Raw genomic sequence first — 217,119 nt, 5'->3', positions numbered from 1 at the left:
CGCCGGAGATCTCTTGATGTTCCTCCCTCTTCGTGGCGTGTTTTCTAGTCGAAGCTGTTCCTTGCGAAGTCGCGTAGTCAGGTTCGTCTCCTTCGTCACGTTCTCATCGATCACCGCTGTTTCCTTCGTGACTGTGGTTCGTGGTTCATGGTTCTCGCTGGCATTCTCATCCCTTGGCTCCCTCGACTTTACAACCTCCGTTATCTGTTCTTGACCTATTCCATTCTCAGTTTCTGCCATATCTCCTGATATCTGTCCTCTGTTTTCGAAATCGACATCTTCTGTTTCGTTGAATCATTGTTCAGAACTTTAGGAAATTTTTTAATGAACATCATTTGAATTTTGTGAATAATGCTCTTATTGTTATATCATTGGCTTTGACATATTTTGTTGTTGATGAATTGAATAAAATTTTCTAGAGTTATTAGTGTTGGAAATCTAGACGTTCAAAGTCAATTGCATCCTCATGAACCATCTTTGGTATTATAACTAAGTACTTGTATTAGTGTATAATAACGTAGATTATTTTTTTTTCAATTTATTCTAATATGTTTTACTAATTTTTCAATTGGTATTTTATTAATAGGAATACATGGTTGTTGAAATTACCTGATGCTGATTTAAGAAGGGATCAACTTGTTTTACTATTGTTATATTTTAAGCATGTGTAGATTGTTTAGACTTTAAGTGTGTTATAGTGTTGCTGTTTTATTTTAAATGAGACATTTAGTATTTTAGTGCTTGTTGTCTTCACTTATTATTAGAAGTGTTTTTAGAATGTTTGGTATTATATTTACTTTTTTTTTTTTTTACCAAAGATAGGAGACTCGAACCCGCAACCTCTTAATTGAGTATGAGAAGACTATGCCATTTGAGCTATTACTCATTGGCTGGTATTATATTTACTTATTTGTATGTTTTAGTTAGTAATTATTATTCATATATTGTATTATTTTATTTTTGTTATTTAAAAAAAATTGAGTAAAAATATTTTAGGAATAAATAAGTTTAAAAGTGTGAAAGAAACTTTTTTATTGAACTTTTTACATAAAAATATTATAAAAAAGAGAAGGTTAAATTATGCGAAATTCTCGATATTCGATTCGATACTAAAAAACGTGGATATCATATCCGATCCTATTCGATAGGAATTGTGCGGATCGGATCGAATTTTTGGCCATATCCAATTCGATCCAATAAGCATACACCCTTATGAGAGACAGCACTGGGATCATCGCCAACACCTGTAGCAACGACAACACCTTCAACCATGGAACGTGTCTCCAGTAGCAACAGCGGAATCGGAATAGGGGAGAGGCAGAACAACATGAACTGAAAGCTCCAGAGGCAAAGCCAATTGAGCCAGAGATTAATCCTAGACAACCGGAGATATTGGAGACGAGAAATTTGATGAGCTTCAATGCCAATCCAGAAAGAGAAGGAAGAAGGAACGGGATGCGGGGGCCGCAATGAGATTTAGTGATGGGCATTGGGCGGTGAGTGCAAGGAGAGGTAGGCAACCGCGAGCAGTGAGGGCAAGCAACGAGATTGCACAGTGCCACAGAGGGGCCAGCAAGAGGCGTCGTGACACAGAGAGGCTGGTTAGCGGCACGACAATGAGATGGGAGTTGGCGAGAGGCGACTACAGAGAAGGTTGAGGCTTTGAGTTCTGCCTCCGTCGTGTGTCGAACACTGTGAGTATGAGAGACTAGGTTGGCGAGGGGGCGAGCGACGCGACACCGGGACAGAGGCTAGCGAGAGGCGGTGATAGAGAGGATTGAGACTTTGTGTGCTTGAGAATTGAGACGTTAAGTGATGTGAGTGTGAGAGAGAAAGTTGGAGAGGGGGTTTCAAAGGCGCTTTGTATTTTTAATATGGGAGTTGATGGTGGTGTTTTTTAATAAGGTGGAAAGTTTGTGTTTTTTATTTGTATGGATATCACAAATCTGAGGGTCAAATTTGTGGTGTTAATTTTTTTTTTGTTGATACCACAAATTTGAGGGTCAGATTTGTGGTTTATAATTTTTTTTCACACAACTGACCCACCGATTTGTTTATCCGTTAAAAAAAATCTTTAACCCACACAAATTTGAGACTCAGATTTTTCTACTACCCTAAATTGGACCCTAAGTTTTGTTTTAGAAACAAAACTGAGCTTCCGATTTGTGAATTTCAATTAAAAAAAAAATTTGATTTCCATATCCATAAAAAATACACCATTTTTCCATAATAAAGCATAACACATTTTAAACTTCCATAACTAAAAAAATTAGCCTTTCAAAGGCCTTAATTTTTTTTCTTTTTATAAATACAAAACATCATCATATTATTGATAAGGACGGGGATTTATTTGTCCATCTGTGTCCTTTTGACACGTCACGTGCCATGTGGGCGTCTAAACGTACCACTTCATCATTTTTTATTGAGTACAAACGAAGAAAGCATGTCATGGTGGATTGATTTGTCTGCCAAAAAAACTTTGAGAATGTTTTTGTACATTAATTTTTTTTGGGACTAAAGTGTTTACTTTTAAATTTTTCAAAGACTAATTTAGATAATTATTCTTAATAAAATATTTTTTATTTCTAAAATTTGTGAAAAAAATTAAAATATTTTAAAATTTTATATTATTTTAATTTTATTCTAAAAATTTTAAATTTATATCAAATATATTATTCACAGTTAAATTTTTAAAAGGTTATGACCAATTCAACATGACAACTAGGTTTAAGAACCAGAATATTGTTGCTAAATTAATTTTAAAATTTTTTAAAATTTTAATATCAGAAATATATTTGATACAAATAAATTTTTTAAAATAAAATTAAAATAAAATAAAATTTAAGAATATTTTTAAAATTTTTAACAAATTTTAAAGACAAAAAATAAATTTCACCTTTTCTTGCAAGGTCATTTTAATTATCTTTTCATTTAATAGATAATAAATGCATTAAAATACTTAAATATTTAAATTTTTCACTACAAAATTTTATATAAATTTAATTTTAATATATTTATCCATAAAAAATTTTACATAACTTTAAAATGAAATTTATGTATTTAAATAATTTTTAAATAATAAATTTAAAAATGAGTTATTTTTAATGATATAAAAATACACAATTAAATATTTAAAGTGTACTTTTACCTGAGAAAACTAGATTTTATATTTAATTAACCTAACCAGAAATTGAGGACGATCATTAAGGTTGCATTTAAATTAGTGTCAAATTAACATGCTTGTTTAACAAGTTGTTTATTTAATTTGACAAAATTGTTAACTTGGACGGTTTTAAGCACATTCAGCAACTCAATTCAAGTTTCGTCAATAGTCTAGTTCAAACTTTATCAACGATATTATTAGCAACTAAGTGTGTGTTTGGATTGTAGTTTGCGAACGAAAGTTTACATAAAATTGATTTTGTAAAATTGATTTTGATGAAAAATAAGTTTGGGTTAACGTAATTTATGTTTGGCAATCTTTATATCAAAATTGATTATAGTAAAATAAATGTTGTTTGGATTATACTACTCAAAATCACTTTTAAATGAAAAATTACTAAAAGAGACATCAATTTAAATAAATTTTTTTATATGTATGCAAAATCAGAACACTAACAAAAATAATATAAAAAATATTTATCATATAAATAAAATAAATACAATAAAATAAATATGAAAGAGAGTACTATAAATTTTATAATATCAAACAAAAAAATATATTCTATAATTTTTCTAGTACTATTAGTACTCTTTAATTTAGTATTATTTTGGACTATAAATTTTCATTATTTATGGCTTTATTGTTACTTATAATTAATTTTTTATTTATTTTTTCCTTTTTTATATGATCATAATTTATATTATACAAATTTTTGATAATAAACGTAGTATATAATAATTACAATTACAAATTTTATAAAGTCATAATAAAAAATAAAAAAAATTAATACAAAACAAAAATAAAGTACATCAAAGAATAGGAAAAAAAATCATTCAGATAAGAAATAATAAAAATTCCATAAAATCAACAACATATATCATATGAACAAAAAAATACAATAAAAAGTAAATAAAATTCGTATGAATAAAATCAAATAAAAAATAAAAAAATTTCATACACAACATAAATATAATGCAGGAAAGGATAGAAAAAAAGAATTCATATGAAAAAAATAATAAAAATATCCAAAAAAAAAGGTCAACAATATTTGTCATATGAATAAAAGAAATACAATAAAATAAATAAATAATTATATGAACAAAGCCAAACAAAAAAAAAAAAAAGATTTTATAAAAAATATACCTATAAAAAATAGTATAGTAAATAATAAAAAAAAACTTATAAAAACATAACATGAGAAATTAGAACACTACACAAATAATATAAAAATCTTTATCATATAAATAAAAAAAATATAAGTAAAAAATACAATAAAAACATAAAAATTTAAATATGAAAATGAGTATTAAAAATAATAAAAAAAATAAAATATTCAATTGGCTAGTGATTAAAACAAATTTGAACTATTTTAATGAAAAAAAAAATTGTAACTAAGAACTATGAAGAAGTAGGAAAAACTACAAAGAATTATTGTGAAGGTAATAGTTAGTGGTATTCTTTTTATAGAAGAAAATGAAGAGTAGGGTTGGTAAAAAAGAAATAAATTTTTCACCTAATTTTCCAAAGACAATAAGCAACCATGAACATGAAACGCAGAAGCTACAAATTTTAGCTTCTCCTGAACGTGCGTTCAGAAGCAGAATCAATTCTGCGTTTAGGAAAATAAAAATGGCCAAACATAAAAATGAAGCTTTCAAGATGTAAAATGATACCAAGCTTAAAATTTAGGTGAATTACAAAAATAATTATAAGAAAATAAGAAGGTTGGTGATGTACTCTCAGGTCATTGAAATTTAAAGTAATGGAAGAAGAATTAGAAAGAAGTGAAAAGAGAGAATAATTGATTAAAAGAACCACCACAGAGTACTGAGTACCAATTACAATATATATAGCAAAAGGGAAAATAAATTACTAACTAATAGTGCTATAATTATGTCTAACAAACTAACCAACTTGACAGCTATACAAAAAACAAACTCTATTATGTTACATCCCCTCGCAAGCTGGTATTACGTGGTTTATGCAAATCAAGTAATCCCAGCTTGGAAAGCAAATGAGAGAATGGTCCTGGAGGAAGGGATTTAGTGAATAGATCAGCCGGTTGTTCACTGGAGACAACGTGCCTAAGATTAGAAACCCCTTCTTTGAACTTGTTTCGAGTCACATGACAATCAACCTCAACATGTTTGGTTCTTTCATGAAAGACAGGATTTGAAGCAATATAGATAGCAGATTTATTATCACAGAAGATATCAACCGGAAGAGGAGGAAGAATGTTGAATTTCTTTAGTAGTTTGAGTAACCAAACGAGTTCACAAGTGCCATTAGCAAGGGTGCGATATTCTGCTTCTGAGGACGACCTTGAAATTGTAGCCTGCTTCTTACTCTTCCAAGAAATAAGAGTTTGGTCAAGGAAGAAACAATAACCACTGATGGATTTTCGGGTGTCTTTACAAGCCCCCCAATCAGAATCAGTGTAACCAGATAGTGTGAAAGAATTGTTGACAGAGAAAAATAAGCCAGTTGCTGGTGATTGTTTTAGATACCGGATGATCCTATAGGCAGCCTTCAAGTGGGCATCAGTTGATGAATCCATGAACTGAGATAGGCATCCAACAGAGTAGCTGAGATCTGGTCTTGTGTTAGTAAGGTACAGAAGTCTGTCCACCAATCTACGATAGATGGTTGCATCAGGAAGAGGGGAGCCTGAAGCCTTAGACAGAGAAGTAGTGTACTCCATAGGAGTAGATGCTGGTTTTACACCAAGCAAACCGCAGTCTGTGATCAAATCCAATGCATACTTTCTTTGATACAGTGCAATACCAGCATTGCTTCGTGCTACCTCCATCCCAATAAAGAACTTAAGAAGGCCAAGGTCTTTAATTTTGAACTTATCATCCAAAAACATTTTGACAGCTTGAATTTCACTCAAATCATCTTCAGCTAACACAAGATCATCAACATAAACAAGAATAGCTGTGAAAGTTGTACCTGTAGATTTGGTAAAAAGCGAGTGATCATTTTCAGATGGAGTAAACCCCAGATCAGCAAGTGCAGCAGACAACTTGATGTTCCATTGGCGACTAGCTTGTTTCAAACCGTACAAAGATTTTGTCAACTTGCAGACTAAGTTTGGATTGGAACACTGTAACCCCTTTGGAAGTTTCATATAAACGTCCTCATGTAGGTCTCCATGGAGAAAAGCTGTATTCACATCAAGTTGATGAAGATGCCAATTCTTTGCTGCTGCAACGGTAAGAAGAACACGCACAGTGCTCATTTTCACAACGGGACTAAAGGTGTCAATGTAATCGACTCCAGGAATTTGAGTGAAACCTTGGGCAACAAGACGTGCCTTATGCCTCTCGATAGTGCCATCTGGGTGGAATTTTGTGCGAAAAATCCACTTACAACCAACTGCATTCTTTCCAGGAGGAAGAGAAGTGATGATCCAGGTTTTGTTTTGCTCAAGAGCAGTGAGTTCTGCCTCAATAGCCTTCCTCCAACAATCATGCATAACAGCCTCAGAATAGTGTTTAGGGTCCGAGTTATTTATGAGAGCAAAAGTGAAGGCCTGGTGCTTGGGAGTAAACAATGAATATGACAAATGGTGAGAAAGGGGATACTTACATGTTGAAGGTAATTGGGCCGCATTAATTGGATCTCTATGTGATGAAATATGGAAACAATGAAAATCTTTAAGATAAGAGGGTGTTTTTCTTTCTCGTTCAGACCTTCTCAAAACTGGTGCAGCAGATTGTGACTCAATATGAATGGATGAATGTTCCAATGGTGCCAATGCAGATGCTGAGTCTAAGGTGGCGGGTGATGCAGAATCTGTTATATCATGAAGAAATGCCATAGGTGATGTAGAAGTGGCAGATAAATCAGGTGTAGTGTGTATGGTGTGAGGTGCAATTATGCCATGAGTATGCTCATATGAAGAAGTATGTGCAGAGTTATTATAAAAGAATGCAAAAGGGTCAAAATTGGATGATTCAATTGAAGGCCGATCTATAGAAAAATCAGTGCTTGGTATTTGTTTGAATGGGAAATAGTGTTCATAAAATTCAGTGTTTCTTGATATAAAAATTTCTTTGGATTTTAAATCAAACAAAATGGACCCTTTTGTTCCTGATTGATAACCAAGAAAAACACATTTTCTAGCTCTAGGATCTAATTTTCTTCTATTAGTACTCAAAGTGGTAGCAAAAACAAGACAACCAAACACCTTGAGATGAGTCAAATCTGGTTTATTCTTGAAAAGTGTCTCATAAGGCGTTTGATGATTCAAGAAGGTGCTTGGTAGTCTATTTATTAAATGTACTGAATGTTGCATAGCATAGTGCCAAAAACATTTTGGCACATTAGAATGAAACAAAAGTGCTCTTGCAATATTCAGTATATGTTGATGCTTCCTCTCAACAATTCCATTTTGTTGAGGAGTTTCAACACAAGATGTTTGATGTAATATTCCTTTTGAGTTATAGAAGGAGTTCATTTTAAATTCCATCCCATTATCTGTTCTAATTTGTTTCACAACTTTATGAAATTGAGTTTGCACCATTTGAACAAAATTTTCTACTAACACTCTAGTTTCGGATTTTAGTTTCATGCAATAAATCCAAGTAAACCTCGTTTTATCTTCCACAATTGTAAGAAAATATTTATGGCCAGCAGTAGATAAAAGTGAGAGTGGTCCCCAAATATCTATATGTAACAAATCAAAAATATATTCTGATTGTGTATTACTAATGGGAAAAGACAATTTTTTTTGTCTAGCCAAGTGGCAAGAATCACAAACATGAGATAATGAAATGCATTCAATAAATGGAAATGTATTTTTCATGATTGACATTCTTTTGGATGGTAAATGACCTAGTCTAGCATTCCATAGAGTTCCTAAATCTTGCTGCACCGTGACATTTACAGAATGTGTGTTAACTTCTGGTGTAGTTAGTTTCCAAGGTTGAGCATCCATCACATAAAGATTACCAATGACTTTAGCTTGCCCAATCATCTTCAATGATGGGAGTACCTGTATCTCACAAAAAGAATTAGTAAATTTTAATTCACAATGTAATGACTTTGTGAGTTTAGACACTGAAATCAAATTATATTTAAAGTGAGGTATGAATAAAACATTGGTAAGAATCAAATGTTTAGAGAGTTGCACAGTGCCACAAATGTTTGTTGTAGTGGTAGAACCATCAGGTAGATTTACCAAAACTGATCTCATATAATGAAAAGTTTTGAAAGACTCTTGAATATAGGATGCATGATCAGTAGCTCCACTGTCAAGTATCTAAGAAGTTTTAGTAAAATTTGATGATACACTCAAGCAATGCCTACCTTTTGGTTGAGTAAGGGTGGCGGAAGAAGTAATGTGGTTTACACTATTTGAAGTTGGCATGCGTGGTTGTTGAAGGAGTGCTAGTAAGGTTTCCTTCTGATCTGGAGTCAACACAAGTACTGTATCATCGCTCTTTTTATCCTGGTTAGAATCAGCAATCTCAGCACTAGAATTCTCAACTATCTCGTCAGTGCTAAGTTGATTAGCTACTCGCTGCTTTTGGTGAGTAGGAAAGCCATTTTTCTTATAGCATGTCTCTGCTAAATGACCAATTCGATTACAGTAGCTACAAAACTTTGAAGTGTAGCCTCGACTATAAGATTTTTGATTTCCTCCTCTGCCTGAATTTCGTCCACGGCCTCTGCCTCTTCCAGAAAATGAACCGCCTCCAGTTGAGGTTTGCACCTCTAAAGAGTTAGTCACTATGTTGCTATTTGACGGGTCACAATTCAATTCTTGCTCTTGTTGGGTTAACATAGATAGTACTGTGTTAATTTCAGGTAATGGCTTCATTAGCATGATTTGTGATTTAACATTTGAATATTGTTCATTCAATCCTTTTAAGAATTTGACAACATATTCCTCAGAAGCATAGTCTCGAACAATTCGTAATATTAACACAAGCAACACAACTAAGAATAGCACGTAAATTTTCTAATTCTTCCCAAATAGCTTTCAACATAGCAAAGTAAGAGGTAACAGTAAGATCACCTTGTTTGAGTGCATGAAATTCTTCTTTTAACGCACCAACTCGAAAGACATCTCCCTGTGAGTAACGACGTTTTAAATCATTCCACAAGTCTGGAGCTGAGCTAATCCACATCACGCTCTTAGCGATTTCAGGGCTGAGAGAGAGGTTGATCCAGGAGAGGAGAAAATTGTTACACCTATCCCATGCTTCAAAATTAGGATCACCTTCACCTGGTTTTAGAATGGATCCATCGAGAAATTTCACCTTGTTCTTCGATCTAAGTGCTCTCCACATATCGTGCGACCACTGATAATAATTTTGAGGTGTCAATTTAAGCGGAATTAGAGCCAAACCAGGACTCCTGGATGAAGAAAATAAGGGCTAATCGGATCAAAAATTGCAGAAGAGGAACTAGATCTGCCAAGATGTGCCTGGAACTGAGAGAATTGACGCATGAAAGCGGTGAAATTCTCAAAATCTGCAGCGAAATTTGATGAAGGGCTTGCATTCGGATTAGCTAAATTATCTGCCATAGTTGGATCTTCTCACTCTGATACCATGTAAAATGATACCAAGCTTAAAATTCAAGTGAATTACAAAAATAATTATAAGAAAATAAGAAGGTTGGTAATGTACTCTCAGGTCATTGAAATTTAAAGTAATGGAAGAAGAATTAGAAAGAAGTGAAAAGAGAGAATAATTGATTAAAAGAACCACCACAGAGTACTGAGTACCAATTACAATATATATAGCAAAAAGAAAAATAAATTACTAACTAATAGTGCTATAATTATGTCTAACAAACTAACCAACTTGACAGCTATACAAAAAACAAACTCTGTTATGTTACAAAGCTCAAACGTACTTCTCTCCTTCCCAACGTGTTTGCCAAATACACCCTAAGTCTACAACCTTGTTAATAGCACTGTTAGTAATTTCTACTTTTCTAAGAGTGTTCATAGATAGGATAAAATTATATTATATTTGTCTTGGCTCGAATTTGAATTTAAATATTAATTGAGTCTATTTTTAAAATTTTTATTCAATTCTAAATCTAATAAAATTTTATTGTTTTTAAGTCACACTAACATTGGATTGAAACCGAATAAAAATCTAACTTAGTAATAATTTAAGAATTAGGAATTTAATTTTTATTTGTAAAGTAATTTTATGTGTATATTCAATTACATAATACTATACAATAAAAATAAACATCATTCATATTAATTGCGTAAATAATAATTTAAAAAAACAGATATGATTACACGACAGTATAAAATATTTTACAATGTCATGCATCAAAATAAATAAATTTTTGAGACTTGAAATAACTAATAGCAACAAAATATTTCAATCACAAATAACTATGACGTTAAATTTCATAAAATTACAGGTATTATTCATCAATTGATTCATAATTTGGTGTTAAAGTTGTCAACTTATTCTTTGTAGTATTGATGTGTTAGTCATATTTGCAAAACATATAAAAATTAGTCTCTTTTTAATATAAAATATTATTACATGAATTGATTAATAAAAAATTAATAAATATACATCATAATATATATATTTTTTTGGGTCAATCACACTTAGCCAAATAACTTGAATATTAGGTCTAATCCGATTGAATGATTTAATTGGACTAAATTTTTAGACTTCGAATCTAACTTAAATCACGATGAAATTGAATCAAATTTAATCTAAACTAATTGGATTCGATCGAGTATTTGAAATAGTCAAAACCATAAATATCCTTAATGATAAAATTGTGAAAGAATAAGAAAAGAAAAGAGGAAAAATGTTATACTTTGTATTTCTTGATTGATTGAATTGAATTGTAAATTATGAGGGTAAAACTAAATATATATAAAGCATTGTCTTATGAAAAGATAAAAGCAAATAAAGATAAGATAAGAACAACTAAAGATAAGATAAAGAAAAGATAAGATAATAAAGACTAAAATTGTAATTAAATTTATGTATTCTGTTGGGCTGAATTTGTGGGCCACGAGACTTCTTTATTGTTGTCATGGGCTAAGTTGTTGCAACGTTCTCAAGCCGAAAATAAAGAATAAAGAAGTCTCGTGACCCACAAATTCATTCCAACAGAATACATAAATTTAATTACAATTTTAGTCTTTATTATCTTATCTTATCTTTTCTTTATCTTATCTTTAGTTGTTCTTATCTTGTCTTTATTTGCTTTTATCTTTCATAGGATAATGCTCTATATATATTTAGTTTTACCCTCATAGTTTACAATTCAATTCAATCAATCAACAATCAATAAAATTTTTTTCATCTTTTCTATTCTTTCACAGTTTTATCATAAGCAATAAGCAATAAACAATAAGATGACGAGCCTCGAAGACATCAAGAAGGAGACTGTTGATCTTGAGCGGATTCCTGTTGAAGAAGTGTTCCGAGAATTGAACTGTACCAAGGATGGACTCACCAATGAGAAAGGCCAAAAGAGATTGGAAGAAAAGAAGGAGAGCAAGGTGCTCAAGTTCTTGGGCTTCATGTGGAACCCTCTTTCATGGGTGATGGAACTAGCTGCCATCATGGCCATTGCATTAGCAAATGGAGAGAATGAGCCACCAGATTGGCAAGATTTTCTGGGTATAGTAGTGCTGTTAATCATAAGCTCCACCATCAGTTTTATAGTTGAAAGAGAAAGAAGCGTGTAATTTAAAAAGTTGTTATAACAATTTAGTAAGATTTAGTTAAGTATTTTGTTTGGATGTATAGTTTTTTTTTTTTCTCTTTACAAAAGATTTAAGATGTAAATCTTTCGTATCTAAAAAAAGATATATTAAAGGAGCTTTTTTCTTAAAAAAATAAAAAATAAAAACTAAAATTGTAATTGAATTTATGTATTCTGTTAGGTTGAATTTGTGAGCCACGAGACTTTTTTATTGTTGTCATGGGCTAAGGTGGAAGAGTAGTTTAATAAAATAAAGACTAAAATTATAATTGAATTTATGTATTCAGTTGGGCTGAATTTGTGGGTTACGAAACTTCTTTATTGTTGTCATGAGATAAGATGGAAGAGTAGTTTAATACTTCATAGCTCCCTCCAATTTCAAAAGGTCGACAACAATGAAAAGAAAAAAATTGGGTCTCACAGTAACTTTTTTTAGTAATTGTGAGAGATGAGCAAAAGGATTTTATGAAAAATATGCTATGTGAATATTTTAAAATGCTATTTGTACATTAAAATTAGTTATTAAAATCAGTTATTAATATATTTTTGTATAAATATATGTGTGGTTTAATTTATTTTCAATGTGTATTTATATTTTAATATGTATTTTATACTGGTGACTAGGGTTAGAAGTGAGTCGAGTTGAGTTGAGCTAGACCAAGCTCAAATTCAACTCACGAAAATTAAGCTTGGCTCATGGCTTGACTCATTAACAATTGAACCTATTTCGTAAGCTCAAATTCGGCTCAACAAAAGCTCACGAACTGACTCAAATAATACGAATATAATCTATAATTCTATATCAATAAATTATAACTTATATATATTAAAAATATTTTTAAAAAAATTAATATATTATCTATCTATCAATTATAAATTTTTTATTTATGTCCTACATCAAAATTATATATAAAAAATAACTATAAAATTTTAAACAATTAAAAATATTAATATATATGTAAAATTATATATTATAATATTATATATAATTGAGTCAACTCACGAGCTAATGAGCTGAACTTATCTAAACGCAAACTTGACTCATTTAATTTATGAGTTCAAATTCAAGTTCAAGTTTAGCTCATGAGTTCAGCTTATCAAGCTATTAATGAGTCGAGTTTGAACTAATCTATGAACTAACTTAACTCACTTTCTGTTTTATTAGTGACTAATTTTAGTGACTGATTTTGGTGGAGGTGAATATTTATCCCCAATTTTAAAGCATTGTTTTAAGAAAGCCCGAATAACTTCGTTTTTTGTTCACGTGGAGAAAGACAAATAGTCATTGTCCAATCCAACCCTCTTAGAGCGTAACATTAAAAACCAACTTGGCATGTTAACCGTTAACTTGATAGTTAAGTATTTTTTAAAAATGACAAAAAAATTGTATTGTCTTAAAAAAAAATAAGATCAATACATGCCATATATATAGCAATTTACTATTTACTATAATAAATAATGTAGGATCCATTATTACCAGAATGCATAAAATGAAAAATAGATATCAAAATGCATTTTTTTCATAATCTATGTAAATCGCGACAGGAGTCCCGCGGTTTATGAAACTTGATAGTTAAGTATTTTTTAAAAATGACAAAAGAAATTGTATTGTCTTAAAAAAAATAAGATCAATACATGCCACACATACACACACATATATATGTGGGCAATTTACTATTTACTATAATAAATAATGTAGGATCCATTATTACCAGAATGCATAAAATGAAAAATAGATATCAAAATGCATTTTTTTCATAATCTATGTAAATCGCGATAGGAGTCCCGCGGTTTATGAATACACATAATTCACTATAGGGGTATCGCGGATTACATGCCAGGGGAAATAAGCATAAACCGCGACAAGGGTCTAGCGATTTATGTGTTAGTATAAATACGCTTTAGGGGTCTCACGGATTACATTTGTGGTGGTTGTAAAGTTTTTTAGAGAGAAAGAGAGGTTTTTTAGAGAGAGGAAAAGAGAGAAAAGTGTGGGGTGATTGATTTGAGATCGGAGTCGGGACTATGGCAGAGGCATGCAGTCTTTACAGGCTCAACGGCGGTGGTTGCCCTTTGTGGCGAGACTTGATGATATGGGCAGTTATAGCTGGGGGTTGATAGCGTTGGCCTAGCTATATCGTTGCATGTGTCGGGTGGGCAACAGAAACGTGACAAGCTTGGCAGGCCCACTGCAACTACTGCAGTCATGAATTTTCTGGCGGTTTCCTAGCCTCAGGCCGCGGGGATTCGACACATATTCCTTCCCATTGGCTTCCAAGTATACAATCTGTGTAGTTAGACTTGAACTGTAACTTTTTTTTATTATGGTTCTACCTGTTAATATTGTATAACATTGTATTCGTTCAGGTGGGCCACCTACTTGCCGACATCTGACCGCAAGGAGGAGAGAGTCGTCCAGCGTCGCCTAGCGTTGGACCGCTTAGGTGATCGAGATGTAAGTTTATTCATTTTGTTTCAATTTTTATCTAGTAATTAACTATATATTTGTTAGTTAATGGACTAATAAATGTATTCTGTCAACGTCTGTAGATTGTTTGGGAGCCTTATGCTTCGCTCGACGTGATGGCTGTTGTTCATCCAGAGATTCTCACAGAGGAGCACAGTCGGTTATGGCGTGCATGTACTTGCTTGATATACTTCATCGTCATTGAGTGGCACCAGGTGGATAGGGTACTGCCACAGCTGGGTGGCGTCTAGCACGAGCCTGAGCCAGCCTCGAATATAGACTGGCTCCATGCCAAGGATGGGAGGGGTGGGGACAGATGGTTCCCGAGCTACTATCAGGTATGGCACCTTAGTTGGCAGAACAGGGTTGATGCTGTCCTGAGTATCCCCAGGTGCCTGATCCCGGGCCGTCCGCAGACTTTCTGTGATAGTGGTACAGAGTGGCCCATAGGTTTCTGTCGCCGGATTCCTTGATTGCCGATCCTAGGGTCGAGGAGATCAGTCAGGATGTTGTTCAGAGAGGGTCGTCATAGGCACCTTCTAGAGTTCCGATGCCGGACGTGCCTGATAACAGGCGCGTCGAGCAGCGACAACGCGTTGGTACCCGGGCTACAGACCGGGAGTGGCGATGGCTGGATGACATGATTCAGGATGACAGATCTGGTGGCGACGGAGTCGGACATGCCGATCACTTTGTCCGGCGTGGCCGTCCTCAGCGTCGAGGTGGTTCATCAGGGGTCGCATCTGGTGGTCCTGGTGATAGACCCACTGAGCAGGCAGGGGGCGGAGACCCAGGAGGTTCCTCTTACACATGTTTCGAGCTCCTAGGAGATGCGACCCTGTACCACATCAAGCGGCCCGTCTCACTCTGGCTGGCCTCTAGCGCTACTATGCTGGAGGTTCAACGGGCATGCCCACGCCATATGCAGATGGAGGTGTCCCTCCCATGCCCAACCAACTATCATACAGGCTGGCAGCAGGCTCATTCAGGTCTACATGAAACTGGGGCTGGAACCCATGAGGGTCAGACATCTGCGGCTGGTACCGCTGCATACTCTCCATATCTGGACGGTACCCCTGCGTAACGTCCATCTGGGGCTGGGTCTCCAGCATCTGATTCTGTGGGATCTGCTGCTGAAAATGCGGAGGGTCGTCATCCCGGATGAGATCTACAAAGTCGGAATAGAACTGTGAACTCCCAACTTCGTGGTCCATATCCATCGTGAGGACAGGCAGGAGTCGTAGCTTACTATTTTATGTTTTCATTGACGTAAACTATGTATGTCAGATTTATCATGTACTTTTGTATTATATGTGTTTGTACTTAGTTTATTTCCATGGAATTAGGTGTGTGTTATGTATGTTTTTGTTAACCATAGACTTATTTTGTTTTATGTTTATACAAACTGCTCACTAACGCATAAACCGCTAGACTCTTGTCGCGGTTTATGCACAATAGTCATTCACACGTAAACTGCGATACCCCTGTCGCGATTTATGCTTATTTTCCCTGGCACGTAATTCGCAACACTCCAATAGCGAATTACGTGTATTCGTAAACTGTGAAACTCCTGTCGCGATTTATATAGATTATAAAAAAAATGCATTTTAGTATCCATTTTTTGCAACAATCTCCTCTTTAAAAAAAAAAAAGATAAAACTGAATTTGGTATTCATTCCACTCCTAATTGTGAGGTTACGATAATCCAATTTTTTTTCAACCTTTCCAATAATTGTGGTCTCTATTTTGGTTAGAGAAAAAATAAAACTGATAAAAATAGTAAAATGATAATGTGAAAGTTTTATTATCATTGAATTAATCTATTAATTTTTTTAAAGAAATATTTTTATTCATAAAGAAGCCAAATAACACTTACAAATATAATAGATATTAATTTTACATCGATAATAAGAAGATCAATATCTTATGTATTAAATTATAATCTGATAGAAAGCATAATATTCGATTACTAAAATTTTAAAAAATAAAAACAGAAAAAAATTTGAGTCTCTTTTATTTTTAAATTTACACAGATGTACTGCAAGACAGTAAAATATATTTTCTTCTTCTCTACATAGATCTGAATATTTCCTAAATATAAAAATTTTCTTCTAAATTTGAAAAGATATGTGGATTAAATCACAAGCAGCAACCATAAAAAGAACCAAAAGCATCACTATAAAAGAGAAAAAACACCACGGATGGATTATTAAAATCAGGAACACAAAGTTAAACTCAAGTCCGATAACAATCAACAATGAGAATCGTAGACAGAGAAAAAGAGAAATTAAAATAAACCTAAAACTAAAAGAAATAAGAAATTAAAATCAGAAGAAAATACTAGAACCAGCAAAAAAATAAGAGAAGAGAAAGTGAAAGAAAAGGAAAGAAACGAGTAAGAAAAAGGCTGGGAGAGGATTTTTCCAAATCTAACCAAACTAGAAGGAAAAAAAAGTGAAAATCAAGAGGAAAATTGGAAAACGAGAAGAAGAATAAATGAGCATTTGTACCCATAAAAGATAAAAATACTGACATATGTACCCACACTAAATCGAAACTAAACTTGTACCCACGCAAGATGCCATCCATGTGACAAAAGTACCCTGTCTTTGGAGGGTTGGAGTACCACGTAGGGTACTTTTGTCACGCAGAGGACATCTTGCGTGGGTACAAGTTTAGTTTCGATCTAGTGTGGGTACATATGTCAGTGTTTTCAACTTTTATGGATACAAATGGTCATTTATTCGGAGAAGAATACCAAAGAAAGTAGGTGAGGTAAGAAAGAACAAAGAAAAAGGAGGAGACGTTTGGAGGTTGAGAAGAGGCCGTCGCTGCCAAGGCTGAGCAGTGGTGACAGCCCTCAAAGCGAGAGTCTCTTAGGTATGGGAGAGAGAGGATGCTTAATGATTTCCTACGTATTAGAGATTGTTAGCAGAAAAGAAAATAATGAAATTATAGTTCTCCACGTAATAAAAATTACCAAGTTGATTAAGTCTTATTAAGTTATTGAGTAAAATGGTCAAATTCGTTCTTGAAAGATTACTTATTCTCTAAATTAGTTCTTGAAAGATTTTTTTCAGTTAAATTTATCCTTCAACGATTTTAAGTTAATCATGTTGGTCCTTCTTCCACTTTTTTGTTTACGCCATCAAAATTTGCTAATGTAACATATTAAATGACATCACAATACACATTTAAAAATTTCTATTGACTATTAATATGATAAGTTCATAAAATTATATCAAATCAAAATTTAATTAAAGAAATCTTAAGACATTAGAATAATTTAATCTGATATTGATTTTTTTTTTTTTGTGATAATTTGATATTGATTTGATTTAATTTTATAAATTTATCATGTTAATCGCTAATTAAGATTAATATATATGTGTTGTGATATCACTTAATATATTATATTTATAAATTTTAACATTCTTAACAACCAAAATGATAAAAAGGCTAACCTGATTAACTAAAAACTTTTAAAAAATAAATTAAATTAAAAAAATCTTTTAAAAATATATTTAAAAAATATATTTTTTTTAAAAACTAATTTAACCATTTAGTATTTACTCTCTTAAGTTAATTTCTCTCCATAGTTCTCCACAATTCTCCCTGCTTCAAAAAACAAAAAAAAGGTATATTGAAATTACTAAGTTGTCCCCAGATATATTTCCACAAAAAAACCTAATCTCATTTTGTCTGATTCTTTCTCAAACTCAATTTCTCGTCTCAACTTTGCCTCACTCCCAATCTCAAATCTCACTTCCTCTCTTCTCTGCCATCACTGCAGTCACTCACTTTCCCTCTCTTCTCTTCCATTGCTGCCTTCGTGGCTGCCCTCACCGCCTTGCTGCTTTCGCCATTACCATCCTCCCTCACTACCTTATTCCCGCTCTCTGCTGAGTAGCATTATAGATGGATCGAGAATGGGGTTCCAAGCCAGGGAGCGGCGGCGCCGCCTCCGCTCAGAACGAAGCCATCGACCGCCGTGAGCGTCTCCGGCGGCTTGCCCTCGAGACCATTGATCTCGCCAAGGATCCTTATTTCATGCGCAATCACCTCGGAAGGTAAACAAAAACCCTAGTTTCCCTAAAACCCTAGCTCTGAAAATATTCCTCTGTTGCGAGCGATTCTCAATAAATTGAATTGCTTTTTTTTTTTTCTCAGCTACGAGTGCAAGCTTTGCTTGACTTTGCACAACAATGAAGGGAACTACTTGGCCCATACGCAGGGGAAACGACATCAAACGAATTTGGCGAAGCGTGCTGCTCGTGAAGCTAAAGATGCTCCAGCTCAACCTCAACCTCACAAGCGCAAAGTTTCCGTTCGCAAAACAGGTTTTTATTTTTTTTATTTTAATTTTTTTTTGTAATTCTAATTCTCAATCAAAATAGTATATCACTAGTTTAGTCATAGATATCAATCTATCAATCAGATTAGTGTCTGTGTTAGTAAATTAAGTACTGATTGAGTTGAGAGCATACGAGGACACAATGTTAAGGACTACCCTTTCTCTTGAAAAGAAGAACATAATAGCTAAAATGAAATATCTGGCATGAAAATGATACTAATACTAATTTGTAAGCGTCAGTGACAATTGTGATTTATTTATCTTGAATTTCATGGTTCAACGTAAGGGTACATTCCATTCTGCATTGGCGGTTGTGGTTGTATGTAGCATATGAAAGTATCATTTCGTGTGATGGGATGTTATACAAATAGTTGTTTGGGGTAACAATATTTACAGGGACTAACAATAGGATTTATCTGTTTTGATGACTGAAGCTTAGGGATATCTGAATCTGGAGACGATTCTTTAACATTTCTGATCTCAGAGACCAGTCAATTTTCCCTCTCAGATATCTTCTAAAATTTCAATTTTTCATTGACATCTACTTGGGTAGAACTTACTGGTCTTCTCTTGTAGAGATAAAGAGTGGGCTGCTCAAAAATCATTCTCCGCCCGTAGTTTTCAAATTGATTTTATAGGTCCAAACATTTTCTTTACATATTTTGATGTGGGTTATATGGATTATGAATGCTAATTCGGCGTACCTAGTGAACGGGGATAACTTCACAACTTGGGGTTTTCTTTATAGCTATGTTGTGCTTGATCAGAATATGAGATTAGTATCCATGCCTATTTGTGGGACTTCAACTTATTATTTTCTACATGATATGTTATGGAATTATGGGACATATTAGAAAACAACACAAATGTGGCTCTCCATAATTGTGTGATTATAATGATGAATGAGATGATATTATTCCATTTGAACTGATTTGTGTCTTGCGTACTATGAGAGTGGTTTTATACAGAGTGAGATGCAAGATGCTGTCAATATTACTTTGTGGTTGATTTTTTTTTTAATCTTTTATTTTATAAAAGAAACCCTATTTAACATAAGAATATAATGCGGAAATATTTTATATTTTGGCAGTCAAGATTGGTCGACCTGGATATCGGGTGACAAAGCAATATGATCCAGAGACAAAGCAACGATCTCTGCTTTTCCAGGTATTTTTTAGGTTATCTTTACTTCTTCAGTTTCCCTTCTGCCTCGTAACTTTCTTAATTTATTATTTTTCCGAATTATACAGATTGAATATCCTGAGATTGAAGACCTAACAAAGCCAAGGCACCGATTTATGTCTTCTTATGAGCAGGTGGGACTGTGTCATTTTATTGGCTTATCACTATCTTTCTGTGTTAAGTTGCATTCTTTTTGTCCTCAATGAAAGCATGGTCTAAAATAAATTACTTTTTCCCTCTCTCTGGTCACATTTTTTCACAGAGGGTGCAACCATTTGATAAAAGATATCAATATCTTTTGTTTGCGGCTGAACCATATGAAATCATTGCTTTCAAGGTAAATCACTGCTCTTGTTTATCCCTTTTGTCTTTTTTATATTTTTTCTAAGGAAAAAGAATTATAGTGAATTTTTATTGGGCCTTAGTCCATTTGTGCTGAGTTGAGAAAATTCTTTCTTTTGTTGATTAATCTGTATTTACAGGTCCCTAGCACGGAGATTGATAAGTCTACACCAAAATTTTTCTCACACTGGGACCCAGATTCAAAGATGTTCACGGTATACTTTCCTCCTGTTTCCCATTTTTTTTTTTTAATGAAAGTACATATTTTGCGTGGAATTGGGGAATAATTTGATATTTTTCCTTAGGGAATTGGGAAAGTGATCTGGGAGCATTGAATTAATATATCTTTCTGAACCCCTTTTTTTGGACGAAAAATTAGAAGCAGAACCTATAGTATGTTAAGCCAAGGAAATAATATGCACTGATCCCGAGAGCTTTAACACATTTAATATTGGAAAAATGGCATGGCTCTACAGCCACATGGCCTTGAATCTGGTTGTTTAATTTCTTTCTGGCTATTGCTTGTTCTTTTTGTTCATATGGTGTGCTCAATGATATTCGATTTGTCACCTGTCATTGATGATGAAATTGATATTTTTATGCAGCTACAATTGTATTTTAAATCCAAGCCACCAGAGGCAAACAAACCACAGCCCCCATCTACTGCCAATGGTACAGCAGCACCTGGTGTTCCACCAAGGCCCATGCCCCCGCCACCTCAAGCTCCACCACCACCTCCTCCTCCTCCACAGGGGCTACCTCCTGGTGCACCTATTGGAAATCCTCCTAGAGCCCCTCCACCTCCAATGCCAGGATCATTGCCACCCCCTCCTCCTATGGCAAATGGTCCCAGACCTGCACCTCCTGGTGGAATGCCATCTATCCCGCCCCCTCCCCCAGTTGGCAGTGGCACATCAGGAGGTTTCAACATGGGTTCTAGACCGCCGTCAATGCCACCTCCACCCCAAGGTTTCCCATCCCAACAAATGCAGAATCAGGGTGTCCGGATGCCTCCACCTCCCCCTAACATGGGACAGTAGATGAAGCCTAGAGGCAGTATGCTGATCATTTGAATTGTTCAACAATTTGTTCGATGACCATATATGTTGATATTGGAGTCAGTCTTAGTAGCTGGACTCCAAATTAACGAGGCATGGTTCATTTGTCTATTTGAGTTTACAAATCTAGATGTCATTGTACTAAGCCATATGGTGGTTGGTATTTGTGCCTGGTTGGTATTGGCCATATAATGTACCGCTAACAGATTCTTAAATCGCTTATGGTCGGAATTTTTTTATCGGTTTGAATTGCAATAGTAGTATTGGCCATGCTTTTGATGGTATCACTTTTCATGTAATTTTGTAAAACGAGAACATTTAAATTACCTGTAAGTAATATATCTTAAATGGAAGGCGATAGTTAGCATTTTGTGCGACTATGTATTCTTATTCGCCATTCATAAGTAATGTATCTTATAATGGAATGTTGCATGGTTTTATCATGTCAATGTGTTACATGTGTTAATTGGCAAGTCTTTTGGGACAAATTAGTACCTATGCTGTTCTAACCATGTAGCTTTTGCAAATGCGCATCCGTAAGCGTCTACTACCAGTATCCTATGGGAGTGTAGAAACAAGTTGAAGACGTTGTGGATGAGGATGGTGATCACGAAGCTGCATGGGCTTCACCACCTTCTCAATTTTTCTTTTCTAAGCAACAATGATTTTATTTTTATTTTAGTTTTTTTTTTTAAGAAATAAAGAGTTTAAAGAAAAAGATAGTTGTTTTTGTTTATTGGCTTAAAAAATGATTATTCCTAACCTTTTCCCATTTTTTATTTTAAAAACTAATTTAGATTCCTTTATATACAGCAAGTTGCTGTGTTGCACTTATGTTGCCTGAGATTAGGTTACTATGTATAACGTTTTTCAGTTTATTTATAAAAATATACACTAATTTTTTTAATATTTATAAACAATATTATGTTGATTTATGCGATTGTACAAACTAAATAACATCAACCAATATTTAGTATAAGTATGAGAAAGCCAAAGAGGATTGACAACAGAGGTTTGGAAGTTGAAACACAAACTAATTAACATGAAAATATATCTCCTAATTTTGCAATGTCAAATTCACCTGAACTTATCAATATCTTAAAAAAACAAAAAGCATATAAGTATAAATTAATTAAAGAATGATAAATATATTCCATATATAAGGAGTCTTAAAGACAATATTTCTTGGAGTCAATAAACGATAGTAAGAAATAATGCTGGTTTAAATAAATAATGGACGGATTCTAGAACCATTTTGAAATACAGTGCAATTCTTCTGGATCCCCTTTTGTTTCTTACTTTCTAGAACTAGTTTATTTATAACTGAGCTAACCCTAGCCGTGCTGATACCGTGGAAACAAAACCTTACCCAGTCAACTTCCTCTACAATCTCTATCTAGAAAAAACGTCTAGTTCTTACAAAGGGAAGAGTAATTCTTACTCTGCGTGTATTAATTTATTATTATATCACAAAATAATTAAAAAAAGAGAGGAAAAAAATGACGTATCATAAACGTTGAACCACACAACCAACTATAAATGCTTCTCTGTGTTCCACTCCCAATTAACTAACATCCACAACTAGCTTCAAACAATTTTGAATTTTCACTGTGAATCCATTAGCCACTAACAAATTATGGAACGTTACCAGAATTTACTTGAAACTAGACCTGCATCTCACTCCAACTTCGAGTTCCCCAAAGCTGTTTCCCCAACCGTTCCCAACGACGTCGTTTTTTGCGGCAAAGTCATAACTCGTCAAACCAGACCGGATTCGGAGCTGAGTAAACCAGAGACTTTGGCCAAGCAAAACTCCGGTCGGACCAACGGCTTTACCGCCCTGCTTAGATCACCGTCCTGCATGGAAAGGCGGTGCCGGAAGAGCTGCAGCTCAAATAATAAGCGTTACAACGGGATGTTTGGAACGGTGAAGTTTCCGTTGCAAATGGATCTGAGTGACATTAAGATGAGGCAAGAACGGAATGAGCCCGCGCCATTGCCGAAGTTTCCGTCGGAGGAAGGCTGCAGCGACGGAGGAGAGAGTTGCTGGGAATTGGTCCGGCCACTTAGGCGTCGGGGAGCACTGATGAGCGTCTTAGCTAAGGCCTCATGTGGATGTTTTCCCATCTTTTAGGATCTTTTTATTTATTTATTTATTTTACCAATTTTTCATTTTAAATTTTTTCTCCATATAATATACACTCATAGTTATGTAAATTATTAATAAAAGTATGAAAAATAAGAAAAGAAAAGTCGAAGGATTTTTATTATATATTGTTGTTATATATTACGAGAGAATATTGTTACCATTTTATACTATAAAATTAATTTTAAATTTTAAAATAAGTTAAAATCACCAAAATTTTTAGATAATTTTATTAAAAAAAGATAAACATAAATAATTTAAAAATAAATATAAGTATAATAAATTTTATTTAAAAAAATAATAAAATAAAAATTTAAAATTATACACAGCAATATTAACATAAGTTAAACATAAGTCATTGGACTTTGGTTATCCAAAAAATTTGAGATTTCTGCGTCAAATCCTTAGGAATTAAGTGTAGGAATTGAATTCAAAATATCAACATGATAAAATAGTAAGTGTTTGATAACATTTAAATTAAAATAATATAATTTATATATTTTTTGATAAACAACGAGGTAAAAAACCCAAAGACACTACCTAAAAATTATTCTAGAAAAGGAGACGTCATGACATTAAAAAGAAAATAAGACGAAATATAGGAAGATAAATTATAAAAGAAATTACAATCAAATTTCAGAGAGTGACTATTAGATGTTAAACGATCGAAAAATCAATTTGCTTTTCGAAATTTATGGCGAAGCTTCTAACTTAAAAACTTGCTGAACCTGTCTTTAATAGCCACGATGAGCATGTGAACTTCATGGAGATCGATAGTATTATTCAGATACAAACGAAACTGCAACTCTAGAATCAACCTCAATAGCGAGATTAGCAATACCCAAATGAATAGCTAATTCCGTATCAAGAAGTATACCCCACAATTTAGGCACAGTAACAATATAAACACCTAGATTGGCGCTAAAACAAGCTAAGAATTGTCCTTTATGATCCCGCAAAATACACCACATGCAACCTTTCCCTCCTTTAACACTGAACCATCTGTATTTAGTCTAATAAAAGAGGAAGGGGGGGAGAGGATTGGGATAGACGAATAAATCTGCTTTTCCATAAAAGAACCAACATTTCTCCTTATTCTGATAAACTCAGGGTAGCAGCGTAATCTTGAGCTAGCCGAAGAGCAGCCAAATAGATAGTATCCTCTGGCATAGTTCGATCCTCTTCAAAGATATACTTATTCTGACGAAACCAAACAGTATTCATGATACAAGAGAAAAGTAGCGGCCAAGGAATAACTTGGTAGGTGGATTGGGATGACTCTTTAGTTCTATAGAAAATATTTTATTTATATTATAAAAAAAATAATAAATGAATGTATTGATGCATCCACGGTTGATTTTGTGTCTCTGGAGCCTGTACTTATTCTCCATTATTGATTTTGTTTTTGTACTGTTGTTATGTAAGACATTCCGTTAATTATTTAATTTTGACTTCACTGTGGAACTAAATTGATGCTAAATGAAACTTTTTTGGATTCAAATAGAATACTTTAAACCTTAAGGACTAAAACAGAATTATGCCCAAACATAAGGACCAATTTAGTACTATACCCTAAAATTTTATGATTTATAATATAAGCTTGAGGAACAAGAAATTTTACAAATCATTATAGTCATTATTAGTAATTTATAGTAAGAATTCCAATAATAATAATAATAATAATAATAATAATAATAATAATAATAATAATAAATTTTTTTATGGGTTGATGACATTAAAAGGCAATGATAGTAAGTAATTACTCGTTATATTTTAATAATTTAAAATTATATTTAGTTGATATTTTTATATAATAATAAAGTTTAAGTATATTAGGGATCTATTTGTTAATAATATTAAAATTTATATTATTATTATAAACGTTTACCTTAAGATTTAGATTTGATTTGTTAATCATTTCGAAAGATTGATAAATAATAATAAAATCATGATCTTCTATGATTTAAATGAGATAATAATTACGAAAATAATCATTTTTTTTAGAATGGATCCTCCTAATTGTAAAAAAAAAAAATTAAAAAAATAAAGTATAATTTTTAATTTTTTATTATTCTCTTTCTTATATTTTTTTTAGTCCCACTCAAGGTTGTCAAACTCGCGAGTCTAAGTAAACTCGTGGAGCTGACCTAGACTCGACTCGCGAGTTAACTCGTAGACTCGTACGAGTTCACCTGTTATGAAGTTATATATATATATATATATATATATATATATATATATATATATATATATATATATATATATATAATGTATATTTACTCAATTCTAACCCTTAAAATTAATAATATCAATCTTAAAGCACATAATAAATTAAAATAGGAGCATACATTATAACAAATACTTTAAAATACACATTCAAATCATTTATAATAATTATTATACAAATACAACATAGAACACACAAAATTAAAAATTCTAAATCTGTAATACTAAATCTTTAATTGAATATTGAACAATATCAAATAATCAAATTAACTCTATTCAAAATAATTAATTACTAATCAGCCATGAATGGATGAACCATCTGGCCATTTAACATAAACGATAAGCAATAAACTAAAATTAGAAGCAATAAAATTTAAAAAGAAAAAAAAAACTAAATCAAGAAGCAAAGGCTAAAAGAAAGGGCAAAAGGCATACACAAAATAGAGGATACAGAAGAAAAGAAGGGGCAAAGTCCTAGCAACAGCAGATCGAAGACAAGGGTATAGCAGTAGCACGAAATGATGGCGACAAAGAGTCATAGATTTCACGACGGCACAAACCATAGTAGAGATAGGATTGTAGGAGAAGTAGTCAAACTCGTGAACGGTGATAGCACAATGGAGTTGCGGATAGTGGAGATGTGAAGAAATACAAAGTAGAGGGCAACATAGATAAAATTCACAAAGACAATGGCGCAAATCAGAGCAGAGGTAGCAGACGCAGGCAAATAGCAGCAGCTCGACGGTGAACGACGACTGCGGCAGAACATGAAGAAAGTGAGACTTGAGAGAAACGATGCAGATGAGTGAGTTGTGAGTGAGTTTTCTTTCATTCTTTGGGAGTATTATCGTAACCCTAATAAAAAAAAGTGTTTTTTTTTTGTTTCAAAAAGACATTTTTTTAGCAAAAATGAAGAAAAATACAAACTCGCTAACTCGGTCCTAGACTCACGAGTTTGTCCGAGTTTGATCGAGTCTGACCGAGTCTAGCTGAATCTAGCCGAGTTTACTCAGGATAGAGTGTATGACCGAGTCAACTCGATTCCATATCTAAACTCGTAAACTCGTACGAATTTACGATTTAACTCGAGAGTTTGACATTTTAAGTCCCACTTATAAAATTAATAATGAAAAATTATACTTTTACTCCATTAGAAAAAAAAAGGATCCATTCCTGCATTTCTGTGTATTCTATATGTTGAGACTGTTGAAGAATTCTCCTACTAATAGGACAGCATGTACTTCATCTAAAATCTACTAGTAGGAAAGATTATCATAAGTAAGAATGTTGAAATTGTTGAAGAAATCCGTTACTAGTAGAACAGCATGTACTTCATCTACAATCTACTAGAAAATTTTTTTTTTTAATTATTTTGTTAATATTTTTTTTTATTATTAAAATTTAACAAATACACTAAATAAATGAAAAACAAATCTTTCTTTATTGAAAAAATATTTTTTTATAGACTAAAATAATTTGATCAAGTTAATATTGTCTATATTTAATTCAAAGATAAAATCTTTGATAGTCACTTGAACATAGTAAAATCAGAACGAAATAACAAATATAATTGTAATAAGATATTATGGAAATTAAATAATTAAAAAAAAATTATTTAAAATTTTTTTTTGAAAAGAAGAAAGATAAATATGTTGAATATATCAGAAGGAGAGATAAGATAAGTGGTTAACTAGTTAAATAACATTGGATAGATCCGGATTCCGGAGTTCCAAAATTTCATCGAAGAAGTTGCGGCAGCCCCGTGCCCGTGCTGACCGCCGTCTTCCTCCTCCGCTATCTCATCTCAATGTATGTTTTATCTTGAGAGTAGATTTGTTAGAATTATATTGTTTTTGATTTCTTATTCCTGCTGTTGTAGAGAATGAAGAGGGGTCCCATTCCTGATGATGATGATGATGATACTGTTGCGAGGAAGGGCAAGGTTGTCACAACCACCGAGGGGTGGCCGGAACTGCTCCGCTGTACCACCACAAAACCACCGCCTATCCTTCTGGACGAGCTCATAGCGGAAATCCTGCTGAGGATTCCGGCAAGGTCTCTCGTTCGATTAAGGAACAGTGTCTGCAGTTCATGGAGAACCCTAATTTCCAGTTCCCAATTTGCCAAGGACCACCTTCGACGTTCAATGGCGATGGATCCAGCCTTGACCCACCCGCGTATTGCCTATAATAGCACCTGGCACTCATACCCCACAATCGGAGTTTTCTCCGTCCGATCTGTGTTCGAGAACCGTCCCCACGAACCCACCAAAGTAGTTGGCTATGAGGGACGACGCTACCTTCGCATGATTGGCACTTGTAATGGATTGCTGTGCTTGCACGATAAGCAGCGTGAGGATGGATTATTGAGCCCTCGTGCCATGCTGTGGAACCCCTGCACCGGATTCACATCTCAGCCGCTTGAAATTGGCGGTATATTCAGCGTCTGTGGATTCGGTTATGATCATGTGAACGACAAGTATAAGCTTTTCGTCATTGTGGAAAAGAAATCAGGTGAATCTTTCACCAGAATTTTCACATTCGGCCCAAAATCTACCTGGAGAACAATTCAGGATTTCCCATATAGACTACATGACCCCAATAACAAGACTATTCTGTTGGCTCCGGTAGGGCTTTTTGTTAGTGGCACTGGCACCCTTAATTGGCTTCTTTGCAGCAGTCGTACTAGTTTTGTAGCAGTTCTTTCCCTTGACTTGGTGAAAGAGACTTATAGTCAGATTTCCCTTCCCAGTAGGGATTCAGATGATGCTCTCCGTGTGTTTCCCCATTTGAGTATCTTGAGGGGTTGTCTTGCTGTTTGTTATGAGACTAAGAAAACTCATTGGACTCTCTGGATGATGAAGGAGTATGGAGTTCCTCAATCTTGGACTAAATTGGCCATAATCCCCCACCACCCACTACTCCTTGATCCTCCTAGAAATTTTTCATTAGTGCCTGTGTACATGTTGAAAAATGATGTTCTACTGGTGATTTCTCCTAGTTGCAAGTTTGTTTTATGTAACTTGAACGATGGCAGCATAGATTTTCCTAATATTGACAGCTCCGGTGATGGCATGACCCAACTCCGTCCTTTGTCTCGGGGTGTAGGCGGAAGGACATATCACATCTATTATGAAAGCTTAGTTTCACCCTCGCACTTTGGTCTTCCAACTTGCTCATCTGAAATGCGGTTATTTAAGCCAAGCCTATAATCTCTTAAGCCTCTTCATTTGGTGAAGAATATCCTGCACGGTCTCTTCAATCCATAACTTTATTATCATTATGTGGTGCCTTGTTTTTTCCATTTTTTTTAAGTAGCTTCCTTATGAATCGAACTGAACCATACATACATGAATACCAATCGTGTTTCGAATTAGGATCGAGAGTAATTCGAACTAGGTGAGTTCGAATTACAGGTTTGGCGCTTCAGCAAGTAATTCCTAGTTGGTTGGAATTAGTCAAAGTTTGTCTCGAATAGTAATTCGAATTATGCTGTTAAAAAATTAATAATTTATTAAAAAAATTTATTAAAAAAATTAATAATTTAAAAATTAAAAAAATATATATTTTATTTCATACGTTAAAAAAAAGCTAACAAAATATTTAATTACGAGACTTTTTTTAAAATATTAATGAGCTATCAATTCTAATTCCATACAATACTTTTCTGTTCATTTTTAATAGTTCATGAATACTTTTTAATAAAATTTTTTAATAAATTTTTTTAAATTATACTACAAATAATATTTTATCCTATGCAAAATAATTTAAAAAAATGGCTTAAAAAATATTAGGAGTACTATAAAAATTTGTAATGTTCTAATAACTTAGGTAAATACATGAATGTACTCAAATTTTAAATAAAATATTCTACATAGTCAATAATAATTTAGAAATGAAAGAAAATATTTTATTTCATACAAAATAATTTAAAAATATATTTTATTCTATACAAAATAATTTTAAAAAATGGCTTAAAAGTTGTTATGAATACTATAAAAGTTTGTAATATTCTAGTGATTTAGGTAAATACATGATAAAAATATTTTTTCTTTAATTTCTAAATTATTAGTGACTATGTAGAATATTTCTTTAGTGTCCTAAGTCATTAGGACATTACATATTTTTATAGTACTTCTAAAATTTTTTAAGCCATTTTTTAAATTATTTTGCATAGAATAAAATATTTTTTTGTGGTATAATTTAAATAAATTTATTAAAAAATATTCATTAGCTATCAAGAATGGGCAGAAGAGTATTGTATAGAATTCGAATTGCTCACCATATAATTTGAATCAGAGTGATTCTAACTTCCACATGCGTAATTCGAATCATATAATATCTCACTATATAATTTAAATAAATTTACTAAAATTATTTTAATAAAATTATTTAAATTATACCACAAAAAAATATTTTATTCTATGCAAAATAATTTAAAAAATGACTTAAAAAATGTTAGAAGTACTATAAAATTTGTAATGTCCTAATGACTTAGGACATTAAAAAAATACTCAACATAATCACTAATAATTTAGAAATTAAAGAAAAAATATTTTTATCATGTATTTACCTAAATCAATAGAATATTACAAACTTTTATAGTACTCATAACATCTTTTAAGCTATTTTTTAAATTTATTTTGTATAGAATAAAATATATTTTTTAATTATTTTGTATGGAATAATATATATTTTTTAATTTTTAAATTATTAATTTTTTTAATAATTTTTTTAAATAAATTATTAAATTTTTAACAACATAGTTCGAATTACTATTCGAGGCAAACTTTGACTAATTCGAACTCACCTATTTCGAATTACTCTCAATCCTAGTTCGAACCAACTAGGTTCGAATTACATGCATCACTTGTTCCATCAATATTCGAGCTACTTTGGTTCGAATTATGTGTTTTGTTAATTCGAACCAATCTGGTTTGAATTATATAGTAATGTGCTTTGGCTCAAGCAATTTTCAGTTTGGCGGATTTGCGTAATTTTTCAGCTTCCTTGGCTTATTTACGTTTCTTACCCAAATTTTAAATTATAAATGAATTTTTTGTTTGTAATAATTTAATAAAACACAACATTTTTGTCTATTTAATTACAGACGAAATCTCACGGAAAAAAATTAATTTTTTCGACAGAATTATCGACGGATTATCTTTTTCGTCTGTAATTTATGCTAATTCATTTTTTTTTGTTTTTTGACATAAAATTTTTCTAAAATTCTGTTTATATTCCCGTGAGATAAAATCCATAAAAAATATCCGTCTATAATAACTAATTTTCTAGTAGTAGAATTTCTACACAAATAATAATAATAAAGTTTAAGTATATTAGAGATCTATTTGTTAATAATATTAAAATTTATATTACTACTATAAACGTTTACCTTAAAATTTAGATTTGATTTGTTAATCATTTTGAAAGATTGATAAATAATAATAAAATCATGATCTTCTCTAATTTTAAAGGAGATAATAACTACAAAAATAATCGTTTTTTTAGAATAGATCCTCTTAATTGTAAAAAAAAAATTAAGAAAATAAAGTGTAATTTTTAATTCTTTATTATTCTCTTTCTTATTTTTTTTTAATTCCACTTATAAAATTAATAATGAAAAATTATACTTTACTCTATTAAAAAAAAATCCATTCCTGTGTATTCTATATGTTGAGACTGTTGAAGAATTCTCCTACTAATAGTACAGTATGTACTTCATCTACAATCTACTAGTAGGAAAGATTATCATAAGTAAGAATGTTGAAATTGTTGAAGAAATCCGTTACTAGTAGAATAGCATGTACTTCATCTACAATCTACTAGAAAAAAAGATTTTTTAATTATTTTGTTATTAATATTTTTTTTATTATTAAAATTTAACAAATCCACTAAATAAATGAAAAATAAATCTTTTTTTATTGAAAAAATATTTTTTTATAGGCTAAAACAATTTGATCAAGTTAATATTGTCTATGTTTAATTTAAAGATAAAAATTTTTATGGTCATTTGAGCATAATAAAATCAGAACGGAATAACGAATATAATTGTAATAAGATATTATGGAAATTAAATAATTAAGAAATAAATTATTTAAAATTCTTTTTTGAAAAGAAAAAAGATAAATATGTCAGAAGGAGAGATAAGATAACTGGTTAACTAGTTAAATAACATTGGATAGATCCGGATTCTGGAGTTCCAAAATTTCATCGAAGAAGTTGCGGCAGCCCCGTGCCCGTGCTGACCGCCGTCTTCCTCCTCCGCTATCTCATCTCAATGTATGTTTTATCTTGAGAGTAGATTTGTTAGAATTATATTGTTTTTGATTTCTTATTCCTGCTGTTGTAGAGAATGAAGAGGGGTCCCATTCCTGATGATGATAATGATGATACTGTTGCGAGGAAGGGCAAGGTTGTCACAACCACCGAGGGGTGGCCGGAACTGCTCCGCTGTACCACCACAAAACCACCGCCTATCCTTCTGGACGAGATCATAGCGGAAATCCTGCTGAGGATTCCGGCAAGGTCTCTCGTTCGATTAAGGAACAGTGTCTGCAGTTCATGGAGAACCCTAATTTCCAGTTCCCAATTTGCCAAGGACCACCTTCGACGTTCAATGGCGATGGATCCAGCCTTGACCCACCCGCGTATTGCCTATCATAGCACCTGGCACTCATACCCCACAATCGGAGTTTTCTCCGTCCGATCTGTGTTCGAGAACCGTCCCCACGAACCCACCAAAGTAGTTGGCTATGAGGGACGACGCCACCTTCGCATGATTGGCTCTTGTAATGGATTGCTGTGCTTGCACTATGAGCAGCGTGAGGATGGAGTATTGGGCCCTCGTGCCATTCTGTGGAACCCCTGCACCGGATTCACATCTCAGCCGCTTGAAATTGGCGGTATATTCGACGTCTGTGGATTCGGTTATGATCATGTGAACGACAAGTATAAGCTTTTCGTCATTGTGGAAAAGAAATCAGGTGAATCTTTCACCAGAATTTTCACATTCGGCCCAAAATCTACCTGGAGAACAATTCAGGATTTCCCATATAGACTACATGACCCCAATAACAAGACTATTCTGTTGGCTCCGGTAGGGCTTTTTGTAAGTGGCACTGGCACCCTTAATTGGCTTCTTTGCAGCAGTCGTACTAGTTTTGTAGCAGTTCTTTCCCTTGACTTGGTGAAAGAGACTTATAGTCAGATTTCCCTTCCCAGTAGGGATTCAGATGATTCTCTCCGTGTGTTTCCCCAACTGGCTACCTTGAGGGGTTGTCTTGCTGTTTGTTATGAGACTAAGAAAACTCATTGGACTCTCTGGATGATGAAGGAGTATGGAGTTCCTCAATCTTGGACTAAATTGGCCATAATCCCCCACCACCCACTACTCGTTGATCCTCCTAGAAATTTTTCATTAGAGCCTGTGTACATGTTGAAAAATGATGTTCTACTGGTGATTTCTCCTAGTTGCAAGTTTGTTTTATGTAACTTAAATGATGGCAGCATAGATTTTCCTAATATTGACAGCTCCGGTGATGGCATGACCCAACTTCGTCCTTTGTCTCGGGGTGTAGGCGGAAGGACATATCACATCTATCATGAAAGCTTAGTTTCACCCTCGCACTTTGGTCTTCCAACTTGCTCATCTGAAATGCGGTTATTTATGCCAAGCCTATAATCTCTTAAGTATCCTGCACGGTCTCTTCAATCCATAACTTTATTATCATTATGTGGTGCCTTGTTTTTTCCATTTTTCTAAGTAGCTTCCTTATGAATCGAACTGAACCATTGAGAGTAATTCGAACTAGGTGAGTTTGAATTACACGTTTGGACGCTTCAGCAAGTAATTCAAACCTAGTTGGTTCGAATTAGTCAAAGTTTGTCTCGAATAGTAATTCGAATTATGCTGTTAAAAAATTAATAATTTATTAAAAAAATTTATTAAAAAATTTATTAAAAAAATTAATAATTTAAAAATTAAAAAAATATATATTTTATTTCATACGTTAAAAAAAAACTAACAAAATATTTAATTACGAGACTTTTTTAAAATATTAATAAGTTATCAATTCAAATTTCATATAATATTTTTCTGTCCATTTTTAATAGCTCACGAATACTTTTTAATAAATTTTTTTAATAAATTTTTTTAAATTATACTACAAATAATATTTTATCCTATGCAAAACAATTTAAAAAAAATGGCTTAAAAATTGATAGGAGTACTATAAAAATTTGTAATGTTCTACTAACTTAGGTAAATACATGAATGTACTCAAATTTTAAATAAAATATTCTACATAGTCAATAATAATTTAGAAATAAAAGAAAATATTTTATTCCATACAAAATAATTAAAAAATATATTTTATTCTATACAAAATAATTTTAAAAAATGGCTTAAAAGATGTTATGAGTACTATAAAAGTTTGTAATATTCTAGTGATTTAGGTAAATACATGATAAAAATATTTTTTCTTTAATTTCTAAATTATTAGTAACTATGTAGAATATTTCTTTAGTGTCCTAAGTCATTAGAACATTACATATTTTTATAGTACTTCTAAAATTTTTTAAGCCATTTTTTAAATTATTTTGCATAGAATAAAATATTTTTTTGTGGTATAATTTAAATAAATTTATTAAAAAATATTCATTAGCTATCAATAATGGGCAGAAGAGTATTGTATAGAATTCGAATTGCTCACTATATAATTTGAATCAGAGTGATTCGAACTTTCACATGCGTAATTCGAATCATGTAATATCTCACCATATAATTTAAATAAATTTACTAAAATTATTTTAATAAAATTATACCACAAAAAAATATTTTATTCTATGCAAAATAATTTAAAAAATGGCTTAAAAAATGTTAGAAATACTATAAAATTTGTAATGTCCTAATGACTTAGGACATTAAAGAAATACTCCACATAATCACTAATAATTTAGAAATTAAAAAAAAATATTTTTATCATGTATTTACCTAAATCAATAGAATATTACAAACTTTTATAGTACTCATAACATCTTTTAAGCTATTTTTTAAATTTATTTTGTATAGAATAAAATATATTTTTAATTATTTTGTATGGAATAATATATATTTTTTTAATTTTTAAATTATTAATTTTTAAATTATTAATTTTTTTAATAAATTTTTTAATAAATTTTTTTTAATAAATTATTAATTTTTTAACAACATAGTTCGAATTACTATTCGAGGCAAACTTTGACTAATTCGAACTCACCTAGTTCGAATTACATGCATCACTTGTTCCATCAATATTCGAGCTACCTTAGTTCGAATTATGTGTTTTGTTAGTTCGAACCAACCTGGGTGCTTTGGCTCATTCGTGAAGCAATTTTCAGTTTGGCGGATTTACGTAATTTCTCGGCTTCCTTGGCTTATTTACGTTTTTTTACCCAAATTTTAAATTATAAATGAATTTTTTTTGTAATAATTTAATAAAACACAACATTTTTGTCTATTTAATTACAGACGAATTTTTCGTCTGTAACCATTTCTCACGGAAAAAAATTAATTTTTTCGACAGAATTATCGACGGATTATCTTTTTCGTCTGTAATTTATGCTAATTCATTTTTTTTGTTTTTTGACAAAAAATCCCTCTGAAATTCTGTCTATATTTCTATGAGATAAAATCCATAAAAAAATATCCGTCTGTAATAACTAATTTTCTAGTAATAGAATTTCTACACAAATAATAATAATAAAGTTTAAGTATATTAGAGATCTATTTGTTAATAATATTAAAATTTATATTACTACTATAAACGTTTACCTTAAGATTTAGATTTGATTTGTTAATCATTTTGAAAGATTGATAAATAATAATAAAATTATGATCTTCTCTGATTTTAAAGGAGATAATAACTACGAGAATAATTGTTTTTTTTAGAATGGATCCTCAAAAAGATAATAACTATGAGAATAATGGTTTTTTTTAGAATGGATCCTCTTAATTATAAAAAAAAAAAATTAAAAAAATAAAGTATAATTTTTAATTCTTTATTATTCTCTTTCTTATTTTTTTTAATCCCACTTATAAAATTAATAATACAAAATTATACTTTACTCCATTAATAAAAAAGGATCCATTCCTGTGTATTCTATATGTTGAGACTGTTGAAGAATTCTCCTACTAATAGTACAGCATGTACTTCATCTACAATCTACTAGTAGGAAAGATTATCATAAGTAAGAATGTTAAAATTGTTGAAAAAATCCGTTACTAGTAGAATAGCATGTACTTCATCTACAATCTACTAGAAAAAAATATTTTTTAATTATTTTGTTAATATTTTTTTTTATTATTAAAAGTTAACAAATACACTAAATAAATGAAAAATAAATCTTTTTTTATTGAAAAAATATTTTTTTATAGGCTAAAACAATTTGATCAAGTTAATATTGTCTATGTTTAATTTAAAGATAAAAAATTTTATGGTCATTTGAGCATAGTAAAATCAGAACGGAATAACGAATATAATTGTAATAAGATATTATGAAAATTAAATAATTAGGAAATAAATTATTTAAAATTCTTTTTTGAAAAGAAAAAAAGATAAATATGTCAGAAGGAGAGATAAGATAAGTGGTTAACTAGTTAAATAACATAGGATAGATCCGGATTCCGGAGTTCCAAAATTTCATCGAAGAAGTTGCGGCAGCCCCGTGCCCGTGCTGACCGCCGTCTTCCTCCTCCGCTATCTCATCTCAATGTATGTTTTATCTTGAGAGTAGATTTGTTAGAATTATATTGTTTTTGATTTCTTATTCCTGCTGTTGTAGAGAATGAAGAGGGGTCCCATTCCTGATGATGATGATACTGTTGCGAGGAAGGGCAAGGTTGTCACAACCACCGAGGGGTGGCCGGAACTGCTCCGCTGTACCACCACAAAACCACCGCCTATCCTTCTGGACGAGCTCATAGCGGAAATCCTGCTGAGGATTCCGGCAAGGTCTCTCGTTCGATTAAGGAACAGCGTCTGCAGTTCATGGAGAACCCTAATTTCCAGTTCCCAATTTGCCAAGGACCACCTTCGACGTTCAATGGCAGTGGATCCAGCCTTGACCCACCCGCGTATTGCCTATTATAGCTTCTGGCACTCATACCCCACAATCGGAGTTTTCTCCGTCCGATCTGTGTTCGAGAACCATCCCCACGAACCCACCAAAGTAGTTGCCTATGAGGGACGACGCCACCTTCGCATGATTGGCTCTTGTAATGGATTGCTGTGCTTGCACGATAAGCAGCGTAAGGATGGATTATTGGGCCCTCGTGCCATGCTGTGGAACCCCTGCACCGGATTCACATCTCAGCCGCTTGAAATTGGCGGTATATTCCGCGTCTGTGGATTCGGTTATGATCATGTGAACGACAAGTATAAGCTTTTCGTCATTGTGGAAAACAAATCAGGTGAATCTTTCACCAGAATTTTCACATTCGGCCCAAAATCTACCTGGAGAACAATTCAGGATTTCCCATATAGACTACATGACCCCAATAACAAGGCTATTCTGTTGGCTCCGGTAGGGCTTTTTGTAAGTGGCACTGGCACCCTTAATTGGCTTCTTTGCAGCAGTCGTACTAGTTTTGTAGCAGTTCTTTCCCTTGACTTGGTGAAAGAGACTTATAGTCAGATTTCCCTTCCCAGTAGGGATTCAGATGATGCTCTCCGTGTGTTTCCCCATTTGAGTATCTTGAGGGGTTGTCTTGCTGTTTGTTATGAGACTAAGAAAACTCATTGGACTCTCTGGATGATGAAGGAGTATGGAGTTCCTCAATCTTGGACTAAATTGGCCATAATCCCCCACCACCCACTACTCGTTGATGCTCCTAGAAATTTTTCATTAGAGCCTGTGTACATGTTGAAAAATGATGTTCTACTGGTGATTTCTCCTAGTTGCAAGTTTGTTTTATGTAACTTAAATGATGGCAACATAGATTTTCCTAATATTGACAGCTCCGGTGATGGCATGACCCAACTCCGTCCTTTGTCTCGGGGTGCAGGCGGAAGGTCCTTTCACATCTATCATGAAAGCTTAGTTTCACCCTCGCACTTTGGTCTTCCAACTTGCTCATCTCAAATGCGGTTATTTAAGCCAAGCCTATAATCTCTTAAGCCTGTTCATTTGGTGAAGAATATCCTGCACGGTCTCTTTTTAAGTAGCTTCCTTATGAATCGAACTGAACCATACAGACATGAATACCAATCGTGTTTCGCTTTAGTTAGAATATGCATTTATCATGAAATGCTATATAATAATTTATGTTTTAGACGAGTTTGATTTTACAGAACTGCCAGTGCAATTTCTGCAAAAGTTCAGATGCAAGTGCTATGTAACACCATATTTAACACGGTTAAATGTCAATTATATTGAGATTAGGTTATCAAATAAACCATTAATTAATTCGAATATAAGATTTGAAGCAGAAACTTATTCATGATGATGAATCGAATATTTTACATATGAAAATATCATTCATTTACTTTTTCTCTTCTGGATTCAGCTTTACACCAATATGCCTTGTATCAAAAGTAAGTAAGCCAACTTCAAATCACATATAAATCAAAAACACATCTAGATGTGAGTATCCAAATATTCCTTTCCTAATCTTAAACAGGTCTCTATTATGAGCCAACAGTCACAGGATCAAGCTCTAACAAAGCATTATGATTGAGACATGAATATAATTTAATTTCCATACCATACTTCCATTATTCAAACTATAGCAGCATCAAATCTTACAAAATAAGATCACATGGTTGAGCCATGGCTTTCAAAAGAAATCATTTTAATAATTAATATATAATCTGTACTTAAATATCTTTAGTATAAAGTTTCAAAGATCCTAAAAGCATATAATGACCCGAATAATTTATTTACCACTATACAATCTTCCTAAAAATCATTTGTATACATTAAAAGAATTCGGTCCATGAATCTATTTTTTAACTGATATGATCATCTATCTATATATACCCAAAAACTCTGATTCTTAGTGTGTAATCTATATCTATTCTCTTATCTCCTCCGTTGCATATATATCATTATGAAATTATGCTAATAATTGTGTACTAATTGATTATCAGACCAAAACACCAAGTCATAGAGACTAGAGAATAACACATCTCTGACATTTGATAATAAAAACAAAATGGGTAAAGTACTAAATTGGTATCCTAGGTTTGGGCGTAATTCTGTTTTGGTCCTTAAGGTTTAAAGTGTTCTATTTGAATCCAAAAAAGTTTCATTTAGCATTAATTTAGTCCCATAGTGAGGTCAAAATTAAATAATTAACAAAATGTCCTACATAACAACAGTACAAGAACAAAATCGATAATCTGGAGAACAAGTACAAGCTCCAGAGGCATAAAATCAACCATTGATACATCAATACATTTATTTATTATTTTTTTATAATATAAATAAAATATTTTCTATAAAACTAAAGAAAATGATAAATAAATGTATTGATGCATCAATGGTTGATTTTGTGCCTCTAGAGCTTGTACTTGTTCTCCAGATTATCGATTTTGTTCTTGAACTATTGTTATGTAGGACATTTTGTTAATTATTTAATTTTGACCTCACTCTGGGACTAAATTAATGCTAAATGAAACTTTTTTGGATTCAAATAGAACACTTTAAACCTTAAGGACCAAAACAGAATTACGCCCAAACCTAGGGGACCAATTTAGTACTTTACCCAAACAAAATACATCATGTTCAATATTTTTTCCAAAAGATATTTACCTAACCAATTCAACTGAGGGTGCCACTTGATTGGCCTTCACTCGGAGCTTGTTGCTTTTTCTGACTAACCTCTTATGCAATTTCTGAAACAATAACATAGCATAAATTATATAATAATTAAAAATGAGATTATTAGTAGTACAACAACTATATCATTTCCAAGGATCAATATAATGATGCAAATTGAATGGTGAACAGACTAAGCAATATTATCTAAGCTGAAAATAAAATCATGAAAATTGAATACACATAAAAGTTCAAATCAAAGGGGGGAGGAACAACACAAAAGGCAAGTGAGAGCAATTAAAAACTTTTAGTAATAGCACAAAATTAGTATAAATACATCTCTTATTATCTCTGCCTTCTTCTCTGTACTTCTAAACCACAATCGAGCTGCTACATCCAAGTTCATTATATCAAGGGCACACAAGAAAGATGCAATTGAACTCTAGTACACATGCTAATGGAATCACTATAAAATTCAAGTTCATGATCTCTTCTCTAATATAATGCTAACAATCAATTAGTTAACTAAAAAATGTTTGTTTTACACATAGTGACATGTTTTTCAAATTTCACTTAGTTAACTAAAAAATGTTTGCTTCTCAAAATACGGGAAATGAAATCTATATAATTTTCAAGTTGTTATAGTTATAGAAAATAGTCAAGAACATGGTTCAATGATTAAAAAGCTGCCGACAAACCATAACATAGAACTGTAACAGTGGTATATACTGAGTTCATTGAAACTGCAATACAAACTAAAAATTGGAAAGGTAAATTAAAGCAGATAATTTATGAACTATTATTAGTATTATTGCTGCATATTCACAAAATACTGCATGTGATACAAGACTTTAACCATTTGCATTATCTGTGAGCCATTGAGTTTTCAATATTTATATATGGAAGGAAACTTAAAACCAAATATACAAAAGTTATGGAAGGAAAAGGAAGAACAAAATTAGTTAAATACATATAAACTTAGTTAAATATTAATGTTTGCCATCCAAAAATTAAACTGAACAAACTAAAGAAGAGACAAAAATGATATAATATAAATAAAAGAAAGGTAAAAAAAGTTAGCAATTAAGGCAGACGCATCACTTATACCGTTTTGGCAGGCGCAGCTTTAGCCGGAGCACCCTGCCAGCAAGTTTCACACCTTGAGCTTTGCCAGGGAGGTTGTTCCTTAAAAAAAGAATCAACTTTCCAAATTACTTATATAAAAATTCTAATAAAAATGTTTAAAAAAAGGAAGAAGAATATGTTCCATCATATTTATTGGTTAGAAAATTTTGCTAACAGCAACAAGGGAGAGAGTAAACTAAAATACTATAATACCACACCACAAAAATACATTGCCGGAACGCTTACCAAAACATTGCACCGGAGCTCCGGCGTTTCCTCTCGTTGCATTCAGAACCCAAATAGCATTTTCTGTAATTTTTTTAAAAAGAAAAAAAGAAAAAAGAAAAAAAATTTATGCTTTTAAAGAAGAAAATTTACCTCTGCTATACCACCGACGATAGGATCTCGGAGCTCTCCATTCTTTTGACTGAAGTCGTCAACTTGTTGCCAATTGCTCCTTCTTCTCTGATGGTAGTAACATCACTCACCGTGCCACTATTCTTTCTCCTTGCAGCTGCATCAACAGCCCACCACCTCTAATTTATTGTTTTTCATCTTTGCTATTAGCCTTGGTAGAATATAATTAGGATCAATTAGCATTATTTAGCATATATAATATTTATTCGCTTAACACCTATAAATATCCTTCTATATTGTATCATTCTAGACAACTTGAATATACTCAATAATACACAATCTTGTCTCCAGTTTAATCTCTTGTTTCTAACATGGTATCAGAGCCATGGTATCCTCCTTGAAGAGAATATGTTGTTTTTCTTCAGTTGAAATTACCGTATTTTTCATACTTTTCTCCCGTGCCATTTTTCCCCGCTGTTTTCCTATTCTCATGAAGAAATCATATAATTTTTGCTCTCTTTCGGTAGTTCCGTCTGCTTTCCTCGTGGCAGTTCCGTCTGCGTTCTCTTGTGGTAGTTCCATCTACGTTTCCTTGTGGCAGTTTTGTCTGCATCTTTCCGGCAGTTCCGTCTGCGCTTCTTTCAGACAGCGACAGTTCCATCTGCGCTTCCTTTCGGTAGTTTTGTGTACGCTTTCTTTTGGCAGTTTCATCTGCACGTTTCTTCTGCACCCGTTTTATCAGTTTATGCATTTTTTTCTCTTTATTTCGTTGTTTTAAATAAGTTTCAAACTCAAATTGTCACTTGAGTTTGAAGGGAGATGTTAGAATATAATTAGGATCAATTAGCATTATTTAGCATATCTGAATATTTAGACAATTTGAATACATTCAATAATACACAATCTTTTCTCCCGTTTAATCTCTTATTTCTAACACGCCGGAAATAGATTCGGAGCTTCTGTCGTCGTATTCTTTTTTCTTCGACAGATGCTCTCCTAACCCGGAGCACTAAGCACGCTCATTTTCTATCTTCTATCTCAGTTACTATTAATTTCCATCACCGGTGAGCTCCTTTTTTTTCTTTAGAGAGAGAGAGAGAGAGAGAGAGAGAGAGAGAGAGAGAGAGAGAGAGAGAGAGAGAGAGAGAGAGAGAGAGAGAGAGAGAGAGATAAAACCTTAAGTTTAAATTTATTCACTTAGTTTTGATTTGGAATGCTTATTCAACTTTTGTGTTTGAAATTTGAATTCTAACCCAAAAAAGAGAAAGAACCCGCTCATAGCCAAAATCTCTTTTGCAATCTTATGTGATTTGAAGTTTCTATTACTCTGTCTCACGGAATAACTTTTTTTTGTCAAACACACTCTTTTCGGAGCTATTATTTTGACAGCTACAATACTTATTTTACCCATTCACTTTTCAATGTTGACATTTTACTTTTTTTTTAGTTGATAGACATGTGTCATTTAATTGGCCATGAAACTTATCAATCACCTAAACATGCACTAGTTACTTATTATATATAGATAGATAATTTATGTTTTAGACGAATTTGATTTTATAAAACTACGAGTGCAATTTATGCAAAGGTTCAAGTGTAAGTGCTATGTAACATCATATTTAACATGGGAATATCTCAATTATATTGAGATTAGTTTATCAAATCACTACAAGAAAAAAGGTCGGTTGGCACATTTTTTTTGTCACGCTTTTAAAGCGTGCCCAAAAGTGATTAATGATCGCGCTTTTGCGAGGATAGCAACTGATTTGTGATTTGGCCACGCTTTTTTGCCACGTTTAAAAAGGGTAATCATAGAGAAAAATAGGCATGTTTTTTTAGGGGTGGCTACTGATTTGAAATTTGGCCACGCTTTTTTTGAAACGCTTAAAAAGCGTGGCCATAGAAAAAAACCGACACACTTGAAAATCGTGGCAAAATGGTTTCGTTGTCATCACATTTTTAAAGCGTGGCCATTTCCTCTAACTCTTTCGGCACACTTTAAAAACGTGGCCATAAAATTCTAAAACCAAAAAAAAAGTTTCCATCCCTCTTTCTTCGAAACACACATTTTTACACAACAATGCCCTAACAACACTCCTTCCTTTCTTCGAAACACACACACTTCTTCCTAACAATGCCTTGAAAAGTGAAAAGCTGAACTCATCACCCTAACCGCGGCGGCGATCTTCACCTAACATAGAGCTCATAACCGGAGCTCTTACTCTCTCCCCCAATAACACTCGTTGGTCAACCTCATTCCAACCCTCTCTCGCAACCCCTCCGTAGGTGCCACCTCTGCCGTTGCTACCTGCGTCGGCGCTCCTTCCGTCTCTCCTGTAAACCTCTATCCCTCCTTCGGCGGTGACTCACTCTGGTAAGGCCTCCCTCGGCGTTCACTCCCTATCGCAAACCCTCCGTCGACGTTCACTCTGTATCGCAAACCCTCAATCGTCGCTCCTCCCTCCATGGTTCAGCACCTGTCACGTTGCCGTCTCCCTCTCTGAAGTCGTCGCGCCGCCATCTCCCTCTCCCTCACTTGTCGCACCTCCGTCAGCCACCTGGTTGTTTAATTTCTTTCCGGCTATTGCTTGTTCTTTTTGTTCATATGGCGTGCTCAATGATATTCCATTTGTCACCTGTCATTGATGATGAAATTGATATTTTTATGCAGCTACAATTGTATTTTAAATCCAAGCCACCAGAGGCAAACAAACCACAGCCCCCATCTACAGCCAATGGTACAGCAGCACCTGGTGTTCCACCAAGGCCCATGCCCCCACCACCTCAAGCTCCACCACCACCTCCTCCTCCTCCACAGGGGCCACCTCCTGGTGCACCTATTGGAAATCCTCATAGAGCCCCTCCAACTCCAATGCCAAGATCATTGCCACCCCCTCCTCCTATGGCAAATGGTCCCAGACCTGCACCTCCTGGTGGAATGCCATCTATCCCGCCCCCTCCCCCAGTTGGCAGCGGCACATCAGGAGGTTTCAACATGGGTTCTAGACCGCCGTCAATGCCACCTCCACCCCAAGGTTTCCCATTCCAACAAATACAGAATCAGGGTGTCCGGATGCCTCCACCTCCCCCTAACATGGGACAGTAGATCAAGCCTAGAGGCAGTATGCTGAGTATTTGAATTGTTCAACAATTTGTTCGATGACCATATATGTTGATATTGGAGTCAGTCTTAGTAGCTGGACTCCAAATTAACGAGGCATTGTTCATTGTCTATTTGAGTTTACAAATCTAGATGTCATTGTACTAAGCCATATGGTGGTTGGTTTTGTGCCTGGTTGGTACATAGATTCTTAAATCGCTTATGGTCGGAATTTTTTATCGGTTTGAATTGCAATAGTAGTATTGGCCATGCTTTTGATGGTATCACCTTTAATGTAATTTTATTTTACTTTTTTTTTAAGAAATAAAGAGAAGAGAAGTTTAAAGAAAAAGATAGTTGTTTTTGTTTATTGGCTAAAAAAATGGTTACTCTTAATCTTTTCCCATTTTTTATTTTAAAAACTAATTTAGATTCTTTTATATACAGCAAGTTGCTGTGTTTCACTTATGTTGCCTGAGATTAGATAGTACTATGTATAACATTTTTCAAGTTATTTATAAAAATATACGCTAATTTTTTTAATATTTATAAACAATATTATGTTCATTTATGCGATTGTACAAACTAAATAACATCTACCAATATTTACTATAAGTATGAGAAAGCAAAAGAGAATTGACAATAGAGGTTTGGAAGTTGAAACACAATTGTAATTATCTTCATACACGTAATTAACATGAAGACATATATCCTAATTTTGACGAGTTTACGAATGTCAAATTCACCTGAACTTATCTTAAAAAAAAAAAAAAAAAAGCATATAAGTATAAATTAATTAAAGAATGATAAATATATTCCATTATAAGGACTAAGGAGTCTTAAAGACAATATTTGTTGGAGTCAATAAACGATAGTAAGAAATAATGCTGGTTTAAATAAATAATGGACGGATTCTAGAACCATTTTGAAATACAGTACAATTCTTCTGGATCCCCTTTTGTTTCTTACTTTCTAGAATTAGTTTATTTATTTATAACTGAGCTAACCCTAGCCGTGCTGTTGAAGGAAATACGGCGGAAACAAAACGTTACCCAGTCAACTTCCCTCTACAATCCCTATTCTAGAAAAAATGTCTTAGCTCTTACAAAGGGAAGAGTAATTCTTACTCTGCGTGTAAATTTTTTATTATATCACAAAATAATTTTAAAAAAAGAGAAAAAAAAAACGACGTGTCATAAACGTTGAACCACACCACCAATTATAAATGCTTTCGACTCCCAATTAACTAACATCCACAACTAGCTTCAAACAATTTTGAATTTTCACTGTGAATCCATTAGCCACTAACAAATTATGGAACGTTACCAGAATTTACTTGAAACTAGACCTGCATCTCACTCCAACTTCGAGTTCCCCAAAGCTGTTTCCCCAACCGTTCCCAACGACGTCGTTTTTTGCGGCAAAGTCATAACTCGTCAAACTGGACCGGATTCGGAGCTGAGTAAACCAGAAACTTTGGGCAAGCAAAACTCCGGTCGGACCAACGGCTTTACCGCCCTGCTTAGATCACCGTCCTGCATGGAAAGGCGGTGCCGGAAGAGCTGCAGCTCCAATAAGCGTTACAACGGGATGTTTGGAACGGTGAAGTTTCCGTTGCAAATGGATCTGAGTGACATTAAGATGAGGCAAGAGCGAAATGAGCCCGTGTCGTTGCCGAAGTTTCCGGCGGAGGACGATTCCAGCGACGGAGGAGAGAGTTGCTGGGAATTGGTCCGGCCACTTAGGCGTCGGGGAGCATTGATGAGCGTCTTAGCTAAGGCCTCATGTGGATGTTTTCCCATCTTTTAGGATCGTTTTTATTTATTTTTTTATTTTACCAATTTTTCATTTTAAATTTTTTCTCCATATTTTTTTTTTGGTGACTAAATTTTTTCTCCATATAATATACACTCATAGTTATGTAAATTATTAATAAAAGTATGAAAAATAAGAAAAGAAAAGTTGAAGGATTTTTATTATATATTGTTGTTATATATCGAGAAAATATTCTTACCTATTTATATTAATTATAAAATTAATTTTAAATTTTAAAATAAGTTAAAATCACCAAAATTTTTAGATAATTCATAAGTAATTTAAAAATAAATATAAGTATAATAAATTTTATTTAAAAAAATAATGAATAAAAATAAAATAAAAATTTAATAATTATATACAGCGATATTAATATAAGTTAAATATAAGTCATTGGATTTTGGTTATCCAAAAAATTTGAGATTTCTGCGTCAAATTCTTAGGAATTAAGTGTAGGAATTGAATTCAAAATATCGATACCGTAAAATAGTAAGTGTTTGATAACATTTAAATTAAAATAATATTCATACATTTTTTTATAAACAATGCGGCAAAAAGTCCAAAGACACTAAGTAAAAATTATTCTAAGAAAGGAGACGCCCATGACATTAGAAAGAAAATAAGACAAAATATAGAAAGATAAATTATAAAAGAAATCACAACCAAACTTCAGAGAATGATCATTAAATACTAAATGATCGGCACATCAATTTGCTTTTCGAAATTTATGGTGAAGCTCCTAATTTGAAAACTTGCTGAACCTGTCTTTAATAACCACGATGAGCATGTGAGCTTTATGGAGATGGGAGTGGATCCTCTCCGGTGAGAAAAAAACTGGATGGTATCCAGTGTTCAATCTAATCATTCATTGTTTTCTCTCTCTTATTTATTTCTGGTCCCACTCATAAAATCAAAAGTGAAAGATCACACTGTATTCTATCAATTGTTAAAAAAACTGGAGAGGATCCTTTTCCATGGAGATCGATAGTATCATTCAGATACAACGAAACTGTAACTCTAGAATCAACCTCAATAGCGAAATTAGAAATACCCAAATGAATAGCTAATTCCGTACCAAGAAGTATGCCCCACAATTTAGCCACAGTCAGTATAAACACCTAGATTGGCGCTAAAACAAGATAAGAATTGTCCTTCATGATCCCGCAAAATGCCACCACATGCAGCCTTTCCTTCCTTTGACACTGAACCATTTGTATTTAGTCTAATAAAAGAAGGGGGTTGGGGGAGACCAATGAATCTGCTTTTCCATAAAAGAACCAACATTTTTCCTTATTCTGATAAACTCAGGGCAGCAGCGTAATCTCGAACTAGCCGAAGAGCAGCCAAATGGATAGTATCCTTTGGCATAGTTCGATCCTCTTCAAAGATATACTTATTCTAATGAAACCAAAGAGTATTCATGATATAAGAGAAAAGTAGTGGCCAAGGAATAATAACTTGATTGGTGGATTGGGATGACAGGTTCTCCAAAAGCCAAACTTGAAGAGGTTTGTTGAAGAAATTATCAAGACTTAATGAATTGTTTATGCTCTTCTACGTCGTGTATGCAATTTTACAATCACGGAAGACATGGAGCACAAATTCAGAAAAGTTTCTACAGACCCTGCAAATATCATCTTGAGCCATCCCCCTTCTAAAACGCAGAGCATCAATGAGTAAGGCATCATTTGCAACCAGCCAACAGAAACTTTGGATTCTTTGGGGACCATTAAGCTTCCAAACCTTCAAAAACAGACTAGCAGCCGAGTCCTCAGGGATTTCCAGATAAATGGAGTAGGCTAACTTAATGGAAAAGAAGCCATTTGCTGAGCGCAACCAAACCACTTGGTCATCCTCAAAGCTCACTTCAGGAGGTTTTGTCGCGGCAAAATGGGAGCCCAGTAACTCCAAAATACGATTAAGATCCCAATTTGAGCTCGAAACATAGTCACAAACTCTTTCTTCCAGCCTATCCTCTGATATACCATTATGAACAAAATCAGCAAGCCGATACATGCCAGGTAATCAGTGGTCAATTCAGAATCGAATTGTATTACCAGCACCTAATCTCCAAATAAGGTTCCCTTCAAACCGCTTCCAAACTTGACAGATTTCCTTCCACACATTAGAACATGATTGAGGTTTGGTTATTTTTGGTACAAGAGTATCACCACCACCATATTTATTTCTCAAAATCTTTACCCACAAGATCTCCCTGTCATGAATTAACCTCCATGCTAGTTTCATCAAATTTGCATTATTCAAGATCCTAACCGATCTCAGGCCCAAACTTCCTTGCTGCTTGGGTTGCATATTTTGTCCCAACTGATTAGATGAGGCTTCTTCATATTAGAGTCACCGTCCCAAATAAAATTTCGACAAATTTTGTCAATTTTATCACATATGCTCAAAGGAAGCTTCATGGTTTGCATAATGTATGATGGAATGGTAGTTAACGCAGATTGAGTTAATGTTACTCGTGCAGCTAAACCAAGATTTATTGTCTTCCAAATACTCAATCTACTCTGCATCCTCTCCTCAATAAAGTGAAAATCATCCTTCTTGGTTCGCCCATGAAGCAAGGGAACACCAAGATACTTTCCCAAATTAGAGGTCAAACGCATACTAAGGGCGTCACTCATTTCTAGCTTCCTAGTAAAAGACACATTATTGGAGAAAAAAACACAAAATTTCTTATAACTCATTTTTTGGCCAGAGCTACGACAAAAGAAATCTAAAATACCTCTAATCAGACCCATCTGCTCCACAGAAGCATCACCAAAGAGTCCAATATCATCAGCGAAATAGAGGTGCGACAGCTTCGAACCTCCACAACGAAGCATGATAGGAACCCACAGATTATTATTAACTACAACAGAGATAATTTGGGCCAATCGTTCAATGCAGAGGACAAAAAGGTACAGTGAAATAAGATCACTTTGTCAAACACCTCTGAAAGGAGAAAAAAAAAATGAAAAAATCCCATTTCAAAGAACTTTCATTTCAATTGAGAAATAGCACTAAACAATAAGATCAATCAGGTTCTCAAGCAACCTGGCTTCCACAAGAGTATCATGTATAAAGTTTTAATTAAGGCAATCATAAACTTTTTCAAAATTAATTTTCACCGCCATATAACTAATAGGCCCTTTCTTTGTTTTTATAGTCTAAATAGCTTCTTGGGCCACTATAATATTGTCTAAAAAACTATTATAGTGACCCAAGAAACTATATATAATGATTAATAATATTTTTCGAAGTGTATTTGTACAAAGACTAGTGCGAATTTACAGAGAATTGGAAGTTACATCTTGCGAATTTGCAACATCCATGATCACTTATATTCACTTATTCAGGAGGTCCAAACATGTACCATATAAATAAAATATGAATTAATATTTAAATTACTAGTAGGAAATAGATAAAAAAATATATAAAGAAAAATAAATTAATATTTTTAAAATATAAAAATTTATTGAATATTAATCCAAAATTGGCCATTTGGAGAGGAAATGGTAAAGAAAATTGTTAGAGATGTTTCCCACATTCACACGTCACGCCATTTCCGTTGTTTGTTTTCTCTTAAAACCCCATTTATCGCACATTCCCCTTCTCTCTTTCTCCTTCATCGTCGTCGTCTTCTTCATCACTCTCACTTCTAACTTGTCACTGACAGTAACACCCACTCAACCACCGTTACTTTCTCTTTGCTTCTTCTTCTTCGGCGCCATGTCTTACGATTACCTCTTCAAGTACATCATCATCGGCGACACAGGTTCTATTCTCTCTCTCTCAAATTCAATTTCCTTTTTCTCTTCTCTTTTATCCATTTCCGTGTTTGATTTTCTCTTATTCATTGTTTTTATCCGGTGCGGCGCAGGTGTAGGGAAATCGTGCCTGCTCCTGCAGTTCACCGACAAGAGATTCCAACCCGTCCATGATCTCACCATTGGCGTTGAGTTCGGTGCTCGCATGGTCACCATCGATTCCCGACCTATCAAGCTTCAGATATGGGACACTGTTAGTTCTCTCTCTTATTTTTGTGGTTATTTCTGTAAGTTAATTATGCTTTTCTTTATTCCTTTTTTGTTCTTGTCGTGCCTGAAATTACTAGTTGAGAACTGATCTTACATATTTTGCAGTAGGACACTGGAATTGATTTTAATCGTTTCTAACTTATGATTAGGAGCAAGGGTCTGTATTTGTTCATATCTTTTGAGGTATTGAATTTGTTTAGGTTAAAAGGAAAATTAAAGCGCAATCTATGCTTATATATACACACGCAGAGAGATGTCGGACAAGCTATTAGGGTTTGTTTGGTTACTGTCTTTGTTTTCGATGTTTCTGATTTTGTTGAATTTGTGAAGGAAATGGCAAAAACATAGAAGATGAGTACATGATTTTATTGTTTTTATGTTTTGTCACAAAATACATAAAATAGGAAACATGGAAAAAGAAAATGAAAATAATAAAATATAAACTAAAGAGTGATTCAGGATGAAGTTACCTTAAAGTTGTAGTTAGTTTTTGATACTGATTTTTTTTTCTTTGTATATTTTTGTTTATATATTTTTTTTAGCGTGAATGGATATGATTAGAAGTATCATTAATGCATTTCAGCAAGATATGCCTAGGAAAACTAGATACATAAATAATATTTGACCTGTTTAGTATAGCATCAAACATTTGATCCACAGTCCGGCATTGCCAGGTATGGTTGAATCAATATAGTAAGAATGTATTAATTGCTCTGCTTGATCGTGACATTAATTCATATTTGTAGAATCCAAATACACAATATAAGGTGGCACAGTTGTTTTTCTAGGTTTGGGTTATATAGAATTCTTAGTCATAACTTGTTTCCAAGTCTCTTCTTTTATGTTATGGTATTCAACAATAGTACATGAACATTGATGCATAATACATTGTTTAACCGTAGGCTGGGCAAGAGTCATTTAGATCCATTACTAGATCTTACTACAGAGGAGCAGCGGGAGCACTTCTAGTTTATGACATTACTAGGTGGGTGATGCTTTCTGAATTGTCTCAGCATGACTAATGCCAAATGTTATATGATATGACCCGTCAAAATGAACATAAGTTTCTTCTTGTTTTCCATTTTTGTGAATGCTAACTCATAACTCTCAAGTGATCTGAGAATTGAGATGTTCGTAATGGATGCGACAAATGCGAAATGCTGTGTTACTTCTTATACCTTTTCTGGCAGCTGCCTGAAGCATTATTATTGTCTTACTCTCGAGTATTGATCATTTGAGTTTTAGTATAGTTTTGATTTTTAAGCCACCTTATGTAATTTTTTGTTTTTAAATTGCTCATGTGAGGGGCTCTAATACTGCTTTACAACATGTTTTCATGGTCAGTACAGTTTTTCTCCATTTATGCATGTATGCAGTGCAATTTTCTTCACTACAAAGCAATGTGTCCCAACCTCTTCCATGTATTTTTCAGGATTGCAGTGGTCTGATGTGTTACCTAAATATGAGGTTGATCCTTTTCTTAAATCTTTCCTTCAACTGACAAGAAGGGTTTGTTTGTTGATTAGGAGAGAGACTTTTAATCATTTAGCAAGTTGGCTGGAAGATGCTCGGCAGCATGCCAACCCTATCATGACAATCATGCTGATAGGCAACAAGTGTGATCTTTCTCACCGAAGGGCAGTGAGCAAAGAGGAGGGTGAGCAATTTGCAAAGGAAAATGGACTTCTGTTCTTGGAAGCTTCTGCTAGGACAGCTCAAAATGTGGAAGAGGTGATTTATCCCAATTAATAGCAAGACAAGATCCTAAATTCATAACATATCCCGTATGCTACATTGCCCCATGGATAATGTGATTTTTTCATTGTTCTATATTCTACAGGCCTTCATAAAGACTGCTGCAAAGATTCTCCAGAATATTCAAGAAGGTGTCATTGATGTGTCCAATGAGGTAACTGTCAACTGTCTGTTTCCTGTAAAAAGCTGTTGCACTATCTCAAGTGTCAAATTTTTGGTTCACATACACACACACACACATGTATTTACGTGAACCAAAAATTTATTTAAACCTGTTTTATTCCCCAAATGTGAAAAGGAAAATTTTCTGCTGCCATGTGTGGTTCTTTGACTAAAATTAGCAATGAATATGTATTGTTATTGCAGTCATTTGGTATAAAACCAGGGTATTTACGTCTCCAAAATCAAAACGGTGCAAGAGATGGAACTGTTAGTACTGGGGGTGGCTGTTGCAGCTGATTATGAGAAACTCAAACTCTGTGTAATCTTTCTGTGAATTTATATCTGGAATTCCCTGTGATAAGAGAGTAAATATACTTCTAGACTTGCCATGGAATGAAACTTTTGGATAGTACTGCAATCTCATGTATAGATCTAATCTTAAAAACATTTGACGATATAGCACATCCACTGATCCACTGAATGAATGTTTGGAAAATACCGTCTGTGGTGTTATTTAATGTCAAATGCCATTGTGAAATTCTTCCACTCAGGTTTTTATATTGGAATGGATTCTTTCAATTTTCTTCTCAGTTGATGTTGTGAAGTGTGATTTCACACCGTATAAGACTTTAAGTGGAACCAAAGAAAAGCATATGACAACAAATCTTGTATTATTATATATCCACCTTCACTCTAAGTCTTATCTTTTACAAAAAGAAGCCAATTTTTTGCAAGATTAATAGTCAAATTAGTTCCTGGAAAATAAGACATTTTTCAAATTTGTTATTGAAAGATTTTTTCAATCAAATTAGTCCTTTAAATATTATAAATTAATCATATATGTCTTTTAATTATTCTATTCACAATTTTCGTCAATAATTGATGATGTGAAATGTTAATTGATAACATACATGACACGTAACGTGGTCAGTTAGATGTTGGCTAAATATATTTACAAAAATCTATCAATTTAGTCACTAGGTTATATTAAGAATAGGATTTTTATAATTGGAGAAAATGATTAAATTAATAAAAGAATAGGATTTTTATAATTGAAGAAAATAATTAAATTAATAAATTTTCATAAACATATTTGATCAATATCTAATTAAATATATCATGTATTATATATGTTATATGTTATCAATTAATGTTCTACACCAATCTTTGAAAAAAATTGTTAATGGAGTGACCGGAAGACAAATATGATTAATTCGCAATCTTTGAATGACCAATTTGATTGAAAAAATCTTTCAAAAATGAATTTGAAAAATATCTTATTTTTCAGAGACTAATTTGACTATTAATCCATGTATACTGACGGTATTGGAAAATTCATCAATTAGAAAATTGTTGCAAGGAACTTCAATTATAATCTATAAGCCAAGTGAAATAATTTGTTGGGAAAAAAAAATAGATGGTCAACAGTTTTTTAGCTAACATGTAACAACTAACAAGATTTCATTTTTTGATTTGGATTCTCTAAAATTTGAATTTCACCTTAGAAAATAAAATGTGATTTCTCAGTCTCTCACTATTTATTTTACAAGTGAGACCAAGAATAAAGATGAAAAAGAAACCATTTAAAAGTAAAAGATCACACTTTATCTTCTAAAGTACAAATTTAAAATTTAGAGGATTTAAATTCTTCATTTTTTACTCTCTTTTAAGAAAAGCAGAGGAAGTAATGTTTGATTTCTTTGTTTTTTCTTACACTCGCTTCAAAACTGTTGGCCATGTAATATGCCTTTTATTCTTTTGCGTAGGGTTGTGCACCAGGAGTTTTTAACCAGCATAAAACTTTAGGGTTTGACACATTAATACATGAAATGCTTATGCAAATGCAACCTTGAATAATACTTATCCATTTTGTATAGATATAATTCCCTCTCTCACTTGGAAACAAAAAAAAAAAAAAAAAAAGAAGAAGAAGAAGAAGAAGAAGAAGAAGAAGTAAAGAATACTTTGTAGAAGTTTACAATTTTCTTATTACAACATAACTAAAACAATTGCAATTATTCTACAACAAAGAAACCATTAAGAATAAATACGTGTACTATCAAATTGAGAGCAAAAAGGTATTACAACCTAGCAGCTATCTTTAAGAGCTTAGCTCAACTTTCTCTTGAGAAGAATCACAACCATGAGTGAATCATCCATAGGAACCCATACCAACTCATCCATGAATTGGAGAAGGAAAAAAAAAAAAACAAAAACCACGGCGAATTAAGCATTCTTCCTTCAAAATAATAAATACTTTAACAGCTAAAGGCTTTAAGGATAATATATGAAGACCTTAAACCTCTGCAATTCAGTTCCTGTTCCCAAACCTTGAGCGGAGGTTATCGTAAGTTTGAGAAACCAGCAAGAGTCTTGGATCATTTTCAGGTATCTCACGATCCTGCAGTACCAAATAAGTGAAAATGTTAACCAATCAAATAAGAGGATGGAAAACTTCATCAGCACCAACTCCAAACATAATCATATATTGACTGAAACAACTCCATTAGGATTTCATTGAGTAAAAAATAAGAAGCTTATAGTACTCAAATTTAGTTTTGTAGTATCATACAAAAGTTTGATTATGTGAGTACCTGGCAATTAGTATTTAACTTTCAGGGATCTTAACCGTATAATAGAAAACTTAAAACTCCACTCCCTTCAACTTTTTTACATACTGTGCATTATTTTATTGGGGAACTAGATTCAAGATCATGAGTACTTTACCATACCGGGAATGTAAAATTTTCTCCCCAAAATAAAGAGAGAAGATTATAAAGAGGGAAAAGTTTACTTCTCTAGTTGGTACAAAGAAATCCCTAACATGAAGTAACATGATAAATCAACCATACGTGACAGATATTTAAGGGGTAGTGAGTTTGGTTTCTAGTTGTATTGGCATCAGTGTTTTTTTAATACAAATCTCGTTTGAAAGGAATGCTAGAACTATATGATTGCTTTGCAAGTTTATTGAGAATAGAATTACTTTGCATCCATGAATTTAATTTTGATGCACTGACAGTGTAAAGTAGTTTTACATGTGCATCCAATTACATAATGACACATGAGTAAAAATAATTACCTTTCACATTGACCGCGTAAATGGTCATCCAAAAGAACGGATGTGATTGCATGACTATGTAAAACTACTTTACATTATCCGTGCATTAAAATTAAACTCTTGCATCTATATGGTGATATCCTCATATGATCGGTTCCATAGTGTTCCTTTATCTTTAGCTGCTGATATACAATATACAAAGGGATTGACATGCTTCTTTGTGTCTGTTTGAAGATGTCTAATCTCCTTTTGAATTTTTTTCTTATTTTCTAATGAAATCTTGTTTTCTTACAAAAAATTAAAATGATACTCATTGTTATTCTCAACTGACATAAGAAAATTTTGCAACTTCCATGCATTCTACAACTTTTAAAAACTTTACAACACATGAACATACAAACTAACAGGAAATAATATTTAAAAGAACACAAGTTTATGATTGAGGAAAATAGCTTACTTTTAGGCCCTTGTAATATGCCTCTACTGCAGGCAGGATAGGAGTAACATTACGAGCTCGCATCAAGTCCCATATGAAATTAGCAGTAGTGTATCCACCAGTCTACCATTTGAGAAATAAACACCAGAATATACATTTTAAACCCAGGGGAAGAAATATAATTTATCTTATATGAAATATATACAAAGAGGATATAAACGGAAAAGTTTGCATACCTTTTCACCAGCAGCTATAAGCAGGAGATCACTTCCCGTTCTAGGATTTAACGAAAAGTTTCTTTGGTTCATCGCTACCTGCATTTATAGGCGTGTATTCTAAAGTTGTTGAACAAATCAGAAAATCCACTATGTAACCAAGTTGATAAAGTAGCTATGACAATTACCAGTGCATCTTGAGCAATTTGCATTCCTTTCTCAGTGTACCCAACCATTGCCCCCTCTGCAAGTGTCTGCAGCCATATTGGTTTGCATTGTAACCAAAATTGGTATTCAATAAATGTCAGATGCTGAATAAGGAAAACACCATGACTACAACACCAAAAATTGAAACTACTATGGCAATTAGGCAACAAATTGCCGGCCACATGAACTATTAACAGATGTTGAAAGTTTCCCCTTCTGGTATCCATTATATATGCACTAACGTAATTTGATACACTGGAAAACCAATGTATCTAGAGACGAAATTAACAAAGTGGACAATTAATTGATACTTGACAGAATAAATGCTATAGATGAAGATAAACAGAAACTAAGGAGAACAATTGCCATCTTTAAAATTCACACATGCCCACTGCATTGTAATAAAGGTCATTTATCCATATTCATAAGGTCCTTGAGATTGTGCAAAGAAACACCAGCATTCTTTGAATTACGATATTAGGTACTGAAAATCACAGAAACTGCACATAACCAAACTCACCACAAAAAGATCTGCAGCTAAAGGCTTTCCTGAATTTCTGTAATCCTCTAAAGTTTGACGAGCACGCTCAATATCTCCTGCATTGCAATGGCACCTGCATAGTAATGTTAATCAGAGATACTGAACTATCTTATAATGGAATCAGCAAAAATAGATATCTATTGAATAAAACAGGAGCAAGGAAGAACTGTCCATTCTAGAGACAAAACATGTTTAACTTCTAACAGTATTTGCTAACTTCATCAAGCATAACAGAACCAAGTTGACCAAATTTGATGGTTACAAGTATTTACAAGCAATTCATAGCCTATTTTCAACAAGAGACTCCAATTGGTATCATCTAATGGCTTTATATTAAGTGAAATTGCAACGAAACTGAGGAAAGAAAGCAGTTTCAACTGATAATAACTAACGATGTAATGTTCGAGTTTATATTATCAATATAAGTCAATTACCAATGTTACACTTAATATTACTAATATAAGACAATAACTAATGTGGTGCACTAGTTGCAGTCTAGTACAGGTCCAGCCAAAAGTGATCATTAACATAATAGGACACTTAAAGCAAAACGACTCTTACCAGCTTCCATATCTACACTTATGCAATTTTGTTGATTAACAAAATCTAACAGAAATAACAATAAGAAATAAAGCATAATGAGTACTTGGTGCCTTGCTTATTGGAATATTTTGAGGTAGGCTACAGATCACGGGGGCATTACTACTTACTTTAGACATGATTGCTTAAGGGGTGAGCACAGAATATGCTGTTGGGCTGCAACATTAATAATAATAATAGTAACAGATTAAAAAAAAAAAACACTTGTTTTTCTTATAAAAGAATAAATTCTATTAATGTGAAGAGAAGGATATCATAAGAGGTTTGGAGGATAAGATAACCTCAATAGGGGAAAGGAATAGACGAAACATCAAAACAGCAAAGCTCTCCAATCTCTCTGTATATTAGAGACAGGTTTCCCTCTAGCAGGCCATGTGTCTTGCACCGCCTATCCCACAAAACTTGCTTATTTGGATCCAATTAAAAATACAAAAGATATGCTCCATCCAAATACACCAGTGGCAAAGACTGCTTTGTCATAAATATTTTGGCTTCCTTTCTTTCTCAAAACAAAGAAACCTTTTCATTTAAAAGCCCTTATTTTATGTTTCTTGGTATATGGTTGAATGGTTGTTTAAATGAAGTATCCAGTTTATGGCCTCCAGCTTAGATTATGCACAATTAGGTCCCAAAATTTTAAAACTATGCAATGAGATATCAAATTTTCTAGTGCCTGTGTTTTCATCCTTTTGTTTGATTTCTTGTAAAATCTAATGTACACAGCATGTGACATCAGTACATCACAAATCACAAGTCATTGACAGCCAAAATTCAGTCTAACCTTTACCAGGACACACTAAAGGACAGTAAAACAGAAGTAAGCAATCAATGCATAAGTTATTCATATAATTAGTGTAAGCAACCATAAACTCCATGTAATGGGGTTGGTTGTTTACATACCAATATAAATGTATAGTTTCATAGTATACATGGTTACAATCCATTTGTACAGAACAAACTATAAATAATAACTGAAAATTAATTACCTAATTATTTGCATCATAATAAAGCCATCGGGAGTTTTTCTATCCTTGCTCAGTGTATCCAAAAGGGTTTCCAACAACTGCCACAATCAGATATCAGCCATGCAAATCTCATACGACACTTTAAAAACAAAAATAGATATGAAACAATTTGAAAATGAAATCAACTTAGAGCAAATCAATAATGTCAACCAGCTCAAGGAGAAGAATACCACTCATTCCTCTTCAATCCAGTTTATATAAAGAAAGAAAGAAAGACAGGAAGAGGTAAATTAATAAAAGATGGATGAATACTGAGATAAGTATGTTTCAGAACTAACAGATAATTTGAATTTATTTTTTAATCCTGATAATACATGTGTTTTGACCATAATATATTAATTGATTTTATTAGTTCATTGTACAAACGAAAAAAAAAAAAAAGAAGCTTATCCTAGAAGGTTAAAGAAAATCTAAGAAGCAAGAACCATCTAATTAGATCTCAAGAGATGATGACAAATACCTGAACATTCTTCAGGTCTGCAGCGGCATAAAAAGCAGTATGATATGCTGTTAGTGGCCTAGCCAAAAATAATCGTCTCTGAACATATTCTGCTGTCGGTAAGTTGTATAACTCCTCATCTGTAACACCCATCATCACATTTTCTGCACTTTCACTGTCAGTTTCAACTGAAGACCACATCTTTGACCTCTCCACGAACTCAATAACCTTTTTCCACAGAACAGTAAGGTTAAAAGTCACTACAGCATAAATGATTTCAAATCAAGGAATGGATAAGATAACTACTTTTGTATCAATATCATCAGGAACAGGTGTTTTGTTCTTGTGGGCAATTATAAGACCAGCATAACAGAACTTGTTTAATCCTAGACCAGCTGCAGTCATATCCCGGACAATTGCATACCTGCATCAATAAATTTTATATGAATTTAATATTTTGAACATTACTATAAAATACTTGATGACTCTAATATGAAGTAACAGAGAATTGTCCAAAACCAGAAAGTAGAAAAAGAAAATTTTAATCAAGAAGTTAATTATAGCTAATAAAAGAAGGGTATTTATTACCATTTACAACATACACTTCGAGAAAAAAAGGGAAATTATATTAAAATTACTAAAGAAGAAGTATTATAGCATACACTCGGTCTAAGCGTCCATCAGCTGCACAAGCATTTAGCAAGCAGATGTAGGTTTGCACATTTGGCTTTACTTGCATACACTTCATCTCCTCCAAAATCTTTATCCAAAAGGAAACAAGAAAACCATTATACGGCTAGCGGGAAAACAGAAATAACTTCTAATGTAGTAGATTTTTTTTTTAAATGTCAACAACTACATGGCAATGATAAGTACCTGAACAGCTTGATCAGAGTTCCTGGATTTCCCACAAGTTGAAATTAGAAAGTTGTATAAAGTAACCTATGTATCAATAAAAGACAAATCATTGATTCAGTGATACAAAAACTGAAAATGGAAGTGTATACACCATGATTTTGCTCTACTTATAATAGGATAGACTTCACTTCAAAAGGGATTAACAACAGAGGCACGACACTTCCGCAAGTAAAAGAGGAAATGGTTTTCATTTGATTCATTTGGGCAGCGTTTGTTCCTGTCTCTACGATGGATATACAGGGGTGGGACAAAAGACAGTCATATCTGGCTATGGACACATGAACAGAGACATTAAAATTTTTATGTCATGGGACAGGAAATTTCTGTATTTTGATGTATTTCCAACAGGTCGGGATATTGGAGATAAAACACGGGGACAGAAATTATTTACAACACTACCTCACTGGACCACCACTGAACAACCGCTGACAGCCACTAGCGACATTTCTGGTGGCCAGCAGCAGTTGACCGGAAAGGGCAACAATATGCAAACTTTTCTTGTGTGTCTTGTTTCTCATTACTATCAAACAAGATAAGGAGAAATACTATTCTTTTCATGTCTATATCACCATTGTTTCTGTCCCTCTAAATATACACTCCGAACACTATGTTTGGAAGAGGGGAGACAAAAATTGAAAGACTTAGACTAAATTAAGTCTCTTGTGTTTAGTGTAAAATGTACGTTTACAATAAATATGAAAATTGAGAGGTAGATTTGGAATTTGAAAAATTAAATGAGAGTATTTGTAAAAAGAAATATTAAAGTTTCAGTCTCCAGTCTCAAAAATTTCAGTCCCTCAGTCCCAGTCTCACCTCCGGTATCCAGAAACAAATACTACCTAACTAACTTGATTCATAACCCAAAATAACAAAACAAATAAAACATTTATATATACAAGTAAACATAAGAAGAAAGAGCACATACATCAGGAACCAAACCCATGGTTTTCATTTGGTTAATGAAGAAGAAAGCATCCTGCAATCTTGACCCTTTCATGGTTCCAACAACAAGGGAACGGAAAGTGTCACGGTTTGGCATCACCCCATCAAGCACCATGTCATCATACGCATCCCTAAGCAAGTAATGCCTACGCCAACCAAGAAAAAATAAATGATTTGCCTCAAATTAACCAAAACAGGGAAAAAAATACATTTTTGAAAAAAAAAAAAAAAAAAAAACCTTCTTTTAGCTGTGAGAGAACCCAAGACAGTGTTGTATTCTGCGACATTGTCAGCGTAGTTTCTCTTACTGTACTCCTCGGTGGAAGCCGAGAAGTTTCTCGAACCCACCACCCGACGCAATGATCCGCGACGAGCTGCAAAATGGGAATAAAAATAAATCAGGAAAAATAAAGAACGTAAATTTGAGATTAGGAAAATTAATGTTTGCTTGTGTTTGAGAATGGAGAAAGAGGAGGAAGAGAGTGCCTATGAGAGATTGAAGGAGTTTCATGGCAATGGAATCAGTTCACTCCAGTTCCTGTCTTTGTTTCTCTCTCACTCACTCCGGAGCTTGTAAAACCCTTGGGATTTGGATTTTTGGTGTTATTTTTGAACGGATGTTATCCATTTTTTTAGGTTTTGGTTTTGGGCTAGATGGGCTAGAGTTTGGGCCTTGACATGGGCTATGATTTCTAACCCACACCCCCAACAAATAACACCAACCATCCAACAGCTTTGCATCACCATTCCATTTATCATCAGTAAAGAATATGTGAATTTTGTCATAAAAAAGTAAATGTGCATTTCGGTCCAAAAAGGCTGCATGTCAATTTCTATCTTTTTCATTTGCTAGTGTGAGGATTAAGGATCAGATTATGCAGTGAAAGGCTTTGGCTGAGTGGTAAAATAAAATGCTTCTTAATATGCTGCATTTGCGTCGAAAACTTGACAATAGCTAGGTAGTAGATGAAATCCTTAAATATTGTATGTGTGAAAAAATGAAACAGGATCAATACATTATAATTATCGGTTAACCAATTTAAATTAGTTGAATAGTCAATTTACTCACCCACTTAATCAAGTGTTAAGCTAATCAAATAATTCTACCAAAAGTTTGAATAATTTTCACTATCATACAAACTATATTATTTTTTTATGATAAAGTTGCTTACTCTATTATGTCAAATATAATTATTTTAATAGTATTACGTTCTTATAAAAATATGGGAAGTAAAATATATAAATGTATAAATCTATCAAACAATAGATAGCCGTGGTTTCATCTCCGAGTTGGCCTCCTCTCCGTGTTTCACGCCGGTTTCCGTCCCAGGTGGCATCTCTCCTCCATGGTGGCATCCCCTCCACGGTGGCTTCTGATCTTCAGAGAGTGCATGTGCTCCTCTGTCAACTCGCTGTCATTCGTGCGTTTCACCTCCTCGCTTACGCAACGTACTTGCCCTTTTTTCCATTTTTTCACGCAACCTGCCTTCTCCATCGATTTGTTTGAAGAGGTAATGATTACCTGAAACCCTACGAGCTTTGCTTTCTTCTCCTTACTCTGCCCTACGAAGCTCTGTTCAGGAACCCTATTTTCCTGGGACTTTGGTTCGTCGCCGTTCATCCAGCTTAACCATCTTCCAGTGGACGCACAAATGGAAGATCTTCGATCCATCAATCAGGTGCATTCAAACGTTTTTTCATCTTCATCCTTTTTCTTTCGCTTGATTGTGTACTTTTTTCTGATCAATCTTGGTTACTGTTGCAGGGTTAACCCAGATTCAATTGTCTAGGGTTTGAGAAATTTCAAATTGTGCAAAATGTGTTCAATTTTTGTTTTCTGTTCCATGGTTATCCGAAATTGTATTGTCTAGGGTTTCTGAAATTTATAATTGTGCAAATTCTGATCATGTTTGGTATCTGTTCGATGGTTAGACGAGATTTTATTGTGTATGATTTTCTGAGATTTCTTTGATTGCAAATTTGGATCCTTTTTGTTATCTGTTTCAGTGTTATTCCAGATATTATTGTGTAGGGTTTCTGAAAATTGTAATTTGGAAGTTGTGTATGTGACTTGGTTTGTGTGTGGGTTCATGTTTTTGGTTACATTTCTTTTCCACTTGTTGTTAACGTTGAGTATGGTCTATGAATGTTTTTCATCTTCTTTATTTCCTTCTTTAGAATCTCATGTGATTATCAATTCTGCTATTCCTAATCCCTTTGAATTGTTTGCAATGAATGTAGCAATTTATAAGTTCTTCTGCATTCAGATTCAAAATTCTGTTACTTATGTTTTATGTAAAATTTTATGAAGAACTTAAATAATTATAATGAACAAATCTATTGAGTTTTTATACTGTTTTCTCTATTCAGATTCGTCTTCTGTTATATGTATTTGATTTTAAATTTTATGAAGCACTCTCATAATTATATTGAGAGTTGACCCATTGAATGGTTTATTCAAATTTCATGAATCTATTTTTATTCTTTAATTTTGTATATATTCAACCAATCTATTAACTTTAGATAAAGTGATTTGGTGGTTAGTTGTGGGCTGTGTGAATCATGATGAGGGAATTGGTTTTCTACCTAATATGTTCTATTGGTAGTGACGTGATTGCAAGAATTGATGTATAGCTTGCTGGTTGTACCTTTATATAGCTAATGTATTCTATTGGTGGTTATGTGATTGACAGTTTTTCATTCTTCTTTGTGTATATTTTTTTTTCCAGTTTATTTATAAACTTTTTTTCCAATTCATTTGCTGTTTCCCATGTATTCCTAACTAAGACATTTACCAACTCTAAATGTCATCGGTACAATGATTGTTTGGGGTAGTTGATCACTGCCTTCCCTATGGTGAAATGAGATATAGGTTCACTGCCGCAGGTATAGTGTGATTTGGTTCCTATTTCTTGATTTCTTGGAATTTTCAGTTGTTCTTGCTGTTTTTGTCTTTGTTCATGTTTTGCGGTTCTCATTAGTTGTCTCTATGATATTGAATGGAGATGGATATGAACTGATATTTTGTTTTTCGTGCATTTCTATATTCAATTTGAATTCAAAAAGGTGAGCCTCTCTCATACAAGTAGAACTAATTGTGATGCATTTGTGTGCTTGATTTAATTATATGCAAAGTAGGCCCATTAAATCCTATATATCAACTGATGAATCTATTTTTAATCTTTTACTTTGTATATATTCAACAAATCCATTTAGTTTTTATATTGTTCTCTGTATTCAAGATCATGTTCTTTCATTTTATATTTGATTTCAAATTCTATGAAGCACTCTCATAATTATATTGAGAGTAGATCCATTGAATGCAACATTAAAATTTCATCAATCTATTTTTATTTTTTATTTTCTGTATATTCAACAAATCCATGAAGTTTACATCAGCTGAATTGGTGGTTGCATGTGGGTTCTGTGAATCATGATGAGGGAATGGGTTTTGTACCTAATATTTTCTATTGGTAGTCATGTCATTCACATAAATTGATGTATAGCTGGCTGGTAGTTCCTTTATACAATTTGCTTTGATTTTAGTTCAATTTCATTCCATTCTTTTCTTGTTTGTATAAAAGAACATTTTTGACTAACAAGAAATTCCCTGCTCCAAGTAGTTATACGTTGATTAGGTTATCTTCCCTTAAAGGTCTGTTCTGCACAGAAAATTATGTTCTGCCATACATTGTTCACTGAAAATGTGTGTATCCGTATCAAGGTATGGGGTTTCTATCTTTTTGGTCAGTGGTGATGTGATTGATAAGAAGGAAGAGGCTTTCTCACAATCAGATGCCATTGCTCCATTGTTTGTGTTACTAGGGAATTATGTTCTAGGTAGTGTATTTGATATGTGGTGATGTGATTGATACCAATTGATTCATAGCTTCTTAGTGATTTATTTGGATTTTTGAAAAAACCTTTTGTTTGTCATGTCATTTGCATTTGAATCCTTTATTGGTTATGCAAAGAGTGCTGTATATTTCCCCTGTTGTATAGAAGTAGAGCTGATTGTTTTGAATTATTGTTCTTCTTTGATAAAGGAAAATGCTTTTGCCACTCTTATTCAATTTTTGCATTCGGAATTCCATTCTCTCCTGTTCAGGTCTTGAGAGAAATTGATGTATAACTTGCTGGTCATTTATTTATTTATTCAGTTCAATTGAATTGCATTACATTATTTGGTGTTTGTGAAAAAACAAATTTAGATATGAGCTGGTTTTCGTATGAAAATCTTTACTGCACACACAATAAGGTTGTCCTATATATTTTTAATTGGAAATGTCTGAATCATTACTAACCTATGAGGTTTCAATCTCACCCATTTCCCGAATGTTGATGTGATTGATGGATTTTTGTTGATGGTTGTGTATAGTTTCTTTTTCCGTTAATTTGCTGTTTCCAATGTATCCCTACCTAGGACATTTACCAACTCTCATTGCCATGAGTAGAACCATTGTTTGGGGTAGTTGATGATTGTTTTCCCTATGGTGTAATGATATTTAGGTGCACTGTAGTAGGTATGGTGTCATATCTCATTTTTTGCTCTCTATTTCTTGATTTCTTGAAACTTTCACTTGTTTTTCCTTTTTTTGTGTTGGTTCAGGTTTTGCTCCTATGATTAGTTGTCTCTATGCCATTGAATGGAGATGCATGTGGACTCAGATTTCGTTTTCCCTCCATTTCCATCCTCAACTTGAATTAAAAAAAGTGAGCTTGTGTCTTGGTTTTTTTTCTATAAAAGGATTGTTGGTGGACCACATTCAATGCACAAACATTCTGCTCTGTTCTATTTCCTCCTAAGCTCTATCTATTCTAGAATTTTTCTGTTTCCATTTTGATCTATTTCATCAACTATGTTTATCTCCTTTTTTTTTTACTGCAATGCCTCCTCCATTTGATATGATTTCTAAGATGCATCCTCCTAGAGAGGCTTGGAGGTTGAAAGTTAGGGTTCTAAGGCTTTGGGTTGTACCCTCTTTTGGTAACAATGAGGTTCCTAACTCAATGGAGATGATTCTCCTTGATGAGCATGTTAGCCCCTATTAAGTTCTCTTTTAAATATGGTGTTACTTGTTTTTTAAATTTACAAGTTTAAATTATGTGTTTCACTAATCTGATTTTGTTCTTTTGTTGGATTTCTAGTGTGGAAAAATACAAGCTACAGTTAAGAAACCACTCCTTAATAGGTTTAGGGATCTTATAGTTGAGGGTCAGGTTTATAGAATGGCATACTTTACTGTTGTTTCAAATCATGGTAGTTATAGAGCAACTTCTCATGAATTCAAATTGGTTTTCCTTCACCGAACCACTGTTGTAGCTGTTGATGAAGATGTTATCCCTAAGACTTGTTTCAACATGTTTCCTTTTTCTGATTTGCTGAATATGACCGAAGATTATGATTTTTTAGTTGGTGAGTCTGTCTTCTTTGTTTGCTGTTATTTATGTTTTTTTAACAGATGCTTTGAATATTTAATAGGTTTTGTTTGTTTGGAATAGATATTATTGGTCTTTTAACTTCAGTGGGAGAAGAGAAAAAATATGCAAAAGAGGGCAAAATTGTGAAAATGATTGTGCTGGAATTAACTTCCAAAGAGTATGTTGATCGAGTCATTCCTGCTGGTTTATCTTTATGTTTTAATCACTTTCTCTCCTTATTTTCTGTTTCATTGTTTGTTATGTTTTGAGTTTCAGTCTTACCTTGCGATGTGCATTGTTTGGGGATTATGTTAATCAAGTAAATCATTTCCTTGCGTCTGGCTATGTGGAGCAGCCTGTTGTAGTCATTCAACTTGCAAAAGTCAAGTTCTTTAGGGGTACATTGTTTGTTTTCTGTACATCTCATTGCTGCTCTAGGTGTTGTCTCCAATAAACTTTTGCTTGACTCTTTCTGTGTTCCTATGTAGGTCAAGTAGGCCTTCAAAATGTGATGTATGCCACTCAAATGTTATTTAATCCTGATCTTCCTGAGGTTGTTGATTTCAGGCATAGGTTAGGATGGTTTATTTTGTTGATTTTTTATTCTATTCTTTATTTATAGCCAATCTGGGCTAACAAGTACAAGTATTATCATAATTTTTTTTTTCTTTTAGTATGATTGAGCAAGGGGTGAATGGTACTCAGCCACTGTTTATTGCAAATGAGGGTAAAGTTGTGTCCTTGGAAGATGATTTCATGCGTTTAACTAGAAAATGCACCATTGAAGAGCTTCAAGATAAGAATCAGGTTGTCTTCATTTGAGTTAGTTTTGTTTATGTTTATTTTATGTACAAATGAACTGAAAAATAGAATCAAACAACAATTTCGAGATCTGATTTTTCATTCATATCGTTAACAAATTCTAAAATGCTGTTTGGATAGGAGGGTTCTTTTATCATTTTTGGTACAATCCAAGGTATTGTTGAGGATGGAGGTTGGTGGTATTCTGCTTGTGTGTGTGGAAAGGGTATCTATCCTCAGAATGGTGTATATTACTGTGATTTCTCTTTGAAGCACATAACCAATGTCACTCCAAGGTCAGAAATTTTGTTGAAAGTGTATTCTTATTTTGTCTTCTGGATTGTTTGTAAGAATGATGTTTCTTGGTATTATTTTTTCTGAATCATTGTGTTCCTTTTTTTTCCCTCTCTTCAGATTTAAAGTTAAAATAACAGTTGAAGATCATAGTGGGGAGGGTATTTTCCTTCTCTTTGATCGTGAGGCATCTTATTTGCTTAAGAAATCATGTGCTGACTTGTTTAGTGAGGTTCAAAGAGATGCAAGTGTATGTACTTATTTTGTGTTTTCTGTTTTGTTCAGTTTATGGGATGTGATATTTCTTACTTAAACTCTGTATTTCGTATGTATTACTTTCAAAATAGCTTGTATGTGGGGATACTTATCCTCCCATTTTCCAAGGGCTCATTGGAAAGAAGTTACTGCTTAAGGTTGATACCAAAGGTGTCCCACATGATACATTTTATGGCACTTTCCGAGTTAGGAGAATATGTGATGATCCCACCATTATTACCATATTTGAACTTCCCAATTATGATGCTGATGACGAGTTTACTCCAAAAAAGGTTACATATTCTTATAATTATCCTTAGATTGTGTGAATTCATGTTTTGTTCTTTCTTTCTTTTTATATGTTTTGGTGAATTTTTCTTATGGTGTAATGTGTCTTTAAACTCTTATGCCATGTGAATAGGAGCCTGATTTACACAAATCTGTCCTGTTTGGAAAAGGGGATACTGGTATTAAGGAGGAGTCATCAAAGACTTGTATCAAAAGTGAAAAAGTTGATGGTGAGTGTTGTGGGATTTTATGTAAATCTCCAGTTCTTATAGATTTTCTTGCTGAAAAACACTCTGCTGTTTCTGGAGGGTCTGAGTTTTCTGCGTTAGTTAATGGTGAAGATGGGAAAGATGAGAAAACACCCACCAATGATACTGTTAGTGATGATCTTTCTACTGAACTGAATATATTGCTTAGCTCACCAGAAAAGGAAACTCAGGTTCTGTTATATACATTTTTTTTCTCCTCCCTATGTGTGCTGTTTCTAAATGGCTTTTCCAATCTTGAGTGACTTTGATAGGTTTTATTATTTTTTTTTGTCATAGGATGTGCTGTCCCATGTTCTCCATGCACGTTGCCAATATGGAGAAAAGGTGGCTCATGACAATGATGTTGTCACCTCCAAGGGCAAGAGGAATTTGAATCCCCAATTTGAAGAAGCGGCTACTCTTGCAGATGAGCGTGGGTCCAAGGTTGCCAAGGTTAATGGGGTGTGATTGAAGGTGTTGTATTGGGCTGCTGTGTGTAGGTGTAGGTATATTAGGTAGTATATTTACAATTGATTAAGAAGGCTTGTGATTCCAGATATTTTGAAATGTAATCATGCTGGCTGTATGGTGTTTTGGTCTAACTTTTTTGGATTGTTTCCAACAAATAGGATTGTCAGATATAGGGGTTTTCCTTTTTGTGTTGGGTGCGGTTATGTGTCAAGTATCTGTATTCTCAACCCCTCTTTTTGTAATAGTGACTTTGCTAGGGATTGGACACATTTTCAATGTTGTAGCCTGTTTAGGTTACATACTAGGATAGGTTGTCAGATGTTTGGATCCTCCTTGTCATAGGAGAGATAGCCATATGTAGTTGTTCATATCACTATCAATATTTTCATGAAATGCAGCAGTTTTTAATTTTTATTTGTTCATTGTTGTACAACTTTATCTTTTCATGTTATTTACTTATTGGTGTATTTTAGAATACTTTATTTTCTTTGCTTTTCTCCCTTATCAAAACTCTCTATGGTTATGTAAGTTCTTTTTTGGTTTGTTTAGCTTTTATAAAGTTAACTCCAACACTTACTCCCCCCAAAAAAGATAGAAAATTTGTTGGTTAATAGATTGACAATTTGTTTTCCTATCGACTCGCCTTTTTTTTAATACATATTTTTTTATGGGTACTTAACAATGTCAATGCCTTTTTTGCAATGAATTAGGGTAGTTTTCGTGGTTTGTGTTTCAAACTCTTTTTTTTAATACGTGTAACAAAGATGTCTCAGAATTTTGTTCTTGCTAGAGAATATAGGAGAAATTCTTTGAAAAGAAAGCGAACACAAGGTCACAATCGAAATGCAAGAGGTGGGTATTGATTTTAATTGTGATATTTTTATTATTTTGGTTCAATTTTCAATGATTTTATATCCATTGGAGTCTTTGTAATTTTGTTCCTTTTCTAATGTTTTAGAGGTGCTCCATTCCTCGATGCCTGTTGTTTCTTTGAATGATTATTCCGGTAATTTTTATTGCTCTATCTATATTTTTGCGGTTAATCCTTATGTTTGTAATAATTTACATGTTTATTTTATATGTTTCCAATGTTTTGTGCTCATTTTTGTCTTTTAGAAAATTTAGTTGACGTGTCCCAGAATGTTTACCAGAGTTCAACTTTTATTTTGTCAGGTACAATAATATGTTTAAGTATTCTATTCCTCTCCAATTTTGTTTTTGTTAAATTATATTTTAAGGTCTTTTGGTTTATATGTAATAACGCATTCGTTTGTTGATTTACTATTGTTTTCTTGCAGTTTTATACCTAAAAGGTTTGATTTAACTAATAGTAACTCATACAATTCCAAATTAAATATATTAGGAGATTTCTGTACTTTATATTTTTTTTAATTTAATATCTCACTTAGTACCGTATGAATAAATTCATTTAGTATCATATCATTAATTGCATATTAAAAAAATTAATTACTCTATTGGTCCTCTAAATTCTTGAAATTTTCTGTTAGGTGCATATAATATCTTTTTTGTTTCAATCATATCCCTTAGACAAAATTCATTTTTTTATTAGGCTATTATTGGTATTGATTTGGTCAATTGTATCAGGATGTATTTACAAAAAAAAAAAAAAAACAATACGTTCATGAATTCAATTAAAAGAAAAACAAAGCCTTTGAAGCTAATTAAGGAAAAAAAATGGTGTAATGACTCAATTAAAATAAGAAAAAAAAACGGAGTTCCTTAAAAAATTTGGAAAATGCTATGCATCAATAGAGTCATTAAAGTATAAAAAAATACAACATGATTCTAATTGTGATTTTGATTATATAATTTGAACTTACATAATTAGTATGAGTAATTAAAATAATGAAACAAAGTCTATTCTAACATTAAAAAAGAAAACAAACTCTTCTTGAATATGCTTTATGTTTTATCTACATTTTGTTTTTCAATAAATCAATGTTACTTCAGGTTGGTTTTTGTAGTTTATTACATTTTTAACGTTCAATTTTTATGCTGATTATTAAATAATCAATTCATTTCTTATTTCATCATGAATTTTTTTTTTATATTTGGTTGTTAAATATATATTTACATAAATTTCTATTAATTTAAATTAAAATGGATGATATAGGCCAATCAGAAATATATGATCCTTCGATAAATTCATTAAGTCAAGTTGCTTCTGTTATTGATCATCCGCTGTTCTGGCAAAGTGAGATACAAGGTACGCTCTCTTTCTTAAATCATCTATTATTTAATAATACTCAAATTAAAATCTTATTTAGTTAGTTTTAAAAGATTCCATTCTGCTTCTGTGATGAGATATTATTCAGGCAGTGTAAAATAGAAATAGTGTTTTCCTATATATTCTTCTTACAAAATTTAAACGAGTCAATTATTTATTATATATTATATCAATAAGCTAATGGTTTATTCATTTTATGTTCAATCTCTTTCATGGCATCTAACTCAGATAAAAAAAAATTTAACAGAAGTGCATGTTTTTTTCTTGTTTATTTTTACCAGGTTGTCTTGATGTTGGTGATCCTAACTATGAATGCTCAATCTGTGGGGCGTGTTTTTGGTTATCAGAACGTGTTGAAAGAGATTCTACAATTAGTCGACCTGTTTTTACTGTTTGTTGTTAAAAAGGGAAAATTCAATTACCTTATCTTCAAAAGCCCCCAGATCTGTTATATAATTTGATTAATGGACATGATAGGAAGAGTCTGTATTTCCAAAAAATATTCGATCCTATAACAGTATGTTTGCCTTCACGTCTCTTGGTGGTAAAGTATTGGATTCAGTGAATGATGGGAGTGGTCCACCGCAGTTTATAATAACTGGTCAAAATTATCATCGGATTGGAAGTTTGCTCCCAGATCCTGGTCAGAAGCCTAAATTTGCGCAATTATATATATACGACACTCAACATGAGATAATGCATAGGCGGGAAATCTTTCGGTATGTGTGTTTGAAGTTTTGTTGTTAATTTTTTTTATTTTATCTCCTTAATGTTTTAGTGTTATTTGCATTGAAAAACATGTTTATATCTGTCACTGGATAGTTATATTGTGTTTTATTCCCGTTATAATGTGTTATTAATCATTTCTGGTTGATAATGATTTATCAAAACATATTGAAATTGTATCCTGTGTGGTTTTAAATATATTTTGTGGTTAATGTATATTTGTTTTAGGCAAACATCTGAGATGGATGAAGAATTGATAATTGAGTTATTGCAAATGATTGATACTCATAATGTCATAGCACAGTCATTTCGAAGAGTCAGAGAATTTTATCAGTGTCATCCATCCGAGATATTCTCTTTGAAGTTGTATTCGCATAGGAAGGTTGATCGAAGAAATTACAATTCTCCCTCTTGTGATGAAGTTGCTGCTCTGATTGTTGGAGATTTTGATTCGTCGGATCATGGTCGTGACATTATTGTTCAATCTACTACTGGTCAGTTGCAACGTATCTATGAAACTCATGCTCTGTATTGGCCTTTACAGTATCCGTTGTTGTTTCCATATGGCGAGGATGGTTACCAATTGAATATTCCATATCGAGGTCAACAGGAGGGATATGTCCCTGGAAGAAGAACAAGGGTTTCTCTCAGGGAATTCATATGTTTTCGTTTGCAAATTAAGGAGCAAGAAGATGGAATTATTCATAAGTGTAGGCGATTATTTCAACAATTTGTTGTTGATTGTTTCACGATGATTGAGTCCCAGAGGTTGTATGAGATTAGGATGAAGCAAAGTACAATTAGAGGAGAAGTGCTTCAAGGAATAGAAGAGGCTATGCGTCGTGGTGACGATGAAGCTTCTTCAATTGGGACACGAGTCATCTTGCCTTCTTCGTTCACTGGTGGTAGACGTTATATGTTTAATCGTTGTCAGGATGCGATGGAAATCTGTAAACATTTTGGCTATCCAGATTTATTTCTTACTATTACGTGTAATCCAAATTGGCCTGAATTTCAGCGGTTCACGGAGCGAGAGCGAATTCCCATCGCTGATCGTCCTGATATTTCTTGCCGGGTTTTTCATGCTAAGTTGAAATGCCTGCTAAGCGATCTCAAGGAAGGTGTATTTTTTGGTCCACTTAATGCAGGTATGTTCCTTTCTTGCTTAGCATTTCAATTTCTGTCTGTTGTTTTTGTAGATGTAGTTGTCTGGCTTCTTTATGTTGTTTTTTGTATTTTTTAGGCATGTATACTATTGAGTTCCAAAAAAGAGGTCTACTGCATGCACACATGTTACTATGGCTTAACGGGGAAAGCAACTTACAAAGTGTTGAAATTGTTGATGAATTCATCTGTGCTGAACTACCCAATCCACAGAAATTTCCATCTCTTTATAATGTTGTCACCAAGTACATGATCCATGGTCCTTGCGGTCTTCTTAGACCGAGTTCTCCTTGCATGAAAGATGGTAAGTGCTCAAAGTTTTATCCGAAAAGATTTGTTGATCAAACGAGCTTTGATGAAGATGGCTATCCGATTTATAGACGTCGTAATATGGGTGTGACAGTGAAGATCAATGACGTTGATATTGACAACAGATTTGTTGTGCCTTATAATCCACTACTGTTAATGAAATATCAAGCTCACATAAATCTTGAGTTCTGTAACAAGTCAAACGTCATCAAGTATCTTTTTAAGTATATCAATAAGGGTCCGGATCGGGTCATTGCAACTGTTGGAGAAACACATTATGTTGGGGAATCTTCTCAGGTAGTTGATGAGATCAAGCAGTATTACGACTGTCGTTATTTATCACCGTCTGAATCCATGTGGAGAATTTTAGCTTATGATATTCATCATAGATGGCCGTCAGTACAGAGGTTGACTTTTCACTTGCCGAACCAGTAGCATGTTGTATTCGATGATGCTGATATCACCACTCATGTTTATTTGCGCAACAAAGATTTGCTGACGATGTTTACGGGTTGGATGATGGCGAACAGGCGGTTCCCAGATGGGCGGTCTTTAACATATGTTGAATATCCAGGAAAATTTGTCTATTGTTCGAACAGTAGGGAGTGGAAGCCGAGACAAAGGGGATTCTCAATTGGAAGATTGAGTTTTGCTCATCCGTCATCTGGTGAACTTTTCTATATGCGGATGCTTTTGAATGTGCAGAGAGGTTGTACCAGTTTTCGAAGTATACGAACTGTGAATGGTGTTACTTATGATACATTTCAGGAGGCATGTTCTGCCATGGGATTCTTGATAGATGATAAGGAGTATGTTTCTGCTATTAAGGAAGTTGCCAAGGTAGCGTCCACTGCACAGCTAAGGAGGTTTTTTGTGATATTGTTGTTATCTGGTTCCATGGGAAGGCCTCTGTCAGTTTGGGAACAAACTTGGGCCTATTTGTCTGATGATATTCTTTATCGCAGAAGGCATGAGCTGCAATATCCTGGTAAGAATTTTGTTTATGGTGATTTTATTATATGACAAGCAGACACACACGAACTTAGACAGTGCAGAAATTATATTATCGTGCTAATATTTATTAATTATTGTTAAATGTAGATTTAACGATGAGTTAGGACAAGTTGCAAACATTTTGTTTGTTAGAAATTGAGAAACTATTGTAGAGTAATGGAAAATCATTGAGAAATTATGCCGGTATACCAGTTCCTAATAACTTTCTAGTGTCTCAATTTAGCAACTTGATGTTGCTGCGTGAGTTGCAGTATGACACTGTTTCTTTGACTCGTGAGCATGATGCAAACGTCTTAAAGTTAAATGAAGAACAGAGGGTGGTCTATGATAAAATTATTGATTGCGTTTTGAATAAGAGGCACGGATTCTTTTTTGTTTATGGCTTTGGTGGCACTGGAAAAACTTTTTTATACAGGGTTTTGTCGGCTTGATTGCGATCTGAGAAAAGGATTGTTATAAACGTTGCTTCTAGTGGTATTGCTTCTCTGTTGTTACCTGGTGGTAAGACGGCTCACTCTATGTTCAATATTCCTATTGAGCTGACTGAAGAAACTGTTTGTCGGATTAAGAAGGATAGTGCAAAAGCTGAGGTAGTCCGATTGGCCGATTTGATTATTTGGGATGAGGCACCGATGACTAACAAGTTGGCTTTTGAAGCACTCGATAGGACGTTACGTGATATAATGGTTTTGGTCTCTGATAGGAATAAAGATTTACCTTTTGGTGGGAAGGTGGTTGTTCTCGGTGGTGATTTCAGGCAAGTCTTGCCAGTTATTCCGAAAAGTTCTCGTGCTGAGATTGTGATGGCTTCGATAAATTCTTCTGTCCTCTGGAAATATTGTGAAGTTTGTTGTCTGACAAAAAATATGAGGTTAACAATGGGATTGGAACAGTCAACTTCTCAGGAGTTAAAGTCATTTTCAGATTGGATACTTCAAATTGGTGAAGGTCGCTGTGGAACAGTGGTCAATGATAAACTTTTTGTTGAGATTCCTTATGATTTAATAATTCCTGTCTTGGAAAATCCAGTGGAAGATATTGTAAATACAATTTATCCGGATTTGGTTCAGAATTTTCGTGATCCAAGTTTTTTCCAGGATAGGGCAATTTTGGCTCCGACTGTTGACAATGTTGAAGAGATAAATAATTATATTGTTGACTTGTTGCCCGGGGAGGAAAAAAATTATCTCAGTACTGATTCGATATGTGGTAGTGATGTCTATTCTGATGTTGATGTTGATTGGATAAATGTTGAATTCTTGAATCAGATTAGGTGTTCTGGTCTACCTAATCATTCATTGAAATTGAAAATAGGTGTGCCTATTATTTTGTTGAGGAATATTGATCCAGCTGGGGGTTTGTGTAATGGTACCCGACTTGTTGTGTGAGATTTAGGGAGAAATGTGATCGGTGCGGATATTGTTTCTGGTAGCAATGTTGGGGATAAAGTTTTTATCAGTAGAATGAATATGATTCCCAGTGATACAACTATACCGTTTAAATTCCAACGCCGTCAGTTCCCGGTTTCTCTGTCGTTTGCGATGACAATAAACAAAAGCCAGGGTCAGACATTATCAACAGTCGGTTTGTTCTTGCGTCGTCTTGTGTTTTGTCACGGTCAACTTTATGTAGCTGTTTCCCGAGTTAGGAATAGAAATGGTCTTAAGATTTTAGTTTGTGGTGATGCATTGGTTGATCCTGTCAGTACTGAAAATGTTGTATTTACGGAAGTTTTTGATAAGATATAATGTAGTTTCTTTGTATACATTCCAATCTTATCTGTGTAATTTATAGTTTTATTTTGGTGTATGTTTTCTTTATAGATGGACAGTTTCTCTAGGGTATGTGTAAAATCGTCTCAACCATTTTGTATACACTAGGTGCACCATTTTTTATGGACTGTTATATTCTATTAAATGAAAATCAAAGTATGTTATGAAAGAAGAGTATTCATACGATTTATCAATAAATGGTATATTACTATATATTAGCATGCGCGTGGTTTCATCTCTGTTGTGGAGAGCTATCTGCGTTTTAGGCCCGCACACATCCAAGCTGGATGTTCTTATTTAAACTACTTAATTATGCACTAAGATATTATGTATCTGTTACAGTTTATCAATATTCTTCTGATATTATTTTCTCTAAAAAAATGGAAAGAAATTATATTGTTAATTTATTAATAAAAATAAAATATTTCCATCTTATTAATCAAAATTAATTATTTATGTTCTTATAGCAAGAAAGGTTATATGATACCAATGTAAGTTTCATTTTAATGTTATAAACAAAAAAATTATTTTAATCGTAATTACACTCGGTCTATACAATTTTATTTTATTTTGTTATTTCTAAGAAATATATTTAGGTAACTTTTTTAAAACGTATGTATCAATTATTCTTGGTGGCTTCTGCTCTCTATTTTTTTATTATTTTGGTTTTAATATTTAGTAAAAATTCTAATTTGATGTCTAATATTTTAAATATTTTGTTTTGGTTCAAAATAATTTTATACGATTTTAGATATTGTTATAGTATTCTTATTTAAACTACTTAATTATGCACTAAGATATTATGCATCTGTTACAGTTTATCAATATTCTTCTGATATTATTTTTTGTAAAAAAATGGAAAGAATGATATTGTTAATTTATTAATAAAAATAAAATATTTCCATCTTATTAATCAAAATTAATTATTTATGTTCTTATAGCAAGAAAGGTTATATGATACCAATGTAAGTTTCATTTTAATGTTATAAACAAAAAAATTATTTTAATCGTAATTACACTCGGTCTATACAATTTTATTTTATTTTGTTATTTCTAAGAAATATATTTAGGTAACTTTTTTAAAATGTATGTATCAATTATTGTTGGTGGCTTCTGCTCTCTATTTTTTTATTATTTTGGTTTTAATATTTAGTAAAAATTCTAATTTAATGTCTAATATTTTAAATATTTTGTTTTGGTTTAAAATAATTTTATATGATTTTAGATATTGTTATAGTATTCTTATTTAAACTATTTAATTATGCATTAAGATATTATGTATCTGTTACAGTTTATCAATATTCTTCTTTTATATTAACCTTTGATCTCTCTGTAATATAATCGAATGCTCTATACAAATATGGCATATTTTATAAGTACATAATTGTTGTTCTCATTTAAGATATACCCTCCTGTTTAATGAATAGAATTGATGGTTCATATTTTATTTTGATTTTTTTTTTTAAAAAAAGGTCAGTTTTTTTTTTTATCAAGAAAAAGTCAGTTTTTAAATACAGTTATTTTAGCGACTATTAAAAAGTTAATTGAATATGGCCCAGTTTGGATAACGAACTTCTTTTTTTTTTATAAAATAACTTAAATGATAAATGATTCTATTAAGAGTAACTTATAAATAGGTTATTTTGTGTTCGGATTTTTAACTCTAAAAGTGCTTATTTTATATAAATCTGATGGAAATTAAATGTATTATGTGAGAAGTGATTATTTTTTAATTTTGTTTATAAACTTTTAAATTGCTTCTTAAAAAGTTGCAATTTGGTCTTTAAAATTTTATCAGACATTAATATTACTACTTTACATAAGTTAAAAGTTAAAAAAAGTTACTTCTAATGTTTTGTAAACGGGCCCTATATCTTTATTAAAATATGAAATTTTATTAAAAAAACTTAATTATTTACTTTTTTAAATTTGATATTATTTTTTCCAAATAAAATATATTATAACTACTTTATATATTATTCTTATGAATTTATCCAAATTTCAATTTATTTTGTTTTATTTTTTTTACTTAAAATGTATCTATTTTAATAGATGAACCAAAATTTTATTTTTTTCAAAATTCAATTTAAAGTATTTTTTTAATACATTGATTTTTCATAAAATAAAAAACTGAAATATATAAAATTATTGATTTTATTTTTTTTTCTACGACTCAAAAAAACACTTGGTTGCATTTATTTGTTTTTATTAGTATAATCATCTCAATTAAACGCTAAAGTTAATTAAGGTGAGGTCATTCTAATTTCTTTTCATCAAGTTCATCAATTTGGGGTTATTAGGGATCCTAAAAGACGTTTCTGTCTCACGCGGTTTGCTCTATCCCTAACCAAATCTCCATCCGTCGGATGATCGCCGCACCGCCATCCTCGACTGAGATTTCGGCTTCCCTCCTCGGTTCTGGTCACATGCAGACAAGCTATGGCTATCTCTGCGATTCGATTCGGTTCCACCATGAGGGTGTTCTTCTCTTCGTTGTTTCTGTTCCTTTCTCCCCAGGGTTGTTCTGTCTCTCTCTGTCGAGGATGCCTCAGTCTCCATGTCGACTTCTCGGTTTTGGATAGCAGATGTTGTCACCGCGGTTCAAGAGGTATATGTGGGCTATGGTTCCATTCGCCCCTGTTCAATCTGTTTCTCGATTCCTTCTCCAGTTTGAATTTCTTTATTGTGTTAATTGTTGCTGTTTTCTGGATCTATCATTTAATTTTTAGTTGTTTGGTTTCTGGTTTAATCATGCTGATTGTTAATTGTTTTTCTAAATCAATGGTTCTCTCCTATGTTTGTGCTGTTGGTGTTTCTGTGAAATAATTTACTTCTTGGGGGGGGGGTTTGCTCATTATAAATTATATAATTTCCTTTTTACTGTTGGACTGAAGCTAACTGTAGTGTTTGGTATAGTTGACTGATGAAATTCTCTTTTTGCTTTACTATGAATTGTCAAATCAAGTATATGTGGTAGGTATTTGGTAATTTGCAACAGACCTCTTCCCATATTGTTTTTGCTCTTTTCCCATGAGTATTTGGTAACTTGTGATATCTTCCTAAATGATGTGTGTGACCATATCAATCTATATATTCCTATTAGTCTATCTCTGTCCTATATGTGAAGCTTACATTGTAATATTGAGTGTTTGTTAAATTTGGGAGTTTATAACCCCAACTCCTTTGTTTATCTCCTCATCTTAGTTCTGAGTTCTTTTGTTTATATTTTCTACTTTTGGTGTTCTTATCTTTCATATTTTGGGAATGAATGACCATGTTGATCTGGTGGACAAAATCACTCCGTGGAGAGAATCATGGAAAGTGCATGTTAAAGTTGTCAAGTTGTGGTACCACAAGAATCCTGCTTTGGATTCTTCTCAAAATCTGTTGCATATGGTCTTAATGAATGAGAAGGTGAGTTTTATTTTATGTTAGCATTTCTTTAGGTTGTTGCAGTTTTTATTTTTTTTTTATAATATCCAGAAGGGAAGGTTGGAAACTGATATGTTTTTGTTGTTTTATTTTTTTAATCAAGTGTTGTTATGCTGTTTGGATACCTAAATAAGTTAATAAATTCAAATGAAGCATTTTTTTTCAACTGCAGTTACACAAGATCTAGGCCACCATTAGAGATTAGCTAATATCAAAATTTGCCTTGTCTCTAAATGAAGGAATTGTGTACTTGATGACCCATTTTACAGTTGTACCCAACACTGGTTTGAACAGGGTGACAAAACATCGGTTCAGACTTTTGTTCCAATACAACACATCTGTTGTTTCTGTGGTATCTCCAAGGATACCTCATTCGGGTCTGTGTTTTGCATCATTAGATGAAATTGATCAAATGACAAAGGACCACAATTTCCTGATTGGTTTGTACAAGTTTCTTGCTCTTCCCTTTTACTATCATGGTATTGTGTTTTAAAATGTGTGGTTTCTGATTCAAATTTGTATATGTTTCAATCTTATTATTAGACTTTGTTGGGATTATTACTGGTGTTCGAAAAGAAAGAGATGTGGCATCATATGGGAAGCTGGTGAAAGCAGTGGTGCTAGAAGTCTTTGCTGATGGGTAATATCTCTCTCACTGTCTCCTATATCAGTAGTTATCTTCTATTAATTCTGGTTTTTTTTTCTTCCAGTTTTTATGTTTATAAGAATAAATATATAGTTAGATCCTTTTGATCTTTTGAAACTTATCTGTTCAGCAAAAGGGTACAATGCAATGTGTTTGGAAATGCTTGTGATTTGTTAGAATATGATAAGTTACAAAAATATGGAAGATCTCCCCTGGTTGTCCTCGAGTCTTTTAAAATCAAAGCCATTGAAGGTTAGTTTCACGCATATTCAGCTTATTTTTACTCTAATATTTAGCTGTCTGTTTTCTTACCTTCTAATATGGATATGGTTTGGGGCTAATAAAATAGGATTCTTGCATGCAGGTGGGGTAATCCTACAGAATGTGATAGATGTCTCTAGGTTATTCATTAATCCTGACATTCCTGAGGCCGTTGAGTTCCTAAGCAAGTTAGTTGTGATCAAAATATTGAAAACCTAGAAGCTGCCATGGTTATTTTGTTGGTGTTCATGTATTTGTTTTGTGTTATGAAGATTAGTTATTGTATCTTGTGTGTAGATTTAGTGTAGCCAGTTATGGATTCTCAAGCCTTGTGACCAATGACCTTGGATACTTAGTTTCTAAAGTTGATGGTGATTATTTCAATTCCAAAGAGATCAGTAATATTCAAGATCTTCATTCAGATAATGGGGTACTACTTTAGATTGGCAAACTCTTTATTTAATACTTAATCTTGAATTTCTTAAACATCAGTCTTGGGTTTTGTAAGCTGTTTTGTTAATCATTATTGTATAGTATATCATTGTTTTTAAAATTTTACAGGATTCTCATTACTTTGTTATTAGGACAATTAAGGAAGTCATGGATGAACCAGATTGGTGGTACTACACATGTGTGTGTGGTCAAGCTGTTGTTGAGCATGAGGATCTCTACCTTTGTGATGCTTGTGGTTCATGTGTTGAGAATGTTATGGTCAAGTGAGTTCATATGTAACCTTATTTTGGAATAGATTAATTAATAATCTTATGGATTTTTTCTTACTTCTTTGTTATGCGCCACTCTATGTGTTGTTAAGCAGATTTTTTGGTTTTACTTATGATTCTTGGTTGTTAATTGTGTTAGATATGGGATTCGGGTAAAGATTCAGGATGCTAGCTGTACTGTTTTGTTTGTTTTGCTTGATAATGCGGCAACAAAACTATTTGGAAGAACCTGTTCTGAAGCATTTCTTAGCATAGAAGATGAATTTCCAGTTGATCCTAGTGTGCTTGCAGTATGAACTCTTTCATACTGAACCTCATTTAATCTTTATTATTTAAATTTTGTGTTCAAGTTTATTGATTCCTTTATATTAAACTCCTAAGGTTTGTCGGTCATACTCTCCACAAATGTTTGATCATGTTGTTGGAGAGGAGAAAGTTTTCAAGGTTGAAATTGATTCTGCAGTTGATCCAGATTACTCCAGTTGCTTTAAAATTGTGAATGTCTTTAGTCATAATCAAGAACCAGTTGCAGTTGATGATTATATCAATGTATGATTCCTCACCTTATCTTACAACATGTTGATGCAATTGTTTTTTTTTTTGGAACCAATGGATTCGATGCTTATTTTAACTAACTTATCCCAGGCAATGCTTCATGGTCCCATTTTTCCACCAATCTATGATAGCTACTTGCAGTATGCAACTGGCGAAGATTACAAGACTCAAGTAGTTTGTGATAATGCTATTCAATCAGAAACTATTGAAGATATTATCACTGATCTTATTTCACCGAACCGCTGTTATTCTGATTCTGAGAACGTATTTTTTTTCCCTCATTTGCAATAAAATCTCTTAAATCATTTTTTTTGTTAGTCTTGTTATATCATAACTTGAAAAATTAGTAAATAATAGTTTTGTAAATTATTTGAAATTTTAAATTCTGTAATCCTTTTTTCTTTGTTGTAGGGTGGTTTTGTTTTTATTCTGGGAACTATATCATCTGTGTTGAAGAATCATAAGTGGTGGTTCTCAACTTGTTTATGTGGTTCTCTTGTGTCAACTAATAAAAATATTTTATCATGTGATCTATGTCAGCTTCAATGCATTGATGCTGTCCGAAGGTGTTTTGTTCTTTCATTTAATTCTGTTTTTGTAACTATTTATTATTTCAATGTTAACTGAAATTTTTGTTGTTTTCTCATGATTTGGAAGGTTCTGCTTGAAGGTTGTAGTGTCTCATTCAAATGGGAACAATATTTTTGTTCTTAAAGACCGTGAAGTCGTCCAAATAATAAAGACAAGATGCTCGAGTTTTTTGGATAATCACCCAAAGTTGAGTCAGGTTGTCATCCAATTGTGGTTTTAATTAGTATATGGATATACATATAGTAACTTTGTTTCTTTTGCAATTCCTAGAGAAAACATAAATTATTTTTGACGTATTTGTTAAGTATTTTGTGTTTTTTTTTTCTTTATTTTTTGGTTTTTAGGGATCTTATTGCAAAGTTGTTCCATTGAAACTCATTTCAAGTCTTTTGCACAAAAAAGTTGTGTTCATGGTTGATGCTAGGCCTGTGGGTTATGAGATGAATCGTTCTGTGTATATTGTTCAACAAATCTGGGATGATGCCTCTGTTATTAATGTTTTTAAGGCTGCTGCTGAGATGAATGACCATAAGGTTTGTTTTATATTTTTTATAATTTGTTCAATTATTAGTGTTTAAAAATATCAATAGCTAAGTGAATTTAAATTTTGTTCAGATTCATGTTCTGGTTGATTCTATACCTGAAGTTGAGGATGTTTTCAGCCAATGTGGAAGTGATCATGAGGCCGTGGAGGATTTGCATGCTTTTTAGTTTAATGTGTTGACATACTACTTTAAATTGTTGTTTGATTTCTGGTACTTAGTGTCTGTTGAATTCTAATATGGATATAATTGTGATAGTTATGTATTTAATGAAAGTACTTTTTAATTACAAGAAAAGAAAATCTTCGTTTATTTGAGCTATTTCAAATGAATTGGCTCAATAATTAATTAATTATTACTCTGTTTATAAATATAAGAATAAATTATAATCGCCCAAAAAGATATAGATGCTGGTTAATAAATTGCTTTACATTTACATTTTTTAATGTATTTAAGCTAAAGTTAAATTTAATTGTTATTAACAAATATATATTTTGTCTTCATTTAAAAATTTATAACATTTCAAATTGAAATATAAATATGAAAGCTGGTTAACTCCAAATACCGAACTGATTTTGTACAAGAACTCTGGTGTTCATGAAAGGATTTTTTTTTTGACCATGCAGTCAAAAGACAAAATATATTGTAGTTACAAGTCTATTATTTTTTTTTAAATTATTCTCAACATGCCGTGATGATAGGGTGTTTTTATATCAACCGTTTCGTCAATCACTAAAGCTATGATACAAAATAATATGTATTTTAAATATTCTTTTATATAACATAAAAATTTCTATCATTATAGTTACATTTAATTAATACTATAATTTTGTTTTAGGAAAAACAAAATTTGTTTATATTTTCATATTATACACCTAATATATATTTAATATTGATCGATTTTTTATTAAGATTCTAATATATCTTTTTTCATAATTTAGTACATAGATTTTTTACTTTTCTTTCGTATATTATTTATTTTATTTTTAAAGTTCAGTCATTTATTTTGTTGTACATATATGTTAATTTTAATATTTTAATAGTATTTTATTTTTGTTTTAGACTTCAACCTAATGTATAAACTTTATAAAAGAATTTAAAATTAAAATATATTTATATTTAAAGAATTATTTGTATTTTTTTTCCTGTCAATTTATTAAAAAAATAATTAAACTTTAAATTTATTGGTGTACTCTTTTCATGTTCATCTAAAATATCGTATATAATGTTTATTGAATTGGTGTGTAAATTTATTTTTCAATGGTATTTGAATGGAAAAAAAAATATAATCTTATTTTAATAGAAGATTCATAATATATTTTGAAAACAGAATAATAAATTTTAAAATTTTTTTATGATAATATATAAATCTAATTAACATACATATATATACAATTTTAGTTAGTTTATTTAGTGAGGTGAACGTCATATCATTATCATATGGTAGTGGTGTCAGTGGCGTGGTCGTCATGGTAGGGTGTTTTTGCATCAGCCGTCTCACCAATCACTAAAGCTATAACACAAAATAATATATATTTTAAATATTGTTTTATATAACATAAAAACTTTTAGCATTGTATTTACATTTAATTAATACTATAATTTTGTTTAGGACAAAAGAAAATTTATTTAAATTTTCATATTATACACCTTATATATATTTAAAATTGATTTTTTATTAAGATTCTAATATCTCTTTTTTTCATAATTTAGTACATAAATTTTCAACTTTTCTTTCATATATTGTTTATTTTATTTTTAAAGACCAGAAATTTATTTTGTTCTACAGCTATGTTAATTTTAATATTTTTATAGTATTTTATTTTTTGTTTTACACTTAGAAGCTAATATCTGAAATTTATAAAAGAATTTAAAACATAAAAAAAATGGTCCATCTAATGGAATGGAACATCAACAGTCATCTTCCTCATAAGTTTCTCCTTCGTTACTGAGTCCTCGGCCCTACGTTTCTCTTTGCTGCTTCTGCTGGCTGTTGGCACTCTCCCATTCCTGCATCTTTCTTCTCTGTGGTTGGTGTGACCCCGATTCGTCTCTCACCATCCTCAACCAGTTTTCTTTATCCTCATATGGTTCGTGTTTATGGATCGTTTCTTGGATTATCCGATCTCTCTCTCTGTCAGAAAACTGTGCATCAATGTTACCTACTTCTGTCGACATTTTCGGTCTCAAAGATCCCGTCGGAACAGTATTCCTATCATCATCGTGTTTTCTTTGATTTGTTTCCTTTTGTTAAAAATATCATTCTAATTTACTAATTTTTATACTGTAATCTCTTAGTAGACGAAGATGTATGAGAAATCAATCCAGAATGGAGCTGGTTCTGGATCTGTTGCAACCGGGTTCCACTGAAAATCGAGAGTGCGTTTGAAGATTTGGAAGAAAGCTAAGTTACATAATTTTTCGTCTGAGCTATTTGTGTAGAAACTATGTTCAATTGTGATGAGTTTTTTTGATTCTTCTTACCAGCTGTTTTGGGTCAATTGTTTTCTTTGTGAGTGCTTTGAGGTAGTGATTGAGAGAACGGATTCAAGTGGGAAGCATGCAAGGGAGTATACTGTTTATATAGGGGGTGTTGGTTCAGTATACTTGTTTTCATTTGTAGGGTTTTTTGCGTGTTTGGTCCCAGGAAAATGATGTGCTTGAAATCTATGCTCATAAGAATCAAACTAGGATGTCAACATTTCTTCAATTGAAATATCTCCAAGCGCTGTTGTTGTTGGGAACTCTACTATATTTAAAATATAACCATTTGAAAAAGGGATATTGTTTTCTATGTTCATTTCTGTTTCAGGTTTAAAACGAAATTATTGACCACAAAACAAGTGATTTGTTTATTTTCAATTAGTCTGGGTTGGTTTGACATTTATCTTTTTTTTTTTTGTGTAATTTGTACTTTCTTTTTCAGCTCTCTTGGAGTTTCAGCTGAACTCTTGGGTATCATTGATAAAATTTTGTAGCTTTTATTTTATTTTTATTTGGGTGAATCTTCCTCATGTGTTCTATCTCACTACTCATATTGGTGGGGAACAGTATATCTACATAGTCAAAGATATCATGAATCAATAGGTATGGTTGGTTTATAGATAATAGATAGATAGGTAGATGTATGTAGATTCATAGATAGGTTGATATTACATAGCTATATATAGAGGTATGAGTATATGTTATTTAATTAGGTATGGGCACATTGAAAGTCATATGTCAATCAATCAATCAATCTATGCAAGGACTTCAACATAAACGTGTTCTACAAGCTTTGCATTACAGGGTTGCCCGTTTCTCTACTATAAGTAGTGATGAGGTGATGGAGTATTGTGCTGATCTCTCAGAAGCTATCATTTGTTCCTTACTTGGTTCTCTTCTTTTGCATTCCCTTTCATTGAGATAAGACTCAGATCCAATGCACTTTTTTCTTGCCAAGCTTTTGCTTTCTGTTTTTATTATCTACATTCTTTCATCTCTGCTATTTTTATAAGATGAGTCTTGCTATTGATGCTATTAGAAAAATCTCTCCATGGAAGGAAAGTTGGACTATTGAGGCTAAGATCTTGACCATTTGGGAAGATGCTACCATTGTTAATCAAAATGTGCAGAAACTCTTACACATGGTCTTGATGGATAAGCAGGTGAATATGTGTGTTTGTGTGTCTCTGTGTGTGTATGCCTGCCTATGTTCTATCAAGACTGATTTTTTTAGTTAACTAAAATCTGTTTTTTAAAATTCTATATGTGATAATTTTTAGCATGTAATGTCTCATGGTATAATATTATAAAGGCTAAGGTGTTTTTTTTTCCTTGTTTTTTTTTAAGCACCACAAAATTCAAGCAACTATTGAGGATGATTTGATTTCAACTTTTATTGATCGGTTAAAAGAAGGAGAAGTATTCATTATTTCCGACTTCAAAGTGATACCCAATCTTGGATTGGTCAGGGTTACAAGACATCGTTTTCGCATCCTTTTCAAGTGTAGTACCTCTGTTGTTGCTGCTTCAAGTACAGTCATACCCAACCCTGGTTTAAGTGTAACTTCTATGGACCAGATTCTTCAGAAGTGCATTGATTATGAGTACTTAATAGGTAAATTTTAATTTTTTAAATATAAACCATTATAAAGGTGTGTTAAATTGAAATTAATAGAAAATCAAGCAAATGTCTCATGGTATTCTATCTGAGGGTTTAATTTTGTCTTCTATAATTTGAGTAAACAGATTTTATTGGGGTGCTTTGTGGATTGAAAAAGAGAAGGGATGTTGAGTGTAATGGAAAGATATTGAAAGTTCTGACCCTTGAAGTTTTTGCTGATGGGTATGCATTGTGTTTCTGTTTCTCATCCTTTTTTTTTAAATAACCTTGTGTTTGTTTTTCTTCTTTTTTTTTTACTGCTCTTGAATTAGTCTATTCTTGTCCATCCTTTCTTATAATGATTACCCAGGAAGAAAATCTCCTGCAATTTTGTTGGTGATTCTCCTGCTCTTTTAGAGATGAATACTTTGAAAAGGTACAAGAGACCACCTGTTGTAATTCTGCAATCTTTCAAGATCAAAGTCAATGGAGGTGAAGAGTTGTCCATGTTGCACATGTTTCAGTTTTGATTTGTTTAAATATTTTTTTTATACCAATGAATACTTTCTTTAAGAATTAATTTCTTCTTATTGTCTTTTGTGATTTGTAGATAAAGTCAGTCTCCAAAATGTGATCAATATTTCCCGAGTTTTGATCAACCCTGATATGCAGGAAACTGTGAATTTTCTGAATCAGTTAGTTTTATTCAGTTCTCTTTAAGTTTTGCCTCTCTAAACTTGAAATTTGTGCCTCCCTCTCTATCACTCACTCTCTCTCTATCTCTTTCTGTTTTTCTCTTTCTCTTTGTAACTCTCTATAACTTTGTTCTTGAAATTCTTTAATCCTAATATTAATTTTTTTTTATGCGTTTTAAATAGATATGGTATTGGGAGCCACCATTTCAGTAGACTCTGTAGTAATGAGGTTGGGGATTTGGTATGTGTAAGGGATGATGAATCTTTTGATTGGAAGCTAATACGCACTATTGATAATCTTAAGGCCAACAATGAGGTGCGCACTATTAGTTTTTTAACATGTTTTAGTCGTATGTAAGACATACTCATGTTAATTGATTTCTGAAAATTGTAGACATCCCTTGCTGATTCAATTCATAATTTTATTTTTCTAATAGGATGGACAATACTTTGTGGTTGGAAAAATTAAGGAGATTGTTGAAGATCCGGAGTGGTGGTTTTTTTCTTGTGTTTGCGGTCATCCTATTGTAGGTGATGACAATGTGTTCTATTGTCAGCTGTGCAGCAGAGAGATTCAGCATTTTATGATAAGGTAAATCTAGGTTATGATTTACAAATTTACTTTCATGTGTTCTGATTCAATGATATAAGTTGCCTTCATGTATCAGCCTCTTCTAGGACTGAAAAATAGGTGAATCTGATATTTACCTTCTTTATTATAGTTACAGGATTAAGATACTTGTTGAAGACGGTACTTCTTGTGGAATGTTTGTCTTGTTAGACAGCCCAGCCACTAAGCTATTAGGGAGAACGTGTTCTGATGTTTTTTTGTTGTTAGAAGATGAAATCGATGTATGGTTTATTCACTTATAATCTATTGCTGTATACTCTATGGATAAGTATCTCTTATACTTTATTTTTGTCCAATAATTAGTGATCACTTTTCAATATCTATGACAGAAAATTGAGCACCGATACTGTCCATAGTTTTTTCATAAACTGCTTGGCAAAGAAATTATTTTCAAAGTTCAAGCAAAGAGGATTAGTGCTCATGGTTATTGTGGTACCTTTAAAGTCATCAATGTCATTAGTGATGCACGATTTTTCAACAAACTTCAGGCTGATCAGTGCATCAAGGTTATTGCTCTTTCTTTATGTTAGATATGGATATGGATGAATTGGAGGAATCTTTTTTATGTATAGTTTGTCGATCCCCATTTTCTAATTATTTGGCTGTTGTTTAAATTGGTTTCCTTTACATGCCAACATGGTTTTGCCTCATACTTTATAAAATTGGTTGCGTTTAATGATTAATGTTTTCTTTCCAAATTTTAAGGATGTTAGTTCTGATTCGGCCTTTAGCCCAATATTTGAAGATTTTTCTCGGTATGGACAGCTTAGATGTTATGAGAACCAAGTCATATCTGGTGTTCGAATAGAGCTGCATAGCATTAAAGAGATTCTTGTTGACATTCTTTGTGCTAAGATGTATTCTTCTGCATCAAGAAATGTTAGTATTTTTTTCCAACCATCTGAACTGTGTTTCAACATGTGTGGTATGATAAGAAATGTATCATAAAATACCAATTATTGTTTTTTCATAGATAGCCAACTCACTCCTGCTGCTCCGGATAATCCCTGGCCATTCATGCTCTGTTTATCGCTCTCCCTGTCTCCCAAATTCTCATTTCCATAATGCATATTTCTCGGTCCCGAATGCCGTAACTTCAACGTCGTTTTTGTCAACCTCCATCCAGAAATCCTAACCCACCTAGCTAAGCCGATAGATGCTGGTGATGCTGAGAGACTGAGATCTCTGTTGCAGGCTTCACATGCTCACGAAGAGCGTTATCCCGGCGGCTTGCTTCAAGGCAACTGAGGAATCGCATCCCACTTCCTCGGCAACGGCGGTTGCAGCTACAAAGGTCCAATCATCATCTTTTCAAGCATCTTCTTTGTCGATTGGTAATGGCTCCCTATCCCTCGAATTCAAACTGTGTCTTCTTCCATCTTTTTATTCAATATTATGCCTATCACCTAATTCTTGATCTCTCTCTTTGATATAACTGCCTGTGCGATTAGGGTTCATGGAAAAGGATCATGGAAACAATTTTTTTTTTGTTCTGATTTGTCAGATTCATTTAAAGATTGGTTGTAGTTCTCAAGAGGAAATCAGCCTAGGGTTCATGTCACTCTGCGTCTCTCTTATCTTGGGAAACAACAAGTTAGGTGGGAATTTTTCCGGCCGTCCTGTCTTTTCTGTGTCCCCTTCCATCATGTGGTGTAGGTATGTAGTGTTATGACTTGTTTCAGATTCTTTAATATTTCTTTACTTTGATACTCAAGTTTCCTTTCAATTAACAGGATTTGTTTTTGCCCCTGTTTGGGTGTTCTTTTCTGATTCTGTTTCGGATACTTTTTGAACTTGGCTTTAACTAAAGTTTTATATGATGTTGACTAGAAACATAAATTGAGTTTACTACTACACATGTGTGGAGTGTAAGTGTTGATATTTCCTTATCTTATTTGTTAGCAGTTTTAATGTGTTCTTTGTGCCCTTTTTTTGTCTTGAGAGTCAAAATTACATTTGTGTCTTATTTTGTACCTAAGTGTACACCACTTGAGTTTTATTTGGAAGCTATTTAAAATACTTTTTTTATCTTTTATCCTGTCTTTTTCAATTGTCACGGAGCTGTTAGCTTGGAAGAAGGAGCTGTTTGATGAAGTTATGTGATATTTTTTCTTGCATATTTTTACTTAAATTATATTTGTGTGTTGTTTTGTGTGGTTTTGAAAGTTTTTTTTTTCCCCTGATATGGGAAAGTTCATAACTGTATTAAAATCAATTAGATTATTATTTTACGCAAAGCTTTTTGGACAATTTTTTCACTCACCGTGTTTTCCAAATCCTAGGGATTCAACTCTGATCTCCACAATATGGTTTCTATATTATTTTCAGTGGTTGCAACCTCTTCATTTTTGTTATCTTCAATTTAACGCCAAGGAAACTAATCTAATTTCATTGGTGGTTCGTTGCAGCTCATATTATCAAAGTCAGAAATTGGAAAGGCCAGTTGAACATTCCCTATCCAGGTAAGTAAGGTGGGTTGTTGTTTTGTTGTAGATTATTCGTGGTTGTTTTCTAAGCTGTGTGTGTATTAGACTAAAGTGTATTTTGTATTTGTGCTTCCTTTTAATTGCATTATTGTGACTTGTGTGCTTTGAAAGAAGCAAATATGAACTCAAGTGTGCACCCTTAATTAATGTTTTCAAATATTGGTTTTTTCTTTTTCTTTTTTTTTTCAATCCATTTGCTGTTTCTAATGTATGCCTACCTAAGATATTTACCAACTCTAAATGGCATGAGTACAATGATTTTTTTGGAGTACTTGATGACTGCCTTCCCTATAGGAAAATCACATGGAGGTGCACTGTACCAGGTATGGTTTCATGTGGTTCTTATCTGTTGATTTCTTGAAAGTTTCAGTTGTTCTTGCTGTTTTTTTGTTTGTTAAGGTTTAGCCCCTCTCATTATTTGTGTCTATGGTGTTGAATGGAGATGGATATGGACTCATATTTTGTTTTGCCTACATTTTCATATCCAATTTCAATTCAAAAAGGTCAGCCTCTTTGATACAAGTAGGACTAATTGTGATGCATTTGTGTGCTTCATTTAATTATAACCAAAGTAGAACCCTTAAATCCTATATATCAACTGATGAATCCATTTTTAATCTTTTACTTTCTATATATCCAAGAAATTCATTTAGTTTTTATACTGTTTTCTGTATTCAGGATCATGTTCTTTCGTTTTATGTTTGATTTCAAATTTTCTGAAGCACTCTCATAATTATATTGAGAGTACACCCATTGAATACAATATTCAAATTTCATTAATCTATTTGTATTTTTTTATTTTCTGTATATTCAACAAATCTATCAAGTTTAGATAAAGTGGTTTGGTGATTACATATGGGCTATGTGAATCATGATGAGGGAATGGGTTTTCTACCTAATCTGTTCTATTTGTTGTTTTGTGATTGACAAGAATTGATGTGTATCTTGCTGTTTGTTCCTTTATATAGTTTGATTTGATTGTAGATGAATTCATTCCCAATTTCATTCTCTCCTATTCAACTTTTGCATACCAATTTCCATTTTAATTCAGTAATCTATTTGGATTTTTTGGGTGTTTTCTATGATTTGCTTGATTTTGTTTCAAATAAATGCTAATTTACTAATTTTTATACTGTAATCTGTTAGTAGATGAAGATGTATAAGAGATCAATTGAGAATGGAGTTGAAAAGAAAATTATCTTTTTTTTCACTTTCAGAATGACCCAAACAAAATTCCAGCACTATCACACCACAAGAGAGGATGTAACTGTAAGAAATCATTCTGCCAAAAAAAATACTGTAAATGCTTTCAGGTATTCATCCATCCTTACTAGGTATCATGAATGCTTCCGTTTTAGTTATAATTTTATATTCTAATGGTAGTATGTTTTGTTTTTCAAAGGCTGGTGTTGAATGTTCCATAAACTGTAGATGTGACACGTGTAAGAACACGTTTGGTAGAAATGATGGTTAGTTGTCCCTTCTTTTGCAAATTAAATACATGTCAGAATTTAACTGTTTTATTGTTTCAGGTTCTAATTCCGTAGGAATAGAAACCCAACCAAAAGTAGAAATAGAGTCCTGTGGTAAAGAGTTTGTAGAAAATGCATCACGGAAAATTGAAATTGTAGCTTTTATTTTACTTTTATTTGGGTCAATCTTGATAAATTTGTTACTTAAAGGGGTATTTTCATTTACACTGGCTTTTGATTGTGGTCTACAGATTTTATTTGAATCATTAAGAAGTAAGTGTTGATTTTTTCAACCTAAAATTATGGTCAATATTAGTTGGTTCTAATTATCTTTGAGGTTATTAAAATTTGATAAAAAACTGTTAATCTTATTCCATTTAAGATTATATCAAAGCAATATCTAATTAAAAAAGAGAGGTTGAGAATAAAAAAGTTCAGTTTTCTATTAGTTGAAATCAAGATTATTAATTAAGTATTATTAAAAAGAATTTTAATACCAAAATTAATAACAATAATAATTTTTTTTTTACACATATATCGTATATTCTTACGGAGCAGTTTGCTATTAGTTCAAGGTTAAGGCATGATTAACTTTTTTAGTAAAGTTTTACATCAATAGAAGAATATATGTTCAAAAGTGAAGAAAAAACTGATTGTTGGTGATTTTAGTCATAATTTTTAAGTAAAATATTTTTTATTCTAATCTATAAATTTCATTTGAATCATTAAAAAGTGCATATTAGTTTTTCATACTATAATTATGATAAATATTGGTTGGTTGTAATTTTCTTTGAGTTAATTGAAATTTTATAAAAATGTCTTATTGTTATTCTACTACAACATTATATAAAAAAAAATTCTAATTAAAAAAAGATTAGAAGTTGTTCATTTTTTTATTACTTGAACTGGAGATCATTATCATTAATTAAGTCGAATTAAAAACACTTTTAGTGCCAAATTTGTTAAGAATATTCAGCTTTTAGTTTTAACGTCTATCATATTTAACAAGTAGCAAATCATTTTTAAAAAAATATATATATTCGTAATTATTTCTTTATCTACTTTTCATAATTTGTATCTTAATCATTTTTGTGTCATGTCGAATCTTTATTAATAATTTTGCTTTGTCCAGATTTTTTTTATATGTTTTGTGATTTTTCGTCATTTTTTATGCGAATTAACATTAGAAAAAAGAATTGAAAAAAATCTGAACATTACTTAAACTTTAGGATACATCAAATTTGTTAATATAAAAAATTCAGAAATAAATAAAGAAATTAATTCCTGATTTTCATTTTTTTCAACATTTAACCATTCTTTTTACTTGTGATAAATACTAAAAAAAAATAAGTGCTTCTTAAGAATTCGAATACTAAAAGTTTTTATGATCATTAGTAATTATTTCTTCATAATGATCCACTATAATCTCTTTCTTTTTTAGAAAAAAATTAAATATCTTTTATTTTTGTGTTCTTTTAATTTTTTCTCAGGTATAAGAAGAACAACAGTGTTATCAGCAGCAAAGAGTAAAAATCCAAAGGCCACAACCCAGTCTTTCCACCTATCCCTCAACGAAAAAAAAAAAAAAAAGGGAAGCAAACGCGACAACAACATACTTACTGCACCTCCTTCGTCTTTCTTTCTTTGCTTTCACCTCCCTCAACCCGCAAACTCTACCACCGGACTTTTGCATGTTCAAAACCTCATATCCGGCTACAAGTTACCAACCTGTCCTCATCTGCGGTGGCTCACAGTGCTTCCAGTCGATGCGACACACCAGTGTTGCTTGGTGAATCGGCGCATAATTCATTATCTTCATGTTTTGACAGATCGAGGCACTAAACTTCAGCCAAGTAACAACGGGGGTGCTATTAAGGTAAATCCTTTATAAACTGAAAACCAAGCATCAATTTCATCTTTTGCCCTAATGGTTGTACTGGTAACTAAGTTTTCAGTTTTGTATTTTTTCTTTTCGTTTTCTTCTCAGTTTTGCTAGGTTTCTTTGCCTGCAAACTTGTTTTTTTTTTGGGACATGCATGTATTATTCAGTGAATGTTTATATGAAAATTTAAAGAAAAAGAAAGAAACAGTTGATTTTCAACACATGACTTGTCTGATACTTCGTTCAGTGCAACATCTAATTCTTATCAAATTGTTTTTGTTCAATCTTTCCGTTGGCATCATTTTCATTTTAGATTGGATTTTTTTTTTGGTTCTGTACAAGGATTAGTTATTTTGGAAACTACCCCAACTATTAATCCCAATTTCGTATTCTCAGATATGGGTTTATTCTTTTAGGTTTTGTAAGCTCTTTCTCAGTTAAAAAATATAATCATTGTATAGATTATTTTATCCATTATTTTCAAATATAAAAATGATTTTTTGAATTCAGTTTTGTCATATCTATGATCCTTGAATATCAATTCTAGTCTTTTATAGTTGAATATTGATATAATTTTTTTATTTTTTATTTTTTCGTATCATTTGTAATCCATATTCTAATTAACAAACTCATAATCCATGATTGTTTGCTTAAATTATTATTAATAGTCGTGGTTAGCTTTTTGACACTTCTCAACATTATAATTAGGATTAGTAGAAATTTAGTTTACTAGAATAAATAACGATATTTTTGTTGATCTGTTCCTTGTTTTCTTTATCAATGGTTGCTGTTTGTTCTTTATGTTTCTGGATTCAATTTTATCACTTATTTTTATTCAATTTGTTCAAATCTTATATTAGCATTTACTTTATCATAATACTCTTTTTGGCAGAAATAAACAAGTTCTTTTCTCCGTTCTTGGATCTTTATACGAAGTGTCTCTATCTCATAAGGCTGAATTCTGATGGATGCTAATAGAGAAGATCCAAATAGGTATGGTGCTGAGGATTATAGAAAATGTTTTGTTTGCTGCATTTTCAATTTGATTGAAGTCTCATCTACTTTTTAACTCAATATATTTCACATTAATTTTATAAAATGTTAACGTCAATTAAATATCGATGTTATGCCATGTATATATATTTTTTAAATTCTTTCTTTCATGCTTTTCATGTAGTTATTTAATTTTATTGGCTTGTCATCTATATGTAGTTCAGATTAATTTTATAAAATGTTAACGTCAATTAAATATCGATGTTATGCCATGTATATATTTTTTTTAAATTCTTTCTTTGATGCTTTTCATGTAGTTATTTAATTTTATTGGGTTCTCATCTATATGTAGTTCAGATTTCAAGAGTTGTTGTAATATGTAAAATATGTTGTGTAGTAGTTTTCAAGTGTGGTCTCTTGGATATTTTTCTCTAATGTTCTTTTAATTTGTTACTTTTTTTTCTTTTTTCTGGTATACTTAGTCAGTTGTTTTCTTGGTTAAAAGTCTCAGTCTTAAATTCTAATCGTGCCTTTATATGCTAATAGGAGATTTTTAGCAACCCAGGTATATTGGCCCAGCGGAAAAGAACTGGTTTTCAGATTTCATGATTTCAGTCAGCAGGTAACGAAATATAATGGCCAATGTGCAGTAGTATCAATCTGAATTAATTAGATTACTGATTTGGCTTAATGTTCTTTAATTTGTTATTTTCTACTATTTTCTGCATGTGTGAGACTGATTGCTTTGCCCTTTTGTCGCTTTTCTATGGATATTTTTTTTAAATTCATTGAACTGTTTACTGAACTAGAATCTTCTCAATTATTTATTCTAAAATTTTCTTCTCATTATAATGTTAGTTTATTTACGTGATTATTGTTCTCTTGTGTTGCTCAGTTGGTAATAATAGTAGATTTAAAATACCTCTATTTGCTAAATAATTAGGTAAAATTATGTTAAGCTTTTTTACCATGTTTTGTTACACGAGTTAACTTTGAAAAGAAATTTGAATATAGGGTGACAGAGCTCTTCCCTCAAATTTTGTTTCAACTCATGGGGAAGGATTAGGGCCAATATTCTATGTCATTGACGAGTTAGATAATTGTTTATCGCTGGAGGTGATCAAAAAGAATGATCAGTTGCTGATAACTGAGAACTCATTTGAACTGATTAGAACTTTCTATCTTATCGATAGACCGGCAACTGTTCAATTTAGGTATGTTGGTTTTGGAATTTTTTTTATTTCATTGTTCGATAAGGACAACCAACCCATCCAAGTTCACCTTGATCCTGACTGCTATGTTCCTGAGCTAATGGACTCAGAGACACTTGATAATGTGTCAAGAGTCTTCCACATAAAGTATAACAGGATGGTTCATCAGCGGATGTGATTGTTCTATCTGGGTCTGAACCATCGGATGAACAGTTTTCATCGGATGGTGATGAAGACAACGATCAAGATGGGCCACTGGTGGGGGATAATCCACATGATCCGATAGATTTGTCTAGTGGCAGTTTATCATTGGAAGTTGATACACAGATTAATGCGTCAAATGATTTGGCTGATCCTAGGTAATGCTACATGTAACTATTTTCCTTTCTTTTGTATTTTAATATCATTTGATAGCTTTCTATTTTTTACTGTCGTGACTAATGTTCATATTATCTTGAATTAGATATGCTCCAGAGGTTTTTTATGAAAAGAAGATCACAGCTTCGGATGTCGGACAATCTAGATTGGTAACTTGATCATAAAGAGTGTTTTCTTTTTTTTTTTTTTTTTGCAAATTTATTGGATGTTCTTCCTAAATCTGTTATTCATTGTGTATGAAAATATTATGCTTATGTTAACTATGAATTATTCGTTTCAGTATTTGGCTTCAAAATTTGCTGTGCATCTTAAACCATCTGGAGATGGGTCGATTTGGACGATCACTGGTCCAGATTCCAATGTTGAGAAGAATGTATTCTTTTTTCACTTACTGAATAGTGGAGGAAGAGATACAGAATGAAAATTTGTATTCGGGTGGAGTTAATGTTGTAGAACATACAATTTAAAGGAGGGTGATACCATCACTTTTCGAGCTGAGTTTCAAAGTGATGGTATCACCCTCCTTTAAATTGTATGTTCTACAACATTCACTCCACCAGACCCCAAATTTCCATTCTGTACCTCTTCCTCTACCATTCAGTAAGTGAAAAAAGAACACATTCTTCTCAACATTGGAATCTGGACCAGTGATCGTCCAAATCGACCTATCTCCAGATGGTTTAAGATGCACAGCAAATTTTGAAGCCAAATACTGAAACGAATAATTCATAGTTAACGTAAACATAATATTTTCATACACAATGAATAATAGATTTAGGAAGAACATCCAATAAGTTTGCAGAAAAAAAAAACACTCTTTATGATCAAGTTACCAATCTAGATTGTCCGACATCCGAAGCTGTGATCTTCTTTTCATAAGAAACCTCTAGAGCATATCTAATTCAAGATAATATGAACATTAGTCACGACAGTAAAAAATAGAAAGCTATCAAATGATATTAAAATACAAAAGAAAGGAGAATAGTTACATGTAGCATTACCTAGGATCAGCTAAATCATTTGACGCGTTAATCTGTTCATCAACTTCCAATGATAAACTGCTGCCACTAGACAAATCTATCGGATCATGTGGATTATCCCCCACCAGTGGCCCATCTTGATCGTTGTCTTCATCATCATCCGATGAAAACTGTTAATCCGATGGTTCAGACCCAGATAGAACAATCACATCCGATGGTTCTTCTTCCATCCTGGTATACTTTATGTGGAAGACTCTTGACACATTATCAAGTGTCTCTGGGTCCATTAGCTCAAGAACATAGCAGTCAGGATCAAGGTGAACTTGGATGGGTTGGTTGTCCTTATCGAACAATGAAATAAAAAAAATTCCAAAACCAACATACCTAAATTGAATAGTTGCCGGTCTATCGATAAGATAGAAAGTTCTAATCAGTTCAAATGAGTTCTCAGTTATCAGCAACTGATCATTCTTTCTGATCACCTCCAGCGATAAACAATTATCTAACTCGTCAATGACATAGAATATTGGCCCTAATTCTTCCCCATGAGTTGAAACAAAATTTGAGGGAAGAGCTCTGTCACCCTATATTCAAATTTCTTTTCAAAGTTAACTCGTGTAACAAAACATGGTAAAAAAGCTTAACATAATTTTACCTAATTATTTAGCAAATAGAGGTATTTTAAATCTACTATTATTACCAACTGAGCAACACAAGAGAACAATAATCACGTAAATGAACTAACATTATAATGAGAAGAAAACTTTAGAATAAATAATTGAAAAGATTCTAGTTCAGTAAACAGCTTAATGAATTTAAAAAAAATATCCATAGAAAAGCGACAAAGGGGCAAAGCAATCAGTCTCACACATGCAGAAAATAATAGAAAATAACAAATTAAAGAACATCAAGCCAAATCAGTAATCTAATTAATTCAGATTGATACTACTGTACAAAACTGCACATTGGCCATTATATTTCGTTACCTGACTGAAATCATGAAATCTGAAAACCAGTTCTTTTCCGCTAGGCCAATATACCTGGGTTGCTAAAAACCTCCTATTAGCATATAAAGGCACGATTAAAATTTAAGACTGAGACTTTTAACCAAGAAAACAACTGACTAAGTATACCAGAAAAAAGAAAAAAAAGTAACAAATTAAAAGAACATTAGAGAAAAATACCCAAGAGACCACACTTGAAAACTACTACACAACATATTTTACAGATTACTACAACTCCTGAAATCTGAACTACATATAGATGAGAACCCAATAAAATTAAATAACTACATGAAAAGCATCAAAGAAAGAATTTAAAAAAAAAAATATACCTGCCATAACATCGATATTTAATTGACGTTAACATTTTATAAAATTAATCTGAACTACATATAGATGACAAGCCAATAAAATTAAATAACTACATGAAAAGCATGAAAGAAAGAATTTAAAAAATATATATACATGGCATAACATCGATATTTAATTGACGTTAACATTTTATAAAATTAATGTGAAATATATTGAGTTAAAAAGTAGATGAGACTTCAATCAAATTGAAAATGCAGCAAACAAAACATCTTCTATAATCCTCAGCACCATACCTATTTGGATCTTCTCTATTAGCATCCATCAGAATTCAGCCTTATGAGATAGAGACACTTCGTATAAAGATCCAAGAACGGAGAAAAGAACTTGTTTATTTCTGCCAAAAAGAGTATTATGATAAAGTAAATGCTAATATAAGATTTGAACAAATTGAATAAAAATAAGTGATAAAATTGAATCCAGAAACATAAAGAACAAACAGCAACCATTGATAAAGAAAACAAGGAACAGATCAACAAAAATATCGTTATTTATTCTAGTAAACTAAATTTCTACTAATCCTAATTATAATGTTGAGAAGTGTCAAAAAGCTAACCACGACTATTAATAATAATTTAAGCAAACAATCATGGATTATGAGTTTGTTAATTAGAATATGGATTACAAATGATACGAAAAAAGAAAAAATAAAAAAATTATATCAATATTCAACTATAAAAGACCAAAATTGATATTCAAGGATCATAGATATGACAAAACTGAATTCAAAAAATCATTTTTATATTTGAAAATAATGGATAAAATAATCTATACAATAATTATATTTTTTTAACTGAGAAAGAGCTTACAAAACCTAAAAGAATAAACCCATATCTGAGAATATGAAATTGGGATTAATAGTTGGGGTAGTTTCCAAAATAACTAATTCTTGTACAGAACAAAAAAAAAATCCAATCTAAAATGAAAATGATGCCAACGGAAAGATTGAACAAAAATAATTTGATAAGAATCAGATGTTGCACTGAACGAAGTATCAGACAAGTCATGTGTTGAAAATCAACTGTTTCTTTCTTTTCCTTTAAATTTTCATATAAACATTCACTGAATAATACATGCATGTCCCAAAAAAAAAATCAAGTTTACAGGCAAAGAAACCTAGCAAAACTGAGAAGAAAACGAAAAGAAAAAATACAAAACTGAAAACTTAGTTACCAGTACAACCATTAGGGCAAAAGATGAAATTGATGCTTGGTTTTCAGTTTATAAAGGATTTACCTTAACAGCACCCCAGTTGTTACTTGGCTGAAGTTTAGTGCCTCGATCTGTCAAAACATGAAGATAATGAATTATGCGCCGATTCACCAAGCAACACTGGTGTGTCGCACCGACTGGAAGCACTGTGAGCCACCGCAGATGAGGACAGGTTGGTAACTTGTAGCCGGATATGAGGTTTTGAACATGCAAAAGTCCGGTGGTAGAGTTTGCGGGTTGAGGGAGGTGAAAGCAAAGAAATAAAGACGAAGGAGGTGCAGTAAGTATGTTGTTGTCGCGTTTGCTTCCCTTTTTTTTTTTTTTCGTTGAGGGATAGGTGGAAAGACTGGGTTGTGGCCTTTGGATTTTTACTCTTTGCTGCTGATAACACTGTTGTTCTTCTTATACCTGAGAAAAAATTAAAAGAACACAAAAATAAAAGATATTTAATTTTTTTCTAAAAAAGAAAGAGATTATAGTGGATCATTATGAAGAAATAATTACTAATGATCATAAAAACTTTTAGTATTCGAATTCTTAAGAAGCACTTATTTTTTTTAGTATTTATCACAAGTAAAAAGAATGGTTAAATGTTGAAAAAAAAGAAAATCAGGAATTAATTTCTTTATTTATTTCTGAGTTTTTTATATTAATAAATTTGATGTATCCTAAAGTTTAAGTAATGTTCAGATTTTTTTCAATTCTTTTTTCTAATGTTAATTCGCATAAAAAATGACGAAAAATCACAAAACATATAAAAAAAATCCGGACAAAACAAAATTATTAATAAAGATTTGACATGACACAAAAATGATTAAGATACAAATTATGAAAAGTAGATAAAGAAATAATTACGGATATATATATTTTTTTAAAAATGATTTGCTACTTGTTAAATATGATAGACGTTAAAACTAAAAGCTGAATATTCTTAACAAATTTGGCACTAAAAGTGTTTTAATTCGACTTAATTAATGATAATGATCTCCAGTTCAAGTAATAAAAAATGACCTTTTTTATTCTCAACTTCTAATCTTTTTTAATTAGAAATTTTTTTTTATATAATAATGTAGTAGAATAACAATAAGACATTTTTATAAAATTTCAATTAACTCAGAAAATTACAACCAACCAATATTTATCATAATTATAGTATGAAAAACTAATATGCACTTTTTAATGATTCAAATGGAATTTATAGATCAGAATAAAAAATATTTTACTTAAAAATTATGACTAAAATCACCAACAATCAGTTTTTTCTTCACTTTTGAACATATATTCTTCTATTGATGTAAAACTTTACTAAAAAAGTTAATCATGCCTCAACCTTGAACTAATAGCAAACTGCTCTGTAAGAATATACGATATATGTGTAAAAAAAAAATTATTATTGTTACTAATTTTGGTATTAAAATTCTTTTTAATAATACTTAATTAATAATCTTGATTTCAACTAATAGAAAACTGAACTTTTCTATTCTCAACCTCTCTTTTTTAATTAGATATTGCTTTGATATAATCTTGAATGGAATAAGATTAACAGTTTTTTATCAAATTTTAATAACCTCAAAGATAATTAGAACCAACTAATATTGACCATAATTTTAGGTTGAAAAAATCAACACTTACTTCTTAATGATTCAAATAAAATATGTAGACCACAATCAAAAGCCAGTGTAAATGAAAACACCCCTTTAAGTAACAAATTTATCAAGATTGACCCAAATAAAAGTAGAATAAAAGCTACCATTTCAATTTTCCGTGGGAGTTCTAAATATCAATTTTCCGTGATGCATTTTCTACAAACTCTTTACCACAGGCCTCTATTTCTACTTCTGGTTGGGTTTCTATTCCTACGGAATTAGAACCTGAAATAATAAAACAGTTAAATTCTGACATGTATTTAATTTGCAAAAGAAGGGACAGCTAACCATTCTTTCTACCAAACGTGTTCTTACACGTGTCACATCTACAGTTTATGGAACATCCAACACCAGCCTTTGAAAAACAAAACATACTACCATTAGAATATAAAATTATAACTAAAACGGAAGCATTCATGATACCTAGTAAGGATGGATGAATACCTGAAAGCATTTACAGTATTTCTTTTGGCAGAATGATTTCTTACAGTTACATCCTCTCTTGTGGTGTGATAGTGCTGGAATTTTGTTTGGGTCATTCTGAAAGTGAAAAAAAGATAATTTTCTTTTCAACTCCATTCTCAATTGATCTCTTATACATCTTCATCTACTAACAGATTACAGTATAAAAATTAGTAAATTAGCATTTATTTGAAACAAAATCAAGCAAATCATAGAAAACACCCAAAAAATCCAAATAGATTACTGAATTAAAATGGAAATTGGTATGCAAAAGTTGAATAGGAGAGAATGAAATTGGGAATGAATTCATCTACAATCAAATCAAACTATATAAAGGAACAAACAGTAAGATACACATCAATTCTTGTCAATCACAAAACAACAAATAGAACAGATTAGGTAGAAAACCCATTCCCTCATCATGATTCACATAGCCCATATGTAATCACCAAACCACTTTATCTAAACTTGATAGATTTGTTGAATATACAGAAAATAAAAAAATACAAATAGATTAATGAAATTTGAATATTGTATTCAATGGGTGTACTCTCAATATAATTATGAGAGTGCTTCATAAAATTTGAAATCAAACATAAAACGAAAGAACATGATCCTGAATACAGAAAACAATATAAAAACTAAATGAATTTCTTGGATATATAGAAAGTAAAAGATTAAAAATGGATTCATCAGTTGATATATAGGATTTAAGGGTTCTACTTTGGTTATAATTAAATGAAGCACACAAATGCATCACAATTAGTCCTACTTGTATCAAAGAGGCTGACCTTTTTGAATTGAAATTGGATATGGAATTGCAAGCAAAACAAAATATGAGTCCATATCCATCTCCATTCAACACCATAGACACAAATAATGAGAGGGGCTAAACCTTAACAAACAAAAAAACAGCAAGAACAACTGAAACTTTCAAGAAATCAACAGATAAGAACCACATGAAACCATACCTGGTACAGTGCACCTCCATGTGATTTTCCTATAGGGAAGGCAGTCATCAAATACTCCAAAAAAATCATTGTACTTATGCCATTCAGAGTTGGTAAATATCTTAGGTAGGCATACATTAGAAACAGCAAATGGATTGAAAAAAAAAAAAGGAAAAGAAAAAACCAATATTTGAAAACATTAATTAGGGATGCACACTGGAGTTCATATTTGCTTCCTTCAAAGCACACAAGTCACAATAATGCAATTAAAAGGAAGCACAACTACAAAATACACTTTAGTCTAATACACACACAGCTTAGAAAACAACCACGAATAACCTACAACAAAACAACAACCCACCCTACTTACCTGGATAGGGAATGTTCAACTGGCCTTTCCAATTTCTGACTTTGATAATATGAGCTGCAATGAACCACCAATGAAATTAGATTAGTTTCCTTGGCATTAAATTGAAGATAACAAAAATGAAGAGGTTGCAACCACTGAAAATAATATAGAAACACTATTGTGGAGATCAGAGTTGAATCCCTAGGATTTGGAAAACACGGTGAGTGAAAAAATTGTCCAAAAAGCTTTGCGTAAAATAATAATCTAATTGATTTTAATACAGTTATGAACTTTCCCATATCAGGGGAAAAAAAACTTTCAAAACCACACAAAACAACACACAAATATAATTTAAGTAAAAATATGCAAGAAAAAATATCACATAACTTCATCAAACAGCTCCTTCTTCCAAGCTAACAGCTCCGTGACAATTGAAAAAGACAGGATAAAAGATAAAAAAAGTATTTTAAATAGCTTCCAAATAAAACTCAAGTGGTGTACACTTAGGTACAAAATAAGACACAAAGGTAATTTTGACTCTCAAGACAAAAAAAGGGCACAAAGAACACATTAAAACTGCTAACAAATAAGATAAGGAAATATCAACACTTACACTCCACACATGTGTAGTAGTAAACTCAATTTATGTTTCTAGTCAACATCATATAAAACTTTAGTTAAAGCCAAGTTCAAAAAGTATCCGAAACAGAATCAGAAAAGAACACCCAAACAGGGGCAAAAACAAATCCTGTCAATTGAAAGGAAACTTGAGTATCAAAGTAAAGAAATATTAAAGAATCTGAAACAAGTCATAACCACTACATACCTACACCACATGATGGAAGGGGACACAGAAAAGACAGGACGGCCGGAAAAATTCCCACCTAACTTGTTGTTTCCCAAGATAAGAGAGACGCAGAGTGACATGAACCCTAGGCTGATTTCCTCTTGAGAACTACAACCAATCTTTAAATGAATCTGACAAATCAGAACAAAAAAAATTTGTTCCCATGATCCTTTTCCATGAACCCTAATCGCACAGGCAGTTATATCAAAGAGAGAGATCAAGAATTAGGTGATAGGCATAATATTGAATAAAAAGATGGAAGAAGACACAGTTTGAATTCGAGGGATAGAGAGCCATTACCAATCGACAAAGAAGATGCTTGAAAAGATGATGATTGGACCTTTGTAGCTGCAACCGCCGTTGCCGAGGAAGTGGGATGCGATTCCTCAGTTGCCTTGAAGCAAGCCGCCGGGATAACGCTCTTCGTGAGCATGTGAAGCCTGCAACAGAGATCTCAGTCTCTCAGCATCACCAGCATCTATCGGCTTAGCTAGGTGGGTTAGGATTTCTGGATGGAGGTTGACAAAAACGACGTTGAAGTTACGGCGTTCAGGACCGAGAAATATGCATTACGAAAATGAGAATTTGGGAGACAGGGAGAGCGATAAACAGAGCATGAATGGCCAGGGATTATCCGGAGCAGCAGGAGTGAGTTGGCTATCTATGAAAAAAAAGAAGGGGAAGGTTGCATTTAGGGTTTCAAAAGAAAAACAGAGAGGACAGCAAGGGTTGAAGCGAAAGAGAGATAACAGAGGGAAAAGATCAGGGAAGCTTCTCCTTGTTCAAATTCGACTTATGCTTCTCCTTCTGCTCCGCCGGCACCACCGGAGACTTGTTCCTTTTCCGATCGGACTCTATCTTCGCCCGAATTCCAGAGAGAGTGAGAAGGGATATGTGACTGAGAAAGATCCGAATGAGAATCGGCTTGACGAACTAAACAGATAGTGAGCAAGAGATAATGTCTTCCCAATGGAACACCCCTGTTTTCCAATCAGATTCATCCTAACTCCATTCTGCGGTCCACATCTATTGATCTAATCCATCCAGTATCAGAAAAAATTTTAACATTTTTTTATGAAAAATATCTATCTCTACACCATTAAAGTGTTAAGATACATAACTATGCTAATTAAATCAATAAACTAATAGAAGCAACTAAGCATTTGATTATTGATGATAAAATCGAAAAAAAAAAAGGATGGAAAATATGTTTTTACTTACTTTTTAGTGCACTTGAAAAATTTTTAATAATAAAAGTAAAATTTATTTAAAAATTCATTATAATATTTTTTTTAGAAATTTAAATTTATATTTATAATTTTTTTTAAATGTATATTTTCACATGATAAATAAATAAAAAATACTTTTAACTAATTTTACTTAACAACATTTTTTTATATGAGATATCTAAATCTAAATATAAAATTATAACACAATTAAAAAAAAATACATTTTTTAAATGATTTTGGGTTCATTATTTAAATTATTCTATACATTTTAATAACTTATAAAAAAACAAATATATATATATACCAAAAAAAGAGTAGGTCTATATATAATAACCATGCTTTATTCAAAAACACATAGAAACATACTCACAGATACAAATTTAAGCATAAGAAAAAGAACAATAAGTTTCATAAAGATCACACACAAATATATATAGATATATTTCTTTTTTAAAACTCACATAAATAATTTATATAAGAATAATAGTTATTAAGATTGTTTTAATTTTGATTCTATTAACAGAAAAAAAAAAAGAAAGGATTTCTTTGTATCCAAAAGGGAAATAGGAATAAGCACAAATTACAACACAATTGAAAAGAAATACAATCATTAATTTTGGGTTCATTATTTTTATTCTTGCACACATTTAAATAACTTATAAGGAGAAAAAAAATATATCATATATATATAAAGATATATATATATATATACCAAACAAAGCAGATGTCTATACATAATAATCATGGTTTATTCAATAACACAGAGAAACATAACAACACATAGAAATTTAAATATATCAAATAGAATAATAAGTTTCATAAACATGACAACTCCGAAAATGTCTTGATATTACATACCAAAATAGATATATTGACAATAGATTTTACCAATTTTCCAACTACTTAACACAAATAAACAAAGTTATGACAATTCTTCAAAGAGGTGGAATTATATTTTATATATATATATATATAATATTCTAATGTAACAAATGATTAGCCACTACACTCATCCATCCTTTCAACAGCCTCGGCAGTATTTTCACATTGTCCAAAAGCACTCCGAAGCTCTTCCCTAATAGTGAGAGGTTGATGACTCCCAAATAAATTCGAACCTTGTGAGGATGAGATTCTTGCATGAAAATCATGGTTAACATTCTACAAATAACACAACAAAATATAAGAACATCGAATGAAGAAACTACCAAAAAATAAATAAATAAATAAATAAATAATTAAACAAATAAAATAAAACAAGATGAGAAACAAACCACGAAGGATGAAACTTTGAAGAGTAATAAAACAAAAACTAAACAAATAAAGTAAAAGAATTTAAGCAATACATATATAGGAATGTATCTATCATTGTTCACATAGTTTAAAAAGAGATAAAAAATCAAACTGAATTAGATCAACAAATACCCAACAATTCCAGTTGAGAACAGAAATGGGTGAAGCCTGACCCACTGTAGCACTTGAGCTCGATGAACACTGAATGCTTGCATTGGAGTGAAACTGAACTGGATTCTTAAATTCGAAAGGAAAATGAGGAACAAAGGGATCCAGATGAAATTTCTAAATTGAACAACAAAGTAATAATATCAGAAACCATTAACACATGACACATGAAAAACACAGAACAATATACCAAAATCAGGTTGACCTGATTAGAAAAAAAACTCACTAACTCAACATCAGATTCAGTTAACAATCTTATCACCTGCTGATCATTATCATTGCTAGAGTCCTCCAAAAACTTCACAATTTCAAGATCATCACATACTGCACGAACAATGTGAAGAGATGTGTTCAATTCATATCCAACAGGTCTAGGATCCACTATGAACAGAATTTTCTTGTTCATCAACTGAGAAATTATCCCATTCGGAAGAGTGTATTCATCGGTTGACTAAGAAAAAAAAAGGAAAAAGAGAAGGGACATTAGCAAAATTCACATACCTGAACCATAAATACTAAACCGAAAAGAAGCACAACTAAATTAAATTAAAACCAAAATGATTACTTGGGAGTTTTTCTTTTCATCTATCAAAAAGTCTGAACAACTCTTTTTGACTATTTGCATCACCTCATCATCCTCAAGTATGAAAATATTGCTGCCATTTGAGTGGGAAACAATAATTTTGATCCGATACCTAAATAATGTAAAAAAAATAAAAAATATATACATTGGGAAACATGTGCAGAAGATTCAATAAAGCAAAAAGAAAACTGGTACCAACAATTTCCAGAGAAAGAATAGATACCTTCTTATGGCATCAACACACTCAACTCTACACAGATAACAATAAAATACATTCCCAACATGAGAAACATGTGCATTACACAGACAACAGTAGTACCACCACTTCTGATGTTTCAAAACATCAATAATCTCACCGATCAGAATACAAATATGATCCTGTAGAAAAACAATAATTGGTATATTATGATACATTTCTTATCATACCACACATGTTGAAACACAGTTCAGATGGTTGGAAAAAAAAATACTAACATTTCTTGATGCAGAAGAATACATCTTAGCACAAAGAATGTCAGCAAGAATCTCTTTAATGCTATGCAGCTCTATTCGAACACCAGATATGACTTGGTTCTCATAACATCTAAGCTGTCCATACCGAGAAAAGTCTTCAAATATTGGGCTAAAGGCCGAATCAGAACTAACATCCTTAAAATTTGGAAAGAAAACATTAATCATTAAACGCAACCAATTTTATAAAGTATGAGGCAAAACCATGTTGGCATGTAAAGGAAACCAATTTAAACAACAGCCAAATAATTAGAAAATGGGGATCGACAAACTATACATAAAAAAGATTCCTCCAATTCATCCATATCCATATCTAACATAAAGAAAGAGCAATAACCTTGATGCACTAACCTTGATGCACTGATCAGCCTGAAGTTTGTTGAAAAATCGTGCATCACTAATGACATTGATGACTTTAAAGGTACCACAATAACCATGAGCACTAATCCTCTTTGCTTGAACTTTGAAAATAATTTCTTTGCCAAGCAGTTTATGAAAAAACTGTGGACAGTATCGGTGCTCAATTTTCTGTCATAGATATTGAAAAGTGATCACTAATTATTGGACAAAAATAAAGTATAAGAGATACTTATCCATAGAGTATACAGCAATAGATTATAAGTGAATAAACCATACATCGATTTCATCTTCTAACAACAAAAAAACATCAAAACACGTTCTCTCTAATAGCTTAGTGGCTAGGCTGTCTAACAAGACAAACATTCCACAAGAAGTACCGTCTTCAACAAGTATCTTAATCCTGTAACTATAATAAAGAAGGTAAATATCAGATTCACCTATTTTTCAGTCCTAGAAGAGGCTGATACATGAAGGCAACTTATATCATTGAATCAGAACACATGAAAGTAAATTTGTAAATCATAACCTAGATTTACCTTATCATAAAATGCTGAATCTCTCTGCTGCACAGCTGACAATAGAACACATTGTCATCACCTACAATAGGATGACCGCAAACACAAGAAAAAAACCACCACTCCGGATCTTCAACAATCTCCTTAATTTTTTCAACCACAAAGTATTGTCCATCCTATTAGAAAAATAAAATTATGAATTGAATCAGCAAAGGATGTCTACAATTTTTAGAAATCAATTAACATGAGTATGTCTTACATACGACTAAAACATGTTAAAAAACTAATAGTGCGCACCTCATTGTTGGCCTTAAGATTATCAATAGTGCGTAAATAGCTTCCAATCAAAAGATTCATCATCCATTACACATACCAAATCCCCAACCTCATTACTACAGAGTCTACTGAAATGGTGGCTCCCAATACCATATCTATTTAAAACGCATAAAAAAATTAATATTAGGATTAAAGAATTTCAAGAACAAAGTTATAGAGAGTTACAAAGAGAAAGAGAAAAACAGAAAGAGATAGAGAGAGAGTGAGTGATAGAGAGGGAGGCACAAATTTCAAGTTTAGAGAGGCAAAACTTAAAGAGAACTGAATAAAACTAACTGATTCAGAAAATTCACAGTTTCCTGCATATCAGGGTTGATCAAAACTCGGGAAATATTGATCACATTTTGGAGACTGACTTTATCTACAAATCACAAAAGACAATAAGAAGAAATTAATTCTTAAATAAAGTATTCATTGGTATAAAAAAAATATTTAAACAAATCAAAACTGAAACATGTGCAACATGGACAACTCTTCACCTCCATTGACTTTGATCTTGAAAGATTGCAGAATTACAACAGGTGGTCTTTGGTACCTTTTCAAAGTATTCATCTCTAAAAGAGCAGGAGAATCACCAACAAAATTGCAGGAGATTTTCTTCCTGGGTAATCATTATAAGAAAGGATGGACAAGAATAGACTAATTCAAGAGCAGTAAAAAAAAAGAAGAAAAACAAACACAAGGTTATTTAAAAAAAAAAGGATGAGAAACAGAAACACAATGCATACCCATCAGCAAAAACTTCAATGGTCAGAACTTTCAATATCTTTCCATTACACTCAACATCCCTTCTCTTTTTCAATCCACAAAGCACCCCAATAAAATCTGTTTACTCAAATTATAGAAGACAAAATTAAACCCTCAGATAGAATACCATGAGACATTTGCTTGATTTTCTATTAATTTCAATTTAACACACCTTTATAATGGTTTATATTTAAAAAATTGAAATTTACCTATTAAGTACTCATAATCAATGCACTTCTGAAGAATCTGGTCCATAGAAGTTACACTTAAACCAGGGTTGGGTATGACTGTACTTGAAGCAGCAACAACAAAGTACTACACTTGAAAAGGATGCAAAAACGATGTCTTGTAACCCTGACCAATCCAAGATTGGGTATCACTTTGAAGTCGGAAATAATGAATACTTCTCCTTCTTTTAACCGATCAATAAAAGTTGAAATCAAATCATCCTCAATAGTTGCTTGGATTTTGTGGTGCTTAAAAAAAAACAAGGAAAAAAAAACACCTTAGCCTTTATAATATTATACCATGAGACATTACATGCTAAAAATTATCACATATAGAATTTTAAAAAACAGATTTTAGTTAACTAAAAAATCAGTCTTGATAGAACATAGGCAGGCATACACACACAGAGACACACAAACACACATATTCACCTGCTTATCCATCAAGACCATGTGTAAGAGTTTCTGCACATTTTGATTAACAATGGTAGCATCTTCCCAAATGGTCAAGATCTTAGCCTCAATAGTCCAACTTTCCTTCCATGGAGAGATTTTTCTAATAGCATCAATAGCAAGACTCATTTTATAAAAATAGCAGAGATGAAAGAATGTAGATAATAAAAACAGAAAGCAAAAGCTTGGCAAGAAAAAAGTGTGTTGGATCTGAGTCTTATCTCAATGAAAGGGAATGCAAAAGAAGAGAACCAAGTAAGGAACAAATGATAGCTTCTGAGAGATCAGCACAATACTCCATCACCTCATCACTACTTATAGTAGAGAAACGGGCAACCCTGTAATGCAAAGCTTGTAGAACACGTTTATGTTGAAGTCCTTGCATAGATTGATTGATTGATTGACATATGACTTTCAATGTTCCCATACCTAATTAAATAACATATACTCATACCTCTATATATAGCTATGTAATATCAACCTATCTATGAATCTACATACATCTACCTATCTATCTATTATCTATAAACCAACCATACCTATTGATTCATGATATCTTTGACTATGTAGATATACTGTTCCCCACCAATATGAGTAGTGAGATAGAACATATGAGGAAGATTCACCCAAATAAAAATAAAATAAAAGCTACAAAATTTTATCAATGATACCCAAGAGTTCAGCTGAAACTCCAAGAGAGCTGAAAAAGAAAGTACAAATTACACACAAAAAAAAAAGATAAATGTCAAACCAACCCAGACTAATTGAAAATAAACAAATCACTTGTTTTGTGGTCAATAATTTCGTTTTAAACCTGAAACAGAAATGAACATAGATAACAATATCCCTTTTTCAAATGGTTATATTTTAAATATAGTAGAGTTCCCAACAACAACACCGCTTGGAGATATTTCAATTGAAGAAATGTTGACATCCTAGTTTGATTCTTATGAGCATAGATTTCAAGCACATCATTTTCCTGGGACCAAACACGCAAAAAACCCTACAAATGAAAACAAGTATACTGAACCAACACCCCCTATATAAACAGTATACTCCCTTGCATGCTTCCCACTTGAATCCGTTCTCTCAATCACTACCTCAAAGCACTCACAAAGAAAACAATTGACCCAAAATAGCTGGTAAGAAGAATAAAAAAAACTCATCACAATTGAACATAGTTTCTACACAAATAGCTCAGACGAAAAATTATGTAACTTAGCTTTCTTCCAAATCTTCAAACGCACTCTCGATTTTCAGTGGAACCCGGTTGCAACAGATCCAGAACCAGCTCCATTCTGGATTGATTTCTCATACATCTTCGTCTACTAAGAGATTAGAGTATAAAAATTAGTAAATTAGAATGATATTTTTAACAAAAGGAAACAAATCAAAGAAAACACGATGATGATAGGAATACTGTTCCGACGGGATCTTTGAGACCAAAAATGTCGACGAAAGTAGGTAACATTGATGCACAGTTTTCCGACAGAGAGAGAGATCGGATAATCCAAGAAACGATCCATAAACACGAACCGTATGAGGATAAAGAAAACTGGTTGAGGATGGTGAGAGACGAATCGGGGTCACACCAACCATAGAGAAGAAAGATGCAGGAACGGGAGAGTGCCAATAGCCAGCAGCAAAGAGAAACGTAGGGCCGAGGACTCAGTAACGAAGGAGAAACTTATGAGGAAGATGACTGTTGATGTTCCATTCCATTAGATGGACCATTTTTTTTATGTTTTAAATTCTTTTATAAATTTCAGATATTAGCTTCAAGTGTAAAACAAAAAATAAAATACTATAAAAATATTAAAATTAACATAGCTGTAGAACAAAATAAATTACTGGTCTTTAAAAATAAAATAAACAATATATGAAAGAAAAGTTGAAAATTTATGTACTAAATTATGAAAAAAAGAGATATTAGAATCTTAATAAAAAATCAATTTTAAATATATATAAGGTGTATAATATGAAAATTTAAATAAATTTTCTTTTGTCCTAAACAAAATTATAGTATTAATTAAATGTAAATACAATGCTAAAAGTTTTTATGTTATATAAAACAATATTTAAAATATATATTATTTTGTGTTATAGTTTTAGTGATTGATGAGACGGCTGATGCAAAAACACCCTACCATGACGACCACGCCACTGACACCGCTACCATATGATAATGATATGACGTTCACCTCACTAAACAAACTAACTAAAATTGTATATATATGTATGTTAATTAGATTTATATATTATCATAAAAAAATTTTAAAATTTATTATTCTGTTTTCAAAATATATTATGAATCTTCTATTAAAATAAGATTATATTTTTTTTTTCATTCAAATACCATTGAAAAATAAATTTACACACCAATTTAATAAACATTATATACGATATTTTAGATGAACATGAAAAGAGTACACCAATAAATTTAAAGTTTAATTATTTTTTTAATAAATTGACAGGAAAAAAAATACAAATAATTCTTTAAATATAAATGTATTTTAATTTTAAATTCTTTTATAAAGTTTATACATTAGGTTGAAGTCTAAAACAAAAATAAAATACTATTAAAATATTAAAATTAACATATATGTACAACAAAATAAATGACTGAACTTTAAAAATAAAATAAATAATATACGAAAGAAAAGTAAAAAATCTACGTACTAAATTATGAAAAAAGATATATTAGAGTCTTAATAAAAAATCGATCAATATTAAATATATATTAGGTGTATAATATGAAAATATAAATAAATTTTGTTTTTCCTAAAACAAAATTATAGTATTAATTAAATGTAACTATAATGATAGAAATTTTTATGTTATATAAAAGAATATTTAAAATACATATTATTTTGTATCATAGCTTTAGTGATTGACGAAACGGTTGATATAAAAACACCCTACCATTACGGCATGTTGAGAATAATTTAAAAAAAAAATAGACTTGTAACTACAATATATTTTGTCTTTTGACTGCATGGTCAAAAAAAAATTCTTTCATGAACACCAGAGTTCTTGTACAAAATCAGTTCGGTATTTGGAGTTAACCAGCTTTCATATTTATATTTCAATTTGAAATGTTATAAATTTTTAAATGAAGACAAAATATATATTTGTTAATAACAATTAAATTTAACTTTAGCTTAAATACATTAAAAAATGTAAATGTAAAGCAATTTATTAACCAGCATCTATATCTTTTTGGGCGATTATAATTTATTCTTATATTTATAAACAGAGTAATAATTAATTAATTATTGAGCCAATTCATTTGAAATAGCTCAAATAAACGAAGATTTTCTTTTCTTGTAATTAAAAAGTACTTTCATTAAATACATAACTATCACAATTATATCCATATTAGAATTCAACAGACACTAAATACCAGAAATCAAACAACAATTTAAAGTAGTATGTCAACACATTAAACTAAAAAGCATGCAGATCCTCCACGGCCTCATGATCACTTCCACATTGGCTGAAAGCATCCTCAACTTCAGGTATAGAATCAACCAGAACATGAATCTGAACAAAATTTAAATTCACTTAGCTATTGATATTTTTAAACACTAATAATTGAACAAATTATAAAAAATATAAAACAAACCTTATGGTCATTCATCTCAGCAGCAGCCTCAAAAACATTAATAACAGAGGCATCATCCTAGATTTGTTGAACAATATACACAGAACGATTCATCTCATAACCCACAGGCCTAGCATCAACCATGAACACAATTTTTTTGTGCAAAAGACTTGAAATGAGTTTCAATGGAACAACTTTGCAATAAGATCCCTAAAAACCAAAAAATAAAGAAAAAAAAACACAAAATACTTAACAAATACGTCAAAAATAATTTATGTTTTCTCTAGGAATTGCAAAAGAAACAAAGTTACTATATGTATATCCATATACTAATTAAAACCACAATTGGATGACAACCTGACTCAACTCTGGGTGATTATCCAAAAAGCTCGAGCATCTTGTCTTTATTATTTGGACGACTTCACGGTCTTTAAGAATAAAAATATTGTTCCCATTTGAATGAGACACTACAACCTTCAAGCAGAACCTTCTAAATCATGAGAAAACAACGAAAATTTCAGTTAACATTGAAATAATAAATAGTTACAAAAACAGAATAAAATGAAAGAACAAAACACCTTCGGACAGCATCAATGCATTGAAGCTGACATAGATCACATGATAAAATATTTTTATTAGTTGACACAAGAGAACCACATAAACAAGTTGAGAACCACCACTTATGATTCTTCAACACAGATGATATAGTTCCCAGAATAAAAACAAAACCACCCTGCAACAAAGAAAAAAGGATTACAGCATTTAAAATTTCAAATAATTTACAAAACTATTATTTACTAATTTTTCAAGTTATGATATAACAAGACTAACAAAAAATGATTTAAGAGATTTTATTACAAATGAGGGAAAAAAATACGTTCTCAGAATCAGAATAACAGCGGTTCGGTGAAATAAGATCAGTGATAATACCTTCAATAGTTTCTGATTGAATAGCATTATCACAAACTACTTGAGTCTTGTAATCTTCGCCAGTTGCATACTGCAAGTAGCTATCATAGATTGGTGGAAAAATGGGACCATGAAGCATTGCCTGGGATAAGTTGGTTAAAATAAGCATCGAATCCATTGGTTCAAAAAAAAAAAAACAATTGCATCAACATGTTGTAAGATAAGGTGAGGAATCATACATTGATATAATCATCAACTGCAACTGGTTCTTGATTATGACTAAAGGCATTCACAATTTTAAAGCAACTGGAGTAATCTGGATCAACTGTAGAATCAATTTCAACCTTGAAACCTTTCTCCTCTCCAACAACATGATCAAACATTTGTGGAGAATATGAACGACAAACCTTAGGAGTTTAATATAAAGGAATCAATAAACTTGAACACAAAATTTAAATAATAAAGATTAAATGAGGTTCAGTATGAAAGAGTTCATACTGCAAGCACACTAGGATCAACTGGAAATTCATCTTCTATGCTAAGAAATGCTTCAGAACAGGTTCTTCCAAATAGTTTTGTTGCCGCATTATCAAGCAAAAGAAACAAAACAGTACAGCTAGCATCCTGAATCTTTACCCGAATCCCATATCTAACACAATTAACAACCAAGAATCATAAGTAAAACCAAAAAATCTGCTTAACAACACATAGAGTGGCGCATAACAAAGAAGTAAGAAAAAATCCATAAGATTATTAATTAATCTATTCCAAAATAAGGTTACATATGAACTCACTTGACCATAACATTCTCAACACATGAACCACAAGCATCACAAAGGTAGAGATCCTCATGCTCAACAACAGCTTGACCACACACACATGTATAGTACCACCAATCTGGTTCATCCATGACTTCCTTAATTGTCCCAATAACAAAGTAATGAGAATCCTGTAAAATTTTAAAAACAATGATATACTATACAATAATGATTAACAAAACAGCTTACAAAACCCAAGACTATTGTTTAAGAAATTCAAGATTAAGTATTAAATAAAGAGTTTGCCAATTTAAAGTAGTACCCCATTATCTGAATGAAGATCTTGAATATTACTGATCTCTTTGGAATTGAAATAATCACCATCAACTTTAGAAACTAAGTATCCAAGGTCATTGGTCACAAGGCTTGAGAATCCATAACTGGCTACACTAAATCTACACATAAGATACAATAACTAATCTTCATAACACAAAACAAATACATGAACACCAACAAAATAACCATGGCAGCTTCTAGGTTTTCAATATTTTGATCACAACTAACCTGCTTAGGAACTCAACGGCCTCAGGAATGTCAGGATTAATGAATAACCTAGAGACATCTATCACATTCTGTAGGATTACCCCACCTGCATGCAAGAATCCTATTTTATTAGCCCCAAACCATATCCATATTAGAAGGTAAGAAAACAGACAGCTAAATATTAGAGTAAAAATAAGCTGAATATGCGTGAAACTAACCTTTAATGGCTTTGATTTTAAAAGACTCGAGGACAACTAGGGGAGATCTTCCATATTTTTGTAACTTATCATATTCTAACAAATCACAAGCATTTCCAAACACATTGCATTGTACCCTTTTGCTGAACAGATAAGTTTCAAAAGATCAAAAGGATCTAACTATATATTTATTCTTATAAACATAAAAACTGGAAGAAAAAAAACAGAATTAATAGAAGATAACTACTGATATAGGAGACAGTGAGAGAGATATTACCCATCAGCAAAGACTTCTAGCACCACTGCTTTCACCAACTTCCCATATGATGCCACATCTCTTTCTTTTCGAACACCAGTAATAATCCCAACAAAGTCTAATAATAAGATTGAAACATATACAAATTTGAATCAGAAACCACACATTTTAAAACACAATACCATGATAGTAAAAGGGAAGAGCAAGAAACTTGTACAAACCAATCAGGAAATTGTGGTCCTTTGTCATTTGATCAATTTCATCTAATGATGCAAAACACAGACCCGAATGAGGTATCCTTGGAGATACCACAGAAACAACAGATGTGTTGTATTGGAACAAAAGTCTGAACCGATGTTTTGTCACCCTGTTCAAACCAGTGTTGGGTACAACTGTAAAATTGGTCATCAAGTACACAATTCCTTCATTTAGAGACAAGGAAAATTTTGATATTAGCTGATCTCTAATGGTGGCCTGGATCTTGTGTAACTGCAGTTGAAAAAAAATGCTTCATATTTGAATTTATTAACTTATTTAGGTATTCAAACAGCATAACAACACTTGATTAAAAAAATAAAACAACAAAAACATATCAGTTTCCAACCTTCCCTTCTGGATATTATAAAAAAATAAAATAAAAACTGCAACAACCTAAAGAAATGCTAACATAAAATAAAACTCACCTTCTTATCCATTAAGACCATATGCAACAGATTTTGAGAAGAATCGAAAGCAGGATTCTTGTGGTACCACAACTTGACAACTTTAACATGCACTTTCCATGATTTTCTCCACGGAGTGATTTTGTCCACCAGATCAACACGGTCATTCATTCCCAAAATATGAAAGATAAGAACACCAAAAGTAGAAAATATAAACAAAAGAACTCAGAACTAAGATGAGGAGATAAACAAAGGAGTTGGGGTTATAAACTCCCAAATTTAACAAACACTCAAGATTACAATGTAAGCTTCACATATAGGACAGAGATAGCCTAATAGGAATATATAGATTGATATGGTCACACACATCATTTAGGAAGATATCACAAGTTACCAAATACTCATGGGAAAAGAGCAAAAACAATATGGGAAGAGGGCTGTTGCAAATTACCAAATACCTACCACATATACATGATTTGACAATTCACAGTAAAGCAAAAAGAGAATTTCATCAGTCAACTATACCAAACACTACAGTTAGCTTCAGTCCAACAGTAAAAAGGAAATTATATAATTTATAATGAGCAACCCCCCCCCCCCCAAGAAGTAAATTATTTCACAGAAACACCAACAGCACAAACATAGGAGAGAACCATTGATTTAGAAAAACAATTAACAATCAGCATGATTAAACCAGAAACCAAACAACTAAAAATTAAATGATAGATCCAGAAAACAGCAACAATTAACACAATAAAGAAATTCAAACTGGAGAAGGAATCGAGAAACAGATTGAACAGGGGCGAATGGAACCATAGCCCACATATACCTCTTGAACCGCGGTGACAACATCTGCTATCCAAAACCGAGAAGTCGACATGGAGACTGAGGCATCCTCGACAGAGAGAGACAGAACAACCCTGGGGAGAAAGGAACAGAAACAACGAAGAGAAGAACACCCTCATGGTGGAACTGAATCGAATCGCAGAGATAGCCATAGCTTGTCTGCATGTGACCAGAACCGAGGAGGGAAGCCGAAATCTCAGTCGAGGATGGCGATGCAGCGATCATCCGACGGATGGAGATTTGGTTAGGGATAGAGCAAACCGCGTGAGGCAGAAACGTCTTTTAGGATCCCTAATAACCCCAAATTGATGAACTTGATGAAAAGAAATTAGAATGACCTCACCTTAATTAACTTTAGCGTTTAATTGAGATGATTATACTAATAAAAACAAATAAATGCAACCAAGTGTTTTTTTGAGTCGTAGAAAAATAAAATAAAATCAATAATTTTATATATTTCAGTTTTTTATTTTATGAAAAATCAATGTATTAAAAAAATACTTTAAATTGAATTTTGAAAAAAATAAAATTCTGGTTCATCTATTAAAATAGATACATTTTAAGTAAAAAAAATAAAACAAAATAAATTGAAATTTGGATAAATTCATAAGAATAATATATAAAGTAGTTATAATATATTTTATTTGGAAAAAACAATATCAAATTTAAAAAAGTAAATAATTAAGTTTTTTTAATAAAATTTCATATTTTAATAAAGATATAGGGCCCGTTTACAAAACTTTAGAAGTAACTTTTTTTTTAACTTTTAACTTATGTAAAGTAGTAATATTAATGTCTGATAAAATTTTAAAGACCAAATTGCAACTTTTTAAGAAGCAATTTAAAAGCTTATAAACAAAATTAAAAAATAATCACTTCTCACATAATACATTTAATTTCCATCAGATTTATATAAAATAAGCACTTTTAGAGTTAAAAATCCGAACACAAAATAACCTATTTATAAGTTACTTTTAATAGAATCATTTATCATTTAAGTTATTTTATCAAAAAAAAAAGAAGTTCGTTACCCAAACTGGGCCATATTCAATTAACTTTTTAATAGTCGCTAAAATAACTGTATTTAAAAACTGACTTTTTCTTGATCAAAAAAAAAAACTGACCTTTTTTTTTTTTAAAAAAAATCAAAATAAAATATGAACCATCAATTCTATTCATTAAACAGGAGGGTATATCTTAAATGAGAACAACAATTATGTACTTATAAAATATGCCATATTTGTATAGAGCATTCGATTATATTATAGAGAGATCAAAGGTTAATATAAAAGAAGAATATTGATAAACTGTAATAGATACATAATATCTTAATGCATAATTAAGTAGTTTAAATAAGAATACTATAACAATATCTAAAATCATATAAAATTATTTTGAACCAAAACAAAATATTTAAAATATTAGACATTAAATTAGAATTTTTACTAAATATTAAAACCAAAATAATAAAAAAATAGAGAGCAGAAGCCACCAACAATAATTGATACATACATTTTTAAAAAGTTACCTAAATATATTTCTTAGAAATAACAAAATAAAATAAAATTGTATAGACCGAGTGTAATTACGATTAAAATAATTTTTTTGTTTATAACATTAAAATGAAACTTACATTGGTATCATATAACCTTTCTTGCTATAAGAACATAAATAATTAATTTTGATTAATAAGATGGAAATATTTTATTTTTATTAATAAATTAACAATATCATTCTTTCCATTTTTTACAAAAAATAATATCAGAAGAATATTGATAAACTGTAACAGATGCATAATATCTTAGTACATAATTAAGTAGTTTAAATAAGAATACTATAACAATATCTAAAATCGTATAAAATTATTTTGAACCAAAACAAAATATTTAAAATATTAGACATCAAATTAGAATTTTTACTAAATATTAAAACCAAAATAATAAAAAAATAGAGAGCAGAAGCCACCAAGAATAATTGATACATACGTTTTAAAAAAGTTACCTAAATATATTTCTTAGAAATAACAAAATAAAATAAAATTGTATAGACCGAGTGTAATTACGATTAAAATAATTTTTTTGTTTATAACATTAAAATGAAACTTACATTGGTATCATATAACCTTTCTTGCTATAAGAACATAAATAATTAATTTTGATTAATAAGATGGAAATATTTTATTTTTATTAATAAATTAACAATATAATTTCTTTCCATTTTTTTAGAGAAAATAATATCAGAAGAATATTGATAAACTGTAACAGATACATAATATCTTAGTGCATAATTAAGTAGTTTAAATAAGAATACTATAATAATATCTAAAATCGTATAAAATTATTTTGAACCAAAACAAAATATTTAAAATATTAGACATCAAATTAGAATTTTTACTAAATAGTAAAACCAAAATAATAAAAAAAATAGAGCAGAAGCCACCAAGAATAATTGATACATACATTTTAAAAAAGTTACCTAAATATATTTCTTAGAAATAATAAAATAAAATAAAATTGTATAGACCGAGTGTAATTACGATTAAAATATTTTTTTTGTTTATAACATTAAAATGAAACTTACATTAGTATCATATAACCTTTCTTGCTATAAGAACATAAATAATTAATTTTGATTAATAAGATGGAAATATTTTATTTTTATTAATAAATTAACAATATAATTTCTTTCCATTTTTTTTAGAAAAAATAATATCAGAATTAAAAAAGCAAAACAGTGAAGACGAAAACAGGTTTGGAAGTAAAAGGACCAGAAGAGTGCACCTAATTGATTCCTTGCAAATCTTCTATTTGAGACTCAATGAGAAAATCCTTAACCTGCAATGAATGACAAGGAACCAAACACCGAAGAAACAGAGGTTGTACACAAGATTTGGTAGGACAGAGAGAAGCAAATCGGGAAATAAAAACAAAGGGGCCTGGGTTCAATTTGATGATTACTTGATCAACTAAATCCACAAGAAAAGGGGCTTGCGCGAAGGAATTGCGAGAAAAGACAGCTGACAGCGAAAGCAAAGAGCAGCACATGCACCCTTCATGAGGAGAAAGCCACGCTGGAGAAGAACATCCAGCTTGGATGTGTGCGGGCCTGAAACGCAGATAGCTCTCCACATCAGAGATGAAACCACGCGCATGCTAATATATAGTAATATACCCTTTATTGATAAATCGTATGAATACTCTTCTTTCATAACATACTTTAATTTTCATTTAATAGAATATAACAGTCCATAAAAAATGGTGCACCTAGTGCACACAAAATGGTTGAGACGATTTTACACATACCCTAGAGAAACTGTCCATCTATAAAGAAAACATACACCAAAATAAAACTATAAATTACACAGATAAGATTGGAATGTATACAAAGAAACTACATTATATCTTATCAAAAACTTCCGTAAATACAACATTTTCAGTACTGACAGGATCAACCAATGCATCACCACAAACTAAAATCTTAAGACCATTTCTATTCCTAACTCGGGAAACAGCTACATAAAGTTGACCGTGACAAAACACAGAACGACGCAAGAACAAACCGACTGTTGATAATGTCTGACCCTGGCTTTTGTTTATTGTCATCGCAAACGACAGAGAAATTGGGAACTGATGGCGTTGGAATTTAAACGGTATAACTGTATCACTGGGAATCATATTCATTCTAGTGATAAAAACTTTATCCCCAACATTGCTACCAGAAACAATATCCGCACCGATCACATTTCTCCCTAAATCTCGCACAACAGGTCGGGTACCATTACACAAACCCCCAGCTGGATCAATATTCCTCAACAAAATAATAGGCACACCTATTTTCAACTTCAATGAATGATTAGGTAGACCAGAACACCTAATCTGATTCAAGAATTCAATATTTATCCAATCAACATCAACATCAGAATAGACATCACTACCACATATCGAATAGCACTGAGATAATTTTTTTCCTCCCCGGGCAACAAGTCAACAATATAATTATTTATCTCTTCAACATTGTCAACAGTCGGAGCCAAAATTGCCCTATCCTGGAAAAAACTTGGATCACGAAAATTCTGAACCAAATCCGGATAAATTGTATTTACAATATCTTCCACTGGATTTTCCAAGACAGGAATTATTATATCAGAAGGAATCTCAACAAAAAGTTTATCATTGACCACTGTTCCACAGCGACCTTCACCAATTTGAAGTATCCAATCTGAAAATGACCTTAACTCCTGAGAAGTTGACTGTTCCAATCCCATTGTTAACCTCATATTTTTTGTCAGACAGCAAACTTCACAATATTTCCAGAGGACAGAAGAATTTATCGAAGCCATCACAATCTCAGCACGAGAACCTTTCGGAATAACTGGCAAGACTTGCCTGAAATCACCACCGAGAACAACCACCTTCCCACCAAAAGGTAAATCTTTATTCCTATCAGAGACCGAAACCATTATATCACGTAACGTCCTATCGAGTGCTTTAAAAGCCAACTTGTTAGTCATCGGTGCCTCATCCCAAATAATCAAATCGGCCAATCGGACTACCTCAGCTTTTGCACTATCCTTCTTAATCCGACAAACAGTTTCTTCAGTCAGCTCAATAGGAATATTGAACATAGAGTGAGCCGTCTTACCACCAGGTAACAACAGAGAAGCAATACCACTAGAAGCAACGTTTATAACAATCCTTTTCTCAGATCGCAATCGAGCTGACAAAACCCTGTATAAAAAAGTTTTTCCAGTGCCACCAAAGCCATAAACAAAAAAGAATCCGTGCCTTTTATTCAAAACGCAATCAATAATTTTATCGTAGACCACCCTCTGTTATTCATTTAACTTTAAGACGTTTGCATCATGCTCACGAGTCAAAGAAACAGTGTCATACTGCAACTCACGCAGCAACATCAAGTTGTTAAATTGAGACACTAGAGAGTTATTAGGAACTGGCATACCGGCATAATTTCTCAATGATTTTCCATTACTATGCAATAGTTTCTCAATTTCTAACAAACAAAATGTTTGCAACTCGTCCTGACTCATCGTTAAATCTACATTTAACAATAATTAATAAATATTAGCACGATAATATAATTTCTGCACTGTCTAAGTTCGTGTGTGTCTGCTTGTCATATAATAAAATCACCATAAACAAAATTCTTACCAGGATATTGCAGCTCATGCCTTCTGCGATAAAGAATATCATCAGACAAATAGGCCCAAGTTTGTTCCCAAACTGACAGAGGCCTTCCCATGGAACCAGATAACAACAATATCACAAAAAACCTCCTTAGCTGTGCAGCGGACGCTACCTCGGCAACTTCCTTAATAGCAGAAACATACTCCTTATCATCTATCAAGAATCCCATGGCAGAACATGCCTCCTGAAATGTATCATAAGTAACACCATTCACAGTTCATATACTTCGAAAACTGGTACAACCTCTCTGCACATTCAAAAGCATCCGCATATAGAAAAGTTCACCAGATGTCGGATGAGCAAAACTCAATCTTCCAATTGAGAATCCCCTTTGTCTCGGCTTCCACTCCCTACTGTTCGAACAATAGACAAATTTTTCTAGATATTCAACATATGTTAAAGACCGCCCATCTGGGAACCACCTGTTCGCCATCATCCAACCCGTAAACATCGTCAGCAAATCTTTGTTGCGCAAATAAACATGAGTGGTGATATCAGCATCATCGAATACAACATGCTGCTGGTTCGGCAAGTGAAAAGTCAACCTCTGTACTGACGGCCATCTATGATGAATATCATAAGCTAAAATTCTCCACATGGATTCAGACGGTGATAAATAACGACAGTCGTAATACTGCTTGATCTCATCAACTACCTGAGAAGATTCCCCAACATAATGTGTTTCTCCAACAGTTGCAGTGACCCGATCCGGACCCTTATTGATATACTTAAAAAGATACTTGATGACGTTTGACTTGTTACAGAACTCAAGATTTATGTGAGCTTGATATTTCATTAACAGTAGTGGATTATAAGGCACAACAAATCTATTGTTAATATCAACGTCATTGATCTTCACTGTCACACCCATATTACGACGTCTATAAATCGGATAGCCATCTTCATCAAAGCTCGTTTGATCAACAAATCTTTTCGGATAAAACTTTGAGCACTTACCATCTTTCATGCAAGGAGAACTCGGTCTAAGAAGACCGCAAGGACCATGGATCATGTACTTGGTGACAACATTATAAAGAGATGGAAATTTCTGTGGATTGGGTAGTTCAGCACAGATGAATTCATCAACAATTTCAACACTTTGTAAGTTGCTTTCCCCGTTAAGCCATAGTAACATGTGTGCATGCGGTAGACCTCTTTTTTGGAACTCAATAGTATACATGCCTAAAAAATACAAAAAACAACATAAAGAAGCCAGACAACTACATCTACAAAAACAACAGACAGAAATTGAAATGCTAAGCAAGAAAGGAACATACCTGCATTAAGTGACCAAAAAATACACCTTCCTTGAGATCGCTTAGCAGGCATTTCAACTTAGCATGAAAAACCCGGCAAGAAATATCAGGACGATCAGCGATGGGAATTCGCTCTCACTCCGTGAACCGCTGAAATTCAGGCCAATTTGGATTACACGTAATAGTAAGAAATAAATCTGGATAGCCAAAATGTTTACAGATTGCCATCGCATCCTGACAACGATTAAACATATAACGTCTACCACCAGTGAACGAAGAAGGCAAGATGACTCGTGTCCCAATTGAAGAAGCTTCATCGTCACCACGACGCATAGCCTCTTCTATTCCTTGAAGCACTTATCCTCTAATTGTACTTTGCTTCATCCTAATCTCATACAACCTCTGGGACTCAATCATCGTGAAACAATCAACAACAAATTGTTGAAATAATCGCCTACACTTATGAATAATTCCATCTTCTTGCTCCCTAATTTGCAAACAAAAACATATGAATTCCCTGAGAGAAACCCTTGTTCTTCTTCCAGGGACATATCCCTCCTGTTGACCTCGATATGGAATATTCAATTGGTAACCATCCTCGCCATATGGAAACAACAACGGATACTGTAAAGGCCAATACAGAGCATGAGTTTCATAGATACGTTGCAACTGACCAGTAGTAGATCGAACAATAATGTCACGACCATGATCCGACGAATCAAAATCTCCAACAATCAGAGCAGCAACTTCATCACAAGAGGGAGAATTGTAATTTCTTCGATCAACCTTCCTATGCGAATACAACTTCAAAGAGAATATCTCGGATGGATGACACTAATAAAATTCTCTGACTCTTCGAAATGACTGTGCTATGACATTATGAGTATCAATCATTTGCAATAACTCAATTATCAATTCTTCATCCATCTCAGATGTTTGCCTAAAACAAATATACATTAACCACAAAATATATTTAAAACCACACAGGATACAATTTCAATATGTTTTGATAAATCATTATCAACCAGAAATGATTAATAACACATTATAACGGGAATAAAACACAATATAACTATCCAGTGACAGATATAAACATGTTTTTCAATGCAAATAACACTAAAACATTAAGGAGATAAAATAAAAAAAAAATTAACAACAAAACTTCAAACACACATACCGAAAGATTTCCCGCCTATGCATTATCTCATGCTGAGTGTCGTATATATATAATTGCGCAAATTTAGGCTTCTGACCAGGATCTGGGAGCAAACTTCCAATCCGATGATAATTTTGACCAGTTATTATAAACTGCGGTGGACCACTCCCATCATTCACTGAATCCAATACTTTACCACCAAGAGACGTGAAGGCAAACATACTGTTATAGGATCGAATATTTTTTTGGAAATACAGACTCTTCCTATCATGTCCATTAATCAAATTATATAACAGATCTGGGGGCTTTTGAAGATAAGGTAATTGAATTTTCCCTTTTGAGCAACAAACAGTAAACAGGTCGACTAATTGTAGAATCTCTTTCAACACGTTCTGATAACCAAAAACACGCCCCACAGATTGAGCATTCATAGTTAGGATCACCAACATCAAGACAACCTGGTAAAAATAAACAAGAAAAAAACATGCACTTCTGTTAAATTTTTTTTATCTGAGTTAGATGCCATGAAAGAGATTGAACATAAAATGAATAAACCATTAGCTTATTGATATAATATATAATAAATAATTGACTCGTTTAAATTTTGTAAGAAGAATATATAGGAAAACACTATTTCTATTTTACACTGCCTGAATAATATCTCATCACAGAAGCAGAATGGAATCTTTTAAAACTAACTAAATAAGATTTTAATTTGAGTATTATTGAATAATAGATGATTTAAGAAAGAGAGCGTACCTTGTATCTCACTTTGCCAGAACAGCGGATGATCAATAACAGAAGCAACTTGACTTAATGAATTTATCGAAGGATCATATATTTCTGATTGGTCTATATCATCCATTTTAATTTAAATTAATAGAAATTTATGTAAATATATATTTAACAACCAAATATAAAAAAAAATTCATGATGAAATAAGAAATGAATTGATTATTTAATAATCAGCATAAAAATTGAACGTTAAAAATGTAATAAACTACAAAAACCAACCTGAAGTAACATTGATTTATTGAAAAACAAAATGTAGATAAAACATAAAGCATATTCAAGAAGAGTTTGTTTTCTTTTTTAATGTTAGAATAGACTTTGTTTCATTATTTTAATTACTCATACTAATTATGTAAGTTCAAATTATATAATCAAAATCACAATTAGAATCATGTTGTATTTTTTTATACTTTAATGACTCTATTGATGCATAGCATTTTCCAAATTTTTTAAGAAACTCCTTTTTTTTTCTTATTTTAATTGAGTCATTACACCATTTTTTTCCTTAATTAGCTTCAAAGGCTTTGTTTTTCTTTTAATTGAATTCATGAACGTATTGTTTTTTTTTTTTTTTTGTAAATACATCCTGATACAATTGACCAAATCAATACCAATAATAGCCTAATAAAAAAAAAGGAATTTTGTCTGAGGGATATGATTGAAACAAAAAAGATATTATATGCACCTAACAGAAAATTTCAAGAATTTAGAGGACCAATAGAGTAATTAATTTTTTTAATATGCAATTATTGATATGATACTAAATGAATTTATTCATACGGTACTAAGTGAGATATTAAATTAAAAAAATATAAAGTACAGAAATCTCCTAATATATTTAATTTGGAATTGTATGAGTTACTATTAGTTAAATCAAACCTTTTAGGTATAAAACTGCAAGAAAACAATAGTAAATCAACAAACGAATGCGTTATTATATATAAACCAAAAGACCTTAAAATATAATTTAACAAAAACAAAATTGGAGAGGAATAGAATACTTAAACATATTATTGTACCTGACAAAATAAAAGTTGAACTCTGGTAAACATTCTAGGACACGTCAACTAAATTTTCTAAAAGACAAAAATGAGCACAAAACATTGGAAACATATAAAATAAACATGTAAATTATTACAAACATAAGGATTAACCGCAAAAATATAGATAGAGCAACAAAAATTACCGGAATAATCATTCAAAGAAACAACAGGCGTCGAGGAATGGAGCACCTCTAAAACATTAGAAAAGGAACAAAATTACAAAGACTCCAATGGATATAAAATCATTGAAAATTGAACCAAAATAATAAAAATATCACAATTAAAATCAATACGCACCTCTTGCATTTCGATTGTGACCTTGTGTTCGCTTTCTTTTCAAAGAATTTCTCCTATATTCTCTAGCAAGAACAGAATTCTGAGACATCTTTGTTACACGTATTAAAAAAAAGAGTTTGAAACACAAACCACGAAAACTACCCTAATTCATTGCAAAAAAGGCATTGACATTGTTAAGTACCCATAAAAAAATATGTATTAAAAAAAAGGCGAGTCGATAGGAAAACAAATTGTCAATCTATTAACCAACAAATTTTCTATCTTTTTTTGGGGGAGTAAGTGTTGGAGTTAACTTTATAAAAGCTAAATAAACCAAAAAAGAACTTACATAACCATAGAGAGTTTTGATAAGGGAGAAAAGCAAAGAAAATAAAGTATTCTAAAATACACCAATAAGTAAATAACATGAAAAGATAAAGTTGTACAACAATGAACAAATAAAAATTAAAAACTGCTGCATTTCATGAAAATATTGATAGTGATATGAACAACTACATATGGCTATCTCTCCTATGACAAGGAGGATCCAAACATCTGACAACCTATCCTAGTATGTAACCTAAACAGGCTACAACATTGAAAATGTGTCCAATCCCTAGCAAAGTCACTATTACAAAAAGAGGGGTTGAGAATACAGATACTTGACACATAACCGCACCCAACACAAAAAGGAAAACCCCTATATCTGACAATCCTATTTGTTGGAAACAATCCAAAAAAGTTAGACCAAAACACCATACAGCCAGCATGATTACATTTCAAAATATCTGGAATCACAAGCCTTCTTAATCAATTGTAAATATACTACCTAATATACCTACACCTACACACAGCAGCTCAATACAACACCTTCAATCACACCCCATTAACCTTGGCAACCTTGGACCCACGCTCATCTGCAAGAGTAGCCGCTTCTTCAAATTGGGGATTCAAATTCCTCTTGCCCTTGGAGGTGACAACATCATTGTCATGAGCCACCTTTTCTCCATATTGGCAACGTGCATGGAGAACATGGGACAGCACATCCTATGACAAAAAAAAATAATAAAACCTATCAAAGTCACTCAAGATTGGAAAAGCCATTTAGAAACAGCACACATAGGGAGGAGAAAAAAAATGTATATAACAGAACCTGAGTTTCCTTTTCTGGTGAGCTAAGCAATATATTCAGTTCAGTAGAAAGATCATCACTAACAGTATCATTGGTGGGTGTTTTCTCATCTTTCCCATCTTCACCATTAACTAACGCAGAAAACTCAGACCCTCCAGAAACAGCAGAGTGTTTTTCAGCAAGAAAATCTATAAGAACTGGAGATTTACATAAAATCCCACAACACTCACCATCAACTTTTTCACTTTTGATACAAGTCTTTGATGACTCATCCTTAATACCAGTATCCCCTTTTCCAAACAGGACAGATTTGTGTAAATCAGGCTCCTATTCACATGGCATAAGAGTTTAAAGACATATTACACCATAAGAAAAATTCACCAAAACAGAATATAAAAAGAAAGAAAGAACAAAACATGAATTCACACAATCTAAGGATAATTATAAGAATATGTAACCTTTTTTGGAGTAGACTCGTCATCAGCATCATAATTGGGAAGTTCAAACATGGTAATAATGGTGGGATCATCACATATTCTCCTAACTCGGAAAGTGCCATAAAATGTATCATGTGGGACACCTTTGGTATCAACCTTAAGCAGTAACTTCTTTCCAATGAGCCCTTGGAAAATGGAAGGATAAGTATCCCCACATACAAGCTATTTTGAAAGTAATACATACGAAATACAGAGTTTAAGTAAGAAATATCACATCCCATAAACTGAACAAAACAGAAAACACAAAATAAGTACATACACTTGCATCTCTTTGAACCTCACTAAACAAGTCAGCACATGATTTCTTAAGCAAATAAGATGCCTCACGATCAAAGAGAAGGAAAATACCCTCCCCACTATGATCTTCAACTATTATTTTAACTTTAAATCTGAAGAGAGGGAAAAAAAAGGAACACAATGATTCAGAAAAAATAATACCAAGAAACATCATTCTTACAAACAATCCAGAAGACAAAATAAGAATACACTTTCAACAAAATTTCTGACCTTGGAGTGACATTGGTTATGTGCTTCAAAGAGAAATCACAGTAATATACACCATTCTAAGGATAGATACCCTTTCCACACACACAAGCAGAATACAACCAACCTCCATCCTCAACAATACCTTGGATTGTACCAAAAATGATAAAAAGAACCCTCCTATCCAAACAGCATTTCAGAATTTGTTAACGATATGAATGAAAAATCAGATCTCGAAATTGTTGTTTGATTCTATTTTTCAGTTCATTTGTACATAAAATAAACATAAACAAAACTAACTCAAATGAAGACAACCTGATTCTTATCTTGAAGCTCTTCAATGGTGCATTTTCTAGTTAAACGCATGAAATCATCTTCCAAGGACACAACTTTACCCTCATTTGCAATAAACAGTGGCTGAGTACCATTCACCCCTTGCTCAATCATCCTAAAAGAAAAAAAAATTATGATAATACTTGTACTTGTTAGCCCAGATTAGCTGTAAATAAAGAATAGAATAAAAAATCAACAAAATAAACCATCCTAACCTCTGCCTGAAATCAACAACCTCAGGAAGATCAGGATTAAATAACATTTGAGTGGCATACATCACATTTTGAAGGCCTACTTGACCTACACAGGAACACAGAAAGAGTTAAGCAAAAGTTTATTGTAGACAACACCTAGAGCAGCAATGAGATGTACAGAAAACAAACAATGTACCCCTAAAGAACTTGACTTTTGCAAGTTGAATGACTACAACAGGCTGCTCCACATAGCCAGACGCAAGGAAATGATTTACTTGATTAACATAATCCCCAAACAATGCACATCGCAAGGTAAGACTGAAACTCAAAACATAACAAACAATGAAACAGAAAATAAGGAGAGAAAGTGATTAAAACATAAAGATAAACCAGCAGGAATGACTCAATCAACATACTCTTTGGAAGTTAATTCCAGCACAATCATTTTCACAATTTTGCCCTCTTTTGCATATTCTTTCTCTTCTCCCACTGAAGTTAAAAGACCAATAACATCTATTCCAAACAAACAAAACCTATTAAATATTCAAAGCATCTATTAAAAAAACATAAATAACAGCAAACAAAGAAGACAGACTCACCAACTAAAAAATCATAATCTTCGGTCGTATTCAGCAAATCAGAAAAAGGAAACATGTTGAAACAAGTCTTAGGGATAACATCTTCATCAACAGCTACAACAGTGGTTCGGTGAAGGAAAACCAATTTGAATTCATGAGAAGTTGCTCTATAACTACCATGATTTGAAACAACAGTAAAGTATGCCATTCTATAAACCTGACCCTCAACTATAAGATCCCTAAACCTATTAAAGAGTGGTTTCTTAACTGTAGCTTGTATTTTTCCACACTAGAAATCCAACAAAAGAACAAAATCAGATTAGTGAAACACATAATTTAAACTTGTAAATTTAAAAAACAAGTAACACCATATTTAAAAGAGAACTTAATAGGGACTAACATGCTCATCAAGGAGAATCATCTCTATTGAGTTAGGAACCTCATTGTTACCAAAAGAGGGTACAACCCAAAGCCTTAGAACCCTAACTTTCAACCTCCAAGCCTCTTTAGGAGGATGCATCTTAGAAATCATATCAAATGGAGGAGGCATTGCAGTAAAAAAAAAAAGGAGATAAACACAGTTGATGAAATAGATCAAAATGGAAACAGAAAAATTCTAGAATAGATAGAGCTTAGGAGGAAATAGAACAGAGCAGAATGTTTGTGCATTGAATGTGGTCCACCAACAATCCTTTTATAGAAAAAAACCAAGACGCAAGCTCACTTTTTTGAATTCAAGTTGAGGATGGAAATGGAGGGAAAACGAAATCTGAGTCCACATGCATCTCCATTCAATGGCATAGAGACAACTAATCATAGGAGCAAAACCTGAACCAACACAAAAAAAGGAAAAACAAGTGAAAGTTTCAAGAAATCAAGAAATAGGGAGCAAAAAATGAGATATGACACCATACCTACTACAGTGCACCTAAATATCATTACACCATAGGGAAAACAATCATCAACTACCCCAAACAATGGTTCTACTCATGGCAATGAGAGTTGGTAAATGTCCTAGGTAGGGATACATTGGAAACAGCAAATCAACGGAAAAAGAAACTATACACAACCATCAACAAAAATCCATCAATCACATCAACATTCGGGAAATGGGTGAGATTGAAACCTCATAGGTTAGTAATGATTCAGACATTTCCAATTAAAAATATATAGGACAACCTTATTGTGTGTGCAGTAAAGATTTTCATACGAAAACCAGCTCATATCTAAATTTGTTTTTTCACAAACACCAAATAATGTAATGCAATTCAATTGAACTGAATAAATAAATAAATGACCAGCAAGTTATACATCAATTTCTCTCAAGACCTTAACAGGAGAGAATGGAATTCCGAATGCAAAAATTGAATGAGAGTGGCAAAAGCATTTTCCTTTATCAAAGAAGAACAATAATTCAAAACAATCAGCTCTACTTCTATACAACAGGGGAAATATACAGCACTCTTTGCATAACCAATAAAGGATTCAAATGCAAATGACATGACAAACAAAAGGTTTTTTCAAAAATCCAAATAAATCACTAAGAAGCTATGAATCAATTGGTATCAATCACATCACCACATATCAAATACACTACCTAGAACAGAATTCCCTAGTAACACAAACAATGGAGCAATGGCATCTGATTGTGAGAAAGCCTCTTCCTTCTTATCAATCACATCACCACTGACCAAAAAGATAGAAATCCCATACCTTGATACGGATACACACATTTTCAGTGAACAATGTATGGCAGAACATAATTTTCTGTGCAGAACAGACCTTTAAGGGAAGATAACCTAATCAACGTATAACTACTTGGAGCAGGGAATTTCTTGTTAGTCAAAAATGTTCTTTTATACAAACAAGAAAAGAATGGAATGAAATTGAACTAAAATCAAAGCAAATTGTATAAAGGAACTACCAGCCAGCTATACATCAATTTATGTGAATGACATGACTACCAATAGAAAATATTAGGTACAAAACCCATTCCCTCATCATGATTCACAGAACCCACATGCAACCACCAATTCAGCTGATGTAAACTTCATGGATTTGTTGAATATACAGAAAACAAAAAAATAAAAATAGATTGATGAAATTTTAATGTTGCATTCAATGGATCTACTCTCAATATAATTATAGGAGTGCTTCATAGAATTTGAAATCAAATATAAAATGAAAGAACATGATCTTGAATACAGAGAACAATATAAAAACTAAATGGATTTGTTGAATATATACAAAGTAAAAGATTAAAAATAGATTCATCAGTTGATATATAGGATTTAATGGGCCTACTTTGCATATAATTAAATCAAGCACACAAATGCATCACAATTAGTTCTACTTGTATGAGAGAGGCTCACCTTTTTGAATTCAAATTGAATATAGAAATGCACGGAAAACAAAATATCAGTTCATATCCATCTCCATTCAATACCATAGAGACAACTAATGAGAACGCAAAACATGAACAAAGACAAAAACAGCAAGAACAACTGAAAATTCCAAGAAATCAAGAAATAGGAACCAAATCACACTATACCTGCGGCAGTGAACCTATATCTCATTTCACCATAGGGAAGGCAGTGATCAACTAACCCAAACAATCATTGTACCGATGACATTTAGAGTTGGTAAATGTCTTAGTTAGGAATACATAGGAAACAACAAATGAATTGGAAAAAAAGTTTATAAATAAACTGGAAAAAAAATATACACAAAGAAGAATGAAAAACTGTCAATCACATAACCACCAATAGAATACATTAGCTATATAAAGGTACAACCAGCAAGCTATACATCAATTCTTGCAATCACGTCACTACCAATAGAACATATTAGGTAGAAAACCAATTCCCTCATCATGATTCACACAGCCCACAACTAACCACCAAATGACTTTATCTAAAGTTAATAGATTGGTTGAATATACACAAAATTAAAGAATAAAAATAGATTCATGAAATTTGAATAAACCATTCAATGGGTCAACTCTCAATATAATTATGAGAGTGCTTCATAAAATTTAAAATCAAATACATATAACAGAAGACGAATCTGAATAGAGAAAACAGTATAAAAACTCAATAGATTTGTTCATTATAATTATTTAAGTTCTTCATAAAATTTTACATAAAACATAAGTAACAGAATTTTGAATCTAAATGCAGAAAAACTTATAAATTGCTACATTCATTGCAAACAATTCAAAGGGATTAGGAATAGCAGAATTGATAATCACATGAGATTCTAAAGAAGGAAATAAAGAAGATGAAAAACATTCATAGACCATACTCAACGTTAACAACAAGTGGAAAAGAAATGTAACCAAAAACATGAACCCACACACAAACCAAGTCACATACACAACTTCCAAATTACAATTTTCAGAAACCCTACACAATAATATCTGGAATAACACTGAAACAGATAACAAAAAGGATCCAAATTTGCAATCAAAGAAATCTCAGAAAATCATACACAATAAAATCTCGTCTAACCATCGAACAGATACCAAACATGATCAGAATTTGCACAATTATAAATTTCAGAAACCCTAGACAATACAATTTCGGATAACCATGGAACAGAAAACAAAAATTGAACACATTTTGCACAATTTGAAATTTCTCAAACCCTAGACAATTGAATCTGGGTTAACCCTGCAACAGTAACCAAGATTGATCAGAAAAAAGTACACAATCAAGCGAAAGAAAAAGGATGAAGATGAAAAAACGTTTGAATGCACCTGATTGATGGATCGAAGATCTTCCATTTGTGCGTCCACTGGAAGATGGTTAAGCTGGATGAACGGCGACGAACCAAAGTCCCAGGAAAATAGGGTTCCTGAACAGAGCTTCGTAGGGCAGAGTAAGGAGAAGAAAGCAAAGCTCGTAGGGTTTCAGGTAATCATTACCTCTTCAAACAAATCGATGAAGGCAGGTTGCGTGAAAAAATGGAAAAAAGGGCAAGTACGTTGCGTAAGCGAGGAGGTGAAACGCACGTACCTGGGACGGAAATCGGCGTGAAACGCGGAGAGGAGGCCAACTCGGAGATGAAACCACGGCTATCTATTGTTTGATAGATTCTTAGTATTTTTCTTTTAAAAAGGTTTAAATTTCGTAAATCCCGTGCATTGCACGGGTTATCACGCTAGTACATGATAATAACTAATTTGATATTGATTTTTTTATATATTTATACAATATTTTTGCGTTCCAATAGGATTATAGGGGTAGTAACTAGTAACACATTCAACAAAATTTTAAATAAAATGACTTACATTATTCGGACAGAGGGAGATTGGAAAGACAGATTCATATAACAATAAAAACATACTTCCACAAAACCAGTTAAACAAAAATTAATATCTTTTCATCATCTTTTTATTGGTCATTAGATCTTTTCAACAGCAATTTCACACTGTACATGTAGAGAGTAGTACCACATTACAACTTACAACTCAAACGGCAGATGGGGTACCACATTTCTTCGGTGGAGACACATTTGATCTAAATTTGTACACAACCAAATCTAACCCTAAAATTGAATTTAAATAAAAAAATATTCAAAGAATTTTAACTTAAACCAAACAAGTTTCTAATAAAGCTTAATTCTGGTGTGAATGATGCTCCTGCAGATGGGGCACGTCTCAAGATCTTGTCCACATTCGCAACACGTCTGTCATGTAAAAGATAAAAGGTGTCACATGCACTCTCCTTGGAACCTTATTAGAAATCAAAATAATTAGGCAACAAATTCAACATTTTATTCTTACCTGATGACCACATCCAAAGGCCAGGTCTTTTGCATTGTTCAAACATATGGGGCAAAGCTGTACATAACCAACTTAATTCGTTAAATGTACATTGTCACAACTGGAATAATCAATGCATAAGATGAACGAATTCAAATTCAGTCTCTATCCTAGGCCCTACACCACATATCTACAATATGAACAATATGAACAATAAGAGTTGGAAAAGAAGCAACAAAACCAATCAGGTAACTGATGCTTTCTACACAAGTCATCTAATTTCTTAATTGAAGCATGGAAAGATCATGCCAAATGAAGGAAAAACTTAGGTCACTAAAAGCAAAAGAAACCCTAGTTTCTCAGAAAGACCTGATCGTGGAACATGACACGAAAATTAATAGCAGAAACAATTTTTAGTTTTTACCAGATTGTCATAATTCGGAGTTGGGGCCGGATGAGTCGTGCCAGATAGGCTGCTGTCACTCGGATAAGTGGGAACACTTGGCTCAAAATTAGCAGCATGAGGTTTTGAAGTGCCAAAAGATGCTGACCCGTAAGGTTTTGAAGCACCAAGAGATGCTGAACCATGCATGGGTGGTGGAAGGGCAACTCTCTGTGGAGCATTGGCTTTCCGAGTGCTACACAAATTATAAGCAGAAATGAGTAGATGGAATCTATATTAAAACCAATAGAAACTGTGTGGAACCAAAAAACTTACCCAAGTAGATTAAGCTCTATAGCTGCCTTATACTGAGAAGGAATTTCCATCAATGCTGCAAGAGCAAATGCGGCCTCTTTTCGTGAAGGAGGAATGTTCTTTGACATAATCTCTGTGAAATTCACAAACTAAAGAAGCAAAGAGAAAGCCAGAATATCAATATCCACTAACAAAAGTATCTAAGTTATTATTAATAAATAAATATGCTGTACATTCTTTGTACGGACCTGAAAATTATCGAAGTCCCGAGCTGGAATATTGTCATCAAACTCTCTCATCATGTCCCAAGGTCCATCTCCAACGCCAACCAATATGATTGAAAGAGGATATTTACTGTGACAAACCAGGCACATAAGAAAATGTATTTTATGTTTTGACGAAATAAAACATTCTAAGGCAAAAACTACCGCACAATCACCTTGCCTCAACAATGGCATCTACAGTCTTCTGTTCCTGTGGACTTAGTCTCCCACCTTCAGTGTCAACACTTCTTGTAACCTGCATCAGATATTGTTGGAAGTGAACATATAGATGTAAGATAAAAAAAAAATTGTGTGTAAATTATACACATTGAACCTCAAAAGGCAGAACAAAATCCCACCTCAAGCACCTACTAAACCTAGGCTTATGTTTGTATTAAAGCAATATGAGGAAGATGAGAAACTTCAAGGTGCATTGCAGTTGAGAGAGGGAACAAAAAGGAAGAAAGAAAGAACGGAAGGGAAACAAAAAATAATCGTGGAACTGGAGTCCTATGACTTGATATACTGGGTTTAGAATAGAATACCTGGCCATCTGCAATTATAACCAAAACATGGTACTGGCCTCCACTCTGCTCAACGATTGTCGTGGCCATTTCAACAACTGGTGCAAACGAAGTGGGACCTAAAATAAATCCATAAGTGTGATTAGGCTCAGTACTACAATACCTAATATGATTCATCAGAGATCCCAGAAGATTAACAGAACATGAAGTAGAAATATAACCTGCAAGTCGAATATGTGGAACAATTTCCCTGTACCGACTCAACACTTCCTCAAAACCATTGCAAAACCTGTCATCTGGATAGAAGCTGAAGACATCTTGATCATGTGTTGATGCTGCCATGATATTATAGCATCCACTATTAAAAAATTTAAACTTCAAAGAACAATTATATAACGGAACTAGTATTAGCTTTGAGAGAGATACCATCTCCAAATCCAAAACAAGGAATCAAGTTATCCTCATCAAATGCAGCCAATGTTTTCCCAAGAATAGATATTGCTTGTTCATAAGGATTTGGAACATTCCCAATGTGATGCAAGCTTTTTCGATTAAATGAATTCTTTCCTGCAAACATTATTCAGCAAACTTTTCGGTAAAACACAATGCATAGCTTCCAACTATAGCTTACAAGTATACAAGACCTTACCTGTCCATTCATTGCTCTTAGTAAAATCGATACCAAGAATAAGATTGGAAGACTCAAGGCCTGCCCGTGCAAGAGCCTCAGTCACCTATAAAGAAATATAAGCATGAAAAATACTAGAATGTTAACAATTAAAATTTAAGATAATGTTACAGAATCACCAGTTTTCTTAAAATATACACAAGAAAAAGAGAAAGGAGCACCATCATTGACAAAGGAATTTGAAGAGTGCAAGGGAATACTATCACAAGCTAGGTAATGCTTAATCGTATTAAAAAAAATGCGCTCATCAAATCTACATCTCTAAATTCATCAGGAGTATATATGTTTTTCCTCAGTGCATTCAGTTTATTGAAACTCAACGGCCACAACTGGAAGCTAGATGAACAGATAGCCATTCACCAATAGTTTTAAGGGCAAGGCATGACAAGCTACTTTACAACCTACTGACTCTTATGATCCTAAAATCCTAATGAATTAACTCAAAAGATGAATAATGCCTGCAATTCAGAAGTCAATTGCACAGTTCATGATATTAGTCCAGATCAGCATCAGCTAATGAAAATAAATCTACAACGCTTAAAGCATCTCTTACCTCATCTATGGAATTGTAATTATCAGCAATTCTCGAATACTTCCTCTCTAACTTCCTTCTATTATCGGGGCGGGTGACTTCGCTGCTAGTATAAGATTGTTCATAGCCATAGTTTTGAGTAGTAGGAGGAGGAGGAGCATAATAGGGTTGCGCCGTGGGATAAGGAGTTGGTTGTGGCTCATAGGCATGACCCCCCTGACCATAAGCTGGCTGAGGATATGAATTCCAGGAAGACGAAGAGGAACTTGAACGGCCATATGAACTCTGCCTCCAATGATTGTCCTGCTTAGAATTTTTTCCCCCCATCAACTCAATTGTCTCCTTACCAATACAGAGAACAAAAGCCAATCCAAATCAATCAAAAGATTCCGACAATTAAAATGAATTCAGAATCCAATCCAAGATGTATAATAAGCAAAATTAAAGTATCTTCTTCAAGGTTGAAGTTCTCAATTTCCAAGCAAATTCTCAATGAATCCAGACGACCAATTCATATCAATCTCACCGACTTAAAAGAAGCACTTCCTCCTTAAGCAAACTCAATAATTACAGAGAAAAACAAAATAGCCGCCACATGTCTTCAAATTCAATCAACACACGGAAGCTCCGTTTTTGTTTTCCAAAACTGGATAAAGTCCAGTTCAGCAGGCAAAAGAAAAATTTTAAAATTACTAATAATGGAAAATTCGTCAAATTTTAAACCTTATTGAACCTTATTAATTAAGATTTAAGAGTCAACACGCTCAGATTCAGAGCCTGAACTAGAACCAAAATCCAACCCTAACTTCTCTATATATTATATAAGAATAATTGAAATTTCCAGAAAATGATTAATATAAGTACATAACCAGGCCAAAAGGAAAACCTTATGCTTAAAAAAAAAAAAGGAACATCCTCAGATTCGGTGACCTCGAAAAGTAACCCTAATTGATGAATTTTCCATGAGAACTCAGCTTCAATTCTTGAAAATCATGAATGCAGCATGCGAAAAACAAAGAATATTAAACAACATTGAGTTGTAGAAGATCTGAACAATGCTGGCTGTTTCATTCAGGGAAAAATTACGTTTACAAAACAAACAAGAAAAAAGAAAGAGAGTTTTTGAGAAGAAAAGATAGGAGAAAAGGTGAAGTTGGAGTCAACGAGTTCGAGATGCGAATCGGTGGATACTGATTAGTGAAGATACCTTGGATTCGGATAACAGTGATGGCGATGGAGCATAGCGTTTTTGGAATATTCTGGATTTGTTATCGCAGTGCAGAGAAAGATAGAGGATCTTTCAGATTCGAATATAATCGATTATAGAAAACGCAAGAAACAAAAAGTCATAACCAGATAAATCAGAAAAGTAGCGGTACTTTCTCGTTTATGGTTTCTTTCAATTTTTGAATTGTTTATGTTTCGTCCATGGGGGAACGGGTAAAGCGGCTTCAGACTTTTTTTAAATATTTTTTTATATTTTACTTCCACTCTGGTTAATCATTATTAAACTAATTTAAATTAAGCATATTAGTTTATGTAAAATGAGCGAGAAAGCAAAGTTTTATTTTGAAAACCTTTTAAATAGTGGGGCCATGATATAGGCTGCTTTTGTTTACACTACAAGATAAGAAATATAAAGAAATAAAATTATGTTTGATAAATAAAATATAAATAAAAATATTATATTTAGAAATATTAAATTAATATTTTATATTTATTTTGATAGATATAACAAAAAGATATTAATAAAAAATTTAATTTATTTTTTATTTTTTTTATTTTTTGAAGGATCTTCCGTAATTTGAATGTAGTTTCTGTCTATTTTTTTTTTTAAAAAAAATTTCAATGACTTTTCTGTCTTTCATAAGACTTCTCTATTTCGAGGTAGGATTAGTAAAATTATATCTATTAGATTACTATATTATTTCTAAGGCACTTTGCTTCTCTTACTTTAATAGTTAAGATATTATTTTTGCTGATTATTGTATTCCAGTAACATCTAACCCTTATCCTATAACTATTTATTCTTATCCATAATATCCATAACACTATAGACGATGTTTGTTTGAAGGAAAAATAAAATAAAAAAAAAATAGGAAAGAAAATGATTATTTTTTAAAACAATCACGACATTCTTTGACCTCCCTACATTAACAGGGACGGACTCACAGATTTTTTTTAGAAATAAAATAAAAAAAATAATTATTTTTCTATATATGATTTTTTAAATTTAATGATCCTTAGCAGTTTATGAGGAATTTTCACTCTAACTTGAATTGAATTAAAGAGAATTGTTTTTCTTGGTTATACTCGAATAGATCTAACATTCATCTCAATTTCAATACAATCACAATCACCTCTCTTCCTCTTTTATTATATTCTTCTTTAATTCTTAGTTGTTCTAGTTTTAGTCCTAACAATAAACTTGGTAAGATGGCATCACATATAATATACGATATGTGAATGGAAATAGCCTTCAAAGGGGATGATGTCTACGCTTGAAGGAATGTCAAGCATGGAACCATGAGTTCTTTGATAATTGGAATGTCAATAAAAGCATGGAACCCTGAGTTAAACTTAGGCATTGACTCTGCATCAATAAGGTTGATGGCCACAACTTCCTCAGCTATTCCAATCCAGCATGGAAGCCATAGCAATATCCGCAAAGCCAATGTTATCACCTCCAAAGAAGCGTTTTCCCTCAAGTCCAACCTCAAGCCTCTTCAGATTCTCTCGAGGTTCTTCTGCTGCCTTCTGTTGCTCTTCTCCTACTTTGGAAAACGCTGCCACAACCGTTGGCAACTTGGCATACACTCTGAAGAGTTAAAGAGTCACACACAATTAAATTAACTCGTGTACACAAAAAATAACCACTAAATCAGCAACTTGCACTAATACATATGAAAATACAAATATATACTGAAAACAAATTAAATAATATATATATATATATTTATACATAAATACATAAAGCTGATTTTTCATGAATAAGTACTTAATATCTTTTGAAATTACCCTTCATTTGTAATAAGAAATTCTATCATCTCCCTGAAGTACACAATTTTGACTCCACGTTAAATTATAACCACTTAGTGTGTGTTTGGATTACAGTTTGTAAACGGAAGTTTGTATAAAATTGATTTTGCAAACTTGATTTTGATAACGGTTCCGCTACGTTACCAACAGCATATCTGCCAACTTCTGCCAACTTTTATTTATAATTGTGTTTCATGGAAGTGTGTTCGTGGATGTGTCTAATAAAATATCTTTTTTATAGCTATGTTTAATAGAAGTGTCTTTATAGATATATTTTCTGGATGTGTCTCTTTATATATGTATTTAAAATATATTAATTATTAGACACATCCACGAACACACTTCCATGACACAATTATAAATAAGAGTTGGCAGAAGTTGGCAGATAATATGTTGTTAACCTATACTTTTCCTTTTGATAAAAAGTAAGTTTGTGTTAAAGTGATTTATGTTTGGTAATTTTTGTATCAAAATTGATTATAGTAAAATAAATATTGTTTGGCTTATACCATTCAAAATCACTTTTAGATAAAAAATTACTAAAATAGACCTCAACTTAAATAATTCTTTTTATATTATCCTATCATTTTAATTTAGATATTTAAATAGATCTTATTAATTAATTTTATAATAAAATTAATATTTATTTACTAAAATAAAAATAACATATAAAAATAGATAAAATATATTTTTAAATAAAAATAAAACAATATAAATTTTAGATATATATATATATATATATATATATATATATAAGAATATTTAATCAAATATGTTACATTTTTTTTAAGTATTAACTAAGAATGTTACTTTAGTATTTTTTTACATCGTACTCTTATTCTAATACTCTCAATAATCTTATTCTTAATATTAATTTGGAATCCAACATTTATGATTTTATTATTATCTATGATTAATTTTTTATTTAATTTATTTTTTTAATAGAATCATAATCTATGTTATAAAAAATTACACTAAAATATAGTATATGAGAATTATCATTATAAAAGAGAGTACTAAAAATAATAAAAAATTAAATATTTACTTTATAGTAATCGAAATAAATCTGAAAATTTTTTATGATCTTTTTATATAGTATATTTTTAGTATTTTTAGTACTCTTTTTTTAGTATGCTATAATTTTTTACTATTATTATTATTATTATTTATAGTTAATTTTTTTGTTTAATTTACTTTACCTAATAGAATCAATAAATCATATTATAAAAAGATAATAACAAACATAATACACAAAAAAACACAATTATAAAAGTGTATAATATCAAATAAATAGTTGAAAAAAATAAAAATAATAAATAATAAAAAAATAGAGCTCATATAAATAGAAATAATAAGAATTTTATAAATAATATAATAACATATATGAAGGATAAAGTTGGTAAAAGATAAATAAATGGTTAATATCCATGGCTAAAAGCTCGTTAGGAAAACGCAGAAGCTAAAAATAGTTGCTTCTTGTAAACCTTGGTTTTGGTAGCAAAATCACTTCTGCGTTTATGAAAAAAAAATTTGCCAAACCAAAAGTTGAAGCTTTCAAGAAGTCTAAACGTGCTTCTTCTCTTCCAACGAGTTTCCCAAACACACCCTTATTAATAGAAATTTGTGCAATTTGTAATATGTCTAAAATCTAGTAATAAAGACAGAGACACAATTTTATGTCATATTTTTGTCTATATTTTGGAGATATTCTCAAGTGTCTGGAGAATAAATCATTATTCTTGCTCTCATTAATTAATTGTCTTGCACATTAGCATTACAGGTAAAATAAAAATATTAATAAAAAAAAACTAACATCAAACTAAGACAATAAATAGTCAAGAGTAAGAGCATTTATCTGCTCTCATAGCACACACAGAAAAATTCTATATTTTGTGTCTGAATATATCTTTACTAAAAATAAATGCTTTCAGTATTTTTAGTAACTAAATGATTCAGAGGATTTGATAATTCATAATAGTCTCTAAGACCATTTTTCTCAGTTCTATAAATGATTGATACTAAATATGGTACTGCAACTCTCTTACCTTGTCATCAACGAATTTGGACCAGAATCTTGCCTGGGCCCATTCATAAGGAGAATGTGGAAGAAGAGGTTTTTGCTTCCAAGTCTCATCAATATACTCAAGAATGAGCAGTGATTCAGCAAGGGGCTTACCCTGGTGCACAAGAACAGGTACCTTTTTGTAGACAGGGTTGTATTTAAGGAGCATGTCACTCTTGTTGCTGAGATCTTCTTCCACATATCGGCACTCTATTCCTTTAACTGCTAGTGCCCACTTCACTCTTAGAACAGCTGGACTACCCCAAAATCCTATTAACTTCACTCAATCTCCTTCCATCTTTTTGTCTTCTCAATTAATTTGTTAATCCAAAAGGAAAACTAATTGGATAAAGATGGCTTTGATATCAATACCCGAAAAAGAAGGTTGGCTTTGATATCCTTCAAAATATGCCTATTTAACCTTAAAAATTAAGATAAAAAAATTCCCTAAACTACAAAGATGATTGATCATAGTCATATTACCAAGCGAAGATGCAGAGCAATATTCCCTGAGACTTCATGTGAAGAGAGAGAGTATAAGAAGAAAGAAAGATCCAGAGCAATATGTGACATAAGTTAATGAAATATTCATCATTCATTATTCAGTAACAATGTGTGCCAAAGACATCGGTTTGGTTGACAAGTATACAAGTTAAATACATGGCGCAATTGGCAAAGACCAAGCATGATTTCTATGAGAGTTAAATGTTCATCCGTCTTTTGGTTTTAAGCTTTATTTATATAATTTCTTTTATTTAAAAAAACACTTCTTGGTAGAATTTCTGCTACTTGTAAGTTTTAAATATATCCTCAGAAAGGGGTCTATAGAATACAGAACTGAAAAAGTCCCGAGATTCCCAGGCTACTTCAAAGATGCCAGTGCAGATGCAACATTTCGTGATATTCGCTCATGTATTGGCTCCTGCAAAAGGAAATGGAGTTATATTCCTATGACTTTATCAGATAATAGATAGCCAAAACGAAATGTTGAAACATATGGATTACCTCAGACGACAGCACCTCAAACTTTGATTTTGTTATAGTCTCATACAAGAAAATGTATCTGTCCAACAGAATTAGTATAACGACAAGATTACACGTTGGTTTGGAGAAATAAAGCAGCAGGTAGATCTATTTGAATGAGGATTAGACATGACAGACGTGCCATGCAACCAAAACCATGGTTGAAGCATCTTTGTGTAAAAATTGAATGATTAATTCAAGCAATTCTGATTCCGAAAACCAAGAAACACATAATTCTATAGGCAATTTATTTGTGTATTTATCACAAAGAAGCACATATCAAGTGGAAAAAAAAGGAGTTAGTTTTAGAGAAATACCGCCAAGACAATTCACAAACAAGATCTTCAGGAGCTTCAGGAAGAACCTGAACAAGATTCATTAGTGTGATTTGAAACCTTATTAAAGCATACAATCTAGTTAATTACAAGTATAAAATAAAAAATACCTCATCTTCATAAGGGTTGCAGTGATTTTTGAACCACAGCCTCAAGAACTCCTAAAAATTTATTTTTTAAAGATCAACAGATTACTTAATTGTCCATATTTTATGAATGAAGAGAACAAAGACTAGCAATTCAAAATAAGCTAACATATCCCTAAACCTTTAAGCAAAAAAATAAAATGTATAGAGCACCTTATCAACATTTTCAGGCTCCAAACCATTTTGAAAGCGCTCAAGATAAGAATTGGCAATCCAATATCTACTTGAATCAGGAGTGTGCACCTACAATTTTCAAAAACGAAACTTTATTCTATATTCATAAATTGTGTGGAGTGCATTTCAGAATCTAATAAACATCAGGGATTCACTGAACCTCATCAATCAACATAATTGAACCGTCCTCTGCCTTCCCAAATTCATACTTTGTGTCAACCAATATAAGGCCATGTTCTGAAGCCACACGCTGGAAATTCAAATTTCATCAAAGCAAGCCAATGTCAAAAGTCAAATTGCATCACAGCAATAATAAAGATAAGCTTCCCACTCATCACAAGGAGATGGTATTTATACTTTTGTTCCAGTAAGGCATTATTGAAAAGAATACATGGACAAGTTAGAGATTTTCATTGAAAAATAAGTCTACACCATCTATTCATTTCTATAATCCAAATAACAGATAGCACATACATTGAGAATGTGTCGTTACTGTCTTGGGATACATTGAGAAGGCATGCCGTTACTTTTTTCATTTCACAAAATTTACAAATGACATGATAAAATGCTCAATTACCTGACCGTATTCAAATAGACTTAAAGCTTTTCTGCTGACTTCCTCATAATCAGCTCTTGTCATTAATCCCCTTTCTATAATCTGCAAGGGAAATGGATTATAAAAAGAATTGAGAAGGTTAGATAAAAGAAAATTATTAAAAATATTAAAAACATTATCCATCATTAATCATAACCTCACTGGTATCAAGAAGAAACTGTACTGTATGATATGAACTAGGCTCTTAAGAAAATAATAGTATCCACCTGAAGAAAAACATTGACGCTGTCTTTTTTAGAAAAAAGGGAAGAAAAAAACAGCATAATAAGATAGATCTGCCTATTGTTTCTTATTCCTGCAACATTATTTGATCTGCCTATTCATTCCTTTGGTCTCTAAAACTAGTCTTTCACTGTAACTTCAATTGTATTGAAAAGATAGATGCAGATGAGAGTACAAGGAATAATACCTCATCTGGAGTTACAGGAACATCATGATCTGCAGCTTTGGTTGTAGGTGTGAGTATATTTTCAGCCAGCTTTTGGTTTTTTACCAAACCTGTTATGTGTTATATAACATTATAGCCTATTAAAAAAAGAGAGAAACAATTGTAAGAATGCAAAACAAAAAATATAGGGACCTCACCATCTGGGAGGGCATTGCCACAATAGTTCCGGATGCCTTTATTGTAGACTGTCCATAATGAAGTATCAGTACTTCCAGTCACAAACCCTCTAGCTACAAACCAACAGTAATAAAGTGTCAACAAACAGTTTCTAGAATCCTCATTTCCGCTTTTGTAAAGAAAATATTTTGATAATATTGACAGCAACATGAATAAAGAATGAGCATAGCATGTTGAAGTTTGGGTAGCATGAATAAACTTAGAGCACTTAATGATAACTGCAATGTTTACTTTTATCCCAGTTGCTCCGGGGAAATATATTCTATTTCTATCGTACTTTTCAAGCTATCATTTCCAGCAAACTAACTCCTCCTCCACAACCTATACCAAACATATATGCCAATTCATAGCCATTGAAATCATTTGATAAAATGTGTATGCAAGCACCAATCCGAAATACCAATTAACAAAACACTCACCAACAAACTCAACAGGGAAAACAGAACATTTCTTTGCTATGGTAACATTAGGATCAGGAGTGGACACAACGGCATTAGCAGTTATATGCTGGGTTCTCTCAAACCACCACAAGCTTGTCTGGTTAAGCACCTGCAAGTCGGAATAAAGAACATTGAGTGTGATCCATGATAAAAAAAAAAGTAAACTGTTCATACAGAGAACAAGGATAGAGAATAAGAACACAAAACCTGTCCCTTGAAGGGAATTGAAGCAAGGACTCTATCAAATGCACTCTGGCGATCAGTAGTAACCAGAATAAGGTACTCTCCACTATCATATATGTCTCTAACCTGTGGCATAAGACCACAAGTAACCAAATTCATCAATTTTTCAGATGGTTTGTTTTAGTACAATGTTTTCTGCTTTTATATTACTGTTGCAATTTTACAAGAAATCTTGACTTACATTCATTTGTATTAATGAGTAGATAAATTGGAGAAGGATTAAAGAGGGAAATATGCACCTTTCCCCTGGTTTTGGAGGTGAGGGTGGGAACTGTATGGTGAAGATTTGTTTCGGAGAGGCAGTTGAAGGGGGAGGTGGTTCTAATGGAGTGGAGCACTTGGTTCTTGCGTGTGCTGTTGAGAAGAGTGTCGAGCATAGCGCCGTGTTCTTGTGGTTGTGCGGCGGCAGAGAGTGTGGGGAAGTTGTTGTTTGGTTTGAAAGTGAGTGCGGAGGAGGTTGGGGGAGGCGGAAGAGCGGGTGTGAGGTTGATTTTGAAGGGGGTTTTGGGAGGGTTTAACGCAGCAGCCATAGACATGGATTCACTCCTCGCACTGCAGGCTTCAGGTACCGTTTATTCTAAAGAATAACGCCACTTTTTCAATACATAAGCAACAAAAACTAAATTGAATCCAATTCCAAACTCAGAATTCAAATTAAATTGAATTCAGAATCACACCAGCATTCAACAAATTAAATAAATTAACCATCAATAAAATTAACTCATGAAATCAGAAAATCAGAAATCCAGCAACAATATTATTTCAGAAAATCAGCAACTCACAATAAGCAAAAATTAACAAAATCAGTAATTTAGTATCATTATCTCAGCAACTCAGAATCAGCATTATTACAAAACAAGCAAAAATATATTGAAGCAGTGCTTGTGCTTACCTGCGGCGAGGGAGGAAGAGAAGTGGCGGCGACGGAGGAATGAGAACTGACGGCGACGGATTTGAGCTCGGACAGAGAGTGAGAGAGAGCTCGAAGAGGGACCTCAACGCAGAGAAAGAGAGAGAGCAATGAGACCAAACGCCACGAGCTCAACACGGAGTCGCTGACCTTCGTGCGACGGCGACGAGAAGAGGAACGATGAGAAGAGGCCGTTCCACAGACGCCGTCAGCACCACACTCGGTTCCCCCAGCCCGTCAGGGTTCCAGGCTCGCGTCTATTCTCTCTTGTCTGGGCTCAATGGCGGTGGCACGGCTGGGGTTAGTGGCAGTGGCTTCCTCGGCGGCTGGTGGACGCGACAGGGACGAGTTGACACGGTGAATGGCAGCGGCGGTGATCCCTTTCCCTCACAACGCCGCGAACTCTCTCTCTCTCCCTCCAGTGACTTCGACGATGGTGCATGAAGAAGGCAGCGGCAGAAACGACGCAGCTCGGCAGTGACGCGACGGCGCGACAATTCGCAGGACGCGACTCCTTCCTCTTCTCTTCTCCCTCACTCCCTCGGCACTCCCTCTCTTCTCTCCTTCCCCGATGTCGTTTCCCTTTTCTTTTCCTCTCTTAATCCATCTCTGCATATGGGTGGGTGTGTTTGTGTGTGTACCGGGTGAGCGGTGGGGTAAAAGCGGTGAGGCAGTGAGGCGGTGAGGTTACCATTAGTCCATTAGTGAATTGGAAATTAGGTTCAAAATTGGAAATTTAGGATTCCTGATTTAGAAATTAGGGTTTGAGTAGAATAAAATTAAGATTTGTATAAATAAAAATATTAATAAAAATAATAAAATAGGATAATAATTTAAAATCAAATTAAATATGAGATAATTATTTTTAAAATATTATTTTATTATTATTTAATAAATTATTTTTAAATAAATACTAATTAAATATAAATTAAAAATAATTAAATTAATTTTTTTTATAAAATAAGGTTCGAAACTGAGTATTTAAAATATAGTATATAAAGTTTTTATTATTTCTCAATTACTATAATCTCAAATTATAATTAAAAAATTACTCGATTTATATGTAAAAATTTTTGAAAATATAATCTTGATTAAATAGAATAAATTGTAAAATAATTTATTATTTAATTTTTAAAAATTCAGGATCTTACATTTTATACCATTTATAAAAATTTTCGTTCTCAAAAATTAATATAAGATAGAAAAGATTTATATCAATTTTACTCTCAAACATATCAAAGAAATAGAAAGGTTTGACATGTTTAGTTCTCAAACATAAGAAAAATTATCTTGCATAAAAACTAATGAAAGATGCAAAAATTAGATGCAGTGTGGTGCAAAAGTTGTATGATAGGTTTACTGCAAATTAAACTTTAAAATTCGAGAGCTTGAAATTTTAACAATTAAACTCAAATTTGAACAAAGGGATCCAAAATTTAGAAAGAAAATATTGAACATCACGGATAATAATTATAAGAATTTAAAAGGATGAATAGAATTACAATCAAACAATGATATATAGATAATGAAGTGTATCGAAAGGAGAGTTAAACCGTACCTTAGCTTACGAAAGAAATCTGAGACAAAGATCTTTGATAGAAACAATCAAAGAAAATGTAACATATTAAGTCAAAGCAAATTCAAGCTGAATTAAAGGAATACAAGGTTTACAAATATAGGCCGCCAAAGTCAATGGCAATGTTTTCAAGGAGTCAGAGATCATTTGTCGCGCCAAAATAAATTCAAGATCAAGTCAAGGAGTACAGAATTTATGATCAATGACAAAGTTAAATGTTCCAAAAGGTTCAAACAACAACTAGGAACATAATTAAGCCAAGATATATGTATGAACGATACGATATGGTCAAACAATATTTGGACCATTTTTCAGTAAGTTCGAAACAAAGAATTTCACTGCAAGAAATCAAGGAAGAGATAACACCAAGTCACATTGGCACAAATATAGATTTTGTGTTGAAATGAACTAACCTTAAAACATAACTTCTATCGTTCCCAACCACGTGATTCGCATCATCTATTACTTCTATTTCGTCTATGATAACCCGTTAGTGTTCCCATATACATAAATCATTAGTATTAAGTTGGCCAGACTTAACACCATGAGGTATACAATGGTAAGCTAACAGCATTAATCAATAGACAATCATGCATCTGAAACTCAAATTCTTGTCACTAGGACAACTCCTATTGCATGACAGACACTCAGAGTATGCAATGAAGCATAGTCAGTTCATTCCCAAAGCTTTAACAGGAACGAACTGCTCTAATACCATATTGTAACGATCCAACTTTCAGTACGTCATGATCGTACCAAAAGTAAGGCGTTACAATTTCCTTATTAACTATTTAATATTTAACTTTTAGTTCGATGTTGCGTTTCAATTTTTAAGAAAATGCCTGAAAATTTTGTTTTTATTAATTAAAATCATATATCAAAGATCACCAAGTAATAGTAATCACATAATTACTACCATAATGTAACACCCTAACTTTTAATACCTCATAATCGCACTAAAAGTCCAGGCGTTACTTACCTCTAAACCTTTTATTTTATACTATCTTTATTTAATATTGAGCCTTCGTAAATACGAACCGAAATTTTAATCAAGAAATCGAAAGGAGACTTTATTTTAAATCACTTAACCACAGAAGTATATATTCACATAGCTTTATATACATAGACATATTCAAAAATTGTCAAATACAAGTTCTGCTTCTCTAAAAATCAAAACAACCAACAGCGAGGGAAAAATAAATATATGACCAAACCAAATACAAGAAATACGATTACATTTCTACATAAAAATTCTATCATTTAGTCGTGGCTCCGCGCCAAGGACTCTTAAACCTGCTACTGAAAAGAAGATCTGTAGGGGGTGAGAACATCGTCCTCGCAGGTTCTCAGTAGGGAAGTGAATGTCGTAAAAGTAATGAATAGAATTTTTGATAGAGAAGTATCCAACAGGTTGGCTTGAAGATATAGTAAGGGTTGGCTGAGATGCTGGAAGGGTTCTAGTGTTTGGCTGTGCTGAGGATGAAGAAGGTGCTGAACTTATTGGACTGTAGATCATGTTGGACTGAACAGTTGGATTAGTGGTTCCCTTGGGCCTGCCTCTAGGCGTTTTTTGCTATGTTGTAGGGTTGGACTGGGCTGAAGATGGTGGCTGTGTTGTTGAAGTAGTTTTCCTCTTGACACCCAGTTTAGGAGTAGGCTGTGAAGATGTAGTCTTCCTTCCTCCCTTGGCAGCTGGAGGATGTGAGTTGGTGTTTGACTTCTTCTTCTTGCCTTTGCTAAGCTTCTTTGAATGTTGGGCCTAACAGACAATTGTAATTAACCACAACAATATTAGCTAGGCTTATGACAAACCTCAGACAAGCAGTAAGAAAAATTAAAAATCATACCTCATCCTTAATAGGTTTAGGGCATCTGCTTTTGTTGTGTCCAACTGAACCACATATTGAGCACCTTTGTTTCTCTCCCCTCCTTAACAATTGAGTGTGGCTGCTCTGTTCTTCCTCCCCAGCAGCTAGTCTTCTCTTTTTTACTGGCCTGTGACTAAACCTTCTATACGGGAGTGTCATAACATCACAATGTGCTGTTTTCTGCCAGAAATCAGGTCCGTTCAATGGATGTATGACTGACTCGTAGCATTTCAAGTATGCTTCTTTCTTATAACAGTCGGCCACAAAAGGTTCCAAGTCAAGCCCCTTGAATTTGATGCAACTAATAGCATACACACAAGGTATGTCACTCATCTGCCACCTTCTACATGAACACTCATGACTCATGAGTGCCTATGTCCACAGCAAACTTTTCTAATCTGTTAACAACCTCATATTTCTGAGCTGCAGACCAATATGGCCGCCACTCTCCAGCTGATCTAGACTTTCTCTCCAACCTCATTCTAATCCTAGGTAAGATTGTCCCTGAATAGTTCTGAGCTAGTTCCCTATTTTTTGCCCACCTAATCATTAGTTTAATCCTGGTCTCCTCTAACATCGTAACTATATGCTTCTCTCTAGCATCAACTATGACAGAATTAAAACTCCCAGACATGTTGTTAACTAGTGTATCTACTTGAGAATTAAAGGTGAACCTAGATCTAGACCAGTACCTAGGTGCAATAGCAATTAGGTACCAAAAAGCTTCCTGATTCATAGCTTTCAGTTCGGCCATGTACCTTTCCCAATCTTTCCAGTGAGTCGCCTTAGCACACTTTCACATTATTTGCTTCAAATGTAACCCTGGAAACCTTTTTCTGAAGTTGATGTATAAGTGTCTCACACAGAATCGGTTGTCTACTCCTGGTATAACATCCTCATATGCTGGCAACAAACACTACACTCATGATATTAATGTGCATATAGTTAAGGATATTTCATATGCAGTAATGAACAATGCAAATGTACATAAGTAAAATGTGGTGAAGTATACTTACTTTCTGCTGGTCAGACATGAATGTAGATCTTCCCATCTTCTCAATCCCAATGTCAGATACAAGATGATTAAAGAACCAAGTCCACGAGTCCTTGGTCTTGGCCTCTACAACCGCATATGCAATGGGAAGCATTTGGTTATTAAGATCCCAACCTATTGCAGTGAGCAATTGTCCATCCTGAGGCATCTTCAAAAAGCATCCATCTAGACCAATGAAGGACCTGCAATGCTGAAAGCTAAGCTTTGCTTGCATGCTTTCAAGCACACGTAGATCCTCTGGAAGATGCAATAATTTGTCATGGATGATGTTTGTGATTCATTATCAAAATCAGGAGACCTTTGCACTTGTATACGAACAGAGGAGCCTGGATTTGCCCTCAATAGCTCATGTCCATAGTCATAAGTCCTCTTATATTGCTCTCGGAAGGTTTCCTGAATTTCATCAAATGCAATCTGCTTAGTCCTTGTTGCCACTGATTTAGTGATAGTCAAGTTCCACTTTTTTTTTTAGCCTTGGAAACCAACTCCCTTATCTTCATATTGGAATTTGATTCAACCTTCTTCTTAAATACCTTGCCAAGCCATTTTGAGTGTAAAATGCCCACCCTGTGTGCTTATGTATATGTGTGAGTCAAATTTATGTTGTGAAGCTGCAAGTATCCTCTTCTCCCATTTTTACAGCATACAGCCAAAAAAGACACTCACAAGAACAAAATGTCCTAACCCTCTTCAGATCACACTTCCTAAATGTAATTTTTCTTGCGGTTTGCACAGCATATACAGTCACAGTGTCCTTGAATTCCTCCTGAGATGCATATAGTGTCCCAACTTTTCACTTGTATTGTTTTATATCTTTTTGTGCCTTGTGAACTGGATACCTCACTCCCTCATGGTCTGAATCTAACCCCTCAACTCCAACCTCGTGGTCCAAATCTAACTCATCACTGTTTGCTCCCTCATCATTTTCAAAGTTCTCAGTTGCCACACCCTTCTTCTTCACAACCCTACGTCTATCAGTCATGACGTTCACATCCTCAAATCCACTTACATCAGGATCAAGCTCATCTTTATTGTTGGTAAAGTACAAATTATATGTACTGTCATCCTCATCTTCAGATGGTTTATACCCTGAATTGAGACTATCACTATCACCAAAATTACCAAACTCAGCTTCGTGATTATCATCATCATCACTGTCCCTAGTCTTTGCCCTAGTATAATCAACACCTGGTTCAGATTGGTTTTGCCCTGCCTGTTTTCCAACATACACAACCATTTCTTGTCCCTCACCTTTATCAACCATCCCATGATCCTCCTCAACCTTATGCACAATAAACAACTCTACATAATCTCTTAATTCAGCTATTTTACACATGGCAATCAAATCTGCATCACCTTTAAACAACTTCAATTTTTTCTCCATGTCTTCTAATATAGGATCCTTGAACCACAATGTTGAGATATTATCCTCAACATAACCAAACTGCTTTACTTGTGCATAAGCTTCAAATACGGACCACCGATCACAATCAATCTCTTCTATAATTGTTGTTTCTCCTCCCACATACTGTAATGGCCCATTTTGATAAGTAAACTATCCTCCACGGTAGACTTTCAGTTTAAAATATCCCATTGTCTTTTCCAACACCCTATGAGTAAATAACTATCAAAACACATTACCATATTGTAACAATAAAAAAAAATACGCAGACATTCCTATTTCATGGTGATATTAATCCCTAGTTTCACTACACACACTTTTGGCCTCCATTCAATCATCAACAAACAACCAAAACCTAAACTTTCTAACCCGAAACTAATTACTAGGAGGAGAGCTACCATAGTCAATGGAAGGGAGAAAATCATACCTACGCCAACCCTGCGAATACTGCCTCACTGACTGTTCAAGTCCCTTCCTTCAAGTAACCCGAACTTGCCTGCTCTCTTCTCTCCAAGAACAGCTTCCGTCATTTCTGATTCTGGGCTAGGGCATGAAGCAATCACATTGGTATATAAATCGTTGTGGTTAATGTTGAGGGTTTACATACAAATAAAGACATGAAGTGTTTTGCGTGAAACAGAAAAGCTGAAAAGGGTAGCTTCGTCATTTATAAAAAAAATTATTAGAAAGGGCGATTTTAAAAGCAAATAAAACATTAAGGACGATTTTAAATAAAAAACTACGTAAGGGACGGTTTTAATTCTGACCCTAAACATTAAGGACCAAAATAATACTTACCCCCAAATTTTAAGATTTAAATTTGATTCTAATTTGATAAAAAGAAATGGGTTAAAATGGATCAATTAGATATATAATTAAGAATAAATATTTAATTTATCTTTAATAAATTTTAGATCAAACATTTTGTTTATTAACAAATTCTTATTCTCTACAAAATTTTTAAAATTATTTCTATCAAACAAATTAAAAATAAATAACTTTATGTTTTGAAATTGGAAAAGAATAAATCAATATTGAGGTGCAATCCAATAAAGAGAAACAATTGAATTAACAAAACTGATTTATTTTATTTATATTGATTCCAATAATTTCAAATAAATTTAGTTATAAATTACTCTCTTGTGATCTTATATATATATACACATAAAAATTAAATTGAGTGACCATCTTCTTGTTATTTTTTCCTTTTGCTATTGTTTTCTTAAATTATTTATTTTAGCGTTGTGTAAATTTTATTTTAATTCGTCTATGTTCTTAACAAATTATAGTCATTTTTTATCCTACCTTATGTTAGTCTTCTCTCTTTTTTATTTTGATTAATATAATTGAGTAAATTGAGATAGCTAATTTTACTGTGTTTTAAAATCTTTCATTAATTATTTGAACCTTAGGTATAAAATTAGAAAAATGTTTGAAATAAGCCTTTAACCAACACCAAACACTAAAGATATTTAACAATTAACACACACAAAAAAACTTATTTACACACAAAAAATCAACTAAGATAAATTTGTGTATAAATACATATACTATTTAACTAACTTTTAATATGTATTTTATTAATTTTTGTATGCATGTAGCATAGTTATTAACTAAAACTAAATTGCATATCATCTATGCTTTAAAATTCAAAAATTTCATATGCACATACAAAATTAGTCACTAAATTAATTGTATTTGTGTATAAATATATATGTAATTTCACAAATTTTTAATATGTATTTTATAGTTATGTTTTGCAGAAATGCTAATGTGTATATAAAAAAATTAGTCATTATATATTTATGTATAAATATATGTGTACTTTAATGTATTTTAATGTGCATTTTACAATAATGATTAATTTTAGTGACTAATTTTTCTATACATCTAACATAATTGAATTTTTTGTATATATATAACATGTTTGTTTAAAATAATTTCATTGATTTAAAAATAAATATAAAATTATCGTATAAATTAAATTCATATTTAAAATTCTTAATCTTTACCGTACGTTGTCCCAGCAGTATCTACAAGAAGAAACTAAACAGATGTTTATGATAATAGATGCTTAATTTTATAACAAACGTCTATAAATGCATATTTTATAAAACTAGTTATATATAAAAAATAATAAAATTATTCATCTAAAGATTAAACTTAATAAACATAAAAATAAGTATTTTTATTTATCCGTGAGCTTATTATTAAACAGGTGAAGTTAGCCCTTTGACACTTCACACTCACCAAAAATTACTCAAGTAAACGGGTGGACCTAGGCTCTATGAAACTCATATATTGCGTAATAATTTTATTTATGAGCTAACCTACACATATTATTAGGCAATTTAATATTTTCGTATTGACAAATATTCATAAATATATTTTTAGTTTGTTTTTTAAACTATAAGTCTATAATCAATTGCTTGTCCTGATTAACCTAGCTAGCCAGCCTATACATGCACATTTAAATGAGTTAAGATAGCATATTTGACACCCCTACTAGCATGCACCCATTTGAAATATTAAGAGTGCGTTTGATTTATATTTTTATTTTTTTATTTTGTGAAAAAAATAAAAATAGAAAATAAAAATAAAAAATAGAATTTTATTATTTTTACTGTTTTTACTTTTTTTTTATAAAATCTAAAAATAAAAAACACTAAAAATAAAAATAGAAAATGAAAATACGAATCAAACGCATCCTAATATATGCAAGGTTTCTATAGAATTTTCTTGAAGTTAGGTAGTGAAAATTGATATTTTAGATAAAATCGAAAAAATAAATTAAATGCGTAAAATGTAAAATTTTTTAATAAAATTTAAATCGTAAAATTGTTTGACCTAGTATAAATTTTATAAAATTGATTAACTCATTTAAAGTTGTAATATAAAAAAATTTTAAAAATTAAATCGATATTTTAATTATTGTGCCTTAAAAATTATTCTTACCAAATTATTTAGGAACAGATCCAAATAACACCAATTGATGATGAAGTGAAAAAAGGTTAATCATGAACAAAAAGTTTGAATAGATCTAAATGAAACTTGAAGAAGTTTGGATATTGATGAATAAAAAACACATTTAGTTATTTAAAATTTCATAAAAATACTTAAATTATTGAAGATGCATAAATAACTTTTATAATTTTATCACAAAGGTTAGAGATTAAAAATAAAATTTAAATATATATTGTTATATCATATTATTATTTTGTTCTTGGCTTGTTTACTGGGTGTCCCGAAAAGCAAATAGAGTTGCGAATTTGATGGCTGGCTTGTTCACGTTGAGTGGGTGTCTCAAAAAGCAAATAGAGTTGCGAATTGGATGGCTAGATATAATGCCAAGAATAACTCTAATAATGTTATTTGGTCTGAGCCTTGTGTTGATCTCCAACAAATTATCTGCTCGAATATAGGATAGTGTTTATGCTTTATAGGAATTTAAGATTTTCATATTCATAAAATTAAAACACAAAGCATAAAAAAACTCTTGAGCAATTTTTTATAACACTATTTATTAGCGACACTGATATTTTGTTTCCTCTACCAATAAAAACATACATTTTCTGAGTGATTTTCTCTCAAAATCATATCATTTTGTTTCTTTTACAAAAGACGCTTTTCATAGTCAAACAAGTCATTGATTCTAGCGAGAATTTTCTATCCTAATCTTATTAAGAAGTCTATTAATCCGTTATATATATATATATATATATATATATATATATATATATATATATATATATATAGATTTTATGATACTTTAATCTTATATTAGATTTAACTTCTTTATTATCAATTTATCATAATTGGATTGTATATTTAATTTATAAATAAACTGTCTTCATTATATATATATATATATATACACAACATTTGAATACTAAATTATTTATTCTGTATAATTCTAGGAATAAAGTAAAAAAATTTTAACAGAAAATATAAAACCAAACTTTTTATTTGAGTAATACTACATTACTAATAAATATTATTATTTTTTATCCGCGCTTGACACGTAATAATTTATATCTATATTTACAGAAATTTTATACACAAAAAGTATATAATTTGTATAAATATTTATCAGAATTTGCACGCATAAATTAATATAATTTACACTCATATTTTTAGAATTTGTACACATAAATTAGTAAAATTTATTTATTAAAAATAATTTAATATTTATACTGATTAAATAATAACAAAAAATACTAAAAATTATTAGTCCCAAAAATTTCTCTTATTTTGCATTTGAGCCGACACTAATCATTTTCGATGATTTTTTTTAACTAAAAGTATGTAACAACTTTTCTTAAAAAAACCAATTATAAAAAAATCTAAATTTGAGACCGCTAATTAAATAAGGAAACAAAAAGTATTTATACCACCGAATCCATCCTACACTTTTATTTCAACTACCTCTATAATAGCAGAGAGATAACACATATAGCTAGGAAACAAGGCTTTAACTCTTTTTAGTTGGTTCTCCATTAATAACCCTACAGAAATTAGGTTCCTGAGTCTTGATCCATTTTCAAAAGTAGTAGTAGTAGTAGCACCCACAAAGATAAAAACAAAAGCCCTTAATCAAAGAGGACAATAAAGAAGCCACAAATACAAGTGAGATCACCATAAAACCAAGGGAAAGTGTTTGTTATATAGAGCCATAGAGGCATGCACATACACATCAAAATCATCCAATTAATTAAGGCTTTTTCATAAGTTTATTTCCAATTTTCAAAATGGCAATAACATTGTCAAATTTTGTTCCCTTAACTAGTAAAACACTCATTTTGGTCATGGTACTAGTTGTTGGTGTTATTGTGAATGGAAGTGAAGCAAGGCCTAACAATAACAACAACAATAGGCCAAAGGCATTCTTTGTTTTTGGAGACTCACTTGTTGACAGTGGAAACAACAATTACTTGGCTACCACTGCACGCGCTGATGCTCCTCCTTATGGAATTGATTACCCAACTCGTAGACCAACTGGAAGATTCTCCAATGGATACAATATTCCTGATCTTATCAGTTAGATTCTTTTCCTATTTCGTAGATTCTTTTAAATTATTATTTCACATAAAAATTCAGGTACAGTTAACTTCATGTAAAATTGATAGATGAAAGTCTTTAAATGATAATATAATTAAATCTGTCAAATTATTTAACGATTCTTAACTATTAACCTTACATGAAGTTAAATGTGCTTGAATTTCCATCTTGTTTCTTATTTATTATTATCTTATTAGATTTTTATTTGATTTAATTATTTGGGACTTTTAGGTCAGCGAATTGGTTCACCCGAGTCACCTTTGCCATACTTGAGCCCGGAACTAAACGGGCAGAGGCTTCTAGTTGGCGCCAACTTCGCCTCCGCCGGAATCGGAATCCTTAATGACACCGGAATTCAGTTTGTAAGTTGGTTTATTATTTTGGCAATGAAGTAAATTAAACTGCCACAAAATAGTATTCAAAATTTTCATATTTAGCTATTTGTTTGTGCATTTGATTCGAATTTATGAAAATATCTGAACAATTATTTTTTAAAAGAAGTATAAAATACATCTAGCAAAATTCAATCTCTACAAAAACAAAATTGTCTCATTTTTAATTAAACTTTTAAAAAATTGAATCAAAATAATTTTCAAAGCCTTTTAAGTATATATATCTTTGTTTTTGTCACGTTATTCTTTATATATTTTGAAACAATTATGTTAGATATATATAAAAAAATTAACTACTTATATAGAATAATATATTCGAATATAAAATATACATAAAAAAATATTAAATTATATATATGTATAATAATTAATTTAATGATTAATTTTCAATATATACACAACATTTTTTATTTTAAAATTATTATACTACTTAAGAATATAAACTTTCATATTAAGTTACCATCTAAACACGTCAATGAGTTATAGCTCAAATGACATAGTTTCTCCATACTCATTTAAGAGGTTGCGGGTTCGAATATTCTTATATTCGGTAAAAAAAAAAGAAGATGAAATTACTTAATGTATGAATGTAGGTAAACATAATCAGAATGTACCAGCAGCTAGAGTATTTCAGAGAATACCAAAGACGTGTGAGTGGGGTGATAGGAGCAACAGGGACAAAAGCACTGGTCAACCAAGCACTGGTTCTCATAACCGTTGGAGGCAATGATTTTGTTAACAACTACTACTTGGTTCCCTATTCTGCAAGATCTCGCCAGTATCCACTTCCTCAATATGTCAAGTACCTTATCTCCGAGTACCAGAAGCTTTTGCAGAGACTCTATGATTTGGGAGCCCGGAGAGTTCTTGTGACAGGGACGGGTCCATTGGGTTGTGTTCCTTCGGAATTGGCACAGCGTGGTAGAAATGGTCAATGTGCCACTGATCTGCAACGTGCTGCTTCCTTGTTCAACCCTCAACTTGAATCCATGCTTCAACAACTCAATCGCAAACTCGGAAGGGATGTTTTCATTGCTGTTAATACTGCACAAATGCATAATAACTTCGTTAGCAACCCCGCCCAATTTGGTAATTCTTTCTTCATAACTAGTTGGAAACTCGCGTGCATATATTTGCACGTGAAGTTGATAGTTGAGAGTCGTTACACAATGATTCTTATCTATCAACTTCACATGAAACTAATTATACGTAAGTTTCTAATATATATATATATATAGGTAAAAATTCATCTATAGTTAATTTTACGTGAAGTTAATAGTTGAAAATAATTAAATAATTTGACTAAATTTTTATTTAAAGACTTTTAATTATTAATTTCACGTGAATTTGATTGTATGTGAGTTTTCAATATGTATATATATAAAATATCTTTAACTATTATAAGTAATTTAATGCTATTGTGGGAACACTATGGTTTTCTTTTTTTAACTAGAAATAGATATTTTATTCATTAGAAACAATGAACATAATTAGTCTAAAAAATACAATAAGGTTGTCTAATCATTTGAGCTTCTCTCGTAGTTTCTTAAAAACAATCATTTTAAATGTAACTATATTGTGAATAGTTCATGACATTCCTTGTCTTTCAAATAATTTAATGATATTGTATAGATATTTTTTTTATACCAAAAATAATAGATATTTTATTCATTAGAAATAATAAATATAACAAAAATTCTTAGTGGCCAACAATTTTTAGCAATTTGGTTAGTATTTAGTCAACATAAATACTAAATTATTTTTAATAAAAAAATTTATTAATTTATGTGTGTAAATTCTAAAAAAATTGGTATAAACTGTATTAATTTATGGGTGCAAACTTTGGTAAATATAGATGCACAATATGTATTTTTTGTTTTTAGATCTTTGTTAATGTGGCTATGTGAATACAAATTATTACTAATTAACCAAATACTAATCCAAAATAATAATATTTACTAGCCATATAATATTATTCTAGATATAATTGGTCTTAAAATTACAATTAGACTAATAATTTAGACTTCTTACATAATTTCTTAAAAACAAGGGTAAAGAATGACTCTTTTACTTTAAAGATCTTCAAATTCATTGTCTTCCAATATGCTACATAGAATCATTGCCACCATAAACATGTTAATGATATTATTGATCAATTAACATACTGAATTAAAGGTTAATCACAAATGTTGATGCCGTTGAATTGAGCAGGATTTGTTACATCAAAAGTAGCATGCTGTGGGCAAGGACCTTATAATGGGATTGGATTATGCACCCCACTCTCAAACTTATGCCCAAACAGAAACTTATATGCATTTTGGGATGCTTTTCATCCATCTGAAAAGGCTAATAGGCTTATTGTGGAGGAGATTGTGTCAGGTTCAACAACTTACATGAAACCAATGAACCTCAGTACTATCTTGGCTTTGGATGCTACCACATGAAAGGCACAAAAAAATTAAATCACAAATCAAATAAGTCCAAGTGCTATCTTAGTTTATTTGTTGTCCCTTGTTCTTGGATACTATAGCTTATAATTTTGGCTATTTTATGTTGCTTTTTTGGGTATCATTGTAACTGTGATATTAATATTATAACTCCTAAGGTAGTTATTGTGTTATATATTATGTACCGGAAATAAAAGGTTTTAGAACCTTTTCAATTGTCTAAATACAAATTAGTTTATTGTGTTAAATTTTTTTCTCTGCCATGATATATATAATGAAGAGTCCTTTTTTTTTTCCCCAGAATTTATGTATATGAATTTAGACTCATTTAATAACTTTTAGCAAAATTTTACCTAAAATTTTATTAAAAAAAATCGTTGTTGGAGCGATATACAATAATTCTGCATAAATTTGTCGATAATAAAAGCTCTTTTTCATCCTAACAAAATTATACAAACCTCTTTTAATAGTTATCAAATATCAAGGATATATTCACATGTGTCTGTTTTTGTCATGTCATTTAAATTAAGTTAATGTTATTTAAGGATTTAATTTTGATGTATATAAAATAATTTTACACGTGCATTTAACTACATAATATCACGTCAATAAAAATAATTATATTTTATATTAACTTTGTGAATGATCAAAATTAAACTCTATTTTTTTTTTGTTTTCTACGGCATCCCATAATTCGACAAGTTAAGGACTAATTTACTACAAATTTGAGCTTCATTTAAGGATTTATCGCAGCCAACGGATTGTTATATATGCAAGATAGAATTCAAACTCTCGACACTTGTTTAAGTATACGAATGAACTGACCACTAAACTTACTAAAATTAATTAATTAAACTCTTTATTTAAAACCAAAAAATGACCCTATATTTTTAAAAGTAAACTAGTCAAATTATAATATCAGGACAAAATTAAAATTATCGATATTCATAATCCTAAATCTCAAATTAAGAATTTTCAGGACTTCTGAAATTGTATTTTTCTAATTACTTTTTTTTATCGAAAATAGAGAGACTCGAACATACGACCTCTTAAGTAAGTATAGGAAGACTATGTCATTGGAGTTATAGTTCATTGGCGCATTTTCCTAATTACTTATACTCAATCTCATCCATTAGTTTTATAAAACATGAAGATCAAATCTAATCTATTAATGATTAAATACCCTATTCACCAATTAACTAAACATATGTATTTTATCTCTTTTAATTTTTTTTTTTCTGTTCACACCTTGTTTATTTAACGAGTTTAGCTAACTTCATGATAATGGAACAGGTAAAAATAGGTTTTCTTTACGTTATTATCCGCGTATAGTAAAAACTTTTATCCTAACTAACCATTGCAGATAATTAATCACCCTATTTCTACCTGTTCCTGTCATCTTTAAAATTTCAAAATTTATAAAACCTTGAACTCCAAATATAAATTAAATTTAAAACAATAGTCATACAATGTTAAAAATGAATATATATTTTAAATCAAGTTTTTTATCAAATCATATATATATATATAGAAATCAGTATTTTCAAAAATCGACCCTTCTCTATCCTATTCAATAATCTGCCCCGATGAAAACTCGTCTTGTACCGGATCAAATAATTATCACCCCAATCGAATTGAAAAAAATTAATAAGGAGGAGTGCTAAGAGGTAGGAACCAGTAATTTTTGTAATTTATAGCTATTAATGATATTTTTAATGGTGTCTTTTCCATAAATACATACACACGAGTACAGACTCTGTTGCCATCCTTACTAATATATGCATTAAAATTTAAAGAAAAAATTACACTCCCCTCCCCTACGAGATGCTAAAATGACACTCCCTTCCCTCTATTTTATAAATGTACATTCCCCTCCCTTCTAACTTTTAAAAAACCTCATCTTTAATTCATTTTAAACTTTTTGTGTTAACTAATATTAACTTTATCAATTTAAAAAAAATAAATTATTTTTTTTAAAAAATCCAATAATAAAAATTTTATGTTTTATCATTAAATTTTGCTAACTAAAATATCCTTTAATAAATTATTCTTTTATTAATTAAATTATATTTTTTAAAAAATTTAATAATTATATATTTTTTTTCTAAAATACCTTTCAATAACTTTTTAATTATTAAATTATAATTTTATCAAAATTTTTGTTAACAATTTTTTTATATTTTACTATTAATTTTTTGATATCTATATATATATTATTTTAACATTAAATAAAAAATTTTAGTAAGATTATTTTTCAATATCAATATATATTAATTGTTATATATATTAACAGTTGTAAGATTTTTTTATTTAATGTTAAAATAATATATATTGATATCAAAAAATTAATAGTAAAATATAAAAATAATTGTTAACAAAAATTTTGGTAAAATCACAATTTAATAATTAAAAAATTATTGAAGGGTAAGTATCTTAGAAAAAAATAATTTAGTTATTAATTTTTTTAAAAGTATTTTAATAAAAATACAATTTAATCAATAAAAAATAATTTATTAAAAGAGTATTTTGGTAAGTAAAATTTAATGATAAAAAATAAAATTTTTGCTAATGGGTATTTTTCTAAAAAATAATTTTTTTTTAAAATAGATAAAGTTAATATTAGTTAACACAAAAAATTTGAAATGGATTAAAGATGAGGTTTTTTAAAAGTTAGAAGGGAATAGAATGTACATTTATAAAATAGAGGGGAAGGGAGTGTTATTTTAGCATCTTGCAGGAGAAGGAAGTGGAATTTTCTCAAATTTAAAAGTATATATTAAAACTATTATTAATGAAATTTTTTAAATTTTTTATCCGAATATATTAAAAACTTAAATTTTGTATACTTTTCATAATTTAGTTTAGATATGTAGTCATGCAGATAACGTTACATTTTTCTTTTTAGATACATGTTTGGTGAGTAGTAGGGCCATCTATCCTTCCTAGCTAGCTGCTAGACTAAGACACCGATTCATTCGGCTCTTGCTGCTGAAATAAATTCTCTTTCTTATGTCCCTTTTATATTTTAGGACCAGTCAAAAACTACTAGAACGATTATGGTGTCTTAGCTTATTCATAATTTCATATTCAATTCATCCCAACTACTAATTCATTGTTCATCCTTAATTATTGTCAATGACGTAAATGACTTGACTCAAATACTAGCTAGTAGCTACTTCAAAATATGCTTTAATTTTGGAACTCCCTTTTGTTTCTTTATATATATATATATATATATATATATATATATATATATATATATATATATATATATATATATATATATATATATATATAGTAAAGTATCGTTTTTGTCCCAACGTTTGGAGTAAGTCTTATTTGTGTTCCTAACATTTAAATCGTCTTATTTGTATCCTTAACGTTTATAAAAGTGATTCAATGTTATTCTATACTATCAATTATACTAACAAATCAGATTATATTTTTCAATTATTTTCACTTGGATGTATTTATTCTCAATTAGGTCTCACTTGGATGTGTTCGATTTTAATATTATACCCACTATTTGTGTCCCTAGAAAAGTGAATTATGTAAATGTTGTAGGAATTAATTTCAACATTTGATGAGCTATTTTTTGGAGTAGATCATCGATTCTATCCTAAACATTTGTATTCTAACTTCAATAAGAGATTTTTAAAACTCAAACTAAAGCGCTCATGATATGTAATTGACGGCAGGATAACATTGAATCATTTTTACAAACGTTAGAGATACAAATAGGACGATTTAAACGTTAGAGACACAAATATGATTTACCCCAAACTTTAGGAAGAAAAACGATACTTTACTCTATATATGTATATTGAAACAATCTAAGCTAAGGTTGATAATTAATTATAAGTAAAAAAGAAACTTGTCAATTAACTTGCCAAAACTAGGATATGTATTTAAGCTTAATGATTGCTTAAAAAATATTTATAAATTACATATATATTTTTTTGTTGCCCACGGTATCCCCCAACCCGATAGGTCAAGAACTAATACGTCGCAGATCTGAGCTCTATTTAAGGGTCTGCCGCTAGCCAATGGGTTGCTGCATGCATAAGGCGGAATTCGAACCCCCGACACTTGCTTAAGCGGATGAGTGAGCTGACTACTCGACTAACCCAAGTTGGTTATTTATAAATTATATGTATCTACCAAAAAGTTCCTATAATAAGAAAATAAAAAATTTGAATTGATGAGGGACCACATTCTTATAAAGTTCTAAATCATTTCCATCTTCCATGCCCCCTTCCCTAAATCACATAGACATAGATGAATTAATTAACACCTTCATAACATTATTGGAATGAGTGGCTTGGCTTCTTAATTAACTCTCCTCTTATCTTTAATTTGCTTTTCCTCTACCAAATTCATTGCACCGTAATTTCCCTCCAGAATTAATTAATTCCTTGTTAGAGTTTTAGTCATCAACTAGAAAGGTTACTAATTAAATCCACAAGGCTTCAAAGATTAATTAGTAGCAGGAGCTGACCTATGGAAGTTCTTAACTTCTTATTAAAAAAATCATTGATTTTGAAGAGTTATTCAAACTCACATCAATGCTTTACAGTTCTGAATTGAAGTTGCTTGTTAAATTAATTAATTAATCATTTCTTAGCAATTATGTGTACCTAATTACGTCTATGAAGAAGGATATGTGATATATACTTTGATAAATATATAACTTAAAAAGCAGAAAAATATTCACTACTTATCCAATTTTTTTAAAATTTATGAAAAGGAGTAAAAAAATATATTTAGATTAATCTCTGAAATTTTACGCTTAAATCAAGTTAGTTTCCAAAATTTAAATTCAGGATTTGTTTGTTGAAAACAAAACATACATATGATTTATTGGGAGGTAAAATCCCAAAAAATAAAGATTATAGGTGATTTTCAAAAAATATAGGAACAAATAGAATTCATCCTTGGTGAATTGTAAATTTTAATTTAAAATTTGACATAGTAGTTAATTCGGGGTACAAAGTGTGAAAACATATTTGTTAATTTAAAAAAAAAATTATTTTAAGAAACTAATTTGATTCAAGTGTAAAATTTTGAGGAGCCAACGAGTTATAACTCAAATGGCATAGTCTCCCCATACTCAATTAAGAGGTTGCGAGTTCGAGTCTTCTATCGTTGGTTAAAAAAAAAAGTGTAAAATTTTGAGAACCAACTTGAACAATTATTAAAAGGAAAAGGAAAAAAAATGTTAAAATAAATTGTTTCATGTAGTAGCTTCTAAGTTATCTAATAAACAACGTGTAAGTGAGAATGGCAACATTTAAAGAGCACCGAAAAGGCACCTCAGAAACAAGTAAGTATGATTATGATGAAATGCATGCATAAATAAATATCCAAGAAAAGATGTTTATATATAAATACTTGAATGGTCCTATTATTTCTCCATCCACACCAAAAATAGAAATCCAATCCTTCAATTCTAACACTAGTACTTAATACATAAACATACATACACAACTCCAAATAAAAATTCATTTTAAACATGACAAGATTATCAAATTTTGTTCCTTTGAAGATGACTACTACACTTATTATTAGTTTGGTTTTGGTGATTGGTGCCATTGTTAATGGAGCAGAATCAAGGCCAAGCAATAATAATAATAATAATAGAGCAAGAGCATTCTTTGTGTTTGGAGACTCACTTGTGGACAGTGGAAACAACAATTACTTGGCAACCACTGCACGTGCAGATGCTCCTCCTTATGGAATTGATCATCCAACTCATAGACCCAGTGGACGTTTCTCCAATGGATTCAACATTCCTGATCTCATCAGTTGAGTTTTGCTTCCTATTTTTTTTCCCTCAAAGTTCATGTCATGATACTATTCGTGTCAAAAGTTTAAACTCATAGGAAGAGACAACATGAATAGTTATATCTCTAATATTTTTTCTTTAAGTAAGAGTCTCTTTTAAATTTGTTTAATTTTTTCATAGTTTTTTTTTTTTGTCATTTGGGTCCATCGATAATCAAATTCAAGATCTTTCGAACATAGAGCTCTGATACCATATTATGAGTTCAAACATCTTGGCTTCAATTAGTTAAGTTAATGATATTGATATTCATAGTATATATAATAAAATTGTTTTTGTTTGTTGAAGGTCAACGACTGGGTTCGGAGTCAGTATTGCCATATTTGAGCCCTGAATTGAGAGGAGAGAAGCTCCTAATTGGTGCCAATTTCGCATCAGCCGGAATTGGAATCCTTAACGACACCGGAATTCAATTTGTCAGTTCATTATTACTATCTAATTCCACACCTTAATAATTAGACTCAATTTAGTAAAATTTTTACTTTTTTTAAAAAAGTATAACAGTTATATTTTGTAAATTAAAATAAAAGTAGTTTTCAATAAATACAAGCTATGTGTTTTGCAAAATTATATTCAAAATTTAATAAGATTGTAGCAGATATAAATATTTCTTAATATATAAATTTCGATTAATTCTTTTATTTTGATAAATATAAAAATATTTTTGAATTTTGAAGATGGTAATGCTTGATGCAATTTTTTTGCAGGTAAACATAATCAGAATGTATAGACAACTAGAATATTTTGAAGAGTACCAGAGGAAAGTGAGTGCTATAATTGGTGCTTCGGCGGCAAAAAATTTGGTGAATCAAGCACTTGTTCTCATAACCGTGGGTGGCAATGATTTCGTTAACAACTACTATTTGGTGCCTTATTCTGTTAGGTCCCAACAGTATCCACTTCCCCAATATGTCAAGTTTCTCATTTCTGAGTACAGAAAGCTTCTGCAGGTAAAATATTCGATATTTACTCACGTGAAGATATATTTATGTAAATATATCAGCTAAAAAAAATTAAGTTAGGTTGGTCTAGTGGTTAGTTTACTAGTCTGCTTAAATAAATGTTGGAGTTCGAATTCGAATCTCATCCTGTACATGTAGTAATTTATTGGCCAACGACAAATTCCTAAATAAAACTCTGAACTACGAAAAAATCTTCCTTACTTGGTATTCTTTAATTTGAAATATTAAATTTGTTTTTGTTTCAGAAACTATATGAATTGGGAGCTAGAAGAGTTCTAGTTACAGGGACGGGTCCACTAGGGTGTGTTCCTGCGGAATTAGCACAACGTGGCAGGAATGGAGAATGTTCAGTTGAATTACAACGAGCTTCTTCACTCTACAATCCTCAACTTGAACGCATGTTGCAAGATCTCAACACCAAAATCGGCAGGGATGTTTTTGTTGCTGCAAATACTGCAGAAATGCACCTTAACTTCATTACTAATCCTGTAGCATATGGTAATTACCAATATCTATCACTCTTCCTCTCTTCAAGTAAACACACACACTTCTCATTTTATGCACCTTAACTTCTTATTTAAAAAGTACACAAAATAAATTATATTTCTATTTCTACTTTCAAAAATTTTTGAAAAAAAGATAAATAGATTATTGACTTTTTAATTCGAACACAAATAAATTCCTGTTAATTGAAAATACAAAAATATCCTTTACATTTTAAAACGCAAGACATCTAAGTCATTCCGTCTAAAATATATAAAGACAAATAGGTCTCCAAAAGGACTTAGATGTATCGCATTTTAAAAAATTAGGAATGTTTTTGTATTTTCAATTAATCAATTACTTATTTATTTTTGAGCTAAAAACTCATAGACCTATTTGTCTTTTTTTCAAAATTTAATAGATTTTGTTAGGTAGACAATGATTTTTGTGAACAATGGACTCTAAAATTGGCCCAATAAAGTAAAAACACACTACACTCTCAAATTACCCACCTAAATCTTAATATTAGAATAATCATCCGCACACCTAGTGAATTAAACATCCAATATATCCATTTTTCACATTATTTAATATTTTTATTATCTACCTATACTTTTCTTTTTTTAATATTTATCATCTTCATGTTTTTACAATTCTGTCCAAAATCATTATTCATATCAATCATATTATACGTATATAAAAAATTAACTATTTACATAAAATATATATTAGAATATAAAATACACATATAAAACAATGTATTATATACAAATATACAGTGACGGATTTTTTAACATAGATGTAACATTTTTTAATCCCAATTTGGTGATGTAATAATTCATTGTGTTGTATAGGATTTACTACATCAAAAATAGCATGCTGTGGGCAAGGACCTTACAATGGTCTTGGACTATGCACACCTCTCTCAAACTTGTGCCCAAATAGAGACTTGTATGCATTTTGGGATGCATTTCATCCATCTGAAAAGGCCAACAAGATTATTGTGGAACAAATAATGTCTGGTTCTACTAGGTACATGAATCCAATGAACCTCAGCACCATCTTGGCTTTGGATACTACCACATGATGAAGAATTGAAGACATGACCTTATTGGATTCACCATTTGTAACTGTTTTCATCATCAGATTGTTTGTGTGAAGGAAAATTATCTGCTTCATTTCTAGTCTTTAATAAGTGGGGAACAGAATTTCTTGTTCTCATTATCATTTTGTGTTTGTCTACAAGTTTTTAGCTTTTAATGTGTACAAATAACATTTCTCAATGGCAACATTGTTATTGGTACAAATCAATTTTCTATTGCCATAATTGGTGTAGAAAGTTATGTATTAATACTTTCAAATCATTACTATGAGATTGAAATTGTTTCATTGATAAAAGATGATAGAAGTATTTATTTTACCTATACTATTATTTGAGAAAAGTTAAAGTAAAGCATAATTTATTATTTTTGGCTAGTATTTTTAGTTATTAGTCTAATTTTTTTAGTTTAATAATTCAACAACATACTATTAGTTTATATTTTTAAATATTATCGGTTAATTATTGGCAAAAAATAATAAATTTTACTAACCTTTTAGCATTTCTCCTATTATTTATTAGATATCTTATCATATTGATCAAATTTTTTTTATCAACTAACCATGTTTTCTTTATTTTGTTAAGTTTAATTTTAATGCATTAATAATATAAAATATTTTATATATTCATCTAATTACATTTATTTTTTTGAATGACAATTCATGTGATTAATATAAAAAATAATTTTATTTTAACATAATATTACGTAATTAAATGTATGTATATAAAATTTTTTTTCATTAACAATGTATTAAAATTAAATTCTATTTTATTAATTAAAAACTAATTTAAATATACAATTAATTAATAACAATTATACTTTATACAAATATAAAAAATTATTTGAGACATAAATACTATTATTGATAATTTATTAAGTAATACTACGTGTATATTAAAATTAATTACCAAAATCAGTTATGAATATAAAATATAAGTTATAAATTTATAATACAAAATATATATTAAAAATGAATTAAACAACTAAATACGTTATGACTGATTTTTGTAGTTAATTTTAATATATAAGTAATATTTTGTATTTTATTATATCAATCATCCATAATTCCATACAATGCGGAAAAGAGGGAGCTATGTTCGAGTTATGGACTTATGGCTATTAAAATTGATGTAAAAGAATCATATGTTGGACTGTTGGCTATTAAAAGTTAGTTAAACATTGAACACTTTCTGAACATATAAAAAAGATAATAAAAAAAGGTCTTGTATTTATGTATTAATTAAAATCGTATCATACATATTTATGATATGGTATTATTTTATCCTTTAAAAATACGTGCCATGTATTTCATTTTCCTAATTATTTTTTTAATATTTAAATAAATAAAATTTCAAAAAATTTTATTTGGAAATCAGAGAGGTAATTGAAAAGAGATGAGTTAACAGCAAATCCAATAAAATAACGTTGGGAGTGTTTTTTTATATATAATTTCAGAAATATTAATATGGTATTTTGTAAACTTTAAAATAAAAAATGCTCTAAAGTTTCATATATTTTTCTAATTTTAATCTCATACTCTTGTCGTGACGATGAATTGATGATGATCCAAATTCTAGCCAGTTGGAACTTGGAACCATGCTCCATGTCATATGCTTGTGTTACAAGATAAGGGGAAATAATAATTTGGCTCAATACTTATTATTTATTTATTATTATTTTTTATTTGTTGTCATGATTTGGCTCAATACTTAGTTCCTCTATCTTTTGCTGTTCCATGCTGTTCTTAAACCAACGAATCCTCATTTTTATTAGATCTTTATTCTAAATTTAGTTAAATAAGTAAACTCGTTTACCGGGTAAAAATAGAATTGATGGAAATACTTTAAATACTATCCAACAATTAAATACAACAAAAAATAGATTATCGATTTCATATAATGATAGGTTCATTATTCCTATCAAATCAAATGTCAAATACCAGTTATATGATTTTCTCCTTCAATGCTGTTCTCATGTGAGTATCAGAATTATTTTGGATCCTTTTCAGTGCATCTAGCTATCATGTATTTTACCTAATTTATATGCTCTTGTCATTTTTAATTCAAAAATATTATTCGTACACTAAAATCAGTCACTAAAATTAGTTATCAATATATTTATATAAATATATGTATAATTTAATTTATTTTTAATATATATTTATATTCCAACATACATTTTATATTGATGACTGATTTTAATGACTAATTTTAATATACACTTAGCATAACCGTTTTCAATTATATCAAAATTATGCTTCATAATAGATTTCTCCATGTTCATAGTAACGACTGTCGATCACTGCCCCACATTATATCAAATGTTCGAGGTAGCTAGTTCTTAATACAAAAATTTGTGAATTAGATACTGGTGGACCTAGACACTTATGTTTATATATACAACATTATCATAAACGTTATTAGAATAAACCACAAAAATAACGTCCAAAAGAAATTTTGTAGTTAACAAAATAATCTCAAAATTAATGAAATTAGTTCATAATCCTATAAAACACAGTTGCAAACTTGCAATTTGTTCATACTCTAACCCAACGTCAAGGTTCGGAAATAAAGAAGAGGCCCAATCCAAAAGGATTGACCCACATTCTGCACTGATCTCCTCTTAGGAGGTCGGTTCTTACCACGATTGGCTCTGGAGAAGTCGGGGACGAGGATTAACTGGCAGACAATACTCATTCAAATAAGTAATTGCTCATAAAACCTCTCAACCCAGGAGCCATATTCCAACTTCTCTAAGAGAAAGGGACAGTTATCCTCCTTAAAAGATGGAACTACTCCAACGGTGGTTATTGGCTCACCACTATAAATATACTGATACCCCTCAGATATTACTAAGTCTCAATACTCTCTATACCTACTTACACCCTTGCTGACTTAGGCATCGGAGTGTCTTTGCAGGTACCACTCCCATTCTTTCACACTCACAAGTCGGACGTAGGCCCTAAAAACACGAACCCGCTCGGAGGCTTCCTTCATCAAACGATTGGGCCAACCCAACGAGTCCAGCCCATTAATCTCCGGTTATCCATCGTAACACAATTATTCAGAGACCTATTTTATCCCAAAATTTATTGATTTATTTCATATTGATAAAATTGTGAAAGAATAAGAAAAGAAGAGATGAAGAATATTATACCTTTGTATTTTTTGATTGATTGAATTGTATTGTATTATGAAGATAAAACTAAATATATATAGAGCATTGTTCTATAAAAGATAAAAGCAAATAAAGATAAGATAAGATAACATAATAAAGACTAAAATTGTAACAGAATTTATGTATTCTATTAGGTTGAATTTGTGGATCACGAGACTTCTTTATTGTTGTCATGTGTTAAGGTGGAAGAGTAGTTTAATACATATATTTATTTAAAGTTCTATAAATTTATGGTAATTTTTTTAAATACCTATTTGTCTTCTTATTACCAGTTATTTTCATGCTTTGACATAGAAATCATACAAAGATTAATTCATTGAATTATATATAGGGGAAGAATTTCCTAAAATGGATCAGAAAAGTGTATTACATAGATATAGGCCACGTTTTTTGTAGACGGTGAAAAACAAACCACTCCATATAATTGTAAATCATTCAAATCATCCATATTAGTGAATTACACTCACTAAAGCGCCATTTCAAAATTAATTTTTGAAAAAAATGAATTCTAATATTTCATTTAGTTAGTCAGTGTTACTTATATACAAACAAATTGTGTTTGATGGGTTAAATATTTATTAGAAAGAAGAGACAAAAATATACTTAAAAATTCACACACCGGACGCTACACTTCAATCATTTAATGAGTCATACGTGCACATTATTTATACATTCTGATGGACATATTTACCCTTCCGACCATCGACGTGTAGCGACGTTAAATGATTGAAATGTAATTATGTTCAGCATAAAAATTTTCAGATATATTTTTATCTTTTTTTCTAAATAAAATAAACACGAAAAATACAGTGTTCGTCGGTGAAAAAAAATATTTAAAATTATGCAAAAAACCAAAAAACATAATCAATTAATTGAGAGACTATTGAAACATCACTAGCTATTCAATGTTGATAGTGTTGTCTAGGTATTTCTATTTAGATAGCCTATTTTAAAAACAAAAAGTAAGTAAAAATAACGAGATTATGGCTTAACGTTTACTTATTTCGATGTTGAATAACCTTAGTCCTTTGCTCCTATACTAATCTCACATTTAACAATAACAATAACATAAATAATCAAAACTCAAAAGGGTCCATAGTTCCGGACTCTTTGCATTTGATGATTTACTCTTTTCATATATTAAATTTACATTAAAATAATAAGAGTATCATATATGATATTTTTTGCGTTATATGTATATATGAATTTGTGAAAAAAAAAAAATACATTATCAATATAAGAATGAATTTTCTTAGACATAGATATAGAATTTATTTGGGTGAATTTTAAAGAAAAAAAATTTTTCAAGTGATTTTCTAAAATGATCTTAAAAAAATTATATTTGAATATTTCATGTAAAATTTTTTTATCTATAAATTATATTTAGATATAATAATATAAAATATTTATTTATTTATTTATTATACAAAAAATATTTTTTTAAATAAAAATTAAAAAAATATTTTTTAAGTAAATTAAAAAACATGAATTATAACTTTTAAAAGAATATTTTTAAATATTTTTATTTTTATTATTACAAATTTATCAAATATGTTAAAATTAATTTTTTAATTAAAAAGGATTTTTTTAATAATTTCACAATATCCAAATAAGTTTATAAAAATATGGACAATAAGAAAAACAAAAATACTATTTTTTAGTGTAATTTTATTTTTTTTTAAATTAAGAATAAGACTCAACGAATATGAGAAGACTATGCTATTTGAATTATAACTCATTGGATTAGTATAATTTTATTTTTTAACATATATTTTGTTTTTCAATTTTTGATATATATTTTATATTGGTGTTGATTTTAGTATTCAATTAATAAAGTAGTAAAAAAAAATTAACCATGAGAACAGACCAAGGGCAGAGCAGAACTACAGAAGAGAGAAAACGGACGTTGACGGCGCAGTTACGGGCGGCGTGGCAGAGAGAGGCGGAGCAAGACAGAGGAAGTGGCTTAGACATGGCAGCTTCTCCTCCTCTTTCTCCGTCCCCTCACGATCTCCTTCTTCTCCATCAGGTCCCTCTCTGAACTCCCTTCCATTTCTCCTCTTCTCTCTGCAACTTTCTGAGCAGTAGCAGAACAACGGCGATAGAGAGTCAACTTCGAAGAGTGAAAGAGGCCGCTAGGGTTTGACTTGTGGCTTTGTGAATTGTGATTTTTTTTTTCTGCCTTTTTGGTTGGAATCAGCTTCAAATAGTGGCGGGTTCGGATCGAATCGGGTCCGGTTTGGACGAAAAGAACCGAAAATGAGCTGTCTCCTCCGGCCACCGCTCCTACACGACGCTGCTGCCTCGGCGATTCTGAATATATAGCTTCCAAATCACTAAATATTAGTCCATTTATGCATACATAAGTTTTCTTTTTTATGAATTTAAAAGCGTACACTTAGAAAATGTTACCTATTCTTTCTAAAACCACCTTTGTTGAACTTGTAAAGCACGTTGCCTTTGACAATACGCAACTCCTCCATGGGCGTTCCTAATTAAGGTGTTTCCATAACTAAAAGTAAGTTTAGCAGAAATAAAGTTGACTAAATTTGTTAATTTTTAATCTTGTGTATTCTTGCACATCCGAATTACCTATGCATATGTGTATATAAATACGAATTTTACCATCGCATATTTATTTTTTATAAAATTTTTATATTATTTTAAAATAATTTTTGTATTGTTTCAAAGAAAGTAAATTAGGATATTGTATTCTTGAAAAAATTGATTTATACATTATACACTAATACATTATTGATATATCCGCAGACGTAGGTAGTTGTCCCAATGTCTAGAGAAAGCGTTGCAATAAAAGCAAACCTCACTCGACAAAACCAACAATGAACAGTCTCTTTCTTCATCTTTCTCTCTTCTTCCGCACTCTCTCTCTCTCTTTCTCTCTAAGCTTCAAATTCAAAAAGTTTACTACTCTATCACTACTACGCCTATTATTTATTTATTTATTTCATTATTATTATTTTTATTGTTATTATTATTATTATTATTTACACACACACACACTTCCTTCTCTGTGTCTACATCTCAGCTCACAACCGCCACCGACAGCCGTCTAGAGGCATATGAATAGTCGCCGCGATGGGCGGAGTAACCTCCTCGATCGCCGCGAAGTTCGCGTTCTTCCCGCCACAGCCGCCGTCGTACACGGTGGTAGCCGACACCTCCAGCGAAGGAGGTGCTTCTCATCGGTTTTATATTCCCGAGGTTCCGAAGAAGGAGAACGTGGACGTTTTGAAGCTTAGAACCCGTCGAGGGAACGAAATCGTGGCGGTTTATGTCAAGTACCATAAGCCAACTTGCACTATGCTCTATTCTCATGGAAATGCCGCCGATTTGGGTCAGATGTTTGAGCTCTTCGTTGAATTGAGTAACCGTCTTCGCCTCAATGTTATGGGGTACCTTTTTCTTCTTCTTCCTTAATTTTATTCTTTGCTACTTAATTAAGATCCTTTAATCAAGTGTTCATGATTTATCTTAATTAAGATTGTCAGCTGCACATGACGACTAAGTCACATTGTTTTCGTGTTACTAACTGAGATTTCTTTTCGTGTTAATAATTGAGATTTCTTTTCTTGTTACTGATTAATCTTAATATAATTATTTATTTTATAAAGTATGGCGTCTTTCATTTTGCTATTTTCTTTTTCGTTTTTCTCTTAAAACTACCATTATTTGAGGTCAACTGGATTTTGACTATCTTGGCTTGAGATGGTTAATGGAAAAGTATTGTACCATCTGAGTCAACTAAGTTGTTCTTCTTCTTGGTTCTATTTTTTTTTTTTAATTATCAAAATGTTAATGACCTAGTATTTTATTGTAGTTAAGAGTGTAATTTTAATGGGAGTGGGTGTTAATGGTGGCCGAGTTAATTGATGTGTTATGTTCATCAATTGTCCACTTTTAGTTAATGTATTGAAGGTGGTATCGTGGATTATGCTAAAATGGGTATCTGGATGAGTTTTATTTTACTTGTATGATTAAGCTAGAATTTAGTTTTTAGCACTTTTGGTGTTCGAAATCGACAATAATGCGATTGTGATGGTTATGGTAATGGGGGAAGTGATTCAGTTCAAGGAAGGTTATGTGACTTACAACTGTTTGGGTAATGTGTAATTTTCAAAGGCTTTATGAGGGCAGTGATGTTAAATGGAAATGAGAATGGTTTATTTTGTCTCTGGAGAATAGTCAGCTATTTAATGGCATGTTGGATTATTGATGATGGATTCTTATCCTGTTGGGATAAATTGTAGCATAATTATTAATTCAGATAGATACTCCTCCACATTTTGGATCTTGAAACATTGGGTTGACATCAATTTCCTGTTTGCTTTTTTTTTTTTTTTTAAATTTCATTTCCATGTATTCGATTGGAGTTTAATTGCTGTGGACCGAGTTAGGTTGAAATTATAATACTTCTTAAGTTAGATGGTTGTGTCAAAAGCTTCTGTCAATCTATAATTGTTAATTTGTGCAAAAAATTATTTTCACTTACAAGGTATATGAATTAAATCCTTTCTTGTTCATAAGAAAAAAAATTTAAGAAATAAATAAAATCATGTTTCTGTTGTTAATTATTTTGTTAATTGAATCCCAAAAGTTAAAAAACATAGGATAGGATATGAAAATAAGAAATCAAACAGATAAATGAAAGAGGTGACATCACTTCAGTTCCTGTCTCCTCTAAAGAATATGCTTCAAATAAGTCAGTTAGAAGTGAACAAATGAAATTAATTCCTGTCCCTGAACCACAGTAATTTGACACGAATTCGGTCTCCCCCTTGGTAGGAAATGGCATCAATTTACATCTTTACAAATAGTAAAGGAGAGGCGGAGTTTATAAGCATAATTTGTGCTTTGTGGCCATTTTGAAGTAGAATACAAACTAGTATGGTAGCATAGTTTTTTTTTCCCCTTCATTTTTTTAATCTAGTCTAGGGACCAAAATTATCCATTTTGAATGTGTTTTCAATTGTTCAGATGTTAGTATTTAGTTTGAATGACTTACAACTGATTCATTTGATGGAATATACTCTAGAAAAATTTATTTGTCAAATTGTTAATAGATTCAAGCAAAAATGTTCCCAACTGAGAACTTTGTTAACTAACTAAAAGAGATCTTTTATAGAAAAATTCATAAACCGATAATGTTCAGAAAATTCCCACTGTATAGATTGGTTTTATATTTAGTTCGTTGGAACTTCTGTTCTTTTGTGGAATTTTACAATGAAGGAACTATGGTCATTGTCATTTGTTAAGTCACAAGACCATTTCAGTTACAAGTTCCTGAGGTGATTAGTTCTTGTACTCACTAAATATCTAAAGGCTCTTTCACAGAGAGAGAGAGAGAGCTTTTGCGTTGGTGCAATTTCACATGGCAATTGTGGTTCTTGTAATCTTGTTGCAAAATTGTATTCTGATGAGATTATTCCTTTGCTTGTTAGGAAATCTTTTTCATTATTATTATTATTTAAATGGCACAGATATGAACTGAGGTAGATAAATATATTAGGCTTGAGTTTATAAATGAATTAATTGAGTTTACAAATATCTTCCTGTGTCGAATTTCCATCATCTATGATAATTTCTTATTGTATTGTACATGGTATTGTATTTGTTGGTAGTATTTGTCTTACCCTTCTTTTCATTTTCCCTCCTTCCTTCTTTTTCCGTAGAGGCCCTAGAGTTGCGAAGGAGGGAGTAGATTGATTTATACTAAATGGAAGTATTAATGTTAGTTTTGCTAATGAGTAAACTTTTCACTAGAAAAATAAGCTTTTGAAGTTTCTGATATATTGGATGAATGGAATAAGCTAAGTGTTGCTTGTAATGTTGTCCAATATTTTTTGTTCTTCACAAGTTAGCTATTCCATACAGTAGATCATTTGGTTTGCTACAAATTTTCCTTTGTATATATTTTTTTCAGTAAATAGTTACCTTTGTATTTATTTATTGAATTCCTTTAAATGTGAACATAAGGAAATTTAACAGTGTCTTTTATTTATACCTTTATTTATTTATTTATTTATTTTTATTTTCTCCGCAGTTATGATTACTCTGGTTATGGACAGTCAACTGGAAAGGTTCGTTACTTATTATGATAATTTTTATATTATTTTTCTTCTCTTTTTACCCTTTTTAGTTTTTCTTCATTTCATCTTTTTTTTTAATTCTAACAGGTCTTTTGTCTTCCTTCCCTATTTGCAAATTTGAATGTTAATTTAATCAATACAATTATTGTGGGGACACTGAAATAAATTGCGTAATGGAAATGATAATCCATTCGGCCCTTTTACTGTACACAGTTTTTTTGTGTGTGTTGTTGGGGGGGGGGGGGATTATTCCTTTGTTGCAGCCTTTGGATTATTTGCAGTGCAAAATGAACTGTGATGGCCTCAAGGGCACTGTGCCAAATGTTAATGGCTGTTAGTATTCTCATTCATCTTTGGTATAGATAATCCCAAAGCCACATTAAAGTAGGAACTGTGTTATTTCTCATATACACAGTAAAAATTGCCATCAACTCTTTTCCATTTTGTTCATATGGTGCATTGAATAAATTTGAAAAAGAATCATAATTATGACCAACAGAGATAAATAAACAAGACTCATTCCTTTTTGGATTGGTTTCTTGGAATAACCATCCTTCTATATAAGAGAATAGTGGGCTGTTTTTCCCCAACAACAGCAAACGTTAATAAATTATTTTCTAGGTGCAATTTTATAGATTATTCCCTTACAAGTAGTAATCCTTAGTTACATAAACCATGTTGTGGCTAGAATTTAAGGGGTTTTTTATTTATTATTATTATTTACTAAGTAAGAAGTCTTCTCCTATAGGAGATTTGAGGATGGGAGAGGGGAGGAAATTAAAGGGAAGGTAGAGGATTATAGCTACGAAGCTCAAGGTCTGGAGGTATATGGTGTTCCTATATGTACAAGTACAACAGTTCACAGAATACAAGTTTAACAGAAGTAATTTTAGGTTAGAGGAGAGTGGATACAGGTACAGTTTCAATAGCTAAGTGGATACACTAAGCTAAAATAGGATTAGTTGGAGTAGCACTTATTAGGGAGTGGATGTTACCACTCTCATTTTGTTCATGTGTGTAGAAGGCATGCGAAAACCTTGTTAATGAGGAGAGTGTATTTGATGGAGGGTGGCATAATAGATAAAGATAGAGGACACCAAGAAAAAACTAAATAACACTGCCAAAATGGATTTGCAGTTTAATAATTTGAATATAGTCATGGTTTATAAATTAGAACAGGATCCATGTAGCCAAAAGCACAGAAGGAGCCATGCATGTGATTGTTCTTTTTTTGGGGGTCCACAATTAGGCCAATCCCTTACTGGCTTGTTAGCATCTCAATGGTTGGGACAGCTAGTCCAGATTTTGAAGTTTATCCATGCCCAAGGTGAGAATCAAACTCTTGGCACTTGATTAAGAGAGGGCGACTTGTTTGTACTTTTTAAGAGAGTAAAAGTTTTTTTTTTTAAATTATAAAAGAAATTCTCTTTTACTCAATAATTATAAAAGAAGTACTGATAAATCTTAGATTGTTTATTTATACTTCTAAGAAGAAAGTAGTATAAATGACCAATCTGTAATTTTTGAGTGGGTAGGGAGTTACTTTTCCCAGAAGTAGAGGGTGTAGGAGAGAGAATGTTGTTTCCTGAATATTTACCAAACACTCTCCTTTTAGAATTTCATTTAAAAAATTTTAACTATTACTCTCTTCCTACCCTCATTTTCACCCTATCTCCATATACTTAGTTGAAATTTTACAAGAACTACTTCCATGTTTATGACATCCAAACACTTGAACAATTTTAGTTTGTTAAAAAGTACTTGTACAATTATCTCCAAATGCAAAACATTCTTTTACTCTAGCTTTTACCTATGTTCTTTCTATTTTTGCTCTTACTTTCAGTTTTACTACTCTTCTAAGTTTAACCAAATAGACCCCAAGACTGAGTTCTTGTCGTCATATATATTTAGAAATTGTGGCTACGAACCTAAACATAAATTAAAGTGTTGTTTTTAATAGTATTGTATGGTGTTTTGATCATATGTACTTAGAAATTATGGCCATGAAAAACATAAAGGTGTTTTTAATAGTATTGTTATATGACTATGATTTTTCTAAATTTATAGGACTTGAGAGATATGATAGTATTATATGATATTTTTACAACATGCCTACATTTAAAGAATTTGAGGTATATTTTTACATATTGGAAATGTCTTCTTTAAGCAAATCATTTTCACAAAGCACAAACAATTTTAGCCAAAGGGAATATAACACCAGCATTCCATGAAAATATTGAGAAAAAAAATGTGTGGGTGCCTTTTTTTTGTTTTTGGTTTTTTTTTGGGGGGGGGGGGGGGGGGGGCCTTAAATCAATTCCTCTTGACATTTTAACATTACCCATATTAGCTTAATAGTTCCATTACTTTTTCCCGTGCTAGCTAATTATTTAAATTTATTCAAAATTTAAAATTGTTTATGCTTTCCAAAATAATTCGAGCTTTTTTATTTACTAAACATAAAATGCCAATTTGTTTTGACAAGTACAAGCACCCATTCAATGAGCAATGAATACCAAACCCACCCTTATTTGGATAAGTTGTCTTAGAAAACTATTTAAAACATTGATTTATGAGATTTAGGTTTATAAAACCCTAGGTTTCAGAATTGCAACTTGCCAACTTCAAATACAAAAACCTTTGTATATAAACTCTAGCCATTTAGTAGGGATTTCGGTATTATGGGATACACGTACTCCCATATCAAGTAGTATGGAATGATTGATGTTGTATTTAAGGAGATTGATTCTTCTCTTTTAACAGCTAGGTTTCAAGGTATAGTTTTCTCACTTTCCTTAAGTAATTAAACCACTTGTATGTTAATTCAATAAAGTGTAATTGACTAATAGATCTAAATACATGTATCAGTATTAGCATGATGCTTCTGTGTTTGCATTTTCGTCATAGTAACCAATATTTGTTCACTAGGTTAGTATTGGTTACATGTATATATTCTTACATTCTTATATTAGATTGATATACTAATGCGGTGTATTGACATAACATTTACTCTTGTTTATACTAGTATTTATGTGGATACCAGTATTTTTAATGGCTGCTAAATGCTAACATAACAAAAATGCTAATAATATCCTTCATATTTTTTTCCCTTTCATAGAAAGAATCATACTATTCTTGGTTGAAACCCCCCCCCCCCCCCCCAAAAAAAAAAAAAAACAACACCCAAAAAAAAACACACACACACACACACAGACCAAAAAGAAAGAAAGAAAGACAACACTTCTTGAACTGTGTAAGTATGGTTTTGTCACAATTAAGATTTCATAACTCGTTCTATTGAAGATGATGGTTGTTATGGAGTTAAATATTGTTTTGTAATTTGACAATTACCCTTTTTGTCTGTTGAAGCAGCCAACTGAATATAATACATATGCAGATATTGATGCTGCATATAAATGCCTAAAAGAGCAATATGGAGTGAAAGATGAGCAGTTGATACTGTATGGCCAATCTGTTGGTAGTGGTCCCACACTTGATCTGGCTTCACGGTTACCAGAGTTAAGAGGTGTTGTCTTGCATAGTCCAATTTTGTCAGGGCTGAGAGTGTTGTACCCGGTAAAACGGACATACTGGTTTGATATTTACAAGGTAGAGTTTTCTCCGTGATTGTACTCCAATTTGTTTCATTCAATATATATGGGGACTTTATGCAATTTGTTTTTTTCTATCCAGAATATTGACAAGATTGGTATGGTCAAATGTCCAGTTTTGGTTATACATGTAAGTCATTCTCTATCCTGTAGTTGTGTTAAATGCCAAAAATCCGAGCCTTGGTTGTTATTGTAGCTAGCTCTTCATAAAAAGGAATTCTTATTGCAATAAGTGAGTGTTTGGTTTAGTCACATGTTTCACTATTGATTAGTTCAATACTTATATTTGTGCTAATCAAGGTGATCAAACTCGAGAATTAACTTAAATTTGTGTAGGTTTGGTAAACTCGGATTGTAATGTTTAGCTTATAAACTCAGTTGTAGGAGTTTACTTGTGAAGTCATAAACATGATATGAGGACCTAGATTTATGAATTGAAGAATTTGATAACATTTGTTAACTTATAAAGTCATAAGCATTTTACACGATTAGTATCTAAATGGTGTTTCATTTTTTTAAAGAGACAATTAACTAGGCACACATGAAAAACCTTAATATTTCTTGTTACTAATAGTATGAAAGGTTTTATGCTAAATGCGTTTGAATGTAAACTTCAAATTACTTGTTTTATCAACAAGACCAGTTACAATCACCCATTTCTTTATGTTCTATGTAGTTTCTATATTATGAATGGAAGGAAGTGTTTACGACTGTGTATTGAGTATACATTAAATTTGTTTTAAGAGCATACAAATATTTCTTTCGTAGTTAATAGTGATGGTGATCATTCTTTCATGTTCAGGGGACAGCCGACGAAGTCGTGGATGTATCCCATGGGAAACAGCTCTGGGAGCTTTGCAAGGAAAAGTATGAACCCTTGTGGGTAAGTGGTGGTGGGCATTGTAATCTTGAGCTTTACCCAGAATTCATTAAACATCTAAAGAAATTTGTACAGACAGTTGGAAAATCTAAAGGAACATCAAATGGTTCTAAAAAGGATACAGTAGTACAAACCAATGACCAAACCACAGCTAGCAATGAAGTCGTATCTGGAACTTCGAATGCATCTGAGCTTAGTAAAGATCTTCCAGAAGCTTCGAGAAACAGTTTAGATAGCCGCCTCGAGAAGTCGAAAAAATCAAACCAACCAGAAAAATCACGAATGAGCACAGACCATGTTGATAGGTTTAGGAGAAGAAAGGGGTTAGTTTGGTAGTGTTTGTACACAGTATCCAGAAGAATAAATTTTTCTTTTTAAGTATAAACATGGCGGGTAATCTAATTCCAATTCCTCAGGTAATGAATTCTAAATCTAAATGAATGTATTAATGTGAGATTTATGCCTTCTTTGCTTATTTAATTGTTCCATAATTCAGCTGTAATGAATTGAATGTCATGTAAAATCAATGGTTTGATCTAAATGTAATCATAAAGATACTTTGTTTCGGTAAAATACCAGCTTGATCTTCAGATTTGGCCTTTTTTTTTCCTCCTTTCCCTTCATTGGTCAAATGGACGATGGTTTTGCTCCAGTTGATTATAAATCACTGTATAGCAAAAAGTTTGGATAGAAAGGAAAAGCTGAAAGGGGATTTGTAAGGCTCGGCACAGCCAATAAAGTTTACAATAAAGTATTCCAGTCTATAATTCTATATATTAATAAATACAATAAAAAATAGGGACTATAAAAACTTACGTGTATCCTATTTTATTAAAGTTTTATACTATAAGATAGCATTTGGTGGAGAGACAGAGACGAAAAGACTGAGACTGAGAGACAAAGATTAAGAAAGAGGTTGAAATAAATCTCAGTATTCTGTTTGGTGCAAAGTGGGAGATAAAAATTGAAACAAAAATAAAATTCTAATTTAATTTATACAAAGGATAAAATTGAAATTAATTAATTGAAATGAAGGCATTTTAGGTCTAAAATGTTATTAAAGTTTCAGTTTTCATCTCTAAAAATTTTAGTCCTATGTGTTCTCACTTTTTTGAGGTATTGAAATAATACTGAACTTTTGAAATTTTGGGAACAGAGACAAAAATTTTAGTACCAGTCTCTGAACCAACAAACATGATATTGAGTCTCAGTCTTTCCAGTCTCTGTCTCAATACCTCAAAACAAACGCTAGCTAAAGGCATTCATTTCATATAGTTGGGAGATTTTTACTTTAATGGAATTTCCGTTAAATCATGTTGGATTAGACAAGTTCTTATTAATAAGATTTGAATGTTGGTAGTTCAATCAGGACCAAAATTGATAAAAGAAATAAGGAACCAATTCGACACATGATTAGCAATATGGATGTGATGGTCTTCAGATTTTAGTTAATGTTGGACCACAATCTTGGCTTAAATGATAGGTTGTTGACTGTGATATGCGTTTTGTGGCACTCAAATAAAGAAAGATCTACCAAAAATCAAGACCTAAAATGAAATTCCAAGCCATTTTGGATACCATCTTCTCCACTAGGGCAGTAATGCAACACCTTTATCATTCTTTCAAAACTTTTTATCACTGCATTTGCTTCATAAGTCATAACCTTGGTGACATATGCTGAATCATTTCCCACCAAGATAACCCTTTCCTTTTCTAGTGGGTGTGGAGAAAAGACCTAACAATATATTCATGCCTTTCATGAAAGGACCAAAGAAAAAAAGATGCCTAACACCAGGATTTTTATACATGTTTTCTCTTTTATCGGCCTCATATTATTTCTTTGAACATTGATGATTGTGCCCTTGATTAGGAGAGCTTCTGAACGAGTAGAATTGGTTCCTAAAATTCTAAATGTGCTCCATTCTAAAATTTCATAAATTTTTAGTTTATGATGTATCTACGTGTAAACAATTTCTCTGTAAACATGATACATGATAGAATTAAATCACGTCGTTTGATTCATGTAGCCGATTCCACCTAGTTGGATAAAGGCTTTGTTGTTGTTGTCGTCGTCGTCGTTGTATTTAGTTTATGAAGTGAGAATATATAGGTTATTTTGATCCTGTGCTAATCAATCATTGATCAACATGCTACGTGGTCTGTCGTAGAGTTGAACAATAATGTGGCATATCACATAACATTGACCAATGATATTTCATGCCATGTTACATTAATTTATAATATGATACATTATTGGTTATTTATGCCACATGACATGTCAAGTTATCAGTCAATATTAACAAATGTTAATATATATATATAATTGACAGCTCATAAATGAAAATGCCTTTGAAAATGCAACTTTAAAGAATAAATTATCACTTATAATTTTAAGGACTAAAATAAAATAGGTGTTTGTTACGGTACGATAATAAATTCATACGTATCGATACGTTTAAAATATGGACAAATAACAAGACACGTGGAATTTATTTTTCACATCAACATTTAATTTTTGTTTTTTTAAATATATTACATCACCACTTTTACTAATATATCCATTTAATTAAATAAAAATAAAAAAATATTTTTTATTTAATTTTATAAAAAGTCTTAAACATCCTTCTTTTATTTGATTAGACAAAAATATCCTTTTAAATTAACGAAATTTTAGAATTCAATTAATCCTAATTTTATAGTTTCAAATAATTTAAACAACAAAACAAAAACATATTAAAAAAAATAAAAAATTCTTCATTTTCTCCAATTTTTCTAATCATTCGTACCCCCTCTAAGCAAAGAAACAAAAAATCGATTCTTCATCTTCTCCAATTACCCCCTTTAAAGCAAAGCAGTAAAAGTTCCAAATCAAAACCCTAGTTTCTTTGTCGCCGCTGTAAGACTGCATCAGCAGAAGGGATCAATTTGAACATGTCACCGGCAACAAAGTTCAAATTCCCATCTCCTTTGAGGTTACCAACAACCTCCGGCTGGTCGAAAACGGTGCACTTCAACTGCGGAAACTCTTGATGAATAAGCTTGGAGACACCACCAACATCAACAATGGAGCCGAGATTCTCAAACACGTGCCTGCACTCCTTGAGCGCAATTTTGAACATGTATGAATCAGCGGTGAAGAACCTAGGGTTTTGGTTTGGGATTTTCACTGCTTTGCTTCAAAGGGGTAATTGGAGAAGATGAAGAACGATTGATTTTTTGTTTTTTTTTTATATGTTTTGCTTAGATGGGCACAAATGATTAGAGAAATTGGAGAAGATGAAGAAATTTTGATTTTTTATTTTTTTAATATGTTTTTGTTTTGTTGTTTAAATTATTTGAAACTATAAAATTATGATTAATTGAATTCTAAAATTTCGTTAATTTAAAAAGATATTTTTGTCTAATCAAATAAAAGAAGAATGTTTAAGACTTTTTATAAAATTAAATAAAAAATATTTTTTTATTTTTATTTAATTAAAGGGATGTATTAGTAAAAGTGGTGATATAATATATATTTAAAAAAATAAAAATTAAATGTTAATGTGAAAAATAAATTCCACGTGAATTGTTATTATTTGTCCATATTTTAAACATATCGGTACGTATGAATTTATCATCGTACCGTAGCAAACACCGACAAAATATACTTCTTGTTTCAGTTTCCAAATTAGACCTTTACTCTTCTTTTTACAACTGCATATTTTAACTATAACCTGCGTTGCATGCTTTATACTACACTAACTAGCTCTCTCACAACACTTGAAGCGTCGCTAAATGGATTTAAATTGTGGATAATGCACTTAGCTACATTTATAATAGAGTGGATAAGTACATTTAAGTTCACTAGGTTTAAATTCGAACATTGCGTGAAACTAAGATGAATATACGTGTGTGTGTGCGCAATTAAAATTGGAAAAAGTTAAAAAGGTATAGAGAGTTTGAACAGGAGCAGGTGAGGGAAGCTGCTGAGAAGATTGAAGAGGGATTTGTTATCCGCATGATACTTTCATATTAAGTTTTCATGATTACTTGCGGTAAGATTGAAGAAACCATCTTGCTGTAAATAAAACGTTTTAAGTATTTTGGGTGTATCATATACAATAATAAAAAGATTGAGAATGATGTAAAACATAAAATACAAATAAATTGATCAAAATAGTAGAATACATCTAATTTTATATGCCATAAAATAGTACTTTTAAAACTGTCATTAGACCGATTATGTTATATGAGATAAAGTGTTAGGCGACAAAAAATGAGTATAGACATAAGTTAAGTGTAACAGAGACAAAAATATTGAGATGGATGAACAACTACATACATATAGACAAAATAAAAAACAGATATATTAAAAAGAGAATTGGAGTAGTGCCTATTGAAAAAAATACTGTAAAATTTTGTAGAAAATCAACATAACATTTGATTAGGAAGGTGGATGAAATAAAAGGTAGATGAAAGACGAATGACAGAAAAAAACTTTAAAAAATACACAAGTGGTCAAAAAGGATCTATGTATAATTTGCAAACATGATATATAAGTGTAATGACATCGTTTAATCTATATAGTCGATCCCACGTAATGAAATAATTTTTTTGTTTAAGTCTGCGCATTTATGAGTGTACACAGCATTATTGGCGATCACATGCGGTTAAGGGCTTGATGCCTACAATAAGATCAGTATTCAACTTTTATTGCCCTAATTAAATCTTTTAAGCATTATATATTAATAGTATTGAAATCTTCCTAAAAGTAACAAGTTATTCCCTCTAATAAGGCCTTGAGATGAGATCTGAATCCATCCAATGCCATTTACATGCTCTATCCTTGCCGCCAGCTCATTCTGATCATAAAACGAAGCCAAAGACTTGCTCCTTATTCACCAGAAAATTATTTTTAAACCTAACTATGTTTTCATTCTTATAAATTAAAGTGGTTTTGATTGTTAGTTCCTATCAAGTTGGCCCATCTAAAGATCACAAAAGTTTGACAAATTTCTCAAACTTTGTGATATTCTAGGACCATGAATGCCTTTCTTTTGTTAGAAAATTAATAAATTGATAAAATAAAGGGTTATGTGAATCCTACTATTTTAATTTAAGAATAATTAAACACTTAACTTTTTCACTTTATGATCTCTTCACTTTATTTTTTTGAAAGGGGTATCCTCACTTAAAAAAAACTCATATTTTCTTTCATCCCAAACTCTGCCTCCAAAAATAAAATAACACCAACCACATAAGTTATGACATACACACAATCTGAGTCATATACAGGGAAGATCCACATGAACCCTAAAACCATGTATCTCTAATTTCTAGTATCTTCTAGTGATGCACACAAGAAAAACAAAAATACACTTAACACCTTTATGCTTTACATGAAAAAAAAAAAGCACATTTCAACCATCCAGTAAAAGATAATTCAAGACTAAGCAAGAAAATGGATAATCAAATATCGATGTAAGACTAAACCCATCACATCGCCTTACCTTCGTCCTCCTCAGGGTCGCGAAGAGTCCCGAACATCCAGTCCATCCATATGGTGTAGTGGCCGTAGTTATGGCGATATGTGGTATGGTGAATGGTGTGGTAACCAGCACCCATAATAGACCACACTTTTCCGTGAATGCAGTCGTGAATATTCGCAGTCCAGATGCCTTCGATGAATATGAGTGCCAAATGTGCAGTAAAATGGACTGGGATAATAAATAGAGAAAGGCTATGTGGTAATGCCTGGAGTATCCCATCAAGAGGGTGAAATGCCAATCCTTTGATACATGCAAAAAACAATTAAGAAGGCCAAATTTATGAACTATGATAAGAATATATATATATAGATCCATAGCTGCAGAAACAAGATGATTAAACTTATCAAAATGTGAATTGTGAACCTGAGTTGAATTGCATGCCAATATTATGCAGAACAAAACAAGCCAATGCATGAAAATTTTGCTTCTAGCAAGCAAAAATATAAGATGCAAAACATTTTAATAGTAAAACTGAACTCGCGGGTATTAGTTACATGTTTTTGTTTGTAAAATAGCATTTAAGAAAGAATTCTGACCAAATGTTCAGTCATTTTATGTTAGGCTAATACATGCAATTAACATCCACTAAAATAAAAAGAAATAATGACATCACAACATTTGAATCACTATCTGCCTGGACACAGAAAATATTTCTCAACTGGGGTGGCTTTAAAATGTGAAACAAACAGAACCGGATAGAAAGGGACAAGATGAAACTGCCCCAGTAATTTCTATCTGAAAAGATTTGGGGTCTGAGGATTCAGAATATTGAATCAGAGGAATTTTACTTATGCAAAATGACTAATACTATGATCCCTACCCTCAATTTGGGAAACTAATAACATTCTTTATCAAAACAATAAGTCACCTCAAATGGAATTTCAACTAGAACCTTGTATGACTGAAGGAAAAATCTACTTTTTCATTCCTACAGAAGCACCTATCATTTTCATTTTGTAAATTGTTTGCATCTGCACAGATTTATGTCTTTACTCTATGATTGATTGTGCTCATATCCTTCTTTGTATCCTCCCAAAAAACTCCACTATTCCCTTTGTTTCTAACCAATCTCCTTTCAAAATGTTCATAATTCCATTCCTAGTTCTAGTGTATCCTCACAAGTCACAACTACTTCATTATAGGCACTTCCTTCCATTTCTAAGGTTTGCTTAGTAATAAAGGAAACAAAATCAAGTGACACGATTCTAATTTGGTAAGAGGTGACATGCAAAAAGAGTACAAGAAAAGAAAGTTTCCTTTAGCTTCAAAACAAAATCACAGCTTTTGGAAGGGCTTCCAAGACTTCTCCTTTAGCTTATCAATCAGGATCACCACCTACCTAGCTCTTGGACTAACCAACTGAAAAGAACATATCTGTATCTTATGATATAAGGTTCAGAAGGACTCCTTTACTTCAAAGCTAATGCGAGAATTTAAGCTCAAACTAAAGTAACTGAAGGCACATCAAGAAAACAATAGCTCAAAATCACACATTGAACCATTTTGATCAATAAAAGCTTACTGTTGTTGCAATCATAGCATATGCATCAGCCATCAATAACTAAACATGAGTCCTAATTTTTGGAATTTAATGAACTATATACATATCAACTATAATATAACATAAGGAATAATCAAATGCAATCAGAATTTGAGCATGATATAACTGTAACACCTTATTGAAACATTGAATATCTAACATACTCACCAGCAAATGGGGAGAGAGTGTTCTGCTTGTTATAGATATGATGAGTAGCATGAAGATACTTGTAAAGTGGCTTTATGTCATGGAGCTCTCTGTGCATCCAATAAATACCAAACTCTACAATAATCATATAAATTGCTAAATACACAACATAGGAAAGCCAGCCAACATTATATATTCTAGGGAAAGACTTTGTCCAGCCGGTTTCTGTCAGGTACTCGGAAACAGTTGGAAGCAGACAGTACCAAGGCATGGCTTTCATTGCCACAGAAATTTGCAAGAGCATGGCTCTACGTGAGGGAACGGAATCTGCAAAAGTAAGTTTTCAGAAATCAAGAAAACAATACTACTAAGTTCTTAAAATAACTGAAACACTAAACTTAAGAAATAAATCGAGACAGATGTGCAAAAATCACATGCGAGCTTACTAAAAGAAAGCGATTAGAGCTATGTTGGTGAATATCACTGATAGATACATTGAAAATCAACTTCTCTCTTACTTTGTGGATTATTAAGCCTAACTATAATGACATAGAAAAGCTACATTCAATAAATAATCCATATATCATATTTCAACATCCCATCAAACTGCAATTGGTGAAACTAAAATGATGAAAAATATTTATAAGTATTCAAATGAGGCTCTAGTTAATTGGGGTTAATGAGCATGAACATTCTGATTGATTAGACTATATTAACAATCACAGAGGTATGAACATAGTACAATTTATGGTTTTTGACTTTAAGATCAAAATAGTATTTGTAATAGTGAAATTTGCCAAAGTAAGCCGCAATCAAGGAAAATAATTAAGGGTGCGTTTGGTTTGCGTTTTCATTTTCTTTTTTTATTTTCAGTGTTTTCTGTTTTTTGAATCTTGTGTGAAGGAAAACAGTGAAAACAATAAAATCCTGTTTTCTGTTTTCACATCCTGTTTTCACTTTTTCTTTCACAAAATCCAGAAAACACTGAAAATAAAAATGCAAACTAAATGCATCCTGAGATTTTATAAAGCTGATTAGAAAAAGAGAACAGAAAACACGTTACTGCTGCATCTTTGAAAAACCATAGCACAGTGTAACGAAATCCCCCGAAAAGATAATAGTCGTCCAACACAAAACATAAGTTCACAATAATTACCTGCTGTTAACATCTTTCTCTTCAAGAGAGAGTGAAAAACCAATCTTAGCTAAATCCAGCACTTACAATCAAGAAAAGATTAGTGGGGTTTACTTATCAAAAAAGGCAGAGAGAGAGAGAAAGAAAGAAAGCTAGGGGTTGTTAAAGTCAATATTCTCGGACATGTTTGTCTGCCACTGTAAATTGCAATTTAGGGACACATTGAAAAGCATCAAGCTTTTTTATTCTTTTTTATTTATGATCATGATTAGGGAGAGTTTTCATTAATCTGTTCACAAGGAGGTGACTGGTGAGTAATTGCAAAATTTTAAACGTTGGCTCGAATCTACCGAAAGAGGCGAATGATGAATGAAGATAGAGAAGTGAGCTTTGGGGAATTAGAAAGGAAGAACCATTTTTGGGAGAGAAAAGAACAGATATTCTGACCAAAATTTCTAACAATATTAAACGAATGTTGAATTGAGCACTTACAATACAGCATTATAGATCCAAATTCAAATATGTAGATGTCAGAGCACAACAAGAGAACCAGATTACATCAAATACCAAAGATTATATCTATCTTTCACATTATCAAACAATCAAAAAAAAAAAAGAGAAGAGGAAAAACTTACCTTTGGGGACATAAACGTTACGCTTCCAATAGTAAATGTAGAAACACCATAAGAGGCCAGAGATGAAGTAGAGAAGGACTCCACCAATGTAGTTGCGGAGCCATGTTTGGAAAAAGCGAGGGAGTGAAGCCCACGCGCTATGAGGCAAGAAGGCACCGAGAACAATGCGGTTATAGAGGTCGGAGTCTTCAATGAACAGTTGCCCGTAACCGCTTCTTGAGTCCTCCATCAGAAAGAAAAAGAGAGAGAAAGAGAGCGATGAGTTCGACTGAGTTCCTGACTCTGAACTCAAAGCCTCACGTTTAGATTTTACCTACTGTTTACTCCTAAACACCACTCTTTAAAGTTTTAAGGTGTAAAGTGTAAACTCAGGTGGAGTCGACTTCACGTGAAGTTGATGCCTGAAAGTCTTTAGATAATTTGATTGATTTGACTAAATTTTTATTTAACGGCTTTAAGATATCAATTTCACATGAAGACAACTTCACCTGAGTTTTCATCAAATTAATGAATTAGAAAAAGAATTTTGTGACTAAATTAATTAGAAAATAATTACCCAACTACTAGCAATTAATATATAATATTATATTAAAATACAAAATAAGAATTTTACATGCACCTAGAAAGTAAGCTATCAAATATGAATAATTAATTTAACGATTAATTTTTATATGTACGTAATTTTATTTATATAAAATATATATTAAAAAAATTAAATAATACATAATTTATATATAAATAATTTAGTAATTGATTTTATTTGTAAATATATAACATTTTTAATGGGCGTTGATTTGATTACTTATTTTAATAGCCAAAATTGTCACGGTTTAAATCTTTTATAATTAAAGAATGAGAATTTACTCTTAATTAGGTGTATTTTTTTTACTCTTTATTAGGACTTCTCTCATATTAATTAAATGTTATAGTAACAAAAATACTGTGAATGTTGTTATATTTTTTCAGGTTAACTATTAATTCGGTATTTTAAAGATTCAGTTGTTGACAAAAAAAATTTTAAAAAATATTATAAATAAAATAATTTTTGAATAATTTAAAAATATAACAAAAAAAATTAATAAATTATTATATTTTTTTGTAAATAATAAAAAAATTTTATATTTAACAAATAATTTATTCATTAAATCTAAATTTTTGTGGCACATTTAAATAAATATTTAGAAAATAAAAAAATCTGAGACAACATTTATTCTTTAGATTTTTCTTTTTATTTTTTTAAAAAAGTAGTCATTCACGATAAAAAAAACTTTTTTTTAAATTACTTAATAAAAAATTATCAAATTTTAAGGATAAAAATATATTAATAATAATTGTAACAATTTGTATCAAAATTTAATCTTTAAAATCGTATTTTAATATATATTTAATATATAATTTTTTTTGTGATATTTTTAAATCCTTTAAAAATTTATTGTCATTTATTTTATTTTTGTACAATTATATTATATATATACTAAAATCAGTTAATTACTAACATAAAATATATATTAAAAATAAATTAAACTATATATATTTATACATAAATATATATAAATGATTGATTTTGATGTACGAATAATATTTTTTATTTTTTTATTATATAATTGAGAAGGATTATTCTCTACATACAAGTCATTTACACATACAAATCCATACAAGTCATTTATATTGTATTGTTTAAGAATTTTTTATGTATATGTATTGATAAGTTCTATATAATTTAAAACTCTTTCTTTTTTTTTTTGCATTAAAAAGTGGATTTTATTGAATTAGGATTAACTTGTATAAATTTGTATGTCAAAAAAACTTGTATGTATAGCAGGTATCAATTGAAAATAATTGAGAAAAGAAGTCAAAGATTCTCTGAATGTATGTCGCATGTGTGCATGTTCCATTTTAATCTGTTTGTTGGGACAGGGAAAGCTTCATAGTCCTAGAAATACTACATTAAGCCACTAGTTACTAGTATGTCTTTTCTATGGGCTGAGACCGAGACCGAGACCGAGACTGAGACTAAGACTAAGACCAAGTGCCATCTTGCATTTAATAAGAGCAGTAGCATTATTCAAAACTCGAGCTGTATACTAAATAAAAGGATATAATACTAAATATATGTTTTAATAAAAAGGTAAAGAGATAGATTTAATAAGATTGATAAATTCAGATTTAATTTTAATCACTCTTTTTGGATTCTACGGCACAGTTGTACAATATTCCCTTCTGATATGCAACCTGTGTCTCTGTTGTGGCTTGTGAAGTAACGTGATATACGTTGCCAGCTGGATTTTTTTCGTTATAAATTATTAAAAATAATTATTTTCACTAAATACGGTTTTTATCTTTATTTATAGGAATTTTTTTTGGTAATTAAAGCAAGTTTGTCATACCCTTGGCTTAAGAAATTTGTCGTACCCCCGACGAACTCTATATATATTATAGAGTTTGCCGCATCTCCTGGCGAACTCTATAATATATACGGCAAACTCTATGCGAAGTTTTCCTATAAATGGCCCTAACACAGTAAAGTTGAGCACCGAACTTTATTCTCCACAATCATTTTGACTGTTGATTATTTCATTTTTTTACAATGGCAAGAAATTCACTGTTATCCATTCATTACGATGGAGAAATGGTGTATGATGAGGAAAGTTCTATTATTTTTAGATCGAATCAACCTATATTTACTCATCTAACAGCAGAAATCAATTGTTTAGAGCTGTTAAAGAATCTCGTATTACTCTCTGTGGGGATACAAGAGACAAAGAAGGTGAAAAAAATCTACTACAGATATCCAACCGAAATAGATGGTACTTTAATTTATAAAAGGTATGTGACAACTGTGTTGTTTCTGCTGGTGGTATATTTATGTGAACACGCCTGTGATAAAAAAAATTATGGTATTTTTAATCAGGTATCGTCTGCGCGACGATGAGGAAGTACGTCTTATACGGTCTTGACACAACCGCTGGGCAAATGTTCATATGTTGTTGTTAGCCGTGTTTCTCGTCCATTTGGGTGGCCGAGGATCGTCTGCGGATAGTGTCGACGATAATGCGTTGAGTGGGCCTGTTAGACGAAATATCAGGCGGACAATGGTGGATCTGAATATGGCTCATGAAAGTAGTCAAGAAGGGTCTAATGTTGAAGTGGACGCTGAGTTGGATGACGGCGTTGAAAGTCACGATGGTTCCGCTGTTAGGGATCCGATTATGGATCAGTATGAAGTTAACCCCGATGATGGAGACGATGCCGATGAGGAACCTGCCGAAATTCCTGATGATGGTGACGATAAAGAAGAGATGAACTATTACGGTGACACACAAATTGCTCTGACACAGCCCACTATTTCCCAACCGTATGATCTCCCTGACCACTTCTCTAGGTTGAATCTGGAGGCAATGACGTCCGATTGGTCCTTTATCCAGGGAGGCCCTGAAGATGATCCAAGGAACCACGTCAGCTTGACAGTCCACTTCGTCTGTGACTGTCTATCATCGGCGCCAGGCACAATACCCAGTAACTGCTGACAAAAGTTCTCAATGGTCCATCCTTGATGATGCTGCTCCCAACTACCTATGCACCCGCTCACAGGATCACCATCGATCCTGAGTCCCAGCTGATACGCCACGTCCTGCAGCGTGATCGTCATCTCCCCACATGCTAGATGAAAGGCGTGGGACTCAGGCCTCCACCTCTCTAACAACGCCGAGGCAAGTGGCCAGTCGTGCTCAAACTCAACCATGTAGGCCACATACTCAAACCCGACTCGTCTGAGATATGGCCTAATCGCTTCCGGTGGCCTCGTCATCAAATTCTGCTTGGTGCGTAAGATCTGAGGTGCCTACCAAACGGAAAGATAAAATTAAAAACAAAACAAAAACCAGGGTCAACTCTAAATAGCACAAGTTCACTGTTTCATAATTAAAGAAAGATAAACGACAACGATATCATCATACCACTCGATCAAGTCTGCCGGCAATGTGCTCAGCCTGATCTAATCTGTACAGAGTCTCCTCGTATCCCAATAACTGCTGCTCCATCTAACCACAACCAATTTAAACAAAATAACATGTACTTATCAGCATTTGTTTCACATTAACGGGATTTCTAAACAAACGTATTTGATAAATACTAGTTATCTACCTCACTTTCACTAAAACCCTAGGCAACCCTAACCTATTACTCACTTAACCCCACATTCTAACTTAATTTTATTAAGATTTAACTAACAACTTAAACCAACTTCTTTTACTAAACTAACTAACAAATAGCCTAACAGCTTATACTAATTCATATGTTAAAAACAATCAACAACCATCGAATAACATGAAATAAGTAAATAGTAACTCTAATTATAATTAGCAAGCAACCACTAACTAAGAAATAATAGGTAACTCTAATTAATCTAAGAAAAATTACTCAAACTAACATTTTAATTACTAACATCAAACTGGTGATGCTGTGAATAACGAACATCTTGAACGTCGGAATACAGAAAGTTCTAACAGAATAGAAATTGGGAGCAGATTTGAAAAAAAAAGGACAAGAGACAATGGTCCTACTTCGAATTTATAATACGCCGAACTTTGCAAAAAATTCGTCGGGAGGTGCGGCAAACTTATCCTAATTACCAAAAAAAATGCATTCCTATAAATAAAGATGAAAATCGTGTTTGGTGAAAATAATTATTTTTAATAATTTATAACGGAAAAAAATCCATTGTCAGCTTCATGGTAATGTTTGTTGGGCGTGGAGAAATTTAGCTTGTTTGTTGAATGGGCTAATAAAAAATTGGGTTTAAATTTTCTGCTCTATTAAAAAAAATTGAGCTTATTAATTTTTTATCCATTTCGGAATTGAGAATAGTTACATAAAATAGAATACCCCTTATAAGAAGCATTGCGAACTTGATGAAAAAAAATTAAAAACTAAGAATAGAAAATATATATAAAGAAAATAACATATGTGCAAATTAGCTTGCTAAGAAAATTTTAAAATCACTATTAGAATGTCAATTTGTTGATAGTTCTCTTTGTAATTTTAGGTTAATCTTAGATGATGATTGTAGAGGGATTATTTTATCCCGACCTATTCCTATTTGGTAGGTTTTTTTTTAGGTTTAGGCCCTAGATTTTTTACCAAAAAAAATAGAGTAAAGTATCGTTTTTGTTTCTAACGTTTGGGGTAAGTTTTAAAGTTGTCCCTAACGTTTGAATCATCCTATTTAAGTCCCTAACGTTTTAAAATTGACTCATGTTGTCCTGCCGTTAGAAATCTTTTAACGGAATTGACGGCGGGACAAAATTGAGACGATTTTGAAACGTTAGAACTTAAATAGAACGAAAACGTTGGGGACGAAAATGATACATAAAAATAAATTTTAATTTTATCCCTCACTAATATCAATCTTTTATGGTACATAGTTATTCAATTATTCTTAATCACATTTAAGTAAATTACACTTAATCACATTATTTTGATTCTAAATAATTTTTTTTTAATAATTTTCCTCTTAAAGATTTTTACTCATCATGAAATATTTGTAAAATAACTAGAATCACATTACTTTATTGTATATTTATCATTTTTTTCCCATAAGTTTATGTACTAGTCAGTCTACAAACATTTTATGATGAGTAAAAAAGTTTAATAATAAAATTATAAAAAAATAAATTTATTTAGAATAAAATTAATGTGATTAAGTGTAATTTACTTATATGTGATTAAAAATAATTGAATAATTATCTACCGTAAAAAATTGATATTATTGAAGGATAAAATTTAAATTTATTTCTATGTAGCGTTTTTGTTCCCAACGTGTTCGTCCTATATAAGTACCTAACGTTTTAAAATAATCTCAATTTTATCCCGCCGTTAATTCCGTTAACAGATTCCTAACGGCATGACAACATTGAGTCAATTTTAAAATGCTAGGGACTTAAATAGGACGATTCAAACGTTAGGGACAACTTTGAAACTTACCCCAAACGTTTGGAACAAAAACAATAATTTACTCAAGAAAATATATATCTTTTTCAAAACTAAATCATTTTAATCTAGTGGTTATCTCACTAATCTGTTTAAGTAAGTATCGAAAATTTAAATCCTATAATAAATCTTTAAATGGAATTCTACCCATAATAAATTAATTATTTACTTGCCGCATTGTGATCACGTGAAAAGATTTTTAGAATCCTAATTGATAATAAATAAAGGGTATCTTTATCCCATTTAGTTTGTATTTATTTTTTTTGTCGAATATTTAACCTATTTCAAAATAAAAAAAAAAAGAAATTTTTACAAAAAAAATTTCAAATGTAAAAAATATGTATTATAATAGCAATAGCAATATTTAAATTTATTTTTAATTAATAGTTATATATTATTCTACTCATAGTTCATTTTGGATAACTTTTATGCTTTTAATTATTATTCCACTCAAATTCGTCAACTTTATTTCGAACAAATTATATAATCTTTTTAGCCGTTGTGTTTACTTTTGTTGTTTGTCTGTACTCATACGAATAATGTAATTATCCCATTAATATCGTCAGTTTTTTTTTTTCTTCTATTGATATCCACATCTTTGGTTCTACATATATAAGAGGATTTTTATCTATCTATTAATACTCTAAAATCAATGAAAAGACTCTAGACTTGATCTAAATTTATAGTTATGTAAATAAAAGCAAACTATAATTATAAAGCTAAATTTATAAACTTATACCGGTATACGTGTAGATCTAAACTGGCAAACTCATAATATTAGAATTTACAGTTAATCTGCGAGTTCAATAATTTGGATAATATCACAAATCATGATCAAAATCTGAAGAATCTATCTATCTATTAATATATAATAAGAGAGTAGTAGTAAGTTCTTTACTCAACAAATGATACATTCAGTGCTCAATAAGTGTTGAGTTTTATACTACTACAAGTATACAGACTCACTGTTTGACAAGTGGTAATGCAACAAAATTTGATAAAATAATAAAAGTTAAAAGTTCTGTAACAGAGAAGAGCATTAGGCAAGAGTTTAATGAAGTTCAAATTCAAACAATTTTGTTCCAGCTTTTGTTTGGGGCTTCCAGCTGTTTATCACTTCCAAAATCATTCTTTCTCTCTTATCCTCATATATATGTTTGTTTGTTTACCTTTTTTACTACAAAAAATCAAAAATGAAAAAAATGAGAAGCATTAGAGACGGAACGAAGCAGAGAAGAAAACACGATGGAGGGAGAAGGAGAAGAGGGTGCCGACAAACCCGCATCCACTGCAGAACTGCGTCACAACTGCTCCTTCGCAGCTGGGCAGCAGGTGCTGCGAATGTGATCATTACGACGTTGTTTTACGTAGGATATTTGGACCCTGAGATCGACGAGAGTGGTTTTGGTTCAACCAGGAATGAGGTACTTAAAATTCTTTATGTTTACTTCCTATCTTTTCTTTTTTGGTTTTCCGGAATTGTTGTCTGTGCTGTAAAATGTTTACAACTTTTCTAATTGTAATTTAGATTATAAGTTTGTAATGAATTTTTGTGTGATTTTTGGTTTCTCTAGCAAAAACGAACAACAAGGGGGAAGAATGAACTTTTGTGGTACTGGTATGAACGTCTTCTATGGGATTGAAGCCTGAGATCATGATCTCTTTTATTTGCCTCTTAGTTCTTAAAATCGTAAGTTGTGTAGTTGTGTTATCTTAAAATCCTAAGTTGTGTAGTTGTGTTATCTTTAATCTTTGCTTGATCTTTAATTGCACTTTTTTGGTAGAAATCTCTTTTATTCTCAAGTTAAACACATTGTGCATTTTTTGTTTTGATAAATTTACTCATAGTAATTACTTTCCTTTTTATTTTGTATTAATATTTATTTGAAGTTGTATGAGGAAGCTTTTAATCATGAACTGATAATGAACCTAAAGTAAAAGTGTTATTAAAACACTATAATCAGTTGTTATGATTCGGATATGGTTGATAAGGAGAAGTATGTTACATTCTTTTATTTGATCACTATATATTATGATATATCTTGAGTATTCTTTTCGGTTTCTTACCTTTGATAAATGGATCTAATTTTTTTTTTCTCCTTATGAAATGTTCACTGGCATAAAGAAAGAAAGAAAAAGTAGGACGAAAAAAACCATAAAAAAAATTACTAAGGTTGTACAGCTTCAAGATTTTCATCAGATTCATCTTGCATATGCTAGCATGTTAGAATCTGAATTATTTGTCAAAAATGATGTTTTTTTGTTTAATCTACTTCTCTTTTTTTTTTTTCCTCATAGTTGATCAGATAATTAATTTTGGCAGAAAGTGTGAGCGGAGGAGGGAGTGTTCTAGCACCAAGAGCATCTCCTGAGACTTAACAAGGATTGTTATGATGTTCTTATAGGAGAATGATAATGGCTAAAACACCGGGACTCATGGCGGTGGCGTTTCCATGGAATCGGGACCGTAAGATCACAACCACCAGGGTACCACCACGCAACCAAGACACCGATGAGAGGGCAGTGACCGTAGCAAAGGTGATGATCCCGAGCTCTACGAAGATCATGATTGGCCGCACATACATTATTTTATGTTTATGTGCATGTGTGTATGCGCGTGTGTATATGTGTTGTTTGTGAGCGTCTGTGCGCGCAATTAAAATGCGAAAAAGTAAAAAAGTATAGAGTTTTTTATTCATATGAAGTTTACAAATATAATTTAGGGGTGTTCATGGATCGGATTCTATCCGTATATCAGCGGGGTTTATCCGAATTCAATATGAAAATTGCGGATATTGATCCGATCGCACACTAGTAGAATCGGATTGCGGATTTGAGGTAGATATCCGCATATCCGCAAAAATAAATAAATAAATAAATATTTTTTTTTGTATTTTATTTTAACTAATAATTATCATATATGTTATATTATTTTTATTTTTATTATTTAAAAATATATCTAATAATATTTTAAGAGTAAACATGTTTAAATAGTAAAAAAAAAATTTGATATTTTTTAATAAAAATAAATTTTTTAAAATATTTTTATATTTTGCGAATATATCTATACCTGCTCCGATTCATAAATGAGTATTTTACCTATATTTGATCCGATCTAATCTGTATTCATCCCTAATATAATCAATAAACACAATAAGATTAAAATTCTAAAAATATAAAATATAGAGATTTTATACATTCTAGTGTTCTATTGGCTTCATCATACTAAAAGAAGGAATTACAATAAAAGTTTTCAATTAGATTCTCCAAATAATTTTGCCAAATACCAAAAAAATAGAATTGTAAATGTGAGTACAAGATATATTGGATATAAATTGAGGTAAACAGTGAAATAGAACTTGAGGTGAAGGATGAATTGGTAAATGATGTTTTATAGGAGGTTTGGTTTGACCAGGAACAAGCGAGGAAGCTGCTGAAAAGGTTGAAGAGAGATTTGTTTTTTCCATGATACTCTAAAATAAAGTTTTAATGATTTAAATATATAAATATAAAGGCACCTTTTTTTCTAAATGGATACTAATGTAGATAGAACTCACCTCTCCTTATGTGTAAATTGTAAAACTAAATATATTTATGAGTGTAGACAGCATTATGTCGCCATCACATGCAGTTCAACTTTTATTGTCCTTATTAAATCTTTTAAGCAGTATATTAATAGTATTAAAATATTGTTAGATGATATCTTAACCCATCCAAGTTGTCGCCAATTCATTCTTATCATGCACGATTTCCTTCCTTGTAATTATGCACAAAAGACTGTCTCTAATTTCGTTGTTTGAATTGACTGATTTTTCTTATTAAAATATTTTGGTTCATTAAGATATTTTGTTTATTTAAGAGAGTATATATAGTTTTAAAATTCATCTCAAGCTCAATACTTTTAAGTTCCATGCGATTTTCAAATCCTTAACTTTAACACCCTAATTTTTAGTACTTTATGATCGTATTAAAAATTTGGGTATTACTTATCTCTACACTTTTAATTTCATACTATATTTATTTAATATTAAACTTTTGCGAATACGAACCGAAATTTTTAATTAAAAAAACGAAAATCTTTTATTTTAAACCACTGAACCACAAAAGTATATATATTCACATAGCATTAATATATAGACTTATTCTAAAATTCTCAAAAACAAATCTTGCCCTTCTAAAACTAAAATAATAAACGACGAGGGAAAAATAAGATCTAACAACTTAACTCGTAAACATAATATTCTATGCTCCTGTAGCTCCGCACTAAACATTAGCACCTGTAGCTGAAATGGGTGGAAATAAGGGGTAAAAATTGGGGAGGTTTTAGTAGGGTCAGGATAGTTAGTTAAGTCGGGATTATCACAGCTCAATTTAATTCACAGCCCACCACAAGGACCCAGAACAATAACCAGTCATAGAAGTTCAAATTAACAAGCAATGAAAATCACAAAAACACTAAAGCAATCACAAACAATTCACAACACTGAACCAAATGCAAAATATGCAAACAAAGATGATGCATGCCTATTCCTATCGCAGGTAATGAGCTCATTTGTCGGTTTCGACCTGCATCCGACGCAATCCAACTCGCAAGTCAGATAAGTCATTCCAGCGACATAACATCTGCTATCTTCTCTTTTTCTTTTAAACCCAAAACCACCTCTTTATAACATTTTCCAAAACCTTTAAAACAATTTCACTTAAACTAATTCTTCTTTTAAAAGACAAAGAGAAACCATTTATTAATTATACCCCTCAGCAAAGCCTCTAGACTTTAGGGGAGCGACAAACAATCTCATTTTCTTAAGTTCATTAGAAATCCTTAACAATCATTGTTTTCTTAAATTGAATTAATCAAACAAAGTTTCTAAATCAAATTAAAACCAAATCATACAAATCAGAGGTCCCAAACCAATTTCAAAACCAACAATCCCAGTTCCATCCTTAAAATTAATTCTTTGACTTTTTCCAAAACGTCGCAAAACGAAATCATTCAATCAAAATTCAATTACTTTTAAAGTTCACTAAAAATCCTCCAAATAAAATTTTTAATTCAAATTTAAATTAAAATATAAGCCCTTTCATATTTAAATCAACCTTAAAACATAATACTTCTCTTAAATAATTTAAAATCGTAAAATAATTCTTTTCTAAATAGATCGAACTTAAAACATATACTTTTCTTAAATGGATTAAACTCGAAACATAATTATTTTCTTAATAAATCAAAAATTAAATAATACAATTTCTCAAATCCAATTTTTTTTTCTAAATAACATTTCAAACAAAGTCTTAAATTTTATAACAAAATTTCAACAGCATCTCCCCTAAAACTCGGACTTTGCCACCCTTCTCGGGTCCCATCCAAACCATTTCTCAAATTCTTTCAAATCGTTTCTAACAAACCAAAACCATTTCTAATATCAAAATAATTTATAAAATTAAACCAATTAAAAATCCAACCGCTTCCAAAATCAAACCATTTACATATCTCAAAGCATCTCATCAATTCATTTCTTATTAAATCTGAATGTCATCATCAAATCTCACCAATTCCACTTTATTACCAACAATATTCCAGACCCAAATTCATCAAAATAATTCGGTTCTTGGCTGCATTTAAACTGACCGAATTCCAAACTAATCACAAATATCAATATATCACAAAAATTCAATATAAATTCAGTCAAATTCAATCAATAATCAATCAAATGAACATTCACTTATCAAATTCATATTCAATTATTATAAAATTACCAAACCCTACCTCCTTACAGAAATCACAATAACGAAAACTTCGGAGAAGCTTTCTGACCAAGCTGCTGAAGAAGAAAACTTCTGTGCCTCCTAGAACTCTAATTGACCGAACTCAAGGAAAAGAGGAGTTATGTCACTGTCAACTTCTACCGGACAAAAGTAACGCCAACGTGTAGAGGAGGAGGATACGAACAATTTTATCGAATTAGATTTTTTATTGGAGTTACGGATCTCAAAAAATCAAGCTCGGAAGGGTTGAGGTTCCATGGTTTTCTTTCTTTGTCTCTCATGGTTTTCTTTTCTCTTTCTCACCCAAATGAACATTTGCTGTTTTGATGATTAATGATGAAGAATTATTGGTTAGACGACACATGTAGGGTTGCGTGTCACATTATAAGGTTACTGAGTCATCAATTCAAATTATAAATATTTTAAACGGATAATTATAAAAGCTGGATATATTAAAACACAAGTAATAATACATATGAGTTACTGATATAAATGACATTAGCAACATAACAATAAAAAATATACGATGAATCATTAGCAAAATTCTGTTCACCGAGAAGTACCGATATTTACTCATATCGGCGGATATCGAACTCGATAATAATATTATTAACTAGACTATATTTTTAAATTAAAAATATCAATTACTCAAATTAAAAAATATATATATATAATTTTCATTATTTAAAAATTACTAAAACTATAATTTTAATTATGTAAAATATTTCATCATAATAAAAAAATATATATAAGAATTTGAATTTAATTAAACTCAAATAGTTATAAAATTAATTTAATTATTTTTAATAAAATAATTTTTAAAAATAAGGAACTCCAATTTATGAAATAAATTATAACTTATTTATATTTATATTTTTTAAATTGTGGATAGTTACATTAACCACTTTTCACAGCTCCACTTGAAACGATGTACACTCTCCAATGTTATGCATTTATCCTGCTATCCAGCGTCTCTAGTAATTTTTTAGGATTTGGATCCTCTAAAGTTTGAATTTTACTTTAGAAAGTAAAGTGTGATCTTCTATCCTTGAATAGTTTCTCTTTCATATTTATTCTTGGTCCCACCTATGAAATCAATGGTGAGAGATCACATTTTACTCTCTAAAGTGAAATTCAAACTTTAGAGGATCCAAATCCAATTTTTTATTAATCCACCACACCCTGCTTTGCCAAGGTTACCCACAGAAGTTCCATCCGAATTTATTTTTATTCACCTCGAATGAGGTCTCCATTTTATGTGGCATTCAAATCTTCTTCTAAAATTTTGCAGCAAGATATGTTTTTTAAAGGCCTCACATGGATGCTTTGGACAAAAGAAATTATGGAGTTTATGGCATGGATCGGTCTTTTATATAAAGTATAAAAAATTTCTTTATTCCTCCAATTCCACATTTTTCAGCAAATTACCATGAAATACGATAATCATGTTCCTTTTTTTGAGGTGTAAATTTCTGATATCAGATTTCATCTAATCTATAGACCAAAGAGAGCTCTAAGAAAAAATATAGGTTTTGGAGATGCACAATATGTACCTAGATTTTAGTCGTTGTTGTGCAATCTCTTAACACGTGGAAGAGCATTTTTTGCTGCTGGTGACAGTTCAACAGCTTCTAAACAATTTTGCTCTCCAATTTGTAGTCATCAGTCTCTTGTGAAGGACCATCCATATAAAGCATTTTATGTGTTGTGGACCTTTTCATTGCCAGTAATTTTTCATGCCATATCTTCTTCTTCCTCCTCCTTTATAATCATAGAGTAATTACTTGCCACAGTAAATTATTATCGCTTGTTCCTTTCTAAAAGAGTTTGTTTTTGCCTATTTTATTATTGGGTGGCAACAAAGCTCTTATTTTATATATAGAGTCGTTAGGGAGGAATTGTCTCAAAAAATTTATATTTTACTCAGTATTTTAAAGGACAAAGTCGGAAACTTTAGCTTCCATCATATCTTCGTTGAGCTCAATATAGTAATCTTCAAATAAACTTGTCTTTAACCTTGACTTATCAATCACTTCAAAAATTTGTTTTCGCTCCTCACAAATATCATAGCCAATATTTTTTTATATTTTTCCACACTAATTAACTAATTGTTTCTAAAAGGGAGAATCCGAAGGGTAAGAGATAATATTAGACATTAAATCTTGTCCCCTGTCATACTTAGCATAAACCACATTGACTCACAAATAATTTAGTTCTGTCAAAATTCTCCACAAAGTTTTTATAAGGAAAGCTTTATTCATGAGATTGAGTTTATGAATTCTTAAGTTCTCTAAATTTTTTATTTGCACATTCTCTCTCAACTAACTGCGTGCAATTTTTTATTGTTATTTTTATCTTTCCAAATAAAGTTTTTTTAGAGTTCTTTATTTTATTATAAATTTTAATCAGAATCTTAGTGTGAGGCATATCAAAATTGAGACAAAAGTTGATGATTGATTGGATTAAAGTGGTTCTCCTTCTCATAGACAAACATCTTACTTTTTATCCCTTGAGCTTTTTTTTAACTTTTTCTATAATAGTCTTAAAATTATCTTTTCTTTTTTTTTTTTTCGAGTTCGAGATCATAGTTCTCAAATAGTGTCTCAAACAAGGGACTTTTTTGAAATTGCACACACTATTACACTTTTCTTTGCTGTTGTAACATTTTTACAGTAGAATATAAATTTTTTTTCTTTTATTAGAGCAATTCTAATGGTATAAAAGTGGAGTCCCTCTTCTAACATATAGGGACTTTAAAGTATTGGAAGAAAAAAGAATTGAATTTTTTCACGTGGACCAAAGAGGAGAGTCCTTTCTCAGAGGAACTCTTACATTCCAATAGAATTTTGACACATGATAAATAATTAAAAATATAAAATAAAATATATAACATATATATTAAAATAATAATGAAATTATATTAAATAATTATATTTTTATTTAATTAAATATTTATATTAATAAATTAAATATGATTTAATTATTTAAATAATTAAATTATATTTAATTTATTAATAATTATAATTAATTCTATTAAATAATTATATTTTTATTTAATTAATAATTTATATTATTCTTTATGTTAAATAATTTTACAAATTAGTTTAATTTCGAATTATATACTGTATATTATTGTTATATATGAAGTTATTAATTTTTTTAATATTAATATTTTTTAATAGTAAATTATTTTTAAATTTATAAATTTTAATAATATTATTGTAAAAAAATAGTAACTACATTAATTTTAATTAATTAATTAAGTGGGACCACAATAAGAACTAAAGTTAATTTTTTCTAATAGAAAAAAGAGAGTTACTTTAATTTTTATTTATTGTTTATGACGCAAAAGTTAATATAAAATTACTTTTTATGATATGTGAATCATAAATATGATGAGTTCCGCATTAGAGATTCTTAGACATCCACATCTTTGATTCTATATAAGAGGCTTTTTTTTTTTTTTTTTTTTCTGTTGCATACTTGCATGTGTGTATGTTCCATTATTGAAATGGATCCAGTTTAAGTTTGGGACAATAAAAGCGTAGTCCTAGAAATGCTACATTAAGCCACTAGTATTTATGATCTTTTCTATGGGCTGAGACTGAGACCGACTGCCGTCTTGAATTTAATAAGGGCAGTAGCCTTATTCAAAAGAGTTGTATACTTGTATATGCAGTTAAATCCATAACTTAAAGTCCTTTTACATTTTATTTTAGAAAATAAAAGGATATAAATACTAAATATATGTTTTAATAAAAATTTAAAAATATATATTTAATAAGATTGCTAAATTCAGATTTAATTTTAATAATCTTTTTGGGTGAATTCTACGACACACTTATACATATTCCTTCTCATCGTGTTATACGCAACATGTGTTTCTGTTGTGATTTTTTTTTTTTTGCAAAACATTGGGACTAAAAACCCAAAAAAGAAAATTACAAAGTTGAGATTAGTCTGAAATAAAAACTCTCCTATAATCATCATTTAGAATGAGTTGTAAAACTCATGAAGGGAGATTTACAACTTAAAAATCTGGGGAGCACTTAAGACTTTTTTGGCCAAAAAGTCTGCATTTCTATTGCTTTCACAGAAGATGTGTCTGAATTCAATTTTCTATTTTCTATTTATTAGACCATCAATGCTTCTGATTATGGGGTCATACACTTACTCTTATTAGAAATTAATTCCAAGACAGCCTTCGAGTTCATCTCCACAACAATTTTTTTAAACCCAAGTTCCCATGTCATATTAAAGTCATTTTCTCAATCCCCACATCTCTGCTTGATATGCAGAGTAAATGCTAATATTGTGCATAAATCCTGCTACTCATCTGTCGTGTTCATTTCTAATGAGTCTTCCATATCCAGTATGTAAACTTATAAAATTAGTAAATAATTAGTCAATAAATTAAATTTTAATAAAAGAAATTAGAAATAGAATTTTATAGTTTAATTGGATAGAGCTAATTAAAATAAGAATTTTGACAATAATTTTAAAGAATTTGACCCAAAATTAAGTCAAACGGGATGAACCGGGCCATGAGCCCAACCCACTCACTTAAACAAATGAGCTCAGCTCATTTGTCTTCCCCATTTGCATGCAAAACGCAGAACTCAGCCAAAGAGAGGGAAGAACACTCTTCCATAGCCAAACCTTCACTTACATTATCAAACCCACATAACTCTTCATTTTAAATTCTGATCGTCGCGCCGTTTGCGGCAACGGGACCGCGGCGTCAAGCTCTACAAAGCCCAGTACATTGTAAGGTAAGGAAGTCACGTTTTTTTCTCATTCCTAGTTTTCAAAATTTATGAGCAAAGATGTTGAAAATTGTTAAATTTTTTGGTGTTTAGATTTGAATTAGCTTGAGGGAAATGCTTAATCTTACTTCATTGGTGCTTAAATAAGGTGAGAATCCTAGAATCCTAGTTAACTTATTGATTTTGTGTTTTGGGTATACATGTCGAAATGTGTATTAGGTGTGTATATATGTAAATTGGAGCTTGATTGTGAACATTGGAGTCTTGGTGGAATTTTGGATGTCATTGCTTTGGATCCTTAGGGTTGAGTTTTCAATCTTTTGGTGGTGTCTTTGGGTTATACGAGGAAATCGGCCAATGTATGGTTTGATTTTATCGTATTTAATATATAATGTCTTGTGAAAACTTAGACTAGATGACCTTAGGATAGATGTAAATGCATGAGTATGTTGGATGCTTAGTACCTCTGCTGATAATTGTTGATATAGATTGTGTAATTGTTTTTGTGGTTGGTGTTGGAGATGAAAATAGAATGTTAAATGATGACTTAATAATAGTTGATAAGGTGATGAGAATGGGTATGTATATGTGATGAATTATTGATGATTTTGTTGGTTTCGGTAAGTAATTTACGTAGGAGATTGGTTTAAAATTGAGGTATGATTGATTGTAGTATGATGTGGAGATTTTAGTGCTGTGTTAGTATGCTATGATATGTTGTTGTGCTGAATATATCTATAGGAGGTTGGATTTGAGTTTGGATTTTAATGAAAATTGAGGTTTGAGGTTTTTGTGTAAAATGGATTTTTGGTCAAACTTTGGCGAGTCATAACTCGAATTCCAAACCTCTAAATTGTTTTAAACCTGTTTCATATAAAAATTGGGTCCGTGAAGTTTACGCCGTTTAAAGAACAGATGAAAAACGTTTTAAAACGAGAAAGTTATGCGCATCGAAAGTTCGATATGTAAAATTAAAATTCTGCAGACTTAGCCATTTTTGACTAATCTACAATGTATGCGTACGCGGACCCCTCCATACGCGGATGGGCATTTCTGTTTGACATGCATGCGTACACGGATAAGGTAATGCGTACGCGTGATGGGCAAATTGCACTCCCACGCGTACGCATGACCCCTGTTTTCAGCAAATGGGATTTTAGTGTTTTAAACATGATTTTAAACCGCTAAACCTCTAATTTCATTCTTTTAACCCTATATCTTAGTAATATGCCTAGTAATGAGATGAAACTAGGAATAGGTAGTAACTTGGAGATGAAGAAAGTTTGAGAAGTGATGATTTAGGTATGAGGAGATATGTTGTATATATATATATATATACACTTCTTATATTATAAGAATGATTAAAGAAAGGAATAAAAGTTACATCTGAGCACTCTTTCTTGAAAGTGCGACCCCTGGAGATAGTGGAAGGTGAGGATCCCCTTCTTTGTTCCTTCTGGTATTGTAAAATCGCTCCTAGCAAGATGGTAGGAGGTTAGGATCCCTTCCTTTGTTCCTATTGGGCATATGAGAACGTACCTCCTGGGTAGACGCAAGGGTTGTGGTTTCGCCCCCACTTGCTCCAGGTTGGTTAGTATAGAGGCTCCTCGGGTAGATGCAAGGGTGTGGTTTGCCCCACTTACTCCGGGTTATAATAAATGATGTATGAAAGGTTCAAAGACATGATGTATAAGTGATGTTATGGATATAATGAATAATAATGATATGTTTATGAACGGATATGAATGCTTAAATGTCTTATGCACTTATTTTATCTGAGATACGAGTTTTCCTGGGTAAAGTACCGTGGCTTACCACCACGTGTTCCAGGTTGAGACTCGATACTCTGTTGACCCTACGATGTAAGAGGTGACTGGGCACTTATAAATTTCCGGGAAGGTTAACCCTCATTGATCAATTTTATGTATATGAGAAAAATCTATGCATAGACTTTTGGGGATGCGCGTCGGGGGACAATCCAGGGTTTAGCAGTCGGACTTATCGGGTTGGCTTGATAACTAACAGATGAGACTCATTAGCCATAGAACAAGCATGCATCATATGCATATTGTTTGAATTGCTTGCTTGTGCATTAATTGGGATTGCCTAAGTGATTATAATATGCTATACTGTATTACTTGTATTCTACCTGTGTTTGTCATTGTCTCCTTGTTTGTCTTTGTAATTTCATCGGAGATGGAGGAACGGAGGAAAGACAGAGAGATTTAGGGTTCTAGTTAAGTTTTAGTTATGTTTAAGGAATCGGTTAAGTTTAGGAAGCCTTAGAAAACCACCCTGATTCATGGCTTCTGTTTTAGTTCTTTAAGTTTTATAATCTGAGTGTCAGTGTTCTAGGATTGCCTCTGGCATTTTCAAGGCCTTATATCTTATGTACGTGGCACCTTTACCATGCTGAGAACCCCCCAATTCTCATCCCATACAATGTTGTTATTTTTCAGATGCAGGTCGAGAGGCACCTCGCTAGGCGTCTGGAGTTTCTGCAGCGAAGTGGTCATTTTAGGACTTCACTTTTGATATTTTGTTATATGTATAGACTCTCCTCATATGTATACATACTTTACTATTGCACCTCATAGAGGTTTATGGAGAACTAAGGTCTCATGTATGTATTTTGGGTTATGGTTCCTTATATGTATATATATGACTATTCTCTGGCCAGCCTTAGTTTCGCAGGCTGAGTTCGGAGCTTGATATTTTGTACTTTTGACCATCTACCCTTGTTTTTATATATATGTTATGTACCTTAATTTTCTTCGTACGCAAGTAATCTCTTTCCTGAGCGTTGGGCTTTTAATTTTGCGATTTTGTTTTACCCATTCTTCAAGGCTCCTAATATACTACATTCTTTCTACTATTATACATATTTATATTTTATTTTTAGAGTTCGTAGCGCCTTACCACCTCTGTTTTACATCCTAGGTGTAAAGCTCTGTATGGTAGGGTGTTACACAGCAAATTTTGGATTTCCTTGTGACAAACCATCTATATTGATTTTGATCCATCCGTGTGGTGGGGTTCAGTCTCTGTTGTGATTTGTGAAGTAACGTCATATATGTTGGCAGTTTCGGCCTTCATGGTAATGTTTGTTGGGCCTGGAGAAATTGGGCGTATTAGTGTAATGGGCCAATGAAAAAATTGGGTTTTAGTTTACTGGGCTATTACAGAAATTGGGCTTTTAAGTTTTTTTTTTCATTTCAGAATTGAAACATATTTCTATGGTTTTGAAAACCAGACCGACCAAGAATCGAAAGCCTCTACAATTTGGTCCATCAAGAAAAATCTTCGTTCCAAAAATTGTGTGAGAGCTGATGAACCGACCAGAAATCGGCTGGTCGATCCAAATTGAGAGCTGTAGGGGTAGCAACACTACCCGAACCCGTGGGTATCCACCCCACCCCTATCCGATCGAGGCGGATAATTACCTGCTCCCGCATTGGGTTGGATTTTTAACGGGGTGGGTCGAGGTCGGGTTTAGGTTAGACCCGTCTCGGTATATATATACTTTTAATATATAATATATGTAATATATATAAAATAATTAGTAAAATAATTAATAATATTATATTATATTTAAATTTTTACTTTAATTTATATTATGTATGTAATGATGGTTATATAAATTTTAAAATTTAATTTTATTTGTTGGATTTTAATAATTATAGGGGCAGTTAAGGGCGGGGCGGGTACCCGCAGGAGCGAGTTAGGGTTTAACTTTTTACTATCTGCCCCTACCCGCACCATTGCCACCCCTAGATGTGCTGGTTTGCATGAAATGATGTTGTTTGAGTTTAATTAAAAAGAAAAACGGATACTTTCATTCCTTGTCCTTGATTCCTTGCGCCTCCAAGTCCTTTTCTTTCCTTCTGAAATTAGAACATTGCGCTGCCCTCAACAAAAAAAACTAGCCATTTAGCCTCCACCACCGTCGTAAGGAGTGGGACACTGTCGTTATCCGTCGCACTCAGGAGCTTCCATTTTCACCCTGTCAGCGTGCTCCAAGTCTCCAATCCCTGTTCGCTCTCACTGATCGCAACTTCTTCCTCGAGCTCGGTGTTTGTTGTCTTAATCTGCTCAGCCGCACTCCTGCCGCCGTCCTTTGGGCTTAGGAACTTCCGTCCTTGTCTAGTCGTCATGCTCCAAGTCTCCAACCCCTCTCCTCATTCATCAATCGTGTGGTCGTCGTCTGGTCACCATTCTGCTCGCCCTCGTCTGGTCGCCATCATTCGTCGCACTCAACTGCTCTCCGTCATACTCTGCCTAGACTGCTCAGATAGAAGGTCAGTGCTTATTACTAGTTCTTGTTTTTTGTTTTTTCTGCTTATTTAGAAATCATGTTGATTATTGAATGTTTTGTGTTTTTATTTTTTATTAAATGATTAATTAATTATTGATTAACTCTGACTGTTCTGTTTTGCTGTTGTTTTGTGTTTTGTGCTTTTTTGCGCTTTTTTGCGTAGTGTTATTCTACTGGAATATCATATAGTGTTGTGTTTATGTTTTGGACTTAATTTTGTGTTTAAATTGTTAAGTTAGTTAATTCAGCATAGACTTTTGAGAATTTAACTTTGTCATGCCATGGTTGATGAATTTTGCTATTTACTTTTATTTTGCAGATGATCCGAGACTACTTTTAAAGAGTATATGAAGTAGATTATTCCCCTGTGATTAATTGATAGATGAATCATTCCTTTTCCGGAACTTTATGAAATCTATGTGAAAATTTTTTCATTAGAAATTCAGGTAAATTTGTCGCTTGTAATTTCCTATGGATGATAGTGTTTGGAGTTGTGTATTAATTAAATTATTTAGTTGGCAATGTTAATATTATTACTAAGTATGTAATTTATAAGTCATTCAATTTTTGATGAATTTAAGACTATTATTTGTTCATGATGATCAATTTTGTGTTCATTTTTATTAATTTTTGTTAATTTTTGTGACTATCCTAATACTCTCAATAGTGATATAATGAGTATTAAATTATTGACACGGTAAAGTATACTTTTTGTTCCTAAAGTTTGACAAAAATTTCAAAAATACTTCTAAGTTTTATTTTGTTTCAATTTTGTTCCAAAAGTTTTCGATTTGCATCAAATATGCCCCTGACGCTTAATGGCTAACTTTTCAAAAATTTTTAAGACCGATTTAACAACAATTTTATAAGAACAATCCTTAACACAAGCAAATTAAGCATAATTGTTAGATTGGTCTTAAATTTTTTGAAAATTTAGCCCTCAAGGGTATATTTGATGCAAATCGAAAATTTTTGGGACAAAATTAAAACAAAATAAATTAAAACTTAAGGATAAATTTTAAAACTTTTGTCAAATTTTAGAAACAAAAAATATACTTTACTCTTATTAATATTATTTCAATAGTATATTTATTTATATTTTATTTATTATTTTATTATAAAATAATTATTTTGATTAAATCAAATTAAACTAATAATTAAAAGCATAAAAAATGAACAATCTAAAAAATTAGGGCATTTGAACAATCTTCACCAATTGATGAATCCATTTTTGGTCTTATTTACTTGCATTCAACAACAACAACGTTAATTTTATGGTTATAGCAACAGCGATACAACGCGCTCCTTGATCACGAGCCAACATCAGCGATGGCAGCCCTGGAGACGTGAACAGCAGCGAAGGCGGGAGAATGGAATCGTGAATCAACTATGGCTGCAACTGCGCGAATTCTGCGGGGCAGCAACACTCTTGGAAAGACAAGCACCGTTGGTGATGGCTACCTCCAGCGACGGCTGTGAGATGTGGAAGTGGAATGGCAGAGCACTGTGTAGACAGTGTGACAGAGATAAAAAAGAGATAGGAGGAATTCGTACGTAGTGTGAATGTGTTTAAGATTTTTATTTTTTAAGTTTTAAAATCTAATAATAATGAATTAAAAATATAAAATTTAAAATTAATTTAACCTTTCTTTTTTTAATTTGTTGTTCGCGTTATTTACTATATGCGATATTTTCTTATACTTCTTTTTATGCGGTTGTTTTTTTTACAGAAAAAATGTTTTTCAATTATAGAAAATCCAAACGGCACTTACAAAAATTAAAGAAATATCAATTCTATATAGATAACAAGAAGATAGATATCTCATGTATTGAACTAAAATCTGATAACAAGTCCAACATTCGATTACTAAAAATCTTAACAAGAAGAAATAGAGACTAAATAGAATCTCTTTTGTTTCTAAATTCTAAATCTACGCACATGTGCTGCAAGCCAATAAGATGCATCTTCTTCTTCTCCATATAGATCTGAATATTTTCTGATTTCGAAAGTTTTTCTATAAACAAAACTATTTCTTCGTAGAATTTTCCTTCAAGATCTGAAAAGATTTGTATCATCAGAACACCACCATCAACCATAAAGGGAACCAAAACACCACTACAAAAGAGGGAGAAAAACCACAGATGGGTTATTATTAGGATTTGGTTGAATTGTTACAACACATAGACTTCTTTCTCTCACCGGCACCCCAGTACACCCACACTCTCTCAAAGCAAATATCTAACTACACCTCACAACACTCTCTGTCACCAAACCGAAGCTCTTAATACCACTTTGGTTGCTGTTGTTGTTGCTGGAAGGCAGTGTGACACTATGAGAGTGCACTAGGAAGGGTCCCCAGGAAAGAGAGGTGGGTCACAATAGACACGCTTAAATACCAGGTCTTTCCATAGCCAGAACCTTTCCAAACAGCACTCTCACAGTGTCACACTGCCTTCCAGCAACAACAACAGCAACCAAAGTGGTATCAAGAGCTTCGATTTGGTGGGATTTATTCTTAGTATGCTCTGTGGTTGCGGCCTAGTCTGACCTTCCACATCAGAAAAGAATTTTGTCCTGTGACTTGAGGTTGATCTTTGGTTGCTGTTGTTGTTGCTGGAAGGCAGTGTGACACTGTGAGAGTGCTGTTTGGAAAGGTTCTGGCTAAGGAAAGACCTAGTATTTAAGTGTGTCCATTGTGACCCACCTCTCTTTCCTGGGGACCCTTCCTAGTGCACGGTTGAGTTATACTATTCCAGTATACGGTTGCAACAATGTCAGGATATTCAAGTGCTGTGAAGCTTGAAATAGAGAAATTTGATGGAAGAATTAATTTTGGCTTGTGGCAAATACAAGTCAAGGATGTGTTGATACAATCAGGTTTGCACAAGGCGTTGAAGGAGAAGATCTCTGGTTGCTCTCTCTATGAGAGAAGATGATGTTCTCTAGAAGACAAGAAGTATCCTCATGGTATTACCGCACTGCCATGGATAAGGATGAGTTGTGGCAATCGGGTCCACAATTGCACACGGGCATTGGTTGGCGTTGAGATGCAAGGTGTGTGGCGGAGTTAGGTCGATGGCTGAAGAACTTCCAGGAAAAGCCAATTTGGAAGTTGCACCATGAATTTTCAGCAAGGTTTCGATCTGTACCAAGGCGAAATGCTTGGAGTGGTCTAATTCCAAGTGAGTATACTTTCATGGTGGAGTATGATAGTTCTTTGAACTATGATTGTTGGTATAGACAATGGCAGCAAAGAATTGTCGGTGTTGACAATGGAAGCTGAAGATGTGTGACTATTTCAATCAAGGTGGAGATTGTTAGGATTTGGTTGAATTAGTCCCACATTGCTTAGGATAGCAAATGGAGTGGGTGGCCTAGGCTATAAATATAAGGCTAAGTTCTCCATTTGTTTTTGCACCAGTCAGAAACACTTTAAGCTTGTATCTGATTTTTCTTTTCCTCTGTACTCTTTATTAGAGAGTGTTGTGAGGTGTAGTTAGATATTTGCTTTGAGAGAGTGTGGGTGTA

General features: G+C 31.8%; 25 protein-coding genes and 4 long non-coding RNA genes across 44 annotated transcripts; 15 read left to right on the top strand and 14 right to left on the bottom strand.

Annotated features, from left to right (window-relative positions):
* Positions 1-1,137: 1,137 nt before the first annotated feature.
* LOC140183277 (uncharacterized) lies at positions 1,138-9,701 on the bottom strand. The gene is made up of 7 exons (XM_072231310.1): positions 9,522-9,701; positions 9,189-9,474; positions 8,477-9,073; positions 8,268-8,353; positions 8,003-8,162; positions 5,115-7,138; positions 1,138-1,332 (listed from the first exon to the last, which is right to left on the bottom strand). Exons 1-7 carry the CDS (start codon positions 9,699-9,701, stop codon positions 1,138-1,140), a joined length of 3,528 nt encoding a protein of 1,175 aa, XP_072087411.1.
* An 8,315-nt stretch (positions 9,702-18,016) lies between these two features.
* LOC112782533 (uncharacterized) lies at positions 18,017-21,721 on the top strand. Its single transcript, XM_025824952.3, has 7 exons — positions 18,017-18,412; positions 18,513-18,682; positions 19,787-19,863; positions 19,947-20,012; positions 20,141-20,215; positions 20,361-20,435; positions 20,826-21,721. The coding sequence occupies exons 1-7, from the start codon at positions 18,261-18,263 to the stop codon at positions 21,258-21,260; spliced, it is 1,050 nt and encodes a 349-aa protein (XP_025680737.1). The 5' UTR covers positions 18,017-18,260; the 3' UTR covers positions 21,261-21,721.
* A 5,637-nt stretch (positions 21,722-27,358) lies between these two features.
* LOC140172874 (F-box/kelch-repeat protein At3g23880-like) lies at positions 27,359-29,112 on the top strand. Its single transcript, XM_025824950.3, has 2 exons — positions 27,359-27,459; positions 27,532-29,112. The coding sequence occupies exon 2, from the start codon at positions 27,533-27,535 to the stop codon at positions 28,859-28,861; it is 1,329 nt and encodes a 442-aa protein (XP_025680735.1). The 5' UTR covers positions 27,359-27,459; position 27,532; the 3' UTR covers positions 28,862-29,112.
* Positions 29,113-31,667: 2,555 nt separating this feature from the next.
* Positions 31,668-33,384, top strand: LOC112782530 (F-box/kelch-repeat protein At3g23880). Its single transcript, XM_025824948.3, has 2 exons — positions 31,668-31,931; positions 32,002-33,384. Exon 2 carries the CDS (start codon positions 32,005-32,007, stop codon positions 33,331-33,333), a length of 1,329 nt encoding a protein of 442 aa, XP_025680733.1. The 5' UTR covers positions 31,668-31,931; positions 32,002-32,004; the 3' UTR covers positions 33,334-33,384.
* A 2,868-nt stretch (positions 33,385-36,252) lies between these two features.
* Positions 36,253-38,085, top strand: LOC112782531 (F-box/kelch-repeat protein At3g23880). The gene is made up of 2 exons (XM_025824951.3): positions 36,253-36,403; positions 36,474-38,085. Exon 2 carries the CDS (start codon positions 36,477-36,479, stop codon positions 37,797-37,799), a length of 1,323 nt encoding a protein of 440 aa, XP_025680736.1. The 5' UTR covers positions 36,253-36,403; positions 36,474-36,476; the 3' UTR covers positions 37,800-38,085.
* A 1,358-nt stretch (positions 38,086-39,443) lies between these two features.
* On the bottom strand, positions 39,444-41,084 carry LOC112782534 (uncharacterized). The gene is made up of 3 exons (XR_003193013.3): positions 40,821-41,084; positions 40,557-40,634; positions 39,444-39,526 (listed from the first exon to the last, which is right to left on the bottom strand). It is a non-coding gene; the product is annotated as an uncharacterized lncRNA (long non-coding RNA).
* Positions 41,085-49,341: 8,257 nt separating this feature from the next.
* LOC112784096 (ras-related protein RABB1b) lies at positions 49,342-52,346 on the top strand. Its single transcript, XM_025827211.3, has 6 exons — positions 49,342-49,621; positions 49,727-49,866; positions 50,786-50,868; positions 51,410-51,614; positions 51,724-51,792; positions 52,005-52,346. Exons 1-6 carry the CDS (start codon positions 49,381-49,383, stop codon positions 52,095-52,097), a joined length of 831 nt encoding a protein of 276 aa, XP_025682996.2. The 5' UTR covers positions 49,342-49,380; the 3' UTR covers positions 52,098-52,346.
* Positions 52,347-53,764: 1,418 nt separating this feature from the next.
* On the bottom strand, positions 53,765-60,801 carry LOC112783926 (pentatricopeptide repeat-containing protein At4g35850, mitochondrial). The gene is made up of 13 exons (XM_025827007.3): positions 60,671-60,801; positions 60,423-60,558; positions 60,168-60,330; positions 59,201-59,266; positions 58,987-59,084; positions 58,631-58,748; positions 58,346-58,552; positions 57,847-57,923; positions 56,240-56,333; positions 55,701-55,766; positions 55,534-55,611; positions 55,319-55,420; positions 53,765-54,201 (listed from the first exon to the last, which is right to left on the bottom strand). The coding sequence occupies exons 1-13, from the start codon at positions 60,693-60,695 to the stop codon at positions 54,112-54,114; spliced, it is 1,320 nt and encodes a 439-aa protein (XP_025682792.1). The 5' UTR covers positions 60,696-60,801; the 3' UTR covers positions 53,765-54,111.
* A 667-nt stretch (positions 60,802-61,468) lies between these two features.
* LOC112785284 (replication protein A 70 kDa DNA-binding subunit C) lies at positions 61,469-68,376 on the top strand. Of its 3 annotated transcripts, none has more exons than XM_025828745.3 (11): positions 61,469-64,897; positions 65,508-65,600; positions 65,687-65,783; positions 65,882-66,003; positions 66,094-66,178; positions 66,280-66,412; positions 66,548-66,702; positions 66,821-66,950; positions 67,048-67,248; positions 67,377-67,682; positions 67,789-68,376. In XM_025828745.3, the coding sequence occupies exons 2-11, from the start codon at positions 65,546-65,548 to the stop codon at positions 67,957-67,959; spliced, it is 1,455 nt and encodes a 484-aa protein (XP_025684530.1). In that variant the 5' UTR covers positions 61,469-64,897; positions 65,508-65,545; the 3' UTR covers positions 67,960-68,376. The 3 variants fall into 3 exon arrangements, with proteins under 3 accessions (XP_025684530.1, XP_072086409.1, XP_029151877.2); XM_029296044.2 differs by lacking the exon at positions 61,469-64,897 and having other exon boundaries at positions 64,927-65,600; positions 67,377-67,473; positions 67,552-67,682; XM_072230308.1 differs by lacking the exon at positions 61,469-64,897 and having other exon boundaries at positions 64,926-65,600.
* A 1,707-nt stretch (positions 68,377-70,083) lies between these two features.
* Positions 70,084-72,844, top strand: LOC112786526 (uncharacterized). Its single transcript, XM_025829897.1, has 5 exons — positions 70,084-70,189; positions 70,492-70,601; positions 70,688-70,929; positions 71,165-72,084; positions 72,180-72,844. Exons 1-5 carry the CDS (start codon positions 70,084-70,086, stop codon positions 72,842-72,844), a joined length of 2,043 nt encoding a protein of 680 aa, XP_025685682.1.
* Positions 72,845-72,928: 84 nt separating this feature from the next.
* LOC112786525 (uncharacterized) lies at positions 72,929-74,811 on the top strand. The gene is made up of 3 exons (XM_025829896.1): positions 72,929-73,397; positions 73,634-73,781; positions 73,896-74,811. Exons 1-3 carry the CDS (start codon positions 72,929-72,931, stop codon positions 74,809-74,811), a joined length of 1,533 nt encoding a protein of 510 aa, XP_025685681.1.
* A 2,689-nt stretch (positions 74,812-77,500) lies between these two features.
* LOC112786912 (uncharacterized) lies at positions 77,501-79,959 on the top strand. The gene is made up of 3 exons (XR_011878907.1): positions 77,501-79,067; positions 79,171-79,525; positions 79,638-79,959. It is a non-coding gene; the product is annotated as an uncharacterized lncRNA (long non-coding RNA).
* A 656-nt stretch (positions 79,960-80,615) lies between these two features.
* On the top strand, positions 80,616-82,230 carry LOC140182784 (uncharacterized). Its single transcript, XR_011878906.1, has 3 exons — positions 80,616-81,598; positions 81,747-81,935; positions 82,018-82,230. It is a non-coding gene; the product is annotated as an uncharacterized lncRNA (long non-coding RNA).
* Positions 82,231-85,441: 3,211 nt separating this feature from the next.
* Positions 85,442-88,419, top strand: LOC114926150 (replication protein A 70 kDa DNA-binding subunit B-like). Its single transcript, XM_029296658.1, has 10 exons — positions 85,442-85,591; positions 85,776-86,043; positions 86,175-86,271; positions 86,399-86,520; positions 86,639-86,723; positions 86,907-87,039; positions 87,161-87,315; positions 87,446-87,575; positions 88,060-88,237; positions 88,328-88,419. The coding sequence occupies exons 1-10, from the start codon at positions 85,442-85,444 to the stop codon at positions 88,417-88,419; spliced, it is 1,410 nt and encodes a 469-aa protein (XP_029152491.1).
* On the top strand, positions 88,224-92,913 carry LOC112782381 (uncharacterized). Of its 2 annotated transcripts, XM_072230182.1 has the most exons (5): positions 88,224-88,688; positions 88,806-89,010; positions 89,763-89,816; positions 91,058-91,153; positions 92,803-92,913. In XM_072230182.1, exons 1-5 carry the CDS (start codon positions 88,556-88,558, stop codon positions 92,840-92,842), a joined length of 528 nt encoding a protein of 175 aa, XP_072086283.1. In that variant the 5' UTR covers positions 88,224-88,555; the 3' UTR covers positions 92,843-92,913. The 2 variants fall into 2 exon arrangements, with proteins under 2 accessions (XP_072086283.1, XP_029151944.1); XM_029296111.2 differs by lacking the exons at positions 91,058-91,153; positions 92,803-92,913 and adding an exon at positions 90,135-90,333.
* A 3,768-nt stretch (positions 92,914-96,681) lies between these two features.
* On the bottom strand, positions 96,682-98,465 carry LOC112782380 (uncharacterized). Its single transcript, XM_025824737.3, has 3 exons — positions 98,363-98,465; positions 97,743-97,815; positions 96,682-97,340 (listed from the first exon to the last, which is right to left on the bottom strand). Exons 1-3 carry the CDS (start codon positions 98,389-98,391, stop codon positions 96,930-96,932), a joined length of 513 nt encoding a protein of 170 aa, XP_025680522.1. The 5' UTR covers positions 98,392-98,465; the 3' UTR covers positions 96,682-96,929.
* On the bottom strand, positions 98,198-104,025 carry LOC112786524 (uncharacterized). The gene is made up of 8 exons (XM_025829894.3): positions 103,933-104,025; positions 103,572-103,629; positions 102,767-102,820; positions 102,418-102,446; positions 101,429-101,524; positions 101,273-101,339; positions 99,363-99,746; positions 98,198-98,463 (listed from the first exon to the last, which is right to left on the bottom strand). Exons 1-7 carry the CDS (start codon positions 104,023-104,025, stop codon positions 99,397-99,399), a joined length of 747 nt encoding a protein of 248 aa, XP_025685679.1. The 3' UTR covers positions 98,198-98,463; positions 99,363-99,396.
* A 9,329-nt stretch (positions 104,026-113,354) lies between these two features.
* LOC112786922 (replication protein A 70 kDa DNA-binding subunit C) lies at positions 113,355-118,063 on the bottom strand. Its single transcript, XM_025830299.3, has 14 exons — positions 116,961-118,063; positions 116,499-116,766; positions 116,299-116,395; positions 116,043-116,164; positions 115,846-115,930; positions 115,604-115,736; positions 115,318-115,472; positions 115,022-115,172; positions 114,763-114,930; positions 114,545-114,665; positions 114,193-114,347; positions 113,972-114,104; positions 113,636-113,824; positions 113,355-113,553 (listed from the first exon to the last, which is right to left on the bottom strand). Exons 1-11 carry the CDS (start codon positions 117,108-117,110, stop codon positions 114,295-114,297), a joined length of 1,503 nt encoding a protein of 500 aa, XP_025686084.1. The 5' UTR covers positions 117,111-118,063; the 3' UTR covers positions 113,355-113,553; positions 113,636-113,824; positions 113,972-114,104; positions 114,193-114,294.
* Positions 118,064-120,565: 2,502 nt separating this feature from the next.
* Positions 120,566-124,578, bottom strand: LOC112786523 (uncharacterized). Its single transcript, XM_025829893.1, has 9 exons — positions 124,464-124,578; positions 123,243-124,171; positions 122,954-123,173; positions 122,630-122,840; positions 121,720-122,512; positions 121,211-121,660; positions 121,088-121,105; positions 120,743-120,937; positions 120,566-120,619 (listed from the first exon to the last, which is right to left on the bottom strand). The coding sequence occupies exons 1-9, from the start codon at positions 124,576-124,578 to the stop codon at positions 120,566-120,568; spliced, it is 2,985 nt and encodes a 994-aa protein (XP_025685678.1).
* Positions 124,579-128,659: 4,081 nt separating this feature from the next.
* Positions 128,660-133,759, bottom strand: LOC112783053 (replication protein A 70 kDa DNA-binding subunit C). 2 transcript variants are annotated; one of them, XM_072230369.1, is made up of 11 exons: positions 131,454-133,759; positions 130,751-130,843; positions 130,568-130,664; positions 130,348-130,469; positions 130,173-130,257; positions 129,940-130,072; positions 129,649-129,804; positions 129,401-129,530; positions 129,103-129,303; positions 128,875-128,971; positions 128,660-128,796 (listed from the first exon to the last, which is right to left on the bottom strand). In XM_072230369.1, the coding sequence occupies exons 2-7, from the start codon at positions 130,803-130,805 to the stop codon at positions 129,760-129,762; spliced, it is 537 nt and encodes a 178-aa protein (XP_072086470.1). In that variant the 5' UTR covers positions 130,806-130,843; positions 131,454-133,759; the 3' UTR covers positions 128,660-128,796; positions 128,875-128,971; positions 129,103-129,303; positions 129,401-129,530; positions 129,649-129,759. The 2 variants fall into 2 exon arrangements, with proteins under 2 accessions (XP_072086470.1, XP_029152065.2); XM_029296232.2 differs by lacking the exon at positions 131,454-133,759 and having other exon boundaries at positions 130,751-131,431.
* Positions 133,760-135,090: 1,331 nt separating this feature from the next.
* LOC112783051 (E3 ubiquitin-protein ligase RGLG2) lies at positions 135,091-139,708 on the bottom strand. 3 transcript variants are annotated; one of them, XM_025825795.3, is made up of 12 exons: positions 139,406-139,708; positions 138,220-138,537; positions 137,628-137,712; positions 137,405-137,545; positions 137,200-137,313; positions 137,000-137,097; positions 136,631-136,710; positions 136,440-136,545; positions 136,213-136,340; positions 135,919-136,132; positions 135,516-135,572; positions 135,091-135,418 (listed from the first exon to the last, which is right to left on the bottom strand). In XM_025825795.3, exons 2-12 carry the CDS (start codon positions 138,523-138,525, stop codon positions 135,338-135,340), a joined length of 1,410 nt encoding a protein of 469 aa, XP_025681580.1. In that variant the 5' UTR covers positions 138,526-138,537; positions 139,406-139,708; the 3' UTR covers positions 135,091-135,337. The 3 variants fall into 3 exon arrangements, with proteins under 3 accessions (XP_025681580.1, XP_025681579.1, XP_025681578.1); XM_025825794.3 differs by having other exon boundaries at positions 138,220-138,540; positions 139,406-139,676; XM_025825793.3 differs by lacking the exon at positions 139,406-139,708 and having other exon boundaries at positions 138,220-139,384.
* A 1,115-nt stretch (positions 139,709-140,823) lies between these two features.
* Positions 140,824-143,468, bottom strand: LOC112786522 (glutathione transferase GST 23-like). The gene is made up of 2 exons (XM_025829892.1): positions 143,269-143,468; positions 140,824-141,016 (listed from the first exon to the last, which is right to left on the bottom strand). Exons 1-2 carry the CDS (start codon positions 143,466-143,468, stop codon positions 140,824-140,826), a joined length of 393 nt encoding a protein of 130 aa, XP_025685677.1.
* Positions 143,469-143,866: 398 nt separating this feature from the next.
* On the bottom strand, positions 143,867-148,558 carry LOC112783784 (phosphoribosylaminoimidazole-succinocarboxamide synthase, chloroplastic). Of its 2 annotated transcripts, none has more exons than XM_025826852.2 (13): positions 147,794-148,558; positions 147,141-147,478; positions 146,866-146,967; positions 146,638-146,767; positions 146,179-146,271; positions 146,003-146,091; positions 145,555-145,635; positions 145,138-145,227; positions 144,957-145,046; positions 144,768-144,818; positions 144,640-144,686; positions 144,305-144,362; positions 143,867-144,221 (listed from the first exon to the last, which is right to left on the bottom strand). In XM_025826852.2, the coding sequence occupies exons 2-13, from the start codon at positions 147,435-147,437 to the stop codon at positions 144,162-144,164; spliced, it is 1,188 nt and encodes a 395-aa protein (XP_025682637.1). In that variant the 5' UTR covers positions 147,438-147,478; positions 147,794-148,558; the 3' UTR covers positions 143,867-144,161. The 2 variants fall into 2 exon arrangements, with proteins under 2 accessions (XP_025682637.1, XP_072086282.1); XM_072230181.1 differs by having other exon boundaries at positions 147,141-147,494; positions 147,794-148,549.
* A 2,402-nt stretch (positions 148,559-150,960) lies between these two features.
* Positions 150,961-152,009, bottom strand: LOC140183275 (uncharacterized). Its single transcript, XM_072231309.1, has 3 exons — positions 151,645-152,009; positions 151,235-151,556; positions 150,961-151,146 (listed from the first exon to the last, which is right to left on the bottom strand). The coding sequence occupies exons 1-3, from the start codon at positions 152,007-152,009 to the stop codon at positions 150,961-150,963; spliced, it is 873 nt and encodes a 290-aa protein (XP_072087410.1).
* Positions 152,010-158,169: 6,160 nt separating this feature from the next.
* On the top strand, positions 158,170-161,856 carry LOC112786638 (GDSL esterase/lipase At5g18430). The gene is made up of 4 exons (XM_025830004.3): positions 158,170-158,748; positions 159,001-159,131; positions 159,755-160,250; positions 161,373-161,856. The coding sequence occupies exons 1-4, from the start codon at positions 158,460-158,462 to the stop codon at positions 161,603-161,605; spliced, it is 1,149 nt and encodes a 382-aa protein (XP_025685789.1). The 5' UTR covers positions 158,170-158,459; the 3' UTR covers positions 161,606-161,856.
* Positions 161,857-166,861: 5,005 nt separating this feature from the next.
* LOC112785192 (GDSL esterase/lipase At5g33370) lies at positions 166,862-170,317 on the top strand. Its single transcript, XM_025828643.2, has 5 exons — positions 166,862-167,412; positions 167,739-167,866; positions 168,158-168,400; positions 168,658-168,910; positions 169,750-170,317. Exons 1-5 carry the CDS (start codon positions 167,121-167,123, stop codon positions 169,980-169,982), a joined length of 1,149 nt encoding a protein of 382 aa, XP_025684428.1. The 5' UTR covers positions 166,862-167,120; the 3' UTR covers positions 169,983-170,317.
* A 3,923-nt stretch (positions 170,318-174,240) lies between these two features.
* LOC140182783 (uncharacterized) lies at positions 174,241-175,757 on the bottom strand. Its single transcript, XR_011878905.1, has 2 exons — positions 175,585-175,757; positions 174,241-175,497 (listed from the first exon to the last, which is right to left on the bottom strand). It is a non-coding gene; the product is annotated as an uncharacterized lncRNA (long non-coding RNA).
* Positions 174,936-184,360, top strand: LOC112783121 (uncharacterized). Of its 6 annotated transcripts, none has more exons than XM_072230177.1 (6): positions 174,936-175,201; positions 176,219-176,585; positions 179,234-179,270; positions 182,652-182,888; positions 182,973-183,020; positions 183,693-184,360. In XM_072230177.1, exons 2-6 carry the CDS (start codon positions 176,269-176,271, stop codon positions 184,104-184,106), a joined length of 1,053 nt encoding a protein of 350 aa, XP_072086278.1. In that variant the 5' UTR covers positions 174,936-175,201; positions 176,219-176,268; the 3' UTR covers positions 184,107-184,360. The 6 variants fall into 6 exon arrangements, with proteins under 6 accessions (XP_072086278.1, XP_072086280.1, XP_025681682.1 ...); XM_072230179.1 differs by lacking the exon at positions 174,936-175,201 and adding an exon at positions 175,492-175,690; XM_025825897.3 differs by lacking the exon at positions 174,936-175,201 and adding an exon at positions 175,880-176,019.
* A 4,596-nt stretch (positions 184,361-188,956) lies between these two features.
* On the bottom strand, positions 188,957-193,164 carry LOC112782995 (delta(7)-sterol-C5(6)-desaturase). Of its 4 annotated transcripts, none has more exons than XM_025825705.2 (3): positions 192,756-193,164; positions 191,007-191,312; positions 188,957-189,538 (listed from the first exon to the last, which is right to left on the bottom strand). In XM_025825705.2, the coding sequence occupies exons 1-3, from the start codon at positions 192,982-192,984 to the stop codon at positions 189,246-189,248; spliced, it is 828 nt and encodes a 275-aa protein (XP_025681490.1). In that variant the 5' UTR covers positions 192,985-193,164; the 3' UTR covers positions 188,957-189,245. The 4 variants fall into 4 exon arrangements, with proteins under 4 accessions (XP_025681490.1, XP_025681492.1, XP_025681491.1 ...); XM_025825707.3 differs by having other exon boundaries at positions 192,142-193,070; XM_025825706.2 differs by lacking the exon at positions 192,756-193,164 and adding an exon at positions 192,049-192,147.
* Positions 193,165-217,119: the final 23,955 nt, after the last annotated feature.

Source organism: Arachis hypogaea, chromosome 20, assembly GCF_003086295.3.
Source record: "Arachis hypogaea cultivar Tifrunner chromosome 20, arahy.Tifrunner.gnm2.J5K5, whole genome shotgun sequence".
Classification (NCBI taxonomy): domain Eukaryota; kingdom Viridiplantae; phylum Streptophyta; class Magnoliopsida; order Fabales; family Fabaceae; genus Arachis; species Arachis hypogaea.
The sequence above is the reverse complement of the archived record's forward strand: the minus strand, read 5'-3'. Positions and strand labels throughout refer to the sequence as shown.

Coding starts and splice junctions, on each gene's coding strand:
- LOC112786523 (XM_025829893.1), bottom strand. CDS start 124,578: ATGCGTCGTGGTGACGATGAAGCTTCTTCAATTGGGACACGAGTCATC. Junction 122,841..122,953: donor GCATGAGCTGCAATATCCTG/GTAAGAATTTTG, acceptor TGTTAAATGTAG/ATTTAACGATGAGTCAGGAC. Junction 122,513..122,629: donor CATGATGCAAACGTCTTAAA/GTTAAATGAATA, acceptor TTTTTTATACAG/GGTTTTGTCAGCTCGATTGC.
- LOC112783926 (XM_025827007.3), bottom strand. CDS start 60,695: ATGAAACTCCTTCAATCTCTCATAG. Junction 55,767..56,239: donor TAGCTGCAGATCTTTTTGTG/GTGAGTTTGGTT, acceptor ATATGGCTGCAG/ACACTTGCAGAGGGGGCAAT. Junction 54,202..55,318: donor CATATTACAAGGGCCTAAAA/GTAAGCTATTTT, acceptor TTGGTACTGCAG/GATCGTGAGATACCTGAAAA.
- LOC112782380 (XM_025824737.3), bottom strand. CDS start 98,391: ATGGATGCTAATAGAGAAGATCCAAATAG. Junction 97,816..98,362: donor AATAGAGAAGATCCAAATAG/GTATGGTGCTGA, acceptor ATATGCTAATAG/GAGGTTTTTAGCAACCCAGG. Junction 97,341..97,742: donor GATTTCATGATTTCAGTCAG/GTAACGAAATAT, acceptor ATTTGAATATAG/GGTGACAGAGCTCTTCCCTC.
- LOC112786922 (XM_025830299.3), bottom strand. CDS start 117,110: ATGAATGACCGTGTTGATCTGGTGGACAAAATCACTCCGTGGAGAAAA. Junction 116,767..116,960: donor TGGTCTTAATGGATAAGAAG/GTGAGTTTTATT, acceptor TTTCAACTGCAG/TTACACAAGATCCAGGCCAC. Junction 115,473..115,603: donor ATCTTCATTCAGATAATGGG/GTACTACTTTAA, acceptor AAAATTTTACAG/GATTCTCATTACTTTGTTAT.
- LOC112784096 (XM_025827211.3), top strand. CDS start 49,381: ATGTTTCCCACATTCACACGTCACGCCATTTCCGTTGTTTGTTTTCTC. Junction 49,622..49,726: donor CATCATCATCGGCGACACAG/GTTCTATTCTCT, acceptor GGTGCGGCGCAG/GTGTAGGGAAATCGTGCCTG. Junction 51,615..51,723: donor CAGCTCAAAATGTGGAAGAG/GTGATTTATCCC, acceptor TATATTCTACAG/GCCTTCATAAAGACTGCTGC.
- LOC112786526 (XM_025829897.1), top strand. CDS start 70,084: ATGGATGATATAGGCCAATCAGAAATATATGATCCTTCGATAAATTCA. Junction 70,190..70,491: donor CTGGCAAAGTGAGATACAAG/GTACGCTCTCTT, acceptor TATTTTTACCAG/GTTGTCTTGATGTTGGTGAT. Junction 72,085..72,179: donor TTTTGGTCCACTTAATGCAG/GTATGTTCCTTT, acceptor TGTATTTTTTAG/GCATGTATACTATTGAGTTC.
- LOC112782530 (XM_025824948.3), top strand. CDS start 32,005: ATGAAGAGGGGTCCCATTCCTGATGATGATAATGATGATACTGTTGCG.
- LOC112783053 (XM_029296232.2), bottom strand. CDS start 130,937: ATGGCATACTTTACTGTTGTTTCAAATCATGGTAGTTATAGAGCAACT. Junction 130,470..130,567: donor CTGGAATTAACTTCCAAAGA/GTATGTTGATTG, acceptor TTTGAGTTTCAG/TCTTACCTTGCGATGTGCAT. Junction 129,805..129,939: donor AGCTTCAAGATAAGAATCAG/GTTGTCTTCATT, acceptor CTGTTTGGATAG/GAGGGTTCTTTTTATCATTT.
- LOC112782531 (XM_025824951.3), top strand. CDS start 36,477: ATGAAGAGGGGTCCCATTCCTGATGATGATGATACTGTTGCGAGGAAG.
- LOC114926150 (XM_029296658.1), top strand. CDS start 85,442: ATGAGTCTTGCTATTGATGCTATTAGAAAAATCTCTCCATGGAAGGAA. Junction 86,724..86,906: donor ACTGTGAATTTTCTGAATCA/GTTAGTTTTATT, acceptor CGTTTTAAATAG/ATATGGTATTGGGAGCCACC. Junction 87,576..88,059: donor TGTTAGAAGATGAAATCGAT/GTATGGTTTATT, acceptor CCAAATTTTAAG/GATGTTAGTTCTGATTCGGC.
- LOC112785284 (XM_072230308.1), top strand. CDS start 65,414: ATGGCATACTTTACTGTTGTTTCAAATCATGGTAGTTATAGAGCAACT. Junction 65,784..65,881: donor CTGGAATTAACTTCCAAAGA/GTATGTTGATCG, acceptor TTTGAGTTTCAG/TCTTACCTTGCGATGTGCAT. Junction 67,249..67,376: donor ACGAGTTTACTCCAAAAAAG/GTTACATATTCT, acceptor CCATGTGAATAG/GAGCCTGATTTACACAAATC.
- LOC112786525 (XM_025829896.1), top strand. CDS start 72,929: ATGGCGAACAGGCGGTTCCCAGATGGGCGGTCTTTAACATATGTTGAA. Junction 73,398..73,633: donor GCATGAGCTGCAATATCCTG/GTAAGAATTTTG, acceptor ATAACTTTCTAG/TGTCTCAATTTAGCAACTTG. Junction 73,782..73,895: donor GATTGCGTTTTGAATAAGAG/GCACGGATTCTT, acceptor CGTTGCTTCTAG/TGGTATTGCTTCTCTGTTGT.
- LOC112783051 (XM_025825795.3), bottom strand. CDS start 138,525: ATGGGGGGAAAAAATTCTAAGCAGGACAATCATTGGAGGCAGAGTTCA. Junction 137,098..137,199: donor TCCACATATTCGACTTGCAG/GTTATATTTCTA, acceptor GATTTATTTTAG/GTCCCACTTCGTTTGCACCA. Junction 135,419..135,515: donor CCTTTGGATGTGGTCATCAG/GTAAGAATAAAA, acceptor TTTACATGACAG/ACGTGTTGCGAATGTGGACA.
- LOC140183277 (XM_072231310.1), bottom strand. CDS start 9,701: ATGGCAGATAATTTAGCTAATCCGAATGCAAGCCCTTCATCAAATTTC. Junction 9,475..9,521: donor TTCTTCATCCAGGAGTCCTG/GTTTGGCTCTAA, acceptor AATTATTATCAG/TGGTCGCACGATATGTGGAG. Junction 7,139..8,002: donor TCTATGGAATGCTAGACTAG/GTCATTTACCAT, acceptor ATTTTTCTATAG/ATCGGCCTTCAATTGAATCA.
- LOC140183275 (XM_072231309.1), bottom strand. CDS start 152,009: ATGGCCGAACTGAAAGCTATGAATCAGGAAGCTTTTTGGTACCTAATT. Junction 151,557..151,644: donor GTTGTTAACAGATTAGAAAA/GTTTGCTGTGGA, acceptor GTATGCTATTAG/TTGCATCAAATTCAAGGGGC. Junction 151,147..151,234: donor CTAAACCTATTAAGGATGAG/GTATGATTTTTA, acceptor ATTGTCTGTTAG/GCCCAACATTCAAAGAAGCT.
- LOC112782381 (XM_072230182.1), top strand. CDS start 88,556: ATGCTCACGAAGAGCGTTATCCCGGCGGCTTGCTTCAAGGCAACTGAG. Junction 89,011..89,762: donor CCTTCCATCATGTGGTGTAG/GTATGTAGTGTT, acceptor GGTTCGTTGCAG/CTCATATTATCAAAGTCAGA. Junction 91,154..92,802: donor AATACTGTAAATGCTTTCAG/GTATTCATCCAT, acceptor ATTTTTTCTCAG/GTATAAGAAGAACAACAGTG.
- LOC140172874 (XM_025824950.3), top strand. CDS start 27,533: ATGAAGAGGGGTCCCATTCCTGATGATGATGATGATGATACTGTTGCG.
- LOC112782533 (XM_025824952.3), top strand. CDS start 18,261: ATGGATCGAGAATGGGGTTCCAAGCCAGGGAGCGGCGGCGCCGCCTCC. Junction 18,413..18,512: donor ATGCGCAATCACCTCGGAAG/GTAAACAAAAAC, acceptor TTTTTTTCTCAG/CTACGAGTGCAAGCTTTGCT. Junction 19,864..19,946: donor AACGATCTCTGCTTTTCCAG/GTATTTTTTAGG, acceptor CGAATTATACAG/ATTGAATATCCTGAGATTGA.
- LOC112782995 (XM_025825705.2), bottom strand. CDS start 192,984: ATGGAGGACTCAAGAAGCGGTTACGGGCAACTGTTCATTGAAGACTCC. Junction 191,313..192,755: donor TAACGTTTATGTCCCCAAAG/GTAAGTTTTTCC, acceptor TTACTTTTGCAG/ATTCCGTTCCCTCACGTAGA. Junction 189,539..191,006: donor CACTCTCTCCCCATTTGCTG/GTGAGTATGTTA, acceptor CATGTATCAAAG/GATTGGCATTTCACCCTCTT.
- LOC112783121 (XM_072230177.1), top strand. CDS start 176,269: ATGGGCGGAGTAACCTCCTCGATCGCCGCGAAGTTCGCGTTCTTCCCG. Junction 176,586..179,233: donor CTTCGCCTCAATGTTATGGG/GTACCTTTTTCT, acceptor TTTTCTCCGCAG/TTATGATTACTCTGGTTATG. Junction 179,271..182,651: donor ATGGACAGTCAACTGGAAAG/GTTCGTTACTTA, acceptor CTGTTGAAGCAG/CCAACTGAATATAATACATA.
- LOC112786638 (XM_025830004.3), top strand. CDS start 158,460: ATGGCAATAACATTGTCAAATTTTGTTCCCTTAACTAGTAAAACACTC. Junction 159,132..159,754: donor ATGACACCGGAATTCAGTTT/GTAAGTTGGTTT, acceptor GTATGAATGTAG/GTAAACATAATCAGAATGTA. Junction 160,251..161,372: donor TAGCAACCCCGCCCAATTTG/GTAATTCTTTCT, acceptor TGAATTGAGCAG/GATTTGTTACATCAAAAGTA.
- LOC112785192 (XM_025828643.2), top strand. CDS start 167,121: ATGACAAGATTATCAAATTTTGTTCCTTTGAAGATGACTACTACACTT. Junction 167,867..168,157: donor ACGACACCGGAATTCAATTT/GTCAGTTCATTA, acceptor ATTTTTTTGCAG/GTAAACATAATCAGAATGTA. Junction 168,401..168,657: donor AGTACAGAAAGCTTCTGCAG/GTAAAATATTCG, acceptor TTTTTGTTTCAG/AAACTATATGAATTGGGAGC.
- LOC112786524 (XM_025829894.3), bottom strand. CDS start 104,025: ATGCTCACGAAGAGCGTTATCCCGGCGGCTTGCTTCAAGGCAACTGAG. Junction 102,821..103,571: donor CCTTCCATCATGTGGTGTAG/GTATGTAGTGGT, acceptor GGTTCATTGCAG/CTCATATTATCAAAGTCAGA. Junction 101,340..101,428: donor AATACTGTAAATGCTTTCAG/GTATTCATCCAT, acceptor TGTTTTTCAAAG/GCTGGTGTTGGATGTTCCAT.
- LOC112783784 (XM_025826852.2), bottom strand. CDS start 147,437: ATGTCTATGGCTGCTGCGTTAAACCCTCCCAAAACCCCCTTCAAAATC. Junction 144,819..144,956: donor AGCCTGAAAATGTTGATAAG/GTGCTCTATACA, acceptor ATAAATTTTTAG/GAGTTCTTGAGGCTGTGGTT. Junction 144,363..144,639: donor GTTTGTGAATTGTCTTGGCG/GTATTTCTCTAA, acceptor TCTGTTGGACAG/ATACATTTTCTTGTATGAGA.
- LOC112786522 (XM_025829892.1), bottom strand. CDS start 143,468: ATGCTCCTTAAATACAACCCTGTCTACAAAAAGGTACCTGTTCTTGTG. Junction 141,017..143,268: donor GACAAGGTAAGAGAGTTGCA/GTACCATATTTA, acceptor TTAACTCTTCAG/AGTGTATGCCAAGTTGCCAA.